The 288,358-nt window shown below is 45.0% G+C and overlaps 5 protein-coding genes across 12 annotated transcripts; 2 read left to right on the top strand and 3 right to left on the bottom strand.

The window, feature by feature from the left end:
• Nucleotides 1-33,921: 33,921 nt before the first annotated feature.
• Nucleotides 33,922-36,271, top strand: LOC118944046 (pollen-specific leucine-rich repeat extensin-like protein 1). Its single transcript, XM_036961571.1, has 2 exons — nt 33,922-33,968; nt 34,198-36,271. The coding sequence occupies exons 1-2, from the start codon at nt 33,922-33,924 to the stop codon at nt 36,269-36,271; spliced, it is 2,121 nt and encodes a 706-aa protein (XP_036817466.1).
• A 10,398-nt stretch (nt 36,272-46,669) lies between these two features.
• Nucleotides 46,670-65,848, bottom strand: treh (trehalase (brush-border membrane glycoprotein)). Its single transcript, XM_036961767.1, has 15 exons — nt 65,681-65,848; nt 64,859-64,959; nt 63,668-63,812; nt 63,407-63,494; nt 61,911-62,011; nt 58,913-59,005; nt 56,490-56,606; nt 52,583-52,705; nt 52,372-52,421; nt 52,034-52,234; nt 49,147-49,364; nt 47,800-47,911; nt 47,563-47,675; nt 47,168-47,221; nt 46,670-47,037 (listed from the first exon to the last, which is right to left on the bottom strand). The coding sequence occupies exons 1-15, from the start codon at nt 65,776-65,778 to the stop codon at nt 46,882-46,884; spliced, it is 1,770 nt and encodes a 589-aa protein (XP_036817662.1). The 5' UTR covers nt 65,779-65,848; the 3' UTR covers nt 46,670-46,881.
• Nucleotides 65,849-73,326: 7,478 nt separating this feature from the next.
• ddx6 (DEAD (Asp-Glu-Ala-Asp) box helicase 6) lies at nt 73,327-98,559 on the bottom strand. 5 transcript variants are annotated; one of them, XM_036961769.1, is made up of 14 exons: nt 98,429-98,537; nt 97,951-98,015; nt 96,865-97,445; nt 96,712-96,775; nt 95,583-95,687; nt 94,396-94,525; nt 87,817-87,963; nt 87,561-87,655; nt 87,319-87,441; nt 86,825-86,953; nt 75,099-75,215; nt 74,389-74,554; nt 74,109-74,299; nt 73,329-73,802 (listed from the first exon to the last, which is right to left on the bottom strand). In XM_036961769.1, the coding sequence occupies exons 3-13, from the start codon at nt 97,092-97,094 to the stop codon at nt 74,127-74,129; spliced, it is 1,479 nt and encodes a 492-aa protein (XP_036817664.1). In that variant the 5' UTR covers nt 97,095-97,445; nt 97,951-98,015; nt 98,429-98,537; the 3' UTR covers nt 73,329-73,802; nt 74,109-74,126. The 5 variants fall into 5 exon arrangements, with proteins under 5 accessions (XP_036817667.1, XP_036817664.1, XP_036817665.1 ...); XM_036961770.1 differs by having other exon boundaries at nt 97,960-98,015; XM_036961768.1 differs by lacking the exon at nt 97,951-98,015 and having other exon boundaries at nt 98,429-98,559.
• Nucleotides 98,560-99,292: 733 nt separating this feature from the next.
• On the top strand, nt 99,293-104,446 carry LOC110503290 (C-X-C chemokine receptor type 5). Of its 2 annotated transcripts, none has more exons than XM_036962032.1 (5): nt 99,293-99,373; nt 100,557-100,737; nt 101,813-102,261; nt 102,829-103,026; nt 103,338-104,446. In XM_036962032.1, the coding sequence occupies exons 1-5, from the start codon at nt 99,359-99,361 to the stop codon at nt 103,518-103,520; spliced, it is 1,026 nt and encodes a 341-aa protein (XP_036817927.1). In that variant the 5' UTR covers nt 99,293-99,358; the 3' UTR covers nt 103,521-104,446. The 2 variants fall into 2 exon arrangements, with proteins under 2 accessions (XP_036817927.1, XP_036817925.1); XM_036962030.1 differs by having other exon boundaries at nt 100,557-100,818.
• Nucleotides 104,447-118,096: 13,650 nt separating this feature from the next.
• On the bottom strand, nt 118,097-239,044 carry bcl9l (bcl9 like). 3 transcript variants are annotated; one of them, XM_036962147.1, is made up of 10 exons: nt 238,675-239,043; nt 206,257-206,413; nt 193,578-193,655; nt 189,191-189,536; nt 185,790-185,915; nt 142,841-143,015; nt 140,789-140,876; nt 132,161-134,654; nt 120,877-121,131; nt 118,097-119,863 (listed from the first exon to the last, which is right to left on the bottom strand). In XM_036962147.1, the coding sequence occupies exons 4-10, from the start codon at nt 189,444-189,446 to the stop codon at nt 118,677-118,679; spliced, it is 4,581 nt and encodes a 1,526-aa protein (XP_036818042.1). In that variant the 5' UTR covers nt 189,447-189,536; nt 193,578-193,655; nt 206,257-206,413; nt 238,675-239,043; the 3' UTR covers nt 118,097-118,676. The 3 variants fall into 3 exon arrangements, with proteins under 3 accessions (XP_036818042.1, XP_036818043.1, XP_036818041.1); XM_036962148.1 differs by lacking the exon at nt 206,257-206,413 and having other exon boundaries at nt 185,790-185,912; nt 238,675-239,044; XM_036962146.1 differs by lacking the exon at nt 206,257-206,413.
• Between the last annotated feature and the right edge of the window lie 49,314 nt (nt 239,045-288,358).

Below are 288,358 nucleotides of genomic sequence, written 5' to 3'. Positions count from 1 at the left end.
TCCAGGGAGCGATGCTAGGCAGACACAAGCAGGAATTGTCTGCTGCTCGACATGCCGTTGAGACCCTGGCCACCCAAGTCTCCAACCTCACAGAACAGGTTCACCATCTCCGCCTCGATCCACCGGCCACTTCCAGGGCTTTCGAATCTCCGGAGCCCAGAATCAATAACCCGCCGTGTTACTCTGGGGAGCCCACTGAATGCCGCTCGTTCCTCACCCAGTGTGATATTGTGTTTTCTCTCCAGCCCAACACTTACTCCAGGAGCACTGCTCGTGTCGCCTACGTCATATCTCTCCTTATTGGACGGGCTCGTGAGTGGGGCACGGCAATCTGGGAGGCAAGGGCTGAGTGTACTAACCAGTATCAAGACTTTAAGGAGGAGATGATACGGGTTTTTGATCGATCTGTTTTTGGGGAGGAGGCTTCCAGGGCCCTGTCTTCCCTATGTCAAGGCAATCGATCCATAACAGACTACTCTATTGAGTTTCGCACTCTTGCTGTCTCCAGTGGCTGGAACGAGCCGGCCTTGCTCGCTCGTCTTCTGGAGGGTTTCCGCGCAGAGGTAAAGGATGAGATTCTCTCCCGGGAGGTTCCTTCCAGCGTGGATTCCTTGATTGAACTCGCTATTCGCATTGAGCGACGGGTTGATCTTCGTCACCGAGCTCGTGGAAAGGAGCTCGCGCTCTCCGTCGCCTCCCTCTCCGCATCACTACCATCTTCCTCTGCCGGCTCGGGTGCTGAGCCCATGCAGCTGGGAGGTATCCGCATCTCGACTAAGGAGAGGGAACGGAGAATCACCAACCGCCTCTGTCTCTATTGCGGTTCCGCTGGTCATTTCGTCACTTCATGTCCAGTAAAAGGCCAGAGCTCGTCAGTAAGCGGAGGGCTACTGGTGAGCGCTACTACTCCTGTCTCTCCTTCAAGATCCTGCACTACCTTGTCGGTCCATCTACGCTGGACCGGTTCGTCAGCTTCCTGCAGTGCCTTAATAGACTCTGGGGCGGAGGGCTGTTTTATGGACGAGACCTGGGCTCGGGAACATGACATTCCTCTCAGACAGTTAAAGGAGCCCACGGCCTTGTTCGCCCTGGATGGTAGTCCTCTCCCCAGGATTCAGCGTGAGACGCTACCTTTAACCCTCATTGTTTCTGGTAATCATAGTGAAACCATTTCTTTTTTAATTTTTCGTTCACCTTTTACACCTGTTGTTTTGGGCCATCCCTGGCTAGTTTGTCATAATCCTTCCATTAATTGGTCTAGTAATTCTATCCTCTCCTGGAACGTCTCTTGTCATGTGAAATGTTTAATGTCTGCTATCCCTCCTGTTTCCTCTGTCTCTTCTTCACAGGAGGAGCCTGGTGATTTGACAGGGGTGCCGGAGGAATATCACGATCTGCGCACGGTGTTCAGTCGGTCCAGGGCCACCTCTCTTCCTCCACACCGGTCGTATGATTGTAGTATTGATCTCCTTCCGGGAACCACCCCCCCCCCCCCGGGGTAGACTATACTCTCTGTCGGCTCCCGAACGTAAGGCTCTCGAAGATTATTTGTCTGTAGCTCTTGACGCCGGTACCATAGTCCCCTCCTCCTCTCCCACCGGAGCGGGGGTTTTTTTTGTCAAGAAGAAGGACGGGTCTCTGCGCCCCTGCATAGATTATCGAGGGCTGAATGACATAACAGTGAAGAATCGTTATCCGCTTCCTCTTATGTCTTCAGCCTTCGAGATCCTGCAGGGAGCCAGGTTTTTCACTAAGTTGGACCTTCGTAACGCTTACCATCTCGTGCGCATCAGGGAGGGGGACGAGTGGAAGACGGCGTTTAACACTCCGTTAGGGCACTTTGAATACCGGGTTCTTCCTTTCGGCCTCGCTAACGCTCCAACGTTTCAGAGTGGGTGGCAAGGAATAAGTTAGTCCTAAACATTACTAAAACTAAAGGCATTGTATTGAACAAAACAAAACACTCACTAAACCCTAAACCTCAACTAAATCTCGAAATAAATAATGTGGAAATTGAGCAAGTTGAGGTGACTAAACTGTTTGGAGTAACACTAGATTGTAAACTTTCATGATCAAAACATAGCATGGCTTGCGAAAGTATTCAACCCCCTTGGTATTCTTCCTATTTTGTTGCCTTACAACCTGGAATTTAAATGTGTTTCGGGGAGGGGGGGGGGGGGGGGGGGGTTGTATCATTTGATTTACACAACATGCACTTGGAAGATGCAAAATATTTTTCCTTTGAAACAAACAAGAAATAATACAAAAAACTGAAAACTTGAGCGTGCATAACTATTCACCCCCCCCCCCCCAAAGTCAATACTTTGTAGAGACACCTTTTGCAGCAATTACAGCTGCAAGTCTCTTGGGGTGTGTGTCTATAAGCTTGGCACTTCCAGCCACTGGGATTTTTGCCCATTCTTCAAGGCAAAACTGCTCCAGCTCTTTCAAGTTGGATGGGTTCCGCTGGTGTACAGCAATCTTTAAGTCATACCACAGATTCTCAATTGGATTGAGGTCTGGGCTTTGACTAGGCCATTCCAAGACATTTAAATGTTTCCCATTAAACCACTCGAGTGTTGCTTTAGCAGTACGCTTAGGATCATTGTCCTGCAGGAAGGTGAACCTCCATCCCAGGCTCAAATGTCTGGAAGACTGGAACAAGAATTTTCCTGTGTTTAGTGCCATCCATCATTCCTTCAATTCTGACCAGTTTCTCAGTCTCTGCCGATGAAAAACATCCCCACAGCATGATGCTGCCACCACCATGGGGATGGTGTTCTCGGGGTGATGAGAGGTGTTGTGTTTGCGCCAGACATTGCGTTTTCCTTGATGGCAAAAAAGCTCTATTTTGGCGAACACCAAACATGTTTGCTGGCTAATCTTCCGTACAGCCCAGCTCTGTGGAGCGTACGGCTTAGTGGTTTTATGGACAGATACTCCAATCTCCGCTGTGGAGCTTTGCAGCTCCTTCAGGGTTATCTTTGGTCTCTTTGTTGCCTCTCTGATTAATGCCCTCCTTGCCTGGTCCGTAAGTTTTGGTGGGCGGCCCTCTCTTGGCAAGTTTGTTGTGGTGTTCTTTCCATTTTTTAATAATGGATTTAATGGTGCTCCGTGGGATGTTGAAAGTTGCTGATGTTTTTTTATAACCCAACCCTGACCTGTACTTCCTGCTTTGTTCCTAACCTGTTTGGAGAGCTCCTTGGTCTTCATAGTGCCGCCCTGCTTGGAGGTACCCCTTGCTTAGTGGTGTTGCAGACTCTGGGGCCTTTCAGAACAGGTGAAAATATATACTGAGATCATGTGACAGATCATGTCACATTGAAGTCATTAAAACTAGTTTTTCAACCACTCCACAAATTTCTTGTTAACAAGCTATAGTTGTGGCAAGTCGGTTAGAACATCTACTTTGTGCATGACACAAGTAATTTTTCCAACAATTGTTTACAGACAGATTATTTCACATTTAATTCACTGTATCACAATTCCATTGGGTCAGAAGTTTACATACAATAAGTTGACTGTGCCTCTAAACAGCTCGTTCATCTGGACAAACAATAGTACGCAAGTATAAACACCATGGGACAACGCAGTCGTCATACTGCTCAGGAAGGAGACGCGTTGTCTCCTAAAGATTAATGTACCGTGGTGCGAAAAGTGTAAATCAATCCCAGAACAGCAGCAAAGGACCGTGTGAAGATGGACAATGACCTCAAGCATACTTCCAAAATTGTGGCAAAATGGCTTAAGGACAACAAAGTCAAGGTATTGGAGTGGCCATCACAAAGCCCTGACCTCAATCCTATCGAACATTTGTAGGCAGAATTGTGTATAGTATTATACATAGTCTAGTTAGTGAGTTTATAGTGTGTATACATAGTGTAGTTAGTGTGTATATAGTTTGTATATATAGTCTAGTTCGTTTGTATATAGTTTGTATATAGTGTGTATACATAGTCTAGTTAGTGTGTATATAGTTTGTATATATAGTCAAGTTAGTTTGTATATAGTATGTATATATAGTCTCGTTAGTGTGTATATAGTTTGTATATATAGTCTAGTTAGTGTGTATGTAGTGTGTATATAGTGTGTATTTATAGTCTAGTTAGTATGTATATAGTGTGTATTTATAGTCTAGTTAGTATGTATATAGTGTGTATTTATAGTCTAGTTAGTGTGTATATAGTGTGTATATAGTCTAGTGAGTATGTATATAGTGTGTATATAGAGTCTAGTGTGTGTACATAGTGTGTATATAGTGTGTATATATAGTCTAGTTAGTTTGTATATAGAATGTATATATAGTCTCGTTAGTGTGTACATATAGTGTAGTTAGTGTGTATATAGTTTGTATATATAGTCTAGTTCGTTTGTATATAGTTTGTATATAGTGTGTATACATAGTCTAGTTAGCGTGTATATAGTCTGGTTAGTGTGTAATTATAGTCTGGTTAGTGTGTAATTATAGTCTGGTTAGTGTGTAATTATAGTCTGGTTAGTGTGTAATTATAGTCTGGTTAGTGTGTATATAGTCTGGTTAGTGTGTAATTATAGTCTGGTTAGTGTGTATAGCGTGTATATAGTCTGGTTAGTGTGTAATTATAGTCTGGTTAGTGTGTAATTATAGTCTGGTTAGTGTGTAATTATAGCCTGGTTAGTGTGTAATTATAGTCTGGTTAGTGTGTAATTATAGTCTGGTTAGTGTGTAATTATAGTCTGGTTAGTGTGTAATTATAGCCTGGTTAGTGTGTAATTATAGTCTAGTTAGTGTGTAATTATAGTCTGGTTAGTGTGTATAGCGTGTATATAGTCTGGTTAGTGTGTAATTATAGTCTGGTTAGTGTGTAATTATAGTCTGGTTAGTGTGTAATTATAGTCTGGTTAGTGTGTAATTATAGCCTGATTAGTGTGTAATTATAGTCTAGTTAGTGTGTAATTATAGTCTGGTTAGTGTGTATAGCGTGTATATAGTCTGGTTAGTGTGTAATTATAGTCTGGTTAGTGTGTAATTATAGTCTGGTTAGCGTGTAATTATAGTCTAGTTAGCGTGTAATTATAGTCTAGTTAGTGTGTATAGCGTGTATATAGTCTGGTTAGTGTGTATATAGTCTGGTTAGTGTGTAATTATAGTCTGGTTAGTGTGTAATTATAGTCTGGTTAGTGTGTAATTATAGTCTGGTTAGTGTGTAATTATAGTCTGGTTAGTGTGTAATTATAGTCTGGTTAGTGTGTATAGCGTGTATATAGTCTGGTTAGTGTGTAATTATAGTCTGGTTAGTGTGTAATTATAGTCTGGTTAGCGTGTATATAGTCTGGTTAGTGTGTAATTATAGTCTGGTTAGTGTGTAAGTATAGTCTGGTTAGTGTGTAATTATAGTCTGGTTAGTGTGTAATTATAGTCTAGTTAGTGTGTATAGCGTGTATATAGTCTGTTTAGTGTGTAATTATAGTCTGGTTAGTGTGTATAGCGTGTATATAGTCTGGTTAGTGTGTATAGCGTGTATATAGTCTGGTTAGTGTGTATAGCGTGTATATAGTCTGGTTAGTGTGTAATTATAGTCTGGTTAGTGTGTATAGCGTGTATATAGTCTGGTTAGTGTGTAATTATAGTCTGGTTAGTGTGTAATTATAGTCTGGTTAGTGTGTAATTATAGTCTGGTTAGTGTGTAATTATAGTCTGGTTAGTGTGTAATTATAGTCTGGTTAGTGTGTATAGCGTGTATATAGTCTGGTTAGTGTGTAATTATATTCTGGTTAGTGTGTAATTATAGTCTGGTTAGTGTGTAATTATAGTCTGGTTAGTGTGTAATTATAGTCTGGTTAGTGTGTATATAGTCCTGTTAGTGTGTATAGCGTGTATATAGTCTAGTTAGTGTGTATATAGTCCTGTTAGTGTGTAATTATTGTCTAGTTAGTGTGTATTTATAGTCTAGTTTGTGTATTTTTTTGTCTAGTTAGTGTGTATCGTGTGTATTTATAGTCTAGTTGGTGTGTATTTATAGTCTAGTTAGTGTGTTTTTATAGTCTAGTTAGTGTATATTTATAGTCTAGTTAGTGTGTATTTATAGTCTAGTTAGTGTATATTTATAGTCTAGTTAGTGTATATTTATAGTCTAGTTAGTGTGTTTTTATAGTCTAGTTAGTGTATATTTATAGTCTAGCTAGTGTGTATTTATAGTCTAGTTAGTGTGTTTTTATAGTCTAGTTAGTGTATATTTATAGTCTAGTTAGTGTATATTTACAGTCTAGTTAGTGTATATTTATAGTCTAGTTAGTGTATATTTATAGTCTAGTTAGTGTGTATTTATAGTCTAGTTAGTGTGTTTTTATAGTCTAGTTAGTGTATATTTATAGTCTAGTTAGTGTATATTTACAGTCTAGTTAGTGTATATTTATAGTCTAGTTAGTGTATATTTATAGTCTAGTTAGTGTGTATTTATAGTCTAGTTAGTGTGTTTTTATAGTCTAGTTTGTGCGTATTTAGTGTGTCTACAGTCTAGTAAGTGTGTATATAGTGTGTATATATACTCTAGTTGGTGTGTTTGTACATAGTGTATATATAGTCTTGTCAGTGTGTATATAGTGTTTATATAGTGTGTATATACATTCTAGTTAATGTGTATATAGTGTGTATATAGTGTGTATATATAGTCTAGTTAGTGTGTATATAGTGTGTATATAGTGTGTATGTATAGTCTAGTGAGTGTGTATATAGTGTGTATATAGTGTGTATATATAGTCTAGTTAGTGTGTATATAGTGTTTATATAGTGTGTATATATAGTCTAGTTAGTGTGTATTTATAGTCTAGTTAGTGTATATTTATAGTCTAGTTAGTGTATATTTATAGTCTAGTTAGTGTGTTTTTATAGTCTAGTTAGTGTATATTTATAGTCTAGCTAGTGTGTATTTATAGTCTAGTTAGTGTGTTTTTATAGTCTAGTTAGTGTATATTTATAGTCTAGTTAGTGTATATTTACAGTCTAGTTAGTGTATATTTATAGTCTAGTTAGTGTATATTTATAGTCTAGTTAGTGTGTATTTATAGTCTAGTTAGTGTGTTTTTATAGTCTAGTTTGTGCGTATTTAGTGTGTCTACAGTCTAGTAAGTGTGTATATAGTGTGTATATATACTCTAGTTGGTGTGTTTGTACATAGTGTATATATAGTCTTGTCAGTGTGTATATAGTGTTTATATAGTGTGTATATACATTCTAGTTAATGTGTATATAGTGTGTATATAGTGTGTATATATAGTCTAGTTAGTGTGTATATAGTGTGTATATAGTGTGTATGTATAGTCTAGTGAGTGTGTATATAGTGTGTATATAGTGTGTATATATAGTCTAGTTAGTGTGTATATAGTGTGTATATAGTGTGTATATACAGTCTAGTTAATGTGTATATATAGTCTAGTTAGTGTGTATGTAGTGTGTATATATAGTCTAGTTAGTGTGTGTATAGTGTGTATATAGTCTAGTTAGTGTGTATGTAGTTTAGTTAGTGTGTATTTAAGGTCTAGTTAGTGTATATTTATAGTCTAGTTAGTGTGTATTTATAGTCTAGTTAGTGTGTATTTAGTCTAGTTAGTGTGTATATAGTCTAGTTAGTGTGTATATAGTGCATACATATTGTGTAATGAGTGTGTATATAGTGTCTAAATAGTGTAATGAGTGTGTATTTAGTGTGTATTTAGTGTGTATATAGTGTGTATATACAGTGGCAAGAAAAAGTATGTGAACCCTTTGGAATTATCTGGATTTCTGCATAAATTGGTCATAAAATTTGATCTCATCTTCTTCCAAGTTAGTTATTAGCTTAAATTAATAACACAAATTATTGTATTTTTCTTATCTATATTGAATACATCATTTAAACTTTCACAGTTCCAAAATCTAATTGGAGTCAGGAGTCAGCTAATCTGGAGTACAATCAATGAGATGATATTGGAGATGTTGGCTAGAGCTGCCTTGCCCTATAAAACAAACTCACAAAATGTAAATGTGTTACTCACAAGAAGCATTGCCTGATGTGAATCATGCCTTGGACAAAAGAGATCTCAGAAGACCTAAGATTAAGAATCGTTGCCTTGCATAAAGCTGGAAAAAGGGTTACAAAAGTATCTCTAAAAGTCAATCCATGGTAAGACAAATTGTCTATAAATGGAGAAAGTTCAGCACTGTTGCTACTCTCCCTAGGAGTGGCTGTCCTGCAAAGATGACTGAGTCAGAGTCCTGACCTCAACTCGGTTGACATGCTGTGGCATGACCTCAAGAGAGCAGTTTACACCAGACATCCCAAGAATATAGTTGAAATGAAACAGTTTTGTAAAGAGGAACGGTCCAAAATTCCTCCTGACAGTTGTGGAGGTCTGATCCGTAACTACAGAAAACGTTTTGTTGAGGTTATATCTTCCAAAGGAGAGTCGACCTGTTATTGAATCCAAGGGTTCACATACTTTTCCCACCCTGCACTGTGAATGTTTACACCAGGGGTGTCAAAGTCAAATGGACGGAGGGCCAAATAAAAAAATCAGCTACAAGACAAGGGCCGGACTGTTCGAATGTTCATTGAACATTTTTTAAATGACGCATATAGTCTAGTGAACCTAATTGAACCTACTGAAAACCTAACAAATATATTACAATATGATCAGATAAATAAAGCAATATTTTCTTATGGCTCTGTCAGTAATCTTTAATTTTCAACAGACACAAAAGACAAATTTCCTTTATATAAATATCCCCATAACATGAACATTAAATGAAAGAAACCGGTATTCAAGGCACCATCAGTAGACTATATTTTCTATTTTAGCAAAAGTGGGCTAAATTTACTTCAAAGAAAAAACAATAATAGCAATTTTCTATCATCCACTCAACTGAAATATTTTTAAAATATAATTGGATTGAAATACAAAAAAATAAAGTGCAAAAATCTATTAATCAAAAACAACACTTTGTTTAAGGAGAAGTAACATGCAGTGAAAACAAATATTAAATTTTAACTTTTAAACTTGAACTGAGTAAAAACTCTAAATATGTGATTGCACAGTAATGTTCACTTGTTTGAGGTTGAGGGTGATACTTGGTGGTGTCCCATCTTTTCCACAAGTTCATCAATGTTCGGGGTAAGGCTCTGAGCTGAAGAAATCCTCAGAATTGAGTGGAGGTGTTCAGCAGTAAGTCGACTTCTGTGTGATGTTTTGTTCAGGTTCATCAAAGAAAACAGTTGTTCACACAGGTATGTGCTGCCAAACATAGACAACGTTTGAGCAGCCTGGATGCGCAGCTGGGGCATTGTGCCGGGGAGGAAACGGGCGAACTCCGCAGCACCCACTGCCGCTGTCATGTACTGTCATGTTGTCTTGTCTCTGTCCTTTCCCTTCACCCTGTCTCCCTCTGCTGGTCGTGTTAGGTTACCTTTTCTCCCCCGCTTTCCCCCAGCTGTCCCTTGTCTCCTCTAACTACCCATTCACCCCGTTCCCCACCTGTTCCCTTTTTCCCTCTGATTAGGTCCCTATATCTCTCTCTGTTTCTGCTCCTGTCCTTGTCGGATTCTTGTTTGTTTGTGTCATTCATGCCTGAACCAGACTGCCGTCATGTTTGCTGTAACCTTGTCCTGTCCTGTCGGAATCTGCCGGTCCATCTGAGCCTACCTATGTTTGGTAATTAAAGAAGCTCTGTTTAAGTTGATTCGCTTTTGGGTCCTCATTCACGCACCGTAACAGAAGAATCCGACCAAGAATGGACCCAGCGACTTCGGATCCTCTCCACTCAGCCGTCGAGATCCAGGGAGCGATGCTAGGCAGACACAAGCAGGAATTGTCTGCTGCTCGACATGCCGTTGAGACCCTGGCCACCCAAGTCTCCAACCTCACAGAACAGGTTCACCATCTCCGCCTCGATCCACCGGCCACTTCCAGGGCTTTCGAATCTCCGGAGCCCAGAATCAATAACCCGCCGTGTTACTCTGGGGAGCCCACTGAATGCCGCTCGTTCCTCACCCAGTGTGATATTGTGTTTTCTCTCCAGCCCAACACTTACTCCAGGAGCACTGCTCGTGTCGCCTACGTCATATCTCTCCTTATTGGACGGGCTCGTGAGTGGGGCACGGCAATCTGGGAGGCAAGGGCTGAGTGTACTAACCAGTATCAAGACTTTAAGGAGGAGATGATACGGGTTTTTGATCGATCTGTTTTTGGGGAGGAGGCTTCCAGGGCCCTGTCTTCCCTATGTCAAGGCAATCGATCCATAACAGACTACTCTATTGAGTTTCGCACTCTTGCTGTCTCCAGTGGCTGGAACGAGCCGGCCTTGCTCGCTCGTCTTCTGGAGGGTTTCCGCGCAGAGGTAAAGGATGAGATTCTCTCCCGGGAGGTTCCTTCCAGCGTGGATTCCTTGATTGAACTCGCTATTCGCATTGAGCGACGGGTTGATCTTCGTCACCGAGCTCGTGGAAAGGAGCTCGCGCTCTCCGTCGCCTCCCTCTCCGCATCACTACCATCTTCCTCTGCCGGCTCGGGTGCTGAGCCCATGCAGCTGGGAGGTATCCGCATCTCGACTAAGGAGAGGGAACGGAGAATCACCAACCGCCTCTGTCTCTATTGCGGTTCCGCTGGTCATTTCGTCACTTCATGTCCAGTAAAAGGCCAGAGCTCGTCAGTAAGCGGAGGGCTACTGGTGAGCGCTACTACTCCTGTCTCTCCTTCAAGATCCTGCACTACCTTGTCGGTCCATCTACGCTGGACCGGTTCGTCAGCTTCCTGCAGTGCCTTAATAGACTCTGGGGCGGAGGGCTGTTTTATGGACGAGACCTGGGCTCGGGAACATGACATTCCTCTCAGACAGTTAAAGGAGCCCACGGCCTTGTTCGCCCTGGATGGTAGTCCTCTCCCCAGGATTCAGCGTGAGACGCTACCTTTAACCCTCATTGTTTCTGGTAATCATAGTGAAACCATTTCTTTTTTAATTTTTCGTTCACCTTTTACACCTGTTGTTTTGGGCCATCCCTGGCTAGTTTGTCATAATCCTTCCATTAATTGGTCTAGTAATTCTATCCTCTCCTGGAACGTCTCTTGTCATGTGAAATGTTTAATGTCTGCTATCCCTCCTGTTTCCTCTGTCTCTTCTTCACAGGAGGAGCCTGGTGATTTGACAGGGGTGCCGGAGGAATATCACGATCTGCGCACGGTGTTCAGTCGGTCCAGGGCCACCTCTCTTCCTCCACACCGGTCGTATGATTGTAGTATTGATCTCCTTCCGGGAACCACCCCCCCCCCCCCGGGGTAGACTATACTCTCTGTCGGCTCCCGAACGTAAGGCTCTCGAAGATTATTTGTCTGTAGCTCTTGACGCCGGTACCATAGTCCCCTCCTCCTCTCCCACCGGAGCGGGGGTTTTTTTTGTCAAGAAGAAGGACGGGTCTCTGCGCCCCTGCATAGATTATCGAGGGCTGAATGACATAACAGTGAAGAATCGTTATCCGCTTCCTCTTATGTCTTCAGCCTTCGAGATCCTGCAGGGAGCCAGGTTTTTCACTAAGTTGGACCTTCGTAACGCTTACCATCTCGTGCGCATCAGGGAGGGGGACGAGTGGAAGACGGCGTTTAACACTCCGTTAGGGCACTTTGAATACCGGGTTCTTCCTTTCGGCCTCGCTAACGCTCCAACGTTTCAGAGTGGGTGGCAAGGAATAAGTTAGTCCTAAACATTACTAAAACTAAAGGCATTGTATTGAACAAAACAAAACACTCACTAAACCCTAAACCTCAACTAAATCTCGAAATAAATAATGTGGAAATTGAGCAAGTTGAGGTGACTAAACTGTTTGGAGTAACACTAGATTGTAAACTTTCATGATCAAAACATAGCATGGCTTGCGAAAGTATTCAACCCCCTTGGTATTCTTCCTATTTTGTTGCCTTACAACCTGGAATTTAAATGTGTTTCGGGGAGGGGGGGGGGGGGGGGGTTGTATCATTTGATTTACACAACATGCACTTGGAAGATGCAAAATATTTTTCCTTTGAAACAAACAAGAAATAATACAAAAAACTGAAAACTTGAGCGTGCATAACTATTCACCCCCCCCCCCCCAAAGTCAATACTTTGTAGAGACACCTTTTGCAGCAATTACAGCTGCAAGTCTCTTGGGGTGTGTGTCTATAAGCTTGGCACTTCCAGCCACTGGGATTTTTGCCCATTCTTCAAGGCAAAACTGCTCCAGCTCTTTCAAGTTGGATGGGTTCCGCTGGTGTACAGCAATCTTTAAGTCATACCACAGATTCTCAATTGGATTGAGGTCTGGGCTTTGACTAGGCCATTCCAAGACATTTAAATGTTTCCCATTAAACCACTCGAGTGTTGCTTTAGCAGTACGCTTAGGATCATTGTCCTGCAGGAAGGTGAACCTCCATCCCAGGCTCAAATGTCTGGAAGACTGGAACAAGAATTTTCCTGTGTTTAGTGCCATCCATCATTCCTTCAATTCTGACCAGTTTCTCAGTCTCTGCCGATGAAAAACATCCCCACAGCATGATGCTGCCACCACCATGGGGATGGTGTTCTCGGGGTGATGAGAGGTGTTGTGTTTGCGCCAGACATTGCGTTTTCCTTGATGGCAAAAAAGCTCTATTTTGGCGAACACCAAACATGTTTGCTGGCTAATCTTCCGTACAGCCCAGCTCTGTGGAGCGTACGGCTTAGTGGTTTTATGGACAGATACTCCAATCTCCGCTGTGGAGCTTTGCAGCTCCTTCAGGGTTATCTTTGGTCTCTTTGTTGCCTCTCTGATTAATGCCCTCCTTGCCTGGTCCGTAAGTTTTGGTGGGCGGCCCTCTCTTGGCAAGTTTGTTGTGGTGTTCTTTCCATTTTTTAATAATGGATTTAATGGTGCTCCGTGGGATGTTGAAAGTTGCTGATGTTTTTTTATAACCCAACCCTGACCTGTACTTCCTGCTTTGTTCCTAACCTGTTTGGAGAGCTCCTTGGTCTTCATAGTGCCGCCCTGCTTGGAGGTACCCCTTGCTTAGTGGTGTTGCAGACTCTGGGGCCTTTCAGAACAGGTGAAAATATATACTGAGATCATGTGACAGATCATGTCACATTGAAGTCATTAAAACTAGTTTTTCAACCACTCCACAAATTTCTTGTTAACAAGCTATAGTTGTGGCAAGTCGGTTAGAACATCTACTTTGTGCATGACACAAGTAATTTTTCCAACAATTGTTTACAGACAGATTATTTCACATTTAATTCACTGTATCACAATTCCATTGGGTCAGAAGTTTACATACAATAAGTTGACTGTGCCTCTAAACAGCTCGTTCATCTGGACAAACAATAGTACGCAAGTATAAACACCATGGGACAACGCAGTCGTCATACTGCTCAGGAAGGAGACGCGTTGTCTCCTAAAGATTAATGTACCGTGGTGCGAAAAGTGTAAATCAATCCCAGAACAGCAGCAAAGGACCGTGTGAAGATGGACAATGACCTCAAGCATACTTCCAAAATTGTGGCAAAATGGCTTAAGGACAACAAAGTCAAGGTATTGGAGTGGCCATCACAAAGCCCTGACCTCAATCCTATCGAACATTTGTAGGCAGAATTGTGTATAGTATTATACATAGTCTAGTTAGTGAGTTTATAGTGTGTATACATAGTGTAGTTAGTGTGTATATAGTTTGTATATATAGTCTAGTTCGTTTGTATATAGTTTGTATATAGTGTGTATACATAGTCTAGTTAGTGTGTATATAGTTTGTATATATAGTCAAGTTAGTTTGTATATAGTATGTATATATAGTCTCGTTAGTGTGTATATAGTTTGTATATATAGTCTAGTTAGTGTGTATGTAGTGTGTATATAGTGTGTATTTATAGTCTAGTTAGTATGTATATAGTGTGTATTTATAGTCTAGTTAGTATGTATATAGTGTGTATTTATAGTCTAGTTAGTGTGTATATAGTGTGTATATAGTCTAGTGAGTATGTATATAGTGTGTATATAGAGTCTAGTGTGTGTACATAGTGTGTATATAGTGTGTATATATAGTCTAGTTAGTTTGTATATAGAATGTATATATAGTCTCGTTAGTGTGTACATATAGTGTAGTTAGTGTGTATATAGTTTGTATATATAGTCTAGTTCGTTTGTATATAGTTTGTATATAGTGTGTATACATAGTCTAGTTAGCGTGTATATAGTCTGGTTAGTGTGTAATTATAGTCTGGTTAGTGTGTAATTATAGTCTGGTTAGTGTGTAATTATAGTCTGGTTAGTGTGTAATTATAGTCTGGTTAGTGTGTATATAGTCTGGTTAGTGTGTAATTATAGTCTGGTTAGTGTGTATAGCGTGTATATAGTCTGGTTAGTGTGTAATTATAGTCTGGTTAGTGTGTAATTATAGTCTGGTTAGTGTGTAATTATAGCCTGGTTAGTGTGTAATTATAGTCTGGTTAGTGTGTAATTATAGTCTGGTTAGTGTGTAATTATAGTCTGGTTAGTGTGTAATTATAGCCTGGTTAGTGTGTAATTATAGTCTAGTTAGTGTGTAATTATAGTCTGGTTAGTGTGTATAGCGTGTATATAGTCTGGTTAGTGTGTAATTATAGTCTGGTTAGTGTGTAATTATAGTCTGGTTAGTGTGTAATTATAGTCTGGTTAGTGTGTAATTATAGCCTGATTAGTGTGTAATTATAGTCTAGTTAGTGTGTAATTATAGTCTGGTTAGTGTGTATAGCGTGTATATAGTCTGGTTAGTGTGTAATTATAGTCTGGTTAGTGTGTAATTATAGTCTGGTTAGCGTGTAATTATAGTCTAGTTAGCGTGTAATTATAGTCTAGTTAGTGTGTATAGCGTGTATATAGTCTGGTTAGTGTGTATATAGTCTGGTTAGTGTGTAATTATAGTCTGGTTAGTGTGTAATTATAGTCTGGTTAGTGTGTAATTATAGTCTGGTTAGTGTGTAATTATAGTCTGGTTAGTGTGTAATTATAGTCTGGTTAGTGTGTATAGCGTGTATATAGTCTGGTTAGTGTGTAATTATAGTCTGGTTAGTGTGTAATTATAGTCTGGTTAGCGTGTATATAGTCTGGTTAGTGTGTAATTATAGTCTGGTTAGTGTGTAAGTATAGTCTGGTTAGTGTGTAATTATAGTCTGGTTAGTGTGTAATTATAGTCTAGTTAGTGTGTATAGCGTGTATATAGTCTGTTTAGTGTGTAATTATAGTCTGGTTAGTGTGTATAGCGTGTATATAGTCTGGTTAGTGTGTATAGCGTGTATATAGTCTGGTTAGTGTGTATAGCGTGTATATAGTCTGGTTAGTGTGTAATTATAGTCTGGTTAGTGTGTATAGCGTGTATATAGTCTGGTTAGTGTGTAATTATAGTCTGGTTAGTGTGTAATTATAGTCTGGTTAGTGTGTAATTATAGTCTGGTTAGTGTGTAATTATAGTCTGGTTAGTGTGTAATTATAGTCTGGTTAGTGTGTATAGCGTGTATATAGTCTGGTTAGTGTGTAATTATATTCTGGTTAGTGTGTAATTATAGTCTGGTTAGTGTGTAATTATAGTCTGGTTAGTGTGTAATTATAGTCTGGTTAGTGTGTATATAGTCCTGTTAGTGTGTATAGCGTGTATATAGTCTAGTTAGTGTGTATATAGTCCTGTTAGTGTGTAATTATTGTCTAGTTAGTGTGTATTTATAGTCTAGTTTGTGTATTTTTTTGTCTAGTTAGTGTGTATCGTGTGTATTTATAGTCTAGTTGGTGTGTATTTATAGTCTAGTTAGTGTGTTTTTATAGTCTAGTTAGTGTATATTTATAGTCTAGTTAGTGTGTATTTATAGTCTAGTTAGTGTATATTTATAGTCTAGTTAGTGTATATTTATAGTCTAGTTAGTGTGTTTTTATAGTCTAGTTAGTGTATATTTATAGTCTAGCTAGTGTGTATTTATAGTCTAGTTAGTGTGTTTTTATAGTCTAGTTAGTGTATATTTATAGTCTAGTTAGTGTATATTTACAGTCTAGTTAGTGTATATTTATAGTCTAGTTAGTGTATATTTATAGTCTAGTTAGTGTGTATTTATAGTCTAGTTAGTGTGTTTTTATAGTCTAGTTAGTGTATATTTATAGTCTAGTTAGTGTATATTTACAGTCTAGTTAGTGTATATTTATAGTCTAGTTAGTGTATATTTATAGTCTAGTTAGTGTGTATTTATAGTCTAGTTAGTGTGTTTTTATAGTCTAGTTTGTGCGTATTTAGTGTGTCTACAGTCTAGTAAGTGTGTATATAGTGTGTATATATACTCTAGTTGGTGTGTTTGTACATAGTGTATATATAGTCTTGTCAGTGTGTATATAGTGTTTATATAGTGTGTATATACATTCTAGTTAATGTGTATATAGTGTGTATATAGTGTGTATATATAGTCTAGTTAGTGTGTATATAGTGTGTATATAGTGTGTATGTATAGTCTAGTGAGTGTGTATATAGTGTGTATATAGTGTGTATATATAGTCTAGTTAGTGTGTATATAGTGTTTATATAGTGTGTATATATAGTCTAGTTAGTGTGTATTTATAGTCTAGTTAGTGTATATTTATAGTCTAGTTAGTGTATATTTATAGTCTAGTTAGTGTGTTTTTATAGTCTAGTTAGTGTATATTTATAGTCTAGCTAGTGTGTATTTATAGTCTAGTTAGTGTGTTTTTATAGTCTAGTTAGTGTATATTTATAGTCTAGTTAGTGTATATTTACAGTCTAGTTAGTGTATATTTATAGTCTAGTTAGTGTATATTTATAGTCTAGTTAGTGTGTATTTATAGTCTAGTTAGTGTGTTTTTATAGTCTAGTTTGTGCGTATTTAGTGTGTCTACAGTCTAGTAAGTGTGTATATAGTGTGTATATATACTCTAGTTGGTGTGTTTGTACATAGTGTATATATAGTCTTGTCAGTGTGTATATAGTGTTTATATAGTGTGTATATACATTCTAGTTAATGTGTATATAGTGTGTATATAGTGTGTATATATAGTCTAGTTAGTGTGTATATAGTGTGTATATAGTGTGTATGTATAGTCTAGTGAGTGTGTATATAGTGTGTATATAGTGTGTATATATAGTCTAGTTAGTGTGTATATAGTGTGTATATAGTGTGTATATACAGTCTAGTTAATGTGTATATATAGTCTAGTTAGTGTGTATGTAGTGTGTATATATAGTCTAGTTAGTGTGTGTATAGTGTGTATATAGTCTAGTTAGTGTGTATGTAGTTTAGTTAGTGTGTATTTAAGGTCTAGTTAGTGTATATTTATAGTCTAGTTAGTGTGTATTTATAGTCTAGTTAGTGTGTATTTAGTCTAGTTAGTGTGTATATAGTCTAGTTAGTGTGTATATAGTGCATACATATTGTGTAATGAGTGTGTATATAGTGTCTAAATAGTGTAATGAGTGTGTATTTAGTGTGTATTTAGTGTGTATATAGTGTGTATATACAGTGGCAAGAAAAAGTATGTGAACCCTTTGGAATTATCTGGATTTCTGCATAAATTGGTCATAAAATTTGATCTCATCTTCTTCCAAGTTAGTTATTAGCTTAAATTAATAACACAAATTATTGTATTTTTCTTATCTATATTGAATACATCATTTAAACTTTCACAGTTCCAAAATCTAATTGGAGTCAGGAGTCAGCTAATCTGGAGTACAATCAATGAGATGATATTGGAGATGTTGGCTAGAGCTGCCTTGCCCTATAAAACAAACTCACAAAATGTAAATGTGTTACTCACAAGAAGCATTGCCTGATGTGAATCATGCCTTGGACAAAAGAGATCTCAGAAGACCTAAGATTAAGAATCGTTGCCTTGCATAAAGCTGGAAAAAGGGTTACAAAAGTATCTCTAAAAGTCAATCCATGGTAAGACAAATTGTCTATAAATGGAGAAAGTTCAGCACTGTTGCTACTCTCCCTAGGAGTGGCTGTCCTGCAAAGATGACTGAGTCAGAGTCCTGACCTCAACTCGGTTGACATGCTGTGGCATGACCTCAAGAGAGCAGTTTACACCAGACATCCCAAGAATATAGTTGAAATGAAACAGTTTTGTAAAGAGGAACGGTCCAAAATTCCTCCTGACAGTTGTGGAGGTCTGATCCGTAACTACAGAAAACGTTTTGTTGAGGTTATATCTTCCAAAGGAGAGTCGACCTGTTATTGAATCCAAGGGTTCACATACTTTTCCCACCCTGCACTGTGAATGTTTACACCAGGGGTGTCAAAGTCAAATGGACGGAGGGCCAAATAAAAAAATCAGCTACAAGACAAGGGCCGGACTGTTCGAATGTTCATTGAACATTTTTTAAATGACGCATATAGTCTAGTGAACCTAATTGAACCTACTGAAAACCTAACAAATATATTACAATATGATCAGATAAATAAAGCAATATTTTCTTATGGCTCTGTCAGTAATCTTTAATTTTCAACAGACACAAAAGACAAATTTCCTTTATATAAATATCCCCATAACATGAACATTAAATGAAAGAAACCGGTATTCAAGGCACCATCAGTAGACTATATTTTCTATTTTAGCAAAAGTGGGCTAAATTTACTTCAAAGAAAAAACAATAATAGCAATTTTCTATCATCCACTCAACTGAAATATTTTTAAAATATAATTGGATTGAAATACAAAAAAATAAAGTGCAAAAATCTATTAATCAAAAACAACACTTTGTTTAAGGAGAAGTAACATGCAGTGAAAACAAATATTAAATTTTAACTTTTAAACTTGAACTGAGTAAAAACTCTAAATATGTGATTGCACAGTAATGTTCACTTGTTTGAGGTTGAGGGTGATACTTGGTGGTGTCCCATCTTTTCCACAAGTTCATCAATGTTCGGGGTAAGGCTCTGAGCTGAAGAAATCCTCAGAATTGAGTGGAGGTGTTCAGCAGTAAGTCGACTTCTGTGTGATGTTTTGTTCAGGTTCATCAAAGAAAACAGTTGTTCACACAGGTATGTGCTGCCAAACATAGACAACGTTTGAGCAGCCTGGATGCGCAGCTGGGGCATTGTGCCGGGGAGGAAACGGGCGAACTCCGCAGCACCCACTGCCGCTGTCATGTACTGTCATGTTGTCTTGTCTCTGTCCTTTCCCTTCACCCTGTCTCCCTCTGCTGGTCGTGTTAGGTTACCTTTTCTCCCCCGCTTTCCCCCAGCTGTCCCTTGTCTCCTCTAACTACCCATTCACCCCGTTCCCCACCTGTTCCCTTTTTCCCTCTGATTAGGTCCCTATATCTCTCTCTGTTTCTGCTCCTGTCCTTGTCGGATTCTTGTTTGTTTGTGTCATTCATGCCTGAACCAGACTGCCGTCATGTTTGCTGTAACCTTGTCCTGTCCTGTCGGAATCTGCCGGTCCATCTGAGCCTACCTATGTTTGGTAATTAAAGAAGCTCTGTTTAAGTTGATTCGCTTTTGGGTCCTCATTCACGCACCGTAACAGAAGAATCCGACCAAGAATGGACCCAGCGACTTCGGATCCTCTCCACTCAGCCGTCGAGATCCAGGGAGCGATGCTAGGCAGACACAAGCAGGAATTGTCTGCTGCTCGACATGCCGTTGAGACCCTGGCCACCCAAGTCTCCAACCTCACAGAACAGGTTCACCATCTCCGCCTCGATCCACCGGCCACTTCCAGGGCTTTCGAATCTCCGGAGCCCAGAATCAATAACCCGCCGTGTTACTCTGGGGAGCCCACTGAATGCCGCTCGTTCCTCACCCAGTGTGATATTGTGTTTTCTCTCCAGCCCAACACTTACTCCAGGAGCACTGCTCGTGTCGCCTACGTCATATCTCTCCTTATTGGACGGGCTCGTGAGTGGGGCACGGCAATCTGGGAGGCAAGGGCTGAGTGTACTAACCAGTATCAAGACTTTAAGGAGGAGATGATACGGGTTTTTGATCGATCTGTTTTTGGGGAGGAGGCTTCCAGGGCCCTGTCTTCCCTATGTCAAGGCAATCGATCCATAACAGACTACTCTATTGAGTTTCGCACTCTTGCTGTCTCCAGTGGCTGGAACGAGCCGGCCTTGCTCGCTCGTCTTCTGGAGGGTTTCCGCGCAGAGGTAAAGGATGAGATTCTCTCCCGGGAGGTTCCTTCCAGCGTGGATTCCTTGATTGAACTCGCTATTCGCATTGAGCGACGGGTTGATCTTCGTCACCGAGCTCGTGGAAAGGAGCTCGCGCTCTCCGTCGCCTCCCTCTCCGCATCACTACCATCTTCCTCTGCCGGCTCGGGTGCTGAGCCCATGCAGCTGGGAGGTATCCGCATCTCGACTAAAGAGAGGGAACGGAGAATCACCAACCGCCTCTGTCTCTATTGCGGTTCCGCTGGTCATTTCGTCACTTCATGTCCAGTAAAAGGCCAGAGCTCGTCAGTAAGCGGAGGGCTACTGGTGAGCGCTACTACTCCTGTCTCTCCTTCAAGATCCTGCACTACCTTGTCGGTCCATCTACGCTGGACCGGTTCGTCAGCTTCCTGCAGTGCCTTAATAGACTCTGGGGCGGAGGGCTGTTTTATGGACGAGACCTGGGCTCGGGAACATGACATTCCTCTCAGACAGTTAAAGGAGCCCACGGCCTTGTTCGCCCTGGATGGTAGTCCTCTCCCCAGGATTCAGCGTGAGACGCTACCTTTAACCCTCACTGTTTCTGGTAATCATAGTGAAACCATTTCTTTTTTAATTTTTCGTTCACCTTTTACACCTGTTGTTTTGGGCCATCCCTGGCTAGTTTGTCATAATCCTTCCATTAATTGGTCTAGTAATTCTATCCTCTCCTGGAACGTCTCTTGTCATGTGAAATGTTTAATGTCTGCTATCCCTCCTGTTTCCTCTGTCTCTTCTTCACAGGAGGAGCCTGGTGATTTGACAGGGGTGCCGGAGGAATATCACGATCTGCGCACGGTGTTCAGTCGGTCCAGGGCCACCTCTCTTCCTCCACACCGGTCGTATGATTGTAGTATTGATCTCCTTCCGGGAACCACCCCCCCCCCCCCGGGGTAGACTATACTCTCTGTCGGCTCCCGAACGTAAGGCTCTCGAAGATTATTTGTCTGTAGCTCTTGACGCCGGTACCATAGTCCCCTCCTCCTCTCCCACCGGAGCGGGGGTTTTTTTTGTCAAGAAGAAGGACGGGTCTCTGCGCCCCTGCATAGATTATCGAGGGCTGAATGACATAACAGTGAAGAATCGTTATCCGCTTCCTCTTATGTCTTCAGCCTTCGAGATCCTGCAGGGAGCCAGGTTTTTCACTAAGTTGGACCTTCGTAACGCTTACCATCTCGTGCGCATCAGGGAGGGGGACGAGTGGAAGACGGCGTTTAACACTCCGTTAGGGCACTTTGAATACCGGGTTCTTCCTTTCGGCCTCGCTAACGCTCCAGCTGTCTTTCAGGCATTAGTCAATGATGTCCTGAGAGACATGCTGAACATCTTTGTTTTCGTTTACCTTGACGATATCCTGATTTTTTCACCGTCACTCCAGATTCATGTTCAGCACGTTCGACGTGTCCTCCAGCGCCTTTTAGAGAATTGTCTTTTTGTGAAGGCTGAGAAGTGCACTTTTCATGCCTCCTCCGTCACATTTCTCGGTTCTGTTATTTCCGCTGAAGGCATTAAGATGGATCCCGCTAAGGTCCAAGCTGTCATTGATTGGCCCGTCCCTAAGTCACGCGTCGAGCTGCAGCGCTTTCTCGGCTTCGCGAACTTCTATCGTCGTTTCATCCGTAATTTCGGTCAGGTGGCAGCTCCTCTCACAGCCCTTACTTCTGTCAAGACGTGCTTTAAGTGGTCCGTTTCCGCCCAGGGAGCTTTTGATCTCCTCAAGAATCGTTTTACATCCGCTCCTATCCTTGTTACACCTGACGTCTCTAGACAGTTCGTTGTCGAGGTTGACGCGTCAGAGGTGGGAGTGGGAGCCATCCTTTCTCAGCGCTCCCTCTCTGACGACAAGGTCCACCCATGCGCGTATTTTTCTCATCGCCTGTCGCCGTCGGAACGTAACTATGATGTGGGTAACCGCGAACTGCTCGCCATCCGGTTAGCCCTAGGCGAATGGCGACAGTGGTTGGAGGGGGCGACCGTTCCTTTTGTCGTTTGGACTGACCATAGGAACCTTGAGTACATCCGTTCTGCCAAACGACTTAATGCGCGTCAGGCGCGTTGGGCGCTGTTTTTCGCTCGTTTCGAGTTCGTGATTTCTTATCGTCCGGGCTCTAAGAACACCAAGCCTGATGCTTTGTCTCGTCTCTTCAGTTCTTCAGTAGCCTCCACTGACCCCGAGGGGATTCTCCCTGAGGGGCGTGTTGTCGGGTTGACTGTCTGGGGAATTGAGAGGCAGGTAAAGCAAGCACTCACTCAAACTCCGTCGCCGCGCGCTTGTCCTAGGAACCTTCTTTTCGTTCCCGTTCCTACTCGTCTGGCCGTTCTTCAGTGGGCTCACTCTGCCAAGTTAGCCGGCCACCCTGGCGTTCGGGGTACGCTTGCTTCCATTCGCCAGCGTTTCTGGTGGCCCACCCGGGAGCATGACACGCGTCGTTTCGTGGCTGCTTGTTCGGTCTGCGCGCAGACTAAGTCCGGTAACTCTCCTCCTGCCGGCCGTCTCAGGCCGCTTCCTATTCCCTCTCGACCGTGGTCTCACATCGCCTTAGATTTTGTCACCGGACTGCCTTCGTCAGCGGGGAAGACTGTTATTCTTACGGTTGTCGATAGGTTCTCTAAGGCGGCTCATTTCATTCCCCTTGCTAAGCTTCCTTCTGCTAAAGAGACGGCACAAATCATCATCGAGAATGTTTTCAGAATTCATGGCCTTCCGTCAGACGTCGTTTCGGACAGAGGTCCGCAATTCACGTCTCAATTTTGGAGGGAGTTTTGCCGTTTGATTGGGGCTTCCGTCAGTCTCTCTTCCGGCTTTCACCCCCAGTCTAACGGTCAAGCAGAACGGGCCAATCAGACTATTGGTCGCATCTTACGCAGTCTTTCTTTTCGCAACCCTGCGTCTTGGTCAGAACAGCTCCCCTGGGCAGAATACGCCCACAACTCGCTTCCTTCGTCTGCGACCGGGCTATCTCCTTTTCAGAGTAGCCTCGGGTACCAGCCTCCGTTGTTCTCATCTCAGTTCGCCGAGTCCAGCGTCCCCTCCGCTCAGGCTTTTGTCCAACGTTGCGAGCGCACCTGGAAGAGGGTCAGGTCTGCACTTTGCCGTTATAGGGCGCAGACTGTGAGAGCTGCTAATAAGCGTAGAACGAAGAGCCCTAGATATTGTCGCGGTCAGAGAGTTTGGCTCTCCACTCAGAACCTTCCCCTTAAGACGGCTTCTCGCAAGTTGACCCCGCGGTTCATTGGTCCATTCCGTATCTCTCAGGTCATTAATCCTGTCGCAGTGCGACTTCTTCTTCCGCGATATCTTCGTCGCGTCCACCCGGTCTTCCATGTCTCCTGTATCAAGCCCGTTCTTCGCGCCCCCGCTCGTCTTCCCCCCCCCCCCCCCCATCCTTGTCGAGGGCGCACCTATCTACAGGGTCCGTAAAATCTTGGACATGCGTCCTCGGGGCCGTGGTCATCAGTACCTAGTTGACTGGGAGGGGTACGGTCCTGAGGAGAGGAGTTGGGTTCCCTCTCGGGACGTGCTGGACCGTGCGCTGATTGATGATTTCCTCCGTTGCCGCCAGGTTTCCTCCTCGAGTGCGCCAGGAGGCGCTCGGTGAGTGGGGGGGTACTGTCATGTACTGTCATGTTGTCTTGTCTCTGTCCTTTCCCTTCACCCTGTCTCCCTCTGCTGGTCGTGTTAGGTTACCTTTTCTCCCCCGCTTTCCCCCAGCTGTCCCTTGTCTCCTCTAACTACCCATTCACCCCGTTCCCCACCTGTTCCCTTTTTCCCTCTGATTAGGTCCCTATATCTCTCTCTGTTTCTGCTCCTGTCCTTGTCGGATTCTTGTTTGTTTGTGTCATTCATGCCTGAACCAGACTGCCGTCATGTTTGCTGTAACCTTGTCCTGTCCTGTCGGAATCTGCCGGTCCATCTGAGCCTACCTATGTTTGGTAATTAAAGAAGCTCTGTTTAAGTTGATTCGCTTTTGGGTCCTCATTCACGCACCGTAACAGCCGCATATTTTGCCCTCAGTGCATCATTGCATTGGAGGTCAATCAACTCCATTTGGAGGTTTGGTGGTGAGCTTTCCACGTCAACAGCAAATGGGTTACCGAGCAGTTCCAACCTGCTTTTTTGTGCTTCAAAGTCAGCAAATCGGCGTCGAAAGTCAGCGGCAAGCATACCTATTTTATCAGCCAACTGTGTGCTCGGGAACGCACTGGTAGAGAGCTTCTCTTTCATGGTCTGGCAGCTGGGAAAGTGGCTCAAATTTTCTTTCCGCATCTGCGTCTCCCACAGAGTCAGTTTGGTTTTAAATGCCTTCACTGTACTGTACATATCAGAGATGACACGATCCCGACCCTGCAGCTGCAAGTTTATTGCATTCAGATGACTCGTAATGTCACACAGAAAAGCCATTTCACACAAACATTTCGTCTCGGAGTTGTGTTGTGTCTTTCCCTTTGCTGTCCAAGAACAGACAAATCTCCTCACGAAGCTCGAAACATCTTTGAAGCACCTTTCCCTGGCTTAGCCATCGCACCTCTGTGTGATAAGGCAAATCACCATGCTCCGTTTCTAACTCCGTCAGAAATGCCTTGAACTGGCGGTGATTCAAACCTTTGGCTCTGATAAAGTTAACTGTGCGCGTGATGATGCTCATTACATGCTCCATTTTCAAGGCTTTACCGCACAACGCTTCCTGGTGTATGATACAATGATAAGCTGTCAGCTCACCTGTCGCGTTTTCCTCTTGCATCTTTTCCCGTATCTTCGCCACCAGTCCGCTCCTGTGTCCACACATCGCAGGTGCTCCGTCGGTTGTCAAACCCACGAGTTTTTCCCAAGGCAGCTCCATCTCATTTACACATCTTGACACCTCTTCATACAAATCATGCCCCGTAGTTGTGCCATGCATAGGACGTAAAGCCAAAAACTCCTCTGTCACGCTTAGGTTGGAGTCCACGCCGCGGATGAAAATTGACAACTGGGCAATGTCAGAAATGTCGGTGCTCTCATCCACAGCCAAGGAATATGCAATAAAATCTTTTCCCTTTTTCACAAGCTGCTCTTTTAGATTGATGGACAACTGGTCTACTCTCTCGGCAATGGTGTTTCTGCTCAGACTCACATTTAAAAAGAGTTGCCTTTTTTCTGGGCAAACTTCGTCACAAACTTTAATCATGCAGTTTTTGATGAAATCCCCCTCCGTAAATGGCCGGGCTGATTTAGCGATCTCTTCTGCCAAAATAAAACTGGCCTTGACAGCAGCCTGGCCTTGTGATTTGGCTTTTTTGAACAGAGCCTGTCGAGATTTGAGGCCTCGTTTTAATTCCTCTGCCTTTTGTAGCCTTTGTTCCATGTCCATATTCTTGTTTTTGTCCGCGTGTTTCGTTTCATAATGTCGTCTCAGATTATACTCTTTCAGTACCGCCACACTTTCTCCACACAGAAGACACACAGGTTTTCCAGCTACCTTCGTGAACATATACTCCGACTCCCACCTTGTTTGAAACCCCCGGTTCTCAGTATCCACCTTCCGTTTTGCCATTTTTGATGGGTATCTGAAAGTTAATTTTACTGTGATGCTGACGACTGCTGTGCCAATAAATATTGAAATGAAGCAGCCTACTGCTCGGTGCGTCACCTTTGCATTGTGGGAAATGTAGTATTGGTGCGTGTAAAAGATCTGCGGGCTGCCGGCTTGCTGCGGGCCGGTTCTAATAATAAATCAAGATCATCCCAGGGGCCGTAAAAAACCTTCTTGCGGGCCGGATGTGGCCCGCGGGCCTTGACTCTGACATATGTGGTTTACACTGTGTGTTCAATAAAAACATGAACATATTTAAATGTTTGTGTGTTATTAGTTTAAGCAGACTGTGTATATATAGTCTAGTGAGTGTATATAGTGTGTATATAGTGTGTATATATAGTCCAGTGAGTGTATATAGTGTGTATATAGTGTGTATATAGTGTGTATACATAGTCTAGTGAGTGTGTATATAGTGTGTATATAGTGTGTATATATAGTGTGTATATAGTGTGTATATAGTCTAGTGAGCGTATATTGTGTGTATATAGAGTGTATTTAGTGACTATATATAGTCTAGTGAGTGTGTTTATAGTGTGTATATATAGTCTAGTGAGTGTGTTTAGTGTGTATATAGTGAGTATATATAGTCTAGTGAGTGTATATATAGTGTGTATATAGTGTATATATAGAGTGTATATTGTGAGTATATAGTCTAGTGAGTGTGTATACAGTGTGCATATATAGTCTAGTGAGTGTGTATACAGTGTGCATATATAGTCTAGTCAGTGTGTATACAGCGTGCATATATAGTCTAGTGAGTGTGTTTATAGTGTGTATATAGAGTCCATATATAGTCTAGTGAGTGTGTATACAGTGTGCATATATAGTCTAGTGAGTGTGTATACAGCGTGCATATATAGTCTAGTGAGTGTGTTTATAGTGTGTATATAGAGTCCATATATAGTCTAGTGAGTGTGTATACAGTGTGCATATATAGTCTAGTGAGTGTGTTTATGGTGTGTATATAGAGTGTATATAGTGTGTATATAGTGTGTAAATAGTGTGTATATATAGTCTAGTGAGTGTGTTTAAGGTGTGTATATAGTGTGTATATAGTATGTATATAGTGTGTAAATAGTGTGTATATATAGTCTAGTGAGAGTGTTTAAGGTGTGTATATAGTGGGTATATAGTATGCATATAGTGTGTAAATAGTGTGTATATATAGTCTAGTGAGTGTGTTTATAGTGTGTATATATCGTCTAGTTAGTGTGTATATAGTGTGTATATAGTCTAGTTAGTGTGTTTATAGTGTGTATATATAGTCTAGTGAGTGTGTATATAGTGTGTTTATAGTGTGTATATATAGTCTAAAGAGTGTGTATATAGTGTGTATATAGTGTGTAAATATAGTCTAGTGAGTGTGTATATAGTGTACATATATATATAGACTAGTGTGTATATAGTGTGTATATATAGTCTGGTGAGTGTGTATATAGTGTGTATATAGTGTGTATATATAGTCTAGTGAGTGAGAATATAGTGTGTACATATAGTCTAGTGAGTGTGTATATAGTGTGTTTATAGTGTGTATATATAGTCTAAAGAGTGTGTATATAGTGTGTATATAGTGTGTAAATATAGTCTAGTGAGTGTGTATATAGTGTACATATATATATAGACTAGTGTGTATATAGTGTGTATATATAGTCTGGTGAGTGTGTATATAGTGTGTATATAGTGTGTATATATAGTCTAGTGAGTGAGAATATAGTGTGTACATATAGTCTAGTGAGTGTGTGAATATAGTGTGTATACAGTGTGTATCTATAGTCTAAAGAGTGTGTATATAGTGTGTACATATAGTCTAGTGAGTGTGTATAATGTGTGTATATATAGTCTAGTGAGTGTGTTTAAAGTGTGTATATAATGTGTATATAGTCTAGTGAGTGAGTATATAGTGTGTATATATAGTCTAGTGAGTGTGTGTATATAGTGTGTTTATAGTGTGTATATATAGTCTAGTGAGTGAGTTTATCGTGAGTTTATAGTGTGTATATAGTGTGTATATATAGTCTATTGAGTGTTTATGTAGTGTGTATATATAGTCTAGTGAGTGTGTATATAGTGTGTATATATAGTCTAGTGAGTGTGTATATAGTGTGTATATATAGTCTAGTGTGTGTATATAGTGTGTATATATAGTCTAGTGAGTGTGTATATAGTGTGTATATAGTGTGTATATATAGTCTAGTGAGTGTGTATATAGTGTGTATATAGTGTGTATATATAGTCTAGTGAGTGTGTATATAGTGTGTATATAGTGTGTATATATAGTCTAGTGAGTGTGTATATAGTGTGTATATAGTGTGTATATATAGTCTAGTGAGTGTGTATATAGTGTGTATATATAGTCTAGTGAGTGTGTATATAGTGTGTATATAGTGTGTATATAGTGTGTATATATAGTCTAGTGAGTGTGTATATAGTGTGTATATAGTGTGTATATATAGTCTAGTGAGTGTGTATATAGTGTGTATATAGTGTGTATATATAGTCTAGTGAGTGTGTATATAGTGTGTATATAGTGTGTATATATAGTCTAGTGAGTGTGTTTATAGTGTGTATATAGTGTGTATATAGTGTGTATATATAGTCTAGTGAGTGTGTATATAGTGTGTATATATAGTCTAGTGTGTGTATATAGTGTGTATATGTAGTCTAGTGAGTGTGTATATAGTGTGTATATATAGTCTAGTGTGTGTATATAGTGTGTATACAGTGTGTATATGTAGTCTAGTGAGTGTGTATATAGTGTGTATATATAGTCTAGTGAGTGTGTATATAGTGTGTATACAGTGTGTATATATAGTCTAGTGAGTGTGTATATAGTGTGTATATAGTGTGTATATATAGTCTAGTGAGTGTGTATATAGTGTGTATATATAGTCTAGTGTGTATATAGTGTGTATATATAGTCTAGTGAGTGTGTATATAGTGTGTATATAGTGTGTATATATAGTCTAGTGAGTGTGTATATAGTGCGTATATAGTGTGTATATATAGTCTAGTGAGTGTGTATATAGTGTGTATATAGTGTGTATATATAGTCTAGTGAGTGTGTATATAGTGTGTATATAGTGTGTATATATAGTCTAGTGAGTGTGTATATAATGTGTATATAGTGTGTATATATAGTCTAGTGAGTGTGTATATAGTGTGTATATAGTGTGTATATATAGTCTAGTGAGTGTGTATATAGTGTGTATATAGTGTGTATATATAGTCTAGTGAGTGTGTATATAGTGTGTATATAGTGTGTATATATAGTCTAGTGAGTGTGTATATAGTGTGTATATAGTGTGTATATATAGTCTAGTGAGTGTGTATATAGTGTGTATATAGTGTGTATATATAGTCTAGTGAGTGTGTATATAGTGTGTATATAGTGTGTATATATAGTCTAGTGAGTGTGTTTAGGATCAGTGCGAGACATTAGGAACACCTTCTCTTTCCATGACATACTCACCAGGCTTTGACAAATTGAGGCTGTTCTGAGGTCAGAAGAGGGTGCAACTTAATATTAGGGAGATGTTTTCATTGCTTTTTACACTCAGTGTGGTTCGGGTTCCACTAATTGGCTATTTGGCAGTCTTATGGTTTGCCAGACGGTAGCAGAGTGAACAGTCTATAGCTTTGGTTGGCTGGAGTCTGTGGCAATTTGTCAGGCCTTCCTCTGACAGTGCCTGATATGGAGGTCCTGTATGGCAGGGAGCTCGGCCGCAGGGCCGTCCACATCCCCCTCTGACACTGCCTGATATGAGGGTCCTGTATGGCAGGGAGCTCGGCCGCAGGGCCGTCCACATCACCCTCTGACACTGCCTGATATAGAGGTCCTGTATGGCAGGGAGCTCGGCCGCAGGGCCGTCCACATCCCCCTCTGACACTGCCTGATATAGAGGTCCTGTATGGCAAGGAGCTCGGCCGCAGGGCCGTCCACATCCCCCTCTGACACTGCCTGATAAAGAGGTCCTGTATGGCAGGGAGCTCGGCCGCAGGGCCGTCCACATCACCCTCTGACACTGCCTGATATAGAGGTCCTGTATGGCAGGGAGCTCGGCCGCAGGGCCGTCCACATCCCCCTCTGACACTGCCTGATATAGAGGTCCTGTATGGCAGGGAGCTCGGCCGCAGGGCCGTCCACATTCCCCTCTGACACTGCCTGATATAGAGGTCCTGTATGGCAGGGAGCTCGGCCGCAGGGCCGTCCACATCCCCCTCTGACACTGCCTGATATAGAGGTCCTGTATGGCAGGGAGCTCGGCCGCAGGGCCGTCCACATCCCCCTCTGACACTGCCTGATATAGAGGTCCTGTATGGCAGGGAGCTCGGCCGCAGGGCCGTCCACATCCCCCTCTGACACTGCCTGATATAGAGGTCCTGTATGGCAGGGAGCTCGGCCGCAGGGCCGTCCACATCACCCTCTGACACTGCCTGATATAGAGGTCCTGTATGGCAGGGAGCTCGGCCGCAGGGCCGTCCACATCACCCTCTGACACTGCCTGATATAGAGGTCCTGTATGGCAGGGAGCTCGGCCGCAGGGCCGTCCACATCACCCTCTGACACTGCCTGATATAGAGGTCCTGTATGGCAGGGAGCTCGGCCGCAGGGCCGTCCACATCACCCTCTGACACTGCCTGATATAGAGGTCCTGTATGGCAAGGAGCTCGGCCGCAGGGCCGTCCACATCCCCCTCTGACACTGCCTGATAAAGAGGTCCTGTATGGCAGGGAGCTCGGCCGCAGGGCCGTCCACATCCCCCTCTGACACTGCCTGATATAGAGGTCCTGTATGGCAGGGAGCTCGGCCGCAGGGCCGTCCACATCCCCCTCTGACACTGCCTGATATAGAGGTCCTGTATGGCAGGGAGCTCGTCCACATCACCCTCTGACGCGCTTTGCGTTCAAGAGCTGTGCATTTGCCAAGCAGTGATACAGCCAGTCAAGATGCTCTCGATGAAGCATGCAGCTGTATAACATTTGAAGGATCCAAAAGGCCCATGCCAAATAGAGTTATTAACCTGGAGGTTAAACCTGGCACGCTAACGTAACCCTGGCACAGAGTACAGACAGGAATAAGCCAAGGTCACAGCCAGCGAAACAACACAGAATGGCTCAGATGTTCTAGAAATGTCTCTCAACCGAATGCAGTCTAATAAACTGCACTGAACCCGCCTTCCTCCTCCACTTGTTTCTCTCTCCTCCCTTTCCACCCCTTTAGTCGATGTGAACTCAGTCTGTCTTCCCTAAGGAACCTTGCACCATATGCTGCTCTCGTCTTCTCTCCCGTTTCCTCCTCTTACTCACTTCTCCACCACACTCTCTTTCTCTGTTATAAGATTAATATTTCACAGCAGGTCCCAGCACCATTTTTCTTCCTGACGAATCAGGGGTGGAAAGGAAGTTTCCGACCATCTCCAGAACAATAAATACTCAAGTATTTCCCTTGGAAGGACTCGCGTAGCCTCCTCCTTATGTACACTGTCACACATGTGTTGCAGAACCATTTCTCTCCCAACTCTCAATGTTCTAATCCCTCCCGCTCTCCTACCTCCTCTTCCTTTCCTCTCTCTCCCCTCTCCTCTCCCCTCTCTCCTACCTCCCCTCTCCTCTCTCCCCTCCCCTCTCTCCTCCCTCCCTCCCTCCCCTCCCCTCTCTCCTCCCTCCCTCCTCTTCCTTTCCTCTCTCTCTCCTCCCTCCTCTTCCTTTCCTCTCTCTCCTCCCTCCCCTGCTCTCTCCTCTCTCCCCTCCCCTCTCTCCCCTCCCCCCTCTCCCCTCCCCTCTCTCCTCCCTCCTCTTCCTTTCCTCTCTCTTCTCCCTCCCCTGCTCTCTCCCCTCCCCTCTCTCCTCTCTCTCTCCTCCCTCCTCTTCCTTTCCTCTCTTCTCCCTCCCCTGCTCTCCCCTCCCCTCTCTCCTCTCCCCTCTCTCCTCTCTCCCCTCCCCTCTCTCCTCTCCCCTCCCTCCTCTCCCCTCCCTCCTCTCCCCTCACTCCTCTCCCCTCCCCTCTCTCCCCTCCCCTCTCCCCTCTCTCCCCTCTCTCCTCTCTCCCCTCCCCTCTCTCTCCTCTCTCCCCTCTCTCTCCCATCTCATCTGTTTCACATCTGTGCAGTTGTGATAAGCAGAGCCCTCTTCTCTTCTTTCACTCCCTCCCATCTTATCTTCCCTGCCTCCCTTTCAGGTTATTTAGTCACTGTTTGTTTCCCACAGCCGACTGAAGCTCCCTGGCAGTCAGATTGGGATAGAGTGCATCCCTCCAGACCACGGGTGTTAAACTCAATTCCTTGAGGGCCAAGTGTGTGCAGGTTTTCAGGTTACTTGATTGATTCATTAAAGTAATTGATTTGTTCGGAACTCCCCTCACCTGGTTGTCTAATTGGACATGAATTGAAAGGAAATCACAAAAAGCAGCAGACACACGTCTGTCCACGACCCGCAGGTCGTAACATACCATACAAGCCAACAGACACACATTGGTCCACGACCCGCAGGTCGTAACATACCATACAAGCCAACAGACACACGTCCGTCCACGACCCGCAGGTCGTAACATACCATACAAGCCAACAGACACACGTCCGTCCACGACCCGCAGGTCGTAACATACCATACAAGCCAACAGACACACGTTGGTCCACGACCCGCAGGTCGTAACATACCATACAAGCCAACAGACACACGTCCGTCCACGACCCGCAGCTCGTAACATACCATACAAGCCAACAGACACACGTCCGTCCACGACCCGCAGGTCGTAACATACCATACAAGCCAACAGACACACGTCCGTCCACGACCCGCAGGTCGTAACATACCATACAAGCCAACAGACACACGTCCGTCCACGACCCGCAGGTCGTAACATTCCATACAAGCCAACAGACACACGTCCGTCCACGACCCGCAGGTCGTCACATACCATACAAGCCAACAGACACACGTCCATCCACGACCCGCAGGTCGTCACATACCATACAAGCCAACAGACACACGTTGGTCCACGACCCGCAGGTCGTAACATACCATACAAGCCAACAGACACACGTTGGTCCACGAACCGCAGGTCGTAACATACCATACAAGCCAACAGACACACGTTGGTCCACGACCCGCAGGTCGTAACATACCATACAAGCCAACAGACACACGTCTGTCCACGACCAACAGGTCGTAACATACCATACAAGCCAACAGACACACGTCCGTCCACGACCCGCAGGTCGTAACATACCATACAAGCCAACAGACACACGTCCGTCCACGACCCGCAGGTCATAACATACCATACAAGCCAACAGACACACGTTGGTCCACAACCCGCAGGTCATAACATACCATACAAGCCAACAGACACACGTTGGTCCACAACCCGCAGGTCGTAACATACCATACAAGCCAACAGACACACGTCCGTCCACGACCCGCAGGTCGTAACATACCATACAAGCCAACAGACACACGTCCGTCCACGACCCGCAGGTCGTAACATACCATACAAGCCAACAGACACACGTCCGTCCACGACCCGCAGGTCGTAACATACCATACAAGCCAACAGACACACGTCCGTCCACGAACCAGCAGGTCGTAACATACCATACAAGCCAACAGACACACGTCCGTCCACGACCCGCGGGTCGTAACATACCATACAAGCCAACAGACACACTGGCTGAAAGTATACAAAACATGTATAACGCATCTTTAAGATCCTATTCTGGACTTCCTACCTTTGACATTGAACTCTGCATTGGGAAGGAAGAGCTTTCATCTGGATGGTTTACACCTGCTGTTTCCTGTTCACAAATACAATTTGATTTGATTTTCATTTGATTAGAATCATTTTTTTTAAAGATTTCATGGGTACATCCCAACTGGCACCAACAGTGTTCCCTGCGTAGGGAATAGGTGACAAATCAATGTGTCACAATTACTCAAAGACTGTTTCCTCTGGTTCTACAGCACCTCTAATACATCCAGCTCTACAAACAACAACAACAACAACAACATCATCATCAACAGCATCAATGAGTTAAAAAGATGAGAAGAGAAGCCCATGGAGAGACTATAGGTCTTCCCCTCTGTGTTTTTCTTCACCTTGATAAAGAGAAGTGCCATACTAAATGTCAGCCGAAGGTTGCCAGGCAGGAGTGAACAAACGACAAGGACGATGTACAAAGTTGCAGATGAGGACACAGGTCCTGTGGCTCGACGACGGTGGCTGGCAGCACATATTGATCATGTCACCATCTGAACAAAGTGGCATAGCTGGATGAAAATCAAGTCATCATGCCACTAATACACACACACACACACACACACACACACACACACACAGGGCGCTGCTGCCTCACTGTGGGCTAGCAGGGTAACACACTGTCAGGTGGGTTAGAGATGGTAGAGAGGCCCTGTCCACACAGACCCCAGAGAAGCCCTGTCCACACAGACCCCAGAGAGGCCCTGTCCACACGCATACCACAGAGAGGCCCTGTCCACACACATACCCAGAGAGGCCCTGTCCACACACAGACTCCAGAGAGGCCCTGTCCACACACAGACCCCAGAGAGGCCCTGTTCACACACAGACCCCAGAGAGGCCCTGTCCACACACAGACCCCAGAGAGGCCCTGTCCACACACGGACCCCAGAGAGGCCCTGTCCACACACAGACCCCAGAGAGGCCCTGTCCACACACGGACCCCAGAGAGGCCCTGTCCACACAGACCCCAGAGAGGCCCTGTCCACACACATACCCCAGAGAGGCCCTGTCCACACACATACCCCAGAGAGGCCCTGTCCACACACAGACCCCAGAGAGGCCCTGTCCACACAGACCCCAGAGAGGCCCTGTCCACACAGACCCCAGAGAGGCCCTGCCCACACAGACCCCAGAGAGGCCCTGTCCACACACAGACCCCAGAGAGGCCCTGTCCACACAGACCCCAGAGAGGCCCTGTCCACACACAGACCCCAGAGAGGCCCTGTCCACACACATACCCCAGAGAGGCCCTGTCCACACACAGACCCCAGAGAGGCCCTGTCCACACAGACCCCAGAGAGGCCCTGTCCACACAGACCCCAGAGAGGCCCTGTCCACACAGACCCCAGAGAGGCCCTGTCCACACAGACCCCAGAGAGGCCCTGTCCACACAGACCCCAGAGAGGCCCTGTCCACACACAGACCCCAGAGAGGCCCTGTCCACACACAGACTCCAGAGAGGCCCTGTCCACACACAGACCCCAGAGAGGCCCTGTCCACACACAGACCCCAGAGAGGCCCTGTCCACACACAGACCCCAGAGAGGCCCTGTCCACACACAGACCCCAGAGAGGCCCTGTCCACACACAGACCCCAGAGAGGCCCTGTCCACACACAGACCCCAGAGAGGCCCTGTCCACACACAGACCCCAGAGAGGCCCTGTCCACACACAGACCCCAGAGAGGCCCTGTCCACACACAGACCCCAGAGAGGCCCTGTCCACACACAGACCCCAGAGAGGCCCTGTCCACACACAGACCCCAGAGTGGCCCTGTCCACACAGACCCCAGAGAGGCCCTGTCCACACACAGACTCCAGAGAGGCCCTGTCCACACACAGACCCCAGAGAGGCCCTGTCCACACACAGACCCCAGAGAGGCCATGTCCACACAGACCCCAGAGAGGCCCTGTCCACACAGACCCCAGAGAGGCCCTGTCCACACAGACCCCAGAGAGGCCCTGTCCACACAGACCCCAGAGAGGCCATGTCCACACAGACCCCAGAGAGGCCCTGTCCACACACAGACCCCAGAGAGGCCCTGTCCACACAGACCCCAGAGAGGCCCTGTCCACACAGACCCCAGAGAGGCCCTGTCCACACAGACCCCAGAGAGGCCCTGTCCACACACAGACCCCAGAGAGGCCCTGTCCACACACAGACTCCAGAGAGGCCCTGTCCACACACAGACCCCAGAGAGGCCCTGTCCACACACAGACCCCAGAGAGGCCCTGTCCACACACAGACCCCAGAGAGGCCCTGTCCACACACAGACCCCAGAGAGGCCCTGTCCACACACAGACCCCAGAGAGGCCCTGTCCACACACAGACCCCAGAGAGGCCCTGTCCACACACAGACCCCAGAGAGGCCCTGTCCACACACAGACCCCAGAGAGGCCCTGTCCACACACAGACCCCAGAGAGGCCCTGTCCACACACAGACCCCAGAGAGGCCCTGTCCACACACAGACCCCAGAGTGGCCCTGTCCACACAGACCCCAGAGAGGCCCTGTCCACACACAGACTCCAGAGAGGCCCTGTCCACACACAGACCCCAGAGAGGCCCTGTCCACACACAGACCCCAGAGAGGCCATGTCCACACAGACCCCAGAGAGGCCCTGTCCACACAGACCCCAGAGAGGCCCTGTCCACACAGACCCCAGAGAGGCCCTGTCCACACAGACCCCAGAGAGGCCATGTCCACACAGACCCCAGAGAGGCCATGTCCACACAGACTCCAGCCCCTGGTTACTTCCCCTAGCCCCTTGTTATTGTGGTCGCCAGCTATGCATGGCATGTCTGTGTTCCAAATGGCACCCTATTCCCTACATAGTGCACTACTTTAGACCAGGGCCCTATTCCCTTTGTAGTGCACTACTTTTCACCAGGGCCCTATTCCCTTTGTAGTGCACTACTTTAGACCAGGGCCCTATTCCCTTTGTAGTGCACTACTTTTCACCAGTGCCCTATTCCTTTTCTAGTGCACTACTTTAGACCAGGGCCCTATTCCCTTTGTAGTGCACTACTTTTCACCAGTGCCCTATTCCCTTTCTAGTGCACTACTTTAGACCAGGGCCCTATTCCCTTTCTAGTGCACTACTTTTCACCAGGGCCCTTAGGGAAATAGGGGGCCATTTGGAATACAGTACATGGCTCTCTATGTTTATAGGGCTATAGGATAACATTACGGGAGGTCCCTGCTAAGCAGCGTACTGAGAGACTGACACAGACATGATGCTCCTGAACTGAAGTGATGAGATCCACCTTCATATCTGACTGAATCTGGAGCCAGACTGATGGAACAGGCAGAAGGGGGAGGATATGTGGTTGAGAGGTCATGAATCCGGAGCCAGACTGATGGAACAGGCAGAAGGGGGAGGATATGTGGTTGAGAGGTCATGAATCCGGAGCCAGACTGATGGAACAGGCAGAAGGGGGAGGATATGAGGTTGAGAGGTCATGAATCCGGAGCCAGACTGATGGAACAGGCAGAAGGGGGAGGATATGAGGTTGAGAGGTCATGAATCTGGAGCCAGACTGATGGAACAGGCAGAAGGGGGAGGATATGAGGTTGAGAGGTCATGAATCTGGAGCCAGACTGATGGAACGGGCAGAAGGGTAAGGATATGTTGAGATGTCATGGGATACAAGCCAGGGTTGTGGCCAATCATGAAGTGACCTGAAACTGCAATACCAAATGTTTTTCAATCAGAAACAATTGGGGGGAAATTCAGTGACAACAAGGAGAGATGTGATACATTGTGCCATGCGGTAATATACATTCACCCTGGGACAATAACAGGGTCAGGCACAGGGGTGTAAAGTAGTACTGGAGTAGTACTTTAAATAATTTTTAATTATCTGTACTTTACTATTTATATGTTTTACAACTTCTACTCCACTACATTCCTAAAGAAAATCATGTGCTTTTTACTCCACATTTCCTGTGAAAAGTACTTGTTACATTTTGAATGCTTAGCAGGACAGGAAAATTGGTCCAATTCACACACTTATCAAGAGAACATCCCTGGTCCCTACTGCCTCTGATCTGGAGGACTCACTTATCAAGAGAACATCCCTGGTCATCCCTACCAGAACATCCCTGGTCATCTCTACTGCCTCTGATCTGGAGGACTCACTAAACAGAGAACATCCCTGGTCATCCCTACTGCCTCTGATCTGGAGGACTCACTAAACAGAGAACATCCCTGGTCATCCCTACTGCCTCTGATCTGGAGGACTCACTAAACAGAGAACATCCCTGGTCATCCCTACTGCCTCTGATCTGGAGGACTCACTAAACAGAGAACATCCCTGGTCATCCCTACTGCCTCTCTTCTGGAGGACTCCCTAAACAGAGAACATCCCTGGTCATCCCTACTGCCTCTCTTCTGGAGGACTCCCTAAACAGAGAACATCCCTGGTCATCCCTACTGCCTCTGATCTGGCGGACTCACTAAACAGAGAACATCCCTGGTCATCCCTACGGCCTCTGATCTGGAGGACTCACTAAACAGAGAACATCCCTGGTCATCCCTACTGCCTCTGATCTGGGGGACTCATTAAACAGAGAACATCCCTGGTCATCTCTACCATCTCTGATCTGGAGGACTCACTAAACAGAGAACATCCCTGGTCATCCCTCCTGCTTCTGATCTGGAGGACTCATTAAACAGAGAACATCCCTGGTCATCTCTACCATCTCTGATCTGGAGGACTCACTAAACAGAGAACATCCCTGGTCATCTACTGCCTCAGATCTGGAGGACTCACTAAACAGAGAACATCCCTGGTCATCCCTACTGCCTCTGATCTGGAGGACTCACTAAACAGAGAACATCCCTGGTCATCACTACTGCCTCTGATCTGGAGGACTCACTAAACAGAGAACATCCCTGGTCATCCCTACTGGCTCTGATCTGGAGGACTCACTAAACAGAGAACATCCCTGGTCATCCCTCCTGCTTCTGATCTGGAGGACTCACTAAACAGAGAACATCCCTGGTCATCCCTCCTGCTTCTGATCTGGAGGACTCACTAAACACACTGTCTGAGTGTTGGAGCCCCTGGCTACAAAAACAAGAAAATAGTGCCGTCTGGATTGCTTTATGTAAGGAAATTTAAATTATTTATACTTTTACTTTTGATACTTAAATATATACAAAACCAAAGACTTTTACTCAAGTAGTATTTTACTGGGTCACGTTCACTTGAGTCGTTTTTTAGGAAGGTATCTTTACTTTTACTCAAGTATGATTTTTGGGTAGTTTTTCCTCCACTGGTCATGCATTGTCTCGGGGTCTCAGTCTTGGTAAAGTGACATTAAATCCTGATGTGTTTAATAATTGCCCTAATATAATAATCATCTGATATTGATAAGTCTTTCTACAATCCAGAGTTCAAGGGCAGATAGTGATCAATAAAATGTATCAATATTAAATCACCGAACATTCAGCTCAGATCAAATTGGGTTTTATGGAATGATAGAAATGTCTCTTCTCTTGGAGCGATGGATACACTGAATCAGAGTTATAGATCAGAAACCCTCCTGATATCAGGACGGAGACAGATCAATAACCCTAATCCATCTCATCTCTCAGGGTAATGCAGCCTGCTCTTATCCAATCCTACTGTTAAGAGGTCAAGGAGCAAAGAGAGTCTCTGAACAATTTAACTGAAAAGCTATCAAGGCAGCGATAGAGTTTTCGAGCTTCGTCATTAGGGAAATATAGTGTAGATTAGAGTATAGCAGGGTGGGATCAGAGCAGAGTATAGAGGGGTGGGATCAGAGCAGAGTATAGAGGGGTGGGATCAGAGCAGAGTATAGAGGGGTGGGATAAGAGTATAGAGGGGTGGGATCAGAGTATAGAGGGGTGGGATCAGAGTATAGAGGGGTGGGATCAGAGCATAGAGGGGTGGGATCAGAGCATAGAGGGGTGGGATCCGAGTATAGAGGGGTGGGATCAGAGTATAGAGGGGTGGGATCAGAGTATAGAGGGGTGGGATCAGAGCAGAGTATAGAGGGGTGGGATCAGAGTATAGAGGGGTGGGATCAGAGCATAGAGGGGTGGGATCAGAGCAGAGTATAGAGGGGTGGGATCAGAGTATAGAGGGGTGGGATCAGAGCATAGAGGGGTGGGATCAGAGCATAGAGGGGTGGGATCAGAGCATAGAGGGGTGGGATCCGAGTATAGAGGGGTGGGATCAGAGTATAGAGGGGTGGGATCAGAGTATAGAGGGGTGGGATCAGAGTATAGAGTGGTGGGATCAGAGTATAGAGGGGTGGGATCAGAGCAGAGTATAGAGGGGTGGGATCAGAGCAGAGCTTCTAGAGAAACTCTCTTAACCCATAAGTCTAAACCCTGTCTAAGCTGGGGGAGGGGGTGTTTTTAGTTCATACCAAGGATCATTATGCTATTTGATTTTAAAGTATCAGAATTTTTTTATTTATTAAAAAGTACTTTTGGCCTTACTGCTATTAGCCAATAGAAACACATTGAATAACAGATAGACCTTACTGCTATTAGCCAATAGAAACACATTGAATCACAGTCCTTACTGCTATTAGCCCATAGAAACACATTGAATAACAGATAGTCCTTACTGCTATTAGCCAATAGAAACACATTGAATAACAGATAGTCCTTACTGCTATTAGCCAATAGAAACACATTGAATAACAGATAGTCCTTACTGTTCCGGAAGCTTGTGAGAAGACCAATTTTCAGGATGTCTCATGGTCTGACAAACACAGCTCTGTCACATTTCACCGCAGATCAAATCAAATGTATTTGTCACATACACATGGTTAGCAGATGTTAATGCGAGTGTAGCGAAATGCTTGTGCTTCTAGTTCCGACCATGCAGTAATATCTAACCTAACAATTCCACAACAACTACCTTATACACACCTTATACACACAAGTGTAAAGGAATGAATAAGAATATGTACATATAAATATATGAATGAGTGATGGCCGAACGGCATAGGCAAGATGCAGTAGATGGTATCGAGTACAGTATATACATAAGAGATGAGTGATGTAGGGTATGTAAACATTATATAAAGTGGCATTGTTTAAAGTGGCTAGTGATAAGTTGATAAATTTTTCCCATTATTAAAGTGGCTAGAGTTGAGTCAGTGTGTTGGCAGCAGCCACTCAATGTTAGTGGTGGCTGTTTAACAATCTGATGGCCTTGAGATAGAAGCTGTTTTTCAGTCTCTCGGTCCCAGCTTTGATGCACCTGTACTGACCTCGCCTTCTGGATGATAGCGGGGTGAACAGGCAGTGGCTCGGGTGGTTGTTGTCCTTGATGATCTTTATGGCCTTCCTGTGACATCGGGTGGTGTAGGTGTCCTGGAGGGCAGGTAGTTTTTCTCCCGGTGATGCGTTGTGCAGACCTCACTACCCTCTGGAGAGCCTTATGGTTATGGGCGAAGCAGTTGCCGTACCAGGCGGTGATACAGCCCGACAGGATGCTCTCGATTGTGCATCAGTAAGAGTGTGTTTGGTGACAAGCCGTATTTCTTCAGCCTCCTGAGGTTGAAGAGGCACTGCTGCGCCTTCTTCTCCTTCTTCACCACGCTGTCTGTGTGGGTGGACCATTTCAGTTTGTCTGTGATGTGTACGCCGAGGAACTTAAAACTATCCACCCTCTCCACCGTTCCACTACTGTCCCGTTGATGTAGATATGGGGCAGCCCCCTCTGCTGTTTCCTGAAGTCCACGATCATCTCCTTTGTTTTCTTGACATTGAGTGTGAGGTTGTTTGCCTGACACCACACACCAAGGGCCCTCACCTCCTCCCTGTAGGCCGTCTTGTCGTTGTTGGTAATCAAGCCTACCACTGTAGTCTGCAAACTTGATGATTGAGTTGGAGGCGTGCATGGCCACACATTCATGGGTGAACAGGGAGTACAGGAGAGGGCTGAGAACGCACCCTTGTGGAGCCCCAGTGTTGAGGGTCAGCGGGGTGGAGATGTTACCTACCCTCAACACCATCAGGAAGTCCAGTACCCAGTTGCACAGGGCGGGGTCGAGACCCAGGGTCTCGAGCTTAATGACGAGTTTGGAGGGTACTATGGTGTTCAATTCTGAGCTGTAGTCGATGAACAGCATTCTCACATAGGTATTCCTCTTGTCCAGACGGGTTAGGGCAGTGTGCATGCGTCGTCTGTGGACCTATTTTGGCGGTAAGCAAATTGGAGTGGGTCTAGGGTGTCAGGTAGGGTGGAGGTGATATGGTCCTTGACTAGTCTCTCAAAGCACTTCATGATGACGGAAGTGAGTGCTACAGGGCGGTAGTCATTTAGCTCAGTTACCTTAGCTTTCTTGGGAACAGGAACAATGGTGGCCCTCTTGAAGCATGTGGGAACAGCAGACTGGGATAGGGATTGATTGAATATGTCTGTAAACACACCAGCCAGTTGGTCTGCGAATGCTCTGAGGACGCAGTCTGGGCCTGCAGCCTTGCAAGGGTTAACACTTTTAAACATTCTACTCACGTCGGCTGCAGTGAAGGAGAGAGGTTTTGGTAGCGGGCCGTGTCAGTGGCACTGTATTGTTCTCAAAGCGAGCAAAGAAGTTATTTAGTTTGTCTGGGACATCGTGGTCCGCGACGGGGCTGGTTTTTCTTTTTGTAATCCGTGATTGACTGTAGACCCTGCCACATACCTCTTGTCTCTGAGCCGTTGAATTGAGATTCTACTTTGTCTCTGTACTGGCGCTTAGCTTGTTTGATAGCCTTGCGGAGGGAATAGCTACACTGTTTGTAGTCGGTCATGTTTCCGGTCACCTTGCCCTGATTAAAAGCAGTGGTTTGCACTTTCAGTTTCGCGCGAATGCTGCCATCAATCCACGGTTTCTGGTTGGGGAATGTTTTAATAGTCACTGTGGGTACAACATCACCATTGCACTTGCTAATAAACTCGCTCACCGAATCAGCGTATTCATCAATGTTGTTGCTCGACGTTATGCGGAACATATCCCAGTCCACGTGATCAAAGCAATCTTGAAGCGTGGAATCTGATTGGTCAGACCAGCATTGAACAGAGCGCGGGTGCTTCCTGTTTTAGTTTCTGTCTCTAGGCTGGAAGCAATAAAATGGAGTCGTGGTCAGCTTTTCCGAAAGGGGGGCGGTGTAGGGCCTTATATGCGTCGCGGAAGTTAGAATAACAATGATCCAGGGTTTTACCATCCCTGGTTGCACAATTGATATGCTGATAGAATTTGGGGAGCCTTGTTTTCAGATTAGCCTTGTTAAAATCCCCGGCTACAATAAATTCAGCTTCAGGATATGTGGTTTCCAGTTTACATAGAGTCCAATGAAGTTCTTTCAGAGCCGTCAATGTGTCTCCTTGGGGGGAATATACACGACTGTGATTATGATCGAAGATAATTATCTTGGTAGATAATGTGGTCGGAATTTGATTGTGAGGAATTCTAGGTCAGGTGAGTTCCTGTATGTTGTTATGATCACACCACGTCTCGTTAATCATAAGGCATACACCCCCACCCTTCTTCTTACCAGAGAGATGCTTGTTTCTGTCAGCGCGATGCGTGAAGAAACCAGGTGGCTGTAACGACTCAGATAGCGTGTCTCGAGTGAGCCATGTTTCTGTGAAACAAAGAACGTTACAGTCCCTGATGTCTCTCTGGACTGCTACCCTTGCTCGGATTTCATCAACCTTGTTGTCAAGAGACTGGACATTGGCGAGTAGTATGCTCGGGAGTGGTGCGCGATGTGCCCATCTACGGAGCCTGACCAGAAGACCACTCAGTCTGCCTCTTCAACAGCATCGTTGTTTTGGTTCGCCGGCTGGGATCCGATCCATTGTCCTCGGTGGTAGGCCAAACAGAGGATCCGCTTCGGAAAAGTCATATTCCTGGTCGTAATGTTGGTGAGTTGACGTTGCTCTTATATCCAATAGTTCCTCCCGACTGTATTTAATAAAACCTAAGATTACATTGGAAAAAATAACACATATAAAAACTCAATACTGCATAGTATTTAGTGCTGCTCTACCTTCTTAACAACACTATCAACAAGGCAGATCCTACAGGCCCTAGTTTCTACCTTCTTAAGAACACTATCAACAAGGCAGGTCCTACAGGCCCTAGTTTCTACCTTCTTAACAACACTATCAACAAGGCAGGTCCTACAGGCCCTAGTTTCTACCTTCTTAACAACACTATCAACAAGGCAGGTCCTACAGGCCCTAGTTTCTACCTTCTTAACAACACTATCAACAAGGCAGGTCCTACAGGCCCTAGTTTCTACCTTCTTTACCACACTATCAACAAGGCAGGCCCTAGAGAGAGGTTTGTTCTATACCGGGCTGGTTCTATACAGGGCTGGCAGATACAGTGCTGGTCGGCTAGTCTACATGATGAGATTAAGGATAAGAGAGAGGTTTGTTCTATACAGGGCTGGTTCTATACAGGGCTGGTCGGCTGGTCTACATGATGAGATTAAGGATAAGAGAGAGGTTTGTTCTATACAGGGCTGGTTCTATACAGGGCTCACAGATACAGTGCTGGTCGGCTAGTCTACATGATGACATTAAGGATAAGAGAGAGGTTTGTTCTATACAGGGCTGGTTCTATACAGGGCTGGTTCTATACAGGGCTGGTCGGCTGGTCTACATGATGAGATTAAGGATAAGAGAGAAGTTTGTTCTATACAGGGCTGGTTCTATACAGGGCTGGCTCTATACAGGGCTGGTTCTATACAGGGCTCACATATACAGTGCTGGTCGGCTAGTCTACATGATGAGATTAAGGATAAGAGAGAGGTTTGTATTTGTCAAACGGCAGTCGAGCATCGATCCTCATGTCACCAGAATAAGACTCTGGTTATTTATTGGAAAGGAGCATCAAGCTCATCACCGTGCACTTTCACCACCCTGTTCACCATAACACATTTCATCTGTAGCCTGATAAACTGTTTCCTGAGTCGTAGTGGGAGGACCACACAGCATGTAATCACATGACTCCAAGTTGCCTTATTATTATTGTTATTATATCAATATTGGCTCAGAAAGGCATTTTCACTGCCATTTCTCACATAACTCATTTTACGGCCCTGAAAGACCCCACCATGTCGAACGAACAAATTATACGTCTGCATTTTATACAATTGTACAGAAACTTTTTTTTTTTTCCCTCACAGCTGTCAGGATTTAATTTATTTAGATGATATGCATGACTTGGGATACTGTGGATAGAAACGTGGATACACAGACAGGAGAAAAGATATCCAGGTGGACACCTGACTGGGGAAGTAGATAAAGGGACTCATTGACAAAATCTCAAAGTATCCCTTTAAGAAAAGGAAAAGAACAATAACAGGAAAACAGAAGAATTTCAGTGAGCTTTATTTTTTTCCCACAAAAACAAAAAGGTGTCATTTCTGATTCGAACCTTAAGGACCACAACACAGAACCCTGTTTTTTTAAAAGACAGCTTCACTGAGGAAATTCAACAAAAAAAGTGAAACGTTATTTTTTGTTTAATTTGAGTTTGAATTTAACAACTTCTACTCCAACTGACAACAAGTTTTTAAAAAAATGTCAAAATTTAAGGGAACAGGGCTGCTCCTGCCTCCTGGACTCCTCTCCTGCCTCATATCTCCAAAGTCGGGTCAGTGGCATTTCTCTCTGAGGAGCAAATTCGCCCGAACCTCTCATCCGATGACCTTTTGCATATCTCTGTGTGTTTGTTATATTGAGATAGAAGAGAGCCGTGTCTGCAGACAGCCAATTAGGGTAAACCTATTGCACTTTCAAGAGTAGTGCACATTTTCTCCAGACGAACACTGTCAAAGACTGACAGGGAACCATTGTCAGGTGAACAAACATAAATACCTTTTATAATAAACAAGAGCTGTTCATACATTGCCCATACTCATTCAACTCAAACTATGAACAACATTGCCGATCGTGACTGCATTAAACAGCATTTATTGTCTGTTGCCAAATGCTCCGAGCGATTAGTCATATCGTTCCCCAGTTTCTCTCAATTTGACCTTCAAACAGGCAGCATTGGAGACAATTGATTCATTTAGACATGAGTCACACAGAACACACCACTAGGTATGATTGTATTATCTTTAAACCAATCACTGCACATCTCACACCACTAGATCTGATTGGATTAGCTTTAAACCAATCACTGCACATCTCACGCCACCAGATCTGATTAGCTTTAAACCAATCACTGCACATCTCACACCACTAGATCTGATTGGATTAGCTTTAAACCAATCACTGCACATCTCACACCACTAGATCTGATTAGCTTTAAACCAATCACTGCACATCTCACACTCTGTCTACGTCCTAAATAGCTCCCCATCCTCTTTGAAGTGCACTAGTGCCCTGGTCTAGAGTAGTTGACCATATAAGGGAATGGGGTCCCACATACAGTATGGAAATACTTCCTGAGTTCAGGAGTTCAGCTCCAGTGAAATGCTTCCTGATTTCAGGAGTTCAGCTCCAGTGAAATACTTCCTGAGTTCAGGAGTTCAGCTCCAGTGAAATGCTTCCTGAGTTCAGCTCCAGTGAAATGCCTTATACTTGGATGAAGATTATTATTGTTTGGGATTTCAGTTCAATATCAGCTACCATGATAATCATGTGTGTAAGGTGTCAGTTTAATATCAGCTACCATGATAATCATGTGTGTAAGGTGTCAGTTTAATATCAGCTACCATGATAATCATGTGTGTAAGGTGTCAGTTTAATATCAGCTACCATGATAATCATGTGTGTAAGGTGTCAGTTTAATATCAGCTACCATGATAATCATGTAAGGTGTCAGTTTAATATCAGCTACCATGATAATCATGTAAGGTGTCAGTTTAATATCAGCTACCATGATAATCATGTAAGGTGTCAGTTTAATATCATCTACCATGATAATCATGTGTGTAAGGTGTCAGTTTAATATCAGCTACCATGATAATCATGTGTGTAAGGTGTCAGTTCAATATCAGCTACCATGATAATCATGTGTAAGGTGTCAGTTTAATATCAGTTACCATGATAATCATGTGTGTAAGGTGTCAGTTCAATATCAAGCAGTGAGAACACACAGTCTACGATAGATAGTGGCACGCGCACACACACACACACTGATAGTTAGCAGGGGAAACAGAGAGAGTTTAAAATCATCTTCATTTTCAGACTCTGTACAGTTTAACCATCAACATCCTCCTCTAAGCATAAACATTTTAAAAGCTCCGAAGTGAAGTTCCCCCCCCTACGTACAGATCCAGGATCAGCTTACTCCGCCCCAATCCTAACTATTGGTGGGGAAAACTGACCCGAGATCAGCGTCTAGGGGCAACTCCACCCTACACCCATTGTATTTCATAGGAACAGAGTTTGGGCTGAGCAGAGCAGGGCCACAGAGACGCTGATGCTTAGACACGAGGTGAAGCTGTTTCCGTTGCTGCCAGAGGTGAGCCGGTCGCCGTACTGAGACAGGAGCTGGAGAGCCACACCATTGGTCCAACCAAATCCCAACTACAACACAGACACAAAGAGACTGAAATAAGTCAAATACAAAAAGACTAGAGATGAACATTTCCATTTTGAGTCATTTATCAGACGCTCTTATCCAGAGCAACTTTTAAGACGAGATATCCTAGTGTACCTGAACTTCATATTCTCCTCCTCCGCCTGGCTTCCCATCTCCGTTCACATTATACTGACAGAGAGAGAAAACAAAACCCCAGATTTGTTGAGCTTTTATGACAAAGGCACAATGTGTACGTGTTGTGGGCTCTCCTAGATGCAGATCTAGGATCAGCTTTCCCTCCGCCAATCCCAACCATTAGTGAGGGAAATGCTAAACTGACCCATGAAGGTCGTCTAGGGCAGGGTTAGGCAAATAGATTTAGCCACCTAAAACCTTGGGGTGGGGAAAAAAAAACAAAATCTCTCATTTGCGGGCTGGTTTTGGCCTATTGCCAACCCTTGTCTAGGGGCAACATCACCCTGCACCTCATTGTGGTCACACACACACATTATAAACCTCTTCTTAATCACCTTCTCAAACATGGCTTCATACTTGACGTAGGCCAGCCAGTTGGTTCTGATCCAGGACTGAGCCAAATCAAACCCCAGCTCTCTAGCTTCCTGTGAGGGCAGACTGGACAGGCCTGATTGGAAGGTAACAGAGTGACGGATTGGACAGGCGTGATAGTGCACCTTATTAGGGACATAGGGTGTCATTTGGGATGCGGATGCAACATGAAAACCATATCAGGGTTAACTAGGTCCTACCTTGGATGAGTATGTGTTGTAGAGGGGGCCATGCGTTGGGGTAGTCCCACTGCTGACCACTGTCAACCAGGGACGTAGGGACACCGTTGGGGAACGCAAGACCACCACTAGTCTACAGAGGGAGGGAGGGAAGGAAGGAAGGAAGGAAGGAAGGAAGGAAGGAAGGAAGGAAGGAAGGAAGGAAGGAAGGAAGGAAGGAAGGAAGGAAGGAAGGAAGGAAGGAAGGAAGGAAAGGAAGGATTTTTATTTTATTTAACCTCCCCTCTTCGGAGGACAAATATCTTTGTTTTTTTGACCGCTTTTTAAAAAACGAGTTGAAGTCAGAAGTTTTTACACCGTAGCCAAATACATTATGAATGTTGTCCCATTCCTCCTGACAGAGCTGGTGTAACAGTCAGGTTAGCCAAATACATTATGAATGTTGTCCCATTCCTCCTGACAGAGCTGGTGTAACAGTCAGGTTAGCCAAATACATTATGAATGTTGTCCCATTCCTCCTGACAGAGCTGGTGTAACAGTCAGGTTAGCCAAATACATTATGAATGTTGTCCCATTCCTCCTGACAGAGCTGGTGTAACAGTCAGGTTAGCCAAATACATTATGAATGTTGTCCCATTCCTCCTGACAGAGCTGGTGTAACAGTCAGGTTAGCCAAATACATTATGAATGTTGTCCCATTCCTCCTGACAGAGCTGGTGTAACAGTCAGGTTTGTCGGGCTCACGGTTGGGATGGTGTTCTTCGGCTTGCAAGCCTCCCCCTTTTTCCTCCAAACTATCAGAAGCTTCTAAAGCCTTGACATAATTTTCTGGAATTTTCCAAGCTGTTTAAAGGCACAGTCAACTTAGTGTATGTAAACTTCTGACCCACTGGAATTGTGATACAGTGAATTATAAGTGAAACAATCTTTCCGTAAACAATTGTTGGAAAAATCACTTGTGTCATCCACAAAGTAGATGTCCTAACCGACTTGCCAAAAACTATAGTTTGTGGAGTGGTTTGAAAAACAAGTTAATGACTCCAACTTAAGTGTAATGTAAACTTCCGACTTCAACTGTACATACGTTACCTATACATTTGACATACAGTACATGGTACTTTTATATATGAAACCAAAATACATCACCAAATGCTTTAATCCCACCCTTCAGCCCATCCCACCTATCAGCATAGGGGAGGGAGGGAATTAACACTAACTACTATAAATACACATTGCTACAGTAACTCAATCGGCGTGCGTATTTTTCAGTGACAAATCAATGTACATGCTCTTTCAGTCACAGTATTTCAACAGGACAATGATTCTTTTCACAAAGAGCGAGGTCTTGGGACCAGCGAGCTAACTAACCTGTAGATAGTGTAGTGCCTTCTGTCCCATGGAAGGATGGGAGTAGCAATCTGCCCAGACAGGGGCCAAGTTAGTGGGGTAGAATGCAGGGTGGGAGGTGTTGGTTACCAGGCTGTAGTCCAACCAGACTCCCCTCTTCTCATCCCACAGCACTGCCTCTATGGCCTCTTGTCTGGCTGATACAGCTTTGTCATACCGCGCTGCTTCAGACTCATTACCTGGAACAGCAGATTATACAGGACTTTTACTGGACCACATGACCTGCTGACAAATACCTAGGGCCCAGGGGTTATAACTAGTGCCCAGAGGTTATAACTAGTGCCCAGAGGTTGTACCTAGGGCCCAGGGGTTGTACCTAGGGCCCAGGGGTTGTACCTAGGGCCCAGGGGTTGTACCTAGGGCCCAGGGGTTGTACCTAGGGCCCAGGGGTTGTACCTAGGGCCCAGGGGTTGTAGCTAGGGCCCAGGGGTTGTAGCTAGGGCCCAGGGGTTGTAGCTAGGGCCCAGGGGTTGTAGCTAGGGCCCAGAGGTTGTAGCTAGGGCCCAGAGGTTGTAGCTAGGGCCCAGAGGTTGTAGCTAGGGCCCAGAGGTTGTAGCTAGGGCCCAGAGGTTGTAGCTAGGGCCCAGAGGTTGTAGCTAGGGCCCAGAGGTTGTAGCTAGGGTCCAGAGGTTATAGCTAGGACCCAGAGGTTATAGCTAGGGCCCAGAGGTTGTAGCTAGGGCCCAGAGGTTGTAGCTAGGGCCCAGAGGTTGTAGCTAGGGCCCAGAGGTTGTAGCTAGGGCCCAGAGGTTGTAGCTAGGGCCCAGAGGTTGTAGCTAGGGCCCAGAGGTTGTAGCTAGGGCCCAGAGGTTGTAGCTAGGGCCCAGAGGTTGTAGCTAGGGCCCAGAGGTTGTAGCTAGGGCCCAGAGGTTGTAGCTAGGGTCCAGAGGTTATAACTAGGACCCAGAGGTTATAGCTAGGGCCCAGAGGTTGTAGCTAGGGCCCAGAGGTTGTAGCTAGGGCCCAGAGGTTGTACAGTGCCTTGCGAAAGTATTCGGCCCCCTTGAACTTTGCGACCTTTTGCCACATTTCAGGCTTCAAACATAAAGATATAAAACTGTATTTTTTTGTGAAGAATCAACAACAAGTGGGACACAATCATGAAGTGGAACGACATTTATTGGATATTTCAATTTTTAACAAATCAAAAACTGAAAAATTGGGAAAAATTATTCAGCCCCTTTACTTTCAGTGCAGCAAACTCTCTCCAGAAGTTCAGTGAGGATCTCTGAATGATCCAATGTTGACCTAAATGACTAATGATGATAAATACAATCCACCTGTGTGTAATCAAGTCTCCGTATAAATGCACCTGCACTGTGATAGTCTCAGAGGTCCGTCAAAAGCGCAGAGAGCATCATGAAGAACAAGGAACACACCAGGCAGGTCCGAGATACTGTTGTGAAGAAGTTTAAAGCCGGAGTTGGATACAAAAATATTTCCCAAGCTTTAAACATCCCAAGGAGCACTGTGCAAGCGATAATATTGAAATGGAAGGAGTATCAGACCACTGCAAATCTACCAAGACCTGGCCGTCCCTCTAAACTTTCAGCTCATACAAGGAGAAGACTGATCAGAGATGCAGCCAAGAGGCCCATGATCACTCTGGATGAACTGCAGAGATCTACAGCTGAGGTGGGAGACTCTGTCCATAGGACAACAATCAGTCGTATATTGCACAAATCTGGCCTTTATGGAAGAGTGGCAAGAAGAAAGCCATTTCTTAAAGATATCCATAAAAATTGTTGTTTAAAGTTTGCCACAAGCCACCTGGGAGACACACCAAACATGTGGAAGAAGGTGCTCTGGTCAGATGAAACCAAAATGGAACTTTTTGGCAACAATGCAAAACGTTATGTTTGGCGTAAAAGCAACACAGCTCATCACCCTGAACACACCATCCCCACTGTCAAACATGGTGGTGGCAACATCATGGTTTGGGCCTGCTTTTCTTCAGCAGGGACAGGGAAGATGGTTAAAATTGATGGGAGGATGGAGCCAAATACAGGACCATTCTGGAAGAAAACCTGATGGAGTCTGCAAAAGACCTGAGACTGGGACGGAGATTTGTCTTCCAACAAGACAATGATCCAAAACATAAAGCAAAATCTACAATGGAATGGTTCAAAAATAAACATATCCAGGTGTTAGAATGGCCAAGTCAAAGTCCAGACCTGAATCCAATTGAGAATCTGTGGAAAGAACTGAAAACTGCTGTTCACAAATGCTCTCCATCCAACCTCACTGAGCTCGAGCTGTTTTGTAAGGAGGAATGGGAAAAAATGTCAGTCTCTCGATGTGCAAAACTGATAGAGACATACCCCAAGCGACTTACAGCTGTAATCGCAGCAAAAGGTGGCGCTACAAAGTATTAACTTAAGGGGGCTGAATAATCTTGCACGCCCAATTTTTCAGTTTTTGATTTGTTAAAAAAGTTTGAAATATCCAATAAATGTCGTTCCACTTCATGATTGTGTCCCACTTGTTGTTGATTCTTCACAAAAAAATAGTTTTATATCTTTATGTTTGAAGCCTAAAATGTGGCAAAAGGTCGCAAAGTTCAAGGGGGCCGAATACTTTCGCAAGGCACTGTAACTAGGGCCCAGAGGTTGTAGCTAGGGCCCAGAGGTTGTAGCTAGGGCCCAGAGGTTGTAGCTAGGGCCCAGAGGTTGTAGCTAGGGCCCAGAGGTTGTAGCTAGGGCCCAGAGGTTGTAGCTAGGGCCCAGAGGTTGTAGCTAGGACCCAGAGGTTGTAGCTAGGACCCAGAGGTTATAACTAGGACAGGTGGTAAAGAAAATTCCTTCCGCTAGCTAGTCAAAGGTTATATGCGGCAAGTCATTCTCCTCACCCAGCGTCCTGTAGAAGTGAGCCAGTGTCCTTTCGTTGCGACAGAGCAGAGCGTTGAGGTCTGTAGGAATGAGCAGACTGGTTCTGGTGTCTTTCAGAGACCCGTTGTTGTTCCCCAGGCCGTCCACAAACCAGCGAGACGAGAAGTCCCACCCGGACTCTGCTCCTGAATGCAGCTCTTTCCACAGCCTCTCTGCAGCATCTGAGTTCAGGGAGGTGGACGCAGGTCTCAAAAGGGCTTCCCTCTACTCTAAAGTACACCACATCAGACCAACCCAATAGATAGTGTGTTCATGATGGGAATGTTGTTTGTTCATGAAGTAGGGAATTAACGTTTACCCTCGGTCAGACCTTCAGCCAACTCTAGATCATCACTGTAGGACTCCGGTCTGGAAGAAAAGTAACAGACGCAACACACAGATACAGACACACACAAACGAATCAACTCCAAAAAGACATGTACGTGGGTGTTGTGTTGTGACAGATGGACAAATAAAGTTGTGTCTTGTATTGAAGGGGATGAGGGTACTGTTCCTGTTGTGTTCCTTACCTGGGCAGGCCGACCTGTACATCAAACCGGTTCAGAACATGCTTATTGCCCTTCACTTCAACGGCCACAGAGCGATTCCTCATCCAGAACAGGTACTCCTGCTCTAGAGCTGGCAGAGCAGTCCTACACAGTAGAGTGGGTTGGGATTATAATCTAGGGCTGGCAGAGCAGTCCTACACAGTAGAGTGGGTTGGGATTATAATCTAGGGCTGGCAGAGCAGTCCTACACAGTAGAGTGGGTTGGGATTATAATCTAGGGCTGGCAGAACAGTCCTACACAGTAGAGTGGGTTGGGATTATAATCTAGGGCTGGCAGAGCAGTCCTACACAGTAGAGTGGGTTGGGATTATAATCTAGGGCTGGCAGAACAGTCCTACACAGTAGAGTGGGTTGGGATTATAATCTAGGGCTGGCAGAACAGTCCTACACAGTAGAGTGGGTTGGGATTATAATCTAGGGCTGGCAGAGCAGTCCTACACAGTAGAGTGGGTTGGGATTATAATCTAGGGCTGGCAGAGCAGTCCTACACAGTAGAGTGGGTTGGGATTATAATCTAGAGCTGGCAGAGCAGTCCTACACAGTAGAGTGGGTTGGGATTATAATCTAGGGCTGGCAGAGCAGTCCTACACAGTAGAGTGGGTTGGGATTATAATCTAGAGCTGGCAGAGCAGTCCTACACAGTAGAGTGGGTTGGGATTATAATCTAGGGCTGGCAGAGCAGTCCTACACAGTAGAGTGGGTTGGGATTATAATCTAGAGCTGGCAGAGCAGTCCTACACAGTAGAGTGGGTTGGGATTATAATCTAGAGCTGGCAGAGCAGTCCTACACAGTAGAGTGGGTTGGGATTATAATCTAGAGCTGGCAGAGCAGTCCTACACAGTAGAGTGGGTTGGGATTATAATCTAGGGCTGGCAGAGCAGTCCTACACAGTAGAGTGGGTTGGGATTATAATCTAGGGCTGGCAGAACAGTCCTACACAGTAGAGTGGGTTGGGATTATAATCTAGGGCTGGCAGAGCAGTCCTACACAGTAGAGTGGGTTGGGATTATAATCTAGAGCTGGCAGAGCAGTCCTACACAGTAGAGTGGGTTGGGATTATAATCTAGGGCTGGCAGAGCAGTCCTACACAGTAGAGTGGGTTGGGATTATAATCTAGGGCTGGCAGAACAGTCCTACACAGTAGAGTGGGTTGGGATTATAATCTAGGGCTGGCAGAGCAGTCCTACACAGTAGAGTGGGTTGGGATTATAATCTAGGGCTGGCAGAACAGTCCTACACAGTAGAGTGGGTTGGGATTATAATCTAGGGCTGGCAGAGCAGTCCTACACAGTAGAGTGGGTTGGGATTATAATCTAGGGCTGGCAGAGCAGTCCTACACAGTAGAGTGGGTTGGGATTATAATCTAGGGCTGGCAGAACAGTCCTACACAGTAGAGTGGGTTGGGATTATAATCTAGGGCTGGCAGAGCAGTCCTACACAGTAGAGTGGGTTGGGATTATAATCTAGGGCTGGCAGAGCAGTCCTACACAGTAGAGTGGGTTGGGATTATAATCTAGGACTGGCAGAACAGTCCTACACAGTAGAGTAGGTTGGGATTATAATCTAGGGCTGGCAGAACAGTCCTACACAGTAGAGTGGGTTGGGATTATAATCTAGAGCTGGCAGAGCAGTCCTACACAGTAGAGTGGGTTGGGATTATAATCTAGGGCTGGCAGAGCAGTCCTACACAGTAGAGTGGGTTGGGATTATAATCTAGGGCTGGCAGAACAGTCCTACACAGTAGAGTGGGTTGGGATTATAATCTAGGGCTGGCAGAGCAGTCCTACACAGTAGAGTGGGTTGGGATTATAATCTAGGGCTGGCAGAACAGTCCTACACAGTAGAGTAGGTTGGGATTATAATCTAGGGCTGGCAGAGCAGTCCTACACAGTAGATTAGGTTGGGATTATAATCTAGGGCTGGCAGAACAGTCTTACACAGTAGAGTGGGTTGGGATTATAATCTAGGGCTGGCAGAGCAGTCGTACACAGTAAAGTAGGTTGGGATTATAATCTAGGGCTGGCAGAGCAGTCCTACACAGTAGAGTAGGTTGGGATCATAATCTAGGGCTGGCAGAACAGTCCTACACAGTAAAGTAGGTTGGGATTATAATCTAGGGCTGGCAGAGCAGTCCTACACAGTAGAGTAGTTTGGGATTATAATCTAGGGCTGGCAGAGCAGTCCTACACAGTAGAGTAGGTTGGGATTATAATCCAAGTTAAAGACTACTGAGATTTGATACTCTTTATGGTTGTGTGGTAAAAGAGTTGATATTTTGATTGTATGATTGAGACTGGGTTGGTTCCACTACACTTTATGAACGGGGAAACATTGCGTGACTCCTTTTCCCAGGCTGGACTCTTGTCGGCCCGAGGAACGGGACTTTTCTTGAGGAACCAGAGCTCATCGTTTGTTATATCATTTTGTGTGTGATCATTTATGTTAGTAATACAACGCACGCAAAATAACAGTTATGAAGTTATTTCCAATGTTTTAAGGGTTTATGAAAAGAGTATTTCCATGAGTCCTTTGTATTAGACGTGGACGGACCAGACAAGACTCATACCCTCCCAAACCAAAAGGAGAAATCAATTGTTTCTCTGGTAGGCACGACCTACGTGTCACCCCTACAAACAATAACCTCAAGTCAAAACCGTTACAACCTGAACAGAGAGTTCTGCCAACCTTTAGAATGGACGCCATTGTTAGCGCCTTTGAGCATCTCATCTATTCATGACAAGCCCCATTCATGACAAGCCCCATTCATGACAAGCCCCATTCATGACAAGCCCTCGTCATAAACAAAATGGTGGGGGAAAAGGAATCGCTACCTGAGGAAATCTGTGTTGTTAGTGGTCTGATATTAACTACCTGAGGAAATATGTGTTGTTAGTGGTCTGATATTAACTACCTGAGGAAATATGTGTTGTTAGTGGTCTGATAGTAACCACCTGAGGAAATCTGTCTTTAGTGGTCTGATATTAACTACCTGAGGAAATCTGTGTCGTTAGTGGTCTGATAGTAACTACCTGAGGAAATCTGTGTCGTTAGTGGTCTGATAGTAACTACCTGAGGAAATCTGTGTCTTTAGTGGTCTGATAGTAACTACCTGAGGAAATCTGTGTCGTTAGTGGTCTGATATTAACTACCTGAGGAAATGTGTCGTTAGTGGTCTGATAGTAACTACCTGAGGAAATCTGTGTCTTTAGTGGTCTGATATTAACTACCTGAGGAAATCTGTGTCTTTAGTGGTCTGATATTAACTACCTGAGGAAATCTGTGTCGTTAGTGGTCTGATATTAACTACCTGAGGAAATCTGTGTCTTTAGTGGTCCGATATTAACTACCTGAGGAAATCTGTGTCTTTAGTGGTCTGATATTAACTACCTGAGGAAATCTGTGTCTTTAGTGGTCTGATATTAACTACCTGAGGAAATCTGTGTCGTTAGTGGTCCGATAGTAACTACCTGAGGAAATCTGTGTCGTTAGTGGTCTGATATTAACTACCTGAGGAAATCTGTGTCGTTAGTGGTCTGATAGTAACTACCTGAGGAAATCTGTGTCGTTAGTGGTCTGATAGTAACTACCTGAGGAAATCTGTGTCGTTAGTGGTCTGATAGTAACTACCTGAGGAAATCTGTGTCGTTAGTGGTCTGATAGTAACTACCTGGGGAAATCTGTGTCGTTAGTGGTCTGATATTAACTACCTGAGGAAATCTGTGTCTTTAGTGGTCTGATAGTAACTACCTGAGGAAATCTGTGTCTTTAGTGGTCTGATATTAACTACCTGAGGAAATCTGTGTCTTTAGTGGTCTGATATTAACTACCTGAGGAAATCTGTGTCGTTAGTGGTCTGATATTAACTACCTGAGGAAATCTGTGTCGTTAGTGGTCTGATAGTAACTCTCCACCATCAGAGACAGGAAGGGGGGCTGACTGCGACGCTCGTAGTAAACTCTGGCCCCGTTGGGGATGAAACCATATCTGGAGAGGGAGGAATGGAAAAAAGAAAATATAGATATTTTTTTTTAAATCCATTCGTTTTGCATCTTTCATTTGATGATTTTTAAAATCATTGTATCCAGATTTGTGGTTGTATTGTGTTCTTTAAATTGACAAATAAAACATTGTATACCTCTAACCTAATTCTAATTCGGAAAGAATTCAGACCCCTTGACTTTTTCCACATTTTGTTACGTTACAGCCTTTACAGCTTATTCTAAAATGTATTGAATTGTTTTTTTCCCCTCAATCTACATACGATACCCCATAACGATACCCCATAACGACACCCCATAACGACACCCCATAACGACACCCCATAACGACACCCCATAACGACAGAGCAAAAACGTTTTTTTTTAATACATTTTTGCTAATGTATTAAAAATAAAACTGAAATATCATATTTACGTATTCAGATCCTTTACTCAGTACTTTGTTGAAGCACCTTTGGCAGCGATTACAGCCTCGAGTCTTCTTGGGTGTGACACTACAAGCTTGGCACACCTGTATTTGGGGAGTTTCTCCCATTCTTCTCTGCAGCTCCTCTCGAGCTCTGTCAGGTTGGATTAAGGAGTGTCGCTGCACAGCTATTTTCAGGTCTCTCCAGGGATTCAATTGGGCTCTGGCTGGGCCACTCGAGGACATTCAGAGACTTGTCCTGAAGCCACTCCTGCGTTATCTTGGTCCTTTAGGTGGCTTTTGGCAAACTCCAAGTGGGCTGTCATGTGCCTTTTACTGAGGAATGGCTACCGTCTGGCCACTCTACCATAAAGGCCTGATTGATGGAGTGCTGCAGAGATGATTGTCATTCTGGAAGGTTCTCCCATCTCCACAGAGGAACTCTGTCAGAGATAACATCAGCGGCCAGCTCTAGGAAGAGTCTTGGTGGCTCAAAACTTCTTCCATTTAAGAATGATGGAGGCCACTGTGTTCTTGGGGACCTTCAATGCTGCAGAAATGTTTTAGTACCCTTCCCCAGATCTGTGCCTCGACACAATCCTGTCTCTGAGCTCTACGGACAATTCCTTGAACCTCATAGCTTGGTTTTTGCTCTGGAATGTGCTGTCAACTGTGGGACCTTATAAAGACAGGTGAGCGCCTTTCCAAATCATGTTCAATCAATTGAATTTACCACAGGTGGACTCCAATCAAGTTCTAGAAACATCAAGGATGATCAATAGAAACAGGATGATCAATGGAAACAGGATGATCAATGGAAACAGGATGATCAATGGAAACAGGATGCCCAATGGATACAGGATGCTCAATGGATACAGGATGCTCAATGGATACAGGATGCTCAATGGATACAGGATACTCAATGGAAACAGGATGCTCAATGGAAACAGGATGCTCAATGGAAACAGGATGCTCAATGGAAACAGGATGCTCAATGGAAACAGGATGCTCAATGGAAACAGGATGCTCAATGGAAACAGGATGCTCAATGGAAACAGGATGCTCAATGGAAACAGGATGCTCAATGGAAACAGGATGCCCAATGGATACAGGATGCCCAATGGATACAGGATGCCCAATGGATACAGGATGCTCAATGGATACAGGATGCTCAATGGATACAGGATGCTCAATGGAAACAGGATGGCCAATGGAAACAGGATGGCCAATGGAAACAGGATGGCCAATGGAAACAGGAGGCACTTGAGATCAATTTCCTCAAAGCAAAGGGTCTGAATACTTACGTTAATAAGGTATCTGTTATGTTTAATACATTTGCAAAAAAACAGTTCTTGCTTTGTTATTATGGGGTATTGTGTGTAGATTGATGAGGGAATCCATTTTAGAATAAGGCTGTAACATAACCAAATGTGGAAATAGTCAAGAGGTCTGAATAATTATCCTGGACATCTGACTATACTGTTAATGGTTGTCCCTGAGCAAACCAGAGACTCATGAGTCAGACTTCTAGCACCTATCACACACAGCATCAATGTTTATGTAAAGAGTCTGGGCACTTAATATTCAGGGAGTTGGCATAACTTACCTCTTTGGTGGTGAGTAGACATGACAGGCAGACGGACAGACATGACAGGCAGACGGACAGACATGACAGGCAGACGAACAGACATGACAGGCAGACGAACAGACATGACAGGCAGACGGACAGACATGACTGGCAGACGGACAGACATGACAGGCAGACATGACAGGCAGACATGACAGGCAGACAGACATGACAGGCAGACAGACATGACAGGCAGACGGACAGACATGACAGGCAGACATGACAGGACAAATGGACACAGACAACAGATGCAGCTCACCGGTTGATGAGGTGGATGAAGTTGAGGATCATCCCACGGGCGGTGTCTGTCATCTCAGAGAGCAGGAGACCATTGATCACCCAGTAGGAGTCCCTGGGAGGAACAGAGAGCAGATCCACCTCACTGTCCCTGGTAAATAATACACACTGGAGGGCTGAGCGGTAAGGTCTCTGAATGAACAGGCCTGTCTGTCCCCTGAGGGCTCTGAGTGGTAAGGTCTCTGAATGAAAAGGCCTGTCTGTCCCCTGAGGGCTCTGAGAGGTAAGGTCTCTGAATGAACAGGCCTGTCTGTCCCCTGAGGGCTCTGAGTGGTAAGGTCTCTGAATGAACAGGCCTGTCTGTCCCCTGAGGGCTCTTTTATTAATTTCACCTTTATTTAACCAGGTAGACTAGATCACCTTTATTTAACCAGGTAGACTAGATCACCTTTATTTAACCAGGTAGACCAGATCACCTTTATTTAACCAGGTAGACCAGATCACCTTTATTTAACCAGGTAGACCAGATCACCTTTATTTAACCAGGTAGACCAGATCACCTTTATTTAAACCAGGTAGGCCAGTTGAGAGCAAGTTCTCATTTACAACTGCGACCTGGCCAAGATAAAGCAAAGCAGTGTGACACAGACAACAACAGAGTTACACATGGAGTAAAACAAGAAACAAGTCAATGACACAGCAGAAAAAAATAATCTATATACAGTGTGTGCAAAAGGCATGAGGAGGTATGGCAATAAATAGGCCATATGAGTGAATAATTACAATTTAGTAGATTAACACTGGAGTGATAAATGATCAGATGATGATGTGCAGGTAGAGATACTGGTGTGCAAAAGAGCAGAAAAGTAAATAAAAACAGTATGGGGATGAGGTAGGTAGATTGGGTGGGCTATTTACAGATGGACTATGTACAGCTGCAGTGATCAGTTAGCTGCTCAGATAGTTGATGTTTAAAGTCAGTGAGGGAAATGTAAGTCTCCAGCTTCAGCGATTTTTGCAGTTTGTTCCAGTCATTAGCAGCAGAGAACTGGAAGGAAAGGCGGCCAAAGGAGGTGTTGGCTTTGGGGATGATCAGTGAGATACACCTGCTGGAGTGCGTGCTACGGGTGGGTGTTGTTATTGTGACCAGTGAGCTGAGATAAGGCGGAGCTTTACCTAGCATGGACTTGTAGATGACCTGGAGCCAGTGGGTCTGGCGACGAATATGTAGCGAGGGCCAGCCGACTAGAGCATACAGGTCGCAGTGGTGGGTGGTATAAGGTGATTTGGTAACAAAACGGATGGCACTGTGATAAACTGCATCAAGTTTGCTGAGTAGAATATTGGAAGCTATTTGTAGATGACATCGCCGAAGTCGAGGATCGGTAGGATAGTCAGTTTTACTAGGGTAAGTTTGGCGGCGTGAGTGAAGGAGGCTTTGTTGCAAAATAAAAAGCTGATTCTAGATTTGATTTTGGATTGGAGATGTTTAATATGAGTCTGGAAGGAGAGTTTACAGTCTAGCCAGACACCTGGAGAGCTCTGAGAGGTAAGGTCTCTGAATGAACAAGCCTGTCTGTCCCCATAGAGGGCCAGCATTAGTCAGACCCCCTAACCTGCCCAGTCTGTGTAGCCCTACCCGCTAGCAGTCAGACCCCCTAACGTGCCCAGTCTGTGTAGCCCTACCCGCTAGCAGTCAGACCCCCTAACGTGCCCAGTCTGTGTAGCCCTACCCGCTAGCAGTCAGACCCCCTAACGTGCCCAGTCTGTGTAGCCCTACCCGCTAGCAGTCAGACCCCCTAACGTGCCCAGTCTGTGTAGCTCTACCCGCTAGCAGTCAGACCCCCTAACGTGCCCAGTCTGTGTAGCCCTACCCGCTAGCAGTCAGACCCCCTAACGTGCCCAGTCTGTGTAGCCCTACCCGCTAGCAGTCAGACCCCCTAACGTGCCCAGTCTGTGTAGCCCTACCCGCTAGCAGTCAGACCCCCTAGCGTGCCCAGTCTGTGTAGCCCTACCCGCTAGCAGTCAGACCCCCTAACGTGCCCAGTCTGTGTAGCCCTACCCGCTAGCAGTCAGACCCCCTAACGTGCCCAGTCTGTGTAGCCCTACCCGCTAGCAGTCAGACCCTTTGGTAGGCCTGGCTATAGCTTGGGCTGTGACCTGCCACGCTCAAAACCCTGGATGACACCAAACATATAGACACTGAATTGGACAGGAGAGACCTCCGAAAGGACACGTTTCAATCATTCATCTATTTACAACCAAGCAGCATCTATTTGGCCAGATGGGTTCCTCAGTTGACCCTCCCTTTCTGCTATAGCGTCCCTGGGTTGACCTCCCTTTCTGCTATAGCGTCCCTGGGTTGACCTCCCTTTCTGCTATAGCGTCCCTGGGTTGACCTCCCTTTCTGCTATAGCGTCCCTGGGTTGACCTCCCTTTCTGCTATAGCGTCCCTGGGTTGACCTCCCTTTCTGCTATAGCATCCCTGGGTTGACCTCCCTTTCTGCTATAGCAACCCTGGGTTGACCTCCCTTTCTGCTATAGCAACCCTGGGTTGACCTCCCTTTCTGCTATAGCATCCCTGGGTTGACCTCCCTTTCTGCTATAGCAACTCTGGGTTGACCTCCCTTTCTGCTATAGCATCCCTGGGTTAACCTCCCTTTCTGCTATAGCAACCCTGGGTTGACCTCCCTTTCTGCTATAGCATCCCTGGGTTGACCTCCCTTTCTGCTATAGCATCCCTGGGTTGACCTCCCTTTCTGCTATAGCATCCCTGGGGTGCCAGATGGGTTGACCTCCCTTTCTGCTATAGCATCCCTGGGTTGACCTCCCTATCTGCTATAGCATCCCTGGGGTGCCAGATGGGTTGACCTCACTTTCTGCTATAGCATCCCTGGGGTGCTCCAGGCAAGCTCAATCAATCCCAGATAAAGTATTTGAAAATGATTTTAAATAGTATTTGAACCAAGGTCTGCTATATGCAGACAGAGCAGTACAGAGAGAGTGACAGCTTCACTGACCAGTAGTACAGCTCCCTGAAGCGTCCTCCAGGCACGACGAAAGGATGGGGGGTGAAGATCTGAGAGTACTGTTCTGGGTGGGCCAAAGCATCACTACTGATCTGGTACACACACACAATAGAGTTCACATTAGCACTGCTCTGGTACACACACACACAATAGAGTTCACGTTAGCACTGCTCTGGTACACACACACAATAGAGTTCACGTTAGCACTGCTCTGGTACACACACACAATAGAGTTCACGTTAGCACTGCTCTGGTACACACACACAATAGAGTTCACGTTAGCACTGCTCTGGTACACACACACACACAATCATTGTTGACTACCGCATCATAGATCACACTTTTCTCCAGCTTATTTCAAAAAGGGGTGTGGCAGATTTCAAAACTCTTCAGCAAAGGACCACAGAGGAAGGAAAGAGGCTCGGTGGGAGATCTGTCTCCCTCCAGCAGGGGGCGATATGTTGTTTCTCCCTCCAAGCAAGGAGATGTTGTATGGAGGTCAATGAATTGTATGGAGGTGTTGAATTTGGTCAAAAATAAAAGTGAATGGTATATATTTGCTGCGTGAGGTTTATTTGCTTGAATAGATGTTCTGTAATATTTAAGTAGTTTTGAGTGTTCTGATATAAGTAGGACATGTGACATCCCAGCCACTTAGAGAGAAAAACACTTCATATCAGAGTTCTCTCCAGATAGCTATGCATGTTCAGAGCATGAGGTTAGTAGTATCTCTCCTTTCAATACAGGCGGTTGATGTCAACAACCCACAGCGAATATTCAGAAAAGGATTTACAATAATGAAATGTATCCACCAATCCAAAGACGGGATAGACGGGAGCTAGACAGTCCGCCGTGCCGCTTTGTGGACGACTCCCACTGTTACGGGGGAGAGACATCTTGTTAGCGTATCCATCGTCTCTAGAGGACTCCGATACACTTGTGCATCATCCTGTGTCAATTTGTTAGTAGGCAAATGAAAGACGGTAAATCCCCTCCTCCTCCCCCTAGTCTACTTTAGGCCAGGAAGCACAAGCGTATCCTGCCGCTGAAAAGTTTGGAAATCTGCCACACCCCCCTTTGAATTAGCTTTTGTTTCGTCAGAAAAACATGCACTCATTTAAAACGATATGCTACTTATCATTCTAATCTATGAATTGTCTTGCACAACTGACTTAATGTGTTTTGAACACTTTTGAAGAAAGTCTAAGGTAATGAAGCGGAGTGGGCCTGGATGGTTATGGGCTTGTTTGGAATGAGAAGATTCTCGTTCTCCGCTCGCGAGCCATTAGTGCAACTGGCATTAACGGGTGGATCCCACAGTTGCACTAATGGCTCGCGAGCGGAGAACAAGAATCTTCTCATTTCAGACAAGCGCATAACCATCCAGACTCACTCCCCTTCATTACCTTAGACTTTCTTCAAAAGGAGGTGACAGAGGACGTAGGAGGTGAGTAAATCTAACTGATAGATAAACCCTATGAGATCACCTTTCTCCCAAGAGACTTCCACAGATGGTGCAGCTTCTCGGCCCAGCTACGCAGTTCTGCATCTGCTATTCCAGCCAGGAACTGTGGGCTGCACACAGAACATGACTTGTATTGAATAGAACATACTACCTTCTTGAGTCCAAAATGGCACACTATTCCCTACAGAGTGCACTACTTATAGGGAAGAGAGAGACATTTTGGACTCATAACATTTCACGCCTCAGTGTGGTCAGGATCAATCAGAATGATTGGCTCTCTCACTTGTCATGCCAGTCAGGTGGGGACCACGGCGCAAACTCTTTCCCTGGTTCGTCAAAGTACTTGTGAAGGAAGTCTCTCAGTACGGCAGGCGGGACAGAGTTTGGATCTCCATGTGTCAGGTTGTGAAACGCTGTCAGGATAATATCTGAGGGTATGAAGGGAGGTGATTAGGTGTGTGGAGAGATAGGAGTGATCTCTGATCCTAGATCAGTACTCCTACTCTGACGATTCATGAATAATCTTTATTTAATTTATTTAATCTTTAATCTTTTTTGTATAATTTTCAGTCACATGACTTCCTTAAAGGTTTCAGAAGTCTAAAAGTTCAACCTGATCCTTTTATCAACAATCCCACTGAGAAGCTTGATAAATACGGCCCCAGTCCTCAAGCAAAGAAACAGCAGACATTGGAGGCACAACGCCTGTTTTGGGACTGATTCCCCTACAAGACTTACCAGGGGCTGACTGATTCCCCTACGAGACTTACCAAGGGCTGACTGATTCCCCTACGAGACTTACCAGGGGCTGACTGATTCCCCTACGAGACTTACCAGGGGCTGACTGATTCCCCTACGAGACTTACCAGGGGCTGACTGATTCCCCTACGAGACTTACCAGGGGCTGACTGATTCCCCTACGAGACTTACCAGGGGCTGACTGATTCCCCTACGAGACTTACCAGGGGCTGACTGATTCCCCTACGAGACTTACCAGGGGCTGACTGATTCCCCTACGAGACTTACCAGGGGCTGACTGATTCCCCTACGAGACTTACCAGGGGCTGACTGATTCCCCTACGAGACTTACCAGGGGCTGACTGATTCCTTTACGAGACTTACCAGGGGCTGACTGATTCCCTTAGGAGACTTACCAAGGGCTGACTGATTCCCCTACGAGACTTACCAGGGGCTGACTGATTCCCTTAGGAGACTTACCAAGGGCTGACTGATTCCCCTACGAGACTTACCAGGGGCTGACTGATTCCCCTACAAGACTTACCAGGGGCTGACTGATTCCCCTACAAGACTTACCAGGGGCTGACTGATTCCCCTACAAGACTTACCAGGGGCTGACTGATTCCCCTACGAGACTTACCAGGGGCTGACTGATTCCCCTACAAGACTTACCAGGGGCTGACTGATTCCCCTACGAGACTTACCAGGGGCTGACTGATTCCCTTACAAGACTTACCAGGGGCCGACTTCAGCTTCATATCCACAAAGTGCTTGTCATCATCAAACAGTTTGGCGGTCTGAACCTGCCTCAGGATGTCCCCATAACAGTAGATCTCACTGAGGAGTTAATCATTAAATAAAATGTTATCTGGATGACAGGTTAAACACCCATAAAATAGCCTGCATCAAACCGATATTACAGAGGATGCAGGTCTAAATCACATTTTACATTTAAAATCCCAATCAAGTCCAATTTCTCAGGACTGTGTTAATGTTAATGTTAATGTTCTATCAGAACGCCATGCATCAAACCGATATTACAGAAGATGAAGGTCTAAATCAAATTTTACATTTAAAATCCCAATCAAGTCCAATTTCTCAGGACTGTGTTAATGTTAATGTTATATCAGAACGCCATGCATCAAACCGATATTACAGAAGATGAAGGTCTAAATCAAATTTTACATTTAAAATCCCAATCAAGTCCAATTTCTCAGGACTGTGTTAATGTTAATGTTATATCAGAACGCCATGCATCAAACCGATATTACAGAAGATGAAGGTCTAAATCAAATTTTACATTTAAAATCCCAATCAAGTCCAATTTCTCAGGACTGTGTTAATGTTTAAGCCTCTTTGAATAGAGCAAATCCAACCTCACAGACATTTTGCTGAGTTCTATCAGAACGCCATGCATCAATCCCGAGTCATAAACACACTTCCCCAGGAACCTAAGTTCAGCTTTCGAATAACAGAGCAACATGGTTCAAGATCATTCATAATAGGTTCATAAAAGAGCCACCCCCCCCAAAGAAGTCAACGTAGCAAAAATGTTTACCTGTCACAAGGTGGAGGCAAGGCACACGAGTAGAGAGGACAGAGGAACAGCACCAAACAGAGGCACAAACACATGACTGCTGCTAGAAACCCTCTCATGTTTAGAAGGAACTCAAAAGCAAAAGGGCGAGGAGCACCGGCACTTATCTGGAATTACATGCAGGTCAAAGGGCACATTGTCGATCACGTAACACATTCCCTATCCAATTGAAGGAGGGGAAATAACAGGAAGAGATCCCTTACAGTTACAGCGGTCCTGAGCGATAATGTCCGTCCCAAATGGAGATGAGCGATTAGTGCTTTTTAAAAAGGTCGGTTTCAGTTCAATTATTACAAGATGTATATTTAAATACACAATGTTAGTGTGTTTAAAGTTAAATACACAATGTTAGTGTATTTAAAGTTAAATACACAATGTTAGTGTGTTTAAAGTTAAATACACAATGTTAGTGTGTTTAAAGTTAAATACACAATGTTAGTGTGTTTAAAGTTAAATACACAATGTTAGTGTGTTTAAAGTTAAATACACAATGTTAGTGTGTTTAAAGTTAAATACACAATGTTAGTGTGTTTAAAGTTAAATACACAATGTTAGTGTGTTTAAAGTTAAATACACAAGGCATTATGTAGGTTGAACGCTGTATCACAGAATAAAATAAGTCCCATGGTAGTAGTGAGTGACTGCTCATTACGTAACCATCATTAACTCACGTTAGTTTAATAAAATATTTCAGTGTGTGTTTATTTGATGCCCGATTTCATCCCAAGTCATCTGATCTCTATAGAGCTGCTGTCTACACGGTCATGACAAAAAAAAACAATTTTGCTCCAAAAATAAAGCCCACTTTTAAGACTGCTGAATACCAAACTATCAATCACTTGTGTAGATGATGTATTTTCAGGTAGAGATCCCTCTTGATCACACATTCTTCAGTCTCTTACGTAGCAGGCATAAAAGAAACAGACTGGACAAATAGGAACGCAATGGATTATGGTCATTGTAGTTAATTACCATGCTTTCTTGACTAAACTGGAAGGCGCTTCACGTTGTTTTAATCCGGTATTGAACACCGTATATTCAGTCTTAAATTTGATTTATTTACATTTTAGGTTGGATTAGGAACGACCACAGTCATGGTTCTCACCAGTTTCAAGAGAAAATACTTCCACTAAATTGTAGAAGTTAATAGAAACAAATCAATAGATGTGATAATTTGGGATTTTGGCAATGAGGCCCTTTATCTATACCTCCCCAGAGTCTGAGGAGCTTGTTGATATAATTTATAGAAATGGTATCCACAAGTTCACCTGACTCTGGGGAAGTATACCAAGAGTTTAGATGCCAAAATGCCAAGGTAATCCTTGAAGAAATAAAAACAGGAAACAGAAGGATTTCAGTGAGCTTTATTTTTTTTAACCAAAAGTGTCATTTCTGATATGAACCATCAGGACATGTCCACAACACAGAAGACATTTATTTATCATTTAAACACAGCTCCACTGAGAAACAGCCAATTCCAAAAAATTAAATGCTTTCTTTCACTTGAATTTAGTTTTGAATTTAACAAACTTCTAATCCAACTGACATCGAGTTACAAAATAAAAATGGCCAAAATTTAAGGGAACAAGTTGTCTACCCAGAACCTTGCTTGTGGATATTCTGATTGTTTAAATATCCTAACATAAGACCCCCCCCCCCCCCGGGACACATCCATCCCACCCTGAAATAAAACTGACACATCTAGTCAGAGGGATCCGCCACGGCATCCAAATGGAATCCTACTCCCTACATAGCGCACTACTAACATAGACCTCTGGTCTAAAGTAGTGCACTATATAGGGAATAGGGTGCCATTTAAGACTTGATAAGGTCTCCTCTCCAACCCTCCCTGACATGCTAGTGATCTTACAAGACAACATTTCCCAACAATAGTGTACAACCCTGTCCAGAACCAATCCCTGGCTTCCTCCTAGTTGTACATCTTGACAGAACCATGTAGATTTAACGTGAAGCTCCACCCCCAAACAGCTACAGAGCTTCACTTACACCTGTTCTGTCAGACCTGCACAAGGGTAGAGGAGAGCCTGGTCCAAGAGCTGTTTCTGCCCTGGCCCTACTCATCACTCCAAAACCTCAACTCCGTAAGGAGTTGGAATGGGCAGGAACAGACTGCCAACCAGGCTAGCGCCGAGGGGGGTACGGTTAGGGGTTGATTCTGGAGGGGGACGTGGCGTCACATCAAGGGAGGTGTTACCGATGCATCAGGGCAGCTTGTAGTAACCCTCCCACCCCAAAATAAAAACCCTTGAAGGAGGAGACCATTTCCTGGTGTATCATATATCCAATTGAAATTAATCTTTAAAAAAAAAAAAAAAAAAGCAAGATGCTCCTCGTCTCCTCCTTCAAGATGAGAAACCCCACTCCACTGGGAGGGACAGCCACAACCAATCACAGTAGAGTTATGGTAAAATGAGAGCATGTCAGAGGTTGCTTGCCAAATAGCACCCCAATTATTTATGTAGTGCACTACATTTTACCAGAGCCCTATGGCTTGTGCACCAGGACTAGGGGACTAGGACAGATGACCTAGGGGACTAAGACAGATGGTCTAGGGGACTAGGACAGATGGACTAGGACAGATGGACTAGGGGACTAGGACAGATGGACTAGGGGACTAGGACAGATGGACTAGGGGACTAGGACAGATGGACTAGGGGACTAGGACAGATGGACTAGGGGACTAGGACAGATGGACTAGGGGACTAGGACAGATGGACTAGGGGATGGGCTGTGGCTACAGCTGCCAGTGGGGCTGAAAAATACAGTAAATATAAAACCAGGCAGCTGCCAAAGTGCCTGTGGTTTGACCCCTGTTCTCTCATCTAGTCACGTTAAATGTGTAACGCCCTTCCCGCAGTGGCCCACCCTTTCCAATATAAACCATCCCAAAAGCTAGATGCGTTTTATTCTGGGTCTACAATAGACCAGAGAAAACAGGGGTCACAGTCCCAACCAATGAGAAAGCAGAAAGACCACAGCATGTACATTCTCCCAACACTGTAGTTCAACTTGGTACAGCTTGAATTTCTTTTTGACAACAGCATGTAGAGACACACATTTGTAGACATCCAATATTTGTCATTGGAAAAGAGAAACAGAAAGAGCATCTCACCATCTTGTTTTCAGGGATCCCCAAAGCAACATGGAACAGCTAAACACAACCTGAACAGAGGTTGATCTGGGGAAAGTTTAGAAAATACAACACCAAAAGCCATGACCGCCCCCTCCCAATCCCCCCCCCTCATGGCCAAGAGACACCCCTCCCAATCCCCCCCCCCCTCATGGCCAAGAGACACCCCTCCCAATCCCCCCCCCCCCTCCCTCATGGCCAAGAGACACCCCTCCCAATCCCCCACCCCCCCTCCCTCATGGCCAAGAGACACCCCTCCCAATCCCCCCTATCCATGGCCAGGAGACACCCCTCCCAATCCCCCCCCCCCTCATAGCCAGGAGACACCCCTCCCAATCCCCCCCATCATGGCCAGGAGTGACCCCTCCCAATCCCCCCCATCATGGCCAGGAGTGACCCCTCCCAATCCCCCCCATCATAGCCAGGAGACACCCCTCCCAATCCCCCCTATCCATGGCCAGGAGACACCCCTCCCAATCCCCCCCCCTCATAGCCAGGAGACACCCCTCCCAATCCCCCCTATCCATGGCCAGGAGACACCCCTCCCAATCCCCCCCCCCCTCATAGCCAGGAGTGACCCCTCCCAATCCCCCCCCTCTCATAGCCAGGAGTGACCCCTCCCAATCCCCCCCTCTCTCATAGCCAGGAGTGACCCCTCCCAATACCCCCCCTCTCATAGCCAGGAGTGACCCCTCCCAATACCCCCCCTCTCATAGCCAGGGGTGACCCCCCCCAATCCCCCCCCACAGGAGATACCACCCCCCCAGGGCCAGAAGACACCCCCACCCCCCTCCCCAGGGCCAAAAGACACCCCCACCCCCCTCCCCAGGGCCAAAAGACACCCCCACCCCCCTCCCCAGGGCCAAAAGACACCCCCACCCCCCTCCCCAGGGCCAAAAGACACCCCCACCCCCCTCCCCAGGGCCAAAAGACACCCCCACCCCCCTCCCCAGGGCCAAAAGACACCCCCACCCCCCTCCCCAGGGCCAAAAGACACCCCCACCCCCCTCCCCAGGGCCAAAAGACACCCCCACCCCCCTCCCCAGGGCCAAAAGACACCCCCACCCCCCTCCCCAGGGCCAAAAGACACCCCCACCCCCCTCCCCAGGGCCAAAAGACACCCCCACCCCCCTCCCCAGGGCCAAAAGACACCCCCACCCCCCTCCCCAGGGCCAAAAGACACCCCCACCCCCCTCCCCAGGGCCAAAAGACACCCCCACCCCCCTCCCCAGGGCCAAAAGACACCCCCACCCCCCTCCCCAGGGCCAAAAGACACCCCCACCCCCCTCCCCAGGGCCAAAAGACACCCCCACCCCCCTCCCCAGGGCCAAAAGACACCCCCATCCCCCTCCCCAGGGCCAGAAGACACCACCCCCCCCCCCCCCCCCCCCCCAGGGCAAGAAGACCCCCCCCCCCTCCCCAGGACACCACCACCCCACCCCCCCCAGAAGACCCCCCCCCCCTCCCCCGGAGACACCACCCCACCCCCCTCCCCAGGGCCAGAAGACCCCCCCCCCCCAGGAGACACTACCACCCCACCCCCCAGGGCCAGAAGACACCACCACCTCACCCCCCTCCCCAGGAATCCTTCAAGGCTTTCACCTTAACTAGGCTCAGACAAGGATCTTCACCCAACTCTGGTGTAAAGAGGGCAATACATGGTTTTTAATACCTCCCAAACTGCAAGTCTATTATCCTCCGGTTTAGGGTTAAAACAAAATGAAACACTAAGCACATCTGTGGTCCCTGGTTTCAGTACAGGGACGGCCTAGCAGTCGGTGTGTTGGCCCGTTACCATAATAACTCACTGAAACGCAGTCCGTCCACACCACCAAGGATTTCACTTCATATTGTACAACACAACCCAAAAACTGGTGTGTAATTCAAACCAGATGACTTGCGTGATGCACAGAAACACTTTTTTCCCTGCTACATTGAAGGGGTCTGATGGTTTGTTCAGATACAAAGCCACTGTTTAACGTAAGGGAAGAAAGATACAAAACGTATAATGTTGTCTAATACTTGCAGCTATGGTGACGTCCCCATTGCCGATCACACAGACCAACCTAACAGCTAGAGTGTAGATCAGATACCCATTCATATACATCACTCCTCAGAGACAATCTGAGCTGCACTGCAGCAAGTCACTTCAACTACATGATACAATATTCATTTACCTTTTGTTTTTATAATAATAATAATTAATAATAATAATAATAATAACAGTCACTCTCTTTGCAGGGATTGTGGGGAGTGGCTTGTTGAGTCAGTCGAAGGAGGAAAGGCTGGTGATCAAAATAACATTATGATGCTCTGATCCTTATTCCACCTGTCTAGAGGGACATCCTGTCAACACTGGAAGGAAAATAGAGGAATATTATTTCAACAATAAATCTAAACTTAATGTAACAGGGTTGAACAACTGCATTGTTTATCAAATGTCAAGGGTGAAACTGTAGTTCGATCCGTGCTTCGGCTAAAAGCACAAGGAACACATTTCATACACAATGTGACAATTAAATGGTCGTAGACTACATCAGAGTGCTCTTCTAGAAATCAGAACTTCACTGACTAAACAGGCCATCGTTGCAGCTCATTCTGTGAAAGGGGGTTTGAGTAGAAAGGGAAAAAATATAATCTCCAGTCCTGATCAGATTCAAAACTTAAAAGATGCATCAGCTCACATCGTCATCCTCAACATGTCAACCAGCCTTTTAAACTTGTTTTTAAAACAATCTATTAAAAATGAAATCAAGTATTTACAAAGTGTACAGGGTGCCAAGATGGTTTAGCTGTGGCACATCAAGGAGAATAAAGTGGAGTGACCAACTGCCCACCCAGAAGAACGTCAAACTGCAACAGGAACAACACCCATTTCTTCTCGTTTGCATCGCACGGTAGATAGATAAGTCCTCCCGAACAGGAAGGAACCCCCGGAGAGTCCAGGGAGGGTGGAGCTACTTAACGTTCCAGTTCTAGAATAGATCAGTTCTTAGTGTTCTGATTGTGAAGCTCGAGGGGGAGGAACGTTAGGATTCTAATGAACTAGTCTGCACTCTGGCTGCGTTCTAATAGGAGCCTCTAAACATCCTGCTCCTTGAGCTGTCATCTTCATCCAGGGTCTTTCTCTGCCGTGGATTCTCTTCATATAGTCGTCAATATTCTGGGGACCTGCAGCCAAGCCAGCAGCAGATCATATTTCATCCACCCTCCATCCAACTATAGAAAAACGGCCTAAACCTTGATGCAATGTGTCTTACTGAACATCAAAAGTGGTAGGATGGGTGTTGATTCAATGTGCGGAACATAAAGTGATGTTATGTGATGAGTAACACCGTGGGTGGACGGATGTTTCCACAGACGGAGAACGGGTTATTACTTCAGAACAAGCTGCTTGTTAAGGCACTTCATACAAAGAGCTACAAACAAAAGGACAACATAAAGGAGGTGGATAGGAAAGGAAGTAGGTAGAGGGAGGGGGCCAGGGAGGGAGGGAGGGAGGGGCAGGGAGGGAGGGGGCCAGGGAGGGAGGGAGGGAGGGAGGAAGGAAGGAAGGAAGGAAGGAAGGAAGGAAGGAAGGAGGGAGGGGGCCAGGAAGGAGGGAGGGAGGGGGCCAGGAAGGAGGGAGGGAGGGGGCCAGGAAGGAGGGAGGGAGGAGTCAGGGAGGAGTCAGGGAGGAGTCAGGGAGGAGGCAGGGAGGAGCGGGAGGGGCAGGAGGGGCAGGGAGGAGCCAGAGAGTGAGGGAGGGAGGGGCAGGGAGTGAGGGAGGGGCAGGGAGGGGCAGGGAGGAGGGAGGGGCAGGGAGGAGGGAGGGGCAGGGAGGAGGGAGGGGCAGGGAGGAGGGAGGGGCAGGGAGGAGGGAGGGGCAGGGAGGAGGGAGGGGCAGGGAGGAGGGAGGGAGGGAGGGGCAGGGAGGGAGGGAGGGGCAGGGAGGAGGGAGGGAGGGAGGGGCAAGGAGGAGGGAGGAAGGGAGGGGCAGGGAGGAGGGAGGGAGGGGCAGGGAGGAGGGAGGGAGGGGCAGGGAGGAGGGAGGGAGGGGCAAGGAGGAGGGAGGAAGGGAGGGGCAGGGAGGAGGGAGGGAGGGGCAGGGAGGAGGGAGGGAGGGGCAGGGAGGAGGGAGGGAGGGGCAGGGAGGAGGGAGGGAGGGGCAGGGAGGAGGGAGGGAGGGGCAGGGAGGAGGGAGGGAGGGGCAGGGAGGAGGGAGGGAGGGGCAGGGAGGAGGGAGGGAGGGGCAGGGAGGAGGGAGGGAGGGGCAGGGAGGAGGGAGGGAGGGGCAGGGAGGAGGGAGGGAGGGGCAGGGAGGAGGGAGGGAGGGGCAGGGAGGAGGGAGGGAGGGGCAGGGAGGAGGGAGGGAGGGGCAGGGAGGAGGGAGGGAGGGGCAGGGAGGAGGGAGGGAGGGGCAGGGAGGAGGGAGGGAGGGGCAGGGAGGGGGGAGGGAGGGGCAGGGAGGGGGGAGGGAGGGGCAGGGAGGGGGGAGGGAGGGGGGAGGGGCAGGGAGGAGGGAGGGAGGGAGGGGCAGGGAGGAGAGAGCCGGGGGGGTAAGTGCTAACTGGCAGGCAGTGCTCAGGGTAGATTGGAGCAGGAGAAAGATGGAAATGATCAAATCCATTTCCATTGAAAGACAGTTCTCCACGTTCCCTGCCTTCCTCCTCCCAGTACTGTGGGAGTTAGTAGTCGTAGTCTTCAGTGCATCGCAGCAGAGAGAGGACCCTAGAACAGGGACATCATGAGTTCCTCTGCAGGTTTGTTGTCCCTCACAGATCGTACACGTTTCCATGAGGTGGCACCCAAAAACAGGAAGGAAGACCGACAGACGGGAAGTTAGATATCCAACAACAACAAAAAAAGACAAAAAAAAAAAAATAGTCCAGGACACAGAAGGGAGCGTAACATCAGAAGGGAGGGGCGACGGGGACGGGGGTCTCATCTGATCTGCAGAGGAGACAAACAGTAAAGCTGTTGTGTTTAGTAGTCAAACAAACATTTATCCTCCTGCTTTCAGTGAGTACAAACGATCTCAAACCCATGAACATGTTTAGTAGCTGACATTTTACTACAAAAAAACACATGTCAACCTCAAAGAACTTGTCCAGTTACATAAATACGGTCCGTTTCCAAGCAGTGCCTCCGCCTCCCATCTCGATTGACGTTTTAGAAGGACACATTCTGAAAACTATTTGATGTCAAAATAAAAAAAATGGCATGATAAAATAAATGTGATTGAAGAGACAGTTTCACCTCTGTTCGTCCTCCACCTCACAGCTTGACCTCTCCGTTCTCACTGTGGTACTCTGCTACGTACAGGCTCTTGTCTATGCTGCCGGGGATGGGTCTGATCTCTGTTCCCAGCTGCTCCTCAATGCCCTTCAGATTGAAGCGGTCGTCGTATGTGATCAGGTTGATGGCCAGACCCAGGTGACCAAAACGACCTGAGGGGGTGGAGTAGTCGAGGTTAAAACTGCCGAGACCTCCTTCAAATGACATTTACGTCCCGCTTGAGAAAAGCCAAGGTTCTCACCAGATCTGCCGATGCGATGCAGGTACGTCTCGCCCAGCTTGGGGAAGTCAAAGTTGATCACCACATTCACCGCCTGAATGTCGATACCTCTTGTGAAGAGGTCTGTGCAGACCAGATTCCGGCAGAGCCCGTTTCTGAAGTCGTGGAACACCCTGTTACGGTGCTCCTGTAAAGAGACAGACAAATAGACGAGTGGTTTTCAGACTAACTTGGAGATGTCGGGTCAAAACAGAATGAAAGACTGGGGCCCGAGCCTGGTCAACGCAAAGACTGGGGCCCGAGCCTGGTCAACGCAAAGACTGGGGCCCGAGCATGGTCAACGCAAAGACTGGGGCCCGAGCCTGGTCAACGCAAAGACTGGGGCCCGAGCCTGGTCAACGCAAAGACTGGGGCCCAAGCCTGGTCAACGCAAAGACTGGGGCCCAAGCCTGGTCAACGCAAAGACTGGGGCCCAAGCCTGGTCAACGCAAAGACTGGGGCCCGAGCTGAGCCATCTCATCAGCCCTGAGCATAAACCAGAGGTAAACAAGCTGACATCTGATCAACAGCTATGAGGCATCCCAAATGGCCCCCTATTCTATAAATAGTGCACTACCCATAGGGCTTCTGGTCTAAAGTAGTGCACTACGTAGGGTCCATTTGGGATGCTAAGCTTAGTCAGCTGCTCCTGGGGTAGTGAGGAGGCAGTAGAGACTAGGACCTGGGCTGACCTGTCTCATCTTGGCATGAATGTAGAAACACGAGTAGCCCAGCTGAGATATCTTCTTGGCCAGCAGCTCCACCCTCTGAGACGAGTTACAGAAGATTATAGACTGGTTGATCTGGAGCTGAGTGGAGAGAGGAAACAGATTATAGACTGATGTGGAGCTGAGTGGAGAGAGAGGAAACAGATTATAAACTGATGTGGAGCTGAGTGGAGAGAGAGGAAACAGATTATAGACTGGTGTGGAGCTGAGTGGAGAGAGAGGAAACAGATTATAGACTGATGTGGAGCTGAGTGGAGAGAGAGGAAACCGATTATAAACTGATGTGGAGCTGAGTGGAGAGAGGAAACAGATTATAGACTGGTTGATGTGGAGCTGAGTGGAGAGAGGAAACAGATTATAGACTGGTTGATCTGGAGCTGAGTGGAGAGAGGAAACAGATTATAGACTGATGTGGAGCTGAGTGGAGAGAGAGGAAACAGATTATAGACTGATGTGGAGCTGAGTGGAGAGAGAGGAAACAGATTATAAACTGATGTGGAGCTGAGTGGAGAGACTCACTAAACAGAGAACACCCCTGGCTAACTGTAAGTAAAAACAAAATGGTGCGGTCTGGTTTGCTTAATATAAGGAATTTAAAATGAGTTACACTTCCATTAACTTTCCGGCTGGTTTTCTGACCCCTTCAATTTTTCAACATTTTGTTATGCGACAACCTTATTCTAAGGTTATAATCTACACCCATAATAACAAAGCAAGAGCAGGTTTAGAAATGTTTGCAAATGTATAAAAAAAAGTGACATAAGTATTCAGACCCTTTGCTGTGAGACTAAATTGAGCTCAGGTGTATCCTGTTTCCGTTGATCATCCTTGAGATGTTTCTACAACTTGATTGTAGTCCACCTGTGGTAAATTCAATTGATTGGACATGATTTGGAAAGGCGCACACCTGTCTATATAAGGTCCCACAGTTGACAGCACATGTCAGAGCAAAAACCAAGCCATGAGGTTGAAGGAATTGTCCGTAGAGCTCCGAGACAGGATTGTGTCGAGGTACAGATCTGGGGAAGGGTACCAAAACATTTCTGCAGCATTGAACACAGTGGCCTCCATCATTCTGAAATGGAAGAAGTTTGGAACCACCAAGACTCTCAGAGCTGGCCGCCCGTCCAAACTGAGCAATCGGGGGAGAAGTGCCTTGGTCAGGGAGGTGACCAAGAAACCGATGGTCACTGACAGAGCTCCAGAGTTCCTCTGTGGAGATGGGAGAACCTTCCATAAGGATCTCTATAGCACTCCATTAAATCAGGCCTTTATGGTAGGGGCCAGATAGAAGCCACTCCTCAGTTAAAGGCACACAACAGCCAGCTTGGAGATTGCCAGAGGCACCTAATGGACTCTGACCATGAGAAACAAGATACTCTGGTGTAATCTAGATTGAACTCTGGCCTGAATGCCAAGCTCCATGTCTGGAGGGAGCCTGGAACAATTCCTACGGTGAAGCATGGTGGTGGCAGCATGCTTTGGGGATTTCTTTCAGCAGCAGGGAATGGGAGACTAGTTAGGATTGAAGGAAAGATGAACGGAGCAAAGTACAGAGATCCTTGATGAAAACCTGCTCCAGAGCACTCAGGATCTCAAACTGGGGCGAAGTTTCACCATCCTACAGAACAACGACCCTAAGCACACCGCCAAGACAACACAGGAGTGGATTCAGGAAGAGGCGATCATCCAGAGGCAGCGCTCCTAGTGGCCGGAGACTTTAACGCGGGGAACACTAAAAAACGCTTTACCTCGATTCTACCAGCATGTTACATGTGCAACCAAAGTAGAAAAAAAAAATAGACCACCTTCACGCCACACAAAGACCTGCACAAAGCTCTCCCTCGCCCTCCATTTGGCAAATCTGACTAATTCTATTCCCGATTCTTGTTTACAAGCAAAAACTAAAGCAGGAAGTACCAGTGACTCACTCAATACAGTGGTCAGATGACGCAGATGCTAAGCTACAGGACGGTTTAACTGGAACATGTTCCAGTCTTTTGCTGATGGCATTGAGTAAACCACCTCAATCACTAGCTTCAAGTGCATCAGTGACCGTACGTACACCAACCCGAAGCCATGGATCACAGGCAACAAGCACGACTCCAACATCATCATTAAGTTTGCTGACAACACAGTGGTAGGCCTGATCACCGACAACGATGAGACAGCTTATAGGGAGGAGGTCAGAGACCTGGCAGTGAGGTGCCAGGATAACCTCTCCCTCAATGTGATTAAGGCAAAGGAGAACATTGTGGACTACAGGAAAAGGAAGACCGAGCACGCCCCCATTCTCATCGACGGGGTTGTAGTGGAACAGGTTGAGTGCTTCAAGTTCCATGGTGTCCACAAACTAACATGGTCCAAACACACCAAGACAGCTGTGAAGAGGGCATGACAACACGTATTCCCCCACAGGAGCCTGAAAAGATTTGCCATGGATCCTCAAAAAAACCTTCTACAGCTGCACCATCGAGAGCATCCTGATTGGTTGCATCACCGCTTGGTATGAATAAAAAAAGTGTATACCAGGTGGTGTCAGACACTAAGAATTGTCAAAGACTCCAGTGACCCATGTCATAGACCTCTCTACTAACCCACGGCAAGCGGTATCAGAGCGCCAAGTGTAGGTCCAAAAGGGTTATCAGCTTCTACTCCCAAAGCCATAAGACTCCCGAACAGTTAATCAATTGTCCACCCTCCCCATTTTTCTGCTGCTGCTATTATCTATGCATAGTCACTTACCTACATATTACCTCAACTAACCTGTAACTCTGTACCAGTATCCCCTGTATATAGCCTCCACATTGACTGTACCGGTACCCCCTGTATATAGCCTCCACATTGACTTGGTACTGGTACCCCCTGTATATAGCCTCCACATTGACTCTGTACCGTAACACCCTGTATATAGCCTCCACATTGACTCTGTACCGGTACACCCTGTATATAGCCTCCACATTGACTCTGTACCGTAACACCCTGTATATAGCCTCCACATTGACTCTGTACCGGTACCCCCTGTATATAGCCTCCACATTGACTGTACCGTAATACCCTGTATATAGCCTCCACATTGACTCTGTACCGTAATACCCTGTATATAGCCTCCACATTGACTCTGTACCGGTACACCCTGTATATAGCCTCCACATTGACTTGGTACTGGTACCCCCTGTATATAGCCTCCACATTGACTCTGTACCGTAACACCCTGTATATAGCCTTGCTATTGTTACTCTAATTATTTGTTACTTTCCTATGTTTTTATTTATTTTGTACTTCAGTTTATTTTAGTAAATACTTTCATAATAGTTATTTTTCTTAACTGCATTGTTGGTTAACCTCGAGACTAGGGGGCAGTATTTTCATGTTTGGATGAAAAACGTGCCCAAAGTAAACTGCCTATCACTCGGCCCAGAAGCCAGAATATGCATATGATTGGCAAATTATAAACTCTAAAGTTTCCAAAACTGTCAAAATATTGTCCGTGAGTATAACAGAACTGATATTGCAGGCAAAAACCTGAGGAAAATCCAACCAGGAAGTGCTGTTATTCTGAAACCTCTTTTCCATTGCAATCCTCCATTTATGGGTAAGAAAGAATGTCTACACCCGTTGTATTCGGCACATATTTAAAACAAAATGTACTTTATTTAACCTTTAACTAGCCAAGTCGGTTAAGAACAAATTCTTTTTTACATTAACAGCCTAATGGGGAACAGTGGTTTACCTGCCTTGGTTCAAGGGCAGAAAGACAGATTTTTACTTTGTCCGCTCGGGGATTCGATCCAGCAACCTTTCGGTTACTGGCCCAATGCCTTAACCACTAGGCTACCTGCCCTGCCGCGCATTAAAAAAATAACATTTGATTTGAAGTCTCTGAATGTCCACACACACAGCCAGACCCCGGACTTGAACCCGATCTAACTTTCTAATTTTTAGTGACCTGAAAATAGGTGTGCAGCGACACTCCCCATACAACCTGACAGAGCTTGAGAAGATCTGCAGAGAAAAATGGGAAAAACTCCAAATACAGGTGTGCCAAGCTTGTAGTATCATACCCAAGAAGACTGGAGGCTGTAATCTCTGCTTCAATAAAGTACTGAGGAAAGGGTCTGAATACTTATCTATATTTTTGCTTTGTCATTGTTAGATTGATGAGGAAAAATAATTTAATCAATTTTAGAATAAGTCTGTAACATACACACATATATATATACACACACATATATATATACACACACATATATATATACACACATATATATATATATACACACACACACACACACACACGACCCACTGATGCAGACCTTTGGAACATCAATAAATCCATGTAATATAGTCGACACCGTCACAATAAATCCATATAGTCTACCTACACCGTCACAATAAATCCATATAGTCTACCTACACCATCACAATAAATCCATGTAATATAGTCTACCTACACCATCACAATAAATCCATATAGTCTACCTACACCGTCACAATAAATCCATATAGTCTACCTACACCGTCACAATAAATCCATGTAATATAGTCGACACCGTCACAATAAATCCATATAGTCTACCTACACCGTCACAATAAATCCATATAGTCTACCTACACCATCACAATAAATCCATGTAATATAGTCTACCTACACCATCACAATAAATCCATATAGTCTACCTACACCGTCACAATAAATCCATGTAATATAGTCGACACCGTCACAATAAATCCATATAGTCTACCTACACCGTCACAATAAATCCATATAGTCTACCTACACCATCACAATAAATCCATATAGTCTACCTACACCGTCACAATAAATCCATATAGTCTACCTACACCGTCACAATAAATCCATATAGTCTACCTACACCGTCACAATAAATCCATGTAATATAGTCGACACCGTCACAATAAATCCATAGTCTACCTACACCGTCACAACAAATCCATGTAATATAGTCTACACCGTCACAATAAATCCATATAGTCTACCTACACCGTCACAATAAATCCATATAGTCTACCTACACCGTCACAATAAATCCATGTAATATAGTCGACACCGTCACAATAAATCCATAGTCTACCTACACCGTCACAACAAATCCATGTAATATAGTCTACACCGTCACAATAAATCCATAGTCTACCTACACCGTCACAACAAATCCATGTAATAGTCTACACACACCGTCACAATAAATCCATATAGTCTACCTACACCGTCACAATAAATCCATGTAATATAGTCTACACCGTCACAATAAATCCATATAGTCTACCTACACCGTCACAATAAATCCATATAATATAGTCTACCTACACCGTCACAATAAATCCATGTAATATAGTCTACCTACACCGTCACAATAAATCCATATAGTCTACCTACACCGTCACAATAAATCCATGTAATATAGTCTACCTACACCGTCACAATAAATCCATATAGTCTACCTACACCGTCACAATAAATCCATGTAATATAGTCTACCTACACCGTCACAATAAATCCATGTAATATAGTCTACACCGTCACAATAAATCCATAGTCTACCTACACCGTCACAACAAATCCATGTAATATAGTCTACACACACCGTCACAATAAATCCATATAATATAGTCTACCTACACCGTCACAATAAATCCATATAATATAGTCTACCTACACCGTCACAATAAATCCATGTAATATAGTCTACCTACACCATAACAATAAATCCATGTAATATAGTCTACCTACACCATAACAATAAATCCATGCAATATAGTCTACCTACACCATCACAATAAATCCATGTAATATAGTCTACCTACACCGTCACAATAAATCCATGTAATATAGTCTACCTACACCGCCACAATAAATCCATGTAATATAGTCTACACCGCCACAATAAATCCATGTAATATAGTCTACCTACATCACCACAATAAATCCATGTAATATAGTCTACCTACATCACCACAATAAATCCATGTAATATAGTCTACACCTTCACAATAAATCCATGTAATATAGTCTACCTACACCATCACAATAAATCCATGTAATATAGTCTACCTACATCACCACAATAAATCCATGTAATATAGTCTACCTACATCACCACAATAAATCCAAGTAATATAGTCTACCTACACCATCACAATAAATCCATGTAATATAGTCTACCTACACCATCAAAATAAATCCATGTAATATAGTCTACCTACATCACCACAATAAATCCATGTAATAGTCTACACCGTCACAATAAATCCATGTAATATAGTCTACCTACACCATCACAATAAATCCATGTAATATAGTCTACACCTTCACAATAAATCCATGTAATATAGTCTACCTACATCACCACAATAAATCCATGTAATATAGTCTCCCTACACCTTCACAATAAATCCATGTAATAGTCTACACCGTCACAATAAATCCATGTAATATAGTCTACCTACACCATCACAATAAATCCATGTAATATAGTCTACACCGTCACAATAAATCCATGTAATATAGTCTACACCATCACAATAAATCCATGTAATATAGTCTACCTACACCATCACAATAAATCCATGTAATATAGTCTACCTACATCACCACAATAAATCCATGTAATATAGTCTACCTACATCACCACAATAAATCCATATAATATAGTCTACCTACACCATCACAATAAATCCATGTAATATAGTCTACCTACACCATCACAATAAATCCATGTAATATAGTCTACCTACACCATCACAATAAATCCATGTAATATAGTCTACCTACACCATCACAATAAATCCATGTAATATAGTCTACCTACATCACCACAATAAATCCATGTAATATAGTCTACCTACACCGCCACAATAAATCCATGTAATATAGTCTACCTACACCATCACAATAAATCCATGTAATATAGTCTACACCTTCACAATAAATCCATATAGTCTACCTACACCATCACAATAAATCCATGTAATATAGTCTACACCGTCACAATAAATCCATGTAATATAGTCTACCTACACCATCACAATAAATCCATGTAATATAGTCTACCTACATCACCACAATAAATCCATGTAATATAGTCTACCTACATCACCACAATAAATCTATGTAATATAGTCTACACCATCACAATAAATCCATGTAATATAGTCTACCTACACCATCACAATAAATCCATGTAATATAGTCTACCTACACCATCACAATAAATCCATGTAATATAGTCTACCTACATCACCACAATAAATCCATGTAATATAGTCTACCTACACCATCACAATAAATCCATGTAATATAGTCTACCTACACCATCACAATAAATCCATGTAATATAGTCTACACCGTCACAATAAATCCATGTAATATAGTCTACCTACACCATCACAATAAATTAATGTAATATAGTCTACCTACACCATCACAATAAATCCATGTAATATAGTCTACACCGGCACAATAAATCCATGTAATAGTCTACCTACACCATCACAATAAATCCATGTAATATAGTCTACCTACACCATCACAATAAATCCATGTAATATAGTCTACCTACACCATCACAATAAATCCATGTAATATAGTCTACACCATCACAATAAATCCATGTAATATAGTCTACCTACATCACCACAATAAATCCATGTAATAGTCTATACCGTCACAATAAATCCATGTAATATAGTCTACCTACACCATCACATTAAATCCATGTAATAGTCTACCTACACCTTCACAATAAATCCATGTAATATAGTCTACCTACATCACCACAATAAATCCATGTAATATAGTCTACCTACACCTTCACAATAAATCCATGTAATATAGTCTACACCATCACAATAAATCCATGTAATATAGTCTACCTACACCATCACAATAAATCCATGTAATATAGTCTACACCATCACAATAAATCCATGTAATATAGTCTACCTACACCATCACAATAAATCCATGTAATATAGTCTACCTACACCATCACAATAAATCCATGTAATATAGTCTACCTACACCTTCACAATAAATCCATGTAATATAGTCTACCTACACCTTCACAATAAATCCATGTAATATAGTCTACCTACACCACCACAATAAATCCATGTAATATAGTCTACACCTTCACAATAAATCCATGTAATATAGTCTACCTACATCACCACAATAAATCCATGTAATATAGTCTACCTACACCATCACAATAAATCCATGTAATATAGTCTACACCATCACAATAAATCCATGTAATATAGTCTACACCATCACAATAAATCCATGTAATATAGTCTACACCATCACAATAAATCCATGTAATATAGTCTACCTACACCTTCACAATAAATCCATGTAATATAGTCTACCTACACCTTCACAATAAATCCATGTAATATAGTCCACACCATCACAATAAATCCATGTAATATAGTCTACCTACACCGTCACAATAAATCCATGTAATATAGTCTACCTACACCTTCACAATAAATCCATGTAATATAGTCTACACCATCACAATAAATCCATGTAATATAGTCTACCTACACCATCACAATAAATCCATGTAATATAGTCTACCTACATCACCACAATAAATCCATGTAATATAGTCTACCTACACCATCACAATAAATCCATGTAATATAGTCTACCTACATCACCACAATAAATCCATGTAATATAGTCTACACCGCCACAATAAATCCATGTAATATAGTCTACCTACACCATCACAATAAATCCATGTAATATAGTCTACCTACACCGCCACAATAAATCCATGTAATAGTCTACCTACACCATCACAATAAATCCATGTAATATAGTCTACCTACACCGTCACAATAAATCCATGTAATATAGTCTACCTACACCGTCACAATAAATCCATGTAATAGTCTACCTACACCGTCACAATAAATCCATGTAATATAGTCTACCTACACCATCACAATAAATCCATGTAATATAGTCTACCTACACCGTCACAATAAATCCATGTAATATAGTCTACCTACACCATCACAATAAATCCATGTAATATAGTCTACCTACACCATCACAATAAATCCATGTAATATAGTCTACCTACACCATCACAATAAATCCATGTAATATAGTCTACCTACACCATCACAATAAATCCATGTAATAGTCTACCTACACCATCACAATAAATCCATGTAATATAGTCTACCTACACCATCACAATAAATCCATGTAATATAGTCTACCTACATCACCACAATAAATCCATGTAATATAGTCTACCTACACCATCACAATAAATCCATGTAATATAGTCTACCTACACCATCACAATAAATCCATGTAATATAGTCTACCTACACCGTCACAATAAATCCATGTAATATAGTCTACCTACACCATCACAATAAATCCATGTAATATAGTCTACCTACACCGCCACAATAAATCCATGCAATATAGTCTACCTACATCACCACAATAAATCCATGTAATATAGTCTACCTACACCTTCACAATAAATCCATGTAATATAGTCTACCTACACCGCCACAATAAATCCATGTAATATAGTCTACCTACACCATCACAATAAATCCATGTAATATAGTCTCCCTACACCATCACAATAAATCCATGTAATATAGTCTACCTACACCATCACAATAAATCCATGTAATATAGTCTACCTACATCACCACAATAAATCCATGTAATATAGTCTACCTACACCGTCACAATAAATCCTTTATTTTATACAGGTCTAAAGAAACATGAATAAAAATGTATTCTATTTCAGAAGAACAGAAAAGCACCCCTCTGAGTTGTCCTTGTGTTAGGTCCTGATCTGACTGTGCCATATGACTGGGCTTCACTAGTTCATTTAGCAGACAAGGTTTGCGTAGAATTCCGTGGCATTATTTTACTAAGAATACAATTGAACAAAGCCGAATAAAATATTAAGGATATTTTTTTGCCCCCCCCCCCCAAATTATTTGAGGGAGTGCATACATTTGGCTGTTCTGTGTTGAGCGGTTAAACGAATAGGTAGTCCTGTATGCTTAACTTAGAGTTCATGCATCTTCAGTAGGTTGATTGTTAATACATTAATACACTGCATGTTATGACTAACGATGATTTAAAAATAAATAAAAAAAGTCGCTTGAAAAGGCACGAGCTCTGCTTTGTTTTTGTTTTTTTACACACACACACGTCAGTCAATTTGACAAGCACTTGACAATGCCTCGAATTTCAGTGCGGCGTCGCCTTTACGTGACTGTAATGCACCCGTTGTGTCCTTCATGGGTTCTGTGCGCTCTGAAGAAACTCATACGGCACCTCATCGCGTGATCGGGTCTCTCTCACAGGATACAAGTGAAGACCGACACGTCGCGGACGCCTTATCCAATTCCACATTTACTTTGTCAGTAGGCCTAACGAACAGCAAAAGCACTAGCCTGTGTCAATCTACTAACCCCCATAGTACAAAAGTTGATGAAGAAATATTCCAAACAGTCTGGGACAGTAGCGGGATGCGATAGATAGGGGTAAAAAAAAAGGAAAAATAAACTTTTAACCGAGGTCCGCGTTGAAATTCACTAAGCAGTGTGCCGATGCCTGTAGCACTTTATCAGAAGGACTCGTGTTGTCGAACAACCACCTGATCAGTTTGATAGAAGACAAACAGGCAACGCTGAGCACGCGTTAAAGGGTGTGGGACTTCTTTAAATTATTTTGACCAGCAGGTGCCACTAGTGGAGATAAATTGCACAACCACTATTTTGTAGTTTGGAAAAAATCATTTGGTAAACAGTTCTCCTTATCACTTTTCCACATCAGAGGTACCAAGTGAAGTGCTGCAATCTGCCCCCACCCGACATGGAGGGAGGAAAATAGGGGGGGGGGCAGCGCTGAGCCGACTGGGTCAGCTGGGGGTGGGGGCAGAGGACAGAGTCAGCTGGGGGTGGGGGCAGAGGACAGAGTCAGCTGGGGGTGGGGGCAGAGGACAGAGTCAGCTGGGGGTGGGGGCAGAGGACAGAGTCAGCTGGGGGTGGGGGCAGAGGACAGAGTCAGCTGGGGGTGGGGGCAGAGGACAGAGTCAGCTGGGGGTGGGGGCAGAGGACAGAGTCAGCTGGGGGTGGGGGCAGAGGACAGAGTCAGCTGGGGGTGGGGGCAGAGGACAGAGTCAGCTGGGGGTGGGGGCAGAGGACAGAGTCAGCTGGGGGTGGGGGCAGAGGACAGAGTCAGCTGGGGGTGGGGGCAGAGGACAGAGTCAGCTGGGGGTGGGGGCAGAGGACAGAGTCAGCTGGGGGTGGGGGCAGAGGACAGAGTCAGCTGGGGGTGGGGGCAGAGGACAGAGTCAGCTGGGGGTGGGGGCAGAGGACAGAGTCAGCTGGGGGTGGGGGCAGAGGACAGAGTCAGCTGGGGGTGGGGGCAGAGGACAGAGTCAGCTGGGGGTGGGGGCAGAGGACAGAGTCAGCTGGGGGTGGGGGCAGAGGACAGAGTCAGCTTTGCTCTGTAGCGTAGGAGCTAGGGGCCGTTGATGGGCACCTACCCTGGAAAATGTCGAGACAGTGGCCATGTCTCTGTAACCGAGGCATAATACAGGATGACCCCCCCCCCCCCCCCACTTCAGGGTCAGGGTACAAGGGGTTGCAGTGACACCACTCACCCTGGAGAAGAGCGTGTTGAGACAGTGGACCTTCTGTCTCTCTGTAACGTAGGCATAATACTGGGTGACCCCCTTCAGGGTCAGCTCCTCCATCAGGTTGATCTCGTAGGGCTTGGACAGGTGGGAGTTCTGAGACACAGGAAATAACAACTTCACATCACAAAGCATTGAGACTGTTTATGGAGGGTGCGCGTCGTGACCCGACTACGTTGTCGATGTTTGTAAGCAGGAAGACGTCCCCGCTGTGTGTCGTTAGTCTACCATTAATATTTTAACTATTAACAAAAATACACAAAAGCAAGACAATGGAAAGCCCTTTAAGTTTCTATTACAGAGTCAAAGTTAACGACGTAAGCGTTTTACTGCACAATGCAGCAGGACTGTAGAAATCAACACAGGGCTTTCATTGTTCACAGACGCAGACTAAAAACTATGATCTAAGGCTAGTCCAACCCCCTCAAAAAAGGCCCCATTAATCAGAATCCAGAATTTACCATGAACTTCTGCACGCTGAGAGGAAAGGTAGCAGAGTAGAGCAGAATCTGTCTCTGTTTGGGCAGGTAGCTCAATATCTCCTCCATCATCACGACAAAGTCCTGGGACAACAGCTTGTCTGCCTGGGGGGGGGGCAGAGACAAGGACATAAATGGATCTACAGTAGACGGGTAAAGTAACAGTTCTGTTGGAGACACCGGGCCTAAAAGGAACACCATGGTAAACTAACACCACAGCTCACCTCATCCAGAACCATCATCTGAACCTGATTGACTTTGGCCACACCCTTCTTAATGAGGTCCAGGATCCTCCCAGGGGTGGCAATCACAACGTGTACTAGAGACAAAAGATTAGAATTATTATTAACAAATCACAAAGGTGAACTACAAAGAATAACACAATTGAGAAGCATAAGCCTAGCATCACCATACATTTCAGACTCGAGTCAAGATGACTTGTTAAATTGAATAACTGGCTCCTGGCCAGGTGTGATGTACCTGTCTCGTCGAGCCTCATGATGTCATCGCGGAGGTTGGTGCCACCCGTTGTGGCCATGACTTTGACCCCTCCCATGTGTTTGCTGATCTGGATACAGATTTGGCTCACCTGCAATGCCAGTTCTCTGGTGGGAACGATGCCCATAGCTAGGGGAGGAGAGAACCATATATTTGCTGATTCACCCCTTGACTTTTTACACATTAGATTACATTACAACATTCTAAAATGGATTCAATAAAATAAATCCTCAGCAAGCTACACACAATGACATCACAATACCCCACAATGACATCACAATACCCCACAATGACATCACAATACCCCACAATGACATCACAATACCCCACAATGACATGGCAAAAAGTAGATTTTATAAAATGTATTAACAAAATTAAAACTTAAATATCACATTTACAGACGTATTCAGTACCCCACAATGACCCCTTTACCCAGTACTTTGTTGAAACACCTTGGCAGCAATTAAAACCTTGAGTCAAGATTAACATTTCACTTGGCATATGCGCCAAATACATTGAATTGCTTACTTACAAGTCCACACTTACAAAATGTGGAGGCTATATACAGGGGGTACCGGTACAGAGTCAATGTGGAGGCTATATACAGGGTATTACGGTACAGAGTCAATGTGGAGGCTATATACAGGGTATTACGGTACAGAGTCAATGTGGAGGCTATATACATGGTGTTACGGTACAGAGTCAATGTGGAGGCTATATACAGGGTATTACGGTACAGAGTCAATGTGGAGGCTATATACAGGGTATTACGGTACAGAGTCAATGTGGAGGTTATATACAGGGGGTACCGGTACAGAGTCAATGTGGAGGCTATATACAGGGTGTTATGGTACAGAGTCAATGAGGAGGCTATATACAGGGGGTACTGGTACAGAGTCAATGTGGAGGCTATATACAGGGGGTACCGGTACAGAGTCAATGTGGAGGCTATATACAGGGGGTACCGGTACAGAGTCAATGTGGAGGCTATATACAGGGGGTACCGGTACAGAGTCAATGTGGAGGCTATATACAGGGAGTACTGGTACAGAGTCAATGTGGAGGCTAAATACAGGGGGTACCAGTACAGAGTCAATGTGGAGACTAAATACAGGGGGTACCAGTACAGAGTCAATGTGGAGGCTATATACAGGGGGTACCAGTACAGACTCAATGTGGAGGCTATATACAGGGGGTACCGGTACAGAGTCAATGTGGAGGCTATATACAGGGGGTACCGGTACAGAGTCAATGTGGAGGCTATATACAGGGAGTACTGGTACAGAGTCAATGTGGAGGCTAAATACAGGGGGTACCAGTACAGAGTCAATGTGGAGGCTATATACAGGGGGTACCAGTACAGACTCAATGTGGAGGCTATATACAGGGTGTACTGGTACAGAGTCAATGTGGAGGCTATATACAGGGGGTTCCGGTACAGAGTGAATGTGGAGGCTATATACAGGGGGTACCAGTACAGACTCAATGTGGAGGCTATATACAGGGGGTACCGGTACAGAGTCAATGTGGAGGCTATATACAGGGGGTACCGGTACAGAGTCAATGTGGAGGCTATATACAGGGTATTACGGTACAGAGTCAATGTGGAGGCTATATACAGGGGGTACCGGTACAGAGTCAATGTGGAGGCTAAATACAGGGGGTACCAGTACAGAGTCAATGTGGAGGCTATATACAGGGTGTACTGGTACAGAGTCAATGTGGAGGCTATATACAGGGAGTACTGGTACAGAGTCAATGTGGAGGCTAAATACAGGGGGTACTGGTACAGAGTCAATGTGGAGGCTATATACAGGGGGTACCGGTACAGAGTCAATGTGGAGGCTATATACAGGGGGTACTGGTAGAGTCAATGTGGAGGCTATATACAGGGGGTACCAGTACCGAGTCAATGTGGAGGCTATATACAGGGGGTACCAGTACAGAGTCAATGTGGAGGCTATATACAGGGGGTTCCGGTACAGAGTCAATGTGGAGGCTATATACAGGGGGTACCGGTACAGAGTCAATGTGGAGGCTAAATACAGGGGGTACCAGTACCGAGTCAATGTGGAGGCTATATACAGTATATTACGGTACAGAGTCAGTGTGGAGGCTATATACAGGGTGTTACGGTACAGAGTCAGTGTGGAGGCTATATACAGGGTATTACAGTACAGAGTCAATGTGGAGGCTATATACAGGGGGTACCGGTAGAGAGTCAATGTGGAGGCTATATACAGGGGGTACTGGTACAGAGTCAATGTGGTGGCTAAATACAGGGGGTACCGGTACAAAGTCAATGTGGAGGCTATATACAGGGTGTACCGGTACAGAGTCAATGTGGAGGCTATATACAGGGGGTACCGGTACAGAGTCAATGTGGAGGCTATATACAGGGAGTATTGGTACAGAGTCAATGTGGAGACTAAATACAGGGGGTACCAGTACAGAGTCAATGTGGAGGCTATATACAGGGGGTACCAGTACAGAGTCAATGTGGAGGCTATATACAGGGTGTACCGGTACAGAGTCAATGTGGAGGCTATATACAGGGGGTACCGGTACAGAGTCCATGTGGAGGCTATATACAGGGTGTACCGGTACAGAGTCAATGTGGAGGCTATATACAGGGGGTACCGGTACAGAGTCAATGTGGAGGCTATATACAAGGGGTACTGGTACAGAGTCAATGTGGTGGCTAAATACAGGGGGTACCGGTACAAAGTCAATGTGGAGGCTATATACAGGGTGTACCGGTACAGAGTCAATGTGGAGGCTATATACAGGGGGTACTGGTACAGAGTCAATGTGGAGGCTATATACAGGGGATACCGTTACAGAGTCAATGTGGAGGCTATATACAGGGGGTACCGGTACAGAGTCAATGTGGAGGCTATATACAGGGTGTTACGGTACAGAGTCAATGTGGAGGCTATATACAGGGGGTACAGAGTCAATGTGGAGGGTAAATACAGGGGGTACCGGTACAGAGTCAATGTGGAGGCTATATACAAGGGGTACTGGTACAGAGTCAATGTGGTGGCTAAATACAGGGGGTACCGGTACAAAGTCAATGTGGAGGCTATATACAGGGTGTACCGGTACAGAGTCAATGTGGAGGCTATATACAGGGGGTACTGGTACAGAGTCAGTGTGGAGGCTATATACAGGGTGTTACGGTACAGAGTCAGTGTGGAGGCTATATACAGGGTATTACAGTACAGAGTCAATGTGGAGGCTATATACAGGGGGTACCGGTAGAGAGTCAATGTGGAGGCTATATACAGGGGGTACTGGTACAGAGTCAATGTGGTGGCTAAATACAGGGGGTACCGGTACAAAGTCAATGTGGAGGCTATATACAGGGTGTACCGGTACAGAGTCAATGTGGAGGCTATATACAGGGGGTACCGGTACAGAGTCAATGTGGAGGCTATATACAGGGAGTACTGGTACAGAGTCAATGTGGAGGCTAAATACAGGGGGTACCAGTACCGAGTCAATGTGGAGACTAAATACAGGGGGTACCAGTACAGAGTCAATGTGGAGGCTATATACAGGGGGTACCAGTACAGAGTCAATGTGGAGGCTATATACAGGGTGTACCGGTACAGAGTCAATGTGGAGGCTATATACAGGGGGTACCGGTACAGAGTCAATGTGGAGGCTATATACAGGGGGTACCGGTACAGAGTCAATGTGGAGGCTATATACAGGGGGTACCGGTACAGAGTCAATGTGGAGGCTATATACAGGGTATTACGGTACAGAGTCAATGTGGAGGCTATATACAGGGGGTACCAGTACAGAGTCAATGTGGAGGCTATATACAGGGTGTACTGGTACAGAGTCAATGTGGAGGCTATATACAGGGAGTACTGGTAGAGTCAATGTGGAGGCTAAATACAGGGGGTACCAGTACCGAGTCAATGTGGAGGCTATATACAGGGGGTACCAGTACAGAGTCAATGTGGAGGCTATATACAGGGTGTACTGGTACAGAGTCAATGTGGAGGCTATATACAGGGGGTACTGGTAGAGTCAATGTGGAGGCTAAATACAGGGGGTACCAGTACCGAGTCAATGTGGAGGCTATATACAGGGGGTACCAGTACAGAGTCAATGTGGAGGCTATATACAGGGTGTACTGGTACAGAGTCAATGTGGAGGCTATATACAGGGGGTACCGGTACAGAGTCAATGTGGAGGCTAAATACAGGGGGTACCAGTACCGAGTCAATGTGGAGGCTATATACAGTATATTACGGTACAGAGTCAGTGTGGAGGCTATATACAGGGTGTTACGGTACAGAGTCAGTGTGGAGGCTATATACAGGGTATTACAGTACAGAGTCAATGTGGTGGCTAAATACAGGGGGTACCGGTACAAAGTCAATGTGGAGGCTATATACAGGGTGTACCGGTACAGAGTCAATGTGGAGGCTATATACAGGGGGTACTGGTACAGAGTCAATGTGGAGGCTATATACAGGGGGTACCGTTACAGAGTCAATGTGGAGGCTATATACAGGGGGTACCGGTACAGAGTCAATGTGGAGGCTATATACAGGGGGTACAGAGTCAATGTGGAGGCTATATACAGGGGGTACAGAGTCAATGTGGAGGGTAAATACAGGGGGTACCGGTACAGAGTCAATGTGGAGGCTATATACAAGGGGTACTGGTACAGAGTCAATGTGGTGGCTAAATACAGGGGGTACCGGTACAAAGTCAATGTGGAGGCTATATACAGGGTGTACCGGTACAGAGTCAATGTGGAGGCTATATACAGGGGGTACTGGTACAGAGTCAATGTGGAGGCTATATACAGGGGGTACAGAGTCAATGTGGAGGGTAAATACAGGGGGTATCGGTACAGAGTCAATGTCTCTGTCAGAGTGACCATCAGGTTCTTTGTCACCTCCCTGACCAAGGCCCTTCTCCCCCGATTGCTCAGTCTGTCTGGGTGGCCAGCTCTAGGAAGAAAGAGTCTTGGTGGTTCCAAACATTTTCCATTTAAGAATGATGGAGGCCACTGTGTTCTTGGGGACCTTCAATGGTCCAGACATGTTGTTTCGGTACCCTTCCCCAGATCTGTGCCTCAACATAATCCTGTCTCGGGGCTCTACAGACACTTCCTTTGACCTCATGGCTTGGTTTTTGCTCTGACATTCACTGTCAACTGTTGGACCTTATATAGACAGGCGTGTGCTTTTCCAAATCAAGTCCAATCAATTGAAATTACCACAGGTGGACTCCAATCAAGTAGTAGAAACATCTCCATGACGATCAACGGAAACAGGAAGCACCAAAGCTTAATTTCAAGTCTAAAAGCAAAGCATCTGAATACTTATGTAAATAATTTGTTACTTCGTTTAATTTGTTTATTACATTTGCAAAAAATTCTAAGAAACTGTTTTTGCTTAGTCATTATTGGGTATTGTGTGTAGATAAATTAGGGAATTTAAAAATAACTATATGTTTTAGAATAAGGCTGTAACCAAACAAAATGCGGAGAAAGGGGTTTGAATAGCGAAGGCACTGCATTATATCATACAGAGGCTTACACAGAGGTCCTTGCCTGCAGGACAGCTCTATGTTGGACCCATGTCCACAGCTGGACCACAAGACACAGACGCAAGTCAGGTTGGAGTAGGACAACAGGCTATAAACTACACTGTAGTAGTTACAGATCCATACAGCCTCCATCCTACTAAACTACACTGTAGCAGTTACAGACCCATACAGCCTCCATCCTACTAAACTACACTGTAGTAGTTACAGATCCATACAGCCTCCATCCTACTAAACTACACTGTAGTAGTTACAGATCCATACAGCCTCCATCCTACTAAACTACACTGTAGCAGTTACAGATCCATACAGCCTCCATCCTACTAAACTGTAGCAGTTACAGACCCATACAGCTATGGAGTCTCCATCCTACTAAACTACACTGTAGCAGTTACAGATCCATACAGCCTCCATCCTACTAAACTACACTGTAGTAGATACAGATCCATACAGCCTCCATCCTACTAAACTACACTGTAGTAGTTACAGATCCATACAGCCTCCATCCTACTAAACTACACTGTAGCAGTTACAGATCCATACAGCCTCCATCCTACTAAACTACACTGTAGTAGTTACAGATCCATACAGCCTCCATCCTACTAAACTACACTGTAGCAGTTAGATCCATACAGCCTCCATCCTACTAAACTACACTGTAGTAGTTACAGATCCATACAGCTATGGAGCCTCCATCCTACTAAACTACACTGTAGTAGTTACAGATCCATACAGCTATGGAGCCTCCATCCTACTAAACTACCATGTCCACAGCTGAACCACAGAACAGAGATAGAAGGCAGGTTGGGGGGGGGGGGGGACTACATTGGTCCATACAAAGATCAGACTAGTCTGTCACTTTCACAAAATCAGCATTTTCAATTCTACTGAAGACAGTTGGTCTACTGAGACCCAAAGCAATGTAATTTCATGTCTTACATCTGTTTAAAACAAAGGCAATAGGTCATAGATGTGGAATCTCACCTTGTATACAGTCCTTCTTCAGGTCAATGCGTTCCAGTAAGGGAATGAGGTAGGCTCCGCTCTTTCCTGTCCCGTTCTTGGCCCTGGCCAGAATGTCCCTCCCAGACAACGCTATGGGGATGCTCTCCTCCTAGAGAGGAAGGCAACACGTTAGGGTCCCCACTTATCCCGTCGAGAACCCAGGGCCTTGAGGTCCGCTCCAGTCCCAAATGGCATCTCATTACCTATATTAGTGCCACAGACAAAAGTAGCACACTACATTGGGAATAGGGCTCCATTTGGAACACCTCTACACCTTGCTGGTGGTCACCCTCCCCCCCCTCTAATCAGAGATTCATTCAGACCTCTGCTGAGACACCAAGTGAGTGGAATCTCTTGGCCAATCAGTGTCATTCCATTCAAATCAACCAACGAACTACCAAGAAAAAAAACAGAAAAGCAGGAGAACTGCAGCTCTCAAGGCTCAGATTGGACCCCCCCCCACCACCCACCCGGCCCTTATCTTTAATCACTAATGGTTACAGATCAATACTGCCTCCATCCTACTAAACTACAGTGTAGTAGTTACAGATCAATACAGCCTCCATCCTACTAAACTACACTGTAGCAGTTACAGACCCATACAGCCTCCATCCTACTAAACTACACTGTAGTAGATACAGATCAATACTGCCTCCATCCTACTAAACTACACTGTAGTAGTTACAGATCCATACAGCCTCCATCCTACTAAACTACACTGTAGCAGTTACAGACCCATACAGCTATGGAGCCTCCATCCTACTAAACTACATTCCGTCACACTTCGAGTTACGCTTACACAGGTGTTAGGGGCTTGCTAGATAGCTAATTAATATAGGTGGTCGCCACGACTTCCGTGAACAAGGGCTGTAACATGATATGGCCACGCGGGAACACTGACCCTATCAAGGTATGTATCAATTTAACTTTTTACTTTATTCACACCATTATGCAAGGTCCATATGCTTCCAAAACCGTACCGCAACCAACACGTGTTAATGTTCAGAGTGAGCGCCGGCGCTCTCAATTAACCAAACTCCCCCTTACAGAAGACGCCTTCTCCATATCCAATGGCTCTTGGGTAATGAAATAGAACAGTCATGAACAAGAGCTAATACACAGACCATGCATTCAGTGTGCTGTATGCAGCTGAGCTCTTTACGTACCTGTATCGGAGAGGGTTTCTCCCAGCCCATCTCAAAGATGCCCATCAGTAGCTCCCTCTTCAGGCAGTAGTCTTCAAACTCATTGCCTTTAGTAGCCGTTACGTCCTGTTGTACATCGGATCAACATTCAATCAACTTAACATTGGAGGCTTATAATTACAACTGTCCTAGAGTAACATAAGAACCCTGACTACTACTGCCCTAGAGTAACATAAGAACCCTGACTACTACTGCCCTAGAGTAACATAAGAACCCTGACTACTACTGCCCTAGAGTAACATAAGAACCCTGACTACTACTGCCCTAGAGTAACATAAGAACCCTGACTACTACTGCTCCAGAGTAACATAAGAACCCTGACTACTACTGCCCCAGAGTAACATAAGAACCCTGACTACTACTGCCCCAGAGTAACATAAGAACCCTGACTACTACTGCCCCAGAGTAACATAAGAACCCTGACTACTACTGCCCCAGAGTAACATAAGAACCCTGACTACTACTGCCCCAGAGTAACATAAGAACCCTGACTACTACTGCCCTAGAGTAACATAAGAACCCTGACTACTACTGCCCCAGAGTAACATAAGAACCCTGACTACTACTGCCCTAGAGTAACATAAGAACCCAACTACTACTGCCCTAGAGTAGTAGTAGCTCACTCAAAAGCCAACTTGAAATGTTGCCAGAGGCGTTATCGAATTGGATCCTTTTCTATAGCTTAACTGGTTTGTACGTTGTCAAATCAAATCAGTCACGTGTGTTGGCCAGACAGAGGACCTTGGTTCAAGCCCAGTCAGAGGCAGCTTCAGGGATGCAGCACAAAATGCTAAGCTAACACGATTTATGCTAATGCTAAGCTAGTCTCTATGTAGTGTTGCCCGGCCTTGTTCTTGATGTGTGTTTTGTCCTATATTTGTATTGTATTTATTTTATCCCAGTGGCCCGCTCCTGTAGAGGCCTTTTGGTAGGCCGTCACTGTAAATAAGAATTTGTTCTTTAACTGACATGCCAAGTTAAATAAAGGTTAAATAAATAACAAGCAAAACAAGCGCCGTTTACACTAGGACCACGGCAATAACTACAACAGTTTAAAGTACATTTGATTCAAAAGGGAACATGTCTTCACCGAAGTTCTCATCCTCATGTCTTTTGGAGGGAGCGTCAAATTCCTCTTCCAGTCATCTCCAGGCCTGTGGAAAAACATGATTTATGAGTACACCACCAAAAGAAAAACGCTTGAGAGCCATTCGGACGCTGTACAAAATGACCTAGGACTCACTTGATGACAGTATTGGCTGTGGGGGTAGCTTTAGCCAGCTGGGTGATGCTAGGCCCAGTGCCGTTGTTGATTGTGCTGGAGGCCTGCTTCATATGGCCGGGCTGCTGTGTCTGATGACTGCCTCCTCCGCTGCCCTGGCCTCCTGCAGGCTTCACCACCGGGCCTCGGAGCTGGCCATTCTGGTTGGAATGGCCCAGTATCACTGGGTTCTGGGTACTGGCGGTACTCATGGCTAGTCAATTATCCAAGCCACTGTCCTTATTCTGATTGTGGTGGTGGGGGAGGGGGGGAGGGGAGATAAATCTTGAGGAATAGTCTGACTTCTCACGGGCTGTTATCCAAAACAAATGTAATTAGATAGAAGCAATTGTCTCCTCTCCTGTTCCTCAATAGTATTGTTCTTTGCGGAACATCTCATCAAAAAAAAATGTCAACAAAATGACTGACAAGAAACAAAATAAAAATGAAGAATAATAACTCAGGTGTATCGCGGCTTGGTGTGGCACCGGTCGGAGCACCTTACGCCAGAGGCTGCATGGTCACACCTGTCTCAAATACCTTCATCCCCACAACTCTTCACCCTGAGGTAGAGGAGGAGAGTGGCACAGGGTTTACACATTCATCACGGCAGAGAAGTCAGGTAGCTAACTTAGCTAGTTATCAAGTTCAGTTCACAGCGGAGTTGTAGCTAGCTAGTTAACCAAACCATGTCACTAACTAAACGCCTTAAAACTAGTTAATTTGTTAACTAGCCAGCTACAAGTTAACCAGCCGGGAGTGGTGCGTTTAATACAGTCTCACTAGTAGCTTATTTCTGCATGCATTTTTATTACAAAACATACACATAACAGACCAAAATGTTGTCAAAAACGTGGTGCACCTTGAACCCGTTAGAGATAATATCTAACTAGCTAAACTTGCTAACTAACTAGCCGTGTGTTAGTTAGCTACCGGTTAGCAGACTGTGGCTAACTAGCTAAACTTGCTAACTAACTAGCCGTGTGTTAGTTAGCTACCGGTTAGCAGACTGTGGCTAACTAGCTAACGTTATCTCGGGTGTTTCTCCTGGACACAGTGTTTCTACACCTGCATTACTTGGCTGTTTGCTGTTTAAGACGGGGTCTCCTTTCGGTAGAAACATGTTGTGACATCTGCTGATGGAAAAAAGGCTTTATAAATGCATTTGATTGATAACAAAAACGTTAGCTGGCTAGCTAACGGCAACAAAAATGTCATTTATGCCAGGTGGATATTTGGAGAAAAGTCAACATAAAAATCACATATTTAGAAACAAACTGTTAAAAGTATTAAATAAACATCACTTTCCCGATGTAGTTACTACCTACGTTAGTTAACGACCTAAAGATTTAGTTAGCGACCCTAGCTGACTAATGCTAACTAATGCTAACTAAGGTTAAAACCAGAAGGGACGCAGAATCAACTAACGTTAACGCCGAGAGCATAAAAACAAGATACACCCCACATAGAAATAGTGACCGCGACATATATATATTTTTACCAGGTGAAATATCGTCTAGGAGGAGAGGATTAAGTGAACAGTCACCGTGTATTGTTGAGATGATCTGTTGGGTTGTTGTGGACTTCTCTGCTGTCAAGCTGCGGTTCGGTCTGAAACAGAAAGCCCAAGATGGCCTCCCCTCCTATTTAAACCCTCCCTCTGTCCGTCCTCCTCATCACCTGATTCAATCCCATAACAATCACCTGGAGGGGGGGGGGGGGGGGGGGGGCACGCTCACTTCTTTAATACACACGATGCCACGATGTACACGTGTACAACACACAGCACAATCACTTCACAATATTCAGCAAGCTTCTCAGTATCTTAGTCTAGCTATCCCTTTTCTTCAGATGTAGTTAAAGAAGGCATGCCTGTGTTTTCATTTGTCCTCTGCCACCCATATATGCACCACACAAGTAAAATACACTTATATTTTATTTAAATGTCAAATCTAAATGTGAATCAAATAACACGCATGCATGATAAGTCATGATGACCTACTCATGGTTCAATGGATATAAAACCCAAACCCAAGGAAATGTGCCAAATCTAAATTGTTGCAAATTCTAAACATTGTTTAAACACTGTAATTATGTTAATGCGTAACTCCCTCATTTGCATCAATTAATTCCAGCTTAACTACCTCATTAGTTCCTCTTTCTATTTGATCTGATGAATAGAACACGAGGGAATAAAAATCATGCTTTTCGTTAAAGCTCATAACTTTATGAACCAACTTAACCCTACTAGCCAACTATAATCAATCAGATCACTCATGGGCGCATCATAAACAAGCCTATTGAGGAAGTGACTACTGCATTGGTTGAATAGTTATTGTCTGTTTATAGCATAGGGGGGAGGGTGGGGTGGGAGGGGGGGGGGGGGGGGGGGGTTCAAGGGATATAAAACCCAAACCCAGCATTACTCACACCACATCAGGGTCACCTGAAATTAGTATAACAAGCTAAAAAAAAAATGACTTATGATGAGGTGAGTCTGGCTAACTGAATGCATTACATCCATGCAGGTCTGAGCAGATTATTATTTTTGTAAGTGAGGATTGCCTCCAGAGCTAGAAATGTGGGTTTACCACATCTGGTTGTTCTGATTCTTGAGTTAACAGGAGAAGGATATCCTTTTTTATTTGAAGGTTAAAACATATTTTATATAATGTGCACTGTATCCCATTACTTTAGAAAATGTAAATCTATTGAAACGAAACGGTAATATTCAATTGGTTAGTTTATTGTAATGGTGTTGACAGAATAAATGCTGTTTTAAATCCCTGTATTATTATTTTTTTATTTATTTTATCTGTACAATGTGTAACCTTTATTTAACTCGGCAAGTCCGTTAAGGAGAAATTCTTATTTACAACGACAGACTACTCCGGCCAAACCCGGACGACACTGTGCCAACTGTGCGCCGCCCTACAGGACTCCCAATCAGGGCCGGATGTGATACAGCCGGGATTATTACAGCCACTTAGATTCTGACCATGGCTAAAAAAAAGAGCTATTTCGTAACAACAACAGAGCAATGCATGTTTGATTGAATAGCATTGGGGCGGCAGGGTAGCCTAGTGGTTAGAGCGTTGGACTAGTAACCGGAAGGTTGCAAGTTCAAACCCCCGAGCTGACAAGGTACAAATCTGTTGTTCTGCCCCTGAGGCAGTTAACCCACTGTTCCTAGACCGTCATTGAAAATAAGAATTTGTTCTTAACTGACTTGCCAAGTTAAATAAAGGTTAAATAAAATCATCAGAAGGGTGAATTGGTTACGGATGCCTGATCACAGATCCATGTGCTACTTACCGTAAGAGAGGAAGTGAAAAATGTCTGCTCTCTTGTCTATTTGTGTTATATCTCTACAGAGGAAAGACAGATGCTGCTGGGCTTCCTCTTTTCACTGCACTTGTCCACACCAATTAAAAGCAATTAAGCCACAAAACATTTTACATTGAAACAACATCATTATCTTGTTATCTTGTCAAAGACGTTGACAGGATTTCAGGACTTCAAGCTGTGAGGTGTAAAGTAAAAGTACATCAGTCAATACACAACAAAATATATAACTTTCACCAGCGAAACATGATTTAGAATCTGCTTTTTAACCTGATTTTCACCCTGATTTTCAACCTGTTTTTTAACCTGTTTTTCAATTTGTTTTTCAGGGCTCATTTGAGGACGGGGGTCTTTTCTATGGCTTTGATAACTACTCAGAGTTGCTGGAGAGTCCTGACAACAGTAGCAGTGATACTGAGTACACCTGTAATGACGGAGCAGGTCTCCAGCTGTTTCATACTGTGTTCCAACCCCTGGTCTACAGTCTGGTGTTCTTCCTGGGGCTGACAGGTACACACACACCTGTTTCATACTGTGTTCAAACCACTGGTCTACAGCCTGGTGTTCCTACGGGATCTTCCAATAGTCCAGGTATAACACTACCGAATAACAGTCTATGTGTATTATCTTCCGGTTCCACCAGGTAACAGTCTTTATGTGTATTATCTTCCGGTTCCACCAGGTAACAGTCGTTATGTGTATTATCTTCCGGTTCCACCAGGTAACAGTCTTTATGTGTATTATCTTCTGGTTCCACCAGGTAACAGTCTTTATGTGTATCATCTTCTGGTTCCACCAGGTAACAGTCGTTATGTGTATTATCTTCTGGTTCCACCAGGTAACAGTCTTTATGTGTATTATCTTCCGGTTCCACCAGGTAACAGTCTTTATGTGTATCATCTTCTGGTTCCACCAGGTAACAGTCGTTATGTGTATTATCTTCCGGTTCCACCAGGTAACAGTCTTTATGTGTATCATCTTCTGGTTCCACCAGGTAACAGTCTTTATGTGTATTATCTTCCGGTTCCACCAGGTAACAGTCTTTATGTGTATCATCTTCTGGTTCCACCAGGTAACAGTCTTTATGTGTATTATCTTCCGGTTCCACCAGGTAACAGTCTTTATGTGTATCATCTTCTGGTTCCACCAGGTAACAGTCGTTATGTGTATTATCTTCTGGTTCCACCAGGTAACAGTCTTTATGTGTATTATCTTCTGGTTCCACCAGGTAACAGTCTTTATGTGTATTATCTTCTGGTTCCACCAGGTAACAGTCTTTATGTGTATTATCTTCTGGTTCCACCAGGTAACAGTCTTTATGTGTATTATCTTCCGGTTCCACCAGGTAACAGTCTTTATGTGTATTATCTTCTGGTTCCACCAGGTAACAGTCGTTATGTGTATTATCTTCCGGTTCCACCAGGTAACAGTCTTTATGTGTATTATCTTCTGGTTCCACCAGGTAACAGTCTTTATGTGTATTATCTTCTGGTTCCACCAGGTAACAGTCTTTATGTGTATTATCTTCTGGTTCCACCAGGTAACAGTCTTTATGTGTATTATCTTATGGTTTATATTCCACCAGGTAACGGGCTGATGTTAACGGTGCTGCTGAAACGCCGTGGCCTCCTGCGGATCACAGAGATCTATCTGTTACACCTGGGCCTGGCTGATCTGATGCTGCTAGCCACCTTCCCCTTCGCACTGGCACAGGTGTCCTTGGGGGTGGTGTTCGGAGACGTCCTGTGTAAACTGATTGGGCTGATGAACCGACTCAACTTCCTTTGTGGGAGTCTCCTCCTGGCATGTATCGGCTTCGACCGTTACCTGGCCATCGTGCATGCCATCACCAGCCTCCAGAGCCGACGCCCCAGGAACGTACACCTCACCTGCCTGGCACTGTGGCTCGTCTGTCTGGCCTTGTCTGTTCCCAATGCTGTGTTCCTGTCTGTAGGGGAGAGTCCCATAGACCCGACTCAGCTCTCATGCTTCTTCCACAGTCACGGTCTCCATGCAAACAACTGGGATCTGACGGTGGGTTCCCCTCAAACGGCTCAGCACTTAATTTCTCTGATCCAGTTATTTCATTGGCTTGTGACCTGGATGGAATCTCTCAGCCAGAGACAGGGAGTTAGACCTGGATGGAATCTCTCAGCCACAGACAGGGAGTTAGACCTGGATGGAATCTCTCAGCCACAGACAGGGAGTTAGACCTGGATGGAATCTCTCAGCCACAGACAGGGAGTTAGACCTGGATGGAATCTCTCAGCCAGAGACAGGGAGTTAGACCTGGATGGAATCTCTCAGCCACAGACAGGGAGTTAGACCTGGATGGAATCTCTCAGCCAGAGACAGGGAGTTAGACCTGGATGGAATCTCTCAGCCACAGACAGGGAGTTAGACCGTCAAAGCAAAGAACAGATGTAGTTGTCAGACTTAGCCAGTAGGTGTTTTCAAATAACCAGGCTGTATCCCAAATGGCACCCTATTCACTATTGGTCAAAAGTGTATATAGGGAATAGGGTGCCATCTGGGATGGATCACTGGTGTCTCAATCTAGTGGGAGTAAACCAAGGGATGTATTTTGTACCTCTGTTCCAGGAGCGGCTCCTGACCCACGTGCTGTGTTTCTTCCTGCCTCTCGGGGTCATGACCTATTGCTACGCTGCGGTGGCGGTCACCCTGCACCATAGCCAGAGAGGTCAGCGCAGCCTGGAGAAAGAGGGAGCCATCAGGCTGGCTGCACTAGTCACTGCTGTGTTCTGCCTGTGCTGGCTGCCCTACAACATCACCATGCTGGTGTGAACTGATTCATTCATTTATTGATTCATACGTTTCATTTAATTTATTTGATGATAAAAAAATAAAATCAAAGTTATGTAGTCAAGAACATGTAGAATATACTGTTTTTGTTTTTAAATCAACGATAACACAAAGTCACTGTGTGTGTATGAAATGGTCCCCTATTCCCTATATAGTGCACTACTCTTGACCAGAACCCTGGGTCCTATAATACAGTACAAAGTACATAGAACTATATAGTGGCCCTGGTCAAAGAAGTGCAGTATAAACTGTAGGGAACATTGACTTCTCTCCACTGTGACGTTTAGGTGAAGACCCTGGTGGATCGGGGGTTGGACTCTGGTTTGAGCTGCCAGTCCCGGACTAGTTTGGATAAGGCCTTGGTGGTGACAGAGAGCCTGGGGTACACACACTGCTGCCTCAACCCGCTGCTGTACGCCTTCACTGGGGTACGGTTTCGACAGGATCTCCTGAGACTGCTGGCCCACTGAGTCTATGGTAAAGGGGTGTACTCCAACGGGGACGGGGGAGTAACACGTCAGCGTCATTCTCTAAAGGACTCACCACCACGAAAATCCTCATGTTGACCACCAGATTTGACTGTTACAACTAAGGTGAAAATGTGTCTTACACCTCGTTTCTTTAAAAGGATACTGACGGTTCATTCTGATCTTTGAATGAATTATGAGTAAAACTATTGTATTTTCAGCTTACAAATGAATTTTACTGTTACAACTAAGAGCTGGGGGAGGGGGGGGGGGGTTACTGTTAGAGCTTGTGAATCATTGATCAACCCCTCTGTATGTCTAACCTCTCTTTATGGGGTTGTGGATCAATAATCAACCCTCAGTATGACTAACCTCTATGGGGTTGTGGATCAATAATCAACCCTCTGTATGACTAATCTCTCTTTATGGGGTTGTGGATCAATAATCAACCCTCAGTATGACTAACCTCTCTTTATGGGGTTGTGGATCAATAATCAACCCTCTGTATGACTAACCTCTCTTTATGGGGTTGTGGATCAATAATCAACCCTCAGTATGACTAACCTCTCTTTATGGGGTTGTGGATCAATAATCAACCCTCAGTATGACTAACCTCTCTTTATGGGGTTGTGGATCAATAATCAACCCTCAGTATGACTAACCTCTCTTTATGGGGTTGTGGATCAATAATCAACACTCAGTATGACTAACCTCTCTTTATGGGGTTGTGGATCAATAATCAACACTCAGTATGACTAACCTCTCTTTATGGGGTTGTGGATCAATAATCAACCCTCAGTATGACTAACCTCTATGGGGTTGTGACAACACATTCACCTGCTTGTGCAAGCCTCGTGTACAGTGCCTTGCGAAAGTATTCGGCCCCCTTGAACTTTGCGACCTTTTGCCACATTTCAGGCTTCAAACATAAAGATATAAAACTGTATTTTTTTGTGAAGAATCAACAACAAGTGGGACACAATCATGAAGTGGAACGACATTTATTGGATATTTCAAACTTTTTTAACAAATCAAAAACGGAAAAATTGGGCGTGCAAAATTATTCATCCCCCTTAAGTTAATACTTTGTAGCGCCATCTTTTGCTGCGATTACAGCTGTAAGTCGCTTGGGGTATGTCTCTATCAGTTTTGCACATCGAGAGACTGACATTTTGTCCCATTCCTCCTTGCAAAACAGCTCGAGCTCAGTGAGGTTGGATGGAGAGCATTTGTGAACAGCAGTTTTCAGTTCTTTCCACAGATTCTCGATTGGATTCAGGTCTGGACTTTGACTTGGCCATTCTAACACCTGGATATGTTTATTTTTGAACCATTCCATTGTAGATTTTGCTTTATGTTTTGGATCATTGTCTTGTTGGAAGACAAATCTCCGTCCCAGTCTCAGGTCTTTTGCAGACTCCATCAGGTTTTCTTCCAGAATGGTCCTGTATTTGGCTCCATCCTCCCATCAATTTTAACCATCTTCCCTGTCCCTGCTGAAGAAAAGCAGGCCCAAACCATGATGCTGCCACCACCATGTTTGACAGTGGGGATGGTGTGTTCAGCTGTGTTGCTTTTATGCCAAACATAACGTTTTGCATTGTTGCCAAAAAGTTCAATTTTGGTTTCATCTGACCAGAGCACCTTCTTCCACATGTTTGGTGTGTCTCCCAGGTGGCTTGTGGCAAACTTTAAACGACACTTTTTATGGATATCTTTAAGAAATGGCTTTCTTCTTGCCACTCTTCCATAAAGGCCAGATTTGTGCAATATACGACTGATTGTTGTCCTATGGACAGAGTCTCCCACCTCAGCTGTAGATCTCTGCAGTTCATCCAGAGTGATCATGGGCCTCTTGGCTGCATCTCTGATCAGTCTTCTCCTTGTATGAGCTGAAAGTTTAGAGGGACGGCCAGGTCTTGGTAGATTTGCAGTGGTCTGATACTTCTTCCATTTCAATATTATCGCTTGCACAGTGCCCCTTGGGATGTTTAAAGCTTGGGAAATATTTTTGTATCCAAATCCGGCTTTAAACTTCTTCACAACAGTATCTCGGACCTGCCTGGTGTGTTCCTTGTTCTTCATGATGCTCTCTGCGCTTTTAACGGACCTCTGAGACTATCACAGTGCAGGTGCATTTATACGGAGACTTGATTACACACAGGTGGATTGTATTTATCATCATTAGTCATTTAGGTCAACATTGGATCATTCAGGGATCCTTACTGAACTTCTGGAGAGAGTTTGCTGCACTGAAAGTAAAGGGGCTGAATAATTTTGCACGCCCAATTTTTCAGTTTTTGATTTGTTAAAAAAGTTTTGAAATATCCAATAAATGTCGTTCCACTTCATGATTGTGTCCCACTCGTTGTTGATTCTTCACAAAAAAATACAGTTTTATTTCTTTATGTTTGAAGCCTGAAATGTGGCAAAATGTCGCAAAGTTCAAGGGGGCCGAATACTTTCGCAAGCCTCGTGTAAATACTGACATACAGAGTCTTCCTTGATGGCATGCAATAACCCAGTGTTCGACAAAAGCTTGTGTTTATAAACATCTATTTGTGTTCTGGATAGTTAATAAACATCTATTTGTGTTCTGGATAGTTTATAAACATCTTTGTGTGTTTTGGATAGTTTACAAACATCTATTTGTGTTCTGGATAATTTATAAACATCTATTTGTGTTCTGGATAGTTTACAAACATCTATGTGTGTTCTGGATAGTTTATAAACGTCTATTTGTGTTCTGGATAGTTTATAAACATCTATTTGTGTTCTGGATAGTTTATAAACATCTATTTGTGTTCTGGATAGTTTACAAACATCTATGTGTGTTCTGGATAGTTTATAAACGTCTGTGTGTTCTGGATAGTTTATAAACATCTATTTGTGTTATGGATAGTTTATAAACGTCTATTTGTGTTCTGGATAGTTAATAAACATCTATTTGTGTTCTGGATAGTTTATAAACGTCTATGTGTGTTCTGGATAGTTTATAAACATCTATTTGTGTTCTGGATAGTTTATAAACGTCTGTGTGTTCTGGATAGTTTATAAACATCTATGTGTGTTCTGGATAGTTTATAAACATCTTTGTGTGTTCTGGATAGTTTATAAACATCTATGTGTGTTCTGGATAGTTTATAAACATCTATTTGTGTTCTGGATAGTTAATAAACATCTATTTGTGTTCTGGATAGTTTTCTAAAAGTGTAATATTGTTCTTTAGCCAATAGGCCTGCATTGCCAATTTTTGACTGTATGTGAAATGTATTGAATTTTTAAAAATCTCAATAAAATATGATTGAGTGCTTCCCAATGTTGTTCCAATCTTTATCCCCCTACGACTCATCAGATTGGTAACTACTGTGTATAAAAGTATAAACTGCTGTGTTTAGAAGTATAAACTACTGTGTCTAGAAGTATAAACTACTATATCTAGAAGTATAAACTACTGTGTCTAGAAGTATAAACTACTATATCTAGAGTATAAACTACTGTGTTTAGAAGTATTAACTACTATATCTAGAGTATAAACTACTGTGTTTAGAAGTATTAACTACTATATCTAGAGTATAAACTACTGTGTTTAGAAGTATAAACTACTGTGTTTAGAAGTATAAACTACTGGGTCTAGAAGTATAAACTACTGTGTCTAGAAGTATAAACTACTGTATCTAAAGTATAAACTACTGTGTTTAGAAGTATAAACTACTGGGTCTAGAAGTATAAACTACTGTGTCTAGAAGTATAAACTACTGTATCTAAAGTATAAACTACTGTGTTTAGAAGTATTAACTACTATATCTAGAGTATAAACTACTATATCTAGAAGTATAAACTACTGTGTCTAAAGTATAAACTACTGTGTCTAAAGTATAAACTACTGTATCTAAAGTATAAACTACTGTGTTTAGAAGTATTAACTACTATATCTAGAGTATAAACTACTATATCTAGAAGTATAAACTACTGTGTCTAAAGTATAAACTACTGTGTCTAAAGTATAAACTACTGTATCTAAAGTATAAACTACTGTGTTTAGAAGTATAAACTACTGTGTTCAGAAGTATTAACTACTATATCTAGAGTATAAACTACTGTGTTTAAAAGTATAAACTACTGTGTTTAGAAGTATAAACTACTGGGTCTAGAAGTATAAACTACTGTGTCTAGAAGTATAAACTACTGTATATAAAGTATAAACTACTGTGTTTAGAAGTATAAACTACTGGGTCTAGAAGTATAAACTACTGTGTCTAGAAGTATAAACTACTGTATCTAAAGTATAAACTACTGTGTTTAGAAGTATAAACTACTGGGTCTAGAAGTATAAACTACTGTGTCTAGAAGTATAAACTACTGTATCTAAAGTATAAACTACTGTGTTTAGAAGTATTAACTACTATATCTAGAGTATAAACTACTATATCTAGAAGTATAAACTACTGTGTCTAAAGTATAAACTACTGTGTCTAAAGTATAAACTACTGTATCTAAAGTATAAACTACTCTATCTAGAAGTATAAACTACTGGGTCTAGAAGTATAAACTACTGTATCTAGAAGTATAAACTACTGTGTTTAGAAGTATAAACTACTGTGTTTAGAAGTATAAACTACTGTGTCTAGAAGTATAAACTACTGTGTCTAGAAGTATAAACTACTGGGTCTAGAAGTATAAACTACTGGGTCTAGAAGTATAAACTACTGGGTCTAGAAGTATAAACTACTGTATCTAAAGTATAAACTACTGGGTCTAGAAGTATAAACTACTGGGTCTAGAAGTATAAACTACTGGGTCTAAAGTATAAACTACTGTGTCTAGAAGTATAAACTACTGTGTATAAAAGCATAACCTACTGTGTCTAGAAGTATAATCTACTGGGTCTAGAAGTATAAATTACTGGGTCTAGAAGTATAAACTACTGGGTCTAGAAGTATAAACTACTGTGTCTAGAAGAATAAACTACTGTGTCTAGAGTATAAACTACTATTTCTAAAGTATAAATTACTGGATCTAAAGTATAAACTACTGTGTCTAGAAGTATAAACTACTATGTCTAAAGTATAAACTACCATGTTTAGAAGTATTAACTACTATATCTAGAGTATAAACTACTGTGTCTAAATGTATAAACTACTGTGCCGAGAAGAATAAACTACTGTGTTTAGAAGTATTAACTACTATGTCTAGAGTATAAACTACTATATCTAGAAGTATAAACTACTGTGTCTAAAGTATAAACTACTGTGTTTAGAAGTATAAACTACAGGATCTAGAAGTATAAACTACTGGGTCGAATTTTCATCATAGGTACACTTCAACTATGACAGACAAAATGAGAAAAAAAAATCCAGAAAATCACATTGTAGGATTTTTTATGAATTTATTTGCAAATTATGGTGGAAAATAAGTATTTGGTCAATAACAAAAGTTTATCTCAATACTTTGTTATATACCCTTTGTTGGCAATGACAGAGGTCAAACGTTTTCTGTAAATCTTCACAAGGTTTTCACACACTCTTGCTGGTATTTTGGCCCATTCGTCCATGCAGATCTCCTCTAGAGCAGTGATGTTTTGGGGCTGTTGCTGGGCAACACGGACATTCAACTCCCTCCAAAGATTTTCTATGGGGTTGAGACCTGGAGACTGGCTAGGCCACTCCAGGACCTTGAAATGCTTCTTACGAAGCCACTCCTTCGTTGCCCGGGCGGTGTGTTTGGGATCATTGTCATGCTGAAAGACCCAGCCAGGTTTTATCTTCAATACCCTTGCTGATGGAAGGAGGTTTTCACTCAAAATCTCACGATACATGGCCCCATTCTTTCTTTCCTTTACACGGATCAGTCGTCCTGGTCTCTTTGCAGAAAAACAGCCCCAAAGCATGATGTTTCCACCCGCATGCTTCACAGTAGGTATGGTGTTCTTTGGATGCAACTCAGCATTCTTTGTCCTCCAAACACGACGAGTTGAGTTTTTACCAAAAAGTTCTATTTTGGTTTCATCTGACCATATGACATTCTCCCAATCTTCTTCTGGATCATCCAAATGCTCTCTAGCACACTTCAGAAGGGCCTGGACATGTACTGGCTTAAGCAGGGGGACACGTCTGGCACTGCAGGATTTGAGTCCCTGGCGGCGTAGTGTGTTACTGATGGTAGGCTTTGTTACTTTGGTTCCAGCTCTCTGCAGGTCATTCACTAGGTCCCCCCGTGTGGTTCTGGGATTTTTGCTCACTGTTCTTGTGATCATTTTGACCCCACGGGGTGAGATCTTGCGTGGAGCCCCAGATCGAGGGAGATTATCAGTGGTCTTGTATGTCTTCCATTTCCTAATAATTGCTCCCACAGTTGATTTCGTCAAACCAAGCTGCTTACCTGTTGCAGATTCAGTCTTCCCAGCCTGGTGCAGGTCTACCATTTTGTTTCTGGTGTCCTTTGACAGCTCTTTGGTCTTGGCCATAGTGGAGTTTGGAGTGTGACTGTTTGAGGTTGTGGACAGGTGTCTTTTATACTGATAACAAGTTCAAACAGGTGCCATTAATACAGGTAACAAGTGGAGAATAGAGGAGCCTCTTAAAGAAGAAGCTACAGGTCTGTGAGAGCCAGAAATCTTGCTTGTTTGTAGGTGACCAAATACTTATTTTCCACCATAATTTGCAAATAAATTCATTAGAAATCCTACAATGTGATTTTCTGGATTTTTTTTCTAATTTTGTCTGTCATAGTTGAAGTGTACCTATGATGAAAATTACAGGCCTCTCTCATCTTTTTAAGTGGGAGAACTTGCACAATTGGTGGCTGACTAAATACTTTTTTGCCCCACTGTAACTACTGTGTCTAAAGTATAAACTACTGTGTCTGGAGTATAAAATACTGTGTCTAGAAGTATAAACTACTATACCTAGAAGTATAAACTACTGTGTCTACAAGAATAAACTACTGTGTCTAGAGTATAAACTACTGGGTCTAGAAGTATAAACAACCGTGTCTAGAAGTATAAACTACTGTGTCTAGAAGTATAAACGACTGTGTCTAAAAGTATAAACTACTGTGTTTAGAAGTATAAACTACTGGGTCTATAAGTATAAACTACTGTGTCTAGAAGTATAAACTACTGTGTCTAAAGAATACACTACTGTGTCTAGAAGTATAAACTACTGTGTCTAGAAGTATAAACTATGACATATAAACTACTGGGTCTAGAAGTATAAACTACTGTGTTTAGAAGTATAAACTACTGGGTCTAGTGTATAAACTACTCTGTCTAGAAGTATAAACTACTATATATAGAAGTATAAACTACTGTGTCTAGAAGTATAAACTACTGTGTTTAGAAGTATAAACTACTGTGTCTATAAGTATAAACTACTGTGTCTAGAAGTATAAACTACTGTGTCTAGAAGTATAAACTACTGTGTTTAGAAGTATAAACTACTGTGTCTAGAAGTATAAACTACTGGGTCTAGAAGTATAAACTACTGGGTCTAGAAGTATAAACAACTGGGTCTAGAAGTATAAACTACTGGTTCTAGAAGTATAAACTACTGGGTCTAGAAGTATAAACTACTGTGTTTAGAAGTATAAACTACTGTGTGTAAAGTGTAAACTACTGGGTCTAAAGTATAAACTACTGTGTTTAGAAGTATAAACTACTGTGTTTAGAAGTATAAACTACTGTGTTTAGAAGTATAAACTACTGTGTCTAGAAGTATAAACTACTGTGTCTAGAAGTAAAAACTACTGTGTCTAGAAGTGTAAACTACTGTGTCTAGAAGTATAAACTACTGTGTCTAGAAGTATAAACTACTGTATCTAAAGTATAAACTACTGTATCTAGAAGTATAAACTACTGGGTCTAGAAGTATAAACTACTGTGTTTAGAAGTATAAACTACTGTGTTTAGAAGTATAAACTACTGTGTCTAGAAGTATAAACTACTGGGTCTAGAAGTATAAACTACTGTGTTTAGAAGTATAAACTACTGTATCTAGAAGTATAAACTACTGTGTTTAGAAGTATAAACTACTGGGTCTAGAAGTGTAAACTACTGTGTCTAGAAGTATAAACTACTGTGTCTAAAGTATAAACTACTGTATCTAGAAGTATAAACTACTGGGTCTATAAGTATAAACTGCTGTGTTTAGAAGTATAAACTACTGTGTTTAGAAGTATAAACTACGACATATAAACTACTGGGTCTAGAAGTATAAACTACTGTGTTTAGAAGTATTAACTACTGGGTCTAGAGTATAAACTACTCTGTCTAGAAGTATAAACTACTATATATAGAAGTATAAACTACTGTGTCTAGAAGTATAAACTACTGTGTCTAGAAGTGTAAACTACTGTGTTTAGAAGTATAAACTACTGTGTCTAGAAGTATAAACTACTGGGTCTAGAAGTATAAACTACTGGGTCTAGAAGTATAAACTACTGGTTCTAGAAGTATAAACTACTGGGTCTAGAAGTATAAACTACTGTGTTTAGAAGTATAAACTACTGTGTGTAAGGTGTAAACTACTGGGTCTAAAGTATAAACTACTGTGTTTAGAAGTATAAACTACTGTGTCTAGAAGTATAAACTACTGTGTCTAGAAGTATAAACTACTGTGTCTAGAAGTATAAACTACTGTATCTAAAGTATAAACTACTGTATCTAGAAGTATAAACTACTGAGTCTAGAAGTATAAACTACTGTGTTTAGAAGTATAAACTACTGGGTCTAGAAGTATAAACTACTGTATCTAAAGTATAAACTACTGTGTTTAGAAGTATAAACTACTGTGTTTAGAAGTATAAACTACTGTGTCTAGAAGTATAAACTACTGTGTCTAGAAGTATAAACTACTGTATCTAGAAGTATAAACTACTGTGTCTAGAAGTATAAACTACTGTGTCTAGAAGTATAAACTACTGGGTCTAGAAGTATAAACTACTGTGTTTAGAAGTATAAACTACTGTGTTTAGAAGTATAAACTACTGTGTTTAGAAGTATAAACTACTGTGTTTAGAAGTATAAACTACTGTGTTTAGAAGTATAAACTACTGTGTCTGAAGTATAAACTACTGGGTCTGAAGTATAAACTACTGTGTCTAGAAGTATAAACTACTGGGTCTAGAAGTATAAACTACTGTGTTTAGAAGTATAAACTACTGTGTTTAGAAGTATAAACTACTGTGTTTAGAAGTATAAACTACTGTGTTTAGAAGTATAAACTACTGGGTCAAGAAGTATAAACTACTGGGTCTAGAAGTATAAACTACTGTGTCTAGAAGTATAAACTACTGTGTTTAGAAGTATAAACTACTGTATCTAGAAGTATAAACTACTGTGTCTAGAAGTATAAACTACTGTGTTCAGAAGTATAAACTACTGTGTTTAGAAGTATAAACTACTGTGTTTAGAAGTATAAACTACTGTGTTTAGAAGTATAAACTACTGTGTTTAGAAGTATAAACTACTGTGTTTAGAAGTATAAACTACTGTGTTTAGAAGTATAAACTACTGTGTTTAGAAGTATAAACTACTGTGTTTAGAAGTATAAACTACTGTGTCTGAAGTATAAACTACTGTGTTTAGAAGTATAAACTACTGTGTTTAGAAGTATAAACTACTGGGTCTAGAAGTATAAACTACTGTGTTTAGAAGTATAAACTACTGGGTCTAGAAGTATAAACTACTGTGTTTAGAAGTATAAACTACTGTGTTTAGAAGTATAAACTACTGGGTCTAGAAGTATAAACTACTGTGTCTAGAAGTATAAACTACTGTGTTTAGAAGTATAAACTACTGGGTCTAGAAGTATAAACTACTGGGTCTAGAAGTATAAACTACTGTGTTTAGAAGTATAAACTACTGTGTTTAGAAGTATAAACTACTGGGTCTAGAAGTATAAACTACTGTGTTTAGAAGTATAAACTACTGTGTTTAGAAGTATAAACTACTGTGTTTAGAAGTATAAACTACTGTGTTTAGAAGTATAAACTACTGTGTCTAGAAGAATAAACTACTGTGTCTAAAGTATACACTACTGTGTCTAGAAGTATAAACTACTGTGTCTAGAAGTATAAACTACGACATATAAACTACTGGGTCTAGAAGTATAAACTACTGTGTTTAGAAGTATAAACTACTGGGTCTAGAGTATAAACTACTCTGTCTAGAAGTATAAACTACTATATATAGAAGTATAAACTACTGTGTCTAGAAGTATAAACTACTGTGTTTAGAAGTATAAACTACTGTGTCTAGAAGTGTAAACTACTGTGTTTAGAAGTATAAACTACTGTGTCTAGAAGTATAAACTACTGGGTCTAGAAGTATAAACTACTGGGTCTAGAAGTATAAACTACTGGTTCTAGAAGTATAAACTACTGGGTCTAGAAGTATAAACTACTGTGTTTAGAAGTATAAACTACTGTGTGTAAGGTGTAAACTACTGGGTCTAAAGTATAAACTACTGTGTTTAGAAGTATAAACTACTGTGTGTAAGGTGTAAACTACTGGGTCTAAAGTATAAACTACTGTGTTTAGAAGTATAAACTACTGTGTTTAGAAGTATAAACTACTGTGTCTAGAAGTATAAACTACTGTGTCTAGAAGTATAAACTACTGTATCTAAAGTATAAACTACTGTATCTAGAAGTATAAACTACTGAGTCTAGAAGTATAAACTACTGTGTTTAGAAGTATAAACTACTGGGTCTAGAAGTATAAACTACTGTATCTAAAGTATAAACTACTGTGTTTAGAAGTATAAACTACTGTGTTTAGAAGTATAAACTACTGTGTCTAGAAGTATAAACTACTGTGTCTAGAAGTATAAACTACTGTATCTAGAAGTATAAACTACTGTGTCTAGAAGTATAAACTACTGTGTCTAGAAGTATAAACTACTGGGTCTAGAAGTATAAACTACTGTGTTTAGAAGTATAAACTACTGTGTTTAGAAGTATAAACTACTGTGTTTAGAAGTATAAACTACTGTGTTTAGAAGTATAAACTACTGTGTTTAGAAGTATAAACTACTGTGTCTGAAGTATAAACTACTGGGTCTGAAGTATAAACTACTGTGTCTAGAAGTATAAACTACTGGGTCTAGAAGTATAAACTACTGTGTTTAGAAGTATAAACTACTGTGTTTAGAAGTATAAACTACTGTGTTTAGAAGTATAAACTACTGTGTTTAGAAGTATAAACTACTGGGTCAAGAAGTATAAACTACTGGGTCTAGAAGTATAAACTACTGTGTCTAGAAGTATAAACTACTGTGTTTAGAAGTATAAACTACTGTATCTAGAAGTATGAACTACTGTGTCTAGAAATATAAACTACTGTGTTCAGAAGTATAAACTACTGTGTTTAGAAGTATAAACTACTGTGTTTAGAAGTATAAACTACTGTGTTTAGAAGTATAAACTACTGTGTTTAGAAGTATAAACTACTGTGTTTAGAAGTATAAACTACTGTGTTTAGAAGTATAAACTACTGTGTTTAGAAGTATAAACTACTGTGTTTAGAAGTATAAACTACTGTGTCTGAAGTATAAACTACTGTGTTTAGAAGTATAAACTACTGTGTTTAGAAGTATAAACTACTGGGTCTAGAAGTATAAACTACTGTGTTTAGAAGTATAAACTACTGGGTCTAGAAGTATAAACTACTGTGTTTAGAAGTATAAACTACTGTGTTTAGAAGTATAAACTACTGGGTCTAGAAGTATAAACTACTGTGTCTAGAAGTATAAACTACTGTGTTTAGAAGTATAAACTACTGGGTCTAGAAGTATAAACTACTGGGTCTAGAAGTATAAACTACTGTGTTTAGAAGTATAAACTACTGTGTTTAGAAGTATAAACTACTGGGTCTAGAAGTATAAACTACTGTGTTTAGAAGTATAAACTACTGTGTTTAGAAGTATAAACTACTGTGTTTAGAAGTATAAACTACTGTGTTTAGAAGTATAAACTACTGTGTTTAGAAGTATAAACTACTGTGTCTAGAAGTATAAACTACTGTGTCTAGAAGTATAAACTACTGTATCTAGAAGTATAAACTACTGTGTCTAGAAGTATAAACTACTGTGTCTAGAAGTATAAACTACTGGGTCTAGAAGTATAAACTACTGTGTTTAGAAGTATAAACTACTGTGTTTAGAAGTATAAACTACTGTGTTTAGAAGTATAAACTACTGTGTTTAGAAGTATAAACTACTGTGTTTAGAAGTATAAACTACTGTGTCTGAAGTATAAACTACTGGGTCTGAAGTATAAACTACTGTGTCTAGAAGTATAAACTACTGGGTCTAGAAGTATAAACTACTGTGTTTAGAAGTATAAACTACTGTGTTTAGAAGTATAAACTACTGTGTTTAGAAGTATAAACTACTGTGTTTAGAAGTATAAACTACTGGGTCAAGAAGTATAAACTACTGGGTCTAGAAGTATAAACTACTGTGTTTAGAAGTATAAACTACTGTATCTAGAAGTATAAACTACTGTGTCTAGAAGTATAAACTACTGTGTTCAGAAGTATAAACTACTGTGTTTAGAAGTATAAACTACTGTGTTTAGAAGTATAAACTACTGTGTTTAGAAGTATAAACTACTGTGTTTAGAAGTATAAACTACTGTGTCTAGAAGTATAAACTACTGTGTTTAGAAGTATAAACTACTGGGTCTAGAAGTATAAACTACTGTGTTTAGAAGTATAAACTACTGTGTCTAGAAGTATAAACTACTGGGTCTAGAAGTATAAACTACTGTGTTTAGAAGTATAAACTACTGTGTTTAGAAGTATAAACTACTGTGTTTAGAAGTATAAACTACTGTGTCTAGAAGTATAAACTACTGTGTTTAGAAGTATAAACTACTGGGTCTAGAAGTATAAACTACTGTGTTTAGAAGTATAAACTACTGTGTTTAGAAGTATAAACTACTGTGTCTAGAAGTATAAACTACTGTGTTTAGAAGTATAAACTACTGGGTCTAGAAGTATAAACTACTGTGTTTAGAAGTATAAACTACTGTGTCTAGAAGTATAAACTACTGTGTCTAGAAGTATAAACTACTGTGTTTAGAAGTATAAACTACTGGGTCTAGAAGTATAAACTACTGTGTTTAGAAGTATAAACTACTGTATCTAGAAGTATAAACTACTGTGTCTAGAAGTATAAACTACTGTGTTTAGAAGTATAAACTACTGTGTTTAGAAGTATAAACTACTGTGTTTAGAAGTATAAACTACTGTGTTTAGAAGTATAAACTACTGTGTTTAGAAGTATAAACTACTGTGTCTAGAAGTATAAACTACTGTGTTTAGAAGTATAAACTACTGGGTCTAGAAGTATAAACTACTGTGTTTAGAAGTACAAACTACTGTGTCTAGAAGTATAAACTACTGGGTCTAGAAGTATAAACTACTGTGTTTAGAAGTATAAACTACTGTGTTTAGAAGTATAAACTACTGTGTTTAGAAGTATAAACTACTGTGTCTAGAAGTATAAACTACTGTGTCTAGAAGTATAAACTACTGTGTTTAGAAGTATAAACTACTGTGTTTAGAAGTATAAACTACTGTGTTTAGAAGTATAAACTACTGTGTCTAGAAGTATAAACTACTGTGTTTAGAAGTATAAACTACTGTGTTTAGAAGTATAAACTACTGTGTTTAGAAGTATAAACTACTGTGTTTAGAAGTATAAACTACTGGGTCTAGAAGTATAAACTACTGTGTTTAGAAGTATAAACTACTGTGTTTAGAAGTATAAACTACTGTGTCTAGAAGTATAAACTACTGTGTTTAGAAGTATAAACTACTGGGTCTAGAAGTATAAACTACTGTGTTTAGAAGTATAAACTACTGTGTCTAGAAGTATAAACTACTGTGTCTAGAAGTATAAACTACTGTGTTTAGAAGTATAAACTACTGGGTCTAGAAGTATAAACTACTGTGTTTAGAAGTATAAACTACTGTATCTAGAAGTATAAACTACTGTGTCTAGAAGTATAAACTACTGTGTTTAGAAGTATAAACTACTGTGTTTAGAAGTATAAACTACTGTGTTTAGAAGTATAAACTACTGTGTTTAGAAGTATAAACTACTGTGTTTAGAAGTATAAACTACTGTGTCTAGAAGTATAAACTACTGTGTTTAGAAGTATAAACTACTGGGTCTAGAAGTATAAACTACTGTGTTTAGAAGTACAAACTACTGTGTCTAGAAGTATAAACTACTGGGTCTAGAAGTATAAACTACTGTGTTTAGAAGTATAAACTACTGTGTTTAGAAGTATAAACTACTGTGTTTAGAAGTATAAACTACTGTGTCTAGAAGTATAAACTACTGTGTCTAGAAGTATAAACTACTGTGTTTAGAAGTATAAACTACTGTGTTTAGAAGTATAAACTACTGTGTCTAGAAGTATAAACTACTGTGTTTAGAAGTATAAACTACTGTGTTTAGAAGTATAAACTACTGTGTTTAGAAGTATAAACTACTGTGTTTAGAAGTATAAACTACTGTGTCTGAAGTATAAACTACATAAAAGGTCAATGACTCCAACACAATGACATGGATAGAGTTCAGTATTCTTTCATTTTTTTGACTTCTATTAAAACACAGTTATACAGAACATTTGCAAACAATCACAAATTGCATCTTATATACAGCAACTATATATATATATCATATATATATATATATATCATATATATTTATATATTCCAGTTTGGTAGCCGGAGGAGAAAAATAATCAATGATATCAAACATATATAAACCAATAGGCTTTGCCTCACAACCGTAAACCTCGTCCAAAACCAACACAGTCATCTGTGAAATATAGGCTCCATATTTTACAGACATTGTAGAAAATGGCTTCAGATATCTTTATTAAACCGTTGTCATGACAGCTCTTCAATATTATTATTCTTTTTTTTATCAGTTTTTACTCAATCGATGTTTAACCATTCGAAGCAATAATAACAGTATTAACATTGATGAAAACATATGAGACAATGGAAAAACACCCTATTGAAAAGAAGGTTTTTACAGTAATTCTGCATCCCAAACACACTATGTAGTGAATAGGGGGCCATTTTGACCACAAACATGTACCAGGAGGCTGTTGGATCAGGAGGATCAGCAGGGCATGTTAGCCAGGGCCGTAGCCTAGGGGACTGTCCAGGGACATACCTCTCTGTCTGAGTGGCCCCTGGGAGCCAGGGCCAATGCCGGGGCCCATCATCCCACCCTGGGGGTGTGGGGGGCCCGGTCCCATCAGGGGGCCCTGAGGGGACATGAGGGATCCCCCCTGCTGGCCGAATGGGTCCCCAGGGAGGCCCATACTTCTCTGCTTAGCCTGCATCAGCATGAGGTTCTGCTGGGCCATTAGGCTGTGTTGTTGGGAAGACATCATGGATGGGTGGGGCTGGGGGCCAAGGTGGCCGCCGTGGAGGAGGCTGTTCGCCATCATGGCCTGCTGTTGAAGCTGTTGCTGGGTGGGGCCTGGCCCCATACCTGTCCTCCCCATCATGTGTCCAGGATGCATCATGTGACCACCCGGACCCCCCATGCCCCTGGATCCCCCCTGGGGCATCCCCGCCATACCATGTCTACCCATTCCGCAGTGGGAGGGGTGGGGGGGCAGCTGCTGTTCTGCCATCATGTTCTGCAGGTTAGCAATGTGAGGGTTGGAGGAGGGGGCATTGCTGTGAGGGCCAGGGGCAGAGAGCTGTTTCAGCAGCTGTGGAGGAAGGGGGCCAGGGCCCTGGGAGCCAGGCTGGCCCTGGTGGGGGTTAGGGTGGTTCCCCTGGCCCTGCTGGACCCCGGACATGCCCTCTGCCTTGGGGAAATACTGCAGGGTGGAGGAGGGCTTGTCGGAGGGGATGATACGAGACAGGTCGAACTCCGGGATGCCAGAGTGGGTCGGTCGGATGACGTCACTCAGGTCGGGGCCGTCGGGGCCCAAAAAGGAGTCCGAGGGGTGGGGGCCGCGCTGGTGGGGGTGGGACATGCCCTTACTGAGCATGTGCTGCAGCTGCTGGGGGGGGATAACATCTTCTGGGTTCTGTTGGGAGAACTGGGGGGGCATACCGCCCAGAGGGGAGTGCATGGGGCCTCCGTGAGAGGGGTGCTGCATGCGAGGGAACCCTCCCATCTGGTTTTGGGGGTGCATGGGGGACAAGCTGTACCCCATCCTGTCCAGGGGTCCCCCTCCGGCACCCATCATGGCAGGGTTCATACCGTTCAGGCCCATTGGGTTGGGGGACAGCTGGCCACTGTGGGGCCCAATGGAACTCTGGGACAGCATCATAGAGCCCTGATGGTTCCCTGGGTTACCTGATAGTAGACAGAGAGACAGAGAGAGAGACAGACAGAGCGAGAGAGAGAGAGAGAGAGAGAGGAGAGAGACAGTGACAAACAAACAGACAGAGAGACAGAGAGAGACAGACAGAGCGAGAGAGAGAGACAGAGAGACAGAGAGAGAGACAGAGAGAGAGAGACAGAGAGAGACAGACAGAGCGAGAGAGAGAGACAGAGAGAGAGAGAGAGAGAGAGAGAGAGAGACAGAGAGAGAGAGACAGTGACAAACAAACAGACAGAGAGAGAGAGAGAAACAGAGAGAGAGACAGACAGAGCGAGAGAGAGAGAGAGAGAGAGAGAGAGAGAGAGAGAGAGAGAGGAGAGAGACAGTGACAAACAAACAGACAGAGAGACAGAGAGAGACAGACAGAGCGAGAGAGAGAGACAGAGAGACAGAGAGAGAGACAGAGAGAGAGAGACAGAGCGAGAGAGAGAGACAGAGAGAGAGAGAGAGAGAGAGAGACAGAGCGAGAGAGAGAGACAGAGAGAGAGAGAGAGAGAGAGAGAGAGACAGAGAGAGAGAGAGACAGTGACAAACAAACAGACAGAGAGAGAGAGAGAAACAGAGAGAGAGACAGACAGAGCGAGAGAGAGAGACAGAGAGAGAGAGAGAGAGACAGAGAGAGAGAGAGAGAGAGACAGAGACAGACAGAGCGAGAGAGAGAGAGAGACAGAGAGAGAGAGAGAGACAGAGAGAGCAAGAGAGAGAGAGAGAGAGAGAAGAGAGACAATGACAAACAGACAGAGAGAGGATCATCACTATTTACTAAACAGGACCATTCATCGAATAACAATAACATGTAAATGAACATGCCCAATTTTATCACAAAATGTTATATCAAATATGTTTTAAGAGACAATTAAAATAAAATAAAAAAAATTGCTCTCTCACAATCATGGAAATACAGAAAGATTGTTATACAAAAATGGTAGATTTAATCAAATATGGGTTACGTGTGGACTTTGACCAAGACAAGTGGTCAGCGTACCTCCGATGTTGACTCCGGACAGCAGAGGGCGATCTGGCATCATCTCGTCATCGGAGGTGGCAATGGTCTTGATAGCGTCGTGGTAGAGTGGGGTGGAGCTAGGCATGGCATACTTGGACATCTGTGACATAATGAGGGAGAGCGGGTTCTGAGTAGGAGGGTTGTCTGGCGATGAGGTGAAGGGCATGCTGGGAGCCATGGAACCAGGCTGGCTGATAGGGGTGGAGTTAGAACTCCTGGGGGGCAGTGATGGTCCTATCAGGGATGGACAAGACCAAGATCAATCAAACAATCAAAGAATACCAAAAAAACAGAGAGAAAGATCTTTAGTATCCAAAAATAGCGATTTAGTTTCCAACGCAACATGCAGATAAAACATTTTACTCTGTTACAAAGTTACAATTCTGTTAAAATTGTTTGAATTGTTTATTATGGATCCCCATTAGTTCCTGCCAAGACAGCAGCTACTCTTCCTGGGGTTTATTATGGATCCCCATTAGTTCCTGTCAAGGCAGCAGCTACTCTTCCTGGGGTTTATTATGGACCCCCATTAGTTCCTGTCAAGACAGCAGCTACTCTTCCTGGGGTTTATTATGGATCCCCATTAGTTCCTGTCAAGACAGCAGCTACTCTTCCTGGGGTTTATTATGGATCCCCATTAGTTCCTGCCAAGGCAGCAGCTACTCTTCCTGGGGTTTATTATGGATCCCCATTAGTTCCTGCCAAGGCAGCAGCTTCTCTTCCTGGGGTTTATTATGGATCTCCATTAGTTCCAGACAAGACAGCAGCTACTCTTCCTGGGGTTTATTATGGATCCCCATTAGTTCCTGTCAAGTCAGCAGCTACTCTTCCTGGGGTTTACCATGGATCCCCATTAGTTCCTGTCAAGTCAGCAGCTACTCTTCCCGGGGTTTATTATGGATCCCCATTAGTTCCTGCCAAGACAGCAGCTACTCTTCCTGGGGTTTATTATGGATCCCCATTAGTTCCTGCCAAGACAGCAGCTACTCTTCCTGGGGTTTATTATGGATCCCCATTAGTTCCTGCCAAGACAGCAGCTACTCTTCCTGGGGTTTATTATGGATCCCCATTAGTTCCTGTCAAGACAAGGCGACAGCTACTCTTCCTGGGGTTTATTATGGATCCCCATTAGTTCCTGCCAAGGCAGCAGCTACTCTTCCTGGGGTTTATTATGGATCCCCATTAGTTCCTGCCAAGACAGCAGCTACTCTTCCTGGGGTTTATTATGGATCCCCATTAGTTCCTGTCAAGGCAGCAGCTACTCTTCCTGGGGTTTATTATGGATCCCCATTAGTTCCTTCCAAGGCAGCAGCTACTCTTCCTGGGGTTTATTATGGATCCCCATTAGTTCCTGTCAAGGCAGCAGCTACTCTTCCTGGGGTTTATTATGGATCCCCATTAGTTCCTGCCAAGGCAGCAGCTACTGTTCCTTGGGTTTATTATGGATCCCCATTAGTTCCTGCCAAGGCAGCAGCTACTCTTCCTGGAGTTTATTATGGATCCCCATTAGTTCCCGCCAAGACAGCAGCTACTCTTCCTGGGGTTTATTATGGATCCCCATTAGTTCCCGACAAGACAGCAGCTACTCTTCCTGGGGTTTATTATGGATCCCCATTAGTTCCTGCCAAGGCAGCAGCTACTCTTCCTGGGGTTTATTATGGATCCCCATTAGTTCCCGCCAAGACAGCAGCTACTCTTCCTGGGGTTTATTATGGATCCCCATTAGTTCCCGACAAGACAGCAGCTACTCTTCCTGGGGTTTATTATGGATCCCCATTAGTTCCTGCCAAGGCAGCAGCTACTCTTCCTGGGGTTTATTATGGATCCCCATTAGTTCCTGCCAAGACAACAGCTACTCTTCCTGGGGTTTATTATGGATCCCCATTAGTTCCAGACAAGACAGCAGCTACTCTTCCTGGGGTTTATTATGGATCCCCATTAGTTCCTGCCAAGACAGCAGCTACTCTTCCTGGGGTTTATTATGGATCCCCATTAGTTCCTGTCAAGGCAGCAGCTACTCTTCCTGGGGTTTATTATGGACCCCCATTAGTTCCTGTCAAGACAGCAGCTACTCTTCCTGGGGTTTATTATGGATCCCCATTAGTTCCTGTCAAGACAGCAGCTACTCTTCCTGGGGTTTATTATGGATCCCCATTAGTTCCTGCCAAGGCAGCAGCTACTCTTCCTGGGGTTTATTATGGATCCCCATTAGTTCCTGCCAAGGCAGCAGCTTCTCTTCCTGGGGTTTATTATGGATCTCCATTAGTTCCAGACAAGACAGCAGCTACTCTTCCTGGGGTTTATTATGGATCCCCATTAGTTCCTGTCAAGTCAGCAGCTACTCTTCCTGGGGTTTACCATGGATCCCCATTAGTTCCTGTCAAGTCAGCAGCTACTCTTCCCGGGGTTTATTATGGATCCCCATTAGTTCCTGCCAAGACAGCAGCTACTCTTCCTGGGGTTTATTATGGATCCCCATTAGTTCCTGCCAAGACAGCAGCTACTCTTCCTGGGGTTTATTATGGATCCCCATTAGTTCCTGCCAAGACAGCAGCTACTCTTCCTGGGGTTTATTATGGATCCCCATTAGTTCCTGTCAAGACAAGGCGACAGCTACTCTTCCTGGGGTTTATTATGGATCCCCATTAGTTCCTGCCAAGGCAGCAGCTACTCTTCCTGGGGTTTATTATGGATCCCCATTAGTTCCTGCCAAGACAGCAGCTACTCTTCCTGGGGTTTATTATGGATCCCCATTAGTTCCTGTCAAGGCAGCAGCTACTCTTCCTGGGGTTTATTATGGATCCCCATTAGTTCCTTCCAAGGCAGCAGCTACTCTTCCTGGGGTTTATTATGGATCCCCATTAGTTCCTGTCAAGGCAGCAGCTACTCTTCCTGGGGTTTATTATGGATCCCCATTAGTTCCTGCCAAGGCAGCAGCTACTGTTCCTTGGGTTTATTATGGATCCCCATTAGTTCCTGCCAAGGCAGCAGCTACTCTTCCTGGAGTTTATTATGGATCCCCATTAGTTCCCGCCAAGACAGCAGCTACTCTTCCTGGGGTTTATTATGGATCCCCATTAGTTCCCGACAAGACAGCAGCTACTCTTCCTGGGGTTTATTATGGATCCCCATTAGTTCCTGCCAAGGCAGCAGCTACTCTTCCTGGGGTTTATTATGGATCCCCATTAGTTCCCGCCAAGACAGCAGCTACTCTTCCTGGGGTTTATTATGGATCCCCATTAGTTCCCGACAAGACAGCAGCTACTCTTCCTGGGGTTTATTATGGATCCCCATTAGTTCCTGCCAAGGCAGCAGCTACTCTTCCTGGGGTTTATTATGGATCCCCATTAGTTCCTGCCAAGACAGCAGCTACTCTTCCTGGGGTTTATTATGGATCCCCATTAGTTCCAGACAAGACAGCAGCTACTCTTCCTGGGGTTTATTATGGATCCCCATTAGTTCCTGCCAAGACAGCAGCTACTCTTCCTGGGGTTTATTATGGATCCACATTAGTTCCTGCCAAGACAGCAGCTACTCTTCCTGGGGTTTATTATGGATGCCCGTTAGTTCCTGCCAAGGCAGCAGCTACTCTTCCTGGGGTTTATTATGGATCCCCGTTAGTTCCTGCCAAGGCAGCAGCTACTCTTCCTGGGGTTTATTATGGATTCCCATTAGTTCCTGCCAAGGCAGCAGCTACTCTTCCTGGGGTTTATTATGGATCCCCGTTAGTTCCTGCCAAGGCAGCAGCTACTCTTCCTGGGGTTTATTATGGACCCCCGTTAGTTCCTGCCAAGGCAGCAGCTACTCTTCCTGGGGTTTATTATGGATCCCCATTAGTTCCTGTCAAGTCAGCAGCTAATCTTCCTGGGGTTTATTATGGATCCCCATTAGTTCCTGCCAAGGCAGCAGCTACTCTTCCTGGGGTTTATTATGGATCCCCATTAGTTCCTGTCAAGTCAGAAGCTACTCTTCCTGGGGTTTATTATGGATCCCCATTAGTTCCTGCCAAGGCAGCAGCTACTCTTCCTGGGGTTTATTATGGATCCCCATTAGTTCCTGCCAAGGCAGCAGCTTCTCTTCCTGGGGTTTATTATGGATCTCCATTAGTTCCAGACAAGACAGCAGCTACTCTTCCTGGGGTTTATTATGGATCCCCATTAGTTCCTGTCAAGTCAGCAGCTACTCTTCCTGGGGTTTACCATGGATCCCCATTAGTTCCTGTCAAGTCAGCAGCTACTCTTCCCGGGGTTTATTATGGATCCCCATTAGTTCCTGCCAAGGCAGCAGCTACTCTTCCTGGAGTTTATTATGGATCCCCATTAGTTCCCGCCAAGACAGCAGCTACTCTTCCTGGGGTTTATTATGGATCCCCATTAGTTCCCGACAAGACAGCAGCTACTCTTCCTGGGGTTTATTATGGATCCCCATTAGTTCCTGCCAAGGCAGCAGCTACTCTTCCTGGGGTTTATTATGGATCCCCATTAGTTCCCGCCAAGACAGCAGCTACTCTTCCTGGGGTTTATTATGGATCCCCATTAGTTCCCGACAAGACAGCAGCTACTCTTCCTGGGGTTTATTATGGATCCCCATTAGTTCCTGCCAAGGCAGCAGCTACTCTTCCTGGGGTTTATTATGGATCCCTGTTAGTTCCTGCCAAGGCAGCAGCTACTCTTCCTGGGGTTTATTATGGACCCCCGTTAGTTCCTGCCAAGGCAGCAGCTACTCTTCCTGGGGTTTATTATGGACCCCCGTTAGTTCCTGCCAAGGCAGCAGCTACTCTTCCTGGGGTTTATTATGGATCCCCATTAGTTCCTGTCAAGTCAGCAGCTACTCTTCCTGGGGTTTACCATGGATCCCAATTAGTTCCTGCCAAGGCAGCAGCTACTCTTCCTGGGGTTTATTATGGATCCCCATTAGTTCCTGCCAAGACAGCAGCTACTCTTCCTGGGGTTTATTATGGATCCCCATTAGTTCCTGCCAAGGCAGCAGCTACTCTTCCTGGGATTTATTATGGATCCCCATTAGTTCCTGCCAAGACAGCAGCTACTCTTCTTGGGGTTTATTATGGATCCCCATTAGTTCCTGCCAAGGCAGCAGCTACTCTTCCTGGGGTTTATTATGGATCCCCATTAGTTCCTGCCAAGGCAGCAGCTATTCTTCCTGGGGTTTATTATGGATCCCCATTAGTTCCTTTCAAGGCAGCAGCTTCTCTTCCTGGGGTTTATTATGGATCCCCATTAGTTCCTGTCAAGGCAGCAGCTACTCTTCCTGGGGTTTATTATAGATCCCCATTAGTTCCTTCCAAGGCAGCAGCTACTCTTCCTGGGGTTTATTATGGATCCCCATTAGTTCCTGCCAAGACAGCAGCTACTCTTCCTGGGGTTTATTATGGATTCCCATTAGTTCCTGCCAAGGCAGCAGCTACTCTTCCTGGGGTTTATTATGGATCCCCATTAGTTCCTGCCAAGGCAGCAGCTACTCTTCCTGGGGTTTATTATGGGTCCCCATTAGTTCCTGCCAAGGCAGCAGCTTCTCTTCCTGGGGTTTATTATGGGTCCCCGTTAGTTCCTTCCAAGGCAGCAGCTACTCTTCCTGGGGTCCAGCAACATTAAGGCAGTTATACATCATTTTAAAACATTACAATACATTCACATATTTCACAACACACTGTGTGCCCTCAGGCCCCCACTCCACCACTACCACACATCTACAGTACTAAATCCATGTGTATGTATAGTGTGTGTCTATGTTTGTGCTGCTTCACAGTCCCCGCTGTTCCATAAGGTGTTTTTTAATCGGTTTTTAAATCTGATTCTACTGCTGCATCAGTTACCTGATGTGGAATAGAGTTCCATGTAGTCATGGCTCTATGTAGTACTGTGGAATAGAGTTCCATGTAGTCATGGCTCTATGTAGTACTGTGGAATAGAGTTCCATGTAGTCATGGCTCTATGTAGTACTGTGGAATAGAGTTCCATGTAGTCATGGCTCTATGTAGTACTGTGGAATAGAGTTCCATGTAGTCATGGCTCTATGTAGTACTGTGGAATAGAGTTCCATGTAGCCATGGCTCTATGTAGTACTGTGGAATAGAGTTCCATGTAGTCATGGCTCTATGTAGTACTGTGGAATAGAGTTCCATGTAGTCATGGCTCTATGTAGTACTGTGGAATAGAGTTCCATGTAGTCATGGCTCTATGTAGTACTGTGGAATAGAGTTCCATGTAGTCATGGCTCTATGTAGTACTGTGGAATAGAGTTCCATGTAGCCATGGCTCTATGTAGTACTGTGGAATAGAGTTCCATGTATTCATGGCTCTATGTAGTACTGTGGAATAGAGTTCCATGTAGTCATGGCTCTATGTAGTAATGTAGTCATGGCTCTATGTAGTACTGTGGAATAGAGTTCCATGTAGTCATGGCTCTATGTAGTACTGTGGAATAGAGTTCCATGTAGTCATGGCTCTATGTAGTACTGTGGAATAGAGTTCCATGTAGTCATGGCTCTATGTAGTACTGTGGAATAGAGTTCCATGTAGTCATGGCTCTATGTAGTACTGTGGAATAGAGTTCCATGTAGCCATGGCTCTATGTAGTACTGTGGAATAGAGTTCCATGTATTCATGGCTCTATGTAGTACTGTGGAATAGAGTTCCATGTAGTCATGGCTCTATGTAGTACTGTGGAATAGAGTTCCATGTAGTCATGGCTCTATGTAGTACTGTGGAATAGAGTTCCATGTAGTCATGGCTCTATGTAGTACTGTGGAATAGAGTTCCATGTAGTCATGACTCTATGTAGTACTGTGGAATAGAGTTCCATGTAGTCATGGGTCTATGTAGTACTGTGGAATAGAGTTCCATGTATTCATGGCTCTATGTAGTACTGTGGAATAGAGTTCCATGTAGTCATGGCTCTATGTAGTACTGTGGAATAGAGTTCCATGTAGTCATGGCTCTATGTAGTACTGTGGAATAGAGTTCCATGTAGTCATGGCTCTATGTAGTACTGTGGAATAGAGTTCCATGTAGTCATGGCTCTATGTAGTACTGTGGAATAGAGTTCCATGTAGTCATGGCTCTATGTAGTACTGTGGAATAGAGTTCCATGTAGTCATGGCTCTATGTAGTACTGTGGAATAGAGTTCCATGTAGTCATGGCTCTATGTAGTACTGTGGAATAGAGTTCCATGTAGTCATGGCTCTATGTAGTACTGTGGAATAGAGTTCCATGTAGTCATGGCTCTATGTAGTACTGTGGAATAGAGTTCCATGTAGTCATGGCTCTATGTAGTACTGTGGAATAGAGTTCCATGTAGTCATGGCTCTATGTAGTACTGTGTGCCTCCCATAGTCTGTTCTGGACTTGGGGACTGTGAACAGACCTCTGGTGGCATGTCTTGTGGGGTATGTATGGGTGTCTGAGCTGTGTGTTAGTAGTTTAAACAGACCTCTGGTGACATGTCTTGTGGGGTATGTATGGGTGTCTGAGCAGTGTGTTAGTAGTTTAGACAGACAGCTCGGGGAATTCAACATGTCAACACCTCTCATAAATAAAAGTAGTGATGAAGTCAATCTCTCCTCCACTTTGAACCAGGAGGGATTAACATGCATATTATTCATGTTAGCTCTCTGTGTACATTAGAGGGCCAGCCGTGCTGCCCTGGCCTGAGACAGCGGTGCTGCCCTGGCCTGAGACAGCGGTACTGCCCTGGCCTGAGACAGCGGTACTGCCCTGGCCTGAGACAGCGGTGCTGCCCTGGCCTGAGACAGCCGTGCTGCCCTGGCCTGAGACAGCCGTGCTGCCCTGGCCTGAGACAGCGGTGCTGCCCTGGCCTGAGACAGCGGTGCTGCCCTGGCCTGAGACAGCCGTGCTGCCCTGGCCTGAGACAGCGGTGCTGCCCTGGCCTGAGACAGCGGTGCTGCCCTGGCCTGAGACAGCCGTGCTGCCCTGGCCTGAGACAGCCGTGCTGCCCTGGCCTGAGACAGCCGTGCTGCCCTGGCCTGAGACAGCCGTGCTGCCCTGGCCTGAGACAGCCGTGCTGCCCTGGCCTGAGACAGCCGTGCTGCCCTGGCCTGAGACAGCCCTGCTGCCCTGGCCTGAGACAGCCCTGCTGCCCTGGCCTGAGACAGCCGTGCTGCCCTGTTCTGAGACAGCCGTGCTGCCCTGGTCTGAGACAGCCGTGCTGCCCTGGTCTGAGACAGCCGTGCTGCCCTGGTCTGAGACAGCCGTGCTGCCCTGGTCTGAGACAGCCGTGCTGCCCTGGTCTGAGACAGCCGTGCTGCCCTGGTCTGAGACAGCCGTGCTGCCCTGTTCCCGAGACAGCCGTGCTGCCCTGTTCCCGAGACAGCCGTGCTGCCCTGTTCCCGAGACAGCCGTGCTGCCCTGGTCCCGAGACAGCCGTGCTGCCCTGGTCCCGAGACAGCCGTGCTGCCTTGGTCCCGAGACAGCCGTGCTGCCCTGGTCTGAGACAGCCGTGCTGCCCTGGTCTGAGACAGCCGTGCTGCCCTGGTCTGAGACAGCCGTGCTGCCCTGGTCTGAGACAGCCGTGCTGCCCTGTTCTGAGCCAAATGTAATTTTCCTGTCCTTTTTTGTGGCACCTGACCACACTACTGAACAGAAGTCCAGGTGGGACAAAACTAGGGCCTGTAGGACCTGCCTTGTTGATAGTGCTGTTAAGAAGGTAGAAACTAGGGCCTGTATGACCTGCCTTGTTGATAGTGCTGTTAAGAAGGTAGAAACTAGGGCCTGTAGGACCTGCCTTGTTTATAGTGCTGTTAAGAAGGTAGAAACTAGGGCCTGTAGGACCTGCCTTGTTGATAGTGCTGTTAAGAAGGTAGAAACTAGGGCCTGTAGGACCTGCCTTGTTGATAGTGTTGTTAAGAAGGTAGAAACTAGGGCCTGTAGGGCCTGCCTTGTTGATAGTGTTGTTAAGAAGGTAGAAACTAGGGCCTGTAGGACCTGCCTTGTTGATAGTGTTGTTAAGAAGGTAGAAACTAGGGCCTGTAGGACCTGCCTTGTTGATAGTGTTGTTAAGAAGGTAGAAACTAGGGCCTGTAGGACCTGCCTTGTTGATAGTGTTGTTAAGAAGGTAGAAACTAGGACCTGTAGGACCTGCCTTGTTGATAGTGCTGTTAAGAAGGTAGAAACTAGGGCCTGTAGGACCTGCCTTGTTGATAGTGTTGTTAAGAAGGTAGAAACTAGGGCCTGTAGGACCTACCTTGTTGATAGTGTTAAGAATGTAAAGCAGTGATTTATTATAGACAGACTTCTCTCCATCTTAGCTACTGTTGTATCAATATGTTTTGCCCAGGACAGTTTACAATCCAGGGTTACTCCATCCAGGGTTACTCCATCCAGTTTAGTCACGTCAACTTGCTCAATTTCCATGTTATTTATGACAAGATTTAGTTGAGGTTTAGTGAATGATTTGTCCTAAATACAATGCTTTTAGTTTTGGAAATATTTAGGACTAACTTATTCCTTGCCACCCATTCTGAAACTAACTGCAGCTCTCTGTTCAGTGTTGCAGTGATTTCAGTCTCTGTAGTAACTGATATATATAGTGTTGAGTCATTTCTTTCAGACAATCAGTCATTTGTGTAAGTGCTGTGCTTGTTGAGTGTCCTTCCCTATAAGCATGCTGAAATTCTGTTGTCAATTTGTTTACTGTAAAATAGTATTGTATCTGGTCAAACACCATTTTTTCCAGAAGTTTACTAAGGGTTGGTAACAGGTTGATTGGTCGGCTATTTGAGCCAGTAAAGGGGGCTTTACTATTCTTAGGTAGTGGAATGACTTTAGCTTCCCTCCAGGCCTGAGGGCACACACTCTCTAGTAGGCTTACATTGAAGATGTGGCAAATAGGAGTAGCAATATGGTCTGCTATTATCCTCAGTAATTTTCCAACATCTAGTGGAAAGCTATCCCAGAAGAGTGGGGGCTGTTACAGCAGCAATGTTCCAACATCTAGTGGAAAGCCTTCCCAGAAGAGTGGAGGCTGTTATAGCAGCAATGTTCCAACATCTAGTGGAAAGCCTTCCCAGAAGAGTGGAGGCTGTTATAGCAGCAATGTTCCAACATCTAGTGGAAAGCCTTCCCAGTAGAGTGGAGGCTGTTATAGCAGCAATGTTCCAACATCTAGTGGAAAGTCTTCCCAGAAGAGTGGAGGCTGTTATAGCAGCAATGTTCCAACATCTAGTGGAAAGTCTTCCCAGAAGAGTGGAGGCTGTTAGAGCAGCAATGTTCCTACATCTAGTGGAAAGCCTTCCCAGAAGAGTGGAGGCTGTTATAGCAGCAATGTTCCAACATCTAGTGGAAAGCCTTCCCAGAAGAGTGGAGGCTGTTATAGCAGCAATGTTCCAACATCTAGTGGAAAGCCTTCCCAGAAGAGTGGAGGCTGTTATAGCAGCAAAGGGAGGGGACCAACTCCATATTAATGCCCATGATTTTGGAATGAGATGTTCGACGAGCAGGTGTCCACATACTGTTGGTAATGTAGTATATATACATTAATAACTTGATCATGTTTAAAGATATATTTAATGTCTGATGTGTTATTGTTACCCATCTACCAATCACTGTCTCTCTTTATGAGGCTTTCGAAAAAGCTCCCTGGTCTTTGTAGTTGAATCTGTGCTTGAAATTCAATACTTAACCGAGGGACCCTTACAGATATTTTAGGACCCCCTGATAGTCATTCATGACTATCATTTCAGAGTGAATCCATATAACTTAAAGATTTGTGAAGCCACGTTTTACTCCTGAACTAATTTTTGTCTAAACAAAAAAAGGTGCTGAATGTTCATATTTATTATTTATTCATACTTACTAAAACACTTCTGCCATGACTATATTTTAGTTATAAAAAATAAAAAAGTATTAAATTTGTAAAAAAAAAAGTAGAAATTAGTTTTCACTTTGATATTATAGAGTATTTTCTGTAGATAGTAACAACAAAATGTGGAAACAATTCAACTGGGTGTCTACTTTTGGTGCGGCAGGAAGCCTAGTGGTTAGAGCATTGGGCCAGTAACCGAAAGGTTGCTAGATCGAATCCCCCGAGCTGACAAGGTAAAAATCTGCCATTTTGCCCCCTGAACAAGGCAGTTAACCGTCAGAATTTGTTCCTAACTGACTAGTTAAATAAAAAAAACTTTCTTCAGGCTCCTGATCTGAAGGAGCGATTCAATAGCTATAGTAAAATTTAGTGATAGTTCTTATCAGGGTGCCATCTGGGACATATCCTGTGTCTAGTTCTTACCAGTCTCTGTGGAGCTGCTGCCTCCGTTCCCCAGCCCCTTCCCACTGCTAAGTCCCCCAGGGCTGGGTAGAGCGGTCTTCGGAGAGGATGTCCACCCTGGAGACGACACCATGGCTGGAGACTTCAGACGTCCAGGGGAGTCTGAGGGGGAGCGCATAACCAGGGAGGGGCCCATCACCTGGGGAGACTTCATGGAGGAAGAGGAGGGGGTCCCGGCCCCAGAGGCAGGGGGTAGGGGGTGTTGCTGGCTCTGAGGACCCCCAGCGGAGGATATCTGAGAGGGGGACTTAAGTCCCGCGGCGGGAGAGTTCATGAGAGGCGATGGCTCCTGGTTAAGGGATGGAGACTTGAGCTGGTGAGGGGGAGGGGGCATCGCCGGGGAGACCATACCGGGGTTCACGTTGATGGACAGGTCCGAAGGGTGGTGGGGGCCGAGGTCTGCGCCCCGGGGTCCCCCACCACCACCACCCATGGGCATGTGGCTGAGGCGAGACGTACCCCCCATGTGAGGCCCCCCACCATGCTGGTCAGGCAAGCCGAACATGTTAGCCCCGGGCCCCTGGAGGTAACCCCCATCGCCTCCTCCCGGTCCCCCAGGGAAGGGCCCCTGGTTGGGGAAGTGGAGCGGGCCGTCTGGTCCCTGGAGCATCACTTTACTCCCTCCGTGTCCTGCATCATTCTGGGCGGCCCGGATCCGAGCGATGTCCTCTTGGCTCAGCAAGTCCCTTAAAGGACCCTCTAGTGGCCCTCCTCCTCCTCCTCTTCCTCCTCCTCTCAGCTTCTGTAGCATCATCTGCTGCTGCTGGTTCATCACGTTCATGTTCATGTTCATCCCCCCTGGGCCGAGAGAGGAGTCTACCAGATCTCTCATCTGGGGTCCCCCTCCTCCTACACCACCGCCCGGGGACCCCATCATCTCCCTGGATCCTAGGAAGTCCATGGGGTCCCCCCTTGATCCTGGCCCTCTGCCCATCCCCTGGTTGGGGAACCCCCCTGGCCCCTCCATCATCCTGGGGCCCCCCATACCCTGTTGTTGGACTATCCTCTCCAGCTCCAGGTGGTGGAGCCCCTGTAGCTGCCTCTTCTCCATGATACGGAACATATCTTCCCGGGTCAGCATGCGCTCAGGGTCACCCTGCATGTGTTGGGGGGGTCCCCCACCTGGCCCCCCATGGTAGAATGGCCCCCTGCCACCACCCATCATGTTGGGGGGAAGGTCCTCTATCCACATGCCTGGCCTGGCTGCCCGCTGGGGGCTGAGACCCTCGATGGATAACACCCCTCCAGGACTGCTTGGGAACCCCCCCCCTCCAGGGGGAACCCTCTGCATCTGGCCCAGGAACCGTGGCCCCCGGGGCCCCTCCTGGTGCATGTCTATCATCCGAGGGTTACCGGGCCCCATCCCTCCCGGTCCCATTCCTCCCGGACCCATCATGGGCCCCCCAGGCCCCCACTGCTGCTCCCCAGACTTGCTGTGGTATGGCGGAGGGGGACCCCTCATCATAACCGGGGGACTCATCTCCTGCATCAATCTGAAGTGCTGTGGGTGTGTGTGAGGGTTAGGCTGAAGCTCCTCCTGCCTTCTCTTCTCCTGGTAATAATCCTCCTGCAGCTGCCTCCAGGCCACCTGCTCTGGGGTCAGTCCGTCAGGACCCAAGAGGGGCCCCATGTCCAGGCCCCCGGGGGAGTGGAGGTGGCGGTCGGGGTGGTGGGGACCCCCCACGGGAGAGCCGTCCATCCCCCCTGCCCCCCCCAGATGCTGCGCCTGGGAGATGATGGACCTGAGAGGCTCCTCGTACTTCTTCATCTTGCCCATAGGGGGAAGCAACATGTTGTTAGCATCGTTGTTATTATTACCGCTATTCTCCGCGTCCTCCTGCGGACCGCCGCCACTACCTTCTGTGTTATTGTTGTTTACACTGTTGGGGTTGTTGTTGGGGCCTGGTGGCTCTCCGGCGCCCCCTGCTGTCCCGGAGCGGAGCAAAAGCCTCTCGATGTCCCTGAGGGTCTGTAGAGACCTCTCTCTGTGTTCCAGCTGTTCTTTAGACAGACCCCCGTCTCCTCCATTACCCCCCGGACCACCCCCGCCCCTCGCCCCCACATCGACCTGCAGGTGGGCTGAGAGCACCGAGGGGCTACCCGACGGAGACACCCCCGCGCTGGCGTGAGGCAGCACCCCTTTCCCCTCCCCTCCACGACCTCCACCCCCAGGGCCTGGGCCAGAAGGTATAGGTGCAACAGCGTTCCCTGGCTGGTGGGAGGGAGTACTGCTAATGTTATTTGAGGCTCCAAGACCCCCAGGTCTGCTCTGGGGGGGCTCAGAGTCGGGGTGTCCCGTGGAAGAGGGTGTCCTGCTTCCCGCAGCCTGAAGGTGGCTCCCTACCACAGAGGCCGGTCTGGGGGTGCCGCTCTGGGACTTGGGGGTGCCCATGGGAGGGGTGCTGCTGGAGCTCAGCTGCCCTGACAGACTGGGATGTTTCCCTGATGGGGCACACTGTGGGAGAGGAGAGACAGGGGGGAGGGGAGAGACAGGGGGGAGGGGAGAGAAAGACAGGGGGAGGGGAGAGGCAGGGGGGAGGGGAGAGAAAGACAGGGGGAGGGGAGAGAAAGACAGGGGGAGGGGAGAGAAAGACAGGGGGAGGGGAGAGACAGGGGGGAGGGGAGAGAAAGACAGGGGGAGAGGAGAGAAAGACAGGGGGAGAGGAGAGACAGGGGGAGGGGAGAGACAGGGGTAGAGGAGAGACAGGGGGGAGAGGAGAGACAGGGGTAGAGGAGAGACAGGGGGGAGAGGAGAGAGGAGAGACAGGGGGGAGGGGAGAGAAAGACAGGGGGAGGGGAGAGACAGGGGTAGAGGAGACAGATCAGAACTATTACAGGTTGTTAATAAACCCTTCTCATAATACATTTTAAAGGTTCAGAAATGCTTATGACAAGTATTAAAGCATTACACTGTTCGGTAGTGTTACACTGTTCGGTAGTGTTACACTGTTCGGTAGTGTTACACTGTTCGGTAGTGTTACACTGTTCGGTAGTGTTACACTGTTCGGTAGTGTTACACTGTTCGGTAGTGTTACACTGTTCGGTAGTGTTACACTGTTCGGTAGTGTTACACTGTTCGGTAGTGTTACACTGTTCGGTAGTGTTACACTGTTCGGTAGTGTTATACTGTTCGGTAGTGTTATACTGTTCGGTAGTGTTACACTGTTCGGTAGTGTTACACTGTTCGGTAGTGTTATACTGTTCGGTAGTGTTACACTGTTCGGTAGTGTTATACTGTTCGGTAGTGTTATACTGTTCGGTAGTGTTATACTGTTCGGTAGTGTTACACTGTTCGGTAGTGTTACACTGTTCGGTAGTGTTACACTGTTCGGTAGTGTTATACTGTTCGGTAGCGTTACACTGTTCGGTAGCGTTACACTGTTCGGTAGCGTTACACTGTTCGGTAGCGTTACACTGTTCGGTAGCGTTACACTGTTCGGTAGCGTTACACTGTTCGGTAGCGTTACACTGTTCGGTAGCGTTACACTGTTCGGTAGCGTTACACTGTTCGGTAGCGTTACACTGTTCGGTAGCGTTACACTGTTCGGTAGCGTTACACTGTTCGGTAGCGTTACACTGTTCGGTAGCGTTACACTGTTCGGTAGCGTTACACTGTTCGGTAGCGTTACACTGTTCGGTAGCGTTACACTGTTCGGTAGCGTTACACTGTTCGGTAGCGTTACACTGTTCGGTAGCGTTACACTGTTCGGTAGCGTTACACTGTTCGGTAGCGTTACACTGTTCGGTAGCGTTACACTGTTCGGTAGCGTTACACTGTTCGGTAGCGTTACACTGTTCGGTAGCGTTACACTGTTCGGTAGTGTTACACTGTTCGGTAGCGTTACACTGTTCGGTAGTGTTACACTGTTCGGTAGTGTTACACTGTTCGGTAGTGTTACACTGTTCGGTAGTGTTACACTGTTCGGTAGTGTTATACTGTTCGGTAGTGTTACACTGTTCGGTAGTGTTACACTGTTCGGTAGTGTTACACTGTTCGGTAGTGTTACACTGTTCGGTAGTGTTACACTGTTCGGTAGTGTTATACTGTTCTGTAGTGTTATACTGTTCGGTAGTGTTACACTGTTCTATAGTGTTACCGACACCTGTATACTCATGGAGACTTTAAGCAAAGCATTGCATATCTGAAGCAAAACACAGTCTGTAGTTTCTACTACAAATGGGAACAAAGACAAGTATGTGAACAGATAAAGATGCAGCTTCACACCTCCTCGAACACCTGGAGGTTCACACTTTCACTTCCCACTTCCTCAAACACCTGGAGCTTCACACTTTCACTTCCCATTAGTCAGATATCACCCTGTACTATCAGTACCCACTAGTCAGATTTCCCCTGTACTATCAGTACCCACTAGTCAGATATCACCCTGTACCATCAGTACCCACTAGTCAGATATCACCCTGTACTATCAGTACCCACTAGTCAGATATCACCCTGTACTATCAGTACCCACTAGTCAGATTTCCCCTGTACTATCAGTACCCACTAGTCAGATATCACCCTGTACCATCAGTACCCACTAGTCAGATATCACCCTGTACCATCAGTACCCACTAGTCAGATATCACCCTGTACTATCAGTACCCACTAGTCAGATATCACCCTGTACTATCAGTACCCACTTTTCAGATATCACCCTGTACCATCAGTACCCACTAGTCAGATATCACCCTGTACTATCAGTACCCACTAGTCAGATATCACCCTGTACTATCAGTACCCACTAGTCAGATATCACCCTGTACAATCACCCTGTACCATCAGTACCCACTAGTCAGATATCACCCTGTACCATCACCCTGTACTATCACCCTGTACCATCAGTACCCACTAGTCAGATATCACCCTGTACTATCAGTACCCACTAGTCAGATATCACCCTGTACCATCAGTACCCACTAATCAGATATCACCCTGTACCATCAGTACCCACTAGTCAGATATCACCCTGTACCATCACCCTGTACTATCAGTACCCACAAGTCAGATATCACCCTGTAACATCAGTACCCACTAGTCAGATATCACCCTGTACCATCACCCTGTACTATCAGTACCAACTAGTCAGATATCACCCTGTACTATCAGTACCCACTAGTCAGATATCACCCTGTACCATCAGTACCCACTAGTCAGATATAACCCTGTACTATCACCCTGTACTATCAGTACTCACTAGTCAGATATCACCCTGTACTGGTATCACCCTGTACCATCAGTACCCACTAGTCAGATATCACCCTGTACTATCACCCTGTACCATCAGTACCCACTAGTCAGATATCACCCTGTACTATCACCCTGTACCATCAGTACCCACTAGTCAGATATCACCCTGTACTATCACCCTGTACCATCAGTACCCACTAGTCAGATATCACCCTGTACTATCACCCTGTACCATCAGTACCCACTAGTCAGATATCACCCTGTACTGGTATCACCCTGTACCATCAGTACCCACTAGTCAGATATCACCCTGTACTATCACCCTGTACCATCAGTACCCACTAGTCAGATATCACCCTGTACTATCACCCTGTACCATCAGTACCCACTAGTCAGATATCACCCTGTACTATCACCCTGTACCATCAGTACCCACTAGTCAGATATCACCCTGTACTGGTATCACCCTGTACTATCACCCTGTATCATCAGTACCCACTAGTCAGATATCACCCTGTACTATCACCCTGTACCATCAGTACCCACTAGTCAGATATCACCCTGTACTGGTATCACCCTGTACTATCACCCTGTACCATCAGTACCCACTAGTCAGATATCACCCTGTACTATCACCCTGTACCATCAGTACCCACTAGTCAGATATCACCCTGTACTGGTATCACCCTGTACTATCACCCTGTACCATCAGTACCCACTAGTCAGATATCACCCTGTACTATCACCCTGTATCATCAGTACCCACTAGTCAGATATCACCCTGTACCATCAGTACCCACTAGTCAGATATCACCCTGTACTATCACCCTGTACCATCAGTACCCACTAGTCAGATATCACCCTGTACTATCACCCTGTACCATCAGTACCCACTAGTCAGATATCACCCTGTACTATCACCCTGTACTATCAGTACCCACTAGTCAGATATCACCCTGTACTATCACCCTGTACTATCAGTACCCACTAGTCAGATATCACCCTGTACTATCACCCTGTACCATCAGTACCCACTAGTCAGATATCACCCTGTACTATCACCCTGTACTATCAGTACCCACTAGTCAGATATCACCCTGTACTATCACCCTGTACTATCAGTACTCACTAGTCAGATATCACCCTGTACTATCACCCTGTACTATCAGTACTCACTAGTCAGATATCTTTCAGTAATTTGGACGTCTTGAAATGTTATTGTGCAGTATTTCGCAAGTCAATTTTTTTTCATGAAAGCGAGTCGTCTATTGCTAAACAACAAACTCTCTGTTGAAGAATCCCTACTGTTGACCAAATTATTGACGAAAGTGAGTAGACTTTGGTTTCCGAACTGCGGCATGTCTCTGAAAAACCCTTGCCGAAGACCAAAACGTCCCAAAATATAATTATAATATATGCACAACCTATTCCAAACTGCATCGGATGGGAAGTATGCAAATGCCTTAAGAGCGGAGTGGGTTGGTGGGTATCTTTGTAGTGTGGGTAGCTGCGTATCTTTTCAGTGTGGGTATCTTTTCAGTGTGTGTAGCTGCGTATCTTTTCAGTGTGGGTATCTTTTCAGTGTGGGTATCTTTGTAGTGTGGGTAGCTGCGTATCTTTTCAGTGTGGGTATCTTTTCAGTGTGTGTAGCTGCGTATCTTTTCAGTGTGGGTATCTTTTCAGTGTGGGTATCTTTGTAGTGTGGGTAGCTGCGTATCTTTTCAGTGTGGGTAGCTGCGTATCTTTTCAGTGTGTGTAGCTGCGTATCTTTTCAGTGTGGGTATCTTTTCAGTGTGGGTATCTTTTCAGTGTGGGTAGCTGCGTATCTTTTCAGTGTGGGTAGCTGCGTATCTTTTCAGTGTGGGTAGCTGCGTATCTTTTCAGTGTGGGTAGCTGCGTATCTTTTCAGTGTGGGTAGCTGCGTATCTTTTCAGTGTGGGTAGCTGCGTATCTTTTCAGTGTGGGTAGCTGCGTATCTTTTCAGTGTGGGTAGCTGCGTATCTTTTCAGTGTGAGTATCTTTTCAGTGTGGGTAGCTGCGTATCTTTTCAGTGTGGGTATCTTTTCAGTGTGGGTAGCTGCGTATCTTTTCAGTGTGGGTATCTTTTCAGTGTGTGTAGCTGCGTATCTTTTCAGTGTGAGTATCTTTTCAGTGTGGGTAGCTGCGTATCTTTTCAGTGTGGGTATCTTTTCAGTGTGGGTAGCTGCGTATCTTTTCAGTGTGGGTAGCTGCGTATCTTTTCAGTGTGGGTAGCTGCGTATCTTTTCAGTGTGGGTAGCTGCGTATCTTTTCAGTGTGGGTATCTTTTCAGTGTGGGTAGCTGCGTATCTTTTCAGTGTGGGTATCTTTTCAGTGTGGGTATCTTTTCAGTGTGGGTATCTTTTCAGTGTGTGTAGCTGCGTATCTTTTCAGTGTGGGTAGCTGCGTATCTTTTCAGTGTGGGTAGCTGCGTATCTTTTCAGTGTGGGTAGCTGCATATCTTTTCAGTGTGGGTATCTTTTCAGTGTGGGTATCTGCGTATCTTTTCAGTGTGGGTATCTTTTCAGTGTGGGTATCTTTTCAGTGTGGGTAGCTGCGTATCTTTTCAGTGTGGGTATCTTTTCAGTGTGGGTAGCTGCGTATCTTTTCAGTGTGGGTAGCTGCGTATCTTTTCAGTGTGGGTAGCTGCGTATCTTTTCAGTGTGGGTATCTTTTCAGTGTGGGTAGCTGCGTATCTTTTCAGTGTGGGTAGCTGCGTATCTTTTCAGTGTGGGTATCTTTTCAGTGTGGGTATCTTTTCAGTGTGGGTATCTTTTCAGTGTGGGTATCTTTTCAGTGTGGGTAGCTGCGTATCTTTTCAGTGTGAGTATCTTTTCAGTGTGGGTAGCTGCGTATCTTTTCAGTGTGAGTATCTTTTCAGTGTGGGTATCTTTTCAGTGTGGGTAGCTGAGTATCTTTTCAGTGTGAGTATCTTTTCAGTGTGGGTAGCTGCGTATCTTTTCAGTGTGAGTATCTTTTCAGTGTGGGTATCTTTTCAGTGTGGGTAGCTGCGTATCTTTTCAGTGTGAGTATCTTTTCAGTGTGGGTAGCTGAGTATCTTTTCAGTGTGGGTAGCTGCGTATCTTTTCAGTGTGAGTATCTTTTCAGTGTGGGTAGCTGCGTATCTTTTCAGTGTGGGTAGCTGCGTATCTTTTCAGTGTGGGTAGCTGCGTATCTTTTCAGTGTGAGTATCTTTTCAGTGTGAGTATCTTTTCAGTGTGGGTATCTTTTCAGTGTGGGTATCTTTTCAGTGTGGGTAGCTGCGTATCTTTTCAGTGTGAGTATCTTTTCAGTGTGAGTATCTTTTCAGTGTGAGTATCTTTTCAGTGTGAGTATCTTTTCAGTGTGGGTAGCTGCGTATCTTTTCAGTGTGGGTAGCTGACCTGCTCCAGTTGTTTGGTCCGTGGGACGTTCTGCTGGTGGAACAGGAGAATAGAGTCTGAGTGGCCGTGCATCACCGATTCAGCAGCACTGAGAGACAGACAGATAACACAGGGTTAATACTTCAGAGTAGCTACTAGACCCACAGTGCTGTTGATGCTTCTCTCTATAACAGCTTAATGCAAAAGGGCCTACTTTACCTGGGTAACTACTGGGTAACTACTTTACCTGGGTTAGGGGGTACTACTTTACCTGGGTTACCACTACCTGGGTTAGGGGGTACTACTTTACCTGGGTTACCACTTTACCTGGGTTAGGGGGTACCACTTTACCTGGGTTAGTGGGTACTACTTTACCTGGGTTACCACTACCTGGGTTAGGGGGTACTACTTTACCTGGGTTACCACTTTACCTGGGTTAGGGGGTACTACTTTACCTGGGTTAGGGGGTACCACTTTACCTGGGTTAGTGGGTACTACTTTACCTGGGTTAGTGGGTACTACTTTACCTGGGTTACCACTACCTGGGTTAGGGGGTACTACTTTACCTGGGTTAGTGGGTACTACTTTACCTGGGTTACCACTACCTGGGTTAGGGGGTACTACTTTACCTGGGTTACCACTTTACCTGGGTTAGGGGGTACTACTTTACCTGGGTTAGGGGGTACCACTTTACCTGGGTTAGTGGGTACTACTTTACCTGGGTTACCACTACCTGGGTTAGGGGGTACTACTTTACCTGGGTTACCACTTTACCTGGGTTAGGGGGTACTACTTTACCTGGGTTAGGGGGTACCACTTTACCTGGGTTAGTGGGTACTACTTTACCTGGGTTACCACTACCTGGGTTAGGGGGTACTACTTTACCTGGGTTACCACTTTACCTGGGTTAGGGGGTACTACTTTACCTGGGTTACCACTACCTGGGTTAGGGGGTACCACTTTACCTGGGTTAAGGGGTACTACTTTACCTGGGTTAGGGGGTACTACTCCACCTGGGTTAGGGGGTACCACTCCACCTGGGTTAGGGGGTACTACTCCACCTGGGTTACCACTTTACCTGGGTTAGGGGGTACTACTTTACCTGGGTTACCACTTTACCTGGGTTAGTGGGTACTACTTTACCTGGGTTACCACTACCTGGGTTAGGGGGTACTACTTTACCTGGGTTACCACTTTACCTGGGTTAGGGGGTACCACTTTACCTGGGTTAAGGGGTACTACTTTACCTGGGTTAGGGGGTACTACTCCACCTGGGTTAGGGGGTACTACTCCACCTGGGTTTGGGGGTACTACTCCACCTGGGTTAGGGGGTACTACTCCACCTGGGTTAGGGGGTACTACTCCACCTGGGTTAGGGGGTACTACTCCACCTGGGTTTGGGGGTACTACTCCACCTGGGTTTGGGGGTACTACTCCATCTGGGTTTGGGGGTACTACTCCACCTGGGTTTCGGGGTACTACTCCACCTGGGTTTGGGGGTACTACTCCACCTGGGTTTGGGGGTACTACTCCATCTGGGTTTGGGGGTACTACTCCACCTGGGTTAGGGGGTACTACTCCACCTGGGTTTGGGGGTACTACTCCACCTGGGTTAGGGGGTACTACTCCACCTGGGTTTGGGGGTACTACTCCACCTGGGTTAGGGGGTACTACTCCACCTGGGTTAGGGGGTACTACTCCACCTGGGTTAGGGGGTACTACTCCACCTGGGTTAGGGGGTACTACTCCACCTGGGTTAGGGGGTACTACTCCACCTGGGTTTGGGGGTACTACTCCACCGGGGTTTGGGGGTACTACTCCACCTGGGTTTGGGGGTACTACTCCACCGGGGTTTGGGGGTACTACTCCACCTGGGTTAAGGTTACTACTTCACCTGTTGTTTAGTCATTTTAGTACAAAATAAACATGACAAGACCAGACCACAAAAAGTGATTTGTTCAATTCGTGCACTTTTCGACTCAGCATTTTTGTGTGAAGGGCCTTTTATCTCACCACCTGAGTTGTGTGTGTGTGTGCACATGTGTGTGTTCATATTGTGTGTGCATGTCTCACCTGTTGGCCAGGCTGGTAGTGAAGACATAGACCACCTGCTGAGCAGGGCGAGGCATCTCTGACCTTTGACCTCCTGGTCCCAGACCACGCCCCATCCCAGGGGTCAGAGCTGGGTCAGGGGGGAGGGGCACTGGCCCAGCTTTGGAGGATGGGCCGGAGAGACCCTGGAGAGGCCCTGATGACATCACAGAGAGAAGAGGCAAAGGCAGGATTATAGTGTGTGTCCCAAATGGCCCATAGGACACTATATACAGTAGGGCATAGGGTGGGCCCTGGTCAATAGTAGGGCACTATATACAGTAGGAGATAGGGTGGGCCCTGGTCAATAGTAGGACACTATATACAGTAGGAGATAGGGTGGGCTCTGGTCAATAGTAGGGCACTATATACAGTAGGGTATAGGGTGGGCCCTGGTCAATAGTAGGGCACTATATACAGTAGGAGATAGGGTGGGCTCTGGTCAATAGTAGGGCACTATATACAGTAGGGTATAGGGTGGGCCCTGGTCAATAGTAGGGCACTATATACAGTAGGAGATAGGGTGGGCCCTGGTCAATAGTAGGGCACTATATACAGTAGGAGATAGGGTGGGCCCTGGTCAATAGTAGGACACTATATACAGTAGGAGATAGGGTGGGCCCTGGTCAATAGTAGGGCACTATATACAGTAGGAGATAGGGTGGGCCCTGGTCAATAGTAGGGCACTATATACAGTAGGAGATAGGGTGGGCCCTGGTCAATAGTAGGGCACTATATACAGTAGGAGATAGGGTGGGCCCTGGTCAATAGTAGGGCACTATATAGGGTGGGCCCTGGTCAATAGCTTTCCCTACCCTTAACCTTGTTCTGAACACCTCCAAAATCAAAGGTCATGTGGTTTGCTAAGAAGAATGCCCCTCTCCCCACAGGTGTGATTACTACCTCTGAGGGTTTAGAGCGTGAGGTAGTCACCTCATACAAGTACTTGGGAGTATGGCTAGACGGTACACTGTCCTTCTCTCAGCACATATCCAAGCTGCAGGCTAAAGTTAAATCGAGACCTGGTTTCCTCTATCGTAATCGCTCCTGTTTCACCCCAGCTGCCAAACTAACTCTGATTCAGATGACCATCCTACCCATGCTAGATTACGGAGATGTACTTTATAGATAGGCAGGTCAGGGTGCTCTTGAGCTGCTAAATGTTCTTTACCATTCGGCCATCAGATTTGACACAATGCTCCTTATAGGAAGCATCACTGCACTCTATACTCCTCTGTAAACTCCCCCCTATCTGGGGCGGCAGGGTAGCCTAGTGGTTAGAGCGCTGGACTAGTAACCGAAAGGTTGCAAGTTCAAATCCCCGAGCTGACAAGGTACAAATCTGGTCATTCTGCCCCTGAACAAGGCCGTCATTGAAAATAATTTGTTCTTAACTGACTAGTTCAATAAAGCTGTTAAAAAAATCTGGTCTAGTTAAATAAAAGGTAAAATGAATAAAAATATCTACTGCAGCCCTCCACATACAACACCCGTCACATTCTGTTAAAGATCCCCAAAGCACATCCCTGCAGCCCTCCACATACAACACCCGTCACATTCTGTTAAAGATCCCCAAAGCACATCCCTGCAGCCCTCCACATACAACACCCGTCACATTCTGTTAAAGATCCCCAAAGCACATCCCTGCAGCCCTCCACATACAACACCCGTCACATTCTGTTAAAGATCCCCAAAGCACATCCCTGCAGCCCTCCACATACAACACCCGTCACATTCTGTTAAAGATCCCCAAAGCACATCCCTGCAGCCCTCCACATACAACACCCGTCACATTCTGTTAAAGATCCCCAAAGCACATCCCTGGGTCGCTCGTCTTTTCAGTTCGCTGCAGCTAGCGACTGGAACGAGCTGCAACAAACACTCAGTCTGGACAGTTTTATCTCAATCTCTCCATTCAAAGACTCAATCATGGTCACACTTACTGACAGTTGTGACTGCTTTGTATTGTTGTCTCTGCCCAATAATGTTTGTACCCTGTTTTGTGCTGCTACCTAGTTGTGTTGCTACCATGTTGTGTTGCTACCATGTTGTGCTGCTACCATGTTGTGCTGCTACCATGTTGTGCTGCTACCATGTTGTGTTGCTTCCATGTTGTTGTCATGTTGCGTTGCTACCATGCTGAGTTGTCATGTGTTGGTGTAGTAGACCTTACAGTGAAATGTTGAATACAACAGGTGTAGTAGACCTGACAGTGAAATGCTGAATACAACAGGTGTAGTAGACCTTACAGTGAAATGCTGAATACAACAGGTGTAGTAGACCTCACAGTGAAATGCTGAATACAACAGGTGTAGACAGTGAAATGCTGAATACAACAGGTGTAGTAGACCTGCTTACTTACGAGCCCCTAACCAACAATGCAGTTTTAAAAATAAATTGATAAAATAAAAATATATAAAAGTAACAAGTAATTAAAGAGTCAATGTGGAGGCTATATACAGGGTATTACGGTATAGAGTCAATGTGGAGGCTATATACAGGGTATTACGGTACAGAGTCAATGTGGAGGCTATATACAGGGTATTACGGTACAGAGTCAATGTGGAGGCTATATACAGGGTATTACGGTATAGAGTCAATGTGGAGGCTATATACAGGGTATTACGGTACAGAGTCAATGTGGAGGCTATATACAGGGTATTACGGTACAGAGTCAATGTGGAGGCTAAATACAGGGTATTACGGTACAGAGTCAATGTGGAGGCTATATACAAGGTATTACGGTATAGAGTCAATGTGGAGGCTATATACAGGGTATTACGGTACAGAGTCAATGTGGAGGCTATATACAGGGTATTACGGTACAGAGTCAATGTGGAGGCTATATACAGGGTATTACGGTACAGAGTCAATGTGGAGGCTATATACAGGGGGTACCGGTACAGAGTCAATGTGGAGGCTATATACAGGTTATTACGGTACAGAGTCAATGTGGAGGCTATATACAAGGTATTACGGTATAGAGTCAATGTGGAGGCTATATACAGGGTATTACGGTACAGAGTCAATGTGGAGGCTATATACAGGGTATTACGGTACAGAGTCAATGTGGAGGCTATATACAGGGGGTACCGTTACAGAGTCAATGTGGAGGCTATATACAGGGTATTACGGTACAGAGTCAATGTGGAGGCTATATACAGGGGGTACCGGTACAGAGTCAATGTGGAGGCTATATACAGGGTATTACGGTACAGAGTCAATGTGGAGGCTATATACAGGGTATTACGGTACAGAGTCAATGTGGAGGCTATATACAGGGAGTTACAGTATAGAGTCAACGTGGAGGCTATATACAGGGAGTTACAGTATAGAGTCAATGTGGAGGCTATATACAGGGAGTTACAGTATAGAGTCAATGTGGAGGCTATAGACAGGGTATTACAGTATAGAGTCAATGTGGAGGCATATACAGGGTGTTACGGTACAGAGTCAATGTGGAGGCTATATACAGGGGGTACTGGTACAGAGTCAATGTGGAGGCTATATACAGGGGGTACAGGTACAGAGTCAATGTGGAGGCTATATACAGGGGGTACCGGTACAGAGTCAATGTGGAGGCTATATACAGGGGGTACAGGTACAGAGTCAATGTGGAGGCTATATACAGGTGGTACTGGTACAGAGTCAATGTGGAGGCTATATACAGGGTATTACGGTACAGAGTCAATGTGGAGGCTATATACAGGGGGTATCCGGTACAGAGTCAATGTGGAGGCTATATACAGGGTGTTACGGTACAGAGTCAATGTGGAGGCTATATACAGGGGGTACCAGTACAGAGTCAATGTGGAGGCTATATACAGGGTGTTACGGTACAGAGTCAATGTGGAGGCTATATACAGGGTGTTACGGTACAGAGTCAATGTGGAGGCTATATACAGGGTGTTACGGTACAAAGTCAATGTGGAGGCTATATACAGGGTGTACCGGTACAGAGTCAATGTGGAGGCCATATACAGGGGGTACAGGTACAGAGTCAATGTGGAGGCTATATACAGGGTATTACGGTACAAAGTCAATGTGGAGGCTATATACAGGGTATTACGGTACAGAGTCAATGTGGAGGCTATATACAGGGAGTTACAGTACAGAGTCAATGTAGAGGCTATATACAGGGTATTACGGTACAGAGTCAATGTGGAGGCTATATACAGGGAGTTACAGTATAGAGTCAATGTGGAGGCTATATACAGGGAGTTACAGTATAGAGTCAATGTGGAGGCTATATACAGGGAGTTACAGTATAGAGTCAATGTGGAGGCTATAGACAGGGTATTACAGTATAGAGTCAATGTGGAGGCTATATACAGGGTGTTACGGTACAGAATCAATGTGGAGGCTATATACAGGGGGTACTGGTACAGAGTCAATGTGGAGGCTATATACAGGGAGTTACAGAATAGAGTCAATGTGGAGGCTATATACAGGGGGTACTGGTACAGTCAATGTGGAGACTATATACAGGGGGTACCGGTACAGAGTCAATGTGGAGGCCATATACAGGGGGTACCGGTACAGAGTCAATGTGGAGGCTATATACAGGGGGTACCGGTACAGAGTCAATGTGGAGGCTATATACAGGGGGTACCGGTACAGAGTCAATGTGGAGTCTATATACATGTGGTACCGGTACAGAGTCAATGTGGAGGCTATATACAGGGGGTACCGGTACAGAGTCAATGTGGAGGCTATATACAGGGGGTACCGGTACAGAGTCAATGTGGAGGCTATATACAGGGGGTACCGGTACAGAGTCAATGTGGAGGCTATATACAGGGGGTACTGGTACAGAGTCAATGTGGAGGCTATATACAGGGGGTATCGGTACAGAGTCAATGTGGAGGCTATAGACAGGGTATTACGGTACAGAGTCAATGTGGAGGCTATATACAGGGGGTACCAGTACAGAGTCAATGTGGAGGCTATATACAGGGTATTACGGTATAGAGTCAATGTGGAGGCTGTATACAGGGGGTATCGGTACAGAGTCAATGTGGAGGCTATAGACAGGGTATTACGGTACAGAGTCAATGTGGAGGCTATATACAAGGTATTACGGTATAGAGTCAATGTGGAGGCTGTATACAGGGTATTACGGTATAGAGTCAATGTGGAGGCTATATACAGGGTGTTACGGTACAGAGTCAATGTAGAGGCTATATACAGGGTGTACCGGTACAGAGTCAATGTGGAGGCTATATACAGGGTATTACGGTACAGAGTCAATGTGGAGGCTATATACAGGGTGTTACGGTACAGAGTCAATGTGGAGGCTATATACAGGGAGTTACAGTATAGAGTCAATGTGGAGGCTATATACAGGGAGTTACAGTATAGAGTCAATGTGGAGGCTATAGACAGGGTATTACAGTATAGAGTCAATGTGGAGGCTATATACAGGGTGTTACGGTACAGAGTCAATGTGGAGGCTATATACAGGGGGTACTGGTACAGAGTCAATGTGGAGGCTATATACAGGGGGTACAGGTACAGAGTCAATGTGGAGGCTATATACAGGTGGTACTGGTACAGAGTCAATGTGGAGGCTATATACAGGGGGTACCGGTACAGAGTCAATGTGGAGGCTATATACAGGGGGTACAGGTACAGAGTCAATGTGGAGGCTATATACAGGTGGTACTGGTACAGAGTCAATGTGGAGGCTATATACAGGGGGTACCGGTACAGAGTCAATGTGGAGGCTATATACAGGGGGTACAGGTACAGAGTCAATGTGGAGGCTATATACAGGGGGTACAGGTACAGAGTCAATGTGGAGGCTATATACAGGGAGTACAGGTACAGAGTCAATGTGGAGGCTATATACAGGGGGTACAGGTACAGAGTCAATGTGGAGGCTATATACAGGGGGTACCGGTACAGAGTCAATGTGGAGGCTATATACAGGGTGTTACGGTACAGAGTCAATGTGGAGGCTATATACAGGGGGTACAGGTACAGAGTCAATGTGGAGGCTATATACAGGGGGTACCGGTACAGAGTCAATGTGGAGGCTATATACAGGGGGTACAGGTACAGAGTCAATGTGGAGGCTATATACAGGGGGTACCGGTACAGAGTCAATGTGGAGGCTATATACAGGGTGTTACGGTACAGAGTCAATGTGGAGGCTATATACAGGGTGTTACGGTACAAAGTCAATGTGGAGGCTATATACAGGGTGTACCGGTACAGAGTCAATGTGGAGGCTATATACAGGGGGTACAGGTACAGAGTCAATGTGGAGGCTATATACAGGGTATTACGGTACAAAGTCAATGTGGAGGCTATATACAGGGTATTACGGTACAGAGTCAATGTGGAGGCTATATACAGGGTATTACGGTACAGAGTCAATGTGGAGGCTATATACAGGGAGTTACAGTACAGAGTCAATGTAGAGGCTATATACAGGGTATTACGGTACAGAGTCAATGTGGAGGCTATAGACAGGGTATTACAGTATAGAGTCAATGTGGAGGCTATATACAGGGTGTTACGGTACAGAATCAATGTGGAGGCTATATACAGGGGGTACTGGTACAGAGTCAATGTGGAGGCTATATACAGGGAGTTACAGAATAGAGTCAATGTGGAGGCTATATACAGGGGGTACTGGTACAGTCAATGTGGAGACTATATACAGGGGGTACCGGTACAGAGTCAATGTGGAGGCTATATACAGGGGGTACCGGTACAGAGTCAATGTGGAGGCTATATACAGGGGGTACCGGTACAGAGTCAATGTGGAGGCTATATACAGGGGGTACCGGTACAGAGTCAATGTGGAGTCTATATACATGTGGAACCGGTACAGAGTCAATGTGGAGGCTATATACAGGGGGTACCGGTACAGAGTCAATGTGGAGGCTATATACAGGGGGTACCGGTACAGAGTCAATGTGGAGGCTATATACAGGGGGTACCGGTACAGAGTCAATGTGGAGGCTATATACAGGGAGTTACAGTACAGAGTCAATGTGGAGGCTATATACAGGGGGTACCAGTACAGAGTCAATGTGGAGGCTATATACAGGGGGTACTGGTACAGAGTCAATGTGGAGGCTATATACAGGGGGTATCGGTACAGAGTCAATGTGGAGGCTATAGACAGGGTATTACGGTACAGAGTCAATGTGGAGGCTATATACAGGGGGTACCAGTACAGAGTCAATGTGGAGGCTATATACAGGGTATTACGGTATAGAGTCAATGTGGAGGCTGTATACAGGGGGTACCGGTACAGAGGCTATATACAAGGTATTACGGTATAGAGTCAATGTGGAGGCTGTATACAGGGTATTACGGTATAGAGTCAATGTGGAGTCTATATACATGTGGTACCGGTACAGAGTCAATGTGGAGGCTATATACAGGGGGTACCGGTACAGAGTCAATGTGGAGGCTATATACAGGGGGTACCGGTACAGAGTCAATGTGGAGGCTATATACAGGGGGTACCGGTACAGAGTCAATGTGGAGGCTATATACAGGGAGTTACAGTACAGAGTCAATGTGGAGGCTATATACAGGGGGTACCAGTACAGAGTCAATGTGGAGGCTATATACAGGGGGTACTGGTACAGAGTCAATGTGGAGGCTATATACAGGGGGTATCGGTACAGAGTCAATGTGGAGGCTATAGACAGGGTATTACGGTTCAGAGTCAATGTGGAGGCTATATACAGGGGGTACCAGTACAGAGTCAATGTGGAGGCTATATACAGGGTATTACGGTATAGAGTCAATGTGGAGGCTGTATACAGGGGGTACCGGTACAGAGGCTATATACAAGGTATTACGGTATAGAGTCAATGTGGAGGCTGTATACAGGGTATTACGGTATAGAGTCAATGTGGAGGCTATATACAGGGTGTTACGGTACAGAGTCAATGTGGAGGCTATATACAGGGAGTTACGGTACAGAGTCAATGTGGAGGCTATATACAGGGGGTATCGGTACAGAGTCAATGTGGAGGCTATAGACAGGGTATTACGGTACAGAGTCAATGTGGAGGCTATATACAAGGTATTACGGTATAGAGTCAATGTGGAGGCTGTATACAGGGTATTACGGTATAGAGTCAATGTGGAGGCTATATACAGGGTGTTACGGTACAGAGTCAATGTAGAGGCTATATACAGGGTGTACCGGTACAGAGTCAATGTGGAGGCTATATACAGGGTATTACGGTACAGAGTCAATGTGGAGGCTATATACAGGGTGTTACGGTACAGAGTCAATGTGAAGGCTATATACAGGGGGCACCGGTACAGAGTCAATGTGGAGGCTATATACAGGGGGTACCGGTACAGAGTCAATGTGGAGGCTATATACAGGGGGTACCGGTACAGAGTCAATGTGGAGGCTATATACAGGGGGTACAGGTACAGAGTCAATGTGGAGGCTATATACAGGGTGTTACGGTACAGAGTCAATGTGGAGGCTATATACAGGGGGTACAAGTACAGAGTCAATGTGGAGGCTATATACAGGGGGTACAGGTGCAGAGTCAATGTGGAGGCTATATACAAGGGGGTACCGGTACAGAGTCAATGTGGAGGCTATATACAGGGGGTACAGGTACAGAGTCAATGTGGAGGCTATATACAGGGGGTACAGGTACAGAGTCAATGTGGAGGCTATATACAGGGTGTTACGGTACAGAGTCAATGTGGAGGCTATATACAGGGGGTACAGGTACAGAGTCAATGTGGAGGCTATATACAGGGTGTACCGGTACAGAGTCAATGTGGAGGCTATATACAGGGGGTACAGGTACAGAGTCAATGTGGAGGCTATATACAGGGGGTACCGGTACAGAGTCAATGTGGAGGCTATATACAGGGGGTACCGGTACAGAGTCAATGTGGAGGCTATATACAGGGGGTACCGGTACAGAGTCAATGTGGAGGCTATATACAGGGGGTACCGGTACAGAGTCAATGTGGAGGCTATATACAGGGTATTACGGTACAGAGTCAATGTGGAGGCTATATACAGGGGGTACCGGTACAGAGTCAATGTGGAGGCTATATACAGGGGGTACCGGTACAGAGTCAATGTGGAGGCTATATACAGGGGGTACCGGTACAGAGTCAATGTGGAGGCTATATACAGGGGGTACCGGTACAGAGTCAATGTGGAGGCTATATACAGGGGGTACCGGTACAGAGTCAATGTGGAGGCTATATACAGGGTGTATCGGTACAGAGTCAATGTGGAGGCTATATACAGGGGGTACCGGTACAGAGTCAATGTGGAGGCTATATACAGGGGGTACCGGTACAGAGTCAATGTGGAGGCTATAGACAGGGTATTACGGTACAGAGTCAATGTGGAGGCTATATACAGGGTATTACGGTATAGAGTCAATGTGGAGGCTGTATACAGGGGGTACCGGTACAGAGTCAATGTGGAGGCTATATACAAGGTATTACGGTATAGAGTCAATGTGGAGGCTGTATACAGGGTATTACGGTATAGAGTCAATGTGGAGGCTATATACAGGGTGTTACGGTACAGAGTCAATGTGGAGGCTATATACAGGGAGTTACAGTACAGAGTCAATGTGGAGGCTATATACAGGGGGTACCGGTACAGAGTCAATGTGGAGGCTATATACAGGGGGTACAGGTACAGAGTCAATGTGGAGGCTATATACAGGGTGTTACGGTACAGAGTCAATGTGGAGGCTATATACAGGGGGTACAAGTACAGAGTCAATGTGGAGGCTATATACAGGGGGTACAGGTGCAGAGTCAATGTGGAGGCTATATACAAGGGGGTACCGGTACAGAGTCAATGTGGAGGCTATATACAGGGGGTACAGGTACAGAGTCAATGTGGAGGCTATATACAGGGGGTACAGGTACAGAGTCAATGTGGAGGCTATATACAGGGTGTTACGGTACAGAGTCAATGTGGAGGCTATATACAGGGGGTACAGGTACAGAGTCAATGTGGAGGCTATATACAGGGTGTACCGGTACAGAGTCAATGTGGAGGCTATATACAGGGGGTACAGGTACAGAGTCAATGTGGAGGCTATATACAGGGGGTACCGGTACAGAGTCAATGTGGAGGCTATATACAGGGGGTACCGGTACAGAGTCAATGTGGAGGCTATATACAGGGGGTACCGGTACAGAGTCAATGTGGAGGCTATATACAGGGGGTACCGGTACAGAGTCAATGTGGAGGCTATATACAGGGGGTACCGGTACAGAGTCAATGTGGAGGCTATATACAGGGTATTACGGTACAGAGTCAATGTGGAGGCTATATACAGGGGGTACCGGTACAGAGTCAATGTGGAGGCTATATACAGGGGGTACCGGTACAGAGTCAATGTGGAGGCTATATACAGGGGGTACCGGTACAGAGTCAATGTGGAGGCTATATACAGGGGGTACCGGTACAGAGTCAATGTGGAGGCTATATACAGGGTGTATCGGTACAGAGTCAATGTGGAGGCTATATACAGGGGGTACCGGTACAGAGTCAATGTGGAGGCTATATACAGGGGGTACCGGTACAGAGTCAATGTGGAGGCTATAGACAGGGTATTACGGTACAGAGTCAATGTGGAGGCTATATACAGGGGGTACCAGTACAGAGTCAATGTGGAGGCTATATACAGGGTATTACGGTATAGAGTCAATGTGGAGGCTGTATACAGGGGGTACCGGTACAGAGTCAATGTGGAGGCTATATACAAGGTATTACGGTATAGAGTCAATGTGGAGGCTGTATACAGGGTATTACGGTATAGAGTCAATGTGGAGGCTATATACAGGGTGTTACGGTACAGAGTCAATGTGGAGGCTATATACAGGGAGTTACAGTACAGAGTCAATGTGGAGGCTATATACAGGGGGTATCGGTACAGAGTCAATGTGGAGGCTATAGACAGGGTATTACGGTACAGAGTCAATGTGGAGGCTATATACAAGGTATTACGGTATAGAGTCAATGTGGAGGCTGTATACAGGGTATTACGGTATAGAGTCAATGTGGAGGCTATATACAGGGTGTTACGGTACAGAGTCAATGTAGAGGCTATATACAGGGTGTACCGGTACAGAGTCAATGTGGAGGCTATATACAGGGTATTACGGTACAGAGTCAATGTGGAGGCTATATACAGGGTGTTACGGTACAGAGTCAATGTGAAGGCTATATACAGGGGGCACCGGTACAGAGTCAATGTGGAGGCTATATACAGGGGGTACCGGTACAGAGTCAATGTGGAGGCTATATACAGGGGGTACCGGTACAGTCAATGTGGAGGCTATATACAGGGGGTACAGGTACAGAGTCAATGTGGAGGCTATATACAGGGTGTTACGGTACAGAGTCAATGTGGAGGCTATATACAGGGGGTACAAGTACAGAGTCAATGTGGAGGCTATATACAGGGGGTACAGGTGCAGAGTCAATGTGGAGGCTATATACAAGGGGGTACCGGTACAGAGTCAATGTGGAGGCTATATACAGGGGGTACAGGTACAGAGTCAATGTGGAGGCTATATACAGGGGGTACAGGTACAGAGTCAATGTGGAGGCTATATACAGGGTGTTACAGTACAGAGTCAATGTGGAGGCTATATACAGGGGGTACAGGTACAGAGTCAATGTGGAGGCTATATACAGGGTGTACCGGTACAGAGTCAATGTGGAGGCTATATACAGGGGGTACAGGTACAGAGTCAATGTGGAGGCTATATACAGGGGGTACCGGTACAGAGTCAATGTGGAGGCTATATACAGGGGGTACCGGTACAGAGTCAATGTGGAGGCTATATACAGGGGGTACCGGTACAGAGTCAATGTGGAGGCTATATACAGGGGGTACCGGTACAGAGTCAATGTGGAGGCTATATACAGGGTATTACGGTACAGAGTCAATGTGGAGGCTATATACAGGGGGTACCGGTACAGAGTCAATGTGGAGGCTATATACAGGGGGTACCGGTACAGAGTCAATGTGGAGGCTATATACAGGGGGTACCGGTACAGAGTCAATGTGGAGGCTATATACAGGGGGTACCGGTACAGAGTCAATGTGGAGGCTATATACAGGGTGTATCGGTACAGAGTCAATGTGGAGGCTATATACAGGGGGTACCGGTACAGAGTCAATGTGGAGGCTATATACAGGGGGTACCGGTACAGAGTCAATGTGGAGTCTATATACAGGGGGTACCGGTACAGAGTCAATGTGGAGGCTATATACAGGGAGTTACAGTATAGAGTCAATGTGGAGGCTATGTACAGGGGGTACTGGTACAGTCAATGTGGAGACTATATACAGGGGGTACCGGTACAGAGTCAATGTGGAGGCTATATACAGGGGGTACCGGTGCAGAGTCAATGTGGAGGCTATATACAGGGGGTACAGGTACAGAGTCAATGTGGAGGCTATATACAGGGGGTACCGGTACAGAGTCAATGTGTAGGCTATATACAGGGGGTACCGGTACAGAGTCAATGTGTAGGCTATATACAGGGGGTACCGGTACAGAGTCAATGTGGAGTCTATATACATTTGGTACCGGTACAGAGTCAATGTGGAGGCTATATACATGTGGTACCGGTACAGAGTCAATGTGGAGGCTATATACAGGGGGTACCGGTACAGAGTCAATGTGGAGGCTATATACAGGGGGTACCGGTACAGAGTCAATGTGGAGTCTATATACATTTGGTACCGGTACAGAGTCAATGTGGAGGCTATATACAGGGGGTACCGGTACAGAGTCAATGTGGAGGCTATATACAGGGTATTACGGTACAGAGTCAATGTGGAGGCTATATACAGGGGGTATCGGTACAGAGTCAATGTGGAGGCTATAGACAGGGTATTACGGTACAGAGTCAATGTGGAGGCTATATACAGGGGGTACCAGTACAGAGTCAATGTGGAGGCTATATACAGGGTATTACGGTATAGAGTCAATGTGGAGGCTGTATACAGGGGGTACCGGTACAGAGTCAATGTGGAGGCTATATACAAGGTATTACGGTATAGAGTCAATGTGGAGGCTGTATACAGGGTATTACGGTATAGAGTCAATGTGGAGGCTATATACAGGGTGTTACGGTACAGAGTCAATGTGGAGGCTATATACAGGGAGTTACAGTACAGAGTCAATGTGGAGGCTATATACAGGGGGTACCGGTACAGAGTCAATGTGGAGGCTATATACAGGGGGTACCGGTACAGAGTCAATGTGGAGGCTATATACAGGGGGTACCGGTACAGAGTCAATGTGGAGGCTATATACAGGGTGTATCGGTACAGAGTCAATGTGGAGGCTATATACAGGGGGTACCGGTACAGAGTCAATGTGGAGGCTATAGACAGGGTATTACGGTACAGAGTCAATGTGGAGGCTATATACAGGGGGTACCAGTACAGAGTCAATGTGGAGGCTATATACAGGGTATTACGGTATAGAGTCAATGTGGAGGCTGTATACAGGGGGTACCGGTACAGAGTCAATGTGGAGGCTATATACAAGGTATTACGGTATAGAGTCAATGTGGAGGCTGTATACAGGGTATTACGGTATAGAGTCAATGTGGAGGCTATATACAGGGTGTTACGGTACAGAGTCAATGTGGAGGCTATATACAGGGAGTTACAGTACAGAGTCAATGTGGAGGCTATATACAGGGGGTATCGGTACAGAGTCAATGTGGAGGCTATAGACAGGGTATTACGGTACAGAGTCAATGTGGAGGCTATATACAAGGTATTACGGTATAGAGTCAATGTGGAGGCTGTATACAGGGTATTACGGTATAGAGTCAATGTGGAGGCTATATACAGGGTGTTACGGTACAGAGTCAATGTAGAGGCTATATAAAGGGTGTACCGGTACAGAGTCAATGTGGAGGCTATATACAGGGTATTACGGTACAGAGTCAATGTGGAGGCTATATACAGGGTGTTACGGTACAGAGTCAATGTGAAGGCTATATACAGGGGGCACCGGTACAGAGTCAATGTGGAGGCTATATACAGGGGGTACCGGTACAGAGTCAATGTGGAGGCTATATACAGGGGGTACCGGTACAGTCAATGTGGAGGCTATATACAGGGGGTACCGGTACAGAGTCAATGTGGAGGCTATATACAGGGTGTTACGGTACAGAGTCAATGTGGAGGCTATATACAGGGGGTACAAGTACAGAGTCAATGTGGAGGCTATATACAGGGGGTACAGGTGCAGAGTCAATGTGGAGGCTATATACAAGGGGGTACCGGTACAGAGTCAATGTGGAGGCTATATACAGGGGGTACAGGTACAGAGTCAATGTGGAGGCTATATACAGGGGGTACAGGTACAGAGTCAATGTGGAGGCTATATACAGGGTGTTACAGTACAGAGTCAATGTGGAGGCTATATACAGGGGGTACAGGTACAGAGTCAATGTGGAGGCTATATACAGGGTGTACCGGTACAGAGTCAATGTGGAGGCTATATACAGGGGGTACAGGTACAGAGTCAATGTGGAGGCTATATACAGGGGGTACCGGTACAGAGTCAATGTGGAGGCTATATACAGGGAGTACCGGTACAGAGTCAATGTGGAGGCTATATACAGGGTGTATCGGTACAGAGTCAATGTGGAGGCTATATACAGGGTGTATCGGTACAGAGTCAATGTGGAGGCTATATACAGGGGGTACCGGTACAGAGTCAATGTGGAGGCTATATACAGGGGGTACCGGTACAGAGTCAATGTGGAGTCTATATACAGGGGGTACCGGTACAGAGTCAATGTGGAGGCTATATACAGGGAGTTACAGTATAGAGTCAATGTGGAGGCTATGTACAGGGGGTACTGGTACAGTCAATGTGGAGACTATATACAGGGGGTACCGGTACAGAGTCAATGTGGAGGCTATATACAGGGGGTACCGGTGCAGAGTCAATGTGGAGGCTATATACAGGGGGTACAGGTACAGAGTCAATGTGGAGGCTATATACATGTGGTACCGGTACAGAGTCAATGTGGAGGCTATATACATGTGGTACCGGTACAGAGTCAATGTGGAGGCTATATACAGGGGGTACCGGTACAGAGTCAATGTGGAGGCTATATACAGGGGGTACCGGTACAGAGTCAATGTGGAGTCTATATACATTTGGTACCGGTACAGAGTCAATGTGGAGGCTATATACAGGGGGTACCGGTACAGAGTCAATGTGGAGGCTATATACAGGGTATTACGGTACAGAGTCAATGTGGAGGCTATATACAGGGGGTATCGGTACAGAGTCAATGTGGAGGCTATAGACAGGGTATTACGGTACAGAGTCAATGTGGAGGCTATATACAGGGGGTACCAGTACAGAGTCAATGTGGAGGCTATATACAGGGTATTACGGTATAGAGTCAATGTGGAGGCTGTATACAGGGGGTACCGGTACAGAGTCAATGTGGAGGCTATATACAAGGTATTACGGTATAGAGTCAATGTGGAGGCTGTATACAGGGTATTACGGTATAGAGTCAATGTGGAGGCTATATACAGGGTGTTACGGTACAGAGTCAATGTGGAGGCTATATACAGGGAGTTACAGTACAGAGTCAATGTGGAGGCTATATACAGGGGGTATCGGTACAGAGTCAATGTGGAGGCTATAGACAGGGTATTACGGTACATAGTCAATGTGGAGGCTATATACAAGGTATTACGGTATAGAGTCAATGTGGAGGCTGTATACAGGGTATTACGGTATAGAGTCAATGTGGAGGCTATATACAGGGTGTTACGGTACAGAGTCAATGTAGAGGCTATATACAGGGTGTACCGGTACAGAGTCAATGTGGAGGCTATATACAGGGTATTACGGTACAGAGTCAATGTGGAGGCTATATACAGGGTGTTACGGTACAGAGTCAATGTGGAGGCTATATACAGGGGGTACCGGTACAGAGTCAATGTGGAGGCTATATACAGGGGGTACCGGTACAGAGTCAATGTGGAGGCTATATACAGGGGGTACCGGTACAGAGTCAACGTGGAGGCTATATACAGGGGGTACCAGTACAGAGTCAATGTGGAGGCTATATACAGGGGGTAGCGGTACAGAGTCAATGTGGAGGCTATATACAGGGTGTTACGGTACAGAGTCAATGTGAAGGCTATATACAGGGGGCACCGGTACAGAGTCAATGTGGAGGCTATATACAGGGGGTACCGGTACAGAGTCAATGTGGAGGCTATATACAGGGGGTACCGGTACAGAGTCAATGTGGAGGCTATATACAGGGGGTACAGGTACAGAGTCAATGTGGAGGCTATATACAGGGTGTTACGGTACAGAGTCAATGTGGAGGCTATATACAGGGGGTACAGGTACAGAGTCAATGTGGAGGCTATATACAGGGGGTACAGGTGCAGAGTCAATGTGGAGGCTATATACAAGGGGGTACCGGTACAGAGTCAATGTGGAGGCTATATACAGGGGGTACAGGTACAGAGTCAATGTGGAGGCTATATACAGGGGGTACAGGTACAGAGTCAATGTGGAGGCTATATACAGGGTGTTACGGTACAGAGTCAATGTGGAGGCTATATACAGGGGGTACAGGTACAGAGTCAATGTGGAGGCTATATACAGGGGGTACCGGTACAGAGTCAATGTGGAGGCTATATACAGGGGGTACCGGTACAGAGTCAATGTGGAGGCTATATACAGGGGGTACCGGTACAGAGTCAATGTGGAGGCTATATACAGGGTGTATCGGTACAGAGTCAATGTGGAGGCTATATACAGGGGGTACCGGTACAGAGTCAATGTGGAGGCTATATACAGGGGGTACCGGTACAGAGTCAATGTGGAGTCTATATACAGGGGGTACCGGTACAGAGTCAATGTGGAGGCTATATACAGGGAGTTACAGTATAGAGTCAATGTGGAGGCTATGTACAGGGGGTACTGGTACAGTCAATGTGGAGACTATATACAGGGGGTACCGGTACAGAGTCAATGTGGAGGCTATATACAGGGGGTACCGGTGCAGAGTCAATGTGGAGGCTATATACAGGGGGTACAGGTACAGAGTCAATGTGGAGGCTATATACAGGGGGTACCGGTACAGAGTCAATGTGGAGGCTATATACAGGGGGTACCGGTACAGAGTCAATGTGGAGTCTATATACATTTGGTACCGGTACAGAGTCAATGTGGAGGCTATATACATGTGGTACCGGTACAGAGTCAATGTGGAGGCTATATACAGGGGGTACCGGTACAGAGTCAATGTGGAGGCTATATACAGGGGGTACCGGTACAGAGTCAATGTGGAGTCTATATACATTTGGTACCGGTACAGAGTCAATGTGGAGGCTATATACAGGGGGTACCGGTACAGAGTCAATGTGGAGGCTATATACAGGGTATTACGGTACAGAGTCAATGTGGAGGCTATATACAGGGGGTATCGGTACAGAGTCAATGTGGAGGCTATAGACAGGGTATTACGGTACAGAGTCAATGTGGAGGCTATATACAGGGGGTACCAGTACAGAGTCAATGTGGAGGCTATATACAGGGTATTACGGTATAGAGTCAATGTGGAGGCTGTATACAGGGGGTACCGGTACAGAGTCAATGTGGAGGCTATATACAAGGTATTACGGTATAGAGTCAATGTGGAGGCTGTATACAGGGTATTACGGTATAGAGTCAATGTGGAGGCTATATACAGGGTGTTACGGTACAGAGTCAATGTGGAGGCTATATACAGGGAGTTACAGTACAGAGTCAATGTGGAGGCTATATACAGGGGGTATCGGTACAGAGTCAATGTGGAGGCTATAGACAGGGTATTACGGTACAGAGTCAATGTGGAGGCTATATACAAGGTATTACGGTATAGAGTCAATGTGGAGGCTGTATACAGGGTATTACGGTATAGAGTCAATGTGGAGGCTATATACAGGGTGTTACGGTACAGAGTCAATGTAGAGGCTATATACAGGGTGTACCGGTACAGAGTCAATGTGGAGGCTATATACAGGGTATTACGGTACAGAGTCAATGTGGAGGCTATATACAGGGTGTTACGGTACAGAGTCAATGTGGAGGCTATATACAGGGGGTACCGGTACAGAGTCAATGTGGAGGCTATATACAGGGGGTACCGGTACAGAGTCAATGTGGAGGCTATATACAGGGGGTACCGGTACAGAGTCAATGTGGAGGCTATATACAGGGGGTACCAGTACAGAGTCAATGTGGAGGCTATATACAGGGGGTAGCGGTACAGAGTCAATGTGGAGGCTATATACAGGGTGTTACGGTACAGAGTCAATGTGAAGGCTATATACAGGGGGTACCGGTACAGAGTCAATGTGGAGGCTATATACAGGGGGTACCGGTACAGAGTCAATGTGGAGGCTATATACAGGGGGTACCGGTACAGAGTCAATGTGGAGTCTATATACATTTGGTACCGGTACAGAGTCAATGTGGAGGCTATATACATGTGGTACCGGTACAGAGTCAATGTGGAGGCTATATACAGGGGGTACCGGTACAGAGTCAATGTGGAGGCTATATACAGGGGGTACCGGTACAGAGTCAATGTGGAGTCTATATACATTTGGTACCGGTACAGAGTCAATGTGGAGGCTATATACAGGGGGTACCGGTACAGAGTCAATGTGGAGGCTATATACAGGGTATTACGGTACAGAGTCAATGTGGAGGCTATATACAGGGGGTATCGGTACAGAGTCAATGTGGAGGCTATATACAGGGTATTACGGTACAGAGTCAATGTGGAGGCTATATACAGGGTGTTACGGTACAGAGTCAATGTGGAGGCTGTATACAGGGGGTACCGGTACAGAGTCAATGTGGAGGCTGTATACAGGGGGTACCGGTACAGAGTCAATGTGGAGGCTATATACAAGGTATTACGGTATAGAGTCAATGTGGAGGCTGTATACAGGGTATTACGGTATAGAGTCAATGTGGAGGCTATATACAGGGTGTTACGGTACAGAGTCAATGTGGAGGCTATATACAGGGAGTTACAGTACAGAGTCAATGTGGAGGCTATATACAGGGGGTATCGGTACAGAGTCAATGTGGAGGCTATATACAGGGTGTTACGGTACAGAGTCAATGTGGAGGCTATATACAGGGGGTACCGGTACAGAGTCAATGTGAAGGCTATATACAGGGGGTACCGGTACAGAGTCAATGTGGAGTCTATATACATTTGGTACCGGTACAGAGTCAATGTGGAGGCTATATACATGTGGTACCGGTACAGAGTCAATGTGGAGGCTATATACAGGGGGTACCGGTACAGAGTCAATGTGGAGGCTATATACAGGGGGTACCGGTACAGAGTCAATGTGGAGTCTATATACATTTGGTACCGGTACAGAGTCAATGTGGAGGCTATATACAGGGGGTACCGGTACAGAGTCAATGTGGAGGCTATATACAGGGTATTACGGTACAGAGTCAATGTGGAGGCTATATACAGGGGGTATCGGTACAGAGTCAATGTGGAGGCTATATACAGGGTATTACGGTACAGAGTCAATGTGGAGGCTATATACAGGGTGTTACGGTACAGAGTCAATGTGGAGGCTGTATACAGGGGGTACCGGTACAGAGTCAATGTGGAGGCTGTATACAGGGGGTACCGGTACAGAGTCAATGTGGAGGCTATATACAAGGTATTACGGTATAGAGTCAATGTGGAGGCTGTATACAGGGTATTACGGTATAGAGTCAATGTGGAGGCTATATACAGGGTGTTACGGTACAGAGTCAATGTGGAGGCTATATACAGGGAGTTACAGTACAGAGTCAATGTGGAGGCTATATACAGGGGGTATCGGTACAGAGTCAATGTGGAGGCTATATACAGGGTGTTACGGTACAGAGTCAATGTGGAGGCTATATACAGGGGGTACAGGTACAGAGTCAATGTGGAGGCTATATACAGGGGGTACAGGTGCAGAGTCAATGTGGAGGCTATATACAAGGGGGTACCGGTACAGAGTCAATGTGGAGGCTATATACAGGGGGTACAGGTGCAGAGTCAATGTGGAGGCTATATACAAGGGGGTACCGGTACAGAGTCAATGTGGAGGCTATATACAGGGGGTACAGGTACAGAGTCAATGTGGAGGCTATATACAGGGGGTACAGGTACAGAGTCAATGTGGAGGCTATATACAGGGTGTTACGGTACAGAGTCAATGTGGAGGCTATATACAGGGGGTACAGGTACAGAGTCAATGTGGAGGCTATATACAGGGGGTACCGGTACAGAGTCAATGTGGAGGCTATATACAGGGGGTACCGGTACAGAGTCAATGTGGAGGCTATATACAGGGGGTACCGGTACAGAGTCAATGTGGAGGCTATATACAGGGTGTATCGGTACAGAGTCAATGTGGAGGCTATATACAGGGGGTACCGGTACAGAGTCAATGTGGAGGCTATATACAGGGGGTACCGGTACAGAGTCAATGTGGAGTCTATATACAGGGGGTACCGGTACAGAGTCAATGTGGAGGCTATATACAGGGAGTTACAGTATAGAGTCAATGTGGAGGCTATGTACAGGGGGTACTGGTACAGTCAATGTGGAGACTATATACAGGGGGTACCGGTACAGAGTCAATGTGGAGGCTATATACAGGGGGTACCGGTGCAGAGTCAATGTGGAGGCTATATACAGGGGGTACAGGTACAGAGTCAATGTGGAGGCTATATACAGGGGGTACCGGTACAGAGTCAATGTGGAGGCTATATACAGGGGGTACGGGTACAGAGTCAATGTGGAGTCTATATACATTTGGTACCGGTACAGAGTCAATGTGGAGGCTATATACATGTGGTACCGGTACAGAGTCAATGTGGAGGCTATATACAGGGGGTACCGGTACAGAGTCAATGTGGAGGCTATATACAGGGGGTACCGGTACAGAGTCAATGTGGAGTCTATATACATTTGGTACCGGTACAGAGTCAATGTGGAGGCTATATACAGGGGGTACCGGTACAGAGTCAATGTGGAGGCTATATACAGGGTATTACGGTACAGAGTCAATGTGGAGGCTATATACAGGGGGTATCGGTACAGAGTCAATGTGGAGGCTATAGACAGGGTATTACGGTACAGAGTCAATGTGGAGGCTATATACAGGGGGTACCAGTACAGAGTCAATGTGGAGGCTATATACAGGGTATTACGGTATAGAGTCAATGTGGAGGCTGTATACAGGGGGTACCGGTACAGAGTCAATGTGGAGGCTATATACAAGGTATTACGGTATAGAGTCAATGTGGAGGCTGTATACAGGGTATTACGGTATAGAGTCAATGTGGAGGCTATATACAGGGTGTTACGGTACAGAGTCAATGTGGAGGCTATATACAGGGAGTTACAGTACAGAGTCAATGTGGAGGCTATATACAGGGGGTATCGGTACAGAGTCAATGTGGAGGCTATAGACAGGGTATTACGGTACAGAGTCAATGTGGAGGCTATATACAGGGTGTTACGGTACAGAGTCAATGTGAAGGCTATATACAGGGGGCACCGGTACAGAGTCAATGTGGAGGCTATATACAGGGGGTACCGGTACAGAGTCAATGTGGAGGCTATATACAGGGGGTACCGGTACAGAGTCAATGTGGAGGCTATATACAGGGGGTACAGGTACAGAGTCAATGTGGAGGCTATATACAGGGTATTACGGTATAGAGTCAATGTGGAGGCTGTATACAGGGGGTACCGGTACAGAGTCAATGTGGAGGCTATATACAAGGTACTACGGTATAGAGTCAATGTGGAGGCTGTATACAGGGTATTACGGTATAGAGTCAATGTGGAGGCTATATACAGGGTGTTACGGTACAGAGTCAATGTGGAGGCTATATACAGGGGGTACCGGTACAGAGTCAATGTGGAGGCTATATACAGGGTGTTACGGTACAGAGTCAATGTGGAGGCTATATACAGGGGGTACAGGTACAGAGTCAATGTGGAGGCTATATACAGGGGGTACCGGTACAGAGTCAATGTGGAGGCTATATACAGGGTGTTACGGTACAGAGTCAATGTGGAGGCTATATACAGGGTGTTACGGTACAAAGTCAATGTGGAGGCTATATACAGGGTGTACCGGTACAAAGTCAATGTGGAGGCTATATACAGGGTGTACCGGTACAGAGTCAATGTGGAGGCTATATACAGGGGGTACAGGTACAGAGTCAATGTGGAGGCTATATACAGGGGGTACCGGTACAGAGTCAATGTGGAGGCTATATACAGGGGGTACCGGTACAGAGTCAATGTGGAGGCTATATACAGGGGGTACAGGTACAGAGTCAATGTGGAGGCTATATACAGGGTATTACGGTACAAAGTCAATGTGGAGGCTATATACAGGGTGTACCGGTACAGAGTCAATGTGGAGGCTATATACAGGGGGTACAGGTACAGAGTCAATGTGGAGGCTATATACAGGGGGTACCGGTACAGAGTCAATGTGGAGGCTATATACAGGGGGTACCGGTACAGAGTCAATGTGGAGGCTATATACAGGGTATTACGGTACAGAGTCAATGTGGAGGCTATATACAGGGGGTACCGGTACAGAGTCAATGTGGAGGCTATATACAGGGGGTACCGGTACAGAGTCAATGTGGAGGCTATATACAGGGGGTACCGGTACAGAATCAATGTGGAGGCTATATACAGGGTATTACGGTACAGAGTCAATGTGGAGGCTATATACAGGGGGTACCGGTACAGAGTCAATGTGGAGGCTATATACAGGGGGTACCGGTACAGAGTCAATGTGGAGGCTATATACAGGGGGTACCGGTACAGAGTCAATGTGGAGGCTATATACAGGGTGTATCGGTACAGAGTCAATGTGGAGGCTATATACAGGGGGTACCGGTACAGAGTCAATGTGGAGGCTATATACAGGGAGTTACAGTATAGAGTCAATGTGGAGGCTATGTACAGGGGGTACTGGTACAGTCAATGTGGAGACTATATACAGGGGGTACCGGTACAGAGTCAATGTGGAGGCTATATACAGGGGGTACCGGTACAGAGTCAATGTGGAGGCTATATACAGGGGGTACAGGTACAGAGTCAATGTGGAGGCTATATACAGGGGGTACCGGTACAGAGTCAATGTGGAGGCTATATACAGGGGGTACCGGTACAGAGTCAATGTGGAGTCTATATACATTTGGTACCGGTACAGAGTCAATGTGGAGGCTATATACATGTGGTACCGGTACAGAGTCAATGTGGAGGCTATATACAGGGGGTACCGGTACAGAGTCAATGTGGAGGCTATATACAGGGGGTATCGGTACAGAGTCAATGTGGAGTCTATATACATTTGGTACCGGTACAGAGTCAATGTGGAGGCTATATACAGGGGGTACCGGTACAGAGTCAATGTGGAGGCTATATACAGGGTATTACGGTACAGAGTCAATGTGGAGGCTATATACAGGGGGTACTGGTACAGAGTCAATGTGGAGGCTATATACAGGGGGTACCGGTACAGAGTCAATGTGGAGGCTATATACAGGGGGTACCGGTAAAGAGTCAATGTGGAGGCTATATACAGGGAGTTACAGTACCGAGTCAATGTGGAGGCTATATACAGGGAGTACCAGTACAGAGTCAATGTGGAGGCTATATACAGGGTATTACGGTATAGAGTCAATGTGGAGGCTGTATACAGGGGGTACCGGTACAGAGTCAATGTGGAGGCTATATACAAGGTACTACGGTATAGAGTCAATGTGGAGGCTGTATACAGGGTATTACGGTATAGAGTCAATGTGGAGGCTATATACAGGGTGTTACGGTACAGAGTCAATGTGGAGGCTATATACAGGGAGTTACAGTACAGAGTCAATGTGGAGGCTATATACAGGGGGTACCAGTACAGAGTCAATGTGGAGGCTATATACAGGGGGTACCGGTACAGAGTCAATGTGGAGGCTATATACAGGGGGTACCGGTACAGAGTCAATGTGGAGGCTATAGACAGGGTATTACGGTACAGAGTCAATGTGGAGGCTATATACAGGGTGTTACGGTACAGAGTCAATGTGGAGGCTATATACAGGGTATTACGGTATAGAGTCAATGTGGAGGCTGTATACAGGGGGTACCGGTACAGAGTCAATGTGGAGGCTATATACAAGGTATTACGGTATAGAGTCAATGTGGAGGCTGTATACAGGGTATTACGGTATAGAGTCAATGTGGAGGCTTTATACAGGGTGTTACGGTACAGAGTCAATGTAGAGGCTATATACAGGGTGTACCGGTACAGAGTCAATGTGGAGGCTATATACAGGGTATTACGGTACAGAGTCAATGTGGAGGCTATATACAGGGTATTACGGTATAGAGTCAATGTGGAGGCTATATACAGGGTGTTACGGTACAGAGTCAATGTAGAGGCTATATACAGGGTGTACCGGTACAGAGTCAATGTGGAGGCTATATACAGGGAGTTACAGTACAGAGTCAATGTGGAGGCTATATACAGGGGGTACCAGTACAGAGTCAATGTGGAGGCTATATACAGGGGGTACCGGTACAGAGTCAATGTGGAGGCTATATACAGGGTGTTACGGTACAGAGTCAATGTGGAGGCTATATACAGGGGGTACCGGTACAGAGTCAATGTGAAGGCTATATACAGGGGGTACCGGTACAGAGTCAATGTGGAGTCTATATACATTTGGTACCGGTACAGAGTCAATGTGGAGGCTATATACATGTGGTACCGGTACAGAGTCAATGTGGAGGCTATATACAGGGGGTACCGGTACAGAGTCAATGTGGAGGCTATATACAGGGGGTACCGGTACAGAGTCAATGTGGAGTCTATATACATTTGGTACCGGTACAGAGTCAATGTGGAGGCTATATACAGGGGGTACCGGTACAGAGTCAATGTGGAGGCTATATACAGGGTATTACGGTACAGAGTCAATGTGGAGGCTATATACAGGGGGTATCGGTACAGAGTCAATGTGGAGGCTATATACAGGGTATTACGGTACAGAGTCAATGTGGAGGCTATATACAGGGTGTTACGGTACAGAGTCAATGTGGAGGCTGTATACAGGGGGTACCGGTACAGAGTCAATGTGGAGGCTGTATACAGGGGGTACCGGTACAGAGTCAATGTGGAGGCTATATACAAGGTATTACGGTATAGAGTCAATGTGGAGGCTGTATACAGGGTATTACGGTATAGAGTCAATGTGGAGGCTATATACAGGGTGTTACGGTACAGAGTCAATGTGGAGGCTATATACAGGGAGTTACAGTACAGAGTCAATGTGGAGGCTATATACAGGGGGTATCGGTACAGAGTCAATGTGGAGGCTATATACAGGGTGTTACGGTACAGAGTCAATGTGGAGGCTATATACAGGGGGTACAGGTACAGAGTCAATGTGGAGGCTATATACAGGGGGTACAGGTGCAGAGTCAATGTGGAGGCTATATACAAGGGGGTACCGGTACAGAGTCAATGTGGAGGCTATATACAGGGGGTACAGGTGCAGAGTCAATGTGGAGGCTATATACAAGGGGGTACCGGTACAGAGTCAATGTGGAGGCTATATACAGGGGGTACAGGTACAGAGTCAATGTGGAGGCTATATACAGGGGGTACAGGTACAGAGTCAATGTGGAGGCTATATACAGGGTGTTACGGTACAGAGTCAATGTGGAGGCTATATACAGGGGGTACAGGTACAGAGTCAATGTGGAGGCTATATACAGGGGGTACCGGTACAGAGTCAATGTGGAGGCTATATACAGGGGGTACCGGTACAGAGTCAATGTGGAGGCTATATACAGGGGGTACCGGTACAGAGTCAATGTGGAGGCTATATACAGGGTGTATCGGTACAGAGTCAATGTGGAGGCTATATACAGGGGGTACCGGTACAGAGTCAATGTGGAGGCTATATACAGGGGGTACCGGTACAGAGTCAATGTGGAGTCTATATACAGGGGGTACCGGTACAGAGTCAATGTGGAGGCTATATACAGGGAGTTACAGTATAGAGTCAATGTGGAGGCTATGTACAGGGGGTACTGGTACAGTCAATGTGGAGACTATATACAGGGGGTACCGGTACAGAGTCAATGTGGAGGCTATATACAGGGGGTACCGGTGCAGAGTCAATGTGGAGGCTATATACAGGGGGTACAGGTACAGAGTCAATGTGGAGGCTATATACAGGGGGTACCGGTACAGAGTCAATGTGGAGGCTATATACAGGGGGTACGGGTACAGAGTCAATGTGGAGTCTATATACATTTGGTACCGGTACAGAGTCAATGTGGAGGCTATATACATGTGGTACCGGTACAGAGTCAATGTGGAGGCTATATACAGGGGGTACCGGTACAGAGTCAATGTGGAGGCTATATACAGGGGGTACCGGTACAGAGTCAATGTGGAGTCTATATACATTTGGTACCGGTACAGAGTCAATGTGGAGGCTATATACAGGGGGTACCGGTACAGAGTCAATGTGGAGGCTATATACAGGGTATTACGGTACAGAGTCAATGTGGAGGCTATATACAGGGGGTATCGGTACAGAGTCAATGTGGAGGCTATAGACAGGGTATTACGGTACAGAGTCAATGTGGAGGCTATATACAGGGGGTACCAGTACAGAGTCAATGTGGAGGCTATATACAGGGTATTACGGTATAGAGTCAATGTGGAGGCTGTATACAGGGGGTACCGGTACAGAGTCAATGTGGAGGCTATATACAAGGTATTACGGTATAGAGTCAATGTGGAGGCTGTATACAGGGTATTACGGTATAGAGTCAATGTGGAGGCTATATACAGGGTGTTACGGTACAGAGTCAATGTGGAGGCTATATACAGGGAGTTACAGTACAGAGTCAATGTGGAGGCTATATACAGGGGGTATCGGTACAGAGTCAATGTGGAGGCTATAGACAGGGTATTACGGTACAGAGTCAATGTGGAGGCTATATACAGGGTGTTACGGTACAGAGTCAATGTGAAGGCTATATACAGGGGGCACCGGTACAGAGTCAATGTGGAGGCTATATACAGGGGGTACCGGTACAGAGTCAATGTGGAGGCTATATACAGGGGGTACCGGTACAGAGTCAATGTGGAGGCTATATACAGGGGGTACAGGTACAGAGTCAATGTGGAGGCTATATACAGGGTATTACGGTATAGAGTCAATGTGGAGGCTGTATACAGGGGGTACCGGTACAGAGTCAATGTGGAGGCTATATACAAGGTACTACGGTATAGAGTCAATGTGGAGGCTGTATACAGGGTATTACGGTATAGAGTCAATGTGGAGGCTATATACAGGGTGTTACGGTACAGAGTCAATGTGGAGGCTATATACAGGGGGTACCGGTACAGAGTCAATGTGGAGGCTATATACAGGGTGTTACGGTACAGAGTCAATGTGGAGGCTATATACAGGGGGTACAGGTACAGAGTCAATGTGGAGGCTATATACAGGGGGTACCGGTACAGAGTCAATGTGGAGGCTATATACAGGGTGTTACGGTACAGAGTCAATGTGGAGGCTATATACAGGGTGTTACGGTACAAAGTCAATGTGGAGGCTATATACAGGGTGTACCGGTACAGAGTCAATGTGGAGGCTATATACAGGGTGTACCGGTACAGAGTCAATGTGGAGGCTATATACAGGGTATTACGGTACAAAGTCAATGTGGAGGCTATATACAGGGTGTACCGGTACAGAGTCAATGTGGAGGCTATATACAGGGGGTACAGGTACAGAGTCAATGTGGAGGCTATATACAGGGGGTACCGGTACAGAGTCAATGTGGAGGCTATATACAGGGGGTACCGGTACAGAGTCAATGTGGAGGCTATATACAGGGGGTACAGGTACAGAGTCAATGTGGAGGCTATATACAGGGTATTACGGTACAAAGTCAATGTGGAGGCTATATACAGGGTGTACCGGTACAGAGTCAATGTGGAGGCTATATACAGGGGGTACAGGTACAGAGTCAATGTGGAGGCTATATACAGGGGGTACCGGTACAGAGTCAATGTGGAGGCTATATACAGGGGGTACCGGTACAGAGTCAATGTGGAGGCTATATACAGGGTATTACGGTACAGAGTCAATGTGGAGGCTATATACAGGGGGTACCGGTACAGAGTCAATGTGGAGGCTATATACAGGGGGTACCGGTACAGAGTCAATGTGGAGGCTATATACAGGGGGTACCGGTACAGAATCAATGTGGAGGCTATATACAGGGTATTACGGTACAGAGTCAATGTGGAGGCTATATACAGGGGGTACCGGTACAGAGTCAATGTGGAGGCTATATACAGGGGGTACCGGTACAGAGTCAATGTGGAGGCTATATACAGGGGGTACCGGTACAGAGTCAATGTGGAGGCTATATACAGGGTGTATCGGTACAGAGTCAATGTGGAGGCTATATACAGGGGGTACCGGTACAGAGTCAATGTGGAGGCTATATACAGGGGGTACCGGTACAGAGTCAATGTGGAGTCTATATACAGGGGGTACCGGTACAGAGTCAATGTGGAGGCTATATACAGGGAGTTACAGTATAGAGTCAATGTGGAGGCTATGTACAGGGGGTACTGGTACAGTCAATGTGGAGACTATATACAGGGGGTACCGGTACAGAGTCAATGTGGAGGCTATATACAGGGGGTACCGGTACAGAGTCAATGTGGAGGCTATATACAGGGGGTACAGGTACAGAGTCAATGTGGAGGCTATATACAGGGGGTACCGGTACAGAGTCAATGTGGAGGCTATATACAGGGGGTACCGGTACAGAGTCAATGTGGAGTCTATATACATTTGGTACCGGTACAGAGTCAATGTGGAGGCTATATACATGTGGTACCGGTACAGAGTCAATGTGGAGGCTATATACAGGGGGTACCGGTACAGAGTCAATGTGGAGGCTATATACAGGGGGTATCGGTACAGAGTCAATGTGGAGTCTATATACATTTGGTACCGGTACAGAGTCAATGTGGAGGCTATATACAGGGGGTACCGGTACAGAGTCAATGTGGAGGCTATATACAGGGTATTACGGTACAGAGTCAATGTGGAGGCTATATACAGGGGGTACTGGTACAGAGTCAATGTGGAGGCTATATACAGGGGGTACCGGTACAGAGTCAATGTGGAGGCTATATACAGGGGGTACCGGTAAAGAGTCAATGTGGAGGCTATATACAGGGAGTTACAGTACCGAGTCAATGTGGAGGCTATATACAGGGAGTACCAGTACAGAGTCAATGTGGAGGCTATATACAGGGTATTACGGTATAGAGTCAATGTGGAGGCTGTATACAGGGGGTACCGGTACAGAGTCAATGTGGAGGCTATATACAAGGTACTACGGTATAGAGTCAATGTGGAGGCTGTATACAGGGTATTACGGTATAGAGTCAATGTGGAGGCTATATACAGGGTGTTACGGTACAGAGTCAATGTGGAGGCTATATACAGGGAGTTACAGTACAGAGTCAATGTGGAGGCTATATACAGGGGGTACCAGTACAGAGTCAATGTGGAGGCTATATACAGGGGGTACCGGTACAGAGTCAATGTGGAGGCTATATACAGGGGGTACCGGTACAGAGTCAATGTGGAGGCTATAGACAGGGTATTACGGTACAGAGTCAATGTGGAGGCTATATACAGGGTGTTACGGTACAGAGTCAATGTGGAGGCTATATACAGGGTATTACGGTATAGAGTCAATGTGGAGGCTGTATACAGGGGGTACCGGTACAGAGTCAATGTGGAGGCTATATACAAGGTATTACGGTATAGAGTCAATGTGGAGGCTGTATACAGGGTATTACGGTATAGAGTCAATGTGGAGGCTTTATACAGGGTGTTACGGTACAGAGTCAATGTAGAGGCTATATACAGGGTGTACCGGTACAGAGTCAATGTGGAGGCTATATACAGGGTATTACGGTACAGAGTCAATGTGGAGGCTATATACAGGGTATTACGGTATAGAGTCAATGTGGAGGCTATATACAGGGTGTTACGGTACAGAGTCAATGTAGAGGCTATATACAGGGTGTACCGGTACAGAGTCAATGTGGAGGCTATATACAGGGAGTTACAGTACAGAGTCAATGTGGAGGCTATATACAGGGGGTACCAGTACAGAGTCAATGTGGAGGCTATATACAGGGGGTACCGGTACAGAGTCAATGTGGAGGCTATATACAGGGTGTTACGGTACAGAGTCAATGTGGAGGCTATATACAGGGGGTACCGTTACAGAGTCAATGTGGAGGCCATATACAGGGGGTACCGGTACAGAGTCAATGTGGAGGCTATATACAGGGGGTATCGGTACAGAGTCAATGTGGAGGCTATAGACAGGGTATTACGGTACAGAGTCAATGTGGAGGCTATATACAGGGGGTACCAGTACAGAGTCAATGTGGAGGCTATATACAGGGTATTACGGTACAGAGTCAATGTAGAGGCTATATACAGGGTGTACTGGTACAGAGTCAATGTGGAGGCTATATACAGGGGGTACCGGTACAGAGTCAATGTGGAGGCTATATACAGGGGGTACCGGTACAGAGTCAATGTGGAGGCTATATACAGGGTATTACGGTACAGAGTCAATGTGGAGGCCATATACAGGGGGTACCGGTACAGAGTCAATGTAGAGGCTATATACAGGGGGTACCGGAACAGAGTCAATGTGGAGGCTATATACAGGGTATTACGGTACAGAGTCAATGTGGAGGCCATATACAGGGGGTACCGGTACAGAGTCAATGTAGAGGCTATATACAGGGGGTACCGGTACAAAGTCAATGTGGAGGCTATATACAGTGCCTTGCGAAAGTATTCGGCCCCCTTGAACTTTGCGACCTTTTGCCACATTTCAGGCTTCAAACATAAAGATATAAAACTGTATTTTTTGTGAAGAATCAACAACAAGTGGGACACAATCATGAAGTGGAACGACATTGGTGTGTTCCTTGTTCTTCATGATGCTCTCTGCGCTTTTAACGGACCTCTGAGACTATCACAGTGCAGGTGCATTTATACGGAGACTTGATTACACACAGGTGGATTGTATTTATCATCATTAGTCATTTAGGTCAACATTGGATCATTCAGAGATCCTCACTGAACTTCTGGAGAGAGTTTGCTGCACTGAAAGTAAAGGGGCTGAATAACTTTGCACGCCCAATCTTTCAGTTTTTGATTTGTTAAAAAAGTTTGAAATATCCAATAAATGTCGTTCCACTTCATGATTGTGTCCCACTTGTTGTTGATTCTTCACAAAAAAATACAGTTTTATGTCTTGATGTTTGAAGCCTGAAATGAGGCAAAAGTTCGCAAAGTTCAAGGGGGCCGAATACTTTCGCAAGGCACTGTACAGGGGGTACCGGTACAGAGTCAATGTGGAGGCTATATACAGGGGGTACCGGTACAGAGTCAATGTGGAGGCTATATACAGGGTATTACGGTACAGAGTCAATGTGGAGGCTATATACAGGGTATTACGGTAGAGAGTCAATGTGGAGGCTATATACAGGGGGTACTGAGTCAATGTGGAGGCTATTTACAGGGGCTACCGGTTCAGAGTCAATGTGGAGGCTATATACAGGGGGTACTGTTACAGAGTCAATGTGGAGGGGCACCGGTTAGTTCAGGTAGTATGTACATGTAGGTAGAGTTATTAAAGTGACTATGCATAGATGACAACAGAGAGTGGCAGCGGTGTGGAGAGGGGAAGTGAAAATATTCTGGGTAGCCATTTGATTAGCTGTTCAGGAGTCTTATGTCTTGGGGGTAGAAGCTGTTTAGAAGCCTCTTGGACCTAGACTTGGCGCTCCAGTCCCGCTTGCCGTGCGGTAGGAGAGAGAACAGTCTATGACTAGGGTGGCTGGAGTCTGGCAATTTTTAGGGCCTGGATGGCAGGACCCTCGTTCACACTACTCTCTGTAGTGCCTTGCGGTCGGAAGCCGAGCAGTTGCCATACCAGGCAGTGATGCAACCAGTTTTTTAGTGATGTGGACACCAAGGAACCTGAAGCTCTCAACCTGCTCCACTACAGCCCAGTCAATGAGAATGGGGGAGTGCTCGACCCTCTTTTTCCTGTAGCCCATAATCATCTCCTTTGTCTTGATCACATTGAGGGAGAGGTTGTTGTCCTGGCACCACACGGCCAGGTCTCTGACCTTCTCCCTGTTGGCTGTCTCATCGTTGTCTGTGATCGGGCCTACCACTGTTGTGTCATCTGCAAACTTAATGATGGTGTTGGAGTCGTGCCTGGCCGTGCAGTCATGAGTGAACAGGGAGTACAGGAGGGGACTGAGCACGCACCCCTGTGGAGCCCCCGTGTTGAGGATCAGCGTGGCGGATGTTTTGTTACCTACCCTTACCACATGGGGGCGGCCCGTCAGGCAGTCCAGGATCCAGTTGCAGAGGGAGGTGTTTAGTCCCAGGATCCTTAGCGTATTGATGAGCTTTGAGGGCACTATGGTGTTGAACGCTGAGCTGTAGTCAATGAATAGCATTCTCACATAGGTGTTCCTTTTGTCGAGGTGGGAAAGGGCAGTGTGGAGTGATATAGAGATTGCATCATCTGTGGATCTGTTTGGGTGTTATGCAAATTGGAGTGGGTCTAGGGTTTCTGGGATGATGGTGTTGATGTGAGCCATTACCAGCCTTTCAAAGCTCTTCATGGCTACAGACGTGAGTGCTACGGGTCTGTAGTCATTTATGCAGGTTCTTGGTCACCTCCCTGACCTAGGCCCTTCTCCTCCCAATTTCTCAGTTTGGGCGGGCTGCCAGCTCTAGGAGGAGTCTAGGTTGTTCCAAACTTCTTCCATTTAAGAACGATAAAGGTCACTGTAACACTGCATGCTGACATGCACTGTCAACTGCGGGACCTGATATAGACAGGTGTGTGTGCCTTTCCAAATCATGTCCAATCAATTGCATATACCACAGATGGACTCCAATCAAGTTGTAGAAACATCTCAAGGATGATCAATGGAAACAGGAAGCACCTGAGCTCCTTTTCATGTTTCATAGCAAAAGGTCTGAAAACTTATGTAAATAAGGTATTTTTTTTAAAAAAATGTAATACAAAATGTGGAGAAAGTCAAGGGGTCTGAATACTTTCTGAATGCACAGTATTCCTCTTTATGGGTTCTGATCCTATGTATTCAGCTTTCAGGGTTCTGATCCTATGTTTTCAGCTGTAAGGGTTCTGATCCTATGTATTCAGCTTTACCCGGATCTGGGAGCGTTGTCATCAACTACAGTAATTAGCATAAGGTATGTTTTTAATTTTTTTATACATTTCCTAAAATTTCTTAAAACCCGTTTTTGCTTTGTCATTATGGGGTATTGTGTGAAGATTGAGGAGGCAAATGTTTTTATTTATTCCGTTTTAGAATAAGACTAACGCAACAAAATGTGGAAAAGGTCAAGGGGGTTGAATACTTTCTAAATGCACTGCATGGCTTAATCTAATGCTTACCCTAAAATAATGCACTTAAATAAAAATTTGGCACATCATTGAGCACGTTACACATCATTAAATATATCGACGCAACAATTACAGACAGAAGCGTACAAATAGTTAAACTCAATTGAAATAAAATAAAATGGACTAAAATATAATTCCAATATATAGGTCTGTGTAGCCTGTGATGGTCAAGAAAATTATGTAAAGATGTGTTACGTAAAGATGTATTATGTAAAGATGTATTATGTAAAGATGGCGTATTGCGTAAAGATGTATTATGTAAAGACGGCGTATTGCGTAAAGATGTATTATGTAAAGATGTATTATGTAAAGATGGCGTATTGCGTAAAGATGTATTATGTAAAGATGGCGTATTGCGTAAAGATGTATTATGTAAAGATGGCGTATTGCGTAAAGATTGTCAATTATGTAAAGATGTGTTACGTAAAGATGTATTATGTAAAGATGTATTATGTAAAGATGTATTATGTAAAGATGGCATATTGCGTAAAGATGTATTATGTAAAGACGGCGTATTGCGTAAAGATGTATTATGTAAAGATGGCGTATTGCGTAAAGATTGTCAATTATGTAAAGATGTGTTACGTAAAGATGTATTATGTAAAGATGTATTATGTAAAGATGGCATATTGCGTAAAGATGTATTATGTAAAGACGGCGTATTGCGTAAAGATGTATTATGTAAAGATGTATTATGTAAAGATGGCGTATTGCGTAAAGATGTATTATGTAAAGATGGCGTATTGCGTAAAGATTGTCAATTATGTAAAGATGTGTTACGTAAAGATGTATTATGTAAAGATGTATTATGTAAAGATGGCATATTGCGTAAAGATGTATTATGTAAAGACGGCGTATTGCGTAAAGATGTATTATGTAAAGATGTATTATGTAAAGATGGCGTATTGCGTAAAGATGTATTATGTAAAGATGGCGTATTGCGTAAAGATTGTCAATTATGTAAAGATGTGTTACGTGAAGATGTATTATGTAAAGATGTATTATGTAAAGATGGCGTATTGCGTAAAGATGTATTATTTAAAGACGGCGTATTGCGTAAAGATGGTCAATTATGTAAAGATGTGTTACGTAAAGATGGCGTATTGCGTAAAGATGGTCAATTATGTAAAGATGTGTTACGTAAAGACAGCGTATTGCGTAAAGATGGCGTATTGCGTAAAGATGGCGTATTGCGTAAAGATGTATTATGTAAAGATGGCGTATTGCGTAAAGATGGCGTATTGCGTAAAGACGGCGTATTGCGTAAAGATGGCGTATTGCGTAAAGATGTATTATGTAAAGATGGCATATTGCGTAAAGATGTATTATGTAAAGATGGCGTATTGCGTAAAGATGTATTATGTAAAGATGGCGTATTGCGTAAAGATGGCGTATTGCGTAAAGGTGTATTATGTAAAGATGGCGTATTGCGTAAAGATGTATTATGTAAAGACGGCGTATTGCGTAAAGATGTATTATGTAAAGACGGCGTATTGCGTACAGATGTATTATGTAAAGACGGCGAATTGCGTAAAGATGGCGTATTGCGTAAAGATGTATTATGTAAAGATGGCGTATTGCGTAAAGACGGCGTATTGCGTAAAGACGGCGTATTGAGTAAAGACAGCGTATTGCGTAAATATGGCGTATTGCGTAAAGACGGCGTATTGCGTAAAGACGGCGTATTACGTAAAGATGTGTTACGTAAAGATGGCGTATTGTGTAAAGATGGCGTATTGTGTAAAGATGGCGTATTGTGTAAAGATGGAGTATTATGTAAAGATGTGTTATGTAAAGACGGCGTATTGCGTAAAGATGTATTATGTAAAGATGGCATATTGCGTAAAGATGTATTATGTAAAGACGGCGTATTGCGTAAAGATGTATTATGTAAAGATGTATTATGTAAAGATGGCGTATTGCGTAAAGATGTATTATGTAAAGATGGCGTATTGCGTAAAGATTGTCAATTATGTAAAGATGTGTTACGTAAAGATGTATTATGTAAAGATGTATTATGTAAAGATGTATTATGTAAAGATGGCATATTGCGTAAAGATGTATTATGTAAAGACGGCGTATTGCGTAAAGATGTATTATGTAAAGATGGCGTATTGCGTAAAGATTGTCAATTATGTAAAGATGTGTTACGTAAAGATGTATTATGTAAAGATGTATTATGTAAAGATGGCATATTGCGTAAAGATGTATTATGTAAAGACGGCGTATTGCGTAAAGATGTATTATGTAAAGATGTATTATGTAAAGATGGCGTATTGCGTAAAGATTGTCAATTATGTAAAGATGTGTTACGTAAAGATGTATTATGTAAAGATGTATTATGTAAAGATGGCATATTGCGTAAAGATGTATTATGTAAAGACGGCGTATTGCGTAAAGATGTATTATGTAAAGATGTATTATGTAAAGATGGCGTATTGCGTAAAGATGTATTATGTAAAGATGGCGTATTGCGTAAAGATTGTCAATTATGTAAAGATGTGTTACGTGAAGATGTATTATGTAAAGATGTATTATGTAAAGATGGCGTATTGCGTAAAGATGTATTATTTAAAGACGGCGTATTGCGTAAAGATGGTCAATTATGTAAAGATGTGTTACGTAAAGATGGCGTATTGCGTAAAGATGGTCAATTATGTAAAGATGTGTTACGTAAAGACAGCGTATTGCGTAAAGATGGCGTATTGCGTAAAGATGGCGTATTGCGTAAAGATGTATTATGTAAAGATGGCGTATTGCGTAAAGATGGCGTATTGCGTAAAGACGGCGTATTGCGTAAAGATGGCGTATTGCGTAAAGATGTATTATGTAAAGATGGCATATTGCGTAAAGATGTATTATGTAAAGATGGCGTATTGCGTAAAGATGTATTATGTAAAGATGGCGTATTGCGTAAAGATGGCGTATTGCGTAAAGGTGTATTATGTAAAGATGGCGTATTGCGTAAAGATGTATTATGTAAAGACGGCGTATTGCGTAAAGATGTATTATGTAAAGACGGCGTATTGCGTACAGATGTATTATGTAAAGACGGCGAATTGCGTAAAGATGGCGTATTGCGTAAAGATGTATTATGTAAAGATGGCGTATTGCGTAAAGACGGCGTATTGCGTAAAGACGGCGTATTGAGTAAAGACAGCGTATTGCGTAAATATGGCGTATTGCGTAAAGACGGCGTATTGCGTAAAGACGGCGTATTACGTAAAGATGTGTTACGTAAAGATGGCGTATTGTGTAAAGATGGCGTATTGTGTAAAGATGGAGTATTGTGTAAAGATGTGTTACGTAAAGATGGCGTATTGTGTAAAGATGGCATATTGTGTAAAGATGGCGTATTGTGTAAATATGTGTTGCGTAAAGATGGCGTCTTTTGTAAATATGGCGTATTGTGTAAAGATGTGTTACGTGAAGATGGCGTATTGCGTAAAGATGGCGTATTGTGTAAAGATGGCGTATTGAGTAAAGATGGTGTATTGTGTAAAGATGTGTTACGTAAAGACGGCGTATTGTGTAAAGATGTGTTACGTAAAGATGGCGTATTGTGTAAAAATGGCGTATTGCGTAAAGATGGTGTATTGTGTAAAGTTGTGTTACGTAAAGACGGCGTATTGCGTAAAGATGGCGTATTGTGTAAAGATGCCGTATTGCGTAGATGGCGTATTGCGTAAAGATGGCGTATTGTGTAAAGATGGCGTATTGTGTAAAGATGTGTTACGTAAAGATGGCGTATTGTGTAAAGATGGCGTATTGTGTAAAGATGGCGTATCGTGTAAAGATGGCGTATCGTGTAAAGATGGTGAATTGTGTAAAGATGGTGAATTATGTAAAGATGTGTTATGTAAAGATGGTGAATTATGTAAAGATGGCGTATTGTGTAAAGATGGCGTATTGTGTAAAGATGGTGTATTGTGTAAAGATGGTGAATTATGTAAAGATGGTGAATTATGTAAAGATAGTGTATTGTGTAAAGATGGTGTATTGTGTAAAGATGGTGAATTATGTAAAGATGGTGTATTGTGTAAAGATGTGTTATGTAAAGATGGTGAATTATGTAAAGATGGTGTATTGCGTAAAGATGGTGTATTGCGTAAAGATGGTGCATTGTGTAAAGATGGCGTATCGTGTAAAGATGGTGTATTGTGTAAAGATGTGTTATGTAAAGATGGTGAATTATGTAAAGATGGTGAATTATGTAAAGATGGTGAATTATGTAAAGATGGTGTATTGTGTAAAGATGGTGAATTATGTAAAGATGGTGTATTGTGTAAAGATGGTGTATTGTGTAAATATGGTGTATTGTGTAAAGATGGTGTATTGTGTAAAGATGTGTTATGTAAAGATGGTGAATTATGTAAAGATGGTGAATTATGTAAAGATGGTGAATTATGTAAAGATGGTGTATTGTGTAAAGATGGTGTATTGTGTAAAGATGGTGTATTGTGTAAAGATTGTGTATTATGTAAAGATGGTGTATTGTGTAAAGATGGTGTATTGTGTAAAGATGGTGAATTATGTAAAGATGGTGTATTATGTAAAGATGGTGTATTGTGTAAAGATGGTGTATTGTGTAAAGATGGTGTATTGTGTAAAGATGTGTTATGTAAAGAATTATGTATAATGCCTCTTTGTATTTGTAGTCAGTGTCACATTCATTCTGAAGTTATTGGCGGTCACAGAAAGACAGATAAAAGTCTTGATTTTGTGTTTAGTGGAGATCTTCGCGGAAGGCGGAAAAAAGCATCTAACGACATTGTAGAAAAGGCACAAAAAAAAAACGAACTGCTCCTTTAATTACAGGTGCCTCTGAGCTATAGAGACGTGTAGAGATCCCAATGTCTTTAAAATGGTGCTGCCCATGTAATACAGGCTTTCGTGCACTAGAGATCTCTATACAACTTCATGCTCTGAGATCACCTGCATCCTTACCTGCGTTCTTTGTGTCTTAATTCGGTACCAAACAACTCTTCCACGTAGGGATTTGCATCATCACTGAACGATTTGGGAGGATTTTATTTTTGTATTGTATATTAACGTGTGTATTCCCCGCCTTTCCAAACATTATTAATAGATAAATAGATTAGATAAATAGATTAGATAAATAGATTAGATAAATAGATTAGATTAAACAGATTTTGGTCTACCTGGTTAAATAAAGGTGATCTGGTCTACCTGGTTAAATAAAGGTGATCTGGTCTACCTGGTTAAATAAAGGTGATCTGGTCTACCTGGTTAAATAAAGGTGATCTGGTCTACCTGGTTAAATAAAGGTGATCTGGCGTCTACCTGGTTAAATAAAGGTGATCTGGTCTACCTGGTTAAATAAAGGTGATCTGGTCTACCTGGTTAAATAAAGGTGATCTGGTCTACCTGGTTAAATAAAGGTGATCTGGCATACCTGGTTAAATAAAGGTGATCTGGTCTACCTGGTTAAATAAAGGTGATCTGGTCTACCTGGTTAAATAAAGGTGATCTGGTCTACCTGGTTAAATAAAGGTGATCTGGCCTACCTGGTTAAATAAAGGTGATCTGGTCTACCTGGTTAAATAAAGGTGATCTGGTCTACCTGGTTAAATAAAGGTGATCTGGTCTACCTGGTTAAATAAAGGTGATCTGGCCTACCTGGTTAAATAAAGGTGATCTGGTCTACCTGGTTAAATAAAGGTGATCTGGTCTACCTGGTTAAATAAAGGTGATCTGGTCTACCTGGTTAAATAAAGGTGATCTGGTCTACCTGGTTAAATAAAGGTGATCTGGCCTACCTGGTTAAATAAAGGTGATCTGGTCTACCTGGTTAAATAAAGGTGATCTGGTCTACCTGGTTAAATAAAGGTGATCTGGCCTAACTGGTTAAATAAAGGTGATCTGGTCTACCTGGTTAAATAAAGGTGATCTGGTCTACCTGGTTAAATAAAGGTGATCTGGTCTACCTGGTTAAATAAAGGTGATCTGGCCTACCTGGTTAAATAAAGGTGATCTGGTCTACCTGGTTAAATAAAGGTGATCTGGTCTACCTGGTTAAATAAAGGTGATCTGGTCTACCTGGTTAAATAAAGGTGATCTGGTCTACCTGGTTAAATAAAGGTGATCTGGTCTACCTGGTTAAATAAAGGTGATCTGGTCTACCTGGTTAAATAAAGGTGATCTGGTCTACCTGGTTAAATAAAGGTGATCTGGTCTACCTGGTTAAATAAAGGTGATCTGGTCTACCTGGTTAAATAAAGGTGATCTGGTCTACCTGGTTAAATAAAGATGATCTGGCCTACCTGGTTAAATAAAGGTGATCTGGCCTACCTGGTTAAATAAAGGTGATCTGGTCTACCTGGTTAAATAAAGGTGATCTGGTCTACCTGGTTAAATAAAGGTGATCTGGCCTACCTGGTTAAATAAATGTGATCTGGCCTCCCTGGTTAAATAAAGGTGATCTGGCCTACCTGGTTAAATAAAGGTGATCTGGCCTACCTGGTTAAATAAAGGTGATCTGGTCTACCTGGTTAAATAAAGGTGATCTGGTCTACCTGGTTAAATAAAGGTGATCTGGCCTACCTGGTTAAATAAAGGTGATCTGGCCTACCTGGTTAAATAAAGGTGATCTGGCCTACCTGGTTAAATAAAGGTGATCTGGTCTACCTGGTTAAATAAAGGTGATCTGGTCTACCTGGTTAAATAAAGGTGATCTGGTCTACCTGGTTAAATAAAGGTGATCTGGTCTACCTGGTTAAATAAAGGTGATCTGGTCTACCTGGTTAAATAAAGGTGAAATAAAAAAAATACAAATAAATGTAAAAGTGCAAACTGAGTTAAGAGATACTCTGCTGCTCTACCGAGTGGTCTGGGACAGTCGTTTACTAATGAGTAACTTCCTTAATGGTTTGGGGAAACAGCTCGGCGATGTAACAATGTTCCTACAAAGGTCCTAACGTTAAACATAGCCTTAAGACGCTTCTGACAAACTGTCTCTATTATAAAGGAGAGGCCTTGTCATCAACCTCTCCCCGTCAACCTCGCCCCACACAGATCAGTGAGTTCATAATGTTGTTCAAACACTAGATGGCGCCAAAACCCATGAAAACCTCTCCCCACACAGATCAGTGAGTTCATAATGTTGTTCAAACACTAGATGGCGCCAAAACCCATAAATACCTCTCCCCACACAGATCAGTGAGTTCATAATGTTGTTCAAACACTAGATGGCGCCAAAACCCATGAAAAGCTACAACACTATGGTGAAACAGACTGATATTTGCCATTGGTATGGTAGAAAACTGTAGATGTTGCCATTGGTACGGTAGAAAAACTGTAGATGTTGTGCCTAGGGGGGGTGGTTCAGGGGGGTTCAGTAGGGTTAGGGGGTTCAGTAGGGGCTAGGGGGCTAGGGGGTTCAGTAGGGGCTAGGGGGGGTTCAGTAGGGGCTAGGGGGGGGTTCAGTAGGGGCTAGGGGGGGGTTCAGTAGGGGCTAGGGAGGGGTTCAGTAGGGGCTAGGGGGGGGTTCAGTAGGGGCTAGGGGGGGGTTCAGTAGGGGCTAGGGGGGGGGTTCAGTAGGGTTAGGGGGTTCAGTAGGGGCTAGGGGGTTCAGTAGGGGCTAGGGGGGGTTCAGTAGGGGCTGGGGGGGGGGGGTTCAGTAGGGGCTAGGGGGTTCAGTAGGGGCTAGGGGGTCTCAGTAGGATATGGGCCTATGGGGGTTCAGTAGGGGCTAGGGGGTCTCAGTAAGATGTGGGCCTATGGGGGTTCAGTAGGGGCTAGGGGGTCTCAGTAAGATATGGGCCTACGGGGGTTCAGTAGGGGCTAGGGGGTCTCAGTAAGATGTGGGCCTATGGGGGTTCAGTAGGGGCTAGGGGGTTCAGTAGGGGCTAGGGGGTTAGTGTCCCGTGAGGGGTGTAGTCTACTCACAGTGTCCCGTGAGGGGTGCAGTCTACTCACAGTGTCCCGTGAGGGGTACAGTCTACTCACAGTGTCCCGTGAGGGGTGCAGTCTACTCACAGTGTCCCGTGAGGGGTGCAGTCTACTCACAGTGTCCCGTGAGGGGTGCTGTCTACTCACAGTGTCCCGTGAGGGGTGCAGTCTACTCACAGTGTCCCGTGAGGGGTGCAGTCTACTCACAGTGTCCCGTGAGGGGTGCAGTCTACTCACAGTGTCCCGTGAGGGGTGCAGTCTACTCACAGTGTCCCGTGAGGGGTGTAGTCTACTCACAGTGTCCCGTGAGGGGTGCAGTCTACACAGTGTCCCGTGAGGGGTGCAGTCTACTCACAGTGTCCCGTGAGGGGTGCAGTCTACTCACAGTGTCCCGTGAGGGGTGCAGTGTACTCACAGTGTCCCGTGAGGGGTGCAGTCTACTCACAGTGTCCCGTGAGGGGTGCAGTCTACTCACAGTGTCCCGTGAGGGGTGCAGTCTACACAGTGTCCCGTGAGGGGTGCAGTCTACACAGTGTCCCATGAGGGGTGCAGTCTACTCACAGTGTCCCGTGAGGGGTGCAGTCTACTCACAGTGTCCCGTGAGGGGTGCAGTCTACTCACAGTGTCCCGTGAGGGGTGCAGTCTACTCACAGTGTCCCGTGAGGGGTGCAGTCTACTCACAGTGTCCCGTGAGGGGTGCAGACTACTCACAGTGTCCCGTGAGGGGTGCAGTCTACTCACAGTGTCCCGTGAGGGGTGTAGTCTACTCACAGTGTCCCGTGAGGGGTGCAGTCTACACAGTGTCCCGTGAGGGGTGCAGTGTACTCACAGTGTCCCGTGAGGGGTGTAGTCTACTCACAGTGTCCCGTGAGGGGTGTAGTCTACTCACAGTGTCCCGCGAGGGGTGCAGTCTACACAGTGTCCCGTGAGGGGTGCAGTGTACTCACAGTGTCCCGTGAGGGGTGTAGTCTACACAGTGTCCCGTGAGGGGTGCAGTCTACTCACAGTGTCCCGTGAGGGGTGTAGTCTACTCACAGTGTCCCGTGAGGGGTGCAGTCTACACAGTGTCCCGTGAGGGGTGCAGTGTACTCACAGTGTCCCGTGAGGGGTGCAGTCTACTCCCAGTGTCCCGTGAGGGGTACAGTCTACTCACAGTGTCCCGTGAGGGGTGTAGTCTACTCACAGTGTCCCGTGAGGGGTGTAGTCTACTCAGTGTCCCGTGAGGGGTGCAGTCTACTCACAGTGTCCCGTGAGGGGTGTAGTCTACTCACAGTGTCCCGTGAGGGGTGTAGTCTACTCAGTGTCCCGTGAGGGGTGCAGTGTACTCACGGTGTGTAGCAGGGTGTGGCTTGTCCTCCTCCTCTTCAGTGTCGGGGCCAGAGCACCACTCATCTCCACTGTACGGCTGTTTCTTCTCCAACACACACCGCCGTTTACTGCGCATCACGCCTTCTACTGGGAGGGGACAACACACACACACATTTTGGATGTGTAACTATAACAGGCCATAATGCTTAATTATTACACAGCATCCATCATGAGACTACAGGTCAGCGGGAGGGAGAAGAGAGGAAGGAAGGAAGGAGAGGGAGGGAGGAAGGAAGGAGAGAAGGGAGGGAGGGACAGAGGAAGGAGGAGAAAGGAAGGAGAAGAAGGAACTAGAAGAAGGAAGGAAGGAGAGGAAGGAAGGAAGGAAGGAAGGAAGGGAGGGAGGGAGGGAGGGAGGGAGCAGGGACTCAGCCTGGCCCGCCTAGCAGCAGGGACTCAGCCTGGCCCGCCTAGCAGCAGGGACTCAGCCTGACCCGTCTAGCAGCAGTGACTCAGCCTGGCCCGCCTAGCAGCAGGGACTCAGCCTGGCCCGCCTAGCAGCAGGGACTCAGCCTGGCCCGCCTAGCAGCAGGGACTCAGCCTGGCCCGCCTAGCAGCAGGGACTCAGCCTGGCCCGTCTAGCAGCAGGGACTCAGCCTGGCCCGCCTAGCAGCAGGGACTCAGCCTGGCCCGCCAAGCAGCAGGGACTCAGCCTGGCCCGTCTAGCAGCAGGGACTCAGCCTGGCCCGTCTAGCAGCAGGGACTCAGCCTGGCCCGTCTAGCAGCAGGGACTCAGCCTGGCCCGCCTAGCAGCAGGGACTCAGCCTGGCCCGCCTAGCAGCAGGGACTCAGCCTGGCCCGCCTAGCAGCAGGGACTCAGCCTGGCCCGTCTAGCAGCAGGGACTCAGCCTGGCCCGTCTAGCAGCAGGGACTCAGCCTGGCCCGTCTAGCAGCAGGGACTCAGCCTGGCCCGTCTAGCAGCAGGGACTCAGCCTGGCCCGTCTAGCAGCAGGGACTCAGCCTGGCCCGTCTAGCAGCAGGGACTCAGCCTGGCCCGTCTAGCAGCAGGGACTCAGCCTGGCCCGTCTAGCAGCAGGGACTCAGCCTGGCCCGTCTAGCAGCAGGGACTCAGCCTGGCCCGTCTAGCAGCAGGGACTCAGCCTGGCCCGTCTAGCAGCAGGGACTCAGCCTGGCCCGTCTAGCAGCAGGGACTCAGCCTGGCCCGTCTAGCAGCAGGGACTCAGCCTGGCCCGCCTAGCAGCAGGGACTCAGCCTGGCCCGCCTAGCAGCAGGGACTCAGCCTGGCCCGTCTAGCAGCAGGGACTCAGCCTGGCCCGTCTAGCAGCAGGGACTCAGCCTGGCCCGTCTAGCAGCAGGGACTCAGCCTGGCCCGTCTAGCAGCAGGGACTCAGCCTGGCCCGTCTAGCAGCAGGGACTCAGCCTGGCCCGTCTAGCAGCAGGGACTCAGCCTGGCCCGCCTAGCAGCAGGGACTCAGCCTGGCCCGTCTAGCAGCAGGGACTCAGCCTGGCCCGTCTAGCAGCAGGGACTCAGCCTGGCCCGTCTAGCAGCAGGGACTCAGCCTGGCCTATGCATTCACTTTTGCTCCCAGCTGACAGTCATTGGTTTACGTAAACGGTCAGGTGGCAGTGTGTGTGTGTGTGTGTGTGTGTGTGTGTGTGTGTGTTAGCTGGTTTACATTCTCTTTAATCATTGGCCCTCTTCAGGTGTGAGTTGAGGAGGGGAGAGGAGGGGGGTAGATTAGTGGGGAGGACGAGAGGAGGGGGGTGAGATGACTTGCATTTCATTTGAATGCGTTTCTGTTTATTTAGCTAGAGGGAAATTAGATCAGAGAGAGAACCGGAGGTTTCCCTTCAAAGGACCCGCCCAATCATTCTCACTCTCTCTGTCTGGGTGGTGGACCATTCTTCATAGGGAAAACTGTTGAGCGTGAAAAACCCAGCAGCGTTACAGTTCTTGACTCAAACCGGTGCGCCCTGGCACCTACTACCATGCCCCCTTTCAACGGCACTTCAATCTTTTGTCTTGCCCATTCACCCTCTGAATGGGACACATACACCACCAGTCTCAACTGTCGTAAAGCTTTCAAATCCTTCTTTAACCCCGTCTCCTCCTCTTCATCTACACTCAGCTGCTCTCAGTCCACCTCACCTATCTCTATAAACCATCCCTCAGCTGCTCTCAGTCCACCTCACCTATCTCTATAAACCATCCCTCAGCTGCTCTCAGTCCACCTCACCTATCTCTATAAACCATCCCTCAGCTGCTCTCAGTCCACCTCACCTATCTCTATAAACCATCCCTCAGCTGCTCTCAGTCCACCTCACCTATCTCTATAAACCATCCCTCAGCTGCTCTCAGTGCACCTCACCTATCTCTATAAACCATCCCTCAGCTGCTCTCAGTGCACCTCACCTATCTCTATAAACATCACATCCCTCAGCTGCTCTCAGTGCACCTCACCTATCTCTATAAACCACCCCTAAGCATTTTGTGTGTGTGTGTGTGTGACGGGAAGCCCAGATGACTCAGTTTCACAAATTCATATTACTGCCTGTCAATCTCCCCCAAATCAGCAGTCACTCACACACACACACACACACACACACACACACACACACACACACACACACACACACACACACACACACACACACACACACACACACACACACACACACACACACACACACACACACACAAAATAATAATAGACAGGCAAACAAATGCAAATAGTCACAGCATGGACAAAGAATGCAAATCCACAACCAGTTCTAGCCTTGCTGCTAAAAGACAGATGGCAGGCCCCTAGACCACTGTTCTGGAAACAGTTTACTGCTGTTAAAGACAGATGACAGGCCCCTAGACCACTGTTCTGGAAACAGTTTACTGCTGTTAAAGACAGATGACAGGCCCCTAGACCACTGTTCTGGAAACAGTTTACTGCTGTTAAAGACAGATGACAGGCCCCTAGACCACTGTTCTGGAAACAGTTTACTGCTAGTAAAGACAGATGACAGGCCCCTAGACCACTGTTCTGGAAACAGTTTACTGCTGTTAAAGACAGATGACAGGCCCTACAGAGACCACTGTTCTGTTAGACTTCCTGTGTCTCTCTGGTCAAATCTGCACCAGAAATACCAGATTAGCTACCTACACCACCCACAGCAGGAAACGTGTGCATGTGTTTCGTGTGGGATGTGTGTGCGATTTTGTGCGTGTGTATGTATTGTGTGTGTGTGTGTGTGTCTCTCGGTGTGCACTATATAACTTGTTTTCCCCTCACACTGAAATGCCCTGACCTTTCTGTCAGGCGTCAGAATTTCCTCTGCCTTCCGATGGTAGCCTACAGCTGCAATGTGACGTTAGTATGTGTGTGTGTGTGTGTGTGGTAATACCCTACCTTTGGCGTCAGGCTCCTGCACAGGGGTGATAGTGTCTCTCTGTTCCCCAGAGTCCATGGACACACTTCTCTCTCTCTTCGTCTTCATCATCCCCCCAACGCCACTCACCGATTGGCTGACAGCCTTCAGGCCAGGGTTGCCCGCCCCCAGGCCCTTATTGGCCCCCTCCTGCTGCTGGGTCACATTGGAGAGCTGGGATTGGCTGTCGCTGCTCACTTGCTTGCCATGATTGGTCAGCTTATTGTCAGGGTGCATTTGAACGGCTGGGGTGGGTCTGGGGTAGGGGTACAGACGATGTGGTGTCCGTCCGTCTGTTTGAAGTCACACTGCTGCTTGTCTACACAGCTGGTGAGACGGAGAAGAAAACAGGCTCAGAACTAATAGGCTCGGGAACTAACAGGCTCGGGAACTAACAGGCTCGGGAACTAACAGGCTCGGGAACTAACAGGCTCAGAACTAACAGGCTGGGGAACTAACAGGCTCGGGAACTAACAGGCTCGGGAACTAACAGGCTCGGGAACTAACAGGCTCGGGAACTAACAGGCTCGGGAACTAACAGGCTCGGGAACTAACAGGCTCGGGAACTAACAGGCTCAGAACTAACAGGCTGGGGAACTAACAGGCTGGGGAACTAACAGGCTCGGGAACTAACAGGCTCGGGAACTAACAGGCTCGGGAACTAACAGGCTCAGAACTAACAGGCTCGGGAACTAACAGGCTCGGGAACTAACAGGCTCGGGAACTAACAGGCTCGGGAACTAACAGGCTCGGGAACTAACAGGCTCGGGAACTAACAGGCTCGGGAACTAACAGGCTCGGGAACTAACAGGCTCGGGAACTAACAGGCTCGGGAACTAACAGGCTCGGGAACTAACAGGCTCGGGAACTAACAGGCTCGGGAACTAACAGTCTCAGAACTAACAGGCTCGGGAACTAACAGGCTCGGGAACTAACAGGTTCGGGAACTAACAGGCTCGGGAACTAACAGTCTCAGAACTAACAGGCTCGGGAACTAACAGGCTCGGGAACTAACAGGCTCGGGAACTAACAGGCTCGGGAACTAACAGGCTCGGGAACTAACAGGCTCGGGAACTAACAGGCTCGGGAACTAACAGGCTCGGGAACTAACAGGCTCGGGAACTAACAGGCTCGGGAACTAACAGGCTCGGGAACTAACAGGCTCGGGAACTAACAGTCTCAGAACTAACAGGCTCAGAACTAACAGGCTCGGGAACTAACAGGCTCGGGAACTAACAGGCTCAGAACTAACAGGCTCGGGAACTAACAGGCTCAGAACTAACAGGCTCGGGAACTAACAGGCTCGGGAACTAACAGGCTCGGGAACTAACAGGCTCGGGAACTAACAGGCTCGGGAACTAACAGGCTCGGGAACTAACAGGCTCGGGAACTAACAGGCTCGGGAACTAACAGGCTCGGGAACTAACAGGCTCGGGAACTAACAGGCTCGGGAACTAACAGGCTCGGGAATTAACAGGCTCGGGAACTAACAGGCTCGGGAACTAACAGGCTCGGGAACTAACAGGCTCGGGAACTAACAGGCTCGGGAACTAACAGGCTCGGGAACTAACAGGCTCGGGAACTAACAGGCTCGGGAACTAACAGGCTCGGGAACTAACAGGCTCGGGAACTAACAGGCTCGGGAACTAACAGGCTCGGGAACTAACAGGCTCGGGAACTAACAGGCTCGGGAACTAACAGGCTCGGGAACTAACAGGCTCGGGAACTAACAGGCTCGGGAACTAACAGGCTCGGGAACTAACAGGCTCGGGAACTAACAGGCTCGGGAACTAACAGGCTCGGGAACTAACAGGCTCGGGAACTAACAGGCTCGGGAACTAACAGGCTCGGGAACTAACAGGCTCGGGAACTAACAGGCTCGGGAACTAACAGGCTCGCGAACTAACAGGCTCGGGAACTAACAGGCTCGGGAACTAACAGGCTCGGGAACTAACAGGCTCGGGAACTAACAGGCTCGGGAACTAACAGGCTCGGGAACTAACAGGCTCGGGAACTAACAGGCTGGGGAACTAACAGGCTGGGGAACTAACAGGCTGGGGAACTAACAGGCTGGGGAACTAACAGGCTCGGGAACTAACAGGCTCGGGAACTAACAGGCTCGGGAACTAACAGGCTCGGGAACTAACAGGCTCGGGAACTAACAGGCTCGGGAACTAACAGGCTCGGGAACTAACAGGCTCAGAACTAACAGGCTCGGGAACTAACAGGCTCGGGAACTAACAGCCTCGGGAACTAACAGCCTCGGGAACTAACAGCCTCGGGAACTAACAGGCTCGGGAACTAACAGGCTCGGGAACTAACAGGCTCGGGAACTAACAGTCTCAGAACTAACAGGCTCGGGAACTAACAGGCTCGGGAATTAACAGGCTCGGGAACTAACAGGCTCGGGAACTAACAGGCTCGGGAACTAACAGGCTCGGGAACTAACAGGCTCGGGAATTAACAGGCTCGGGAACTAACAGGCTCGGGAACTAACAGGCTCGGGAACTAACAGGCTCGGGAACTAACAGGCTCGGGAACTAACAGGTTCGGGAACTAACAGGCTCGGGAACTAACAGGCTCGGGAACTAACAGGCTCGGGAACTAACAGGCTCGGGAACTAACAGGCTCGGGAACTAACAGTCTCAGAACTAACAGGCTCGGGAACTAACAGGCTCGGGAACTAACAGGCTCGGGAACTAACAGGCTCAGAACTAACAGGCTCGGGAACTAACAGGCTCGGGAACTAACAGGCTCAGAACTAACAGGCTCGGGAACTAACAGGCTCGTAACAGTGCAGTAATATCTAACAATTCACAAAAATACACACAAACCTAAAAGTAAAAGAATAGAGTTAAGAAATACATAAATATTAGGACGAGCTGGGCCTCCCGGGTGGCGCAGTGGTCTAAGGTACTGCATCACAGTGCTAGCTGTGCCACCAGAGATTCTGGGTTCGAGCCCAGGCTCTGTCACAGCCGGCCGCGACCGGGAGGCCCATGTGGCGGCACACAATTGGCCTAGCATCGTCTGGGGTAGGGAGGGTTTGGCCGGCAGGGATATCCTTGTCTCATCGTGCAGTAGCGACACCTGTGGAGGGCCGGGCGCAGTGCACGCTGACAAGGTCGCCAGGTGTACGGTGTTTCTTCTGACACATTGGTGCGGCTGGCTTCCGGGTTGGATGGGCATTGTGTCAAGAAGCAGTGCGGCTTGGTTGGGTTGATAGCAGGGTAAACAGGCTGTGGCTCGGGTGGTTGTTGTCCTTGATGATCTTTATGGCCTTCCTGTGACATCGGGTGGTGTAGGTATCCTGGAGGGCAGGTAGTTTGCCACCGGTGATGCGTTGTGCAGACCTCACCACCCTCTGGAGACCCTTACGGTTGAGGGTGGTGCAGTTGCCGTACCAGGCGGTGATACAGCCCGCCAGGATGCATCTGGATAAGTTTGTGCGGGTCTTAGGGACCAATCCGCATTTCTTCAGCCTAATGGGGTTGAGGCGGCGCTGTTGCGACTTCTACACCACACCGTCTGTGTGGGTGGACCAATCAGATCGTCTGTGTGGGTGGACCAATCAGATCGTCTGTGTGGGAGGAACAATCAGATCGTCTGTGTGGGTGGACCAATCAGATCGTCTGTGTGGGTGGACCATTCAGATCGTCTGTGTGGGTGGACCATTCAGATCGTCTGTGTGGGTGGACCAATCAGATTGTTGGTGATGTGGACGCAGAGGAACTTAGAAGCTTTTCACCTTCTCCACTTCAGTCCCGTCAATGTAGATAGCAGAGGGAGCGCCTCCCTGTCTCCTGAAGTCCACGATCATCTCCTTCGTTTTGTTGACATTGAGGGAGAAGTTATTTTCCTTACACCACTCCCCCAGGGCCCTCACCTCCTCCCCGTAGGCTGTCTAGTCATTTTTGGTAATCAGGCCTATAACTGTCGTGTCGTCTGCAAACTTGATGATTGAGTTGGAGGCATGTGTGGCTACGCAGACATGGGTGAACAGTGTTTAGGAAGTGGAGGTGTTGTTTCCTACCTTCACCACCTGGGGGCAGTAAACGTGTAGATCAATGACTGGCAACAGTTCAGTTCGACACTGAACGATGCAGTTCTCACAAGATGAGAGGTCATTTCAGCAAAACATTTTAGTGAACCGGACCAATACACTCACATCTTAAACATTTAAACCGGGGGAGACATCTGGATCCTTTTGGGGTTCAGCGGACCAATACACTCACATCTTAAACATTTAAACCGGGGGACTGATGCGCGTATCTGTGAATCGTTACATCCCTACCTCTTACCGTTCGTCTTGAACTTCAAATTGGTATGACCAACATGTATGACCATGGCTGGGTTCAGCTCACTCACCTCAGTCCATGTCTCAGCTGACACACTGGGGCATATTGCTGCTGCTGCTCCTTGACTCTTCACTGACCACAGAATAACCTGGAGGAGAGAGGGGAGGTTAGAGGTCACATTAGCGACAGCGAAATCTGCATCTTCAAAATGATCAAAAGCTTTTTGATTTAAACCATTTGCGTTTTATATTGAAATAGTTTATTTTGCTCTAATAGAAAGATCTGGGGCGTACAAATCTAGTTTTTCCATCACACAATTTTGAAAACATGTTAAGAAATGTGGTCACAATTATTGAAAATGAAATTTCACACACCACTGAATCAATACTTTGTAGAATAGCCTTTTGGCAGCGATTACAGCTGCGATTCTTTCAGGGTAATTCTCGAAGAGCTTTCCACATGTGGATTGTGCAACACTTGCCCATTATTCTTTAAAAAATGCCTCAAGCCAAATTGGTTGTTGATCATTACTAGTAGGACTATCCCCAACAACAACAAAAAAAACATTGGCCGACCGAGGGTCTTCTGTTCTTTCGACCAGTCAATTGGTCAACAATAAAATTTGATTTGATTCGGATGTCTTCCCTGTAACGCACAGCGTTGAGATTGCCTGCAATGACAACAAGCTCAGTCCGATGACGCTGTGACACACCGCCCCAGACCATGACGGACCCTCCACCTCCAAGTTGTTCCTGCTCCAGAGTACAGGCCTCGGTGTAACACTCATTCCTTTGACGATAAACGCGAATCCAACCATCACCCCTGGTGAGACAAAACCGTGACTCGTCAGTGAAGAGCAATTGTTGCCAGTCCTGTCTGGTCCAGCGACGGTGGGTTTGTGCCCATAGGTGACGTTGTTGCCGGTGATGTCTGGTGAGGACCTGCCTTACAACAGGCCTACAAGCCCTCAGTCCAGCCCCTCTCAGCCTATTGCGGACAGTCTGAGCACTGATGGAGGGATTGTGCGTTCCTAGTGTAACTCGGGCAGTTGTTGTTGCCATCCTGTATCCCGCAGGTGTGATGTTCGGATGTACCGATCCTGTGCAGGTGTTGTTACACATGGTCTGCCACTGCGAGGACAATCAGCTGTCTGTCCTGTCTCCCTGTAGCGCTGTCTTAGGCATCTCATAGTACGGACATTGCAATTTATTGCCCTGACCACATCTGCAGTCCTCATGCCTCCTTGCAGCAATGCCTAAGGCATGTTCACACAGATGATCAGGGACCCTGGGCATCTTTCTATTGGTGTTTTTCAGAGTCAGTAGAAAGGCCTCTTTAGTGTCCTAAGATTTCATAACTGTGATCTTAATTGCCTACCGTCTGTAAGCTGTTAGTGTCTTAACGACCGTTCCACAGGTGCATGTTCATTAATTGTTTATGGTTCGTTGAACAAGCATGGGAAACAGTGTTTAAACCCTTTACAATGAAGATCTGTGAAGTTATTTGGATGTTTATGAATTATCTTTCAAAAACAGGGTCCTGAAAAAGGGCCGTTCCTTTCTTTTCTGAGTTTATATGTAATGGGGATAGATAGATACTAACAATCAAAGGACAAAACAATTCACATAATGAAGTTATGAAACAAAGAATGGGCACAAATTGGCGGGAGAGCGCGCATTCTGGAGAGAGACCCGCCTTGTGTATCTTTGCCATACTCCCCTTCTTATTGGACTGTCCACTGAGACAGGAGCCAATCAGACATGTGTCTCGTGTGCCATGAAAAAATGTATATATATTTGCGACCGCTTAACGAAAAACATCTCGGGCAACAAAACAATCAACAAGTTGACTAAATGGGGTCAGACCTAATTGCTAGAAAACTATAAACTATCAAGTAGATTTAAGACAAAACTAACTCGGAACATTCACTGCCTTCTTGGTAAGTGTAGATTTGGCCTTGTGTTTTAGGTTATTGTCCTGCTGAAAGGTGAATTCATCTCCCAGTGTCTTGTGGAAAGCAGACTGAACCAGGTTTACCTCTAGGATTTTGCCTGTGTTTAACTCCACTACATTTTCTTTCCTGAAAAACTCTCCAGTCCTTAACGATTACAAGCATACCCATAACATGATGCAGCCACCACTATGAGAGTGGTACTCAGTAATGTGTTGTATTGGATTTACCCCAAACATAACACGTTGTATTGAGGACAAAACGTTAATTGCTTTGCCACATTTTTTGCAGTATTACTTTAGTGCCTTATTGCAAACATGATGCATGTTTTGGAATATTTGTATTCTGTACAGGCTTCCTTCTTTACACTCTGTCATTTAGGTTAGTATTGTGGAGTAACTACAATGTTGCTGATCCATCCTCACCTTTCTCTTATCACAGCCATTAAACTCTGTAACTGTTTTAAAGTCACCATTGGCCTCACGGTGAAAATCCCTGAGTGGTTTCCTTCCTCTCCGGCAACTGAGTTAGGCAGGACGCCTGTATCTTTGTAGTGACTGGGTGTATTGATACACCATCCAAAGCATAGTTAATAACTTCACTAAAAGGGATATTCAATGTAAAAAAAAAATGTTTTACCGATCTACTAATAGTTGCCCTTCTTTGTGAGATATTGGAAAAGCTCCCTGGTCTTTATGGTTGAATCTGTGTGTGAAATGCACTGCTGGACTGAATGACCTTACAGATAAATGTATGTGTGGGGTACAGAGATGAGGTAGTCATTCATAAATCATGTTAACCTCTATTATGCATGCAACTCATGCGATTTGTTAAGCAAATTTTTACTTCTGAACTAATTTAGGCTTGCCATAACAAACGGGTGGAATACTTATTGACTCAAGACATTTCATCTTTTCATTTGTAATTGGTTTAAAAAAGAATAAATAAATAACCTTCTGAAGGCACTGTAGGTGTGACTGGATACTGGAATTTAGTGATTTGATGTTCCAAACATATTGCTCACTATATGTACATGCTGCAGAATGACGAGAGGGAGCATAAGAAAACTGGTTTAGATCACGGAAATAAAAACAGAAAACTGGTTTAGATCACGGAAATAAAAACAGAACTAGTTTAGATCACGGAAATAAAAACAGAAAACTGGTTTAGATGACGGAAATAAAAACAGAAAACTAGTTTAGATCACGGAAATAAAAACAGAAAACTAGTTTAGATCACGGAAATAAAAACAGAAAACTGGTTTAGATCACGGAAATAAAAACAGAACTAGTTTAGATCACGGAAATAAAAACAGAACTAGTTTAGATCACGGAAATAAAAACAGAAAACTGGTTTAGATGACGGAAATAAAAACAGAAAACTAGTTTAGATCACGGAAATAAAAACAGAAAACTGGTTTAGATCACAGAAATAAAAACAGAACTAGTTTAGATCACAGAAATAAAAACAGAAAACTGGTTTAGATCACAGAAATAAAAACAGAAAACTAGTTTAGATCACAGAAATAAAAACAGAAAACTGGTTTAGATCACGGAAATAAAAACAGAACTAGTTTAGATCACAGAAATAAAAGTGCTGAAAACATGTTGGAGAGGTTGGATGGGGAGTGTCGCTACAAAGCTTTATTTTTTTTCAGGTCTTTCTAGAAATGTTTGATCGGGTTCAAGTCCGGGCTCTGGCTGGGCCACTCAAGGACATTCAGAGACTTGTCCCAAAGCCACTCCTGCGTTGCCTTGGCTGTGTGCTTAGGGCCATTGTCCTATTGGAAGGTGAACGTTCGTCCCAGCCTGAGGTCCTGAGCAGGTTTTCATCAAGGATCTCTCTGTACTTTTGTCCGTTCATCTTTCCCTCGATCCTGACTAATCTCCCAGTCCCTGCCGGTGAAAAACATCCCCACAGCATGATCCTGCCATACCATGCTTCACTGTAGGGATGGTGCCAGGTTTCCTCCAGACGTGACGCTTGGCATTCAGGCCAAAGTGTTCCATCTTGGTTTCATCAGACCAGAGAATCTTGTTTCTCATAGTCTGAGTCCTTTAGGTGCCTTTTGGCAAACTCCAAGCGGGCTGTCGTGTGCCTTTTAATAAGGAGTGGCTTCCGTCTGGCCGCTCTACCATAATGGCCTAATTGGTGGAGTACTGCAGAGATGGTTGTCCTTCAGGAAGCTTCTCCTGAAGCATTCTCACAATGCTCCAGAAATGTTTTGGTACCCTTCCCCAGATCTGTACCTCGACACAATCCTGTCTCGGAGCTCTACGGATAATTCCTTCAACCTCATGGCTTGGTTTTTGTTCTGACATGCACTGTCAACTGTGGGACCTTATATAGACAGGTGAGCGCCTTTCCAAATCATGTCCAATCAGTTTTTTTTGTTTTTCTTACCAGGTAAGTTGACTGAGAACACATTCTAATTTACAGCAACGACCTGGGGAATAGATACAGGGGGAGGAGGAGGAGGGATGAGTGAGCCCATTGTAAACTGGGGGTGATTAGGTGACCGTGATGGTACGAGGGCCAGATTGGGAATTTAGTTGTAGAAATATCAAGGATGATCAATGGGAAACAGGATGCACCTGAGCTCAATTTACAGTCTCATAGCAAAGGGGTCTGAATACTTATATAAATAAGGTATTTCAGTTTCTAATAAATTTGCTAACATTTCTAAAAACCTGTTTTCGCTTTGTCATTATGGGGTATTGTGTGTAGATTAAATAAAACATTTAGAATAAGGCTGTAACAAAATGTGGAAAAAGTCAAAAGGCTCTGAATTACTTTCCAAAGGCACTGTATATATTTATATTTATACTTTTATATATTATTTTTTTTTTTACAAAAAAATCGATAATTGGATTTATTATCAATATAATATCGTCCCAAAATAAAATGGTGCTATGTAACAGTATTGATTTTTACCCCCTTCAATAGAAAATACCCTCAAATAAAAGGTGCCATTCTGCACGGTCACCTCCGATAAAACAGTTGATTTCCAAATTAAAAAGTTAGCTCTAAATAAACAAACTAAAAATATAAAACAATTATTTGAGGAAAATGTGTATTTGCCCTTACTGCTAATAGCCAATAGAAACACAGTGGATAACAGATAGTCCTTACTGCTAATAGCCAATAGAAACACAGTGGATAACAGATAGTCCTTACTGCTAATAGCCAATAGAAACACAGTGGATAACAGATAGCCCTTACTGCTATTAGCCAATAGAAACACAGTGGATAACAGATAGTCCTTACTGCTAATAGCCAATAGAAACACAGTGGATAACAGATAGCCCTTACTGCTATTAGCCAATAGAAACACAGTGAATAACAGATAGTCCTTACTGCTAATAGCCAATAGAAACACAGTGGATAACAGATAGTCCTTACTGCTAATAGCCAATAGAAACACAGTGGATAACAGATAGTCCTTACTGCTATTAGCCAATAGAAACACATTGAATAACATATAGTCCTTACTGCTATTAGCCCATAGAAACACATTGAATAACAGATAGTCCTTACTGCTATTAGCCAATAGAAACACATTGAATAACATATAGTCCTTACTGCTAATAGCCAATAGAAACACAGTGGATAACATATAGTCCTTACTGCTATTAGCCCATAGAAACACATTGAATAACAGATAGTCCTTACTGCTATTAGCCAATAGAAACACATTGAATAACAGATAGTCCTTACTGCTATTAGCCAATAGAAACACAGTGAATAACAGATAGTCCTTACTGCTAATAGCCAATAGAAACACAGTGAATAACAGATAGTCATTACTGCTAATAGCCAATAGAAACACAGTGGATAACAGATAGTCCTTACTGCTATTAGCCAATAGAAACACAGTGGATAACAGATAGTCATTACTGCTAATAGCCAATAGAAACACATTGAATAACAGATAGTCCTTACTGCTATTAGCCAATAGAAACACATTGAATAACAGATAGTCCTTACTGCTATTAGCCAATAGAAACACATTGAATAACAGATAGTCCTTACTGCTATTAGCCAATAGAAACACAGTGGATAACAGATAGTCATTACTGCTAATAGCCAATAGAAACACATTGAATAACAGATAGTCCTTACTGCTATTAGCCAATAGAAACACAGTGGATAACAGATAGTCATTACTGCTAATAGCCAATAGAAACACAGTGAATAACAGATAGTCCTTACTGCTAATAGCCAATAGAAACACAGTGAATAACAGATAGTCATTACTGCTAATAGCCAATAGAAACACAGTGGATAACAGATAGTCCTTACTGCTATTAGCCAATAGAAACACAGTGGATAACAGATAGTCATTACTGCTAATAGCCAATAGAAACACATTGAATAACAGATAGTCCTTACTGCTATTAGCCAATAGAAACACATTGAATAACAGATAGTCCTTACTGCTAATAGCCAATAGAAACACAGTGAATAACAGATAGTCCTTACTGCTATTAGCCAATAGAAACACAGTGAATAACAGATAGTCCTTACTGCTAATAGCCAATAGAAACACAGTGAATAACAGATAGTCATTACTGCTAATAGCCAATAGAAACACAGTGGATAACAGATAGTCCTTACTGCTATTAGCCAATAGAAACACAGTGGATAACAGATAGTCATTACTGCTAATAGCCAATAGAAACACATTGAATAACAGATAGTCCTTACTGCTATTAGCCAATAGAAACACATTGAATAACAGATAGTCCTTACTGCTATTAGCCAATAGAAACACAGTGGATAACAGATAGTCATTACTGCTAATAGCCAATAGAAACACAGTGGATAACAGATAGTCCTTACTGCTATTAGCCCATAGAAACACAGTGGATAACAGAGAGTCCTTACTGCTATTAGCCCATAGAAACACATTGAATAACAGATAGTCCTTACTGCTAATAGCCAATAGAAACACAGTGGATAACAGATAGTCCTTACTGCTATTAGCCAATAGAAACACAGTGGATAACAGAGAGTCCTTACTGCTATTAGCCAATAGAAACACAGTGGATAACAGATAGTCCTTACTGCTATTAGCCAATAGAAACACATTGAATAACAGATAGCCCTTACTGCTATTAGCCAATAGAAACACAGTGGATAACAGATAGTCCTTACTGCTATTAGCCAATAGAAACACAGTGAATAACAGATAGTCCTTACTGCTATTAGCCAATAGAAACACATTGAATAACATATAGTCCTTACTGCTATTAGCCAATAGAAACACAGTGAATAACAGATAGTCCTTACTGCTATTAGCCAATAGAAACACAGTGGATAACAGATAGTCCTTACTGCTATTAGCCAATAGAAACACAGTGAATAACAGATAGTCCTTACTGCTATTAGCCAATAGAAACACAGTGGATAACAGATAGTCCTTACTGCTATTAGAGCCCATAGAAACACAGTGGATAACAGATAGTCCTTACTGCTAATGGCCAATAGAAACACAGTGGATAACAGATAGTCCTTACTGCTAATAGCCAATAGAAACACAGTGAATAACAGATAGTCCTTACTGCTATTAGCCAATAGAAACACAGTGAATAACAGATAGTCCTTACTGCTAATAGCCAATAGAAACACAGTGGATAACAGATAGTCCTTACTGCTATTAGCCAATAGAAACACAGTGGATAACAGATAGTCCTTACTGCTAATAGCCAATAGAAACACAGTGGATAACAGATAGTCCTTACTGCTATTAGCCAATAGAAACACATTGAATAACAGATAGTCCTTACTGCTATTAGCCAATAGAAACACAGTGGATAACAGATAGTCCTTACTGCTATTAGCCAATAGAAACACAGTGAATAACAGATAGTCCTTACTGCTAATAGCCAATAGAAACACATTGAATAACAGATAGTCCTTACTGCTAATAGCCAATAGAAACACAGTGAATAACATATAGTCCTTACTGCTAATAGCCAATAGAAACACAGTGAATAACATATAGTCCTTACTGCTAATAGCCAATAGAAACACAGTGGATAACAGATAGCCCTTACTGCTAATAGCCAATAGAAAAACATTGAATAACAGATAGTCCTTACTGCTAATAGCCAATAGAAACACAGTGAATAACATATAGTCCTTACTGCTAATAGCCAATAGAAACACAGTGAATAACATATAGTCCTTACTGCTAATAGCCAATAGAAACACAGTGGATAACAGATAGCCCTTACTGCTATTAGCCCATAGAAACACATTGAATAACAGATAGTCCTTACTGCTAATAGCCAATAGAAACACAGTGAATAACAGATAGTCCTTACTGCTAATAGCCAATAGAAACACAGTGGATAACAGATAGTCCTTACTGCTATTAGCCAATAGAAACACAGTGAATAACAGATAGTCCTTACTGCTATTAGCCAATAGAAACACATTGAATAACAGATAGTCCTTACTGCTATTAGCCAATAGAAACACATTGAATAACATATAGTCCTTACTGCTATTAGCCAATAGAAACACAGTGGATAACAGATAGTCCTTACTGCTATTAGCCAATAGAAACACAGTGAATAACAGATAGTCCTTACTGCTATTAGCCAATAGAAACACATTGAATAACAGATAGTCCTTACTGCTATTAGCCAATAGAAACACATTGAATAACATATAGTCCTTACTGCTATTAGCCAATAGAAACACAGTGAATAACAGATAGTCCTTACTGCTAATAGCCAATAGAAACACAGTGGATAACAGATAGTCCTTACTGCTATTAGCCCATAGAAACACATTGAATAACAGATAGTCCTTACTGCTATTAGCCAATAGAAACACATTGAATAACATATAGTCCTTACTGCTATTAGCCAATAGAAACACAGTGAATAACAGATAGTCCTTACTGCTAATAGCCAATAGAAACACAGTGGATAACAGATAGTCCTTACTGCTATTAGCCAATAGAAACACATTGAATAACAGATAGTCCTTACTGCTATTAGCCAATAGAAACACATTGAATAACAGATAGTCCTTACTGCTATTAGCCCATAGAAACACATTGAATAACAGATAGTCCTTACTGCTATTAGCCAATAGAAACACATTGAATAACAGATAGTCCTTACTGCTATTAGCCCATAGAAACACATTGAATAACAGATAGTCCTTACTGCTATTAGAAACACATTGAATAACAGAGAGTCCTTACTGCTATTAGAAACACATTGAATAACAGAGAGTCCTTACTGCTATTAGCCAATAGAAACACATTGAATAACAGAGAGTCCTTACTGCTATTAGCCCATAGAAACACATTGAATAACAGATTCACTACATGGACCTACAGATCGTCTGCTTGTGAGGCCTGTGGGTGTCCTAAAGCAAAACAACCGACATGTACGAGTTTGTGAGAGTTTCACCTTTCCACAGATGGTGCAGCCCAAACTGTTCAGATGCTACAGGCAGAAATTGGCAGATCAGCTGTACCGATTTCAGATGAGTATGAGTCCCAAGAACACCGTCGTGTTCGTGAAAGTCTCATCTGTCCATAGAGGTGTCATAAAAGTTTGGACCGTTTGGACACTACAGAAGATTCTCTAGCTAAGTAGATTTCAGCAGGGTGAGGACATCGACCGTAGCGGGTTAAGGGAGAGAGTGAGAGGGGTTTGGCTGGTGGGAGGGGCCAGCAGTGTTCTCTAGTCCACACCGCACAGTCTGCTAACCACAAACACTCCACAGCACAGTCTGCTAACCACAAACCCTGCACAGCACAGTCTGCTAACCACAAACACTCCACAGCACAGTCTGCTAACCACAGTCTGCTAACCACAAACACTCCACAGCACAGTCTGCTAACCACAAACACTCCACAGCACAGTCAGCTAACCACAAACACTCCACAGCACAGTCTGCTAACCACAAACACTCCACAGCACAGTCTGCTAACCACAAACACTCCACAGCACAGTCTGCTAACCACAAACACTCCACATCACAGACTGCTAACCACAAACACTCCACAGCACAGTCTGCTAACCACAGTCTGCTAACCACAAACACTCCACAGCACAGTCTGCTAACCACAAACACTCCACAGCACAGTCTGCTAACCACAGTCTGCTAACCACAAACACTCCACTATCTACAGTGCTCTGTCCCTCCACCTCTCAATTCATTGGGCTTTATTGGCATGGGAAACATATCTTTTCATTTCAAATGTCATATTATGTCTATATACCGTGTTGTAATGATGTGCAAATAGTTCAAGTACAAAAGGGAAAATAAATTAACAGAAATGGTTGACCTTTTCTTGTGGCAACAGGTCACAAATCTTGTTGCTGTAATGGCACACTGTGGTATTTAACCCAGTAGATATGGGAGTTTATCAAAATTGGGTTATTTGTGGATCTGTGTAATCTGAGGGAAATATGCATCTCTAATATGGTCATACATTGGGCAGGAGGATAGGAAGTGCAGCTCAGTTCCCACCTCATTTTGTGGGCAGTGTGCACATAGCCTGTCTTCTCTTGAGAGCCATGTCTCTCTCTCTCTCTAGTGAAGTAGATAATAAACACTCTCCAGCAATATCTCTCTCTCTCTCTCTCTCTCATTAGCCCACCTCGCCCTCTGACTCTTGTTCTCTCACACAGTAAGATAGTATATTTACCTAATTAGGGAAACAGAGTTATACGCCAACATTTCTCCAACTAGCTAGGCCTACTTCAGTAAATAATATGGAACAAATAACCATTCACACCACAGACACAAGGCTGCCAGTGAACCCTGTGACACAGTGAACCCTGCTGATGCTGAGATACATTCAGTTTCCCTTCTCTGAATGGCTGGAGGCACGGTCCAAGGGTCGGGCACACACACACACACACACACGAAACTTCTGTTCTTTTTACTAGAACATGAAAAACGGTTTGGATACGAAAACATGAAGAGAAAAAAATGGACTTTCAAAACTTCTGTCAATTGTGTCTCAGACTTGCATTCAATGAGAGTGACTGATCTATAACCCACATTTAAATACATGTTAGACAGTCCTGGACAGGTTCAAGTGTACTGTTAGCTCGCTAACTAACGTTGTGTCATGCAATGGGATTCATTGTTTACCCAGCTAGCTATCTAGCTACATTTCTTAACAAAAGACTCATCTTAGTGTGCCAGAGCGCAGAATCACTTTTTGAACACTCAACACCAGTTGAATATATCCGGGGTCAGTAAACTAAAGCATAATTCAACTGTTACCAGCAGCACAGTTACAGTCACCAACGCTCTGGATAACCAGCTCTGCTAGGGTCAGTAAAATGGTCAGACTGGGGTGTTCTCTCATTATGTGTCTGGAAGAAGTTAGCCAATGTTAGCCAGTTAGCTTGGGTGCTTGACTGTAGATGTGAGGTCAGAGCTTTCGGAACCCTACTTATTGGCCAGAGCGTCCAGTGTGCACTCTGAACGCGAAACCATAGATAGGGTGAGTAACGTTCAGTGAGCTGTTCTCTCTCTCTCTCTCTCTCTCTTAGATGTCTGGAAGTAGCTGGTAAGTTAGTACAGAACACACAGATCAACCCTTTTAAGAGATGCGTGGGATAAGGCTGAAGAGGGCGTGAACGATGCTGAATGCGTGGGATAAGGCTGAAGAGGGCGTGAACGATGCTGAATGGGCGGGATAAGGCTGAAGAGGGCGTGAACGATGCTGAATGCGTGGGATAAGGCTGAAGAGGGCGTGAACGATGCTGAATGGGCGGGATAAGGCTGAAGAGGGCGTGAACGATGCTGAATGCGTGGGATAAGGCTGAAGAGGGCGTGAACGATGCTGAATGCGTGGGATACGGCTGAAGAGGGCGTGAACGATGCTGAATGCGTGGGATAAGGCTGAAGAGGGCGTGAACGATGCTGAATGGGCGGAGACAAAGAAGGGCTCTCCAATAGTAGTACCTAAACATTGAAAGACGGTTTTCTCAAAAGTGAATTTACAAGTTGATCAACTTCCAAAGCAGAATTACTTCTCCATTGTTCCTCAAATGCAGTGTATGATATACCATTTTGTAGCTTTGAGTCTCTACTTTTATCCAATGTAAAATAAACAGAAACCATAAGACCAAATCCAGGTGGGGAGTCACACACAGTATTCATTCCTACTTTGGTAGGTTTCCATACTCACACACACAGTATTCATTAATTCATAGTGTTAACTAGGCTTAACTCCACTATGTTAATTTTTTTTATCCTGAAAAACTCCATAGTTCTTAATGATTACAAACATACCCATAACATGATGCAGCCACCACTATGAGAGTGGTACTCAGTAATGTGTTGTATTGGATTTACCCCAAACATAACACTTTGTATTGAGGACAAAAAAGTTAATTGCTTTGCCACATTTTTTGCAGTATTACTTTAGTTGCAAACAATGTGTTTTGGAATATTTCTCCACCCTGTCATTTAGGTTAGTATTGTGGAGTATTAGTGGAGTATTAGTATTAGTATTAGTATTGTTGTTGATCCATCCTCACCTTGCTCCTATCACAGCCATTAAACTCTGTAACTGTATTAAAGTCACCATTGGCCTCATGGTGAAATCCCTGAGTGGTTTCCTTCCTCTCTGGCAACTGAGTTAGACAGGACGCCTGTATCTTTGTAGTGACTGGGGTGTATTGATACACCACCCAAAGTGTAATTAATGATTTCACCATGCTCAAAGGGATATTTAATGTATGCTTTTTAATTTTTACCCATCTACCAATAGGTGCCCTTTGTTGTGAGGTATTGAAAAACCTACCTGGTCTACCTGGTTGAATCTGTTTGAAATTCACTGCTCGACTTTACAGATGTGTGTATGTATCCCCCAGTAGTCTGATCAGGTCAAAGTTCCACGGAAGCCACCTCTCCTCACTACCACCTGACAGAGCCACCTTGGAACCTAGTCACCACAGTTACTGAAAGGTAAACAGGAAGACACAACCCGACACAATTAAAACCACAGGAACTCAACACTTACGACATAAAATATGTTACAGCCTTAATATATGTTATTAACAGAACACAGAGGGTCTTTCATGGAAGCCTCTCCAACATAATCCAGGTAGAATCAGGAATTCCCCAGGGCAGCTGTCTTGGCCCATTACTTTTTTTTCAACCTTTACTAACAACATGCCACTGGATTTGTTTCTAGCCAGAGTTTCTATGTATGTGGATGACTGAACACATGTCAGTTAATACAGCGACTGAGATGACTGCAACACTGAACAGAGAGCTGCAGTTAGGTTCAGAATGGGTGGCAAGGAATAAGTTAGTCCTAAATATTTCTAAAACTAAAAGCGTTGTATTTGGGACAAATCATTCACTAAACCTCAACTAAATCTTGTCATAAATAACATGGAAATTGAGCAAGTTGACGTGACTAAACTGGTTGGAGTAACCCTGGATGGAGTAACCCTGGATGGAGTAACCCTGGATGGAGTAACCCTGGATGGAGTAACCCTGGATGGAGTAACCCTGGTTGGAGTAACCCTGGATGGAGTAACCCTGGATGGAGTAACCCTGGATGGAGTAACCCTGGATTGTTAACTGTCCTGGTCAAATCATATTGACACAACAGTAGGTAAATGGGGAGAAGTCTCCCTAATAAAGCCCTGCTCTCTCAACAAGGCAGGTCCTACAGGCCATAGTTTAGTTTTGTCACACCTCAATCGTCTGGTCAGGTGCCACAAATAGGGCAATTGGCTCAGAACAGGGCAGCACAGCAACAAGTAATAATATGTCAATCTCTCCTGGCAAAAAGTAGAACAGAACTGATATGGCAGGAAGTACTATTATTTTGAAAGGCTGTTTTAGGACCCAGTTCACGATATCTATGACTTCCTCTACATGTGACCAGTCTTTAGGCATTGTTTCAGGCTTTTACTCTGAAAAATGAGGGAGATACACCGCTTCCAATGAGAGGACAGTGGAAATTTCCAGACATGAACCAAGCACGTGATCGGGAGCGGGCATTTCTTGTTTACCTTTTCCATTGACGAAGCTTTTGTCCGGTTGAAATTTTATTTATTATTTATGACAAAAACAACCTGAGGATTGATTTTAAACATCGTTTGACATGTTTCTACTATCTTTTATTGTACTTTTTGACTTTTCGTCTTGGATTTGAGAGCGCGCATTGTACCTTTGGATTTCTGAACTAAACGCACCAAAAAAACGGAGGTATTTGGACAGAGATTAACTTTATTGAACAAAACAAACATTTGTTGTCTAACATGGAGACCTGGGAGTGCCACCAGATGAAGATCATCAAAGGTAAGTGATTAATTTTAATGCTATTTCTGACTTTTGTGACACTCTCCTTGGCTGGAAAATGGCTGTATCGGTTTCTCTGTCTCGGCGCTGACCTAACATAAACATTTGGTGTGCTTTCGCCGTGAAGCCTATTTGAAATCGAACACTGTGGCTGGATTTAAAAGAAGTTTATCTTTAAAATGGTGTAAAATACTTGTATGTTTGAGAAATTTTAATTATGGGATTTCTGTTGTTTAGAATTTGGCGCCCTGCAATTTCACTGGCTGTTGTCGAGGTGCTAGCGTCCCACTTGTACCAGAGGTTAATACATGTTACAGCCTTAATACATGTTATTAACATATGTTACAGCCTTAATACATGTTATTAACATATGTTACAGCCTTAATACATGTTATTAACATATGTTACAGCCTTAATACATGTTACATCCTTAATACATGTTATTAACATGTTACATCCTTAATACATGTTATTAATATATGTTACAGCCTTAATACATGTTACATCCTTAATATATGTTATTATTCAGACCCCTTGACTTTATCCACATTTTCTTACCTTGTCTTATTCTAAAATGGATTAAATACATGTTTTGCCTCAATCTACACACAATACCCCATAATTACAAATGAAACCTGGGCTAGAAATGTTTGTAAATGTATTAAAAATAAAAAACAAAAATACCTTATTTACATAATTATTCAGACCCTTTGCCATGAGACTCTAAATTGAGCTCAGGTGCACCCTGTTTCTGTTGATCATCCTTGAGATGTTTCTACAACTTGATTGGAGTCCACCTGTGGTAAATTCAATCGATTGGACATGATTTGGTAAGGCACACACCTGTCTATATAAAGTCTCACAGTTGACAGCACATGTCAGAGCAAAAACCAAGCCATGAGGTCAAAGGAATTGTCCGTAGAGCTCAGATACAGGATTGTGTCGAGGAACAGATCTGGGGATGGGTACCAAAACATTGCTGCAGCATTGAAGGTCCTCAAGAACACAGTGGCCTCCACCATTCTTCAATGGAACAAGTTTGGAACCACCAAGACTCTTCCTAGAGCTGGCTGCCTGGCCAAATTAAGCAATCATGGGAGAAGGGTCTTGGTCAGGGCAGTGAACAACAGCCTGATGGTCACTCTGACAGAGCTCTAGAGTAACTCTGTGGAGATGGGAGAACCTTTCAGAAGGACAACCATCTCTGCAACATTCCACCAATCAGGCCTTTACGTTAGAGTGGCCAGACAGAAGCCACTCCTCATTAAAAGGCACATGACAGCCCACTTGAAGTTTGCCAAAAGGCACCTAAAGACTCTCAGACCATGAGAAACAAGATTCTCTGGTCTGATGAAACCAAGATTGAACTCTTTGGCCTGAATGCCAAGCGTCACGTCTGGAGGAAACCTGGCACCATCCCTACAGTGAAGCATGGTGGTGACAGCATCATGTTGTGGGGATGTCTTTCAGCGGCAGGGACTGAAAGACTAGTCAGGATTGAAGGAAAGATGAACAGAGCAAAGTACAGAGAGATCCTTGATGAAAACCTGCTCCAGAGCGCTCAGGACCTCAGACTGGGGCGAAGGTTCACCTTCCAACAGGACAACGACCCTAAGCATACAGCCAAGACAATGCAGGAGTGGCTTCGAGACAAGTCTCAATATCCTTGAGTGGCCCGGCCAGACCCCGGACTTGAACCCGATCTAACATCTCTGAGAGACCTGAAAATAGCTGTGCAGCGACGCTCTCCATCCAACCTGACAGAGCTTGAGAAGATCTGCAGAGAAGAATGGGACAAACTCCCCAAATACAGGTGTGCCAAACTTGTAGCATCATACCCAAGAAGAAACAATGCTGTAATCGCTGCCAAAGGTGCTTCAACAATTATTTTTAAAACATTTGCACATAGAAATGTAAAATAATTGTAATACATTTTAGAATAAAGCTGTAACGTAAAAAGTCAAGGGGTCTGAATACTTTCTGAAGGCTCTGTACTTCGCCTCTTCCTCCCTAACAGGTCTTCTGTTTGTTGTTCTGCAGTGTGTAGTCGTGGGAAGAGTGTGTGTTCTGCAGTGAGTAGTCGTGGGAAGAGTGTGTGTGTGTTCTGCAGTGAGTAGTCGTGGGAAGAGTGTGTGTGTGTTCTGCAGTGTGTAGTCGTGGGAAGAGTGTGTGTGTGTTCTGCAGTGAGTAGTCGTGGGAAGAGTGTGTGTGTGTTCTGCAGTGTGTAGTCGTGGGAAGAGTGTGTGTGTGTTCTGCAGTGAGTAGTCGTGGGAAGAGTGTGTGTGTGTTCTGCAGTGTGTAGTCGTGGGAAGAGTGTGTGTGTGTTCTGCAGTGAGTAGTCGTGGGAAGAGTGTGTGTGTGTTCTGCAGTGTGTAGTCGTGGGAGGAGTGTGTGTTCTGCAGTGTGTAGTCGTGGGAGGAGTGTGTGTTCTGCAGTGTGTAGTCGTGGGAGGAGTGTGTGTGTTCTGCAGTGAGTAGTTGTGGGAGGAGTGTGTGTGTGAAGATGCTACCAGTAGAACAAAAGGTCACTGCAGGTCACCAGCCTCTGTGTACAAGACATGAGCCACAGACAATTTGACTTGACGTAAGGCAGTATGTGTGTATTCTGCAGTGTGTATTCTTGCAATGTGACAAATGCGACCAGCCCTGGTTTTATACACATCATGATCATGTCTGCCTGCCTGCCTGCCTGCCTGCCTGCCTGCCTGCCTGCCTGCCTGCCTGTCTGCCTGTCTGCCTGTCTGTCTGTCTGTCTGCCTGCCTGTCTGTCTGCCTGTCTGCCTGCCTGTCTGTCTGTCTGCCTGCCTGTCTGCCTCTATCTCTGCTTCATACCACAGCAGCAGCTCTCTGTATCTCTGTTTAGTCTCCAGCAGGATGCCTGTAAATTGTTGCAGTCAGTACACAACAGAGGTAGGAAGCAGTCAGTAAACGACAGAGGTAGGAAGCAGTCAGTACACGACAGAGGTAGGAGGCAGTCAGTAAACGACAGAGGTAGGAGGCAGTCAGTAAACGACAGAGGTAGGAAGCAGTCAGTACACGACAGGCAGGAAGCAGTCAGTACACGACAGAGGTAGGAAGCAGTCAGTAAACGACACAGCTGTGGCAACCACCTAAAAGGAAGCAATGGCCACACATTCCACCACAATCAGAAAGTCAGAAAAGGACACTCAGTGGAGGATAAACATTGTAATTACCTCCTATATTGATCTGTTTATTTATCGCTCGTTTTATGATAAATTTGTTTCTTCTCACTTTTATTTATTTAACTTGTTTTGGCGAAAAGAGAGAAAAACAAACAATGAATACAAATATGGCCTAATATGGGCGCTCCGCGACAGGCTAATATGGGCGCTCCGTATGGGCGCTCCGCGACAGGCTAATATGGGCGCTCCGTATGGGCGCTCTGCGACGGCCTAATATGGGCGCTCTGCGACGGCCTAATATGGGCGCTCTGCGACGGTCTAATATGGGCGCTCTGCGACGGCCTAATATGGGCGCTCTGCGACGGCCTAATATGGGCGCTCTGCGACGGCCTAATATGGGCGCTCTGCGACGGCCTAATATGGGCGCTCTGCGACGGCCTAATATGGGCGCTCTGCGACGGCCTAATATGGGTGATCTGCAACGGCCTAAAAAGCTTCTGCTGCTCAATCAATGAAGTGTCTAACTAACATGAAAAGGCTAACACCAGTTTACAACACCCAGCCTAAAGGCTAACACCAGTTTACAACACCCAGCCTAAAGGCTAACACCAGTTTAAAACAACCAGCCTAAAGGCTAACACCAGTTTAAAACAACCAGCCTAAAGGCTAAAACCAGTTTACAACAACCAGCCTAAAGGCTAACACCAGTTTACAACACCCAGCCTAAAGGCTAACACCAGTTTAAAACAACCAGCCTAAAGGCTAACACCAGTTTAAAACAACCAGCCTAAAGGCTAACACCAGTTTAAAACAACCAGCCTAAAGGCTAACACCAGTTTAAAACAACCAGCCTAAAGGCTAACACCAGTTTAAAACAACCAGCCTAAAGGCTAACACCAGTTTACAACAACCAGCCTAAAGGCTAACACCAGTTTAAAACAACCAGCCTAAAGGCTAACACCAGTTTAAAACAACCAGCCTAAAGGCTAACACCAGTTTACAACAACCAGCCTAAAGGCTAACACCAGTTTACAACAACCAGCCTAAAGGCTAACACCAGTTTAAAACAACCAGCCTAAAGGCTAACACCAGTTTAAAACAACCAGCCTAAAGGCTAACACCAGTTTACAACAACCAGCCTAAAGGCTAACACCAGTTTACAACAACCAGCCTAAAGGCTAACACCAGTTTAAAACAACCAGCCTAAAGGCTAACACCAGTTTACAACAACCAGCCTAAAGGCTAAAACCAGTTTACAACAACCAGCCTAAAGGCTAACACCAGTTTAAAACAACCAGCCTAAAGGCTAACACCAGTTTAAAACAACCAGCCTAAAGGCTAACACCAGTTTAAAACAACCAGCCTAAAGGCTAACACCAGTTTACAACAACCAGCCTAAAGGCTAACACCAGTTTAAAACAACCAGCCTAAAGGCTAACACCAGTTTAAAACAACCAGCCTAAAGGCTAACACCAGTTTACAACAACCAGCCTAAAGGCTAACACCACTTTAAAACAACCAGCCTAAAGGCTAACACCAGTTTACAACAACCAGCCTAAAGGCTAACACCAGTTTAAAACAACCAGCCTAAAGGCTAACACCAGTTTAAAACAACCAGCCTAAAGGCTAACACCAGTTTACAACAACCAGCCTAAAGGCTAACACCAGTTTAAAACAACCAGCCTAAAGGCTAACACCAGTTTAAAACAACCAGCCTAAAGGCTAACACCAGTTTACAACAACCAGCCTAAAGGCTAACACCAGTTTAAAACAACCAGCCTAAAGGCTAACACCAGTTTAAAACAACCAGCCTAAAGGCTAACACCAGTTTAAAACAACCAGCCTAAAGGCTAACACCAGTTTAAAACAACCAGCCTAAAGGCTAACACCAGTTTAAAACAACCAGCCTAAAGGCTAACACCAGTTTACAACAACCAGCCTAAAGGCTAACACCAGTTTAAAACAACCAGCCTAAAGGCTAACACCAGTTTAAAACAACCAGCCTAAAGGCTAACACCAGTTTAAAACAACCAGCCTAAAGGCTAACACCAGTTTACAACAACCAGCCTAAAGGCTAACACCAGTTTATAACAACCAGCCTAAAGGCTAACACCAGTTTAAAACAACCAGCCTAAAGGCTAACACCAGTTTAAAACAACCAGCCTAAAGGCTAACACCAGTTTACAACACCCAGCCTAAAGGCTAACACCAGTTTAAAACAACCAGCCTAAAGGCTAACACCAGTTTACAACACCCAGCCTAAAGGCTAACACCAGTTTAGAACACCCAGCCTAAAGGCTAACACCAGTTTACAACAACCAGCCTAAAGGCTAACACCAGTTTACAACACCCAGCCTAAAGGCTAACACCAGTTTACAACAACCAGCCTAAAGGCTAACACCAGTTTACAACAACCAGCCTAAAGGCTAACACCAGTTTAAAACAACCAGCCTAAAGGCTAACACCAGTTTACAACACCCAGCCTAAAGGCTAACACCAGTTTACAACAACCAGCCTAAAGGCTAACACCAGTTTACAACAACCAGCCTAAAGGCTAACACCAGTTTACAACACCCAGCCTAAAGGCTAACACCAGTTTACAACAACCAGCCTAAAGGCTAACACCAGTTTACAACACCCAGCTTAAAGGCTAACACCAGTTTACAACAACCAGCCTAAAGGCTAACACCAGTTTACAACAACCAGCCTAAAGGCTAACACCAGTTTACAACAACCAGCCTAAAGGCTAACACCAGTTTACAACAACCAGCCTAAAGGCTAACACCAGTTTAAAACAACCAGCCTAAAGGCTAACACCAGTTTACAACAACCAGCCTAAAGGCTAACACCAGTTTAAAACAACCAGCCTAAAGGCTAACACCAGTTTAAAACAACCAGCCTAAAGGCTAACACCAGTTTACAACAACCAGCCTAAAGGCTAACACCAGTTTACAACAACCAGCCTAAAGGCTAACACCAGTTTACAACAACCAGCCTAAAGGCTAACACCAGTTTACAACAACCAGCCTAAAGGCTAACACCAGTTTACAACAACCAGCCTAAAGGCTAACACCAGTTTACAACAACCAGCCTAAAGGCTAACACCAGTTTACAACAACCAGCCTAAAGGCTAACACCAGTTTAAAACAACCAGACTACGTAAAACTCAATAGTGAATGTGTTTTCTTCTCTATGCCAGTGAGGTGGAGATGGAGACAAGAGGAGACTGGAGAGACTAGAGGAGACTGGAGGAGACTAGAGAGACTAGAGGAGACTGGAGAGACTAGAGGAGACTGGAGAGACTAGAGGAGACTGGAGAGACTAGAGGAGACTGGAGAGACTAGAGAGACTAGAGGAGATGGAGAGACTAGAGGAGATGGAGAGACAAGAGCCAGACTGGAGAGACAAGAGGAGACTGGAGAGACTGGAGGAGACTGGAGAGACTAGAGGAGACTGGAGAGACTAGAGGAGACTGGAGAGAATAGAGGAGAATGGAGAGACTAGAGGAGATTAGAGGGGACTAGAGGAGACTGGAGAGACAAGAGCCAGACTGGAGAGACAAGAGCCAGACTGGAGAGACAAGAGCCAGACTGGAGAGACAAGAGGAGACTGGAGAGACTGGAGGAGACTGGAGAGACTAGAGGAGACTAGATAGACTAGAGGAGACTGGAGAGACTAGAGGAGACTGGAGAGACTAGAGGAGACTGGAGAGACTGGACAGACTGGAGGAGACTAGAGGAGACTAGAGGAGCCTGGAGGAGACTGGAGAGACTAGAGGAGACTAGAGGAGACTGGAGAGACTAGAGGAGACTGGAGAGACTAGAAGAGACTTGAGAGACTAGAGGAGACTGGAGAGACTAGAAGAGACTTGAGAGACTAGAGGAGACTGGAGAGACTAGAGGAGACTGGAGAGACTAGAGGAGACTGGAGAGACTAGAGGAGCCTGGAGAGACTAGAGGAGATGGAGAGACTAGAGGAGATTAGAGGGGACTATAGGAGACTAGAGGAGACTAGAGGAGACTAGAGGAGACTGGAGAGACTAGAAGAGACTTGAGAGACTAGAGTAGACTGGAGAGACTAGAGGAGACTGGAGAGACTGGACAGACTGGAGGAGACTAGAGGAGACTAGAGGAGCCTGGAGGAGACTGGAGAGACTAGAGGAGACTAGAGGAGACTGGAGAGACTAGAGGAGACTGGAGAGACTAGAGGAGACTGGAGAGACTAGAGGAGACTGGAGAGACTAGAGGAGACTGGAGAGACTATAGGAGACTGGAGAGACAAGAAGCAAATAGGGAAATTAGAGCACACACACACACCAACACCAACAGTGGTCATGGGGCAAGTGGAGAGTGGGGTAAGGGGAGAGTGGGGTAAGCGGAGAGTGGGGTAAGTGGAGATTGGGGTAAGCGGAGATTGGGGTAAGCGGAGATTGGGGCAAGCGGAGATTGGGGCAAGTGGAGATTGGGGCAGGCGGAGAGTGGGGTAAGCGGAGAGTGGGGTAAGCGGAGAGTGGGGTAAGCGGAGAGTGGGGTAAGCGGAGAGTGGGGTAAGCGGAGAGTGGGGTAAGCAGAGAGTGGGGTAAGCGGAGAGTGGGGTAAGCGGAGAGTGGGGTAAGGGGAGAATGGGGTAAGGGGAGAGTTGGGTAAGGGGAGAGTGGGGTAAGCGGAGAGTGGGGTAAGCGGAGAGTGGGGTAAGCGGAGAGTGGGGTAAGCGGAGAGTGGGGTAAGGGGAGAGTTGGGTAAGGGGAGAGTGGGGTAAGGGGAGCCATTTTTTATAGTGAGCATCACTTCGTCAAGGGAAATATATTATTCTTTCTAACAAAAGGTCATGTATTTCAGGATGTTTCAGGATGTTTCCCTGGAAATAAATCACAATTCATCTAAACATGACAGTTTTCAAAGAAAGACTTTGTGGTCTCTTCTGTGTATGAGGTAAGTCTCCTCTAGCCTCCTCGAGCCTCCTCCAGTCTCCTCCAGAAAGACTTTGTGGTCTCTTCTGTGTATGAGGTAAGTCTCCTCTAGCCTCCTCCAGCCTCCTCCAGTCTCCTCCAGAAAGACTTTGTGGTCTCTTCTGTGTATGAGGTAAGTCTCCTCTAGCCTCCTCCAGTCTCCTCCAGAAAGACTTTGTGGTCTCTTCTGTGTATGAGGTAAGTTGAGCCTCGGTACAGGGTATGTTAAGCAGCCTACACATTTCTGTACTGAATTAAATATAACCTTTTTAAAAGCATGTCTATCTTTGTTTCCCAAACACAGTTGAACATTTTTAACATGCCAGGCCCGGTCATTGCCTCATTTTCCCAGTGAAATTACATCTGGGAAGGAAACAACGCAACGTACCCCAAGGCAAACACGTTGACTATAGCCCATACAGCTACAGGGATGTTGACTATAGCCCATTCAGCTACAGGGATGTTGACTATAGCCCATACAGCTACAGGGATGTTGACTATAGCCCATACAGCTACAAACATGTTGACTATAGCCCATACAGCTACAGGGATGTTGACTATAGCCCAGACAGCTACAGGGATGTTGACTATAGCCCATACAGCTACAAACATGTTGACTATAGCCCATACAGCTACAGGGATGTTGACTATAGCCCAGACAGCTACAAACATGTTGACTATAGCCCAGACAGCTACAAACATGTTGACTATAGCCCAGACAGCTACAAACATGTTGACTATAGCCCATACAGCTACAAACATGTTGACTATAGCCCATACAGCTACAGGGATGTTGACTATAGCCCAGACAGCTACAAACATGTTGACTATAGCCCAGACAGCTACAAACATGTTGACTATAGCCCATACAGCTACAATCATGTTGACTATAGCCCAGACAGCTACAAACATGTTGACTATAGCCCAGACAGCTACAATCATGTTGACTATAGCCCAGACAGCTACAAACATGTTGACTATAGCCCAGACAGCTACAAACATGTTGACTATAGCCCATACAGCTACAAGGATGTACTTCCATGCCAGGTTTATAACCTCACATTGAAGCTGATACAGACCAGAACTGATGTATAGAACAATCTTGAAATTATCTACTTTAATTTAGATACAAGCATCATGAAACCTCTTAACACAATAAATGTATTTGTCTTGGTGAATACCAGTGTTTTGGGACTCGCTAACCACTCGCTAACCTGCCTACCACTTTTTCCGTGTGGTTTCTTCCTTCACGGTCTCCATGAAATGACGACCCCTTCCCAAATATTTGGTCAAATGATTCATTTTTTATTTTGCTCAACTTACCCCACTCCCCCCAAAAGGACGAGTCCACAGCATTAAAAGGATAGTTTGACCCTTTATCTACTTCCCATTATTCAGATGAACTAACCATTTTTATGTTGCTGCGTTCCGTTTGAAGGAAGTTGCTAACTAGTGTTAGCGCATTGACAGGAAGCCTATGGGAAGAGCTAGCATGTTAGCATAGACTTCCAGTCATTGCGCTAACGCTAATTAGAATGGGCTTGCAAAACTACCTATAAACTTCCTTCATACTGGACACACTGATGCAGAGACAATATTATCCAGGAGTTCATGTGACTCCTGGGAAGTAGATAACGGGCCTCATTACCGACATCCAGAAGTAGATAACGGGGCCTCATTACTAACATCCAGAAGTAGATAACGTGGCCTCATTACTGACATCCAGAAGTATACCACGGGGCCTCATTACTGACATCCAGAAGTATACCACGGGGCCTCATTACTGACATCCAGAAGTAGATAACGGGGCCTCATTAGTAACATCCAGAAGTATACCACGGGGCCTCATTACTGACATCCAGAAGTATACCACGGGGCCTCATTACTAACATCCAGAAGTAGATAACGGGGCCTCATTACCGACATCCAGAAGTAGATAACGGGGCCTCATTACCGACATCCAGAAGTAGATAACGAGGCCTCATTACCGACATCCAGAAGTAGATAACGGGGCCTCATTACCGACATCCAGAAGTAGATAACGGGGCCTCATTACCGACATCCAGAAGTAGATAACGGGGCCTCATTACTAACATCCAGAAGTAGATAACGGGGCCTCATTACTAACATCCAGAAGTAGATAACGGGGTCTCATTACTAACATCCAGAAGTATACCACGGGGCCTCATTACTAACATCCAGAAGTATACCACGGGGCCTCATTACTAACATCCAGAAGTAGATAACGGGGCCTCATTACTAACATCCAGAAGTAGATAACGGGGCCTCATTACTAACATCCAGAAGTAGATAACGGGGCCTCATTACTAACATCCAGAAGTATACCTTTAACCTTCTGCACATCTACCACTCCAGTCTCTACCACCACCACTCCAGTCTCCACCACCACTCCAGTGTTAAATTGTTATATTGTAATTACTTTGCCACCATGGCCTATTCATTGCCTTACCTATCTTATCCTACCTCATTTGCACATGCTGTACATAGACTTATTTTTCTACTGTATTATTGACTGTATGTTTGTTTATTCCATGTGCAACTCTGTGTTGTTGTTGGTGTCAAACTGCTTTGCTTTATCTTGGCCAGGTCGCAGTTGTAAATGAGAACTTGTTTTCAACTAGCCTACCTGTTTAAATAAAAGGTGAAATAATTATTTTTTTTTTTTTTTTTTTTTTTAAATGGAGGAATTATAGGAAGTGTCGAGTCCCAGTCTGAACACCATCAGTGTTTTCCACTAGAACGACTATAGCGGTTACATACTCATTCCAGCTTCAGTTAACTACGAACCCTCTCACGCTACAATGAACAATATGAATCTTCCAGCCATCTATCGACAGGACAGGAGCCCGTCAGTCTCAGAGACGGCGATGACAGCCATCTATCGACAGGACAGGAGCCCGTCAGTCTCAGAGACGGCGATGACAGCCATCTATCGACAGGACAGGAGCCTGTCAGTCTCAGAGATAGCGATGACAGAGAAACACTGCTGCTTTGACAGTCTGCTGGGTGTGTGTGTTGTGTGGCTGCAACCACAGCGTACACGTCTTTCAATCAGCCACACGTCTTTCAATCAGCCACACGTCTTTCAATCAGCCACACGTCTTTCAATCAGCCACACGTCTTTCAATCAGCCACACGTCTTCACACATGATGCTCCTTCATCGTCCCTGTGAGTTGATGTGCACGTAACCACAATGTATTTAATTTTTTTATGAGTCCATCAGGACTTGCTAGGCAGTGCCGTTAAAGTGAGTGACTCGTCAAGCCGAAAACACAAGGAGACGCCGCCAACAGAGTCAAATTTTAATGGTCATGAGAATCCATAATAAACAGTTGTATTTGTAATGGTCACAATGTAACACCCTTGTGAATGATTGTTCCTTTTGAGTCACCTAGACTCCATTCCAACCAGGCTCCATTCCAACCAGGCTCCTAGACTCCATTCCAACCAGGCTACTAGACTCCATTCCAACCAGGCTACTAGACTCCATTCCAACCAGGCTACTAGACTCCATTCCAACCAGGCTACTAGACTCCATTCCAACCAGGCTACTAGACTCCATTCCAACCAGGCTATTAGACCAGGCTACTAGACTCCATTCCAACCAGGCTACTAGACTCCATTCTATCCGTACACAGCCCATCCGTACACAGCCCACCCGTACACAGCCCACCCGTAAACAGCCCACCCGTAAACAGCCCACCCGTAAACAGCCCACCCGTAAACAGCCCATCTGTACACAGCCCATCTGTAAACAGCGCATCTGTACACAGCCCATCTGTACACAGCCAATCTGTAAACAGCCCATCTGTACACAGCCCATCTGTAAACAGCCCATCCGTAAACAGCCCATCCGTAAACAGCCCATCCGTACACAGCCCATCCGTACACAGCCCATCTGTACACAGCCCATCTGTACACAGCCCATCTGTACACAGCCCATCTGTACACAGCCTATCTGTAAACAGCCCATCTGTACACAGCCCATCTGTACACAGCCCATCTGTAAACAGCCCATTCGTACACAGCCCATCTGTACACAGCCCATCTGTAAACAGCCCATCTGTAAACAGCCCATCCAACTACCTCATCCCCATATTGTTATGTATTTATGTTGCTCCTTTGCACCCCAGTATCTCTACTTGCACAATGATCTTCTGCACATCTACCAACCGAGTTTAATTTAACATACTGCAATCATTTCACCACTACGGCCTATTTATTGCCTCACCTCCCTTATCTTACCTCATTTGCACTCACTGTATATATACTTTCTCTATTGTGTTATTGACTGTATGTTTGTTTACTCCATGTGTAACTCTGTGTTGTTGTTTGTGTCACACTGCTTTACTTTATCTTGGCCAGGTCGCAATTGTAAATGAGATCTTGTTCTCATCTGGCGTCTACCTGGTTAAATAAAGGTGATCTGGTCTACCTGGTTAAATAAAGGTGATCTGGTCTACCTGGTTAAATAAAGGTGATCTGGCCTACCTGGTTAAATAAAGGTGATCTGGTCTACCTGGTTAAATAAAGGTGATCTGGTCTACCTGGTTAAATAAAGGTGATCTGGTCTACCTGGTTAAATAAAGGTGATCTGGCCTACCTGGTTAAATAAAGGTGATCTGGTCTACCTGGTTAAATAAAGGTGATCTGGTCTACCTGGTTAAATAAAGGTGATCTGGTCTACTTGGTTAAATAAAGGTGATCTGGTCTAATTGGTTAAATAAAGGTGATCTGGTCTACCTGGTTAAATAAAGGTGATCTGGTCTACCTGGTTAAATAAAGGTGACCTGGTCTACCTGGTTAAATAAAGGTTATCTGGTCTACCTGGTTAAATAAAGGTTATCTGGTCTACCTGGTTAAATAAAGGTGATCTGGTCTACCTGGTTAAATAAAGGTGATCGGGTCTACCTGGTTAAATAAAGGTGATCTGGTCTACCTGGTTAAATAAAGGTGATCTGGTCTACCTGGTTAAATAAAGGTGATCTGGTCTACCTGGTTAAATAAAGGTGATCTGGTCTACCTGGTTAAATAAATCTGATCTGGCCTACCTGGTTAAATAAAGGTGATCTGGTCTACCTGGTTAAATAAAGGTGATCTGGTCTACCTGGTTAAATAAAGGTGATCTGTTCTACCTGGTTAAATAAAGGTGATCTGGTCTACCTGGTTAAATAAAGGTGATCTGGTCTACCTGGTTAAATAAAGGTGATCTGGTCTACCTGGTTAAATAAAGGTGATCTGGCCTACCTGGTTAAATAAAGATGATCTGGTCTACCTGGTTAAATAAAGGTGATCTGGTCTACCTGGTTAAATAAAGGTGATCTGGTCTACCTGGTTAAATAAAGGTGATCTGGTCTACCTGGTTAAATAAAGGTGACCTGGTCTACCTGGTTAAATAAAGGTTATCTGGTCTACCTGGTTAAATAAAGGTTATCTGGTCTACCTGGTTAAATAAAGGTGATCTGGTCTACCTGGTTAAATAAAGGTGATCTGGTCTACCTGGTTAAATAAAGGTGATCTGGTCTACCTGGTTAAATAAAGGTGATCTGGTCTACCTGGTTAAATAAAGGTGATCTGGTCTACCTGGTTAAATAAATCTGATCTGGCCTACCTGGTTAAATAAAGGTGATCTGGTCTACCTGGTTAAATAAAGGTGATCTGGTCTACCTGGTTAAATAAAGGTGATCTGTTCTACCTGGTTAAATAAAGGTGATCTGGTCTACCTGGTTAAATAAAGGTGATCTGGTCTACCTGGTTAAATAAAGGTGATCTGGTCTACCTGGTTAAATAAAGGTGATCTGGCCTACCTGGTTAAATAAAGATGATCTGGTCTACCTGGTTAAATAAAGGTGATCTGGTCTACCTGGTTAAATAAAGGTGATCTGGTCTACCTGGTTAAATAAAGGTGATCTGGCCTACCTGGTTAAATAGAGGTGATCTGGTCTACCTGGATAAATAGAGGTGATCTGGTCTACCTGGTTAAATAAAGGTGATCTGGCCTACCTGGTTAAATAAAGGTGATCTGGCCTACCTGGTTAAATAAAGGTGATCTGGCCTACCTGGTTAAATAAAGGTGATCTGGTCTACCTGGTTAAATAAAGGTGATCTGGCCTACCTGGTTAAATAAAGGTGATCTGGCCTACCTGGTTAAATAAAGGTGATCTGGCCTACCTGGTTAAATAAAGGTGATCTGGCCTACCTGGTTAAATAAAGGTGATCTGGTCTACCTGGTTAAATAAAGATGATCTGGTCTACCTGGTTAAATAAAGGTGATCTGGTCTACCTGGTTAAATAAAGGTGATCTGGTCTACCTGGTTAAATAAAGGTGATCTGGCCTACCTGGTTAAATAAAGGTGATCTGGTCTACCTGGTTAAATAAAGGTGATCTGGTCTACCTGGTTAAATAAAGGTGATCTGATCTACCTGGTTAAATAAAGGTGATCTGGTCTACCTGATTAAATAAAGGTGATCTGGTCTACCTGGTTAAATAAAGGTGAAATATCTGTTTTTACTTGATAATCGAAGGGAGGTCTTACCCAGCTCCACTGCTGTGGCAGGCAGCTACATTAAATCAATTATAGAAAATCCTCTCAGATGTTTTAGGTGGAAAAGTCCACATTTCCTCAGCTTTCAATAAAAGCACTCATTTGTCCACATTTCAACAGATTTCTGAATCGTGAATTCACTGACAACGGAGCAGAGTCCTGCACCCAGCAACGTCACGAGTCACGGGACCCATTTCAGTACAACACTACAGAGAGAGAGGAGGGCCAATTCCACCAAACTACTTTAAATGTATGGCATCACTTGGGAGTTTCTGGATTTTGAGTAAACTTATTTTAAAACTGTATAAAACAAAACACATTTTTCCAATCTGGGCAGTGAACTCAATAGCAGCGTATTTCAGATGATATCAAGGCATTATAATGTACCAGAAGACACCAAAATAGAGCTGGTTAGGCAAAATATTCTTAGCCTCGGCTCAGGGGATCACGGCTGGCAACTTTCTCTATTTGGCTGGCTATTCTATGTGTGCGCGTGGGGGGTACAGTAGGCTACTTCTTGGGTTTATGGCACTGACTAACAGAATACGAGAGCGACAGAGAGAGCGACAGAGAGAGGGGGGACAGAGAGGTGGACAGAGAGAGGGGGAGAAAGAGAGAGGGAAAAAGAGGGAAAGAGAGAGAGAGAGGGAAAGAGAGAGAGAAAGAGAGAGAGAGAGGGAAAGAGAGGGAAAAAGACTTCATGAGTCGGTTTAGGATGTCTCTTTCTCACCCTCCCTTTCTGTCTCTCTCTCCCCCAGGTTTTCCCTCCTCTCGGGACCAGGAAGAGAAGAGACTCTCTGGGTTCAGTTTGCTGGGAGGGTCTTGGGTTGTATTTCTTCCAACACAGTCTGGGAACAGAGCCAACTAGACTAGAGCAAGAAGGAAAAATAACAAACAGCAGCCACAGTACAGACAGTAGGGAGACCGTTCTAAATAGAAGTGGGGAAAAGAGAGAGGGAAAGAGGCCCTTCTGTGAGTAAGAACTAAACTGCATTCATATTAGCAAAAGCCAAAAAGGAGGAGTGAGAATGAGAGAAGAGGGAGAAGAGAGGAGAGGGAGAAGAGAGAAGAGGGAGAAGAGAGAAGAGGGAGAAGAGAGAAGAGAGAAGATGAGAGGGAGAAGAGAGAAGAGGAGAGGGAGAAGAGAGAAGAGGAGAGGGAGAAGAGAGAAGAGGGAGAAGAGAAGAGAAGAGAGGAGAGGGAGAAGAGAAGAGAGGGAGAAGAGAAGAGGAGAAGAGAGGAGAGGGAGAAGAGAAGAGAGGGAGGAGAGGGAGAAGAGAAGAGAGGGAGGAGAGGGAGAAGAGAAGAGAGGGAGGAGAGGGAGAAGAGAAGAGAGGGAGGAGAGGGAGAAGAGAGAAGAGGGAGAAGGAGAAGAGAGAAGAGGGAGAAGAGAAGAGAGGGAGAAGAGAAGAGGAGAAGAGAGGAGAGGGAGAAGAGAAGAGAGGGAGGAGAGGGAGAAGAGAGGGAGGAGAGGGAGAAGAGAAGAGAGGGAGAAGAGAGAAGAGGGAGAAGGAGAAGAGAGAAGAGGGAGAAGGAGAAGAGAGAAGAGGGAGAAGAGAAGAGAGAAGAGAGAAGAGGGAGAAGAGAAGAGAGGAGAGGGAGAAGAGAAGAGAGGAGAGGGAGAAGAGAAGAGAGGAGAGGGAGAAGAGAAGAGAGGAGAGGGAGAAGAGAAGAGAGGAGAGGGAGAAGAGAAGAGAGGAGAGGGAGAAGAGGAGAGGGAGAAGAGAGGGAAGAGAAGAGATGAGAGGGAGAAGAGGGAAGAGGGAGAAGAGAAGAGAGAAGAGGGAGAAGAGAGAAGAAGGAGGGGAGAAGAGAAGAGAGGAGAGGGAGAAGAGGGAAGAGGAGAGGGAGAAGAGAGGGAAGAGAAGAGAGGAGGGGGAGAAGAGAGGGAAGAGAAGAGAGGAGAGGGAGAAGAGAGAAGAGGGAGAAGAGAAGAGAGGAGAGGGAGAAGAGGGAGAAGAGAGGGAAGAGGAGAGGAGGGGTAGAAGAGAGAAGAGGGAGAAGGAGAGGGAAGAGAAGAGAGGAGAGTGAGAAGAGAGAAGAGGGAGAAGAGAGGAGAGGGAGAAGAGAGGGAGAAGAGGAGAGGGAGAAGAGAGAAGAGGGAGAAGGAGAAGAGAGAAGAGGGAGAAGAGAAGAGAGAAGAGGGAGAAGAGGGAAGAGGAGAGGGAGAAGAGAGAAGCGGGAGAAGAGAAGAGAGAAGAGAGAAGAGAAGAGAGAAGAGAGAAGAGGGAGAAGAGAAGAGAGAAGAGGGAGAAGAGAAGAGAGGAGAGGGAGAAGAGAAAAGAGGAGAGGGAGAAGAGGGAAGAGGAGAGGGAGAAGAGGGAAGAGGAGAGGGAGAAGAGAGGGAAGAGAAGAGATGAGAGGGAGAAGAGGGAAGAGGGAAGAGGGAGAAGAGAAGAGAGAAGAGGGAGAAGAGAGAAGAGGGAGGGGAGAATAGAAGAGAAGAGAGGAGAGGGAGAAGAGGGAAGAGGAGAGGGAGAAGAGAGGGAAGAGGAGAGGGAGAAGAGAGGGAAGAGGAGAGGGGGAAGAGAAGAGAGGAGGGGGAGAAGAGAGGGAAGAGAAGAGAGGAGAGGGAGAAGAGAGAAGAGAGGAGAGGGAGAAGAGGGAGAAGAGAGGGAAGAGGAGAGGAGAGGTAGAAGAGAGAAGAGGGAGAAGGAGAGGGAAGAGAAGAGAGGAGAGGAGAGGGAGAAGAGAGGGAAGAGAAGAGAGGAGAGAGAAGAGAGAAGAGGGAGAAGAGAATAGAGAAGAGGGAGAAGAGAATAGAGGGAGAAGAGAAGAGAGGGAGAAGAGAGGGAAGAGAAGAGAGGAGGGGGAGAAGAGAGGGAAGAGAAGAGAGGGAGAAGACAGGAGAGGGAGAAGACAGGAGAGGGAGAGAAATGGTGAATGTGGTGTGGCATAGGATGGCGTGTAACCTACAGAACTAGGGTTGCAAAATTCAGGTAACTTTCCCAAATGACCAAGGTTTTCCAGATAACCAGGTTGGAAGCTTTCAGGAGGGAATAGGCAGAAAATGTGTAATCGTCCTGCCAGGATTTCTGGAAAACCTGGGAAATGTTGCAACCCTACACAGAACCATGGTGTGGAATGATGCGAAGGCTAATCTGGGTTTCTCTGGGAAGTGAACAGAATCGGGGATGTTATAACACCTTGACAGGATTAGTTCTGTTTTTTAAATTATTGAATGGAGCCGCATATTGGACCTTGTGGTTTTGTCTCAACTTCAAAAGGCCAAGTTAACTCCTAAAGTAAAACTAACCTGATAGGTGCTCCTAAAGTAAAACTACCCTGATAGGTGCTCCTAAAGTAAAACTAACCTGATAGGTGCTCCTAAAGTAAAACTAACCTGATAGGTGCTCCTAAAGTAAAACTACCCTGATAGGTGCTCCTAAAGTAAAACTAACCTGATAGGTGCTCCTAAAGTAAAACTACCCTGATAGGTGCTCCTAAAGTAAAACTAACCTGATAGGTGCTCCTAAAGTAAAACTAACCTGATAGGTGCTCCTAAAGTAAAACTAACCTGATAGGTGCTCCTAAAGTAAAACTAACCTGATAGGTGCTCCTAAAGTAAAACTACCCTGATAGGTGCTCCTAAAGTAAAACTAACCTGATAGGTGCTCCTAAAGTAAAACTACCCTGATAGGTGCTCCTAAAGTAAAACTAACCTGATAGGTGCTCCTAAAGTAAAACTAACCTGATAGGTGCTCCTAAAGTAAAACTAACCTGATAGGTGCTCCTAAAGTAAAACTACCCTGATAGGTGCTCCTAAAGTAAAACTAACCTGATAGGTGCTCCTAAAGTAAAACTAACCTGATAGGTGCTCCTAAAGTAAAACTAGCCTGATAGGTGCTCCTAAAGTAAAACTACCCTGATAGGTGCTCCTAAAGTAAAACTAACCTGATAGGTGCTCCTAAAGTAAAACTAACCTGATAGGTGCTCCTAAAGTAAAACTAGCCTGATAGGTGCTCCTAAAGTAAAACTAACCTGATAGGTGGTCCTAAAGTAAAACTAAAAGAGGCCTACCCTGATAGGTGCTCCTAAAGTAAAACTAAAAGAGGCCTACCCTGATAGGTGCTCCTAAAGTAAAACTAACCTGATAGGTGCTCCTAAAGTAAAACTAACCTGATAGGTGCTCCTAAAGTAAAACTAAAAGAGGCCTACCCTGATAGGTGCTCCTAAAGTAAAACTAACCTGATAGGTGCTCCTAAAGTAAAACTACCCTGATAGGTGCTCCTAAAGTAAAACTAACCTGATAGGTGCTCCTAAAGTAAAACTAACCTGATAGGTGCTCCTAAAGTAAAACTACCCTGATAGGTGCTCCTAAAGTAAAACTAACCTGATAGGTGCTCCTAAAGTAAAACTAACCTGATAGGTGCTCCTAAAGTAAAACTAGCCTGATAGGTGCTCCTAAAGTAAAACTAACCTGATAGGTGCTCCTAAAGTAAAACTAAAAGAGGCCTACCCTGATAGGTGCTCCTAAAGTAAAACTAAAAGAGGCCTACCCTGATAGGTGCTCCTAAAGTAAAACTAACCTGATAGGTGCTCCTAAAGTAAAACTAACCTGATAGGTGCTCCTAAAGTAAAACTAAAAGAGGCCTACCCTGATAGGTGCTCCTAAAGTAAAACTAAAAGAGGCCTACCCTGATAGGTGCTCCTAAAGTAAAACTAAAAGAGGCCTACCCTGATAGGTGCTCCTAAAGTAAAACTAACCTGATAGGTGCTCCTAAAGTAAAACTAAAAGAGGCCTACCCTGATAGGTGCTCCTAAAGTAAAACTAAAAGAGGCCTACCCTGATAGGTGCTCCTAAAGTAAAACTAACCTGATAGGTGCTCCTAAAGTAAAACTAACCTGATAGGTGCTCCTAAAGTAAAACTAAAAAGAGGCCTACCCTGATAGGTGCTCCTAAAGTAAAACTAACCTGATAGGTGCTCCTAAAGTAAAACTAACCTGATAGGTGCTCCTAAAGTAAAACTAAAAGAGGCCTACCCTGATAGGTGCTCCTAAAGTAAAACTAACCTGATAGGTGCTCCTAAAGCAAAACTAAAAAGAGGCCTACCCTGATAGGCGAATATGTGTTTACATACAGCAAGTCCTTCTGAGTTCATAACAACCCTGTTTACTGTAGATGAAGGCCTTGCCTATAGATCCAAGTCTGCTCTTACAACCATGTACTGTGGTGTCTCCTCTCCCTCTGCCTTCTCAATATCACATTATTCTTTCATAGCTTCACCTTGACTGTGCTGCTTGTAACTCATCCCAACGCCAGTCTCAGATCACCTAGCCAGATAAGCAACACTTTGTCAGCAACAACATACCAAGGGTGCGTTCCAATAATCTCTCCTGTCTCCTGAAGTGTAAACTTGTTCACTAATTCCCACAAACCTAAAAGCATTGGATTGGTCTTCCCACAAACCTAAAAGCATTGGATTGGTCTTCCCACAAACCTAAAAGCACTGGATTGGTCTTCCCACAAACCTAAAAGCATTGGATTGGTCTTCCCACAAACCTAAAAGCATTGGATTGGTCTTCCCACAAACCTAAAAGCATTGGATTGGTCTTCCCACAAACCTAAAAGCACTGGATTGGTCTTCCCACAAACCTAAAAGCATTGGATTGGTCTTCCCACAAACCTAAAAGCATTGGATTGGTCTTCCCACAAACCTAAAAGCATTGGATTGGTCTTCCCACAAACCTAAAAGCATTGGATTGGTCTTCCCACAAACCTAAAAGCATTGGATTGGTCTTCCCACAAACCTAAAAGCATTGGATTGGTCTTCCCACAAACCTAAAAGCATTGGATTGGTCTTCCCACAAACCTAAAAGCATTGGATTGGTCTTCCCACAAACCTAAAAGCATTGGATTGGTCTTCCCACAAACCTAAAAGCATTGGATTGGTCTTCCCACAAACCTAAAAGCATTGGATTGGTCTTCCCACAAACCTAAAAGCATTGGATTGGTCTTCCCACAAACCTAAAAGCATTGGATTGGTCTTCCCACAAACCTAAAAGCATTGGATTGGTCTTCCCACAAACCTAAAAGCATTGGAGGGTTTCCACCTTATTGTTATACCAGTCAGTCAAGAGAAGTGAACAATTAGACACTGAGAGAAAAAATATTATTGGGACACACAACAAATCTGCCGTGCTTGGAGGGAGGGAGACTGTGTCGGCATGCTACTAGTAGCTACTTCACAGTACAAAACTCCTGTTCATCCGTTTATTCAAATCATCTTATTCTCTGTCGGTTCCTTCTGTCTTCCCTTTACAGTGGACTGGCCACGCCTGGTTTCTCTGTAGGTTCCTTCTGTCTAACCTAATCCTGTTCCCTTTACAGTGGACTGGCCACGCCTGGTTTCTCTGTAGGTTCCTTCTGTCTAACCTAATCCTGTTCCCTTTACAGTGAACTGGCCACGCCTGGTTTCTCTGTAGGTTCCTTCTGTCTAACCTAATCCTGTTCCCTTTACAGTGGACTGGCCACGCCTGGTTTCTCTGTAGGTTCCTTCTGTCTAACCTAATCCTGTTCCCTTTACAGTGGACTGGCCACGCCTGGTTTCTCTGTAGGTTCCTTCTGTCTAACCTAATCCTGTTCCCTTTACAGTGGACTGGCCACGCCTGGTTTCTCTGTAGGTTCCTTCTGTCTAACCTAATCCTGTTCCCTTTACAGTGGACTGGCCACGCCTGGTTTCTCTGTAGGTTCCTTCTGTCTAACCTAATCCTGTTCCCTTTACAGTGGACTGGCCACGCCTGGTTTCTCTGTAGGTTCCTTCTGTCTAACCTAATCCTGTTCCCTTTACAGTGAACTGGCCACGCCTGGTTTCTCTGTAGGTTCCTTCTGTCTAACCTAATCCTGTTCCCTTTACAGTGAACTGGCCACGCCTGGTTTCTCTGTAGGTTCCTTCTGTCTAATCCTGTTCCCTTTACAGTGGACTGGCCACGCCTGGTTTCTCTGTAGGTTCCTTCTGTCTAATCCTGTTCCCGTTACAGTGGACTGACCACGCCTGGTTTCTCTGTAGGTTCCTTCTGTCTAATCCTGTTCCCGTTACAGTGAACTGGCCACGCCTGGTTTCTCTGTAGGTTCCATCTAATGGGTTCCACACATCAGTAGGATTGTCAAACGTTTACTTACCAAGAGTACTTAGCACCTCTAAACAGAGTCTCTCTTTTCTGTTGACACCGCACAGATTTTGAAGCCGTCAGTGTAGTTAAAAATACTCCGAACTAGAAGGTGGTAGTAGCGTTGCATTCTTAAGACTGGTTTGGCAATGCTAGTCCCTGTGTATTTTGCTCTGTAGGTATCCAATGTTTGCTAACTAGCTAGCTGCGCTAATATTGCTATTGTTGTAGAACACCCATGTTGCTACATGCCAGATGGCCAGCTAGCAAGAATACAATTTATTTTAAATGAAATGTACTCTCCATAATCCCATACTGCCAGTGTCAGCCCTTAGCCAGTTTGTTTTTAGCTAGCTAGTTAACGTTAGCATGTCATTCGATAGCTAGAACAAAATATTTGTTCCTTTTTGTTGTCACTCCTGTCGGCTCCCCCCACGTGGAGGTTCGTGCGCTCCGATTGGCTCTAAGTCAAGTTGTCACTCCTGTCGGCTCCCCCCACGTGGAGGTTCGTGCGCTCCGATTGGCTCTAAGTCAAGTTGTCACTCCTGTCGGCTCCCCCCACGTGGAGGTTAGTGCGCTCCGATTGGCTCTAAGTCAAGTTGTCACTCCTGTCGGCTCCCCCCACGTGGAGGTTTGTGCGCTCCGATTGGCTCTAAGTCAAATTGTCCGCCACTGAGGAGCAAGTAGAAACCGCAGGCTCGTCTTTTGTTCTAGCAAGAGAAAGAACATCCTACTGTGATAAGTATCTATCGGCAGTCAGATTATCTGTGTGTTTTATGCCTCATGATCGTTTCCTATCCACTGTGCTTCTGCATTGCTTGCTCTTTATGGTCCAGGCCAGGTATCTGTAAAGCACTTTGTGACTCTTAGCACAACACAAAAAAAAGTGGCTTTATAAAATACATTTGATTGAATTCTATGGATTAGATAGGGATCCTCAAGAGGACAACTCAGTTCGACACGACGTGGGTTAGCGAGGCTATTTTAAAAATGACAAAAGGTGCGCGCTGGGTCTGCTTTGCCTGCTCTATAGCCCTCAAAGACAATTCAGATCAGGTTACAGGCTACGTCCGGCTAAATATAGGTCTAGGATATCGCACTGCACAGACCGAGTGACGGAAAGACTGCTACAGGACCACAGTGCAGCCGCCTGCTATCACACCATACTTAACAACGTCTCCTTTTTTAGGCTGAATATGGACAAAACTGACTGGGTCAGTGTTCACAACAAAGACTGGGGGGGGGGGGGAGGGACACAACAATGCACTTGACTAGCCACATATGATGTGTCCCAAATCACACCACATTTACTGTAGTGCTGAGCACTACTTTGTTATTACTACATAGTACCGATGTTACTACAATATTACACCTGTATTAGCCATGCCAGTCAACACTAGTTAGTAGTTAACATTACACCTGTATTAGCCATGCCAGTCAACACTAGTTAGTAGTTAACATTACACCTGTATTAGCCATGCCAGTCAACACTAGTTAGTAGTTAACATTACACCTGTGTTAGCCATGCCAGTCAACACTAGTTAGTAGTTAACATTACACCTGTATTAGCCATGCCAGTCAACACTAGTTAGTAGTTAACATTACACCTGTATTAGCCATGCCAGTCAACACTAGTTAGTAGTTAACATTACACCTGTGTTAGCCATGCCAGTCAACACTAGTTAGTAGTTAACATTACACCTGTATTAGCCATGCCAGTCAACACTAGTTAGTAGTTAACATTACACCTGTATTAGCCATGCCAGTCAACACTAGTTAGTAGTTAACATTACACCTGTATTAGCCATGCCAGTCAACACTAGTTAGTAGTTAACATTACACCTGTGTTAGCCATGCCAGTCAACACTAGTTAGTAGTTAACATTACACCTGTATTAGCCATGCCAGTCAACACTAGTTAGTAGTTAACATTACACCTGTGTTAGCCATGCCAGTCAACACTAGTTAGTAGTTAACATTACACCTGTGTTAGCCATGCCAGTCAACACTAGTTAGTAGTTAACATTACACCTGTGTTAGCCATGCCAGTCAACACTAGTTAGTAGTTAACATTACACCTGTGTTAGCCATGCCAGTCAACACTAGTTAGTAGTTAACATTACACCTGTATTAGCCATGCCAGTCAACACTAGTTAGTAGTTAACATTACACCTGTATTAGCCATGCCAGTCAACACTAGTTAGTAGTTAACATTACACCTGTATTAGCCATGCCAGTCAACACTAGTTATTCGTTAACATTACACCTGTGTTAGCCATGCCAGTCAACACTAGTTATTAGTTAACATTACACCTGTATTAGCCATGCCAGTCAACACTAGTTATTAGTTAACATTACACCTGTATTAGCCATGCCAGTCAACACTAGTTATTAGTTAACATTACACCTGTATTAGCCATGCCAGTCAACACTAGTTAGTAGTTAACATTACACCTGTATTAGCCATGCCAGTCAACACTAGTTAGTAGTTAACATTACACCTGTGTTAGCCATGCCAGTCAACACTAGTTAGTAGTTAACAGTACACCTGTGTTAGCCATGCCAGTCAACACTAGTTATTAGTTAACATTACACCTGTATTAGCCATGCCAGTCAACACTAGTTAGTAGTTAACATTACACCTGTGTTAGCCATGCCAGTCAACACTAGTTAGTAGTTAACATTACACCTGTGTTAGCCATGCCAGTCAACACTAGTTAGTAGTTAACATTACACCTGTGTTAGCCATGCCAGTCAACACTAGTTAGTAGTTAACATTACACCTGTGTTAGACATGCCAGTCAACACTAGTTAGTAGTTAACATTACACCTGTATTAGCCATGCCAGTCAACACTAGTTAGTAGTTAACATTACACCTGTGTTAGCCATGCCAGTCAACACTAGTTAGTAGTTAACATTACACCTGTGTTAGCCATGCCAGTCAACACTAGTTAGTAGTTAACATTACACCTGTATTAGCCATGCCAGTCAACACTAGTTAGTAGTTAACATTACACCTGTATTAGCCATGCCAGTCAACACTAGTTAGTAGTTAACATTACACCTGTATTAGCCATGCCAGTCAACACTAGTTAGTAGTTAACATTACACCTGTATTAGCCATGCCAGTCAACACTAGTTAGTAGTTAACATTACACCTGTATTAGCCATGCCAGTCAACACTAGTTAGTAGTTAACATTACACCTGTATTAGCCATGCCAGTCAACACTAGTTAGTAGTTAACATTACACCTGTGTTAGCCATGCCAGTCAACACTAGTTATTAGTTAACATTACACCTGTATTAGCCATGCCAGTCAACACTAGTTAGTAGTTAACATTACACCTGTGTTAGCCATGCCAGTCAACACTAGTTATTAGTTAACATTACACCTGTATTAGCCATGCCAGTCAACACTAGTTAGTAGTTAACATTACACCTGTGTTAGCCATGCCAGTCAACACTAGTTAGTAGTTAACATTACACCTGTGTTAGCCATGCCAGTCAACACTAGTTAGTAGTTAACATTACACCTGTATTAGCCATGCCAGTCAACACTAGTTAGTAGTTAACATTACACCTGTATTAGCCATGCCAGTCAACACTAGTTAGTAGTTAACATTACACCTGTGTTAGCCATGCCAGTCAACACTAGTTAGTAGTTAACATTACACCTGTATTAGCCATGCCAGTCAACACTAGTTAGTAGTTAACATTACACCTGTATTAGCCATGCCAGTCAACACTAGTTAGTAGTTAACATTACACCTGTATTAGCCATGCCAGTCAACACTAGTTAGTAGTTAACATTACACCTGTGTTAGCCATGCCTGTCAACACTAGTTAGTTGATATTTACAGTGCCGGTTTATTCACTGTGTATTCCTTGTGTCACTATTTTTAATCATTATCTTTAAATTTGCATTGTTGGAAAATTACCTGTAATTAAGCATTAGTCTACACCTGTTGTTTACGAAGCATGTGACATAACATTAGTGACTGTTAATCCGGTTGGTAAGACGCATGCATATCACTGAGGCCATAATGAAAGAAAGGAAGTGTGACCATGCTGGTCATCTATGAACATTTGAACATCTTGGCCATGTTCTGTTATAATCTCCACCCGGCACAGCCAGAAGAGGACTGGCCACTCTAGGTTTCTTCCTAGGTTTTGGCCTTTCTAGGGAGTTTTTCCTAGCCAACGTGCTTCTACACCTGCATTGCTTGCTGTTTGGGGTTTTAGGCTGGGTTTCTGTACAGCACTTTGTGACACCGGCTTATGTAAAAAGGGCTTTATTAATACATTTGGTAGCAAAGTATTAGTGAGAACTTGAAATCTCTGATCCCTGTCTGATGGGGAAAACGTTGTGGAGGAGTTTGGTCAATGCATTGTTCACCATCTAGTAGATATATCTTCAAGACCTCAGTCAGTCACTTCTTGCATGAACACTAAGACCTCAGTCAGTCAGTTCTTGTATGAACACTAAGACCTCAGTCAGTCACTTCTTGCATGAACACTAAGACCTCAGTCAGTCACTTCTTGCATGAACACACCAAAACATTAGTGAAGAGGGCACGACAACACTTTTCCCCCCTTGTGAGACTGAAAAGATTTGGCATGGGTCCTCAGATCCTCAAAAAGGGTCTACAGCGGCACCATCGTGACCGGTTGCATCATCGCCTGGTACGGCAACTGCTCGTAGTGCATACGGCCCAGTACATCACTGGGGCCAAGCTTCCTGCCATCCAGGACCTCTATACTAGGCAGTGTCTGAGGGAGGCCCCCAAAAAAAGTGTCAAAGACCCCAGTCACCCAAGTGATAGACTGTTCTCTCTGCTACCAGCACGGAGCACCAAGTCTAGGTCCAAAAGGCTTTCTTATTAACAGCTTCTACCCCCAAGCCATAAGACTCCTGAACAGCTAATCAAATGGCCACCCGGGCTCTTTACATTGACCCCCTTTGTTTTTACACTGCTGCTACTCACGGTTTATTATCTATGTATAGTCACTCTACCTTGACTAACCTGTACCCTGGACATTGACTCGGTACAGATACCCCCGTATAGAGCCTCGTTATTGTTATGTAAATGTGTTGTGTTACTTTTAGATTGATTTTATATATTTTTTAAAAACTTTAGTTTATTTAGTGAATATTTAATTTCAACTTCATTTATAGAACTGCATTGTTGGTTAAAGGCTTGTAAGTAAGCATTTCACAGTAAGGTCTACCTACACCTGTTGTATTCAGCATTTCACTGTCAGGTCTACTACACCTGTTGTATTCAGCATTTCACTGTGAGGTCTACTACACCTGTTGTATTCAGCATTTCACTGTGAGGTCTACCTACACCTGTTGTATTCAGCATTTCACTGTGAGGTCATCTACACCTGTTGTATTCAGCATTTCACTGTGAGGTCTACCTACACCTGTTGTATTCAGCATTTCACTGTGAGGTCATCTACACCTGTTGTATTCAGCATTTCACTGTGAGGTCTACTACACCTGTTGTATTCAGCATTTCACTGTGAGGTCATCTACACCTGTTGTATTCAGCATTTCACTGTAAGGTCTACTACACCTGTTGTATTCAGCATTTCACTGTGAGGTCTACTACACCTGTTGTATCCAGCATTTCACTGTGAGGTCTACTACACCTGTTGTATTCGGCATTTCACTGTGAGGTCTACTACACCTGTTGTATTCAGCATTTCACTGTAAGGTCTACTACACCTGTTGTATTCAGCATTTCACTGTGAGGTCTACTACACCTGTTGTATCCAGCATTTCACTGTGAGGTCTACTACACCTGTTGTATTCAGCATTTCACTGTAAGGTCTACCTACACCTGTTGTATTCAGCATTTCACTGTAAGGTCTACTACACCTGTTGTATTCAGCATTTCACTGTAAGGTCTACCTACACCTGTTGTATTCAGCATTTCACTGTAAGGTCTACTACACCTGTTTTATTCAGCATTTCACTGTAAGGTCTACCTACACCTGTTGTATTCAGCATTTCACTGTAAGGTCTACTACACCTGTTGTATTCAGCATTTCACTGTGAGGTCTACTACACCTGTTGTATTCAGCATTTCACTGTGAGGTCTACTACACCTGTTGTATTCAGCATTTCACTGTGAGGTCTACCTACACCTGTTGTATTCAGCATTTCACTGTCAGGTCTACTACACCTGTTGTATTCAGCATTTCACTGTGAGGTCTACTACACCTGTTGTATTCAGTATTTCACTGTAAGGTCTACTACACCTGTTGTATTCGGCATTTCACTGTGAGGTCTACCTACACCTGTTGTATTCAGCATTTCACTGTGAGGTCTACTACACCTGTTGTATTCATCATTTTACTGTGAGGTCTACTACACCTGTTGTATTCAGCATTTCACTGTAAGGTCTACTACACCTGTTGTATTCAGCATTTCACTGTGAGGTCTACCTACACCTGTTGTATTCAGCATTTCACTGTAAGGTCTACCTACACCTGTTGTATTCAGCATTTCACTGTGAGGTCTACTACACCTGTTGTATTCAGTATTTCACTGTAAGGTCTACTACACCTGTTGTATTCGGCATTTCACTGTGAGGTCTACTACACCTGTTGTATTCAGCATTTCACTGTGAGGTCTACTACACCTGTTGTATTCATCATTTTACTGTGAGGTCTACTACACCTGTTGTATTCAGCATTTCACTGTAAGGTCTACTACACCTGTTGTATTCAGCATTTCACTGTGAGGTCTACTACACCTGTTGTATTCAGCATTTCACTGTAAGGTCTACTACACCTGTTGTATTCAGCATTTCACTGTAAGGTCTACTACACCTGTTGTATTCATCATTTCACTGTGAGGTCTACCTACACCTGTTGTATTCAGCATTTCACTGTGAGGTCTACCTACACCTGTTGTATTCAGCATTTCACTGTGAGGTCTACTACACCTGTTGTATTCAGCATTTCACTGTCAGGTCTACTACACCTGTTGTATTCAGCATTTCACTGTAAGGTCTACTACACCTGTTGTATTCATCATTTCACTGTGAGGTCTACCTACACCTGTTGTATTCAGCATTTCACTGTGAGGTCTACCTACACCTGTTGTATTCAGCATTTCACTGTGAGGTCTACCTACACCTGTTGTATTCAGCATTTCACTGTAAGGTCTACTACACTTGTTGTATTCAGCATTTCACTGTAAGGTCTACCTACACCTGTTGTATTCAGCATTTCACTGTGAGGTCTACTACACCTGTTGTATTCAGCATTTCACTGTGAGGTCTACTACACCTGTTGTATTCAGCATTTCACTGTAAGGTCTACTACACCTGTTGTATTCAGCATTTCACTGTGAGGTCTACTACACCTGTTGTATTCAGCATTTCACTGTAAGGTCTACTACACCTGTTGTATTCAGCATTTCACTGTCTACACCTGTTGTATTCAGCATTTCACTGTAAGGTCTACTACACCTGTTGTATTCAGCATTTCACTGTAAGGTCTACTACACCTGTTGTATTCAGCATTTCACTGTGAGGTCTACTACACCTGTTGTATTCAGCATTTCACTGTGAGGTCTACTACACCTGTTGTAGTCAGCATTTCACTGTAAGGTCTACTACACCTGTTGTATTCAGCATTTCACTGTAAGGTCTACCTACACCTGTTGTATTCAGCATTTCACTGTGAGGTCTACTACACCTGTTGTATTCAGCATTTCACTGTGAGGTCTACTACACCTGTTGTATTCAGCATTTCACTGTGAGGTCTACCTACACCTGTTGTATTCAGCATTTCACTGTAAGGTCTACTACACTTGTTGTATTCAGCATTTCACTGTAAGGTCTACCTACACCTGTTGTATTCAGCATTTCACTGTGAGGTCTACCTACACCTGTTGTATTCAGGGCGCTTGTGACACCTTCTCCAAGTTGACTACATACAGTCACTGAAGTTAAATGTAGCCAGGCTGAGAGGGCATAGTATACCCTGGTGTAGGCATGCTATGGACCTGGCCAAACTGCAGTTAGCTAACTACTTTTCACAGCTGATAGTCACGTTAGGGCAAGTTAGCTGTATAAATATATTTGCCCCGAAATACATACATTAGTTATGTACCTAACGTTAGGTCATTCATACGTTAAAGACTTTAAAGTGTACTGCTCGTTTGATAATTAGTACTTGTATCAGGCTAAACCAGCTCGCCAAGAAATATTAACGTGTCCACCGACTGCGATTTGACGGTCCTCGGACATTGTAGCTAACTGAGTAGCCTAACTGTTAGCTAGCTTTAATAGTTTTCATTCTTGTTAAAAAGTCGTACATCTGTCTAGGAATGTAACGTTAGCGAACTAACGTTGTCCGGTTAATGGATCCACAAGCGTACATAAACATTAATCGTTATATAGTTAACTTTGTCTGGCTAGAGTTAATATTAATATATAATTGCTGGGCCTGAGTTCAACCTGAATGTTATTAACACAGTCACTGCGCTGTGCTATAGCTAGCCAGTTAGCATGTAGCAAGCTGTGCTATAGTTATAGCATGTAGCAAGCTGCGTTGTGCTATAGTTAGCCAGTTAGCATGTAGCAAACTGCGCTGTGCTATAGCTAGCCAGTTAGCATGTAGGAAGCTGCGCTGCGGTGTGCTATAGTTAACCAGTTAGCATGTAGCAAGATGCACTGTGATATAGTTAGCCAGTTAGCATGTAGCAAGCTGCGTTGTGCTGTGCTATAGTTAGCCAGTTAGCATGTAGCAAGCTGCGCTGTACTGTGCTATAGTTAGCCAGTTAGCATGTAGCAAGCTGCGTTGTGCTGTGCTATAGTTAGCCAGTTAGCATGTAGCAAGCTGCGTTGTGCTGTGCTATAGTTAGCCAGTTAGCATGTAGCAAGCTAACGTTACCGTTGGTCTCGGTGCGATGGTGACAAAACACACATCCATCTATCTACACGTTAATCCATTTGTTGGAACTGGTTCGTAACTAGCTTGCTAGTTTAATTTGGTTTGGCGTGTGTTATTGCCTTGGTATATATATCATGTCGAGGGTTAACAAAATGTTCCCTATAATGACTGCTAGGTAGTAATGTCATGACATCGTTCAAGAGGAAGATGTCGCTTTTCTTACCCCATTTTCGTTGGTATCTGAGGAGGCCGATGTGGTGTCAGGAGTGACGGCCAAACCGACATTTCCCCACCGAAGAGGCTGCAACCGCTTTGCTCCTTCTTATCTTATTTTTTTAGCACTGCGCAAGGTTCCTCCCGGGTTTAAAAAACCGTAGCCAGTTCTGGTGCAATTGCAGGGTGTTTTTTTTTTCTCGACAACGGTGATAAAACCATACGAGGTTTTCACGTTTAGACTTTAGGGTTCAAAAACGGAGGACGCGTCCTCTCGAACAAACGGCAGATCATGACTCCGGTATCGGCGCTGTGGAAAGGCAGGACGTTGCATTTGTGTCCATAGCATTCACACACACATTACCAGCCAGCCACTGACTGACTGATGTGGCCACTCAGCACAGACATCCGTATAAAGCTGATATACCTAAATTAAACTGATAGAGACACTCAAACACACCTTGAAATCTTTCTCTCTTTTTTTGTATTGTTATTGGTATTTCTAATTATTACTAAGTTGGAAACACAGGTAATTTTAGGTTACTCAAAATATGTTTCTTTACAATTGAATGTCATATAGCATAATAGTCTCATAACAGTATAATAATTATATTCATAATCATAATTATATAGTAATAAGATTGTTATAACTACACATTATATTTGCTATTGTTTTGTTGATTATATTGTTGTTGTTGTTGTTGTCATTCCTATTGTTGTACTAGTTTTACTGTTTGTGTGTTGATGTTTATATTGATGCTATCTGGCAAATGTACAGTACATTACCGCTGATCCTAAGAGTCAGTGACTTGTTGAAGGACAAAACAGCATCTTCCCACCTAAATGAATAGTGCCTTATTAGTAGTATAATGTGGTGCAACCACAGGAGGTTGGTGGCATCTTCATTGGTGGAGGAAGGGCTCATGAAAAGCCTGGAGCGGAGTAGTGTGGAATGGCATCAAATGCATCAAACACCTGGGTTCCATGTGTTTGATGCCATTCCATTCGCTTTGTTCCCGGCCATTATTATGAGTCGTCCTCCCCTCAGCAGCTTCCCGTGGGGGGCAACTGATATACCCTTTGATTCAGGGTGACCCATAATGGCACAGAGTTTGGTAGTATCTATAACCTCATTTCCCAGGTGAGGACAGAGGACTCCCTCTTGTGGTATACAATACATAATAACCCTAATTCTATAGAATTAGATACCCTTAAAGTTGAATACATAGGATCAGAACCCTTAAAGCTGAAAACATAGGATCAGAACCCTTAAAGTTGAATACATAGGATCAGAACCCTTAAAGTTGAATACATAGGATCAGAACCCTTAAAGTTGAATACATAGGATCAGAACCCTTAAAGTTGAATACATAGGATCAGAACCCTTAAAGCTGAAAACATAGGATCAGAACCCTTAAAGTTGAATACATAGGATCAGAACCCTTAAAGTTGAATACATAGGATCAGAACCCTTAAAGTTGAATACATAGGATCAGAACCCTTAAAGTTGAATACATAGGATCAGAACCCTTAAAGCTGAAAACATAGGATCAGAACCCTTAAAGTTGAATACATAGGATCAGAACCCTTAAAGCTGAAAACATAGGATCAGAACCCTTAAAGTTGAATACATAGGATCAGAACCCTTAAAACTGAAAACATAGGATCAGAACCCTTAAAACTGAATACATAGGATCAGAACCATTAAAGCTGAAAACATAGGATCAGAACCCTTAAAACTGAAAACATAGGATCAGAACCCTTAAAACTGAAAACATAGGATCAGAACCCTTAAAACTGAATACATAGGATCAGAACCATTAAAGCTGAAAACATATGATCAGAACCCTTACTGTTGTAACTAGGGGGCACTATTTTCATTTTTGGACAAATAACGTTCCCAAAGTAAACAGGATATTTTGTCAGGTCAAGATGCTAGAATATGCATATAATTGACAGCTTAGGATAGAAAACACTCTAAAGTTTCCAAAACTGTAAAAATATTGTCTGTGAGTATAACAGAACTGATAATGTAGGCGAAAGCCTGAGAAGGATCCAATCAGGAAGTGACTCATGTTTTGAAAGCTCTGCGTTCCGATGCGTCCCTAGTGAGCAGTGAATGGGCTATCAACCAGATTCCTTTTTCTACGTATTCCCCAAGGTGTCTACAGCCTTTTGACGTAGTTTCACGCCTTTATGTTGAAGAATGAGCGTAAGCGACTACATTGCGTAAGTGTCCGGCTGAGGGCTCTCAGAGTAAGTCTTGCGTAATAGACAGAGGTAGCTATTTTTCCTCCCGGTCTTACTGGAAATACAGCTGTCCCGGTGGATATATTATCTAATATATATTTGAAAAACACCTTGAGTTGCCATGTTCCTGTTGATATTATGGAGCTAATTTGGAATATTTTTAGGCCGAATTCTCAGCCAAACGTGAAGAACTAACGGAGTTATTTCGGCTACAAAAATAATATTTTTGGAAAAAAGGAACATTTGCTGTCTAACTGGGAGTCTCGTGAGTGAAAACATCCGAAGCTCATCAAAGGTAAACGATTTAATTTGATTGCTTTTCTGATTTCCGTGACAAGGTTGCCTGCTGCTAGCTAGGCATAATGCTATGCTAGGCTATCGATAAACTTACACAAATACTTGTCTAGCGTTGGCTGTAAAGCATATTTTGAAAATCTGAGATGACAGGGCTAAGATGTGTTTCACTATATTTCATGAATATGAACATTTTCTATAAAATATTTTTTGTCTGTTTTTTGTCCGTTGCGTTATGCTAATTACTGTAGTTGATGACAACGCTCCCGGATCCGGGAAGGGTAAAGCTGAATACATAGGATCAGAACCCATAAAGCTGAATATATAGGATCAGAACCCTTAAAACTGAATACATAGGATCAGAACCCTGAAAGCTGAATACATAGGATCAGAACCCTGAAAGTTGAATACATAGGATCAGAACCCTTACAGCTGAAAACATAGGATCAGAACCCTTACAGCTGAAAACATAGGATCAGAACCCTGAAAGTTGAATACATAGGATCAGAACCCTGAAAGCTGAATACATAGGATCAGAACCCTGAAAGCTGAATACATAGGATCAGAACCCTGAAAGCTGAATACATAGGATCAGAACCCTGAAAGCTGAATACATAGGATCAGAACCCTTACAGCTGAAAACATAGGATCAGAACCCTGAAAGTTGAATACATAGGATCAGAACCCTGAAAGCTGAATACATAGTATCAGAACCCATAAAGAGGAATACTGTGCATTCAGAAAGTATTCAGACCCCTTGACTTTCTCCACATGTTGTATTACATTTAAAAAAAATATATACCTTATTTACATAAGTTTTCAGACCTTTTGCCATGAAACATGAAAAGGAGCTCCGGTGCTTCCTGTTTCCGTTGATCATCCTTGAGATGTTTCTACAACTTCATTGGAGTCCACCTGTGGTAAATTCAATTGATTGGACATGATTTGGAAAGGCACACACCTGTCTATATAAGGTCCAACAGTTGACAGTGCACATCAGAGCAAAATCCAAGCCATCAGGTCGAAGGAATTATCCGTAGAGCTCCGATACAGGATTGAGACAAGGCACAGATATGGGGAAGGGTACCACAAAGTGTCTGCAGCATTGAAGTTCCCTAAAAACACAATGACCTCCATCATTCTTAAATGGAACAAGTTAGGAACCACCAAGATTCTTCCTAGAGTTGGCAGCACAGCCAAACTGAGCCATCGGGGGAGAAGGATCTTGGTCAAGGAGGTGACTAAGAACCTGATAGTCACTCTGATAGAACTCCAGTCCAGAGTTCCTCTGTGGAGATGGGAAAACCTTCCAGAAGGACAACCATCTCTGCAGCATTCCACCAATTAGGCCTTTATGGTAGAGTGACCAGCCACTCCTGAGTAAAAGGCACATGACAGCCTGCTTGGAGTTTTCCAAAAGGCACCTGAAGGTCTCTCAGACCATGAAAAACTGGATTCTCTGGTCTGATGAGAACAATATTGAACTCTTTGGCCTGAATGCTAAGCGTCACATGTAGAGGAAACCTGGCACCATCCCTACAGTGATGCATGGTGGTGGCAGCATAATGCTGTGGGCATGTTTTTCAGTGGCAGGGACTGGAAGACTTGTCAGGATCGAGGGAAAGATGAACGGAGCAAAGTACAGAGAGATCCTTGACGAAAACCTACTCCAGAGCGCTCAGGACCTCAGACTGGGGCACACTGCCAAGACAAGGCAGGAGTGGCTTCGGACAAGTCTCTCAATGTCTTTGAGTGTCCCAGCCAGAGACGAGACATGAACCCGATTGAACATCTCTGAGAGACCTGAAAATAGCTGTGCAGCGACGCTCCCCATTCAACCTGACAGAGCTTGAGAGGATCTGCAGAGAAGAATGGGAGAAACTCCACAAATACAGGTGTGCCAAGCTTGTAGTGTCATACCCAAGAAGACTCAAGGCTCTAATCGCTACTAATTGTGCTTCAACGAAGTACTGAGTAAAAGGTCTGAAAACCTATAGTTGCATTCGGAAGTTTACATACGACATATACTTAGGTTGGAATCATTAAAACTCGTTTTTTCAACCACTCCACAAATGTATTGTTGAATAAGTATAGTTTTGGCAAGTCGGTTAGGACATCTACTTAATTGTTTACAGACAGATTACTGTCACGCCCTGACCTTAGTTATCTTTGTTTTCTTTATTGTTTTGGTTAGGTCAGGGTGTGACATGGGTGATGTGTGTTTTTGTACTGTCTAGGGGTTTTGTATGTTTATGGGGTTGTTTACCATCTAGGTGTTTATGTACGTCTATGGGGTTGTTTACCATCTAGGTGTTTATGTACGTCTATGGGGTTGTTTACCATCTAGGTGTTTATGTACGTCTATGGGGTTGTTTACCATCTAGGTGTTTATGTACGTCTATGGGGTTGTTTACCATCTAGGTGTTTATGTACGTCTATGGGGTTGTTTACCATCTAGGTGTTTATGTACGTCTATGGGGTTGTTTACCATCTAGGTGTTTATGTACGTCTATGGGGTTGTTTACCATCTAGGTGTTTATGTACGTCTATGGGGTTGTTTACCATCTAGGTGTTTATGTATGTCTATGGTTGCCTAGATTGGTTCTCAATCAGAGGCTGCTGTTTATCGTTGTCTCTGATTGGGAACCATATTTAGGCAGCCATGTTCTTTGGGTAATTCGTGGGTCATTGTCTATGTCTAGTTGCCTGTGTCTGCACTAGTATGATATAGGGGTCACGTTCGGTTTGTGGTTTTTGTATAGTTTAAGTGTTCTTCGTCTTCATTAAGAAGTATGTATTCGTCTCATGCTGCGCCTTGGTCTCCTCCGTTCAACGAATGTGACAGGGGTATGTAAACTTCCCGACTTCAACTGTGTGTGTGTGTTCATAAATGTGAAAAAATGAGTTTTTTGCTTTGTCATCATTCATTTATTTAACAAGTCAGTTAAAAGCAAATTGTTATTTATTTACAATGAGGGTTAACTGGCCTAGGAACAGTGGGTTAACTGGTCTAGGAACAGTGGGGTTAACTGGTCTAGGAACAGTGGGCTAACTGGTCTAGGAACAGTGGGCTAACTGGTCTAGGAACAGTGGGGTTAACTGGTCTAGGAACAGTGGGTTAACTGGTCTAGGAACAGTGGGTTAACTGGTCTAGGAACAGTGGGTTAACTGGTCTAGGAACAGTGGGTTAACTGGTCTAGGAACAATGGGTTAACTGGTCTAGGGTAGGGTAGGGGTAGAGGGTAGAGGATGGTAGGAGAGAGGGGGAAGAGGGTAGAAAAGGGGGGGAGAGGGTAGGAGAGGGTGAAGAAGGGTAGGGGAGGGTAGGAGAGAGGAGGAGAGGGTATGAGAGTGTAGGAGGGAGAGGGAGGGGGAAGAGGGTAGGAGACGGGGAAGAGGGTAGGGGAGGATAGAGACGGGGAGAGGGTAGAAGAGGGGAAATATGGGGAGAGGGTAGGAGGGGGGTAGAGGGTAGGATAGGGGGAAGAGGGTAGCAGAGGGTAGTATAGAGTGGGGAAGAGGATAGAAAAGGGGGGAGAGAGAGGGGGGAATAGGGTAGGAGACGGTACGGGAGGGGGGAGAGGGTAAGAGATTAGATGGGGAGAGGGTAGGAGGGAGGGGGAGAGGGTAAGAGATTAGATGGGGGGAGGGGTAGAGGGTAGGAGCGAGAGGGGGAGAGGGTAGGGGAGAGAGGAGGAGAGAGGGAAGGGAGAGGGTAGAGGGTAGGAGAGACAGGAAGAGAGGGTAGAAAGTGGAGGGGAGAGGGTTAGCAATCAAGGGGGAGAGAGTTGGAGCGAGGGGTGTGTGTGTGCGTCTGTGTGTTTGTGTGTGTGTGTCTCTCTCTGTGTGTGTATGAATGTGTCTGTGTGTGTCTGTGTGTGTGTGTCTGTGTGTGTGTGTCTGTGTGTGTCTATGTGTCTGTGTGTGTGTGTGTCTCTGTGTGTGTATATGTGTGTCTATGTGTGTATGTGTGTGTCTCTGTGTGTGTGTCTGTGTGTGTGTGTGTGTGTGTCTGTGTGTGTATGTGTGTGTGTGTCTGTGTGTATGTGTGTGTCTTTGTGTCTCTGTGTGTGTGTGTGTGTGTGTGTTTGTCTGTGTGTGTGTGTGTGTGTCTGTGTGTGTATAAATGTGTAATAATGACCGGCCACATGGATTGCAGCCTACCGCGGATGAGACAATCTATTTGTTTTGAGTGTGTACAGTAGCCTAATTATTAGACTCAGCCACAGGCACCGAGCCACAGTCAGAGAGAGAAGTAACACAATGAGATATGGCTTGTGATAGGATCCACGAAGGAAGCCAAACACACATTTCCTTTCACTGATTATTGTTTCACAGTGGAAATATGATGGACACTGATGAATACATTTTGGTTGCAGCTCTCAGTCCTTCCCTCTTGAGGTAATTTTCTGATTATCAATTATCTAGTGCTGGTGTATGTGATTGTGCCAGGCAGAGGAGAGCAATTAATAAGGTGAGGAAATGAGAGATGGAGAGATGGATGGAGGGAAGGATGGATGGAGGGAAGGATGGGGGGAGGGAAGGATGGATGGAGGGAAGGATGGATGGCACCAGAGAGACATGAAGAGAAATAAAATGAGACCTAGGAGGAAGGTCAATAACAGAAGTAGGAAACAATGGGAAATGAGAGAGAGATCCTGAGGCAGAGAGAGAAGGAGAGAGATCCTGAGGCAGAGAGAGAAGGAGAGAAGGAGAGAGATCCTGAGGCAGAGAGAGAAGGAGAGAAGGAGAAAGATCCTGAGGCAGAGAGAGAGAGAAGGAGAGAGATCCTGAGGCAGAGAGAGAGAGAAGGAGAGAAGGGGGGGAGAAAAATATAAATCTGTGTTGTCATGGAAACTGGAAAGGATCTGAGCAAAACAAGAATGTAAATTAGTTTACCCTCTGAGACTGGGACAGAATAGGTTTACCCTCAGACTGGGACAGACTAGGTTTACCCTCTGAGACTGGGACAGAATAGGTTTACCCTCAGACTGGGACAGACTAGGTTTACCCTCTGAGACTGGGACAGAATAGGTTTACCCTCAGACTGGGACAGACTAGGTTTACCCTCTGAGACTGGGACAGAATAGGTTTACCCTCTGAGACTGGGGTAGAATAGGTTTACCCTCTGAGACTGGGACAGAATAGGTTTACCCTCAGACTGGGACAGAATAGGTTTACCCTCTGAGACTGGGACAGAATAGGTTTACCCTCTGAGACTGGGACAGAATAGGTTTACCCTCTGAGACTGGGACAGAATAGGTTTACCCTCAGAGATTGGGGTAGAATAGGTTTACCCTCTGAGACTGGGGTAGAATAGGTTTACCTTCTGAGACTGGGACAGAATAGGTTTACCCTCAGAGATTGGGGTAGAATAGGTTTAACCTCTGAGACTGGGGACAGAATAGGTTTACCCTCAGAGATTGGGGTAGAATAGGTTTACCCTCTGAGACTGGGGTAGAATAGGTTTACCCTCTGAGACTGGGACAGAATAGGTTTACCCTCTGAGACTGGGACAGAATAGGTTTACCCTCTGAGACTGGGACAGAATAGGTTTACCCTCTGAGACTGGGACAGAATAGGTTTACCCTCAGAGATTGGGGTAGAATAGGTTTACCCTCTGAGACTGGGACAGAATAGGTTTACCCTCTGAGACTGGGACAGAATAGGTTTACCCTCTGAGACTGGGACAGAATAGGTTTACCCTCAGAGATTGGGGTAGAATAGGTTTACCCTCTGAGACTGGGGTAGAATAGGTTTACCTTCTGAGACTGGGACAGAATAGGTTTACCCTCAGAGATTGGGGTAGAATAGGTTTAACCTCTGAGACTGGGGTAGAATAGGTTTACCCTCTGAGACTGGGGACAGAATAGGTTTACCCTCAGAGATTGGGGTAGAATAGGTTTACCCTCTGAGACTGGGGTAGAATAGGTTTACCCTCTGAGACTGGGACAGAATAGGTTTACCCTCTGAGACTGGGACAGAATAGGTTTACCCTCTGAGACTGGGACAGAATAGGTTTACCCTCTGAGACTGGGACAGAATAGGTTTACCCTCAGAGATTGGGGTAGAATAGGTTTACCCTCTGAGACTGGGACAGAATAGGTTTACCCTCTGAGACTGGGACAGAATAGGTTTACCCTCTGAGACTGGGACAGAATAGGTTTACCCTCAGAGATTGGGGTAGAATAGGTTTACCCTCTGAGACTGGGACAGAATAGGTTTACCCTCAGACTGGGACAGAATAGGTTTACCCTCTGAGACTGGGACAGAATAGGTTTACCCTCAGAGATTGGGGTAGAATAGGTTTACCCTCTGAGACTGGGACAGAATAGGTTTACCCTCTGAGACTGGGACAGAATAGGTTTACCCTCTGAGACTGGGGTAGAATAGGTTTACCCTCAGAGATTGGGGTAGAATAGGTTTACCTTCTCTGAGACTGGGACAGAATAGGTTTACCCTCTGAGACTGGGACAGAATAGGTTTACCCTCTGAGACTGGGACAGAATAGGTTTACCCTCAGACTGGGACAGAATAGGTTTACCCTCTGAGACTGGGACAGAATAGGTTTACCCTCAGACTGGGACAGAATAGGTTTACCCTCTGAGACTGGGACAGAATAGGTTTACCCTCTGAGACTGGGACAGAATAGGTTTACCCTCTGAGACTGGGGTAGAATAGGTTTACCCTCTGAGACTGGGGTAGAATAGGTTTACCCTCTGAGACTGGGACAGAATAGGTTTACCTTCTCTGAGACTGGGACAGAATAGGTTTACCCTCAGACTGGGACAGAATAGGTTTACCCTCTGAGACTGGGACAGAATAGGTGAAATGGAGAATGGTGGTAAAGAGAGAGGAGGGAGAAAGAGTGAGATGAGGGAGGAAGAGCGAGAGGAGGGAGGAATGGCGAGAGGAGGGAGGAAGAGTGAGATAGGGAAAAAGGATGAGATGAGGGAGAAAGAGTGAGGTGAGGGAGGGTGAGATGAGGGAGGAAGAGTGAGATGGAGGAAAGGCAAGATGAGGGAGAAAGAGTGAGATGGAGGAAGAGTGAGATGGAGGAAGGGCGAGATGAGGGAGGAAGAGCGAGATGGGTAAGGGCGAGATGAGGGAGGAAGAGTGAGATGGAGGAAGGGCGAGATGAGGGAGGAAGAGTGAGATAGAGGAAGAGTGAGATGGAGGAAGGGCGAGATGAGGGAGAAAGAGCGAGATGGAGGAAGAGCGAGATGAGGGAGGACGAGATGAGGGAGGAAGAGCGAGATGAGGGAGGAAGAGCGAGATGAGGGAGGAAGAGCGATATGGAGGAACGGCGAGAAGAGGGAGGAAGAGCGAGATGGAGGAAGAGCGAGATAAGGGAGGAAGGGCGAGATGAGGGAGGAAGAGTGAGATGAGGAAGGAAGAGCGATATGGAGGAACGGCGAGAAGAGGGAGGAAGAGCGAGATGGAGGAAGAGCGAGATAAGGGAGGAAGGGCGAGATGAGGGAGGAAGAGTAAGATGGAGGAAGAGTGAGATGAGGGAGGAAGAGCGAGATTAGGGAGGAAGAGTGAGGTGGAGGAAGGGCGAGATGAGGGAGGAAGAGCGAGATGAGGAAGGAAGAGCGATATGGAGGAATGGCGAGATGAGGGAGGAAGAGCGAGATGAGGAAGGAAGAGCGATATGGAGGAACGGCGAGAAGAGGGAGGAAGAGCGAGATGGAGGAAGAGCGAGATGAGGGAGGAAGAGCGAGTTGAGGGAGGAAGAGCGATATGGAGGAAGGGCGAGATGAGGGAGGAAGAGCGATATTGAGGAAGAGCGAGATGGAGGAAGGACGAGATGGAGGAAGAGCGAGATGGAGGAAGGACGAGATGGAGGAAGAGCGAGATGAGGGAGGAAGAAATTGAGGAGAATAAATAAAGAAGTGAGAAGTAAGAGAGAAAGGGAATATTTATTTATTTAATGAAGAAGGAAGTAAGAGAGAAAGAAAGAGACGAAGAGGTAAGAGAGTCAAAAGGCTCATAAAATTACAAAGAAACAACCATAAATCTCTGTGGATAATTAACATATTAATAATCTCAGACTCCATAATAAAGAAACCAAATTAGACAGTCAGAGTAGAAACAGATTGGAACCGAGACCACGAGGGTATGAAACACACACACACACACACACACACACACACACACACACACACACAGGCGATTGGAAGGAGCCTCTTCTCATGCATTGCAGCCCACCTTGAGTGACGTTAGTAATTAAGAAGGGCTTTTAATTAGAATGGGGAGCAACTGTGGTGGGCTGGGGAGGGTGTGTGGTGGGGAGGGGAAGGTGTGTGGTGGGCTGGGGAGGGTGTGTGGTGGGGAGGGGAGGGTGTGTGGTGGGGAGGGTGTGTGGTGGGGAGGGGAGGTTGTGTGTGGTGGGATGGGGAGGGTGTGTGTGGTGGGCTGGGGAGGGTGTGTGTGGTGGGCTGGGGAGGGTGTGTGGTGGGCTGGGGAGGGTGTGTGGTGGGATGGGGAGGGTGTGTGGTGGGATGGGGAGGGTGTGTGGTGGGATGGGGAGGGGAGGGTGTGTGGTGGGCTGGGGAGGGTGTGGGCTGGGATGGGGAGGGTGTGTGTGGTGGGATGGGGAGGGTGTGTGTGGTGGGCTGGGGAGGGTGTGTGTGGTGGGCTGGGGAGGGTGTGTGTGGTGGGCTGGGTAGGGTGTGTGTGGTGGGCTGGGTAGGGTGTGTGGTGGGCTGGGTAGGGTGTGTGGTGGGCTGGGGAGGGTGTGTGGTGGGGAGGGGAAGGTGTGTGGTGGGCTGGGGAGGGTGTGTGGTGGGGAGGGGAGGGTGTGTGGTGGGGAGGTTGTGTGGTGGGGAGGGGAGGGTGTTTGGTGGGCTGGGGAGGGGAGGTTGTGTGTGGTGGGATGGGGAGGGTGTGTGTGGTGGGCTGGGGAGGGTGTGTGGTGGGCTGGGGAGGGTGTGTGTGGTGGGCTGGGTAGGGTGTGTGGTGGGATGGGGAGGGTGTGTGGTGGGATGGGGAGGGGAGGGTGTGTGGTGGGATGGGGAGGGGAGGGTGTGTGGTGGGCTGGGGAGGGTGTGGGCTGGGATGGGGAGGGTGTGTGTGGTGGGATGGGGAGGGTGTGTGTGGTGGGCTGGGGAGGGTGTGTGTGGTGGGCTGGGTAGGGTGTGTGGTGGGCTGGGTAGGGTGTGTGGTGGGATGGGGAGGGTGTGTGGTGGGATGGGGAGGGGAGGGTGTGTGGTGGGCTGGGGAGGGTGTGGGCTGGGATGGGGAGGGTGTGTGTGGTGGGATGGGGAGGGTGTGTGTGGTGGGCTGGGTAGGGTGTGTGTGGCGGGATGGGATGGGTAGGGAGTGTGGTGGGATGGGGATGGGAGGGTGTGTGGTGGGCTGGAAGGGGTGTGTGGTGGGGAGGGTGTTGGCTGGGATGGGGAGGGTGTGTGGTGGGATGGGGAGGGTGTGTGGTGGGAAGGGTGTTGGCTGGGATGGGGAGGGTGTGTGGTGGGCTGGGGAGGGTGTTTGGTGGGCTGGGGAAGGGAGGGTGTGTGTGGTGGGCTGGGGAGGTCTGGGGAGGGTGTGTGTGGTGGGCTGGGGAGGGTGTGTGTGGTGGGCTGGGGAGGGTGTGTGGTGGGATGGGGAGGGTGTGTGGTGGGATGGGGAGGGGAGGGTGTGTGGTGGGCTGGGGAGGGTGTGTGGTGTGGTGTGGAGGGTGTGTGGTGGGGAGGGTGTTGGCTGGGGAGGGTGTGTGGTGGGGAGGGTGTTGGCTGGGATGGGGAGGGTGTGTGGTGGGCTGGGGAGGGTGTTTGGTGGGGAGGGGAAGGTGTGTGGTGGGGAGGGGAGGGTGTTTGGTGGGCTGGGGAGGGGAGGGGAGTGTGTGTGTGTGGTGGGATGGGGAGGGTGTGTGTGGTGGGCTGGGGAGGGTGTGTGTGGTGGGCTGGGGAGGGTTTGTGGTGGAATGGGGAGGGGAGGGTGTGTGGTGGGCTGGGTAGGGTGTGTGTGACGGGATGGGATGGGTAGGGAGTGTGGTGGGATGGGGATGGGAGGGTGTGTGGTGGGCTGGAAGGGGTGTGTGGTGGGGAGGGTGTTGGCTGGGATGGGGAGGGTGTGTGGTGGGATGGGGAGGGTGTGTGGTGGGGTGGGGAGGGTGTGTGGTGGGAAGGGTGTTGGCTGGGATGGGGAGGGTGTGTGGTGGGCTGGGGAGGGTGTTTGGTGGGCTGGGGAAGGGAGGGTGTGTGTGGTGGGATGGGGAGGGTTTGTGGTGGGCTGGGGAGGTCTGGGGAGGGTGTGTGTGGTGGGCTGGGGAGGGTGTGTGTGGTGGGATGGGGAGGGTGTGTGGTGGGATGGGGAGGGGAGGGTGTGTGGTGGGATGGGGAGGGGAGGGTGTGTGGTGGGCTGGGGAGGGTGTGTGGTGGGCTGGGGAAGGGTGTGTGGTGGGCTGGGGAAGGTGTGTGGTAGGATGGGGAGGGGAGGGTGTGTGGTGGGCTGGGGAAGGTGGGATGGGGAAGGTGTGTGTGGTGGGATGGGGAAGGTGTGTGTGGTAGGATGGGGAGGGTGTGTGGTAGGATGGGGAGGGTGTGTGGTGGGATGGGGAGGGTGTGTGTGGTGGGATGGGGAGGGTGTGTGTGGTAGGCTGGGGAGGGTGTGTGGTGGGATGGGGATGGTGTGTGTGGTGGGATGGGGAGGGAGTGGGATGGGGAGGGGAGGGTGTGTGGTGGGATGGGATGGGGGAGGGTGTGTGGTGGGATGGGGAAGGGTGTGTGGTGGGATGGGGAAGGGTGTGTGGTGGGATGGGGAAGGTGTGTGTGGTGGGATGGGGAAGGGTGTGTGGTGGGATGGGGAAGGGTGTGTGTGGTGGGATGGGGAGGGTGTGTGGTGGGCTGGGGAAGGTGTGTGGTGGGATGGGGAGGGTGTGTTGTGGGATGGGGAGGGTGTGTGGTGGGATGGGGAGGGTGTGTGGTGGGCTGGGGAGGGTGTGTGGTGGGATGGGGAAGGTGTGTGTGGTGGGATGGGGAGGGAGTGGGATGGGGAGGGGAGGGTGTGTGGTGGGATGGGGAAGGGTGTGTGGTGGGATGGGGAAGGGTGTGTGGTGGGATGGGGAGGGAGTGGGATGGGGAGGGGAGGGTGTGTGGTGGGATGGGGAAGGGTGTGTGGTGGGATGGGGAAGGGTGTGTGGTGGGATGGGGAGGGTGTGTGGTGGGATGGGGAGGGTGTGTGGTGGGATGGGGAAGGGTGTATGGTGGGCTGGGGAGAGTGTGTGGTGGGGTGGGGAAGGTGTGTGGTGGGATGTGGAAGGTGTGTGTGTGGTGGGCTGGGGAGAGTGTGTGGTGGGCTGGGGAAGGTGTGTGGTGGGATGGGGAAGGTGTGTGTGGTGGGCTGGGGAGAGTGTGTGGTGGGGTGGGGAAGGTGTGTGGTGGGATGGGGAAGGTGTGTGTGGTGGGCTGGGGAGAGTGTGTGGTGGGCTGGGGAAGGTGTGTGGTGGGATGGGGAAGGTGTGTGTGGTGGGATGGGAAGGGTGTGTGGTGGGATGGGGAAGGTGTGTGGTGGGATGGGGAGGGGAGGGTGTGTGGTGGGCTGGGGAGAGTGTGTGGTGGGCTGGGGAGGGTGTGTGGTGGCCTGTGGAGGGTGTGTGGTGGGATGGGGAAGGTGTGTGGTGGGCTGGGGAGAGTGTGTGGTGGGCTGGGGAAGGTGTGTGGTGGGATTGGGAGGGGAGGGTGTGTGGTGGGATTGGGAGGGTGTGTGGTGGGATTGGGAGGGTGTGTGGTGGGATGGGGAGGGGAGGGTGTGGTGGGATAGGGAGGGTGTGTGGTGGGCTGGGGAGGGTGTGTGGTGGGATGGGGAGGGTGTGTGGTGGGATGGGGAAGGTGTGTGGTGGGCTGGGGAGAGTGTGTGGTGGGCTGGGGAAGGTGTGTGGTGGGATTGGGAGGGGAGGGTGTGTGGTGGGATTGGGAGGGGAGGGTGTGTGGTGGGATTTGGAGGGTGTGTGGTGGGATGGGGAGGGGAGGGTGTGGTGGGATGGGGAGGGTGTGTGGTGGGCTGGGGAGGGTGTGTGGTGGGATGGGGAGGGTGTGTGGTGGGATGGGGAGGGTGTGTGGTGGGCTGGGGAGGGTGTTGTAGGATGGGGAGGGGATTGTGTGTGGTGGGCTGGGGAAGGTGTTGTAGGATGGGGAGGGGAGGGTGTGTGGTGGGCTGGGGAAGGTGGGATGGGGAAGGTGTGTGTGGTGGGATGGGGAAGGTGTGTGTGGTAGGATGGGGAGGGTGTGTGGTGGGATGGGGAGGGTGTGTGTGGTGGGATGGGGAGGGTGTGTGTGGTGGGATGGGGAGGGTGTGTGTGGTAGGATGGGGAGGGTGTGTGGTGGGATGGGGAGGGTGTGTGTGGTGGGATGGGGAGGGAGTGGGATGGGGAGGGGAGGGTGTGTGGTGGGATGGGGGAGGGTGTGTGGTGGGATGGGGAAGGGTGTGTGGTGGGATGGGGAAGGGTGTGTGTGGTGGGATGGGGAGGGTGTGTGGTGGGATGGGGAAGGTGTGTGGTGGGATGGGGGGGGTGTGTTGTGGGCTGGGGAAGGTGTGTGGTGGGATGGGGAGGGTGTGTGGTGGGCTGGGGAGGGTGTGTGGTGGGATAGGGAAGGTGTGTGGTGGGCTGGGGATGGTGTGTGGTGGGATGGGGAAGGTGTGTGGTGGGATGGGGAGGGTGTGTGTGGTGGGATGGGGAGGGGAGGGTGTGTGGTGGGATGGGGGAGGGTGTGTGGTGGGATGGGGAAGGGTGTGTGGTGGGATGGGGAAGGGTGTGTGTGGTGGGATGGGGAGGGTGTGTGGTGGGATGGGGAAGGTGTGTGGTGGGATGGGGGGGGTGTGTTGTGGGCTGGGGAAGGTGTGTGGTGGGATGGGGAGGGTGTGTGGTGGGCTGGGGAGGGTGTGTGGTGGGATAGGGAAGGTGTGTGGTGGGCTGGGGATGGTGTGTGGTGGGATGGGGAAGGTGTGTGGTGGGATGGGGAGGGTGTGTGTGGTGGGATGGGGAGGGGAGGGTGTGTGGTGGGATGGGGGAGGGTGTGTGGTGGGATGGGGAAGGGTGTGTGGTGGGATGGGGAAGGGTGTGTGTGGTGGGATGGGGAGGGTGTGTGGTGGGATGGGGAAGGTGTGTGGTGGGATGGGGGGGTGTGTTGTGGGCTGGGGAAGGTGTGTGGTGGGATGGGGAGGGTGTGTGGTGGGCTGGGGAGGGTGTGTGGTGGGATAGGGAAGGTGTGTGGTGGGATGGGGAAGGTGTGTGGTGGGATGGGGAGGGTGTGTGTGGTGGGATGGGGAGGGTGTGTGTGGTGGGATGGGGAGGGTGTGTGTGGCTGTGGCTCGAGTGTTTGTTTGTGTGGTGGGATTGGGAGGGGAGGGTGTGTGGTGGGATTGGGAGGGTGTGTGGTGGGATTGGGAGGGTGTGTGGTGGGATGGGGAGGGGAGGGTGTGGTGGGATAGGGAGGGTGTGTGGTGGGCTGGGGAGGGTGTGTGGTGGGATGGGGAGGGTGTGTGGTGGGATGGGGAAGGTGTGTGGTGGGCTGGGGAGAGTGTGTGGTGGGCTGGGGAAGGTGTGTGGTGGGATTGGGAGGGGAGGGTGTGTGGTGGGATTGGGAGGGTGTGTGGTGGGATGGGGAGGGGAGGGTGTGGTGGGATGGGGAGGGTGTGTGGTGGGCTGGGGAGGGTGTGTGGTGGGATGGGGAGGGTGTGTGTGGTAGGATGGGGAGGGTGTGTGGTAGGATGGGGAGGGTATGTGGTGGGATGGGGAGGGTGTGTGTGGTGGGATGGGGAGGGTGTGTGTGGTGGGATGGGGAGGGTGTGTGTGGTAGGATGGGGAGGGTGTGTGGTGGGATGGGGAGGGTGTGTGTGGTGGGATGGGGAGGGAGTGGGATGGGGAGGGGAGGGTGTGTGGTGGGATGGGGGAGGGTGTGTGGTGGGATGGGGAAGGGTGTGTGGTGGGATGGGGAAGGGTGTGTGTGGTGGGATGGGGAGGGTGTGTGGTGGGATGGGGAAGGTGTGTGGTGGGATGGGGAGGGTGTGTTGTGGGCTGGGGAAGGTGTGTGGTGGGATGGGGAGGGTGTGTGGTGGGCTGGGGAGGGTGTGTGGTGGGATAGGGAAGGTGTGTGTGGTGGGATGGGGAGGGAGTGGGATGGGGAGGGGAGGGTGTGTGGTGGGATGGGGAAGGGTGTGTGGTGGGATGGGGAGGGTGTGTGTGGTGGGATGGGGAGGGAGGGGAGGGAGTGGGATGGGGAGGGGAGGGTGTGTGGTGGGATGGGGAAGGGTGTGTGGTGGGATGGGGAGGGCGTGTGGTGGGATGGGGAGGGTGTGTGGTGGGATGGGGAAGGGTGTATGGTGGGATGGGGAAGGTGTGTGGTGGGCTGGGGAGAGTGTGTGGTGGGGTGGGGAAGGTGTGTGTGGTGGGATGGGGATGGTGTGTGGTGGGATGGGGAGGGTGTGTATGGTGGGATGGGGAGGGTGTGTGTGGTGGGATGGGAAGGGTGTGTGGTGGGATGGGGAAAGTGTGTGCTGGGATGGGGAGGGGAGGGTGTGTGGTGGGATGGGGGAGGGTGTGTGGTGGGATGGGGAAGGGTGTGTGGTGGGATGGGGAAGGGTGTGTGTGGTGGGATGGGGAGGGTGTGTGGTGGGATGGGGAAGGTGTGTGGTGGGATGGGGAGGGTGTGTTGTGGGCTGGGGAAGGTGTGTGGTGGGATGGGGAGGGTGTGTGGTGGGCTGGGGAGGGTGTGTGGTGGGCTGGGGAGAGTGTGTGGTGGGATGGGGAAGGTGTGTGGTGGGCTGGGGAGAGTGTGTGGTGGGATGGGGAAGGTGTGTGGTGGGATGGGGAGGGGAGGGTGTGTGATGGGGAGGGGATGGTGTGTGGTGGGATGGTGAAGGGTGTGTGGTGGGCTGGGGAGAGTGTGTGGTGGGCTGGGGAGGGTGTGTGGTGGGATGGGGAGGGTGTGTGGTGGGCTGGGGATGGTGTGTGGTGGGATGGGGAAGGTGTGTGGTGGGATGGGGAGGGTGTGTGTGGTGGGATGGGGAGGGTGTGTGGTGGGATGGGGAGGGTGTGTGTGGCTGTGGCTCGAGTGTTTGTTTGTGTGGTGGGATTGGGAGGGGAGGGTGTGTGGTGGGATTGGGAGGATGTGTGGTTGGATTGGGAGGGTGTGTTGTGGGATGGGGAGGGGAGGGTGTGGTGGGATGGGGAGGGTGTGTGGTGGGCTGGGGAGGGTGTGTGGTGGGATGGGGAGGGTGTGTGGTGGGATGGGGAGGGTGTGTGGTGGGCTGGGGATGGTGTGTGGTGGGATGGGGAAGGTGTGTGGTGGGATGGGGAGGGTGTGTGTGGTGGGATGGGGAGGGTGTGTGGTGGGATGGGGAGGGTGTGTGTGGCTGTGGCTCGAGTGTTTGTTTGTCTCTTACCAGTTTGATTAAGCTCGTTAGTTGTTATTGCAGAGACACCCTTCCCTTCCCCACAGTCATGTTTTATTAAATAACTAACTAGCTAAGCAATGGGAGCATAACAAAACAACACTCAGCACGTGTCCCAAATCGAACCCTATCCCTACATAGTGCTCTACTTCTGAACCAGAGCCCCGAGGACCAGGTACAAAGCTGTGACCTACATCGGGAATTGGGGCGCAAGAGGAGGATAACTAACTACCTCTCAGCAATGAGTCACCCACGTTTGGGTAGGTTGAGATTAGATAGACAGGCTAACTACCTCTCAGCAATGAGTCACCCACATTTGGGTAGGTAGAGATTAGATAGACAGGCAATTTTCTATTTGAGTCTAAAGTATGTTCCTATCAACTACTAAACTAAAGACATTACAGCAATTGCTAGTTAATCTGGTGCACCCAACCAGTACTAACTAAATCAGTGGTAGCAGTTGAGCCTGGGGACCACGTTAATGGTTAGTATATTGTAGGGCAGGCTATACTACTAATATTATATCCCAAAGGGCACCCTATTCATTTCATAGTGCACTACTGTTGACCAGGACAAATACGGTCAGCATACTAATATGAATGAGGAGGAGAGAGGGGATGAGGAGGAGAGAGGGGATGATGAGGAGAGAGGTGATGGGGAGAAGAGAGGGGATGATGAGGAGAGAGGTGACGGGGAGGAGAGAGGGGATGATGAGGAGAGAGGGGATGATGAGGAGGAGAGAGGTGATGAGGAGGAGAGAGGTGATGAGGAGGAGAGAGGGGACGAGGAGGAGAGAGGGGATGAGAAGGAGAGAGGTGACGGGGAGGAGAGAGGGGATGATGAGGAGAGAGGGGATGATGAGGAGGAGAGAGGTGATGAGGAGGAGAGAGGTGATGAGGAGGAGAGAGGGGACGAGGAGGAGAGAGGGGATGAGAAGGAGAGAGGGGACGGGGAGGAGAGAGGGGATGAGGAGGAGAGAGGGGATGAGGAGAGAGGTGACAGGGAGGAGAGAGGTGACAGGGAGGAGAGAGGGGATGAGGAGGAGAGAGGTGACGGGGAGGAGAGAGGGGATGATGAGGAGAGAGGGGATGATGAGGAGGAGAGAGGTGATGAGGAGGAGAGAGGTGATGAGGAGGAGAGAGGGGACGAGGAGGAGAGAGGGGATGAGAAGGAGAGAGGGGACGGGGAGGAGAGAGGGGATGAGGAGGAGAGAGGGGATGAGGAGAGAGGTGACAGGGAGGAGAGAGGTGACAGGGAGGAGAGAGGGGATGAGGAGGAGAGAGGGGATGAGGAGGAGAGGGGGGATGAGGAGGAGAAAGGTGACGGGGAGGAGAGAGGTGACAGGGAGGAGAGAGGGGATGAGGAGAGGAGAGGGGATGAGGAGGAGAGAGGGGACGAGGAGGAGAGAGGTGACGGGGAGGAGAGAGGTGATGAGGGGATGAGAAGGAGAGAGGGGATGAGGAGGAGAGAGGGGATGAGGAGGAGAGAGGGGATAAGGAGGAGAGAGGTGATGAGGAGGAGAGAGGGGACGAGGAGGAGAGGGGAAGCGGAGGAGAGAAGAGAAGAGTAGGAGAGGGGATTGGGAGGAGAGAAGAGAAGAGAAGGAGAGGGGATGTGGAGGAGAGAAGAGAAGAGAAGGAGATGGGATGGGATGGGGAGGAGAGGGGATTGGGAGGAGAGAAGAGAAGAGTAGGAGAGGGGATGAGGAGAGAAGCGAAGAGTAGGAGAGGGGATGGGGAGGAGAGGGGATGGGGAGGAGAGAAGAGAAGAGTAGGAGAGTGGATGTGGAGGAGAGGGGGTGGGGAGGAGAGAAGAGAAGAGAAGATTAGGAGAGGGGGTGGGGAGAAGAGAAGAATAGGAGAGGGGATGGGGAGGAGAGAAGAGAAGAGTAGGAGAGGGGATGTGGAGGAGAGGGGGTGGGGAGGAGAGAAGAGAAGAGTAGGAGAGGGGATGTGGAGGAGAGGGGATGGGGAGGAGAGAAGAGAAGAGTAGGAGAGGGGATGTGGAGGAGAGGGGGTGGGGTGGGGAGGAGAGAAGAGAAGAGTAGGAGAGGGGATGGGGAGGAGAGGGGGTGGGGAGGAGAGAAGACAAGAATAGGAGAGGGGATGTGGAGGAGAGGGGGTGGGGAGGAGAGAAGAGAAGAATAGGAGAGGGGATGTGGAGGAGAGGGGGTGGGGAGGAGAGAAGAGAAGAGTAGGAGAGGGGATGTGGAGGAGAGGGGATGGGGAGGAGAGAAGAGAAGAGTAGGAGAGGGGATGTGGAGGAGAGGGGGTGGGGTGGGGAGGAGAGAAGAGAAGAGTAGGAGAGGGGATGGGGAGGAGAGGGGGTGGGGAGGAGAGAAGAGAAGAGTAGGAGAGGGGATGTGGAGGAGAGGGGATGGGGAGGAGAGAAGAGAAGAATAGGAGAGGGGATGTGGAGGAGAGGGGGTGGGGAGGAGAGAAGAGAAGAGTAGGAGAGGGGATGGGGAGGAGAGGGGGTGGGGAGGAGAGAAGAGAAGAGTAGGAGATCCCCTCTCCTCCCCTTCATCCCCTCTCCTCCTCTTCATCCCCTCTCTCCTCCTCATCCCCTCTCCTCCTCTTCATCGTCACTCTCCTCCTCATCCCCTCTCCTCCTCTTCAACCCCTCTCCTCCCCATCATCCCCTCTCCTCCTCTTCATCCCCTCTCTCCTCCTCATCCCTCTCCTCCTCTTCATGCCCTCTCCTCACCTCATCATCCCCTCTCTCCTCCCCATCCCCCATCCCCTCTCTCCTCCTCATCCTCTCTCCTCCCCATCCCCCATCCCCCATCCCCTCTCTCCTCCTCATCCTCTCTCCTCCTCATCCCCCCTCCCCTCTCTCCTCCTCATCCTCTCTCCTCCTCATCCCCCATCCCCTCTCCTCCCCATCCCCCATCCCCTCTCCATCCCCTCTCCTGCCCATCCCCCATCCCATCCCCTCTCCTCCCCATCCCCCATCCCCTCTCTCCTCCTCATCCCCTCTCCTCCCCATCCCCCATCCCCTCTCCTCCCCATCCCCCATCCCCTCTCTCCTCCTCATCCTCTCTCCTCTCCATCCCCCCTTCTTTCTTCTCTTCTCCAAGTGTTTTAACTAGCTGTTGGAATCCCATCATTAGCAGTGATTTTAGACTCCACTACAGACTCTCTGGATGGAATGTGTGTTGCCTAGCAACTAATGGTTGTTTCCGTGGTGACAACAATACCCCCAGCCCATTGTTTCTGTAATGGAGTAGTCGGCTCAACACGCTGTGTGGTCCACAAACACCATGGTCTCACACACACACACACACACACACACACACACACACACACACACACACACACACACACACACACACACACACACACACACACACACACACACACACACACACACACACACAAACCCACAAAGTATCCTAACCACAGTCATATGTGAAAGGATCCTGATATGAATAAGATAGATATGCTTACAATAATAATATTTATCTGTAATATCTACATACATATATAATTAATCCATCTACGCTTCTATCACTCAGTTACTGTTTATCTACTATATATACTACAGATACTGTTTATCTACTATATATAAACAGTATCTGTAGTATCTACTATATATACTACATGTACTGTTAATGTACTATATATACTACAGATACTGTTTATCTACTATATATACTATTTATACAGTTTATCTACTATATATACTACATTTACTGTTTATCTACTATATATATACTACATATACTACATATATACTACACACTACAGATACAGATACAGATAGAGACACTCCAGATACAGATATAGATACAAATATAGACACTACAGATACAGATATAGATACAAATATAGACACTACAGATACAGATATAGATACAGATATAGACACTACAGATAAAGATACAGATATAGATACAGATACAGATACAGACACTACAGATATAGATACAGATATATATACAGATAGTGATAGAGACACTACAGATACAGATATATACACTACAGATACAGATACAGATATGGACACTACAGATACAGATATAGACACTACAGATACAGATACAGATACTACAGATACAGACACTAAAGATACAGGAACTACATATACTACAGATACAGATACAGACACTACAGATACAGATATAGACACTACAGATACAGATACTACAGATACAGATATAGACACTACATATACAGATACTACAGATACAGATACAGATACTACAGATACAGATACTACAGATACAGATACAGACACAGATACTACAGATACAGATACAGACACTACAGATACAGATACTACAGATACAGATATAGACACTACAGATAGACACTACAGATACAGATATAGACACTACAGATATAGACACTACAGATACAGATACAGACACTACAGATACAGATAGAGACACTACAGATACAGATATAGACACTACAGATACAGATACAGATACAGACACTACAGATACAGATATATACACTACAGATACAGATACAGATATAGACACTACAGATACACATACAGATCTAGACACTACAGATACAGATACAGACACTACAGATACAGATACAAATATAGACACTACAGATACAGATATAGACACTACAGATACAGATACTACAGATACAGATACTACAGATACAGACACTACAGACACAGATACTACAGATACAGACACTACAGATAAAGATATAGACACTACAGATACAGATATAGACACTACAGATACAGATACAGACACTACAGATACAGATACAGATACAGACACTACAGATACAGATACAGATATACACACTACAGATACAGACACTAGAGATACAGATACTACAGATACAGATACTACAGATACAGATACAGATACTACAGATACAGATACTACAGATACAGACACAGATACTACAGATACAGATACAGACACTACAGATACAGATACTACAGATACAGATATAGACACTACAGATAGACACTACAGATACAGATATAGACACTACAGATATAGACACTACAGATACAGATACAGATACTACAGATACAGATAGAGACACTACAGATACAGATATAGACACTACAGATACAGATACAGATACAGACACTACAGATACAGATATATACACTACAGATACAAATACAGATACAGACACTACAGATACAGATACAGACACTACAGATACACATACAGATCTAGACACTACAGATACAGATACAGACATTACAGATACAGATACAGATACAGATATAGACACTACAGATACAGATATAGACACTACAGATACAGATACTACAGATACAGATACTAGAGATACAGACACTACAGACACAGATACTACAGATACAGACACTACAGATAAAGATATAGACACTACAGATACAGATATAGACACTACAGATACAGATACAGACACTACAGATACAGATACAGATACAGACACTACAGATACAGATACAGATATACACACTACAGATACAGACACTAGAGATACAGATACTACAGATACAGATACTACAGATACAGATACAGACACTACAGATACAGACACTACAGATACAGACACTACAGATACAGATATAGACACTACAGATACAGATATAGACACTACAGATACAGATACAGATATAGACACTACAGATACAGATATAGATATAGACATTACAGATACAGATACAGATATAGATACAGATATAGACAATACAGATACAGATATAGACACTACAGATACAGATATAGATACAGATATAGACACTACATATACAGATATAGACACTACAGATACAGACACTACAGATACAGACACTACAGATACAGATATAGACACTACAGATACAGATACAGATACAGATATAGACACTACAGATACAGATATAGACACTACAGATACACATACAGATCTAGACACCACAGATACAGATACAGACACTACAGATACAGACACTACAGATACAGATATAGACACTACAGATACAGATACAGATACAGATATAGACACTACAGATACAGATATAGACACTACAGATACAGATACAGATATAGACACTACAGATACAGATACAGATATAGACACTACAGATACAGATAGACACTACAGATACAGATATAGATACAGATATAGACACTACAGATACAGATATAGACACTACAGATACATATACAGATGTAGATACAGATATAGACACTACAGATATAGATACAGATACAATTACAGATATAGATATAGACACTACAGATACAGATATAGACACTACAGATACAGATACTACAGATACAGATATAGATACAGATACTACAGATACAGACACTACAGATACAGATATAGACACTACAGATACAGACACTACAGATACAGATACATATATAGACACACAGATACAGATATAGACACTACAGATACGGATACTACAGATACAGATTAGGATATAGACACTACAGATACAGATACAGATATAGACACTACAGATACAGATACAGATATAGACACTACAGATACAGATATAGACACTACAGATACAGATGCAGATATAGACACTACAGATATAGACACTACAGATATACACACTACAGATACAGACACTACAGATACAGACACTACAGATACAGATATAGACACTACAGATACAGATATAGCCACTACAGATACAGATATAGACACTACAGAAACAGATATAGATATAGACACTACAGATACAGATATAGATATAGACACTACAGATAGACACTACAGATACAGATATAGACACTACAGATACAGATACAGACACTACAGATATAGACACTACAGATACAGACACTACAGATATAGACACTACAGATACAGATATAGATACTACAGATACAGACACTACAGATACAGATATAACCACTACAGATACAGATACAGATATAGACACTACAGATACAGATATAGATATAGACACTACAGATACAGATATAGACACTACAGATACAGATACAGATATAGACACTACAGATACAGATATGGACACTACAGAAACATATATAGATATAGACACTACAGATACAGATACAGATATAGACACTACAGATACACATACAGATACAGACACTACAGATATAGACACTACAGATACAGATATAGATACAGACACTACAGATACAGATATATACACTACAGATACAAATACAGATACAGACACTACAGATACAGATACAGACACTACAGATACACATACAGATCTAGACACTACAGATACAGATACAGACATTACAGATACAGATACAGATACAGATATAGACACTACAGATACAGATATAGACACTACAGATACAGATACTACAGATACAGATACTAGAGATACAGACACTACAGACACAGATACTACAGATACAGACACTACAGATAAAGATATAGACACTACAGATACAGATATAGACACTACAGATACAGATACAGACACTACAGATACAGATACAGATACAGACACTACAGATACAGATACAGATATACACACTACAGATACAGACACTAGAGATACAGATACTACAGATACAGATACTACAGATACAGATACAGACACTACAGATACAGACACTACAGATACAGACACTACAGATACAGATATAGACACTACAGATACAGATATAGACACTACAGATACAGATACAGATATAGACACTACAGATACAGATATAGATATAGACATTACAGATACAGATACAGATATAGATACAGATATAGACAATACAGATACAGATATAGACACTACAGATACAGATATAGATACAGATATAGACACTACATATACAGATATAGACACTACAGATACAGACACTACAGATACAGACACTACAGATACAGATATAGACACTACAGATACAGATACAGATACAGATATAGACACTACAGATACAGATATAGACACTACAGATACACATACAGATCTAGACACCACAGATACAGATACAGACACTACAGATACAGACACTACAGATACAGATATAGACACTACAGATACAGATACAGATACAGATATAGACACTACAGATACAGATATAGACACTACAGATACAGATACAGATATAGACACTACAGATACAGATACAGATATAGACACTACAGATACAGATAGACACTACAGATACAGATATAGATACAGATATAGACACTACAGATACAGATATAGACACTACAGATACATATACAGATGTAGATACAGATATAGACACTACAGATATAGATACAGATACAATTACAGATATAGATATAGACACTACAGATACAGATATAGACACTACAGATACAGATACAGATACTACAGATACAGATATAGATACAGATACTACAGATACAGACACTACAGATACAGATATAGACACTACAGATACAGACACTACAGATACAGATACATATATAGACACACAGATACAGATATAGACACTACAGATACGGATACTACAGATACAGATTAGGATATAGACACTACAGATACAGATACAGATATAGACACTACAGATACAGATACAGATATAGACACTACAGATACAGATATAGACACTACAGATACAGATGCAGATATAGACACTACAGATATAGACACTACAGATATACACACTACAGATACAGACACTACAGATACAGACACTACAGATACAGATATAGACACTACAGATACAGATATAGCCACTACAGATACAGATATAGACACTACAGAAACAGATATAGATATAGACACTACAGATACAGATATAGATATAGACACTACAGATAGACACTACAGATACAGATATAGACACTACAGATACAGATACAGACACTACAGATATAGACACTACAGATACAGACACTACAGATATAGACACTACAGATACAGATATAGATACTACAGATACAGACACTACAGATACAGATATAACCACTACAGATACAGATACAGATATAGACACTACAGATACAGATATAGATATAGACACTACAGATACAGATATAGACACTACAGATACAGATACAGATATAGACACTACAGATACAGATATGGACACTACAGAAACATATATAGATATAGACACTACAGATACAGATACAGATATAGACACTACAGATACACATACAGATACAGACACTACAGATATAGACACTACAGATACAGATATAGACACTACAGATACAGATATAGACACTACAGATATAGACACTACAGATACAGATACAGACACTACAGATACAGACACTACAGATGCAGATACAGGCACAGACACTACAGATACAGACACTACAGATACATATATATATATACAGATATAGATACAGATATAGACACTACAGATACAGATATAGACACTACAGATATAGATACAGATATAGAAACAGATATAGACACTACAGATACAGATATAGACACTACAGATACAGATATACACTACAGATACAGATATAGATATAGACACTACAGATACAGATACAGATACAGACATTACAGATATAGACACTACAGATACAGACACTACAGATATAGACACTACAGATACAGATATAGATACTACAGATACAGACACTACAGATACAGATATAACCACTACAGATACAGATACAGATATAGACACTACAGATACAGATATAGATATAGACACTACAGATACAGATATAGACACTACAGATACAGATATAGACACTACAGATACAGATATAGACACTACAGAAACATATATAGATATACACACTACAGATAGACACTACAGATACAGATATAGACACTACAGATACAGATATAGATATAGGCACTACAGATACAGACACTACAGATATAGACACTACAGATACAGACACTACAGATATAGACACTACAGATACAGATATAGATACTACAGATACAGACACTACAGATACAGATATAACCACTACAGATACAGATACAGATATAGACACTACAGATACAGATATAGACACTACAGAAACAGATATAGATATAGACACTACAGATACAGATACAGATACAGACTCTACAGATATAGACACTACAGATACAGACACTACAGATATAGACACTACAGATACAGCTATAGATACTACAGATACAGACACTACAGATACAGATATAACCACTACAGATACAGATACAGATATAGACACTACAGATACAGATATAGATATAGACACTACAGATACAGATACCGATACAGACACTACAGATATAGACACTACAGATACAGATACAGATATAGATACAGATATTGACACTACAGATACAGACACTACAGATACAGATATAGACACTACAGATACAGATACAGATATAGACACTACAGATACAGATATAGATATAGACACTACAGATACACATACAGATACAGACACTACAGATATAGACACTACAGATACAGATATAGACACTACAGATACAGATATAGACACTACAGATATAGACACTACAGATACAGATATAGATACAGATACAGACACTACAGATACAGACACTACAGATACAGATACAGGCACAGACACTACAGATACAGACACTACAGATACAGACACTACAGATACAGATACAGATACAGACACTACAGATACTACAGATACAGACACTACAGATACTACAGATACAGACACTACAGATACAGATACTACAGATACAGACACTACAGATACAGATATAGACACTACAGATACAGATATAGACACTACAGATATAGACACTACAGATACAGACACTACAGATACAGATACAGACACTACAGATACAGATATAGACACTACAGATACAGATATAGACACTGCAGATACAGATACAAATACAGACACTACAGATACAGATATAGACACTACAGATATAGGTATAGACACTACAGATATATATACAGATATAGACACTACAGATACAGATATAGACACTACAGATACAGATATAGATACAGATATAGACACTACAGATATATATACAGATATAGATACAGATATAGACACTACAGATACAGATTTAGACACTACAGATATAGATATAACCACTACAGATACAGATACAGATATAGACACTACAGATACAGATATAGATATAGACACTACAGATACAGATATAGACACTACAGATACAGATACAGACACAGACACTACAGATACAGATATAGACACTACAGATACAGACACTACAGATACAGATATAGACACTACAGATACAGATACTACAGATACAGATACTACAGATATAGACACTACAGATAAAGATACAGATATAGACACTACAGATACAGACACTACATATACAGACACTACAGATACAGATATAGACACTACAGATACAGATACAGATACAGACACTACAGATACAGATATAGACACTACAGATACAGAATCAGATACAGACACTACAGATACAGACACTACAGATACAGACACTACAGACACAGATATAGACACAACAGATACAGATACTACAGATACAGATACTCCAGATATAGATACTACAGATACAGATACAGACACTACAGATACAGACACTACAGATACAGACACTACAGATACATATATAGACACAACAGATACAGATGATACAGATACTCCAGATATAGATACTACAGATACAGATACAGATATCGATACTACAGATACAGACACTACAGATACAGACACTACAGATACAGATACAGATACTACAGATACAGACACTACAGATACAGACACTACAGATACAGATACAGATACAGATACAGACACTACAGATACAGATACAGATACTACAGATACAGATACTACAGATACAGATACTACAGATACAGATACTACAGATACAGATACAATTACTACAGATACAGATACTACATATACAGATACTACAGATACAGATACAGACACTACAGATACAGATACAGACACTACATATACAGATACAGATACTACAGATACAGATACAGACACTACAGATACAGATACTACAGATACAGATACAGATATAGACACTACAGATACATATACAGATATACACACTACAGATACAGATATAGACACTACAGAAACAGATATAGATATAGACACTACAGATACAGATACAGACACTACAGATATAGACACTAGAGATACAGATATAGATACTACAGATACAGACACTAAAGATACAGATATAACCACTACAGATACAGATACAGATACAGACACTACAGATACTACAGATACAGATACAGACACTACAGATACAGTCACTACAGAAACAGATACAGACACTACAGATACAGACACTACAGATACAGATACTACAGATACAGACACTACAGATACAGATACTACAGATACAGACATTACAGATACAGATATAGACACTACATATATAGACACTACTCATACAGATACAAATACAGACACTACAGGTACAGATATAGACACTACAGATACAGATATAGACACTACAGATATAGACACTACAGATACAGACACTACAGATACAGATACAGACACTACAGATACAGATATAGACACTACAGATACAGATATAGACACTGCAGATACAGATACAAATACAGACACTACAGATACAGATATAGACACTGCAGATACAGATACAAATACAGACACTACAGATACAGATATAGACTTTACAGATATAGGTATAGACACCACAGATATAGATACAGATATAGACACTACAGATACAGATATAGACACTACAGATACAGATATAGATACAGATATAGACACTACAGATATATATACAGATATAGATACAGATATAGACACTACAGATTTAGACACTACAGATATAGATACAGATATAGACACTACAGAAACAGATATAGACACTACAGATATAGACACTACAGATACAGACACTACAGATATAGACACTACAGATACAGATATAGATACAGATATAGACACTACAGAAACAGATATAGATATAGACACTACAGATACAGATACAGATACAGACACTACAGATATAGACACTACAGATACAGACACTACAGATATAGACACTAGAGATACAGATATAGATACTACAGATACAGACACTACAGATACAGATATAACCACTACAGATACAGATACAGATATAGACACTACAGATACAGATATAGATATAGACACTACAGATACAGACACTACAGATATAGACACTACAGATACAGATATAGATACAGATATTGACACTACAGATACAGACACTACAGATACAGATATAGACACTACAGATACAGATACAGATATAGACACTACAGATACAGATATAGATATAGACACTACAAATACACATACAGATACAGACACTACAGATATAGACACTACAGATACAGATATAGACACTACAGATACAGATATAGACACTACAGATATAGACACTACAGATACAGAGACAGATATAGATACAGATACAGACACTACAGATACAGACACTACAGATACAGATACAGGCACAGACACTACAGATACAGACACTACAGATACAGACACTACAGATACAGATACAGATACAGACACTACAGATACTACAGATACAGATACAGACACTGCAGATACAGACACTACAGAAACAGATACAGACACTACAGATACAGACACTACAGATACAGATACTACAGATACAGACACTACAGATACAGATACTACAGATACAGACACTACAGATACAGATATAGACACTACATATATAGACACTACAGATACAGAATCAGATACAGACACTACAGATACAGACACTACAGATACAGACACTACAGACACAGATATAGACACAACAGATACAGATACTACAGATACAGATACTCCAGATATAGATACTACAGATACAGATACAGACACTACAGATACAGACACTACAGATACAGACACTACAGATACAGATATAGACACTGCAGATACAGATACAAATACAGACACTACAGATACAGATATAGACTTTACAGATATAGGTATAGACACCACAGATATAGATACAGATATAGACACTACAGATACAGATATAGACACTACAGATACAGATATAGATACAGATATAGACACTACAGATATATATACAGATATAGATACAGATATAGACACTACAGATTTAGACACTACAGATATAGATACAGATATAGACACTACAGAAACAGATATAGACACTACAGATATAGACACTACAGATACAGACACTACAGATATAGACACTACAGATACAGATATAGATACAGATATAGACACTACAGAAACAGATATAGATATAGACACTACAGATACAGATACAGATACAGACACTACAGATATAGACACTACAGATACAGACACTACAGATATAGACACTAGAGATACAGATATAGATACTACAGATACAGACACTACAGATACAGATATAACCACTACAGATACAGATACAGATATAGACACTACAGATACAGATATAGATATAGACACTACAGATACAGACACTACAGATATAGACACTACAGATACAGATATAGATACAGATATTGACACTACAGATACAGACACTACAGATACAGATATAGACACTACAGATACAGATACAGATATAGACACTACAGATACAGATATAGATATAGACACTACAAATACACATACAGATACAGACACTACAGATATAGACACTACAGATACAGATATAGACACTACAGATACAGATATAGACACTACAGATATAGACACTACAGATACAGAGACAGATATAGATACAGATACAGACACTACAGATACAGACACTACAGATACAGATACAGGCACAGACACTACAGATACAGACACTACAGATACAGACACTACAGATACAGATACAGATACAGACACTACAGATACTACAGATACAGATACAGACACTGCAGATACAGACACTACAGAAACAGATACAGACACTACAGATACAGACACTACAGATACAGATACTACAGATACAGACACTACAGATACAGATACTACAGATACAGACACTACAGATACAGATATAGACACTACATATATAGACACTACAGATACAGAATCAGATACAGACACTACAGATACAGACACTACAGATACAGACACTACAGACACAGATATAGACACAACAGATACAGATACTACAGATACAGATACTCCAGATATAGATACTACAGATACAGATACAGACACTACAGATACAGACACTACAGATACAGACACTACAGATACAGATGATACAGATACTCCAGATATAGATACTACAGATACAGATACAGATATCGATACTACAGATACAGACACTACAGATACAGACACTACAGATACAGATACAGATACTACAGATACAGACACTACAGATACAGACACTACAGATACAGATACAGATACAGATACAGACACTACAGATACAGATACAGATACTACAGATACAGATACTACAGATACAGATACTACAGATACAGATACTACAGATACAGATACAATTACTACAGATACAGATACTACATATACAGATACTACAGATACAGATACAGACACTACAGATACAGATACAGACACTACATATACAGATACAGATACTACAGATACAGATACAGACACTACAGATACAGATACTACATATACAGATACAGATATAGACACTACAGATACATATACAGATATACACACTACAGATACAGATATAGACACTACAGAAACAGATATAGATATAGACACTACAGATACAGATACAGACACTACAGATATAGAAACTAGAGATACAGATATAGATACTACAGATACAGACACTAAAGATACAGATATAACCACTACAGATACAGATACAGATACAGACACTACAGATACTACAGATACAGATACAGACACTACAGATACAGTCACTACAGAAACAGATACAGACACTACAGATACAGACACTACAGATACAGATACTACAGATACAGACACTACAGATACAGATACTACAGATACAGACATTACAGATACAGATATAGACACTACATATATAGACACTACTCATACAGATACAAATACAGACACTACAGGTACAGATATAGACACTACAGATACAGATATAGACACTACAGATATAGACACTACAGATACAGACACTACAGATACAGATACAGACACTACAGATACAGATATAGACACTACAGATACAGATATAGACACTGCAGATACAGATACAAATACAGACACTACAGATACAGATATAGACACTGCAGATACAGATACAAATACAGACACTACAGATACAGATATAGACTTTACAGATATAGGTATAGACACCACAGATATAGATACAGATATAGACACTACAGATACAGATATAGACACTACAGATACAGATATAGATACAGATATAGACACTACAGATATATATACAGATATAGATACAGATATAGACACTACAGATTTAGACACTACAGATATAGATACAGATATAGACACTACAGAAACAGATATAGACACTACAGATATAGACACTACAGATACAGACACTACAGATATAGACACTACAGATACAGATATACATACTACAGATACAGACACTACAGATACAGATATAACCACTACAGATACAGATACAGATATAGACACTACAGATACAGATATAGATATAGACACTACAGATACAGACACTACAGATATAGACACTACAGATACAGATATAGATACAGATATAGACACTACAGAAACAGATATAGATATAGACACTACAGATACAGATACAGATACAGACACTACAGATATAGACACTACAGATACAGACACTACAGATATAGACACTAGAGATACAGATATAGATACTACAGATACAGACACTACAGATACAGATATAACCACTACAGATACAGATACAGATATAGACACTACAGATACAGATATAGATATAGACACTACAGATACAGACACTACAGATATAGACACTACAGATACAGATATAGATACAGATATTGACACTACAGATACAGACACTACAGATACAGATATAGACACTACAGATACAGATACAGATATAGACACTACAGATACAGATATAGATATAGACACTACAAATACACATACAGATACAGACACTACAGATATAGACACTACAGATACAGATATAGACACTACAGATACAGATATAGACACTACAGATATAGACACTACAGATACAGAGACAGATATAGATACAGATACAGACACTACAGATACAGACACTACAGATACAGATACAGGCACAGACACTACAGATACAGACACTACAGATACAGACACTACAGATACAGATACAGATACAGACACTACAGATACTACAGATACAGATACAGACACTGCAGATACAGACACTACAGAAACAGATACAGACACTACAGATACAGACACTACAGATACAGATACTACAGATACAGACACTACAGATACAGATACTACAGATACAGACACTACAGATACAGATATAGACACTACATATATAGACACTACAGATACAGATACAAATACAGATACTACAGATACAGATATAGCCACTACAGATACAGATATAGACACTACAGATATAGACACTACAGATACAGACAATACAGATACAGATAAAGACACTACAGATACAGATATAGACACCACAGATACAGATATAGACACTGCAGATAGAGATACAAATACAGACACTACAGATACAAATACAGACACTACAGATACAGATATAGACACTGCAGATACAGATACAAATACAGACACTACAGATACAGATATAGACACTACAGATATAGGTATAGACACTACAGATATAGATACAGATATAGACACTACAGATACAGATATAGACACTACAGATAGAGATACATATGTAGACACTACAGATATATATACAGATATAGATACAGATATAGATACTACAGATACAGATATAGACACTACAGATATAGATACATATGTAGACACTACAGATATATATACAGATATAGATACAGATATAGATACTACAGATACAGATATAGACACTACAGATATAGTTACAGATATTGATACAGATATAGACACTACAGATACAGATATAGACACTACAGATACAGATACTACAGATACAGACATTACAGATCCAGATACTACAGATATAGACACTACAGATACAGATACTACAGATACTACAGATACAGACACTACAGATACAGATACAGATACTACAGATACAGATACAGACACTACAGATACAGACACTACAGATACAGATACAGACATTACAGATACAGACACTACAGATACAGATACAGACACTACAGATACAGATACTACAGATACAGACACTACAGATACAGATACAGATACTACAGATACAGATACTACAGATATATATACAGATATAGATACAGATATAGACACTACAGATACAGATACAGATATAGACACTACAGATACATATACAGATATACACACTACAGATACAGATATAGACACTACAGAAACAGATATAGATATAGACACTACAGATACAGATACAGATACAGATATAGACACTACAGATACATATACAGATATACACACTACAGATACAGATATAGACACTACAGAAACAGATATAGATATAGACACTACAGATACAGATACAGACACTACAGATATAGACACTAGAGATACAGATATAGATACTACAGATACAGACACTAAAGATACTACTATATAGATATAGACACTACAGATACAGATACAGATATAGACACTACAGATACAGACACTACAGATACAGATACAGATACTACAGATACATATATAGATATAGACACTACAGATACAGATACAGATATAGACACTACAGATACAGATATAGACACTACAGATACCGATACAGATACAGATATAGACACTACATATACAGATACAGATACTACAGATACAGATACAGACACTACAGATACAGATACTACATATACAGATACAGATATAGACACTACAGATACAGATACAGATACTACAGATACAGATACAGATATAGACACTACAGATACCGATACAGATACAGATATAGACACTACAGATACAGATACAGATATAGACACTACAGATACAGATACAGATACTACAGATACAGATACAGATACTACAGATACAGATATAGATATAGACACTACAGATACAGATGTAGATATAGACACTACATATACAGATATATATATAGACACTACAGATACAGATATATACACTACAGATACAGATATAGACACTACAGATACAGATACAGACACTACAGATACAGATACAGACACTACAGATACAGATACAGACACTAAAGACACCTCCGGCAAACTGCTATGTAAATGCCTGTGTGTGTGTGAGGTTTGGTGTGTGATCACATGTTCACCAGTAGATGGCAGCGTAGCCATTCTGTTGAATTGTAGAATTGTTAATCTTCTCCCACTGCAGTTGAATTGTTCATGGCTGCCAGAGGATCTCAAACTTACACATTCTAACTTTGACTTCATCACATTATCATTATTTGTAAATACTGTTACAAAGAAATAGTTTTTCCTGAGTTAATTTCTGTACCATGTATACCAAAGGTAGTCTGTAATGTCTTGGTTAATGAGTTACAGATGGTTCATTTAACTTAAAATAAGCAGTTTGTTTAAGACAATGAAATTAGTAATAACTTGCTACTGTAATAAATTGCATTTGTTGATTGTTGTTTGTTTTGTGTGAGAAAGGTGATTTAAGGAATGCCTGTAAAGTTGTATAGCGTCATGATGGGTTCTCTCTCTCTTTTAACTTAAAAACATTAACCCTTTACCCTCATGAGAATTGGCCTATATGGATAATATATGTATATATATATTATATATATGGATGTTTCTTATGGATTGGGCTAAATTTTTATACAGTAGAAATATGAAAATCATAATTGTGGTAGCAATTATAGGGGGGCGGCAGGGTAGCCTAGTGTTTAGAGCGTTGGCCTAGCAACCGAAAGGCTGCAAGTTCAAACCCCCGAGCTGACAAGGTACAAATCTGTCGTTCTGCCCCTGAACAGGCAGTTAACCCACTGTTCCTAGACCAGTTAACCCACTGTTCCTAGACCAGTTAACCCACTGTTCCTAGACCAGTTAACCCACTGTTCCTAGACCAGTTAACCCACTGTTCATAGACCAGTTAACCCACTGTTCCTAGGCCGTCATAGAAAATAAGAATGTGTTCTTAACTGACTTGCCTAGTAAAATAAATACCTTTTTTTGAAAGGGAACAGTTTGGAGATAATGGGAACAGTTTGGAGATAATGTGAACAGTTTGGAGATAATGGGAACAGTTTGGAGATAAAGGGAACAGTTTGGAGATGATGGGAACAGTTTGGAGATAAAGGGAAGAGTTTGGAGATAAAGGGAAGAGTTTGGAGATAAAGGGAACAGTTTGGAGATAATGGGAACAATTTGGAGATAAAGGGAACAGTTTGGATATAATGGGAACAGTTTGGAGATAAAGGGAACAGTTTGGAGATTATGGGAACAGTTTGGAGATAAAGGGAACAGTTTGGAGATAATGGGAACAGTTTGGAGATAAAGGGAACAGTTTGGAGATAATGGGAACAGTTTGGAGATAATGGGAACAGTTTGGATATAATGGGAACAGTTTGGAGATAAAGGGAACAGTTTGGAGATAAAGGGAACAGTTTGGAGATAATGGGAACAGGTTGGAGATAATGGGAACAGTTTGGAGATAATGGGAACAGTTTGGAGATAATGGGAACAGTTTGGAGATAAAGGGAACAGTTTGGAGATAATGGGAACAGTTTGGAGATAAGGGGAACAGTTTGGATATAATGGGAACAGTTTTGAGATAATGGGAACAGTTTTGAGATAATGGGAACAGTTTTGAGATAATGGGAACAGTTTGGAGATAATGGGAACAGTTTGGAGATAATGGGAACAGTTTGGAGATAATGGGAACAGTTTGGAGATAAAGGGAACAGTTTGGAGATAAGGGGAACAGTTTGGAGATAATGGGAACAGTTTGGAGATAAGGGGAATAGTTTGGAGATAATGGGAACAGTTTGTAGATAATGTGAAAATGATTAGACCCAAGGTGAGGACACAACAGTTCACCTGACACAAGACTGATTCCAAACATTACAACTGTTGATTTTATGTGCATCTGTTCTGGTCCTCTCTTCTATAACATTAGACTACTGTTCTGGTCCTCTCTTCTATAACATTAGACTACTGTTCTGGTCCTCTCTTCTATAACAGACTACTGTTCTGGTCCTCTCTTCTATAACAGACTACTGTTCTGGTCCTCTCTTCTATAACATTAGACTACTGTTCTGGTCCTCTCTTCTATTACATTAGACTACTGTTCTGGTCCTCTCTTCTATAACATTAGACTACTGTTCTGGTCCTCTCTTCTATAACATTAGACTACTGTTCTGGTCCTCTCCTACAACATTAGCTTTGTAATAGCTTTTTGTATAAACTGAAATCTTATCAGAACCATGTTGGGTCGTTTTAACAGCTTTGTATTGACTTAAAACCTGACAAAAGGATGTAATTTGGACATTTTAAGTAAAATCTTTTTTTTAAGGAATTATTGCATTTTTTCCATGGACCCTAATCGTCTTTTCAGCACAAGACAAGGAGAGACGACAGAGAACTGTACAGATGTCAACTATTAAAGCTTTTCATTCTATCGACTTGTGACATTATTCTGGTGAGCAAGGGTCTCTCTCTCTGCCCACTCTCTCTCTCTCTCTTTCTCTCTCTCTCTCTGTCTCTCTCTCCCTCTCTCTCTGTCTCTCTCTCCCCCCTCTCTCTCCCTCATCCTCCCCTTCTCTCTCTCTCTCTCTCTCTCTCCTCCCCCCTCTCTCTCTTCCTCACCCTCTTTCCTGCACCTCCCCTCCCCCCCTCTCTTTCTCTTTCTCCTTCTCTCTCTCTCTCACTCTCTCTCTCTCTCTCTCTCGCTCTCTCTGTCTCTCTCTGTCTCTCTCTCTCCCCCCTCTCTCTTTTTCTCCTTCTCTCTCTCTGTCTCTCTCTCTCTTTCTCTCCTTCTCTCTCTCCCCCTATCTCTCTGTCTCACTCCCCCCTCTCTCTCCTCCTCCCCCTCTCTCTCCTTCTCTCTCTCTCCCCCCTCTCTCTATCACTCTCTCTCTCCCTCTCTCCCTTTCTATCTCTCTATCTCTCTTCCTCTTTCTCTCCCAATCTCTCCCTCTCCCTCTTCCCCTCTCTCTGCATTCCTTGGAAAATTCCAGTGATTTGTTTACCCCTCTGTTTGTGTTAATGTGTTGTTTGTTTACTCGCCTAAGTGTCAAAGAAAATCATATTATCGCTGTCATGGTTAGAACGGTGGTCTGGTTGCCTTTGGGAGGAGTGCGGAATTGTGGCTAGGCTGTGTGTGTGTGTGTGTGTTGGTGAATGCTTGTGTCATGTGTGTGAGCGTGTGTGGAATGGTAGCTTGCCATGAAATTGATCCCAGTGTTTGGGATCCAGCAGTCCTGTATCCCAAAAATCTAGGCAGTCAATGTAATCATTCAAGCTTCTCAAAACTGATTGCTGACATCTCAGAGGGGAGAGGTGACGAGAGGGGCAAAGAGGTGTAGGGAGTGGGAGAAGAGAGGAGAGAGGAGAAGAGAGAGCGGGGATAAGGAATGAGGAGACGAGAGGGGCAAAGAGGCGTACGGAGGGGGAGGAGAGAGGGGGGAGAGGGGAGAGAAGGAATGAGTAGAAGAGACGGGCAAAGATGCAATGGGAGGAGGATGAGGAGGAGAAGAGAGGAGGGGGGAGGAGAGAGGAATGAGAAGGACAAAAATGTGTTCACCCAATGGCAGCAACCAGTTACGTACTGGCAGAGTACAGGATGGCATTTTCATTAGGTAGAAACATTTCATACAGCCATCTAATCTACCAGGAGTTTCATACAGCCATCTAATCTACCAGGAGTTTCATACAGCCATCTAATCTACCAGGAGTTTCATACAGCCATCTAATCTACCAGGAGTTTCATACAGCCATCTAATCTACCAGGAGTTTCATACAGCCAACTAATGACATCATCAACAGACAGTTAGTTATCTTCTTCGGGCTAAGGGGCAGTTTTCAGAAGTTTGAATGAATGAGGTGCCCAGAGTAAATTGCCTGTTACTCAGGCCCAGAAGCTAGGATATGAATGTAATTGGAAGTATTGGATGGGAAACACTCTAAAGTTTCCAAAACTGTTAGAATAATGTATGTGAGTATAACAGAACTGATTTAGCAGGTGAAAACCTGAGAAAAACCTGAGAAAAATCCATCCAGGAAGTAGGTTACCTGTTACTCAGGCCCAGAAGCTAGGATATGCATATAATTGGAAGTATTGGATGGAAAACACTCTAAAACTGTTAGAATAATGTCTGTGAGTATAACAGAACTGATTTAGCAGGTGAAAATCTGAGAAAAATCCATCCAGGAAGTAGGATTTTGTTGTTGTTGTAGTTTTCTATTCAATGCCATTACAGTATCCATTGACTAAGGACTCCATTTGCAGCTCTATGCCTTCCACTAGATGTCAACAGTCTTTAGAAATGGTTTCAGGCTTCTATTCTGAAAAATTAGGGAGTAAGACCAGTCTGAATGACTGGACCCTAATGTGTCCCAGAGCTTTGTCATGCGCAATCCAGAGAGCGCGCCTTTCTTGTTTACCTTTTATATTGACAGCGTTATTGTCCAGCTGAAATATTATCGATTATTTAGGCTAAAAACAACCTGAGGATGGAATATTAACATCGTTTGACATGTTTCTATGAACTTTACGGATACAATTAGGATATTTTGCCTGCCTGTTGTGACTGCGTTTGAGCCTGTGGATTACTTGAAGAAAACGCGCAAACAAAACAGAGGTTTTTGGATATAATGAGAGACTTTATCGAACAAAACAAACATTTATTGAGTAAATGACTGTCTTCTGAGTGCAACCATATGAAGATCATCAAAGGTAAGAGATTAATTTTATCTCTGTTTCTGACTTGTGTAACTCTTCTACTTGGCTGGTTACTGTTTGTAATGATTTGTTCGCTGGGCAATGTTCTCAAATAATCGCATGGTACGCTTTCGCCGCAGAGCCTTTTTGAAATCTGACCCCGTGAAACCGATGTATAACATAACATGTACAACACTTGTATTTTTTCTGAATTTTTATAATCAGTATTACTGTTTTTGAATTTGGGGCTCTGTAATTTCACTGGATGTTGGTCAGGTGGGATGCAACTGTCCCACATACCCTAGAGAGGTTATCCAGACACCAACAACAGACTGTTAGTTACCCAGGAACCAACATACTGTTAGTTATCCAGGAACCAACAACAGACTGTTAGTTATCCAGGAACCAACAACAGACTGTTAATTACCCAGGAACCAACAACAGACTGTTAGTTACCCAGGAACCATCAACAGACTGTTAGTTACCCAGGAACCATCAACAGACTGTTAATTACCCAGGAACCAACAACAGACTGTTAGTTATCCAGGAACCAATAACAGACTGTTAGTTATCCAGACATCAATTTACTGTTAGTTATCCAGGAACCATCAACAGACTGTTAGTTATCCGGTAACCAACAACAGACTGTTAGTTATCCAGACATCAACAGACTGTTAGTTATCCAGGAATCAACAACAGACTGTTAGTTATCCAGGAATCAACAACAGACTGTTAGTTACCCAGGAACCAACAACAGACTGTTAGTTATCCAGGAACCATCAACAGACTGTTAGTTATCCAGGAACCATCAACAGACTGTTAGTTATCCAGGAACCAACAACAGACTGTTAGATATCCAGGATATGGCCAGAATAGGACCAGGATAGGACCAGGATAGGACCAGGATATGGCCAGGATAGGACCAGGATATGGCCAGGATAGGAGCAGGATAGGACCAGGATATGGCCAGGATAGGACCAGGATACAGGATAGGACGAGTTGGACAGGACAGGGCCAGGATAGGGCCAGGATACAGGATAGGACCAGTTGGACAGGATAGGGCCAGGATAGGGCCAGGATAGGACCAGTTGGACAGGATAGGGCCAGGATAGGGTCAGGATAGGACCAGGATAGGACCAGGATATGACAAGGATAGTTCCAGGATATGACCAGGATAGGACCAGGATATGACTAGGATAGTTCCAGGATAGTTCCAGGATAGGACCAGGATAGGACCAGGATATGACCAGGATATGGCCAGTATAGGACCAGGATAGGACCAGGATAGGACCAGGATATGACCAGGATATGACCAGGATAGGGCCAGGATAGGACCAGGAGAGGACCAGGATCAGACCAGGATAGGACCAGGATAGGACCAGGATAAGGCCAGGATAGGACCGGGATACAGGATAGGGCCAGGATAGGACCAGGTTAGGGCCAGGATAGGACCAGGATAGGGCCAGTTGGACAGGATATGACCAGGATATGTCCAGTTGGACAGGATAGGGCCAGGATAGGATCAGGATACAGGATAGGGCCAGTTGGACAGGATAGGACCAGGATATGACCAGGATAGGGCCAGTTGGACAGGATAGGGCCAGGATAGGACCAGGATAGGACCAGTTGGACAGGATAGGACCAGGATAGGGCCAGTTGGACAGGATAGGACCAGGATAGGACCAGTTGGACAGGATAGGACCAGGATATGACCAGGATAGGGCCAGTTGGACAGGATAGGGCCAGAATAGGACCAGGATAGGGCCAGTTGGACAGGATATGACCAGGATAGGACCAGGATAGGACCAGGATATGACCAGGATAGGACCAGGACGGGGCCAGTTGGACAGGGTTGGACAGGATAGGGTAAGTTGGACAGGATAGGGCCAGGATAGGGCCAGGATAGGGCCAGTTGGACAGGATAGGACCAGGATAGGGCCAGTTGGACAGGATAGGACCAGGATATGACCAGGATAGGGCCAGTTGGACAGGATAGGGCCAGGATAGGACCAGGATAGGGCCAGTTGGACAGGATATGACCAGGATAGGACCAGGATAGGACCAAGATATGACCAGGATAGGGCCAGTTGGACAGGATAGGGTAAGGATAGGACGAGGATAGGGCCAGTTGGACAGGATAGGACCAGGATAGGACCAGGATATTACCAGAATAGGGCCAGTTGGACAGGATAGGGCCAGGATAGGACCAGGATAGGGCCAGTTGGACAGGATAGGACCAGGATAGGATGAGAGAATTTCAGCATCACACACACACTCACCATCATTTTCTCTCTCTCTCTTTGATGAACCCTGTAGATCTCTAACAACAGATTGCAGACAGAAACGTAATCACTTCTCTTTATAAAGCCCAGTGGCTCTTATCCATGGACTAGACTGGTCTGGACTGGGGAGATAATTTAACATAATGGCAGACAGGCTGATCAGTGGAAGTGGCTGAGGATCACACAAAGGGAACATGAGGTCAGAAGAAGGGAGTTGAAAGAGAAAGATCTGTCTCATTCTGTACAGTTTAGGTGGGTGAGGGGGGTTGAGGTGAGGGAGAATTACTGGGAGGGGGTGAGGGATGGGGGGGTTGTGTGTTTAAACTCGACACGGCTCGTTAGTCCTCGTTAGGGACAGAGTTTCCCTGATTGCAACAGGACCTGTTGAGGAACAACCCTGGGCCCTGGTCACGCAGTGTGGAAATTGGATTTCATTGATTCCTCACGTCCACTCTCCTCGTGTCCTACTCAAAGCTCACTGGACGAGAAGCAGACGAGGAGAGTGGACGAGGAGAGTGGACGAGGGATCAAGGAAACGCAATTGAGATTCGCGCAGTGTCCTGTGCTTCACCTTAGTAAGGTCAGGGGCAGTCTGACTATCTGTATTTGTCTAATAAAAACCTTGATCATTTTAACATCAACACCCCTTTATAGACACTGTGAGATATGAATTTAACAAAAAAGCTTGGCAGACCTTAATCTCTCCCTCTCCCTCTCCCCCCTCCCTCCCTCTCACTCTCTTTCTCCCTCTCTCTGAAGGACAGTGTTCTGCCCGACCCTAGAGTAGTGGTCAGTGCTGTGTTGTGATGGGGTCTACTAGTGCTGTGTTGTGATGGGCCGGGTCTAGTAGAGCTGTGTTGTGATGGGGTCTAGTAGAGCCGTGTTGTGATGGGGTCTAGTAGAGCTGTGTTGAGATGTGCCGTGTCTGTCTCTTCTCTCCTTGGGATGGTGAAGGTACTGTTGTTTCAGAAGGTGGGGCGGGGGACCTCTGTTGCTGAGGTAATGGGTGTGTGGGTCCCTGCCAAGTGTTGCATTCTTTAGGTCCTTGGCAAAGGTTCTGATACTGTCCTGATCACGAGGTACATTATCATGTAGGTGTTCACATGTCAGAGTGGGATGGTGAGCCGTTCTGATGTTGAGCAGTGAGGTACAGTCTTGATTTATTTAGTCGATTAACTGTCCTGGGAAGTCTTTTCTTGGTTGGAGGGTGGACACAACTATATTGGTTGTTGGGAACATAGCCTGTGCCCGTTCTGCCACTCTTCTCACTGCCCCAGATACATTTTCACCTTTGGCATGAAGGTCGTTTGTGCCAGTGTGGATGATGATGTTGTCCGGGGTGTCAATCCTGGTCTGACTGAATAGCTGCATTGCACTGTCAGTTGTAGGACACCAGAACTTTTACACCTGGTGTCTAGGGAATCATCTTTCCTGGACTAAGAACTTCCCATTTGGAGCAGACTGGGAGGCTGGTAGGCCCTGGGCTGGAGCAGACTGGAAGGCTGGTATTCTGACCTGGGCTGGAGCAGACTGAGAGGCTGGTAGGTTGACCTGGGCTGGAGCAGACTGGGAGGCTGGTAGGTTGACCTGGGCTGTAGCAGACTGAGAGGCTGGTAGGTTGACCTGGGCTGTAGCAGACTGAGGGGCTGGTAGGTTGACCTGGGCTGGAGCAGACCGGGAGGCTGGTAGGTTGAGTTGACCTGGGCTGGAGCAGACTGAGAGGCTGGTAGGTTGACCTGGGCTGGAGCAGACTGGGAGGCTGGTAGGTTGACCTGGGCTGTAGCAGACTGAGAGGCTGGTAGGTTGACCTGGGCTGTAGCAGACTGAGGGGCTGGTAGGTTGACCTGGGCTGGAGCAGACCGGGAGGCTGGTAGGTTGAGTTGACCTGGGCTGGAGCAGACTGAGAGGCTGGTAGGTTGACCTGGCTGGAGCAGACTGGGAGTCTGGAGCAGACTGGGAGGCTGGTAGGTTGACCTGGGCTGGAGCAGACTGAGAGGCTGGTAGGTTGACCTGGGCTGGAGCAGACTTGGAGGCTGGTAGGTTGACCTGGGCTGTAGCAGACTGAGAGGCTGGTAGGTTGACCTGGGCTGGAGCAGACCGGGAGGCTGGTAGGTTGAGTTGACCTGGGCTGGAGCAGACTGGGAGGCTGGTAGGTTGACCTGGGCTGTAGCAGACTGAGAGGCTGGTAGGTTGACCTGGGCTGTAGCAGACTGAGGGGCTGGTAGGTTGACCTGGGCTGGAGCAGACCGGGAGGCTGGTAGGTTGAGTTGACCTGGGCTGGAGCAGACTGAGAGGCTGGTAGGTTGACCTGGGCTGGAGCAGACTGGGAGGCTGGTAGGTTGACCTGGGCTGTAGCAGACTGAGAGGCTGGTAGGTTGACCTGGGCTGTAGCAGACTGAGGGGCTGGTAGGTTGACCTGGGCTGGAGCAGACCGGGAAGCTGGTAGGTTGAGTTGACCTGGGCTGGAGCAGACTGAGAGGCTGGTAGGTTGACCTGGGCTGGAGCAGACTGAGAGTCTGGAGCAGACTGGGAGGCTGGTAGGTTGACCTGGGCTGGAGCAGACTGAGAGGCTGGTAGGTTGACCTGGGCTGGAGCAGACTGGGAGGCTGGTAGGTTGACCTGGGCTGTAGCAGACTGGGAGGCTGGTAGGTTGACCTGGGCTGTAGCAGACTGAGAGGCTGGTAGGTTGACCTGGGCTGGAGCAGACCGGGAGGCTGGTAGGTTGAGTTGACCTGGGCTGGAGCAGACTGGGAGGCTGGTAGGACCTGGGCTGGAGCAGACTGGGAGGCTGGTAGGACTTGGGCTGGAACAGACTGTGAGGCTGATTGGTTGACCTGGGCTGGAGCAGACTGGGAGGCTGATTGGTTGACCTGGGCTGGAACAGACTGTGAGGCTGATTGGTTGACCTGGGCTGGAGCAGACTGGGAGGCTGATTGGTTGACCTGGGCTGGAGCAGACTGGGAGGCTGGTTGGTTGACATGGGCTGGAACAGACTGTGAGGCTGTGTGGTGGCTATGCTGGTAATTTAGCAATAGATGCTCTGCTCTCCTCCCTGAACTGTTTCATCTCTTCTTTGAGATTCTGGACAGTGTCCTCCTCTTGAAGCTTGTTCTCTCTGAGTTCTATGACCTCTGCTTCAACTAGAGAGAGGGTGTTGTGGAAACGTTGCATAGCAGGTGTTCTTGGTGTTGTCGACATGTCCTTGGCTCTGTGTGCAGCAGGTGAGGTACGTAGAGGGACACTGAGGGGCTTATTGCTGGGTCACAGAGGCTGTTGGGGCCCTTTTCTCCACCATCTTCCTCCTTGACTTTCTCCTCAGCTTCTGAGATGAGTTCATCTTCTACTTTTAGGATAGCAAATATATTCTCTAAATCCTGGAGGCTTGAATCATTGCCTTGTATCAATACAGTTCCATTATTGTAGAAGTTTACTGTTTGATTACGTGTTGCTCTGGTCAACTTCTTCAAAAATGCTGATCTGATCCTTGGCTGATGCCTCTCTTTGCTTGAGAAAGGGAAATGGTTGAAAATAACAATTTTCCACATGTGCCCTCTCTGCTCTTGTTTTTGGCACTGGGAAGATCTGCAAACAGGCGTTCATGGTTCTGTCCAATCATCAAAGAGGTGAAGCTTTCTCCATTTTGGATGTCTGGTGGGTAAACAGTTTCCATAGCAACACTGGTGATGTTGGCTACAATGCTGCAATAGAAGCCTACCTTTCCCAAAACAGCCATTGTTTCTTGTATTATTGTCTCTTGTGTCTTTAGAGAGCAGGTTTACTTTGATGTCCTTTGTCTTCTTTCCTTCTTCTGTCTTTCTATTGTGTTGTTAACTAATTCAAATTTTGTTAGCTAGTTAGCTTATTTTAGAAGAGGCCAGAGCAACTGCTTAGCATTTGGTAAACAATCCAGATAGCTAAGCTAACTGCTCAATACTATAATCGTATAAGCCTATCTTCTTCATTTGATGCTTGTTTTGTCTTCCATTCAGTCTTGCAGTTTATTTATTTTTTCCCCTCTTAAAACCACTAAATTTCAATATTTGCAGGAGGACATTTTTTTCCAGCAGCTGCTGCTGAACTCTCTATTTTCTCTCTCCTTCTACCTCTCTGCCCCTCCCCCCCTCTCTCTCTCTCTTTACCACCTCTGTTTCTCTCTCTCTCTCCCTCTCTCCCTCCCTCTCCCTCTCTCCCCCTTTCTCTCTCTGTCCTCCCTCTCTCTCTCTCTCTCTCTCTCTCTCCCTCTCTCCCCCTTTCTCTCTCTCTCCTCCCTCTCTCTCTCCCTCTCTCTCTCTCTCCTTCTCACTCTCCCTCTCTCTCTCTCTCTCTCTCTCTCTCCCTCTCTCCCCCTTTCTCTCTCTCTCCTCCCTCTCTCTCTCTCTCTCTTTCTCTCTCCTCCCTTTCTCTCTCTCTCTCTCTCTCTCTCTCTCTCTCTCTCTCTCTCTCTCTCTCTCTCTCTTTCTCTCTCTCCTTCTCACTCTCTCTCTCTCCAGCTGCTCTGGGAGACTCAACAAAAACAAAGAGCCCTGTGAGGGAGGGACCACCTGCTCGGAGAGGATTGTGGGTAGGAGCTACCGTACACTTTACAGTTGAGCCAGGAGCAGTAGGAGTGTGTATGTGTGTGTGTGTGTGTGTAACGGGAAGGGAAATGATGAGGTTCTGTCTCTGTAGGAAGTGTCTGGGCTCAGCGTCCGTGGCATGGCTGAACGGTTGTATGCGCCCCCTGCCTGCCTCCCTGCCTGTCTCCCTGTCTCCCTGCCTGCCTGTTTCCCTGCCTGCCTGTCTCCCTGCCTGCCTGTCTCCCTGCCTGCCTGTCTCCCTGCCTGCCTGTCTCCCTGTCTCCCTGCCTGTCTCCCTGTCTCCCTGCCAGCCTGCCTCCCTGTCTCACTTCCTGCCTGCCTGTCTCCCTGCCTGCCTCCCTGCCTGTCTCCCTGTCTCCCTTCCTGCCTGTCTCCCTGTCTCCCTGTCTCCCTTCCTGCCTGTCTCCCTTCCTGCCTGTCTCCCTGCCTGCCTGTCTCCCTGTCTCCCTGCCTGCCTGTCTCCCTGCCTGCCTGTCTCCCTGTCTCCCTGCCTGTCTCCCTTCTGCCTGTCCCCCTGCCTGTCTGACGAACGGACAGTGGTTGGAGTCTCAGTCCTCTGCAGTACATAAACGCTCCACGCTACATTAGAGCCCAAAGCCTTTCCACATGTTGTTTGCAGAAGGCCTCTATGGTACTTAAAGACCAATCCCTATAACCAAACCTACACTGACTGAACATCTCTCTCTCTCTCTCTCTCTCTCTCTCTCTCTCTCTACCGCTGTCCCGTGGTCCATACACTCACACTGACTGAACCACTGTGGGACTTGGGTCTGTGGGTCTGTGAGGCTGTGGGGCTTTGGGTCAATGAGGCTGTGGGGCTGTGGATCAGTGGGGCTGTGGGGCTGTGGGGCTTTGGGTCAATTGGGCTGTGGGGCTGTGGATCAGTGGGGCTGTGGGGCTGTGGGGCTGTGGGTCAATTGGGCTGTGGGGCAGTGGGGCTGTGGGGCTGTGGATCAATGGGGCTGTGGGGCTGTGGATCAGTGGGGCTGTGGGGCTGTGGGGCTGTGTGTCAATTGGGCTGTGGGGCTTTGGGTCAATTGGGCTGTGGGGCAGTGGGGCTGTGTGGCTGTCGGTCAACGGGGCTGTGGGTCAATTGGGCTGTGGGGCTGTGGGTCAATGGGGCTGTGGGTCAATGGGGCTGTGGGTCA

Source organism: Oncorhynchus mykiss, chromosome 24, assembly GCF_013265735.2.
Source record: "Oncorhynchus mykiss isolate Arlee chromosome 24, USDA_OmykA_1.1, whole genome shotgun sequence".
Lineage (NCBI taxonomy): Eukaryota > Metazoa > Chordata > Actinopteri > Salmoniformes > Salmonidae > Oncorhynchus > Oncorhynchus mykiss.
The sequence above is the reverse complement of the archived record's forward strand: the minus strand, read 5'-3'. Positions and strand labels throughout refer to the sequence as shown.

Bases quoted from the DNA above. Each gene is read 5' to 3' on its own strand.
- LOC118944046 (XM_036961571.1), top strand. From the start codon at position 33,922: ATGTACAAAGTTGCAGATGAGGACACAGGTCCTGTGGCTCGACGACG. The intron at 33,969-34,197 runs GTGGCTGGCAGC...CTGTCCACACAG, and splicing joins GGTCCTGTGGCTCGACGACG to ACCCCAGAGAGGCCCTGTCC.
- treh (XM_036961767.1), bottom strand. From the start codon at position 65,778: ATGAGAGGGTTTCTAGCAGCAGTCATGTGTTTGTGCCTCTGTTTGGTG. The intron at 63,495-63,667 runs GTGAGAGAGCCA...TTCTGTGTGCAG, and splicing joins CCACCTGACTGGCATGACAA to CCCACAGTTCCTGGCTGGAA. The intron at 52,706-56,489 runs GTAGTTAATATC...TCTACTGTGTAG, and splicing joins AACGACACAGATTTCCTCAG to GACTGCTCTGCCAGCTCTAG.
- ddx6 (XM_036961768.1), bottom strand. From the start codon at position 97,094: ATGAGTACCGCCAGTACCCAGAACCCAGTGATACTGGGCCATTCCAAC. The intron at 87,964-94,395 runs GTGAGATTCCAC...CTCCTCCCCTAG, and splicing joins GAAGAAGGACTGTATACAAG to CTATGGGCATCGTTCCCACC. The intron at 74,300-74,388 runs GTGAGAACCTTG...CCACCCCCTCAG, and splicing joins GCATCGCATCGGCAGATCTG to GTCGTTTTGGTCACCTGGGT.
- LOC110503290 (XM_036962030.1), top strand. The intron at 102,262-102,828 runs GTGGGTTCCCCT...CCTCTGTTCCAG, and splicing joins CAAACAACTGGGATCTGACG to GAGCGGCTCCTGACCCACGT. The intron at 103,027-103,337 runs GTGTGAACTGAT...TGTGACGTTTAG, and splicing joins CCTACAACATCACCATGCTG to GTGAAGACCCTGGTGGATCG.
- bcl9l (XM_036962147.1), bottom strand. From the start codon at position 189,446: ATGCACCCTGACAATAAGCTGACCAATCATGGCAAGCAAGTGAGCAGC. The intron at 185,916-189,190 runs GTAGGGTATTAC...GTCCCCTCCCAG, and splicing joins GCAGGAGCCTGACGCCAAAG to TAGAAGGCGTGATGCGCAGT. The intron at 119,864-120,876 runs GTACGCTGACCA...GTCTACTATCAG, and splicing joins GTCCGGAGTCAACATCGGAG to GTAACCCAGGGAACCATCAG.